The 208,370-nt window shown below is 38.3% G+C and overlaps 8 protein-coding genes across 8 annotated transcripts; 5 read left to right on the forward strand and 3 right to left on the reverse strand.

Moving 5' to 3' along the window:
• Nucleotides 1–2,590: 2,590 nt before the first annotated feature.
• Nucleotides 2,591–8,748, reverse strand: LOC149844782 (protein NARROW LEAF 1-like). Its single transcript, XM_089997337.1, has 5 exons — nt 7,942–8,748; nt 7,598–7,741; nt 4,485–4,725; nt 3,558–4,058; nt 2,591–3,471 (listed from the first exon to the last, which is right to left on the reverse strand). Exons 1-5 carry the CDS (start codon nt 8,548–8,550, stop codon nt 3,017–3,019), a joined length of 1,950 nt encoding a protein of 649 aa, XP_089853463.1. The 5' UTR covers nt 8,551–8,748; the 3' UTR covers nt 2,591–3,016.
• Nucleotides 8,749–20,112: 11,364 nt separating this feature from the next.
• Nucleotides 20,113–29,684, reverse strand: LOC149844783 (uncharacterized protein At4g19900-like). The gene is made up of 5 exons (XM_089995275.1): nt 28,487–29,684; nt 27,572–27,721; nt 22,608–22,745; nt 22,285–22,479; nt 20,113–20,673 (listed from the first exon to the last, which is right to left on the reverse strand). Exons 1-5 carry the CDS (start codon nt 29,629–29,631, stop codon nt 20,487–20,489), a joined length of 1,815 nt encoding a protein of 604 aa, XP_089851401.1. The 5' UTR covers nt 29,632–29,684; the 3' UTR covers nt 20,113–20,486.
• A 39,779-nt stretch (nt 29,685–69,463) lies between these two features.
• On the forward strand, nt 69,464–70,685 carry LOC149844784 (disease resistance protein L6-like). The gene is made up of 2 exons (XM_089986265.1): nt 69,464–69,948; nt 70,589–70,685. The coding sequence occupies exons 1-2, from the start codon at nt 69,464–69,466 to the stop codon at nt 70,683–70,685; spliced, it is 582 nt and encodes a 193-aa protein (XP_089842391.1).
• A 1,668-nt stretch (nt 70,686–72,353) lies between these two features.
• LOC149844785 (disease resistance protein Roq1-like) lies at nt 72,354–76,907 on the forward strand. Its single transcript, XM_089986274.1, has 5 exons — nt 72,354–72,543; nt 73,297–73,324; nt 73,629–74,856; nt 75,706–75,996; nt 76,077–76,907. The coding sequence occupies exons 1-5, from the start codon at nt 72,354–72,356 to the stop codon at nt 76,905–76,907; spliced, it is 2,568 nt and encodes an 855-aa protein (XP_089842400.1).
• An 18,109-nt stretch (nt 76,908–95,016) lies between these two features.
• LOC149844786 (protein NARROW LEAF 1-like) lies at nt 95,017–96,537 on the forward strand. Its single transcript, XM_089986282.1, has 5 exons — nt 95,017–95,105; nt 95,307–95,406; nt 95,515–95,737; nt 95,856–95,995; nt 96,091–96,537. The coding sequence occupies exons 1-5, from the start codon at nt 95,017–95,019 to the stop codon at nt 96,535–96,537; spliced, it is 999 nt and encodes a 332-aa protein (XP_089842408.1).
• Nucleotides 96,538–101,875: 5,338 nt separating this feature from the next.
• Nucleotides 101,876–103,261, forward strand: LOC149844787 (uncharacterized). The gene is made up of 3 exons (XM_089997338.1): nt 101,876–101,962; nt 102,002–102,064; nt 102,338–103,261. The coding sequence occupies exon 3, from the start codon at nt 102,455–102,457 to the stop codon at nt 103,073–103,075; it is 621 nt and encodes a 206-aa protein (XP_089853464.1). The 5' UTR covers nt 101,876–101,962; nt 102,002–102,064; nt 102,338–102,454; the 3' UTR covers nt 103,076–103,261.
• A 15,050-nt stretch (nt 103,262–118,311) lies between these two features.
• On the reverse strand, nt 118,312–149,314 carry LOC149844788 (uncharacterized). Its single transcript, XM_089995276.1, has 6 exons — nt 149,162–149,314; nt 140,751–140,926; nt 140,529–140,663; nt 127,364–127,471; nt 122,483–122,554; nt 118,312–118,656 (listed from the first exon to the last, which is right to left on the reverse strand). The coding sequence occupies exons 2-6, from the start codon at nt 140,892–140,894 to the stop codon at nt 118,492–118,494; spliced, it is 624 nt and encodes a 207-aa protein (XP_089851402.1). The 5' UTR covers nt 140,895–140,926; nt 149,162–149,314; the 3' UTR covers nt 118,312–118,491.
• A 47,031-nt stretch (nt 149,315–196,345) lies between these two features.
• Nucleotides 196,346–196,906, forward strand: LOC149844789 (uncharacterized). The gene has a single exon (XM_089986290.1). It carries the CDS (start codon nt 196,346–196,348, stop codon nt 196,904–196,906), a length of 561 nt encoding a protein of 186 aa, XP_089842416.1.
• The last annotated feature ends 11,464 nt before the right edge of the window (nt 196,907–208,370 follow it).

Raw genomic sequence — 208,370 nt, forward strand, 5'->3', positions numbered from 1 at the left:
CTATCGCATGTCGTGCTACCACCGCACGTCACTGATCAAGCGAACGCATACTGCGTGTTCCTACACTCAATGCATTTTTCACTTAGTAGAGCTCCACACTGCGCATGTCCTATTCTGAAAGATCGGCCTAGGACACTTCCATTGCTCAGACTAAACTAAGCATATGAGGTCCAAATGTTTGTTTAGGAGCCAAGCAACTTTTACATGCATAAGTTATAGCAACCTTGCACGGCAAGGTCCAAATCATATTGCATAACACCTAGTAGTGGATGGACCAGTACTATGATGAGCTTGAATTAATTCCATTTTCTACTGCAGTTGAATCAACCATAACCTTGCCTATGAATTAGGCATAGAAATGGATTGGGTTGAGATCATCTTTCATCCAAACATCACAATTAGGCATCCACGATCCTTTTCATCACAATCCTCTGTTTCTCCATCTTCTTCTTCAATAGATTCTTGATTCTTTAGAAAATTCACTCACTTAGAAAGAGAGAGAGAGAGAGGCGGGAAATTTCCTTCTTGGATCTAGACGAAGGTTGTTGTCTTTTAACTAGGGGTGGGCATCGAGTCGGGCAGCCCGCGGGCCGGGCCGGCCCAGCCTGGCCATCCCGCCACATGCCGGGCTTGGACCTATAAATTAGGCCCAAGCTTGGCCCAAACCTGGATTTTGGCCTGCCCCGGCCCGTGTATATACATATTATATAATATGTATTATATCTATTATATATAACATAATATATATTATAATACATTATATATAACATAATATAAATAATATATATTATATAATATGGGCATAATGGGCAAGTTGTGGGCTGCAGTTTTCCCAACGGGCCGGCTTGATGCCCACCCCTACTTTTAATGCCATGTGGTATGTTGTCAACGGATCAGGTTTGACCCAGATCTGACCTATACTGAACTTAATATGGTCCGGGTTTGGTAATAAAAAAGGAGATCCTATTAGAACTCGGGTCAGATCCAAAAGGTCTGCTGAATTTGTGTAGCCGAGTTTGGTTCGTAACATTTCATACAAGACCAAGGTCTGACCCAAGTTATCATAAGATCGGGAAATTTCAATTAAAAAACCCATAAAAAATTATCCAGTTTAGTGAGTATGGACCAGAGTTACCGGAAGCAAAGGAGTATGGACCCAGTCCTTTTATGAGAAGCTTCCTCATTTTTTCATTTTTTCATTTTTTCATTTTTTTCGCTTCTCCTTTGCTTCTGGTTCGCTTCCTAGGTCGCTTCCGAGACGGTTCATAATTTTCTTCTAAGTGGTCCCATGCTTCCCCGCTTCCTAAATTTTTGAAAGTGCCTCGCTTTCCGCTCCTGCTTCCTGTATCGCTTTCCGCTCCTGCTTCCTCGGCTGGTAACTCTGGTATGGACTAGGTCTAGTTCATGTAATCTTTATGGGACATGGGTAAGGTTTTTCTTATGATGGGTCCAATCGGGCTCGAGTACAAACCCGGTGCAACTGGCTCGGGTATGCCCATTGGACAAAAAAAACTTCAGGTCTTCCCCCTGACCCACTAGAAAGCAAGTCGGATCCATTCATTCCCTATGTCATCCCTATCTTCATACCCCTCCTTGGGTTTTCATTGATGCAAGTTGTTTTGATCAAATCGGACTTGATAGATGTGATCCTTATCATTCTTTAGTGAATATCAACATTTAAATGGTCGAAATCCCACCTGTGAACAGGACTTTTTGGTGATTCAAAAATCAACTGTTGACAAAATACAAAATTTTGTAATTTAAAAAATCATATTTTTTCATTGAAAAAATATAATCAAACGGTAGATTCTTATTAAATTGACCATGCTGAATCCATCTATAAGGTCAGAATTGATCAAAACTTGTTGCATCACAAGATTCAAGAGGGGTATGAAGATGGGAGATGACATAGGGGATGAGTGGAACTGAACTCACTAGGAAAACGCTCCCGTTGCTTTAACATGGGAGTGCACACGGGAAATCAATCATGGGATGTCCCAGAGAACGAACAATAGTGCATCGCCTTAACCATGTGAGTGGGCTCGTGAACATTTTCTTTTTCCATTTATGTTTCAAAAACATGCTTGGGCAAAACTCATCAAGTCCCTTTGTTTAGTCAAACTAAATGGCTTAAAAGCCCTCAATATGATTTTTTCAATGTAAAAGCATAAGTTGACTTATTTGATAGTAAAAGGATGATACTATTCAGGCCTGTGCCTATTTGAGATGTATTCAGATAAAGCATGCAGGTAATTGTAACAATTGAAACATTCAGCAGCCTGATAAGTTAGGCAGTTGTGTGTAGGCAAATATTTGCTAGTCATAGCATACATACTCTAGTAAAAAATACCATGTTTTTCACAATTTTTAGATGTTCTTTGTGAATCTAATCTTACAAATGTGATCTACATGGTTTGTTTAAGTGGAAAAGATCTTTTGGATCAAGTGAATGTGTCATGTAAACAGGTTTTCCAAATATTAAAAAAAAATCAATGCACCCACAATACAATGAAATTTGACAACTCAGAAAAACATGGTTTTACGTCAAAATGACACAATCAATGATGCAATGCTTAACGAACAATCCATGTTGAGCACATCTAAAGGGTCAGCTTGACTAAAAAAAAGCATATGCTTGATTAGGTCTTACAAGGTTCTCAACAACATATACCTTTCAAATTTTGATTACAACAGTAAGAATGAGAAATTTCCTGAGAAGATGTATACCTCATAGCCCATATATAGCTGACTTCGAAGCAGGCAGGACTTTAAAACTGTCCAATGTTGGTAATGGATCAGCAACTTGTGTCTTTCAGGTGATACTTGTTGATAATCACATGGTTCTCCATTTTTGTGGTAAAGCAGTGGGTCAATTGGCTGTATGCTCCAAAATGAATGCAGCCATATTGTCCAAGCTGATAAATGGTTGAACATTTTTTCTCATCAAGCAAGCACTCACACAGCTTGAACATGTCCCACCCTACATCAATAATATAATTGCAATCAGCAAAAATGTTCAGCTATGCCCATGATCACCCTCAGTTTCATGTTCTCCATGGAGACATGTAGACTCAACACGCAGTCGCTTCAGTTCCCGCTCCCCTATGTGCAATTCAATGCTGATATCTTGGTTTGAAACACTTTTCAATGCAGAAAGGCTCTTTTTCTCTGTCTCAGCATCTTGATCTGATTGTCTCTTGCGCATGCCACTGGAACTTGGCATGAATTCATGCTCTATGCTAGTTTCTGTATCACCAATGTTAAACTCTGGATGATTAAAGATGGGGGTCATTCCAGATCCTGAAGCACCTTCCACTGTGAAAGGCTGGATGGTTAGACCAAGAGGCTCATAAATATCTTCTGTTCTGTCCTTTGGCAACGTACCATCTGTAGTGTAACCTAGTGGAGATGATTCTCCTACAGTAGAAGCAATGGTGATCGCCAAGCTTCGTCTTTGCTGATTCAGAGCTTCTGTTGATGAGTCACAGTTAGATATATTTGGACAATTTGACTTCAGATCAATGAAAAACTAACACAATCATGAAAACAATACAAACCTTGAAGTCCTTCATCACTTGTAACAAGATCAAGTTCAAGGAGATCAAGAAGTCGCCCGAGGTCAACCCCACTGGTCCAGTTCTCAGTGCCATGACCATTTTTCAGCTTCAACCTCCCACGGTTAGCTGTTCCACCCCATATGATCCCAATTGGCTTTGGTATCTCAACACCATCTCCAGTTAAAAGAATAAGGCTTCCACTGTCACCTTCCAGGTCAAAGGTTTGTTGGTTCTCACCAATGACAAGAAAATCAGTGAAAAAGCAGATTCCTTTCTCATCATTGTACTCGAGTGCATATGCCATTACAGTTCCAGTTGTCAAACCAGAGCTTCTACCGACCTTGACAACTTTCTTTCCTATGAGGCTGTGTATAGGTGATTGCAAGTCCACAATGTTAACATCACCAATTTTACCAATGCCTTTCACAGATGTAGTCACATTGGATACATCAAAACTGTCTGCAAAAGGAATGAAGGCCCCATCTGCTCTTACAAATGTCTCTGCAAACACATTAATCCATTGATGCCTAAAATTAGGTTCCTTAAACTTCAAAGGTCAAACAGTAGTGATACATTTTTCCATGTAAAATCCCAAAACTCCAGTTTCCATCATCTCATCCAGCCAACCATGTCACATGGATACATCTGCAGATACCGGGATATGCCCATTTTTGTGAAGTTTCCAATACGACTTGCATACAAGTGGATATGGAACAGGAGTCAAAATGGAGTATCCATGTAACAAAGCCAGCCAACTGTGTGAAATCAGGGGTAGATTTGGATTATGAGAAAAGTTAAAGGAGGTTTTATGACTTTAATAGATTTATAGATAGCAACAAAAAGCTGTTAAGGCTTGTTTTTCAAATTTGCAGCTGGATCAAGAAATCTTTCCTAAAATAGATTGATAATAAAAGAAAACCATGTTACCTGGGTTAGTTCCTGAAAAGATTCCATACCAGAGGTCATCAGTGATAAATGATGTTGCCCTCTCCACAGCACCAAGATACACACCTGGCCCAAGGTTGGGTGGCAAAGGATGAAACATTTTCTGGTTTGGATAGTCTAAGTCAACTGCAACATGTCTATTTGTGAGAAAACCGACTTGTCGATTTCCTGTTCGGCTTTTCACAATCGCACCCAGTGTTCCATATGTCTCTTGGCTTGTGACCTGCTTGTATGTCAGCCAAATAAAACATACACAGAAGAGAAAAAAATAAAAGATACACATTCTTAGAGTTCTTATGAGTATCTAACAAGATGTCTGCCAATCAAAGAAAGCAATGAGAAAAAAAATACTTGAAGTCCTTAAAATCAAAGGCGGCAGCAGCACATGCCATCTAGAGCAATAACATTATGTTAACATTTTAATCTCAAGATACTTTTTAAATTTCCAGTATGTATTTAGGTATACATACATACACATTTATAGAAACGCACACACACACACATATATATATATAGCATTAAAGTTTGCTACAATCATTTGTATGCACAAATGACCTAGAAAACTTGATTTAAAAAAAAAATTATTGTTTTTTGGTAGAATCACCAAAAAAGGGTAAGTGTGCAAGACCATCTCTAAGCACAGAAATGTACTCAATTTGTCACCAATGTTTTCTTTCTTTTTTTTAATTCTGACTGTACAGATGTGTTCTACACAGTCAAATTGATAGGGATTGGCTTTTGAATCATCCAATTCCAACACATAAGCAGATCTTTTTAAGGGTTGAAGATCAACGACCGACAATTCGCCAAAAAACCATAAACCAAAGGCCGGTTCCTAGCCCCAAGGGGGGTTGGCGTTACGGGTGTCAACAGGTTGGGTTTACCTGGACATAGTTCTCCTTTGCATGTTACCGAGCCATTTTGGTTATGTGAGTTGATGATGCTCCATATGAGCATGAGAGCAAGCTTCACACTAAGGCTCTTAACATGGTTGTAACTAAAGAAAAAACTCTTTTCATAGTGATCTACAATAAAAGGCCTATGCAATGGCAACATGTTGAATAATGTGTAATAGAGAACATGGGAACAATTTCCCACCACTTTATGTATGATAAAGGGTTTAAATTTCTAATGAAAAACTCATGGATGGAAGGTATAGGGAAATTGGAGAAACCAATGAACCTCTTAGAGGCCCTTACTGTGAGGAAAGCAAGTAAAAAGGCACAAGATGGTTAAAGCCTCTTAGCAGTCCTTACTGTTAGAAAGCAGTGAACTCTTCAATAATCCAACTTAATGGATTGACACTGGTATTTTGTAAATCTGATGTGAAACTACTCATGCATCGTTTTGTCTATGCCAAATAAGGACTGTCCCTGAATCCTCTTAGAGAGCCTTCTATCATTTACTTACTGCCAGATTTGATATTACTGTGCACTTTGCTTGTGACTACTTATCACTTGACACATCTCTCCTTTTCTTGATAAACTTTTTCTGTATAGATTAGGGGAAAAAGAAACGATGATTAGGCCCAAGGTGAACTGATGAAAAATTGTAATTCTCTAGATTACCAACAATACTAACCCTTCTCTCTAGGTAAAGGGTAAAGTAGTTGTTGAACCTCACATGGATAACCAGTGTAAATTCCTAATATTTTCATGTTGGGTTTTTCCACATCATGACAAGATGTGGACAGGAGTATTTTTGAGTCTTTTTTTCTGAAAAGAGAGTGTTTAAAAACGTAGTGAGTCAATACAGCATCTCACCCATGTCAACTAGATTCAGCACCCTTAAACTGGTCAACCAAGTTTCTGCCAAACTTGGATGACTCGCTAGATGTGAATCCTTTATCAGTGATTCAAAAGAAGACTAACACCAGTCAGAAATGCCATATTTTTCTTGATAATTTTTTCACCTTCCTGTTCAGGAATTTTATTCTCTTTGATGTTGATTCTCAATCCATAACCACCCCAACAGGTCTGTGAATTTTATTTTCTAGAGAATTTTTGCTTGGAGTTCAGCTCATGGTTTCTCCACTCATATCATTGGGTTTTCTGCTCCAACTCTGGTATGTTCTTGTGTGATTTGCTCATATTTATTTCTTTCCCTTGCTGTGTCCCAGTTTATATTTTCAGATTTCTATGTAGGCCGCTAGAAAGGCTTCTTGTAGGAAGGGGGAAAGGGTGGTTGTGTCACGAAAGCATTTTCATGTAAAAACCAGGGGGAAACGTGGGGCCCATGTGGGCTGGCTGCTTTCTGCGGCCTGCATTTGTTTCAGCCACTGTGGGAAGAGAGCCATTTTCATAAGAAATGGCTATTTTTTCAATGAAACAAACATGCCCTTAAAGAAAAGATGATACCATACAAGCTTTTTCTTTCCACAAGATTATAATTAATTAGCATGCAAGCCATATGGGACTATTTATTTATTTATTCCTATGAAGTCAGTTCCTATTTCTTGTTTATAAATTGAGAGAAAAGTTTTCCATGGTAAAAACATTAACAAAGGCAGTCTTTTAGCATTATGACATGCGAAATGGGATGACTAATCTTTTAAGCTTTATTTTGTTGCAAATACAGTTCAGGCTTTCCAAAATTGCATGTACATCACAGACTGATGCATGCTCACTTGCAGACAACAAGACTAAAGTTGCAGCCAGCCTAGGCCAAGTCAGGAATACCAGACAGTTCAGTTCAGCTCGGATCAACTAAATACAGTTCTGCTATTTTACAGTTTGCAAGATATACAGGAAAGATATAGAAACTATATTACAATAAACAAAATCACACAAAATATTATAATCTCCATAACTCGTAATGGTCAACTGCCCAAATATTTTTTCTTGGTTTTGGAGTTATGCCTTTATTAACTTCTTAATTAGTAATACAGATAGCACTTCAAAAGATAGATGGCTTCAGATAACAGTTGCTTACATGCTATTTTGCGAGGAGTACATGGTGCATAACTAGGATTACAGGTCTATGAAAAAAACATAGCACATGAAAGGCAATGCTGTCTTAATGTGTAGGTGGGGGAGAGGCTGATGCTCGTAATCATATTGAACAAGAGAGTCTAAAAAGAAGGGTGCAGGTTATACCTGAGAACCTGAACCAATGCAGGGGTCACTCCCACGTAAACCATCTACAAGTTCATTGTACAACTGTTCTTTAGGAGTTGCTGCTGGAACACCATAATATGAGAACTCCACAACATCTACGTCACACCACACACCTCCTGGTCCCTATTCATGTTAAAGTCATTAGTCACTGAACTTCTAAAGGACAACATGAACTCGGAAGCACCCAAAAGAAACACAAAAGGAAACTGAGGAATAAGGCTTTATGTGAACTTTATTAATGCTATGAATCAGTCTGCCAGTTAAGCTTATAAGAGATTCATGTATATGAATGATGAATTGTCTGAGGAAAACCAATCACTTGCCTCAAGTGCAGAAGGAAGACACTGAATGTGGTTGAGGCATTGCTTCTTGTGCACTTTGTGGGCTACAAAGACAAGGATAGCAGGTATGTCTGTTAGCACACCCTGTCTGATTCTGAAGCCAACAGCAGTGCCAAGACTGTAACGCCGCAAGAGTTGGCTGTGGAATGCCCTTATAGTCATCAGCTCCAGCAGTGTTGTGGCTTGCTGGCCACTGGAAAATTCATCCAGAGTCTCTGGTAGCACCCCCTTTTGAAGGTTCCCAAAATAATTTGCTCTGTCTTCAGCAGCATCATTCAATCTAGAAGAAGTAGGCCACAAGAAGTATGCAGCATTGCCCTCTGAATGCTGCCCACTTGAAGCAATTGGCTGTAGAGGTGGTGGGCTAGCTGAATGAAGATGGTGGTTGCCGCAGAAAGTTCGTTCAAGATCAAAAGATGATTCATCCGATTGTGTGGAACTGGAGTTTCTTCTTCCTAGCTCCAATGGCATACTATTGTCCATTCCTTCACCAGGCCTATACAAACTATTCCCAGATGCTCTTAGTATATCTACACAAGATTGACAGAGGACCAAAAGAGAAAAATAATAATAAAAAACAGACAATCTCATCAGAACAAGGAAAAAAGCAAAAAAAAAGAAAATCCAGGTTTGCAGCCATCTACTCAGCTTTAAGGGAAAAAGCAAAGTAGCAAGATTTCATCTTGAAATCGTCATTAATGTCCTTAGAAACAAGGGAAAAAAACAAGTCAGCAGCTCATCCACTCAGTTTTAAGAAAAAAGTTTGCGGGATAAAACAACTCTCTCTCTCTCTCTATCTATCTATCTATCTATCTATCTATCTGTCTATCTATCTATCTATATATATATCATGCAACTCCTTTATGAATGACCAGAGGAAAGGAGAAATAAAAGAAGACCAGCTGGCATGTAATCAACTAAATGTTTTACAGAAACACAAGGAAATGCATGTCTCCATTACCAAAACTCAAATTTACACATTTTTACATATACCCAATTAAAAATAGGAGCAAAGCCAGAAAATCAGCCATGAAACACCAAAGGAAAAGCAAAAGAGTCAACATCCGATCTCATGTCTGGAAAAAAGGAACAAAAAGAAGAAGAAAGAAAAGATGCTGAATCGCAACCTCAATGTGTGAAACCACCCAATGAGAGTATTTGAAAACAGAGAACCCACTAAAAGGTATGCAAACAAAGATCCTACCTTTGCATGCATCAAGAAGCATCATGACTCAACACAAAAGGAAGGTAGCAACAAAGAGGGGCCGCCGTACCCACTTGAAACATCAGTGTCTATTACATTATTAGTCATAAAGTGAAGAGAGAGAGAGAGAGAGAGGCATGTGATGCTGCTTCTTGTGGTACACAGTTTGTGGGGACTCACTGATCCATAATCAAGTCTTGTTGCTGATGGTGGTGGTTATGATTCAATTTTCTGAATTTGTTTTGAAGAAGGGGAGGAGGGGATGGGTGGTCTTTCTGAACTTCCCCGAGCTGACCCATTTGGCAGAAGGGTGAAGAGAATCTGACCAGCAACAGAAAATGCCAGCCTTTAGCAATCAATCTATGGTTGAATTGACCCCTAACATTCACTGCATTTCCCCACACTCCAAAGTTAACAGTGGGGCAGAACCAACTCAAAAGGGATGTAAAATATCTAAGTATCCTCCCTTTATGCTGATGCATTCATGTCCTATAGAATAAAAAAAATGATATTTTTCATGAAGGGTACGGACCAGTCAACCATTAAGACAATACTGTTAAGACAGACTTATGCTAATGATGAAGATGGTGACGATTTAGATGATATCAGATTATCAGATAGCAATTGTGATTTGTGAGGTCATGGTCTTTTAGATGACGATCAACTCAATCATTTTACTTTTACTCAAGTTTAGAATTGTGAGTTGACAATGAGAAAAGAAAACTTGATCATTACAGTCTCTGGCACAACGACTCTGGGTCTCTAGGACGCAGGGTTCGGATTCGGCTCCAAAGATCGCAAAAAATTTAAAAAATGGGATACGAGGACACAGATTTTTTTAATTTTTAATCAATAAAACCCATTTTTCTATATTGTAACATTAAAAAATATCTTTTTATTGAAATAAATTAAAATATAATAAAATATTATTTAAGAATGTTAAAATAATGTCGTATGTGTTGGTGTTCGAGTCAAGCGTGTCCGCTCGTGACACCAGGAACACACAGCCAAACCTATGACATAGGTTACAGTAGATAGAGGTTTAAACAATGTTGTCAGAATTGGTATCGGCCTTGATTGGATTTTCAAAACCATTCAGGGAATCGGCCGATTCGGGCTAATCATTCAATTTTTAACCTGCAGATGACATGTGTCAAGAAAAATAGTAAAAGACATTTAAAAACAAGCCGAAATCTGCTTGGTTTCATATTAATTTGTGGCCGATTCACAACACCTAGGGTTTAGCAAGTCACCAGTTCACCACATTTACTTCCTTCTTTTTCTTAAAGTCTCTAAAACAAGAGAGGGTTCTCAGGTTGATGTTCTTAAAATTTCTAAATGAGTTATTTGCAGTTTGTTCATGCCGTGGATTGCAAAGATTGGTGCAATAGAATAACCATATGGATAGGATTTATACTCAAGTAGCCTACGTTGTGATTATGGGTTGTCAACGGGTCGGGTTTGGTTCGGACCCAGGTGGAACCAGATTTAGATTAGATTTTCGGGTATGATATTGGATCTGGATCTGAGTTTAATCGGGTCTACTATAAGAGAAACCATACCCAGACCCGATAAGAACTACATGAACCAGACCCGGTAAAAAAATATTTTTTATCATTTTTACATTGAAAATTTGTGGGTCTTAATCGAAACTCGGGTCGGACCCGAGTCTGGTATAAAATTTCACAAACTATACCTGGGTCCATGTATTAATCAGACCTTCAGGTCCAGACCCGGTGGTTAATCGGGGCTTCATATTTGTCACCATACCTGGACCCTATAGAGTTTGGTCTGGGTCCCGCTTGATTGCTGAACATGCTACTCTCAAAAGAGAAATGAAAGATTTTTTAGAAGGAAAATTATTGCATGATTGGGAAAATGAGGTCATTCCTTATGCAGCGGGGCTCTATTAGTCTCGTTTGTTAATAATAAATATATTTTATATTATAGAATGGAGATGGTTAAAGTGTACAAGCAATAAGTTAAGAATTCAAATCTTATTGCTTACAAGTTTGACACAATAAGTTATTTTTGTAATTGAACAAGTTTCAGCTTGGCTTAGTAGGTTTAAGTTTTAAACTTGTTTTCAAATTTTAAAAAACATATTTTATAAATGTGCTTACTCATGCTCAGCTCATTTAGCTCAGGTTTTTCATGTGCTCGAAGCTCACCTCGGCTCCCCCACAAGCAACAATCCAATACTAGAGAATATCAGGTGATCTGTCAAATCACTTAAAGACCTCATAATCTTTGTGATGGTAAGGATGCCAAAATCACTTACTTAAAAATGATTTGGCAGATCACCTGATCTGCTCTCCCCCTCTACTCATTTTGTAGAGCTGGTTATTCAGCCCTAACTATGTCTCATGTGATAAGCTGTGTCAAGCTGAAGGCCCAGGATCAAATCCCTCTGCCACATTGGTGCGGCTGTTGTTCTGGTAGGGGTCAGCTTAAGCCCAGCTTGCCTTTAAAAAAAAAAAACTATGAAGGTAAACTAAGTATTTTCAACTCTAAAAAAGGTATGGGAAATTCGAAAGATCACGTTTCCAAAGATGATTTACTTTAACCTCATGTTTAGATTTGACAGTTTTTTAGGAAGCCTATAACCTGTATCAGAGAAATTGAAAAAAGTGAGGGCCATATTTGAAAATAAGGGCAAAAGTTGGCCTCCAAAACCAATTTTTTCTTAAAAACTACTTTTGCCAAATGGCAGGGCCTTGTCTCAAATCGTTGCACATATTGGCATCCTCACTATAGCTAGGGGTGGCAATCGGGTCGGGTTGGCGGGTCGACCCGGTGGGTTGACGGGTCAGCATACCTCAACCCGAACCCGACCTGTTTATTAAACGGGTCAGCTGTGGCAAATACGAACCCGACCCATTTATTAAACGGGTAACCGGACATGACCCGCCAACCCGTTTAATAAACGGGTTGGGTCGGGTTGACGGGTTAGCGGGTCAGGTTGGCGGGTTGACCCGCCCGCCTAACCCGTTTATTAAGCGGGTCAGCCGGGTTGACATACCCCTAACACGAACCGACCCATTTAATAAATGGGTTAGGCGGGTCGACCCGTTTATTAAACGGGTTAGTTTAAGCCCAACCCGAACCCGCCTAAGAGGCGGGTTGGCGGGTCGTGTCAGGTTTTGCCACCCCTAGACTATAGTTTATCTATTACTGATAGGGTGTCAACGGGTCGGGTTTACCCAAATCTGTCCTCAACCAAACCCTATGGGGTCCAGGTATGGTGATAAATAATAAGACTCAATTAAGACTCGGGTCCGGACCCAAATGTCTGATTAATACATGGACCAAGCTATAGTTTGTGAAATTTTATACCAGACCTTGAACCAACCCATAAGACCCACAATTTTTCAATATAAAAATGATAAAAAATATGGTTTTACCGGGCTATGCCCGGGTCTGGTTCATGTAGTTCTTATCAGGTCCGAGTATAGCTTCTCTTATAGTGGGTCCAATTAGACCTGGGTCCAGACTCGATACTATACCCAACAATCGGGGTCGGTCTGGTTCTACCTAGGTCCGAACCAAACCCAACCCGTTGATACCCCTAATTAGTGGGTGTCAAGTGTATCACTATAGTTTTTAGAAACGGCTGCCACACATTTAAGTTCGTGTGGCTTGATTTTCAGATATAACAATTAGGAGTGTCAACAGGTCGGGTTTGGTTCAGACCGAGGTAAAACCGAACCTGTCTTCAATTTTTGGGTATGGTATCGGGTTTAATGGAACCCATCATATGAGAAACCATACCTAGACTCGATAAGAACTATATGAACCAGATCTGGGCCATACCTGATAAAAAATATTTTTTATCATTTTTACATTAAAAATTTGCGAGTGTTAATCAGTACTCAGGTTGGGCCCGGGTCTAGTATAAATTTTCACAAACTATACCCGGCTCCATGTATTAATCGGATCGGACCTTCAGATTCGGACCCAGGTCTTAATCAGGTCTTCATATTTGTCAGAGCCCTATAAGGTTTGGTACGGGTCGGGTCCTGGTAAACCCAACCCATTGACACCCCTAATAGCAATGCTGTTATACATTGGTTTACTCTACAAAGTTCTTGTAAGGATGGATAATGATCCTCGTGACAGCGACACTTCATTATTCATAATATATAGGCATCACATTTTCCCATAGATACTCTTTTAAAATTATTAACTTGGTAATGTCCCCCCTTGATGTTTTTTATACACTGTTTTTGAACAGTTTGTATGTACCCTTTTGATCTTTTTGTGCTTGACCGTATCCCTTTTGTTTTGTTAGGTGAGATGTTCCTAGTGAAGGCAGCCGTATCCATTGTCAATTATGGTGAAACTCATCTTGGTTTGTGCTTCACTTGATAGACCTAGAGATGTCAATTATCAGATTTTATTGGATATCCGACCCGGTTGAATTCAGTTTAGTTGTATTTGGTAAGCCAAAACAATATCCGATTATAATCGAATGTGGATATGGTTTTATTTTTTTTTGTACCGAGCCCGAGAAATATCTGAATTTAATGGATATCCAGACACTTTTTGCATGTAAAAAAGTGGATCTGGTATGAGCTTGTTATCATCAAAATCCGAATCCAAATTCCAATCCATTTAGCCAACATTCGATTATTCGAATGGGTATGGTATTGGCCACATCCAATCGGTTAATTTCTACCTATTGTGGAATTGAACTGTAATTCTTTAATAGTTTTCAAGGCCTTTTTTTTCAGTATAAGTGGGGAAAACCACCTACTTCATGGAGGACATTTGTGTAAAAACCTCAGGTCTCCCTTGCCCACTAGGAAGTGCACCCAGCTTTGACCTTTCGGCAAAAGACACACACTCATGGGTTTTGAACTCATGGCCTTCATTCAACTCGGTGACTTTCACGAGTCGCCCTTACCAAGAGAGCGAAGTCCTTGCGGGTGTATTTATGGCAATTTTATATGAAAGGAATGTGCAAACAAGTTCCAAATCAGATTTGGGTATGGTCCAAAAATTTCTCATTTTTTGATCCAGGACCAAAAACATCTAGCTGCATGGCCATGGAAGTCATAGTAGTAGGGGTGTCAATGGGTCGGGTTTGGTTCGGACCCAGGTGAAACTAGACCTGTCCCCAATTTTCGGGTATGGTATTGGGTCCATACCTGGGTCCAATTGGACCCACCATAAGAGAAACCATACCCGAACTCGATAAGAACTACATGAACCAGATCCGAGCCATACCCAGTAAAACAATATTTTTTATCATTTTTTACATTGAAAAGTTGCAGGTTTTAATCGGAACTCGGGTCGTGCTCGGGTCGGGTATAAAATTTCACAAACTACATCCAGGTCCATGTATTAATTGAACCTTGGACCCAGGTCTTCTTATTTATCACCATACCCAGACCCTATAGGGTTTGGTATGGGGCGGGTCCTGGTAAACCCGACCCATTGACACCCCTACATAGTAGTGGTGTTTGCACGGGATCTGTATCTCAATGTTCCTACTGAAAAATTATGTACCATCTTACTAGATCTCGTCCTGGATCCAGTTAATGGGTAATTCAACTCTAGGTCCAAATCCAAATTCACATGGACAGCCATGTACAACAAACAACAACAACTACGCCTTCATCCTAAAACAATTGGGGTCAGCGATATGAACCAAAAAAGAAATTCATTTTGGGTCTTCCACATGAATCCTTTTCCTCCAATCATTTCTATCCAATGCCATGTCCTCGGTGAGGTTCAAAGCATTCATATCCTTTCCTATCATCTCCATCCAAGTCTTCCTAGGCCTACCCCGACCTCTTTTAACTAATATATTTTCCCATTTCTCCAACCTTCTAACTGGAGCATCATTAGGCCTTCGCCGAATATGTCCAAACCACCGTAAACGATTCTCTCGCATCTTATTTTCAATGGGTGCAACACCTACCTTCTTACGTATCTCCTCGTTCTGAATCTTATCTTTTATTGTATTTCCACACATCCATCTAAGCATCCGCATCTCAGCTACACTCATTTTTTGAATATGATGTATCTTGGCAGCCCAACATTCTGTACCATATAGTAAAGCGGGTCTAATAGTCGTCCTATAAAACTTTCCCTTCAACCGCAATGGCATTCTACGATCGCACAGCACTCCAGTTGTACTTTTCCATTTCATCCACCCAACCTTTATCCTATGATTTACATCTCCATCAATTTCTCCATACTTATGAATGATGGATCCCAAATATTTGAAATAATCATTCACCGGTATTTCTTGCTCACCAAGCTTCACTACACTCCCATCACTACTTCGTTGCTTACTAAACTGACATTCCATATATTCAGTCTTACTCTTACTCAACTTAAAACCTCTAGCTTCCAATGTTTGTCTCCATAATTCTAACTTAGCATTAACCCCATCTCTAGACTCACCAATCAAAACAATATCATCAGCAAACAACATACACCACGGTACATTTTCTTGAATTGATCTCGTAAGCTCATCCATCACTATCGCAAATAGGAAAGGGCTTAAAGCAGATCCTTGATGTAACCCAACCGTTATCGGAAAATTGGTTGTCACTCCTCCACAAGTGCGGACATTGGTTACTACTCCTCCATACATATCTTTAATTATACTAATGTACTTGAGAGAAACATCTTTCTTCATCATTGTCCACCAGAGAACGTCCCTAGGTACTCCATCGTATGCCTTCTCTAAATCAATAAAAACCATATGCAAATCTTTGTTCCTCTCTCTATATCTTTCAATTAGTTGTCTAAGAAGATGTATAGCTTTCATAGTTGATCTTTCAGGCATAAAACCAAATTGATTCTCTGATATCATGACAACCTTCCTCAACCTAGACTCAATCACCCTCTCCCAAAGTTTCATAGTATGACTCATGAGTTTTATACCACGATAGTTTGTGCAATCTTGTATATCACTCTTATTCTTATATAAAGGCACCAAAGTACTCTTCATCCACTCATTAAGCATCTTATTTGTTCGCCAAATCAAGTTAAAAAGATTTGTCAACCATTCTAAATCTTTCTCTCACAAGCATTTCCAAGCCTCGATAGGTATACCATCTGGGCCAACTGCCCTTCTTGATTTCATTTTCTTCAAAGCCTCTGCAATTTCTTTCTTTTGAATCTTGCGCATGAAGTCACGATTTATTTCATGAAAAGGAATGGAGAAGTCTCCAAGATCTTGAGCATGACTATCATTAAATAGCTTATCAAAATAATATTTTCATCTCTCCTTAATCTCCTCATCTTTGACTAAAACCCTTTGTGTTTCATCTTTGATACATCTAACCATACCTAAATCCTTCGATTTCCTATCTCTCATCCTTGCAAGCCTATAAATATCCTTCTCGCCTTCTTTGGTATCCAACTTGTCATAAACCTCCTTCCAAATCCTTCGATTTCCTATCTCTCATCTTTGCAAGCCTATAAATATCTTTCTCGCCTTCTTTAGTATCCAACTTGTCATAAACCTCCTTATATACCTTAGCCTTAGCCATGTATTAGAATCTAATAGGGGGTATTAGAACAGTTTCTTGGGCCTTTGTACCAAATCCAAAATCTTGACTCACATGTGTCTAAAAATTCGGAAAAAGAAAACCCTGTTACCATATATACCAGGGAGTCCCACCAACCACTTAATCAGCCTTGGGAGCCACAAAACTTTGGCAAATGCCTTGCACCCAAAATCATGATCTTGGAAAAAACTGTTTGCGATAAGCTAGAAATTATCCTGAATGCTTGTACCTTTTGCATCATATTGAAATGCCACAAACATTTGGATGCCCCCAGGTGAGAATTCTAATATTGGTCCACATTTCAGTTGTTCAGATCAAAAGTAGAGAGCTGAACATTTGTTGTTAAGAGTCGTAATTCCTAAAGAGTAAACAAAAAATAGTCTTTTTAATGTCAGAATCGGGTCTGGATCAATGATCCAGAGAATCGGGCCGATTCAGACTCTGAACCGAACCAAGCAAAATCGGTCAACTTTTAGCTATTAGATGACACGTGTCATTGAAAATAATAATAAATTTAAAAATATTAAAATCTTTAAACCCCCTTAAAAATATTAAAAATAATTAAATGGAATTTGCCTCCTTAAGAGTTGGTTTTGGGACGATTTGATAAGAATCGGTCGGTTCAAGTCGATTCAATACAATTTTGACAACATTGGTGTTCATTCTAAATGTTCAATTCTTGCGTTCTAGGTGTCTCAGAAGTAGGGATGGCAGTGGGGCGGGGCGGGGCGGGGGACAAGGTCTCCACCCCCGCCCCACCTCAAGATTAGAACCTCCATCCCCGAACGGGGATGGATTTTAACCTTCGTCCCCACCTCCATCCCCGTTTCATACCCTTCATCCCTGGTCCAAACGGGGCGAGGCGGGGCGGGGCCTCGCTTTCCCCCGGTCCACTGCCATCCCTACTCACAAGTCTCACCTACTAGGATTCTCCTTTTTTTATATTTACATGGAGAAACCACTCACAGGATAAGAGACCTAATTGCGCTGGCTTTGCCTGCCGTACTTACGGTCGCTTTTCTGGCAGCCTAAAACTTTGTGGGGGTCACTGAATAGAATTTCTTTTTGACAAAGGACGACTAAGAGGGAAAGTGCTTTCTTATGGATCATAGAGGTGCTTTCATATATTTAGTATTTGAATCCCACCTTAAGTTTCTTATGAAGATAATTTTTTTCACTTTTCTTAGGAAAGAGGATGTTTCATAAGAAAGAGCATGCAACAAACTCCCCCTGAATGTGAAGGTAATTGATTCTTTTATAAACTAGAAAGTAATTCAAGTATCTACATGATCATTAAAAAAAATCAAAGATAAACATGAGAATAATCATGGATAGCAAACAGAACAACGACCTCTGCTGTTTGGACGATTTTTTTGACTCGCACCTAATGACAACAACCCTAAACCAGACGAACGGGCTCTGCATGGTTGGTAGGATCTGTCAGTGCACTCTCCTTTTGGTGGGATGTTGCAGGTTCAAAACCCAGTGGTACGTTGAATAATAACTGATGGAAGATCATAGGTGCAAGCTTCATTTACTCAGCAGAAATTAGACCATGAATCGAGCCATTTCGATGGCTATCTACTCATAATCACCATGTTTTTAAGATTTTTTTATTTTTTAGTAGATCATACACTGCAGAGGTGTTCTACATGGGTTACTGAATAGAGTACAGGTGGATCATGTGATTGTTACATGCGAGCAGGTATTTCAAGAGATTCAAAAATTAATGGCCCAAAATACAGCAAATTTTCAAAAAAAAAAAAAAAAGGTTTTGCATCCAATAACACAGAAAGAAAGGCACGTTCCCTAGGCAAACAGACCATGTTGAGCACATATGATATGCAACACAATTCATCATAATTTGCTTATCAAAATATTTCAGTTTTGTGATTGATTATTTTTGTTTGATAATTTTATGGAAGTTAAATTTGCACATAATTATTTTTGAGCAGTTAATAAAATTGATTGATTTGATTGAAAAGGTCTATCTCCCTCCCTCTCTCTCTCAAAAAAAGTAGAAAGTAAAAACAATATCTAACGATGAGCTGATACCAATAAAGGTCCAGACTCCAGACCATTGGTGGTGATCCGTACGTTGTGACTCAGCCATTTTGTACTGTCAATACGGACTGTCATGCGAATTAAGAAAAGAGGTCATTTTTTATGCCCTGGCGGTGCATGCTGAGCATGCAGATCTGCTGCTGATGACTATCCATCTCAACATTGCTCTAATGGACACTACCCATCTCTAGAAATGCCAAGACTTTAGATAAAAAAAAGCACACCAACTTTACAGGTAGTGATAGTTTAATAGTTAGTAGGCACCCGAAAAGGGATCATAGACATATGATTAGAGGTGTCAATGGATCTGGTTTGACCCAGACCCGACGCACATCAAACCCTATAGGGTCAGGGTTTGGTGATAAACAAGGAGGTCCGATAGAATCTAGGTCAGACTCAATGGATCCGATTAATATATGAATCCGAGTATGGTTTGTAAAATTTCATACCAAACCCAGACCCAAGTTTTGACTAAGATCCACAAATTTTTCAATGTAAAAAAAGAAAAGAAAATATTATTTTAATGGGTATGATCCCTTATGTAATCCTTATAGGATCCAGGTATGCTTTCTCTTACAGTGAGTCTGATTAGACCCAAGCTCAGTCCCCGTATCAACATCTCAAATTAGATATGGGTTTGGACCCACCTGGGTCTGAACCAAACCCGACCCCATTGACACCCCTACATATGATGTCAGAGGATCTATGTTGATCCTAACCATCCAACTGATGCATTTAGATGGCTAGGATCCATCAAGATTTACGTGAGAATGTGAACTTGTCCTACCAATTGGCTGGACAGCTTGGATCCAATGTATGATAGATTCAATCATATGTCAGATGATGATGATGGGATCCGTTCTCATAGGCACCTCAATTACCAAGTTGTTAGCACCATCCATGATTTTGTATTTGGAGAGGCTGATTGGAGTCGGCTGTTGTTTCTCTTCGTGTATGGTGAAAGATTTATGATAATTGGTTGAGTCTTGAGCTTCTAGGGCCAGGATGGACTATACCCATTGGTCACTAGAAGTGCAAGTATTTTCATTATGTACCCCATAATGGACTTACCATTTCCATCTAACAGTTGATTGATGGAATACATGCGATACATTTTAATATGGTAAATAACCCCCTTATCAAGAGAGCCCCAAGGCCCAAAAACATATGAACAATTTTCAAAATAACATGAATTTTTGGATGAGTTGCAACTTACAAGCTGCTATGCATTTCAACCAAGCACATGACCCCTTGATTTGATGGATCTCAGTGCAAGCAATTTGGTTTGGAGCCTCCATTTGGAACCTTTCCAAGATTTGGCTCAAACACAACAATTGAGTATCAAGGGAAATAAGATTTGCCAACTCTGTTGTATGTTTCCTAACGCTAAATTTACAGTAGTATATCGTCACATTGGTATCAGTTTGATGCTGATTGAGTCGGTTCCCTACTAATTGAGTAATAGAATACATGATTCCTATGTCAATTCGATGATCCATTCAGGCCATCACCCTCATTTGATCCAAGCTCCAAAGGATACAAAATTTGTGTACTAAACCAAAGAACTAGTAAACCCATGGTACCATGATGAAAAATTTCTCATAGTAATGGTAACCATCATTAGTCCCCACTTTTTTTTTATGTATGCTGCTGCTGATTGAATCTGAAACCCCTTTTTCCGCTGTAGATTTGACATTTATGATTACTGAAAAACATGAGTCTGATCGAATTCATAACACATCATGGCAACGAAGACAATGGTGGTTGAGAAGCTTCTCCGCAACGCTGCCTGGCTGTGGGACCAGCATGGATGTCAAACCATTCCAGAAATGAAACGCGTAAGACTGGTTAATAATTCTTTGAAAAAGGATTTCCTGGTTCATTATTTCATCTTCATCTTCAGGTGCTTCAAAATATCTGTGTCAACCAATGGAAGTAACACATCTTCATGCAAGAAGAGATAATGCAGAAGGAAAAAAAACAGAGACAAGGTTATTTTAATGAATGAAACTAACAAACCCCCTGAAGTAGATTTACTTGGCTATTTGCAGAGCAATTGGATGATGATACACAACAAATTGCATGGTTAAATTCAACAGAAGTTTATCTGGTATCATGCATGGACAACGTACCAGCAAAAAAGTCGCTTTAGTTGGCTGAGAATATCTAAAGTTAGGATATCTAGTAACCATTAGGAGTCTTAATTTTTCTTTGACTTCACTTACAAAAGAAGAAAAATAATTTAGCACTCTTCTATATCCCTTGCTCTTTTTTCTCTTTCTTTCAGTTCATAGGTGACAACTTTCTACCTTGATACAATTTGTAGTAGTTTCTTCCAATGTGATAGTAGAACTTAGAAATTTTCCATCAAACTAAGTAGTGTTTTTACTTTTTAATAGTACTCTAAGAATATTCCTTGTTCACTTGTATTTTAGATGATGCAAGGTTTTGATAGACTTGATGCACGCACCAACATTAAGATACAAGAAAGATGACATCATTAAATGCAAAGAAAAATAAGTTAAACAAGGGCCATGTACAAGGGAAGAGTGCTCCGTATGACCTAAGAGGAGACAAAGATAAATCAAGAAAAGATATATTTAGGACACACTCTTAAAATAATTAAAACACGACATATTAAATGAAGGTAAGGTAATATCTTGTTTTGTTTCAACAACAGTTTTTGCTAGTTCCATGTTCAGCAATTTTTTTCTTTCTGATCTTTCAGATTTCATTGTTCTTTCACGACATATCAGCAATCCTAAGTCACATAAGACAACAACAACAACAACAACTACGCCTTCATCCCAAAACAATTGGGGTCGGCGATATGAACCAACAAAGAAAATCATTCTGGGTCTTCCACATGAATCCTTTTCCTCCATTTATTTCTATCCAATGCCATGTCCTCGGTGAGGTTCAAAGCATTCATATCCTTTCCTATCACCTCCATCCATGTCTTCCTAGGACTACCCCAACCTCTTTTAACTAATATATTTTCCCATTTCTCCATCCTTCTAACTGGAGCATCATTAGGCCTACCCTGACCTCTTTTAACTAATATATTTTCCCATCCTTCTAAGTCACATAAGAAATATTCAAAAATGCAATTCGTAAAACACTTTATAAAGAATGAAAGCTAGAGCAAGAAAATTGTGATGTGAAATCGTAAAACACTTAATAAAGAATGAAAGCTACAGCAAGAAAATTGTGATGGGAACTCATTTCCATACAAACACGCATAAAGAGATGTTCAGAAAGAAAATAAGAAATTCACTGAAATGAATCTAATACATATACCTTAATGTTCAGAAATTTATGGAAAAATCAAACAAGTTGAACAAGAACTGGCATTACTGAGAAAAAGGTAATAAGTATACCTTAACTAGTTTTAACATGAAAGAAACAAAGCTAAAAAAAAAAACAGTGCATTTATCCTATCCTGCAGCTTCCATTTTGCATACTGGTGGAACAAAATTACAAATTTTATCAAAGTGAAATGATAGTTGACAAGAAGAAACATCTTACCTTGTAATGTCTTGAGAACTTATAGGGAAGAAATTAAAAGTTGGTTCAATTTTGATCTGAAGCTGTTGATCAGCATAATTTGCTTTGTTATCAATTCTAACAGCTGTTCTGGACAGAAGCTCAGCACCATTCCACCTTAATAAGGTGTCATCATACGTTGAAAAGAACTCCCTTAGGCACTCCAAGATAAAACGACTGCAAGAAGTGGATGAAATCATCATCAGTAGAATAGGGTGAAATACAATGACCCGTGATTTTAACACCTCCATCAATAAATGTAGCCATTTTAATTCTAGCTAAATGAGAGAGAGAGAGAGAGGTACCTATGTTTTTGGAATGCCATCACAGCACCATTAAGAGAAGGCATCTCACTCTGCAGATGCTCCAAACCAACAGAATTGTTAAGTGAATGCAAGGACTTCAACACTACAATATCTGAGTCAACATAAATTCCTCCATATCTGCATGTGGATAAAACCATCAATGCATGTTATTGTTGTAAGCATTCACTAAGATAATAACTAATACAACTGTTTGATAAATACTTTAACTAGAACATTGTCTTTTTGTGTTTCCTAAATTCAGCTCTCTGTATTAAGAGTCTATGCTACAGATATACAGAAACAGGTATACAACAAACTTTAGAATATGTTAAGAGTGACCTGTGAACTTCCAGCAAGTAAAAAGCAAGATTGCATTGATCACAATGCAACTAAGAAAAATTATAACATCATTTTTTCCGCTGCTGGCAGTTCCATTAGGATTCACTGAACTATGGATTCCATCTTTGTGGTATGACTGGTCCAGAAGTTTGATCAATCTCCTTGGCCTCTGGAATCTTATGGACAATTGCCATGTTTCAAATCTCAGATCCAGAGGTTGCACATGTTGAGTATCAATAGAGAGGATACTAGCATTTTTTATATCTTAGATAACTATGACTGGTGTGAAGAATTCAAGAGGTGGAAAAACCTTATGGATCCTAGGCAGCTCACCTTTATTTTTTTTTATTGTGTTGTATCCAAAAAACTTGTGTGTAGCATCGATAGAATCACTGATGTTATTTATTTCTTGATAACTGAATTATTGGTTTTCTAAGCCATGCTAAACCTATATTACTTCTTACAATAAATTCCAGCATAAATTTACAAAAAACCTACAAGAATGTATGGGAAAAGAAAAAAAGTATTGACTACATGTAGCGTTCTCAAATTTTTGTGATTGCCATTTTCCATATGAACAGGTGAAGATAATGAGAACCATCAACTAAACAACCATGCATGAAAACTGAAATACACAAGCCATATGTCACTAGTGCAGAGCAAAAGAAAAGATCACAAATTAACATCACATTCAACAAGGAGTTAAATAGAGCCTCTGATTATCTACTTCATATTCTATGCGATTAACATGAAATGGAACTCTAGATCCTGAAGTGCACAGGGTAAAAATGCACCTACATGAGCTGGAACTTGAAAACATGCATGTTTCCTCAATGAGAAAATACTGTGAACAATGAGATAGTGATCATGTCGCATTTCTCAAAATGTCATGGGCAGAAAGAAGCTTGACAAGTGAATATTGCGATTCCTTTTCTCCTAAAATGTCAAAAACTACTTGGGAGTGGACTACTTGAAGAATCTGAAAGATAATATGTTATTTTCATCAGGAGACAACAAATGAAGGGTTCTTGGATGCACAATTTATACATTAGACACCACAGGAAACACCATGGCACGTGAAGTAGTGCATAGGGAGATAAAGTCCATTGTACTGAAATATATGCAATGACCGAAGAGGAAGAAGAAGAGAACAACAGAACAAATTCATCAAGATAATGAAAGGAGCCACAACATATTAGGGAATGGGATATTGATAAAGAACTCGAAAAATGGGTTAAAAAAATACTGTCACCGATATCGGCGATATTTTGAAAATATTATGATAAATACCGATATTTTAAGGTAGCCGATATTAAAGGTAATATCTCGCGATATTTTCAAAATGTCGCCTGAAGACAAAATATCACGATAATATCACGATATTTTTGGGAAAAACTCTTTTTTTTTAAGTTTGCATTTCCTATTTTTTTGTTTCTTTTATATTTTAAAAACTTTATAACATGTTTCTTTATATTTTTTGAAGAAAAATAATGCAAAACTTATTATTTTCTTACTTTTTTGTTGTTATTTATATTTTTTCAATTTTTTAGATTTATCAACTTTTGAAAATCTCTCCGAGAATTATCAACTTTTGAAAATCTCTCCTGAGAAATACCCTCACCAAGAAATTACCTTTAACAATACATGTGACTATGGTTAAAAACTTTGGCTGTTTTGGCACTAAGAAACCACATTGTAAAGGGCATATTAAATATCTATTTTAGACATAGTTGGCAAACTCGTGACTCGGGCTCGGATCGCCCAATCCTTAACTCGCGAGTCAGCGGATTGATTCGATGACTCAGACGATTCAGGACTCAACTTTATAGTGTAAGCACATGAATAAGACATGGAAATAACTAAACTTCAAGCTAATATGCCAACAGTTGAGTTACAAAAACATATAATTATACATGATTATAAACTTTTTCATTGAACAATATTAGATTCTTCATAACAAGTGACTTTATATAAGAATTGTGCATTAAAATCATAAAATACATGATAAAAAAATTATAATCGGTATTAGGATCGGTGACCCATTAGGGTTCCGATCCGAGTCGACTTGGGTGATTCCCGAGTCAACTATCCAGGTTGGCCAACTAGGAGCCTTGTTTTGACAGAGCCAGCAAGAACTTATGGATTCTTAAACAACTTCAAAGAACATTGAGCTCAGTATGGGTGCACAGTCATGTTTGATGGATTTTGATGACAGCAAGGCTAGTTCCATGACAGCTTTCTTCTTAATTTTCCTAAAAGGTTTTTTTGTCTGGTTGGTTAATGGATTAGCTAATTGAAATACAGATTTTGAATTTTTACATCATGTGATTAAGAAAGTAAGGGCAAAAAACACTGTACGTTGTAACTGATGAAGCAACTAATCATGTGGCAGCTAGTAAAATATTTGTTGACACATAAAAGACAATATATTGGATCGTTGAGTCATTACACTTGATACTAAGGATATATACAGATGCCTAAAATGAATGATGTAGTGAAGAAGGCAACAAAGGTGACACACTATGGTCATGAAGGCATGCTAGATACAGCGAAGTTCACAAAAAATTAGTTACATGGACTGGATGTGACACATCTCCACTCATTCTTTGACACTAGAGAAGAGCATGAGAAGAGCATTCATATATCATATAATTGAAACCATGTTTGATTTTGATGATGGGAAAGACTAAGAATTCAGATTTTCAGATAAATTAAATGTTCAACAATCATCCACCTATGTCACATGGACACTTCATTTAGCATGTGTATCCTGTATCGGCATGATACGACACTCGGACACTTCATGGACACAACACCACACTTCATGGGCACGGTCAACATTGTGTCATCAACTTTATATATTTTCTTTTATGATCTTATTCACTTGATTAAAGATATGTATGAAGGAGTAGTAACCAATGTCCGCACTTGTGGAGGGGTGCCAACCAATTTTCCGATAACGGTTGGGTTACATCAAGGATCTGCTTTAAGCCCTTTCCTATTTGCGATAGTGATGGATGAGCTTACGAGATCAATTCAAGAAAATGTACCGTGGTGTATGTTGTTTGCTGATGATATTGTTTTGATTGATGAGTCTAGAGCTGGGGTTAATGCTAAGCTAGAATTATGGAGACAAACATTGGAAGCTAGAGGTTTTAAGTTGAGTAAGAGTAAGACTGAATATATGGAATGTCGGTTTAGTAAGCAACGAAGTAGTGATGGGAGTGTAGTGAAGCTTGGTGAGCAAGATATACCGGTGAATGATTATTTCAAATATTTGGGATCCATCATTCAAAAGTATGGAGAAATTGATGGAGATGTAAATCATAGGATAAAGGTTGGGTGGATGAAATGGAAAAGTGCTACTGGAGTGCTGTGCGATCGTAGAATGCCATTGCGGTTGAAGGGAAAGTTTTATAGGACGACTATTAGACCCACTTTACTATATGGTACGGAATGTTGGGCTGCCAAGAGACATCATATTCAAAAAATGAGTGTAGCTGAGATGCGGATGCTTAGATGGATGTGTGGAAATACAATAAAAGATAAGATTCGGAACGAAGAGATACGTAAGAAGGTAGGTGTTGCACCCATTGAAAATAAGATGCGAGAGAATCGTTTACGGTGGTTTGGACATATTCGGCGAAGGCCTAATGATGCTCCAGTTAGAAGGTTGGAGAAATGGGAAAATATATTAGTTAAAAGAGGTCGGGGTAGGCCTAGGAAGACTTGGATGGAGATGATAGGAAAGGATATGAATGCTTTGAACCTCACCGAGGACATGGCGTTGGATAGAAATGATTGGAGGAAAAGGATTCATGTGGAAGACCCAAAATGAATTTCTTTTTTGGTTCATATCGCTGACCCCAATTGTTTTGGGATGAAGGCGTAGTTGTTGTTGTTGTTGTTGTTGTTGATCTTATTCACTTGAATTCTTTTTCTTTTAAAAATAGTCATCAATTACATTATGTTTCAATCTCAATTTACTTTCATTATTTGATGTTCCTAATTATAGCGATTTAGAATTGTTGTTTTATATATAAACACACACATACATACATACATACATACATCTATTTGTGTGTACAGCCATGTCCCCGTGTCCTAATTATTGAATCGTACCAAGCGAATCTGCATCGTGTCCCACTTCCGCATCCATATCCATGTGACATAGTTATCCACACAACATTTTGGAATAGTATTTGTTTCCAAAGGCAATGGCACCAATATCAGGGTCATATTCATGGTGGATAGTGATGAGACACCCACCACTGCCTTCAGCTATGAGGCAGTAGACCATGAAATTTATAACTATATCTTTTCAAACTCGGAACAATTATAATTATAAATCCCATACTACCTCAAGAACTAAAAACTAAAATGAAGAAAAGAGTAATGGAAAACAGTAAAAATCAGCTCTCCATTAAACAAGAATCTTTAGAGGCTAGAAAGAGGTTCATTCAAATGCTAAGCCATTAATGAAACAGGACCTTGAAGAAGGCCTTGTTCAAGTGGGATGAACAAATAATCCCATACCCACGACAAAAAGATGTGAAACCTAAAGAAACACAATTCCAAAGATCTTAGAAACATTTACTGGGGCTATACAAACACTAGGCACTTACTTGTAAAGGGCAGCAAGGCGAACAAGTTCACTGTAGTGAATGTGATAAAGAGAAATTTTTCTCCATTTATGCCATACAGATGCAAATACATGGGTTGGCGTGTCCTTCAGAAGTTCATCAAGATTTGGCATGACAGTGGCAACCTTATAGCTGCAAAAAATGAAACATCAGACATCAGACGCATCTCATAAAATGTTGCATGTTGCCACCATTCAATAACTTGCCAACAATGTTTTCATTATGGTACTATTGCAGTACATTATATTTATGCCAAACTATCCTCCCAATCAAGGTTCAGTAACTGAAGTACCAAAATGCAAAAAAAAAATCCATTTACCTTGTTCAAATTACAGAAATCATGATGATGATATCAACATCATACCTTGTCCCATATACATGGGCAACTTACAGACATAATCTTCAAAGGTACAAAATTGGCTAAACTTTTTCTAGTATATAGGCAGACGTGTAAGAAAACTAAAAGAATTCTGGATAGTGTGTGTGTGTGTGTTATTATCATTATTCTGATATATTTGGCCCACGAACCTAAATTATTTTAAGTTAAAGCTAGAGATAACTGGGTTACAACGTAAACAGGTAGACTAATCTCACATGATTCTAAATTTGCCAAATTCCACAAGGAAAAAAGAAAACAGGCATGAAATAAGTGAACAAATCAAATTCATTAAAATGGTAAGCCCCAAATAAAAGCTCAAGTAGACTACTCATGTCTTACAAGAAACAGCTTCACTTTAACCATATTCATTTCTATCAAATGTCTTAACCAAAGAACATTGCCCAATATGAACAGGCAGACTATTGCACACAGTTCTACCATTTATTCAATTCATCAGAAAACTCAGAAAAATAACGTTATCAAAATTTTCTGTAAGAAAGGGGTTGAAGAAGAAATACCCATCATTGACAAAGTTTTGGAAGAAATTGAGCTCCATTGTCTCCGAGAACACCACGATACAGGCATCTGGATGATAGTAAAGAATGCTCTCAAGCCCCCTTTGGTGTCGAATCGTATATGACCAAGGCGGCGTGTTCCACACCATGAAGAACCTCAACGAACAATTCCCCCGCCGGAAAAACTGATCCATGAATTCGGAAAACCCCAAGCGATGATTCAATCCGGGGAAGTAGCCCCATCTCCGGCCGTCTGCGTATCGGGGCTCCTCCATAGTTTTCCTCCTCTCCACCCTTCTCGGGCTCTCATCTACTCGATTCAGAAGCGATTTCTTCACAATTCGGTCACCCCTCGTCAGTGCAGTGAGTCCGGCCGAGTCCGGATCCTGAAGCAGCGGATGATTCAACGGGTTCAAGGCATCCATGGTCGATCGGAAAAGCGCGTCCCGCAACGGAAAGTAGCCCTTCGCCGACTGCTTCTGGACCCTATCCGACCACGCCGACCACTCCATCGGCGTCGACCCGCTCTTCTTCTTCTTATTCAGCAGCAGCGCGTCTTCGATCCTCCGAATCCCGCTCAATTGAGCCCGAATCTCTCCGTCCACTGGCTGATCATCCGAGCCGAACGCGAGCTTGATCCGATCGTCCGCCGCGGAGGCGGCGCCGAAGCCCCGCCCACGCCAATCGTCTTCGTCGATCACTCCTCCCTTCGTGAACGCCCGGCGGATGACACCGGTAGCATGGTCCCAGAAGTAGCCGGAACCTTCCTTCCTATCGCCGGACACAAACCTTAGATCCGACGGATCCCCGCGCTCAGGCGTCTCCTTCTCGTCTAGTTCGTCCGACTCGTCGATCGGGTCCAGCGAGTCGTCTCCGGAGATACCCTCTGGCTTCTTCTGGTCTTCGAGGAAGGTCTCCCCGTCGGCGTCGCCTCCGATGGGATCTCGGAAGGAGTGGCGGAAGTGGCCGGATTTGAGGGTGGCGCCCTCGGTTGAGAGGCGGAAGTGGAGCAGGACGAGGGAGAGGAGGAGGAGTGCGGCCGCGACGGCAGCGCAGATGTTGGTCACGCACCGCCTCCTAGACGGCGGTGCCGCCGGCTTGAACGGCTTCTGCCGGCCGGTGACTCGGCCGCCGATCTTTCTGAACATCTCTCTCTCTCTCTCTCTCTCTCTCTCTCTCTCTCTCTCTCTCTCTTCTTTCTTCCCCTTGACGAATGACGAGTAATCTGATGAGCTACACTTCACAGAGAGAGAGAGAGAGAGAGAGAGAGAGACGGCCGTTAGTACCGGGAAATTCTCCGGCGTGTGTTCTAAGTTTCCCGGTTGACTCCTCGGTGTCAGATGTAAAAGGTTCGGATTCACGTCGGATCCGTCTGAATCCAAATCCGTGTAGTCGGATTTAGACTTTCAGTAGCCAAAATAGGATCCGATTAATAAGCGGGTCCAGAGTCGGTATTGAGTTTTGCATCTGAATTCAAGCCCGAGTTTGAGTAAAGTCCAAATCTGACTAAAATCTGGATCTGAATATACGTAAATGTCACACTTCTAAAGAGTCGGATCCATGTCCGGATTTATCTGATCTTCCTCTGGCTCTGAATCTGAATTCAAATCAGGTTACCCTTGATCCGATTAGGTCGGGATTAGTAATGCCTAGACACAAACCGAGTCTGACTTGTTTACATCAATGCATTGGAGGTAGGGGTGCACAATGAGCCGAGCTCGACTCGATTAAGCTAGGCTTAGACTCGTCCAGTAAGTAAATGAGCCGAGCTTGAACAAAAGCTCAGGCTCATTAAACATAAACGAGCTGAGCTTGATCAAGCTTTAAAACTTGATTAGGCTCGATAAGTTCGGTTAATGCAGTTGTGATAAAAACTTTTACTACATGTATAATTTTTATTCTATTTAAATCACAAAAGTTGAGAGCCGTGTTCAAATCCTGTCGTTTACACGCTTGTTTAAATTTTTTTACAACAAATCAACTGGGCTCAAGCCAAGATGAGTCAGGCTCAAACTTCAGCCTAGCCGAGTGTGTAACCATGGTGTTCAAGCTCGGCTCATAGAGACTAAGCTTGGTTCGAGCCCAGCTCGTGTGCACCCCTAATTGGAGGTCATGATCAGCGGGTTGGGATTTATGTAACTGATCCATTCCGTACTGACATGATATGGGACCCTACCATGTCTGTCCAAACAAGCTTACCGGGGCGGGTAGGAACTTGGAAGTATCCAGGAGATATCTCAAACTCAATGGGGTTCCGGCAATTGGATTCTAGAAGAAGGACATAATGACCCGAGAGATAGAGAGGTATGGTGTCAAATGAGGCCACGAGGGCAACGTGGGCTCAGTGTGGATAATATCGTGAGATTTATGAAAAACTCGTGAAAATATCGCGAGAAATCACCTGAGCATTTTAAATGGTAATTTCTCGCTCTTTTAAACTTTTGTCACTGAGCATGGGTGAGGTAGGACGGGCCGGGGCGGGTCTTGGGTCTGAGTGGTTGCTAGACTGTATCGGGTCCTTGTTAGCCCCATGCCCGGCAAGGCAGTAGTGGATCTCATAAGTAGGGCTATCAACGAGTCCAATTTGTATCAGGTATCCAACCCGACCCAAACCCGAATTTCCGGCTATGGACGTGGAAAGTACCAACCCAAATAGTATAAGGGTTGACCCAAACCCGACCCAAGAAAATATGTGAGTCGGGTTTGGGTCATGATTTTTGCTGGGTACTCAACCTGACCAGAGTATTTTCATATATATTTTTAATAAAAATAAATATCTAAAATTATGCAATAAAAATAAACCCGATTCTAATTTCGTGACCTGACAAAACTCGAACCCGAACCCGGTTATTAGTTATATCGGCAGGTCCAGGGCAACCCTGAACCGACCCGTTGACAACCCTACTCATAAGGGTGACAAAAGGTTGGACCTCCACCAAATTTGAGTGGTATAGGAGCTGGATCCAACTAAGAGGTGCCAGTACTGAGTTTGGACCTGGATCCAACCATGCCTACTATAGAAGATACCATACCCGGGTCAAATAAAGATATGCACAAACCATACTCGTATTTGTCTCCAAACCCGATTACCTGGATTTGATTAAAATAGAATTAACACAAACCAAACCTAGATCTGCTAATGATATTTATAACCAAACTCGATCCACTAAGACATAATCGGATCGGATCACATTTCAACCAAATCAAATCACTTGGATCCACAAACACAACATAATCATCAATCAACCATCCCACCTCAACTAATTGCATGAAATAATCTAGAGAAGAAAAGACATAAAATAGGTTAAAGTTCAAAATGTGTTAATCTTTCATTGCCACAAACAATAAATCAAAGAAATAATATCTGACCTATACCATTAACATTATATATTAAGGAAATTACATATTTACAACCCAACTAAGTCTCAAATGGATTATACAGTGTAATGCAAAATCAACTTAGTTTAAGACTATACACTGCATGATATGGACACTACTAAACTAAGTATTAAAAGGACTATACACTGTAGTACAAAATCAACTTATTACTTTCAAGACTATAGACTACTACATACTGTAATGAAAAATAAACTAGTTCAAAGACTTCAACCATGAATTCATCCCATCTTCTCCCATAGACACTGCCTGGCATTTGAACATCCAGCCATGAATTCATGTTTGAAGCAGCCAAAAATCTACACATAAAAAAATCAGTAAAAACATTCACTAGCTAACAAGAAATAACATGGTGATCACTGTATATACCAAAAAGTGCACAAACAATTAACTACAGAAACAAGATATACAACTGCACTTGATTGATCCATGGCCTGATGGAAAATTGACAATAAATGAGTAACAATTTATGACCTGATCTGGAACTAAAATAGCAAACTAGTTGCAACTAAACCAGATAGTAGTAAACCCTTTCTGAGTAATTATCCATCAAAGAAGCTAGATGGATAGGAATCTGTCATGATATCATTTGTATCATCTGTTGTTGTTGTTGATGTCTCATATATATATATATATATATATGATTTAAGTATTGATAATCCATCACCTGAACAAAATCACAAATAACATTATATAATAATATCTCATTAAACATTATAATTTTTAAACCAATCAAGTAAAAACAAAAAGACTGATAAGAAAGAAATAAAATTAAGAAATATACATGTTAATGAACCTCACATCCAATCTTGTGAACAAATTAGTGTCTGCACTACATCAGGTTCTAATGAACTCTGATAAGGATCGAGCATTCTGCCAGTATTGCTGAAAATTGATTTTGAAGCTACCGTGGAAACATGAATAGCAACACATCACCCGCTAACAATGCCAAGGTTGGTTCATTATGTTTCCACCATTCTAATATATTAAAATTTGGATCTACAGGAAAAATATTCTCTTCCAAATACAAATCCATATTTGATTTCATATTTTGACCTTACAAAGATTTATGCACGTATGCTAGTCACATGAGAACTGCTTGCTTCAGCTATATTGGTACTTGACTGACTGTAAAGTGCCATGAAACAAACCTCTCACATGCAATCAGACCGATTAGCACCATAAATATGGGGATAATAGAACTCTATTAACTTCATTTTGCATCTTGGATCTAGCAGATTCCACTGATAAAAACAAACTGCAATAACCCAGTACTTATTAAAATTTTATTTTATCTTTGTGACCATGTTATGATTAACCATTCACCTCTTAGACCATCAACCAAGATGTACCTTTATCAAACACATGGAAGGAAATAGTATATTAGAAGTAGGAAACTTGGTCTTTGAGAATTCATCAGTGATTATATATAACACTTTCAACTTTTTACAAATTTTCCATGTACAATCCCAATTATCCATATACACGGTGCAAATTTTTTAAATTTTGATTCACAGCCCCAAGTGGTTTGGCGTAGTGGGATGGGGCCTAGGCCACTAGGCAAGCTGTCTAGGTTCAAATCCCATGGGTGTCACTCCTTGTGCAATCCGAAGTGTGGTGACTCCTTGGGGGTAAGGTGTAAGCCCCCGGAGTTTTACGATGTCAGAACAGTAATCGTAAGCACGGCAGGCAAACCCAGTGCGCCGCTAGGTCTCTGATCCAGGGGTGGTTACTCCGTGTAAATTTAAAAAAAAAACTTTTGAAAAAAAAATCATTGTACTCTAAAGCCACATGAAGCATATTGAATACCATCTAATAGGAACATTAAGACACAAGAATTTCTCACATTTTATATGCACTTGTCTAAAATTTAATTCTCTAAATTGTGAACATTTTATAAATCTAACAACATTTTTAATTTTTTCATCGTGCACACGAACTATACTCAAACCATCTTGCACAATTAGATTAAAAATATGAGCTACACAATGAACATAAAATAGCAGACCATCACATAGCAGTAATTTTTTTTCACTTAAATGCATCCGAATAATTGATATTGCATTATCATTTGCAGAGGTATCATCCAAGATTTTGACAGGAAGACCACATATTAGTTGTGAGGCTTATTTTTTTTAGAAGTGCACCCAAAAAATTCATAAACTTTCTTCTTGAGTTCTTCATAAATATTGATAGAATCAGCTCTAATGGTATTTTGGGTAACCAATATAAATTAAGGTTGAAGACACATTACAAATTATTTGAATCCATCATACTCTACAATGAAAAATGGGTAATTATGTTTAATAATCAAGTGAGCAAGTTCTCTGCTCTTTTCCTAGTCAAACTTGTAGGTACCAACACACAGTGACTCATTCTTTTCTATTTTTCCTTGGTTACAACAAGAAATTGCTTACCCACATTCATATATTAAGAATCAAATTTTGGATCAAGTGGCTTCAACAAAAGATCACAAAGCTTTTAGTGATGAAATTTTTGCACATTAATGTGGATCAATAATTTTTGAAGATATTCAAAACTTGCTCTCTGAACATGATGGGAAGACCCAAAACATATTTTTGACTGAAACAATCCATTAGTATCCGATCACAACTGGGACCATTTGGCCTGACCAGCAAAGATTTGACTTGGATTGGAGCAGTCAACGGGTTGGATCTACATACCAACCTGGACATTGGGCATAATAAATAAAGATTCGATTTGGATCATACTCAAGTTGATCCGAACAATCATCTTGAGTTTTGCCTGTTGTCAAAATTTGACTTGACTTACCAACGGCAGCTCGGCTTGTCTGCTGGGAGCAGTAAGTGCACGTCACCTTGTGTTGAGACGTTGCAAGTTCGAATCCCACCTTGTGTTGAGACTTTGCAAGTTTGAATCCCAATGATATGGTTGTAAAAAAAATGACTCGACTTGACCTCGCCCAAGTGTTTTCTAAAATAATTATAGTAGATGTTAAGTTATGCTCTGTTTGGAAGCCTAGCCTTGAGATGGAAACACCATTGTATGTGTTTCCAAAATATGGTTTTTTTTATAATCCAAGGGAGAAACCTCCTCATCACCAACAGCATATTGGCTGGCCTCCTCTTGGTAAAACCCTTGAGGTCTCCCCTTTCCGCCGAGCTTCGGCATTGCGACAAGGGAGGCTACCTGTGAGTTTCGAACTTGTGAAGCCCCGTAAACTTGGTGACATTTACAAGTCGCCCCTACTAGATGAGTGAAGCCCTTGTGAGCAGCAAAATATGGTTTGGCCAGGATGGAGTTGCTAGAACATTTTGTGAATGATGTTGAAGTTTGGTGTTGAGGCTGCCAACTCTATTCCCAATTAGGGGTACAAACGTCACAGACTGGGGATGGATATCTGAATCCAAATAGTAGATCCCAATCACATCCGAGGAGGTTAGGTTGAATCTGAATCCAAAATACATGTCATAATATTGAATCTAGAAAAAATTGAATAAAACAAGATATTTGTATGTAAAAAAAATGTAATCGGGTCGGGTTTTGAATTGGATCAATTCAAGATCTTACTTAAAATGCTGATCTGAATCCAACCCGGATTTGAAAGTAATCTGAATGAACAGTTCCGAATTTGATTCAAATCTAACTTAAAGGATCCATATCTGAAAAAAGACATGTTGGATTTGGGTCGGATATCTGATCATATTCGATCTGTTTGCAGCCCTATTCACAATGCACGAGAGCACTGGCAGAAACCGCAACACAATTCCTACTAAAGGCTCCAAACAGAGCCTTATATAATTTGGGTTTTGATTCTCATTTGAAAAACCTTAGATAATAAGATCCGAACCCAAACTCGACTATGGAGTTGTTGGGTTGCCTGATGAGTCCAAGTTCCAAATGGGTTGGATATATGCTATACTGCAGCGGTAGTTCAACCTACACTCACATTGTGTCTCCTTGTATACTATTCGCATGGAAAAAGTACACAAGAATACCGTGTCTGATATCCTTTTTATCGTGCCAATGTGACATGGGTTGCGTGTGCTTCCTATTGGTATCACAGTTTGATAAAACCTAAAGTGAAATGGAATGGAAAGATGTCATGATATTCTTTCTTGAATTGAACCTCGGGATGGTGCAAGTTCGAATCCCAATGGTATGGTTGTATAACAGGTAGGGGTCTGCCTAACCCCAGTTTTCACTGTCGAAAAAAAACAAAAAAAAAACACAATGGCTCTTACTAAATCTCAAATCCAACGGTAATAGGATTGGGTTGGGAAATCCTAGCTGACTTCTCTCCTAAAAATCCTATCAATTACAGATTTGTTATAACCAATAACTATTTTACATAATTTACTTTACATTTTTACCATTCCTTCTGATACTCTCCCTCGAGTTGGAGCGTGTGGATCTAATAAGCCCAGCTTGTCTTTGAGTATTAGAAACTGATCTTGTCTCGGAGCTTTGGTGAATAAATTTGTATATTGCATAGAAGTTATATATTGAGAGCGCAATTCTTCACTTTGAATTTTGTGATGCAAAATGTGGCAATCCATCTCGATATGTTTTGTGCGTCCATGAAACACGGGGTTGACAATAATATGATCATTGCTTTGGTTAACCCCGAGATCAGCAAAGAAGATATTTGAGCAAAATAAGCTCACAACAAACCAATGCAACCATTGGGTATTCTGTTTTTGCTTATGATCGAGCCAAGAAATAGGATTGTCACCAATCATAGTACAATATCTAAAAATGGAGCCCGTGCCCAATCAAAGTCACAGTAACCAACTAAATCAAGATTGCTTGAGGATGATAGAAGTACACCTTGGCCAGGAGTGGCTTTCAAATAACATAATAATTGCAAAGTTACATCTATGTGTGGTTTACGTGGTTTTTGTATAAACTGGTTGGGAATATGTATTAAATAAACAATGTTAGGTAGCGTGATAGTTAGGTATATCGAGCGACTATTTACCTAGATCCTTGAGAACCTCACCATCATCATTATTCAACTTCAAATGTTGTTCCATTGGAAATTTGAAAGGTCCAACTCCAAGATATCCCATGTCATCAAGAATGTCTAGGGTATATTTTCTTTGTGAATGAAAGAGCCACCTCAATACTAAGAAAATACTTGAGAACTTCAAGATCTTTGTTTATGAATGTGATTTCATTATTGACTATAATAATGTCGTCGACATATACTAACACAAATACACATCCTGCTTCCGTGATTTTGGAAAACAGAGTAATTGACTTTGGATTGGATGAATCCAATACTTTTGAGAGTATTTGAGAACTTGAAAAACCAATTTATAGAGGATTGTTTCCGCTCATAAATAGACTTGTACACATGTTCCTCCCCCTCTCGATAGAAACCCAATTGTAATTTCATATACACTTTCTCTTCCAAACGACCTTAAAGAAAGAATTATTGGTATCAATTTGATAAAGATATCATTATCGGTAAGGAGACAATGGATTGTGATGAGCTAGGAAACAGGCACATAGGTCTCATGATAATCAAATCATTCAATTTGAGTATAACGCCCTTCACCACTAAGTGGGCCTTGTATCATTTGATCGATTGGTCTTATTGGAATTTGACTTTATATACCCATTTAAAACCAATTGGTTGTTTTTAAGAGGTAATGTAGTAACCGCCCAAGTTTCATTCGCTTCTAATGCCTAAAACTCGGCTGCCATAGCCTCTCTCTCCTTTGGGTCATTCTTAGCTTCTGTGAAGGATTTAGGCTTGAACGTTTTTGTGATGGCTGCAAAAAAAGCTTTATGGAAAATTGGAATTTTTCATAGGATAGATAATGATTAAGAGGATATCAAGTACCTTTATGGGTGTCACTCTCGTTGGATTATGGACTCGAACAAGATAGAGATATCCAATAAAAATACATCACCTAGCTCATGAAGCGAACTTATGTGAATGATGTATGTTATGAGCATAACATAAGCAACTAAAAATCATAAGAGGGGTTTTTATTGAACAAGACTTCGTAGGGAGTTTTTTCAAAAAGGGCCTTAGTCGAGACACGATTTATAAGAAATGCTACAATAAGATCACATTCTCCCAAAAATTTAAAGGAAGATTGGTTTGAAACCTAAGGGCACGTGCCATGTTTAAAATATCACAATGCTTGCGCTCAATGACTCTATTTTGTTGAGGTGTTGAGATGCAACTATGTTGATGCATGCATGATCCCTTGGTTCTTAAGATAAGACTGCATATCATTTGAAAAAAAAAATTATCCTCTGGTCACTATGAAGACATTGAATTTGAATATTAAATTGAGTTTTGCTTGAAAAATAACTCGAATTAAATATAATCAAGTACACCAACTAAAATCATCTGTTATAGTTAAAAAGTAATGTGCACCTGATAGCGAAAGTGTTTGGCACCCACCCTCAAATGTTACAATGTATGAGTTGAAAAGGACCATTGGTAGATAGGGAAGGGTAATCAAGTTTGCTTGGCAAGCGGACAACATGGCAGTGATCATTAAGAGAACAAGAAGAAATTGTATTTGAATTAATCAATGATCGAAGTCGACTATTGGACACGTGTCCAAGACGGCAATGCCAAATATTACTGAAAACATTATTAGAAATGGATGTAGACAAAGCAAGTTCACTGAGCAACGAGCTCATTTAGCAACCTATCCATCTAATCATCTGTTTCGAGCGAGGGTCCTTTAAAACACAAGAATCATGACTGAAAGTGGCTCAATGCAATTTAAGTCACGATTAAGTTTGCTACTGTAAATAAGGTTATAACGGAATTTGGGAATGCTTAAGACATTAGACAAAGTAAGATCTTGGGACAAAATAGCATTCCCAATATGTGAGCCGAAGATCCTGTAAGAAGATTAACAGGAGGATATGTCATGGATCTCGGGAAAGATAAGTATCAATGACCCATTATTGTGAAATAGATAGGAAGGCAGAGAGATTCAAAACATTACTTGTGAGGTTAGCTTGTGGCTGAACTTGATTACCTTGATAAATGAAGGACGATCATTTTTGAATTTATTTTTTAGGGCACGTTTGGAATCGAGAAAGATGTAGGAAAAGTAATGAAAAATGGAAATTTTGTACGAATTTTTTAACCCCTCTAAATGAAAGACTTTTTTGCTGAGAGAATTTTACTAAAAAGTACACTTTTTGATAGAAAATATTTCTTCTTGTGGGTGTGGGTGTGGGGGTGGTGCTGAAAGAATGTTTCCTACCAAGAGAAAATTTATTCACTCCCCACCACCATCACCATCACCATCACCACCACCCTCCTCCTCTCTCTCATTTTTTCACATTTTTCTACTCTGATTTTCTCATGCTACACAAACAAGCAAAAAACTTTTTTATTTGAAAAACTTCTCATATCAAAAACTCTCGTAGGCAAAACTTTCTTTTCCTAAACGTGATGGGGTTGGTGCCAATTGGGTGTAGATTTCACTCTTGGTTGCAGCAGAACCTTGGTTGCCACCATGCGCAGCTACATTAGCACTAGTGTTGGGCCGGTTAGGGAAGCCATGAAGCTAGAAGCATTTGGCTTTGATGTGGCCCAACTTCCCAAAATACTCACACTTGGGACGAGTGAATCCTTGGCAAGAATGCATATGGGGCTCCTTTAACGACTTTGTGTTTGTGTCAGCTACCACAGCAGTTGGGGACTCTATCAACTATGAGGGAAGGACCCTTATCTCTAGATGTCTTTCCTCTTGAACCACAAGTGTATGCCTTTGCCACAGCTGAAATAGTATCCATCAACAATATCTGACTTCCAATGGAACTACAACTATCCTTTAGTCCTAGTAGGAATTGCATTAGAAGACCCTGTTGTTGTAGATCATTAACAACCTTCATCGTTCCACATGAACACTACGATAAAGTCATATAAGAAGACAAGCCACTGAATTGTTAAGTGCACAGCCACTGATGATTGCATTTGCTTGTGGCTAAATGTAACGCTCCCCCATCGTGGGGGGGTTACGGAAGGAGAAGGGGGCGACGCCCCTTCCTCTCCCATGAACCAGATCGTGGGAGAGGAAGCAGGCTGCCCCCATTTAATACAGAAGGTGGGAGGTAACCGACCAACCCCCATGGCTATAAAAGCCATGGGGGGGCTCCTCTCATCTCCCCATTCTGAACGAGCAGAGAGGGAGCGTGAAGGGAAAAGAACTCCGCTTGTCGCCAACCACCAGGTAAGTCTTCTCTCTCTCTCTTTTGATGTTCAGAGCAGTGGTCGTCGGCAACAGAGGTGTCACCGGCGAGTTTCAAAGATGCAGGAGCAGGGAGGACCCTCTCTGTCTGGATCTATTAAGGGGAAAGCAGAGGGGGTTTTCCTCTACTATTGCTGCCATCAGTGACTGAATATGAAGAGGGACGGACCGCTTGCCACGAGAGGGCAGGAGGTCCGACCACTGCCCTCGTCATTGCAGGAAAAAAAATAGAAGAAAAGGTGTTTTCCCCTGCTACCGCTATTGGGTCGGCAGCCACTGACGATCAGCGAGCACCGGCGATGTTGCTCTGCTTGCAAGAAGCTGCAACAAGTCTGACGATGGTAGAAGTTGACTATTGCCCGTCGTGATGACAAGCTCGATCTGCAGTTTCTGCAGGCCGAGTCGGTCATCAGGCTAGACGTGAACCAGTCCCAGCTAGTCGACCAGACCAACTAGGCTCAGTCTGGGCGTGTCCAGACCTAGCCAAACGAAAAGAAAAAAATGATGATGTATGGATATATGCATTGTGACAGATCGTATCGGTCTATACAGACCGAGTCGGGTCCGAAGTAGTTAGCAGACCGAGTCGGGTTTGAAATGGTGGACCGTTTCGGCCTAGACCGAAGGTGGACCCAATATGGGTTAGACCAACTAAGTCTAGACCAAGACAAATCGGATGCGTGTGCGATTGATTTATCGAGTGCGGTGGAAAAATCGAAGTAGCGAAGACTCGATTTTTCCATTACAAATTAGATTTGGGTTTGGATCTCAGTTGTACCCAAAACTCAAAGTGGATTCGATTAGACGACCTGATTCAGATTCAGACAAACCCTTTTCAAGCAGGTTTGGATCAAGAATACCAAATCCATGATCCAAATCATAGTTGAGTTGAGGACCTGAGTGGTCAAATTTTGTTATGTGTGTTGATCTTAAAGTAACATGAAGTAAAGATGATATAGAGGTCATCGAAAGAGCAAAAAAATCATTTTGCCCTTGATATGCCTACAAAATATACAAGGCATAACTAAGTGCCCCGAAGTCAGATCCATGTGATTCTTGAATCCATGGATTCTACTGCTTGGGTAGAATCTATTAGTAGGGGATGTGTGAACAAACTCTGAAAGAATGAAGTTAGAGTTTGACAATTAAGTTTAAGGGTGTTTTGGTAATTTTGATGATATAAGATATTCGTTGTTTTCAGATTAAGGGTTGCAATTGGAACTTAAGTGTTCCAGGTAAGTGAACATTTGCAAATTCCTCCTTAGTTGATTAAAACACATGCTAATTAGTTTAGGCATCTTTATATATGATTCCATGTGCTTCAAGTATGCTAGTTTTGTTTATTGTAAAGAGACACTGTTTTGCATGCCTAGGAATCTATAAAGTTCAAGTGTGATGCTTAAACCTGATCATGCATATTTTCTGAGTTATGAAATAAAAGTGGCATGACATGATTGCATGTATGAGATTGATGTGTTATGTGAAAACAATTGAGGGTAGAGTTCCAGAGTCTCAAGGTAGGTATTACCTTGGGAAATGTCACGTGTATGCCTTGGGAGGGGCATTGTAAGGGTCGTGAATTAATCTGTAGTAGGTCGTCATCCTTAACAATTCAGACATGTAAACATGTGTTAAAAGTAATTAGTGGATATACATTGAGGATTGTATAACGCACTAAATTCAAGATGTGAATGTTGAGTAAAGTTGTCTATAGGATGACCACCTAGTGTGTGATGGGAACTCTACTAGGAGGCAAGGTCTAGGGTAATGTTGAGGTGTGTACCTCGTGAGTAACCTGAGAATATCTCAGACGTTTCTAGGTGACCCTTAGGGGTTAAAACATTGCCCACTAGACACATGTAGGACGTAGCATGAACCACAAAACCTTGGGGGCAGGTATAGCTCCTTGAGACACCTTAGGGGCAGGTATAACCACCCTGGCTCTTCGGCTAGCTACCGTTTGAGTCCCTTCGCTCTCGGCTTGCAACCGGCGAGCTACTGCAGCACCTGTGTCCGTAGTCTGGGCCGGTTTGGACTACGTTGTTTGTGAGTGGTTCATAATTCTGACCAACTTTGTAGACTTTGAGTTGTCTACATGGGTTGCTACACCCAAGGAGGCTATGTCCGGAATAGCCGATTAGAGTAAAAGAGGTGTTTGAAATTTATAATAGAGATGCGGTAAAGGGGGTAAAACTCATAACTAACATGTGTGCATAAGTAGCAAACTAAACTAAGACTAGGAGCTTAGAGCTCACTACAGTTGCAACGGTCGTGTCTATTTGTAAATGGAATCTTACTGGGTTGTAGACTCACCCCCTTTTTTTGGTTGCAACTGTAGGTTCAGGGATTGCTGCCATCACTCACAAGACTTAGTACGACTCTGCCACATCAGAAGTATGATTTCCCTTTTACTTTTTATTCTGCTTTTGTCTTTGGATGATTATGATATTGTAAATGGATGTATGGACCTTCAAGTATTGAATAAAAGAAAAAAAATTCTGGCATAATTTTGAGTTGTTTTTTAGATTATTGAGTAATTTCCCTCTGGGAACTAACGTCCACGAACCCGGGCTCGAGAGACCTCGGATCGGGTCATTACAAGTGGTATCAGAGCTAGGTTTCAATAAGAAAAATTGGATTGTAGAAGAAGAATTTTATTTTAATTTGAAATAAGTTGAAGGTCCTAAAAGAACGATAATTACAATCATCCAAAGGAATATGTGGCAAAAGAGTCATAGGAAGGTCCTGAACTTATGAGTGTCTCTTATTAGCAGGAATGAATACTAATAATGATAGTGGCAACGAGAGCGACCATAGAGGCAGTAGGAGCTCTGGGAGGCATAGGCATCCTGAAGTGATCCAGACGAATCAGATGGTTGTCGTCCTTTCGCTCTTCGTGACGGCCATGATTGACATCACTAGGACAATGGGAAGTATGACACCTCCCATTCTTTCTCCAGCCCCAGTTTCAGTCATAATCAACAACTGGGGGTACAATGATCGAGAGGAAGAGGTAGCACCACCCCAACCATCCGTTGGAGAATCGCCAGGGTCACGAGGACGTCCTCCATATAGGCACGTCCGGAGAGGTTCACTAGCAAATCGAGGTGGTAGGGGAGTTGTAGCATGTTGCTCGGGTTGCAGCAGGTCTCATTTCGGCCAATATAGGGCAGGACCGAGCAATGCTACCAGTAGCGGGAGAAGTCAGGAGCAACCCGGTGCATCCGGTCATGAGGGTGTTCAAGGGTCGATGGTGCAACAAGGTAGGGGCACTAATGTCATGGAGAATGAACAAATAAGAGAAGTGCAACTTCTTCGAGGAATGGCCTTATTGAGGAGAGGCAGGGGACATATAAATAGGCACACATACTTACGTGCTCTTAACAACATGGCAGTGTCGGCACCAGTTAGGGTTCCTTCAGACTCCGAGGAAGAAGAAGAACCTACTTACACCCCTCGTACCCCGACACCTTAGTGTTTTTTTTGTTTAAATCATATAATAAAGGCCTATGGTTGCCTAGTGATAGTAGTAAGTAACGGGTTGTATTACGGAAGAACCTGTGAAAAGTTGTAAAAACGTTGTTTTTATTAATAAATAGTAAGTTCTTACTACAAATGTGCAAACCTGTGTGGAAGCAAAAGTAAACTTTAGTAATCACTTTATTCATATTGCAGTATGAGGACTCCTCAGGGAACATCGTACCATTCAAGAGGTTCTCAAGTAAGCAAAAGACAAGCAAGCCCTTCTCAAGCAAGGCATGTGAGTGAGGGCTCTGTAAGGAGAAGTGCTGCAAGCCCCATTGGTCCTGTGTCTTCACACACATCAGACAGTTTACCTCCAAGGAGCATGGGAGCAGAAGGTGGGGGTGCTTCACCAGTTTTACCTCAACACGAACGTGCTACAGTTGGTAGTGGTGTGCCTCCCGGCTATACCACAGAAAGAATTTTGTATGAGCTATTACAAAATTCACGGCATCAAAGTCAAAACCAAGTAGCGTCAGGAAGCAATTCTTGGGCTGAGAAGTTCAAGAATATGAGAGTGCCCACGTTCGACGAAACTCCTGGAGGAGTAGCAGCAGAGAAATGGATGATGCAAGTAGAGAAAGCACTAGATACGATACAGTGCCTAGAGGACCAGAAAGCATGGGTCGCGACATCAAACTCAATTGGGGATGCTGAGTACTGGTGACGATCCATCAGAGATGTCCTGGGAAGTGGAGAGTTTGTTTCCTGGATCACCTTTAGGAACAAGTTCTACAGACAATTCTTTCCCAGGATCGAGAGGATGGAGAAAGAAGAAGAATTTAGAAAGCTCAAACAGAGAAGTATGAGTGTAGCAGCCTACACCGCAAAGTTCAATTCATTATCCAGATTTGCGAAGGCTTTAGTATCTACTGAGAAACAAAAATGCAAACTATATGAGCGCGGATTAAAGCCTGAAATTCTGAGGATGGTGGGACCTCTGCAAATTCGGAGGTTCGACAGGTTGGTGGAGATGGCATCTCGGTACGAGTTTTGGGATGCTCGAACAACAAAACCGGAGATACAAGAGAAACCTAAGCAAGTACAACAAGGGCAAACTAGCTCGTCGTCCAGAAGGTTTTTCAAGAAGAGGCAAGGCAACGACAGATCTTCGAAGCCACATGAATGAAATAGTGCAGAAAACAATAATAAGCAGCAGGGGAAGAAGTCTGAACAATCAGAAGCTAAGAAACCTCGATATCGAGGAGCGCCTTCCAAGGGCAACAACTATAGGACTTGCGGCTTCAAGCATGAAGGTCATTGCGATGAAAAGAATATTAAATGCTACAATTGCGGTCAAATGGGACACATTGCAAGGAAATGTCCCCAGCCAGTACAGGGAGAATGAGCAAAACCCAGGGAGAAACCAGTTGCTCCAGGACGAGTTTATGCAGCGACTCTACAGGAAGCTTTGGCTAGCTCTGATGTGGTGGAAGGTACACTCCTAATTTCTGGTGTTAGTGCACATGTTCTATTTGATTCAGGTGCTACACATAGTTTCATCACCTCTATTTTTGCTGCACTATTACATGTTTCGTCGGTACCTCTAAAAATAAAGTATCAAGTAGAGACACCGGTAAAAAAGTCGGTGTATATAGATGAAGTCATCCAAGGATGTATGGTACAAGTCGAAGAACGTCTATTGTCGGTAGACCTTCTAATACTGGACTTTAAGAGAGTGGACGTTACCTTGGGCATGGATTGGTTATCTAATCATCATGCAACGATTAATTGTCGAGGAAAAAGTGTCAGTTTTCAACACCCTGAAACCTCAACTATCACCTTTCAAGGTGTTAGAAAACTTGCAAAACTGACAATCATCTCATGTCTTCAAGCCAACCGGTATCTACAGAAGGGCTGGATTGGATACTTGGCTTATATGAAGACTGAGGATGACGATAAACTTTCAGTCACAGAGGTAGAGATTGTACGAGAATTCATGGATGTTTTTCCTGAAGAACTTTCAAGTCTTCCACCAGATAGGGAAGTCGAATTCCAGATAGATCTAGCTCCAGGTACAACGCCCATTTCTATTCCTCCATATAGGATGGGACCTGCCGAACTCAAAGAACTCAAGGATCAACTGCAGGAGTTGTTGGATATTGGATTTATCCGACCATCGGTATCACCTTGGGGCGCACTGATCTTGTTCGTGAAAAAGAAAGATGGGTCATTGCGTATGTGTATCGACTATAGGAAATTAAATGCGGTGACAATAAAGAACAAGTATCCTCTACCAAGGATAGATGATCTATTTGATCAACTTTAAGGTGCAGCCTGTTTTTCTAAGTTGGATCTACGTTCTGGATATCATCGGCTAAAGATTCGGGAAGAAGATGTTGCCAAGACAACATTTCGTTCAAGATATGGTCATTATGAATTCCTAGTCATGCCTTTTGGGTAGACGAATACACCAGCTGCATTCATGGATTTAATGAACCGAGTATTCAAACCATTCTTAGATAAGTTCATGGTGGTGTTCGTGGATGACATCCTCATATATTCGCCCAGTAAGGAACAACACGCAGAACATTTGAGAATCGTTTTACAAATACTTAGAGATCAGAAGCTATATGCTAAGTTCTCTAAGTGTGCGTTCTGGCTTGATCAGGTGTCATTTTTGGGACATATTATCAGTAAATGAGTGATGGTGAACCCAGCAAAAGTTAAAGCGGTAACCAACTGGCCTACACCCAAGAATGCCACAGAAATTCGAAGTTTCCTTGGGTTAGCTGGTTACTACAGACGCTTTGTAGAAGGATTTTCTATATTGGCAGCTCCCATGACTAAGCTGACAAAGAAAGAAGTGAAGTTCGAGTAGAATGAGAAGTGCGAGAAAAGCTTTCAAGAAATCAAGAAGCGATTGACCACTGCACCAGTGTTAGTTTTGCCTTCTGGCACTGGAGGTTTTACCATGTATAGTGATGCATCACATAAATGATTGGGTTGCGTTCTAATGCAACATGGCAGGGTTATCGCATATGCCTCAAGATAACTAAAGGTGGATGAGATAAATTACCCAACTCATGACCTAGAATTGGCTGCAATAGTATTCGCACTCAAAATATGGCAACATTACTTATATGGAGAACAATTTGAGGTATTCACTGATCATCAAAGTTTAAAATATTTGTTCTCTCAAAAGGAACTGAATATGAGACAACGGTGATGGTTAGAATTATTAAAAAATTATGACTTCGAGCTAAAGTATCACCCAAGGAAAGCTAATATAGTAGCTGACGCACTTAGTCGAAAAGCAGAATCCGTCACGAGACTATCTATATCAAATCTGCTGGTAAGCATTGTAGAACAAAAAGCAGAAGTGCAATGTCTGCCGGGTTGATTGATGTTTGTCCAGACGACCTTAGGGTCAGAAATTTGCGACAAAATCAGAGAAAAGCAACTCTTAGATCAAGAGTTAGAAGAAATCAGGTCAATAACAATTAATGGTGAAGATTCAAAATTCAAAGTAGACAATCAAGGCATGCTGAGATTTTGAGAGCGAGTATGTATTTCTAAGGATGAGGAACTTAGGAAACAATTGCTTGCAGAGGCACATCATTCAAAGTATTTCATTCACCCTGGAAGTACAAAGATGTATAGGGATTTGAAGGATAATTTCTGGTGGAATGGAATGAAGAGAGATATTGATGAGTATGTTAGTAAGTGTCTAATATGTCAACAAGTAAAGATTGAACATCAGAGGCTGGGTGGCCTATTGCAACCACTACCTATTCCTGTATGGAAGTGGGCAGATATAACGATGGATTTTGTTATAGGATTTCCTAAGACCAGAGAGGGAATGAATGTGATTTGGATAATTGTTGATAGACTGACCAAATTGGCACATTTTCTCGCATGCAAGACAACATGTTCTTTTGAACAGCTGGCTCGCCTTTTCATAAAGGAGATAGTGAGATTGCATGGAGTACCAGACTCCATTGTTTCTGAAAAAGATTCGAAATTTACAGCCAAATTTTGGCAAAGCTTTCAAGAAGCAATGGGCAGTCAGTTGAAAATGAGTACAGCTTTTCACCCTCTGACAGATGGGCAGTCAGAAAGAACCATCCAAACGCTAGAGGATATGTTGTGAGCCTGTACACTAGAGTATCGCAACTCATGGCATAATATTCTGCCGCTAATTGAATTTGCCTATAATAACAGCTTCCAAGCTAGTATTGGGATGGCTCCTTATGAAGCCTTATATGGAAGACGTTGTAGAACGCCTCTATGTTGGGACCAAGTTGGTGAAAGAAAAACCTTAGGATCTGCGTTGGTTCAACAAATGGAGGAGCAAATCAGATTCATTCGTGAAAGACTCCAAGCAGCCCAAAGTCGTCAGAAAAGTTATGTAGATAAAAGGCAACGAGAATTGGAGTTTGAGATAGGCGATCATGTCTTTTTGAGGATATCACCATTTAAAGGGGTAATGAGGTTCAGGAAGAAAGGCAAATTAAGTCCTAGATTTATCAGGCCGTTTGAAATTTTGAAAAGGATAGGATATACAGCCTATCAGTTGGCACTACCTCCATCACTCTCCAGAATACATAATGTATTTCATGTATCCATGTTAAGAAAGTATATGCCAGATCCTTCACATATACTGGATACAATGGCATCAGTGTTAGACATCCAAGAAGATTTAAGCATTCAGGAAGAACCAATTGAGGTGATTGAATTTAAGAAGCACATGCTCAGAAACAAGGTTGTCCCAATGGTCCTAGTGAGATGAAAGCATCATAGTAAAGATGAAGCTACATGGGAGAATGAGGTTGATATGCGCTTATAATTTCCCTAATTATTTTCGAGAAAGATTCGGGACGAATCTTTTTGTAAGGAGGGTGGAATTGTAACGCTCCCCCCATCATGGGGGGGTTACGAAATGAGAAGGGGGTGACGCTCCTTCCTCTCCCATGAACCAGATCGTGGGAGAGGAAGCAGGCTGCCCCCATTTAATACAGAAGGTGGGAGGGGGTAACCGACCAACCCCCATGGCTATAAAAGCCATGGGGGGGGGGGGGGCTCCTCTCATCTCCCCATTCTGAATGAGTAGAGAGGGAGCGTGAAGGGAAAAGAACTCTGCTTGTCGTCAACCACTAAATAAGTTTTCACTCTCTCTCTCTCTCTCTCTCTTTTGATGTTCAGAGCAGTGGTCGTCGGCAATGGAGGTGTCACTGGCGAGTTTCAAACATGCAGGAGCAGGGAGGACCCTCTCTGTCTGGCTCTATTAGGGGGAAAGTAGAGGAGGGTTTTCCTCTGCTATTGCCACCGTCAGTGACTGAATATGAGGAGAGACGGACCGCCTGCCGCGAGAGAGCAAGAGGTCTGACCACTACCCTCGTCATTGTAGAAAAAAAAATAGAAGAAAAGGGGTTTTCCTCTGCTACCGCTATTGGGTCGGCAGCCACTGACGATCAGCGAGCACCGGCGATGTTGCCTTGCTTGCAAGAAGCTGCAACAAGTCCGACGATGGTAGAAGTTGACTATTGCCCGTCGTGATGACAAGCTTGATCTGCAGTTTCTGCAGGCCGAGTCGGTCATCAGGCTAGACGTGAACCAGTCCCAGCTAGTCGACCAGACCAAGTAGGCTCAGTCTGGGCGTGTCCAGACCTAGCCAAACGAAAAGAAAAAAATGATGATGTGTGGATATATGCATTGTGACAGATCGTATCGGTCTATACGGACCGAGTCGGGTCCGAAGTAGTTAGCAGACCAAGTCGGGTTTGAAATGGTGGATCATTTCGGCCTAGACCGAAGGTGGACCCAATATGGGTGAGACCAACTAAGTCTAGATCGAGACAAATCGGATGCGTGTGCGATTGATTTATCGAGTGCGGTGGAAAAATCGAAGTAGGGAAGACTCGATTTTTCCATTACAAATTGGATTTGGGTTTGGATCTCAGTTGTACCTAAAATTCAGAGTGGATTCGATTAGACGACCTGATTTAGAATCAGACAAACACCTTTCAAGCAGGTTTGGATCAAGAATACTGAATCCATGATCCAAATCATAGTTGAGTTGAGGACCTGAGTGGTCAAATTTTATTATGTGTGTGGATCTTAAAGTAACATGAAATAAAGATGATATAGAGGTCATCGAAAGAGCAAAAAGACCATTTTGCCCTTGATATGCCTACAAAATATACAAGGCATAACTAAGTGCCTCGAAGTCAGATCTATGTGATTTTTGAATCCATGGATTCTACTGCATGGGTAGAATCTATTAGTAAGGGATGTGTGAACAAACTCTGAAAGAATGGAGTCAGAGTTTGACAATTAAGTTTAAAGGTGTTTTGGTAATTTTGATAATATGAGATATTCGTTGTTTTCAGATCAAGGGTTGCAATTGGAATTTAAGCGTTCCAGGTAAGTGAACATTTGCAAATTCCTCCTTAGTTGATTAAAAAATATGCTAATTAGTTTAGGCATCTTTATATATGATTCCATGTGCTTCAAGTATGCTAGTTTTGTTTATTGTAAAGAGACATTGTTTTGCATGCCTAGGAATCTATAAAGTTCAAGTGTGATGCTTAAACCTGATCATGCATATTTTCTGAGTTATGAAATAAAAGTGGCATGACATGATTGTATGTATGAGATTGATGTGTTATGTGAAAAAAATTGAGGGTAGAGTTCCATAGTCTCAAGGTAGGTATTACCTTGGAAAATGTCACGCTTATGCCTTGGGAGAGGCATTGTAAGGGCCGTGAATTAATCTGTGGTGGGTCGTCATCCTTGACAGTTCAAACATGTAAACATGTGTTAAAAGTAATTAGTGGATATACATCGAGGATTGTATAACACACTAAATTCAATATGTGAATATTGAGTAAAAGTTGTTTATAGGATGACCACCTGGTGTGTGATGGGAACTCTACTAGGAGGCATGGTCTAGGGTAATGTTGAGGTGTGTACCTCGTGAGTAACCTGGGAATATCTCAGACATTTCTAGGTGACCCTTAGGGTTTAAAACATTGCCCACTAGACACTTGTAGAACGTAGCATGAACCACAAAACCTTGGGGGCAGGTATAGCTTCTTGAGACACCTTGGGGGCAGGTATAGCTCTTTGAGACACCTTGGAGGCAGGTATAGCCACCCTGGCTCTTCGGCTAGCTACCGTTTGAGTCCCTTCGCTCCCGGCTTGCAAACGGCGAGCTGTTGCAGCACCTGTGTCCGTAGTCTGGGCCAGTTTGGACTACGTTGTTTGTGAGTGGTTCATAAGTCTGACCAACTTTGTAGACTCTGAGTTGTCTACATGGGTTACTACACCCAAGGAGGCTATCTCCGAAATAGTCGATTAGAGTAGAAAAGGTGTTTGAAAATTATAATAGAGATGCGGTAAAGGGGGTAAAACTCATAACTAACATGTGTGCATAAGTAGCAAACTAAACTAAGACTAGGAGATTAGAGCTCACTACAGTTGCAACAATCGTATCTATTTGTAAATGGAATCTTACTGGGTTGTAGACTCACCCCCTTCTTTTGGTTGCAACTGTAGGTTCAGGGACTGTTGTCATCACTCACGGGACTTAGTACGACTCTGCCACATCAGAAGTATGATTTTCATTTTACTTTTTATTCTGCTTTTGTCTTTGGATGGTTATGATATTGTAAATGGATGTATGGACCTTCAAATATTGAATAAAAGAAAAAAAAAATTCTGGCACAATTTTGAGTTGTTTTTTAGATTATTGAGTAATTTTTCTCTGGGAACTAACGTCCACGAACCCGGGCTCGAGAGGCCCCGGATCGGGTCATTACACTAATGATGTGTTGGATTTGATATATGTGTGGGGGCGTTTGATTGGGACGTAATTTAGACTGCACATCCGCAGCAGAATTTGCATAAATCACACTCATTTATAGGTCTTTATGAAAAGAATTAAGGATCCAGGATAATACCATGTTATTACAACGCTCACGCACTGTGACCTTGATTGATGGACCTTCTGATTTGGGAATCGAGCCATCCACGAACCCCATCCTGTGATAGTTCTCTCCTGTGAGGACTTGAATGACTAAAGTCACTCTTGGGTTGTGGAGGTAGTAAGGATTAGCAACGGATTCATCAGAAATTTCATTGATAGATGTTTGGGTCGATGACTCTTCCAAAGCCATGGATGATGAAACAGCAGCGGAAAAGCAGCAAATGATAACTACAAGCAATGTACAGCAGCACAAACAAGTACCCAGTCATGGATACCAGAAAGTTCTTGAAGGACATGTCGAAGAACGAATAAATGTAGTTGAGTACAATCCTTAGTTGGGCAAAGAGCAGGATCAGAGCCTCTGCTATGATACCATGCTAAATGCAATGGGATGGAAAGATGTGATATTCTTTCTTGAATTGAAGGATCTTGCTAAATCTCAACTCAAATCCCAAGATAACAGGATTGGAATGGGAAATCCCAGCTGATTTCTCTCCTAATAATCCTATAAATTAGAGATTTGTTACAACCAATAACTATTTTACAGAATTTACTTTACATTTTTATCATTCTTTCCTAATACAGTTCGAGTGTACACCTCAGCTGGACCAAGTATTGATCTAAATGCTAAGAGCCAAACCCATGTTAAAGAACTTATATGAAACATTTCATATCTTTACTAGATCTTGAGAAGCAGGGTCTAGATTATAAACCTTCAAATATAGTCTGACTATTTTTTTTATAACCCCAAGAAACCACACCCAGCACGAAGACCTGATCACGCTGGCTCTGCCTGCCATACCTACGGTCGTTGTGCCGGCAATGTAAAACATGCCCCCGGAGGCTCCTTGGATCTTGTGGGTTCGTTCGACTTGATCAGCTACTTGGACCTACTTCAGTAATTTAGATTTGAAAGTACTATATTTATGTCAGTTATGGTTGACTAAGACCTTACCATGTTTACAAGTCTACTAAACGTATAGATCACATCTCGAGGGTCCGATGGGCAAAAAAAAAAAATTTAATAATTAAAGTTTTTTACTAGAGGGTTTAGAACCCAGGCGAGCAAGGCTGAAAACGGATCAGTGGTTAGATATTCGATCCAAGTTCAACATGTTATTTCCAGATATGGGTTATTTAAGTAAAATAGAAATGTGCATTTGGATATGTTCAACCAGATTATTTTTGGATTCGGATCAGGTTTGAATCAGCATTTTAAGTCAGAGCTGGAGTTTATCTGAATCAAAATCAGATCCGGTTGTTTATATTTTTTGCATGTAAATAGCTTGTTTTGTCTTTTTTTTTATCCAGTATTACCACATGTATTTCGGATTTGGATTCAATATTACCTCTTCGGGTCTTATTCAGATCCAGATTCAGATCTAGTGTTTACATTTCAAATTTGGATTCTGATCTGGCAAGATCCAGCTCGAATCTGATCCCTTTGCACCCCCAACGAGAATAACCAACATTTTCTCATGTGTGTGTGTTGAACTTGCACCAACCAAGCCAAGCGGATGCATCCTTCATTTATGTTTGCTCATTGCGTTAAACAAAAGCTCATGGTTCGGCTTGCCAAGCCTTCTTTACGAGCTTGAACGAACCTTATGCAATTTGAGACAAGCCAACCAACAAGCAGCCGGATTCGATTTTAGGGATGGAGGCATTGGACAGAGCTCAATAGCAAAGACCTTGGGACTAAGCTCACCCTACCACAGTGACAAAAGTTTAAAATGGCAAAATATCAGTAGCCAAAAGCTCGTGTGAAATAGAAATTTTTTGAAAAACTCATGTATTTTGGCAAAATATTGGCAATAATAAACAAATTAAAAAACTTAAGTAAAGAAAATTTCATGAAATACAAATAAAAATATTTAAAAATAAAACTACAAGGGCTTTCACAATAAATAACCATCAAAAACATAAATCACATATGAAACAGGGTATTTATGTTTTCATGAAAAAATGTGATATTTTGAAAATAATATCACAAGAAATTGCGGCTTAAAACTTTCAGGTATGGAAATGGTGATCTCACCACAGGCAATGCATGACAGAGATCAAGGCAAAGCACCTCTAGTTAGCTGCTTTGGTGAACCACCAAGATGCCCTACAAATCAGATAGCAAACACACACAAACATGATAAATGACTGCATATAACTGTGCAAAGTACTGAACACTCAACTCCATAGTGAACACATTCATGTGCATTAAACTCAAGGATTACATTAAAAGTTCCAATTAAAAACAGAAAACAAAAAGGCAGATTACAACTGCTTACATTGTTTAATGGCCGTTAATAAAAGAATTTGCATGGATCATGCCAAGAGAGAGTATCTTAAAACTCAAACCAAAACGCCTGAACCAATATGAAAGTTTCAGCTTGTCAGACAATGATTCTTCAACTCTGTTCTTGAGATCCCCAAAACAGGGAAATGCACCATCTCTGAAACACAACTGCAAAGAAAATATTTGCAAGATGAAGCACCCTTTTATTATGTTTCAGTATACCTCTTGTGCGAGACAGTCGTATCTAGCCAATCAGTTCCTAACCACCAAGTATCAACAAAGTCGCGTTCACAAAATCTTCCCAGTGAGAATAAAATCATATGAGCATCAACTCAGGAACTAAATTTCTGGTTGGGATGCCTCTTCTGCTACATCTCATCCTTCCGAGCTAGGATGCCAACCTTTTCTAACAAAGCTTCTTCTAAGGACTGCTCAACAATACCTTGATAATTTCCAACATTTACTATAGTGCTGGCCAGATGGATAGCCTGGGACAACCCTTGCAACTCACCTCCATCATCATGAACCAAATGTCCAGGATTAACCTTAGCTTCTTCAGCCAAGGTCATTGTCATAGCTTCCCCAATGCCATTTTGAGCTATGGAACCCGTTTGCAGAATCTCATTCTTGTTCTGATCACCTTCAACATTTGAGGCTGAGAACATAGACTGAGCAACATCCAATCTCTCACAGTTGCTTTCTGCTGTCTGTGCTGAAGTTTCTTCCTGTTCTTCACCAACAACATTCTGATCTAACAAATCAACAGGCTCAACTGCATTTCGCAACTCACCTCCATCATCGTGAATCAAAAGCCCATGATTAATCTCAGCTTCTTCAGCCAAGGTCATTGTCTTAGCTTCCCCAACGGCCAAGGTCATTGTGTTAGCTTCCCCAACGGCATTCTGAGATAAGGATCCTGTTTGTGAAATCATGCTCCCCTTCTGATCACCTTCAACATTTGAGGAAGAGAACGTGGACTGAGAAACATCCAATGTATCACAGTTGCTTTCTGCTTTCTCCACTAAAGTCTCTTCCTGTTCTTCACCAACAACATTCTGATATAACGAATCAACAGGCTCAACTGCATTTTGCAACTTACCTCCATCATCATGAATCAAGAGCCCATGGTTAATCTCAGCTTCTTCAGCCAAGGTCATTGTCTTAGCTTCCCCAGTGGCATTTTGAGATAAGGATCCTGTTTGCGAAATCTGATTCCCCTTCTGATCACCTTCAACATTTGAGGAAGAGAACGTGGACTGAGCAGCAACTAATTTCTCTGAGTTGCTTTCTGCTTTCTGTAGTAATGTGCCTTCCTGTTCTTCACTAACAACACTGTTATCTGAGTTATCGACAGGCTTGACTACATTTTGCAACTGAACCCCATCATCACGAACCAAATATCCATGTTTAACCCCATCTTCTTCAGCCAAGGCCAATATCTTAGCATGGCCAATGGTATTTTGAGGTAACGATCCAGTTTGCAAAATCTGGTCCCCCTTTTGTTCACCTTCAGTATTTGAGACTGAAAATGTAGACTGAACAACATCCAATTTCTGAGAGTTGCTCTCTGCTTTCTGTGATAATGTCAAATCCCGCTCTTCACCAACAATCTGATCCAAGATATGAACAGGCTCAACCATATTTTGAAACAATATTTGCTTTCCTTCACAGGCACCTGACAGAAGCGCATGCTCAGCACCATCCATCGAATTTTGCTTTGACAACTGTACGATAGACTGATCAACAACCACTTGTGCTTGGCTTTCTGCTTTATCTGCTTCACTCACACATTCAACTGAGGAATTCACATTAGTGAAAGAAGGCCTCACCAGTTTTCTTCTCTTGGGCACCTGGCAGGAGGCCTCCTGAGAGACGCCTCCATCCTCAACAGTTTCTCCTTTTCTACACTCTTTATGGGCATCACTCCTGCGTTTGAAATTAGGAAACTGTCGTTTATCATGATCATCAACTACCTCATTGACAGCATCAGCCTGGATCCAAGCTTCCTCATCCGCCTGGAAGGTGACAACCCCTTCCAACTCAGCTTCACTCTCATGCTCTTCATCAATCCCACTGGTCAAGTGTTGAGCTCTTTCCTTCTTAGGAATGGGCATGGTCCACCTTTTTCTCCTCTGACCCAACAATTCAATAAGCTCATAAGCAGAAATATCTACTTCATGCTTATCATGCTGCGTGTCAGTTTTAGAAGCAAAAGACAGCCGGTCAAACGCACTAGTTCTCTTCACATACTGATCTGCACAAAGAGAAGGGTAAACAGAATCTTGGTTATGCTCTTCATGGTCCACCTCATTAAGATATTGATATTCTAGATCTTGAAGACCACTTTCGCGCCAGCAAACCAGAGGGTCACTGCAGCCACACCTGTATTTGTTAGTCTGTATACTCTGTACCAATGGTTGAAAAGTAGGGTCATCATCAAGCATTAGAATGTCAGTAGCACTTGAACTCGTAAGCTCCTCTATAAGTGCATTCCTGCTAACATGTTCAATTTCCAAAGAACTGGCAAAAGAACAAGGTGCTGCAAGTGTTCCATCAGGAGCATACTGATGTACTGCAGGTAGGTATGGAACCAAGGGGTTTTCTGTCTCAGATTGGAAACCTTGGGTATTCAGGATATGCTCATTAAGGTATTGTCTCTGCACAAAGTAAGGTTTGCACACATCAAACTGTTGGGGTGCATCAGCCAAGTTAGTGGCAGCAAATTTCTGCAGTGTGCTATTTGTTTCTACAGACTTTTCTTGCTTACTTATGGCACTCCTACATTGACTAAATGTTTTCAATTGATCCATGGCTTTGTCATGCTTCCCTAGACCCCCTGAAACCTGCTCTCTTATTTTCTTAGCGGAGAACAGCAATATGAGATTTTCAACCTGCAGGTTTATAAAAATAAAAATCAGAAAGGTTATTGACATCCAGTTGCCATGATTTTATCAAAATTTCATGGAATAAATTCAAGGCAAAAACCTGTTTTCTTGAGAGGAGAAGATGAAATTTGTTTGGTGTATAGTAATTCTCTTTCATTGCATGATAGAACTCAGGTTCAGAAAGAGGATAGCAGGACCATAATCTCCGTATGCAGATCTGGGAGAAGTAAATGAAAAGGGATAATAATTGTAGATTGAAGTTGAATTGTACAGCAACAGAAACTATGTTTTATTAAGCATCTGCATCAATTATATTATGTAATACCTTGTGAAAAATACAAACCCTATCAGTAGATAATACCTGTGACGAGAACTGCTTCCCTGAGGAACTGAATGCATCAGGTACAATGTTGACACCACCATCAGAGGATGCTTCAAACACCCCGTAGAGTTTCCTTTCCTCATATTCAAATAGAAATAATATCATTCCCGATTTAACTTTTTTCACAAATTCAGCGTGGGAATGTGGAAGACCAAAAAGTTCTCTCTTTAGGCACTCTTTCTTCGTTTTACGATTGCACATGAAGATGGCACCATCAAATTCACAACAATAATCTGAATAACTGTTCCCCATTGTCGTCTGCCCACCAATCCATCAAAACTCAACAATGGTAATGGCATCCAAGGCACATACAAGTGTCTCAGGTGCACAACTTGCAAACAGATTCTCGTCAAGAAAATTTTTCTTTATAATAACACAAAAATACAAAAATTTAAGGTCGTTTCTCTAATATTGCCAGAAATATATCAAATGCAGACATACAAGGTCAAATCCACTGAAGCCCATTCACAACATACTTGTCTCCTCCTCAAATAGAGGATGCAAATAGATACATGTAATTAGCAACATATGCCACTAACATCAACATTTACATTATGAGGACCCAAGAAAAAAGGTAAGATACCATAAATATTGCTGCAATCAACAAAGCAGAACATATAACAAATTTGGATCAAAGATTCAATAGTTATGCCGTCAACCTGTAATGAGATAGCAGAAAATACAAAAACAATGCCACTAAGGGCTTTACAAAATTACAAGCATAAGCACAAACCAATGCCACTAAGGGCTTACAAGATCGCAATCACAACTGCACAAGCACAAGTCCACTATAGGACAAAACAATAGCCAACAAGGGACAACAACAGCATATAAAACATTAAGGAACTAAATAGAAAAACACAAAATGTAAAAAATATTCATCTTTATTGAGCATAAATACTTAAAAGAAGCATTAGTTACAAGAGAGGAGTTCAACCCCTATTTATACACAAAGGGAGAGCATGGTTTTGACCATAGAGCCCACGCTCTTTACAAAAAAGACATTAAATAAAAAGATAAAAAATAAATAAGAGAAAAATTATTCTTAATGAACAGAACTGTTACATGAGTAAAATGACAAAAATACCCCTAGAGGGTATATATATATATATGACAATTCATATATATATATATATATATATATATATATATATATATATATATATATATATATATATATATATATATATATATATATATACATGTACAACTTAACACTCCCTCTCAAACTTACGGTGAGATATATCGAAAGTTTGAAAATACAACAAAGATTCAATGGGAAGGATCCAAATCTCAAGTGTCTTCAATGGAAATCTCCACCTTTAGGATATATTAGAGAGTTTTGCAAATACAAGTCTTCAAACGTCTTTTATTAGTGATCATCCCCAATCACCTTCATCGGCTATCTCCATCTTCATGATGCATCGAAGATATTTCTTTCTTAGTCTATCGCAGAGTTACCGGAAGCGCCTAGCTAAAAGGGGAAGCGCGCTTCCCCGAAGCGCGCTTCGGAAGCGCGAAACGTCGCGCTTCCGAAGCGTGGGGGGAAGCGTCCCCCTTTTTTGGGAAGTTTGCTTCCCTTTAATGGGAAGCGTGCTTCCCATCACGCTTCCCCCATGCTTCCCCCTCGCTTCCCCTGTTTTTTTTTTCAATTTTTTGTATTTTTTATTTTTTATTTTTATTTTTTTCGCTTCCCCCTCGCTTCCTAAGACGCTTCCTAGGTCGCTTCCGAGACACTTCCCGAATCGGTCCTAAGTGGTCCCACGCTTCCCCGCTTCCTAAAATTTTGAAAGTGCCTCGCTTTCCGCTCCCGCTTCCCGTATCGCTTCCCGCTCCCGCTTCCTCAACTGGCAACCATGGTCTATCGCATCTTTAAGAACCTAGAAAACAAAACACAGGTCCCAAGTACAAAAAGAAGGTATTTTAACGAAATAGTTATGAAGTTTCAAAACAAATATATATATTTTGAACAAGAATAACATTTAAAAAAAAATATTTTACGCAAAGTGATAATAATTTTTAGAAATATTAAATAATCATTAAGAAAGATAGGAAGAGCATAACTCAAAAGAGAAATTTTTATGAAATCAAATTTAGACAATCATAAACTCAAAATCAACATATTTTTCAAGAAAACATAAATATTGATGATAAGAGAACTTAATCACTAAAAAACATATCAATTATCAAGAAGAGATAAACAATGATGCATTAATAATATTCTAAATTTTTAGAAAATTCCTTTAATTAAAAAAATCATCAATTTATACTAAAAACGACATGCATATAAAGTATAACACTAAAAAAAGAACCCACAAGAGGAGTTAATTAAATTTATGCATGCAATAATGAGAACAAGATAATCAATATGAAACATACATATATATCCAACATGCAATTAAAGCACATTTAATGCACATAAGACGCCAATAAAAATAACTATTTTTATCAATAAAATGCATAATTTTAATGTAAAGAATCAAATAGCCTTCAATTACGAACAAAAATGTCCATCAATATCAAGCGGACAACACCCATGTGTTTTTCTAAGGAACACACTCTAAATACCCACAAAGGGGAACACATAAGAATGCTCACAATATAAAGAATAAGATTTTTATTAAACATCACAAGTATGCAAAATTCATGAAATCTTTATCAATAAACATTCTTCCCTGTATAAGGAAACGCAAGTAGAAAACATTTTGAAATTTCATAGAGATTCTAAAAAATCTCTCATAACAAAGGGAATGATACAAGCAAATTAACACTAATTTGCGAAAAATATGAAGATATCTAAATTCTCACAAATATCAAGAAGTGATATTTTGCAAATTTCAACAATAGTTTGACCACCACAAGCAATCACCTCACTAGGCTTCCAAACCTCAAACATCAAGTGTATCAGCGACTAGAACAAGAGCATAATCATCATGCCACTAAAGGGCCAAAGACACACACAAAAGTGTGTATAAACATATCTTGTCTACATATAATTGTGAGAGATCACGCTCTAGTGTTCAACCACTGCAGAAGAGAAAGAAAGTTGAAAGAAAGAGGCTGCAGTAAGAGGTGTGATACCTATTGTGTATCGTGCCCTATATTTCACAATATACATACACGTTACAAGTTGGATCGGGTCTTATATTAGCCCAGACCCGATACCCGATAACCTCAAATATTGTTACAGGTTACATAAAAGGTTCAGACCCAAATCCGTAAACAATATACATTCTTAATACCCTCCCTCAAATTGTGCATGATCTTGCACCATGTACAACTTGTTCTTTAAGAACCAAAAGCGTATACTGGTAAGGCCCTTAGTAAAAAAATCTGCCACTTGATCAACCGTGGGAATGTAGACTAGTTCAACTTTTCTATCTTCTATCTTTTGCCCAATGAAGTGTTGATCAATCTCTATATGCTTGGTGTGACTGTGATGAATGGGATTGAAAGCAATCTGGATTGTCACATAAGAGAGTGGTGGGTAAAATAAATTCTCCGACCTCAATTAAAAGATGCCTCAACCATGTAGCTTCTGTTGTAGCAGCTGCCATAGATCGATACTCAACTTCAATACTAGATCATGCAACTGCACGTTTTTTTGTTACTCCATGCAATCAAATTCCCATCAAGAAAGGCACAATATCCGGAAACTGAATGCCTGTCATCTGGATCTCCAGCCCAATTTGCATCTGTATATACATCCAGTCGATGTTGCTCTCCTTGGGATTTGGACTGATGATAAAGTTATAAACTAAGCCATCCCCAAGAGTTTCTTTTAAGTATTGAAGAATTCTCTTGACAACATTCATATGCTCTGTTCGCAGGTCATGCATAAATTGAGAAACTTGATTCACTGCATACACAATGTCTGGTCTAGTGAAAGTGAGATATTGAAGCATACCCACAAGACTGTGATATTGCCTGGGATCTCCATATGTCTCCCCATCCTGGGAGCTAAGCTTATAGTTTAGTACACTAGAACTGGATATTGGTTTGCAATCTTGCATGCCTGCCTTATCTAATAAGTCCAAAGTGTATTTGTGTTGGGTTAATGAAAGAGATACATCCTGTCGATCCAGCTCAACCCCCAAGAAATAACACAAGACCCCAAAATCTTTCATCTTAAATTGTCGGCTCAATAAGTCCTTAGTAGCTTCTATGTGTTTATCAGAATTCCCAGTAATGATAATATCATCCACATATATAAGAATCAAAGTGTGTACCCAACGATCTTGGAAAATGAATAGTGAGTGATCAAGATGAGACCGAATAAATCCATGTCGTTGAACTTCAAGAGAGAAACTATCAAACCATGAACGAGAGGCCTGCTTTAACCCATAGATGGCTCTTCGTAACTTGCAAACATGTGTGTTGGGGCTATGTTCTGCGTAACCAGGGGGTCGCTCCATATACACCTCTTCTTTCAGGCTGCCATGCAAAAATGCATTTTTGACATCAAGCTGACTAAGAGTCCATCCATACTGAACTGACAAAGACAAGATTAATCGAATAATTCCCATTTTGACCACAGGACTAAAGGTCTCGTCATAATCTTGCCCGTATTCTTGAGTGAAACATTTTGCTACTAGCCTCGCCTTGTAGCGTTTAATAGATCCATCAGGTTTATACTTTATCTTATAAACCCATTTAGACCCTACAACATTCTTGTCTGATGGTCTAGGAAGAATCTCCCAAGTCCCACACTCATGTAAAGCTTCTATTTTCTCATTCATAACCTCAACCCATTTTATTGACATAGACGCTTGTGGAAAACAGATGTGTTCATCCTGCTTTGCAATCTGGGAGATGAACAGTTGTAAGTCTGTGGAGAAATTGTCATAACTGGCCCATTTTCAATAGGATGATGAATCCTCTCAGACCTCCTGGGCTACACAATAAGTCGTTGAGCATTGTCTTTGTTTTGTCGCACATAAATAGCCCCTTGAAACTTTGTAACATCTGAAACGGGCATAGTAGTATCCTGCATATTTGACGACTCTTCCCTTTGTGGATGCACATCTATCTCATTCCGTTCAGCGGGTAATGTATCACATGAGGAAGCGTCGTGTGTCTCCATTTGATCAAACAGCTCAGTGGCGAGCCATGGCTGATAACCTTCAATGTCCTTGTTGTGTCCCTCTACACTCCCTGGGCCCTCAGTATTGATCTCATCAAACACAACATTTCGTGAAACTCTGATGCGACCAGTAGTAGGGTCATAGCAGCGATAACCTTTGTATTGATCAGTATATCCAACAAACTTACACCTGTATGCCTTATCCTGAAACTTGTCACATTGAGAACTGGCAATATGAACATAGCATGTATAGCCAAACACTCACAATTCATTATAGTCAGGGTGAACCTCAAAGAGTGTAAAATAAGGGGATTGATTCTCTAGCAATTTTATCGAGAGTCGATTTATGACATACATAGCGGAATGAAAAGCTTTCGTCCACAAGCTTAAAGGATTATGAGTGTCATGTAACATGCTCAATGCGGTTTCTACAATGTGTCGGTGTTTTCTTTCCGCCACACCATTTTGTAGTGATGTACGTGGACAAGATATTCAATGACTTATTCCATTATCTTGGAGAAATTCAGTAAATTCCTTTGATAAATACTCTCCCTCACCATCGCATTGGAAATATTGAATTTTAGACGAGAATTGATTACAGACTAAAGCACAAAATGAGCGAAAAAGTTTGAACACCTCAGATTTTTTTTTCACAAAATAAATCCAAGTGTATCTGGAGTAACTATCGATGAATGTAACATAATAACGGTTGCCTGATAAAGAAGATTGTGCAGCAGGTCCCTAAACATCGGAATAAATAATTTCAAAAGGCATAGAAGCTCTTTGATTTATTGAGTGAAATGGGAGAACATGACTCTTACATAATTGGCAACTAGAGCAAAGGAAAATATCAGATTCAACACTCAAACTAGACCGGGGAACAAACCCATCAGACACAAGTTTCTCAATAAATGAATGATTACAATGGCCCAGACGATGATGCCAGATCTCTGGCTTATTACACTGAGATAGATTAAAACAATTTTTGAATAACACTGGTTGTAAATTTATTAAAGCATCACGAACATGAAGAGACTCCTTGAGGACATACATATTTCCATGTCATTCTCGTTCAACGAGTGTCTTTTTCGTGAGAAGATCCTTAACACATACAAAAGGAGTAAATTCGACAGAAGAATTAGTATCGTCGACAAGTTTAAAAACAAAAACAATATTTTTGACAATACTGAGAGCATGATAAACATCAAACTATTCCAATTATGGTTAGCTTGCATTAAGGATTGGCTTTAAGCCCATACTTATTTGTATTAGTCATGAATAGAGAGAAATTACCTTTTCAAGATGTGATCCTATAGTGGCTGGTGTATATTATTTGCAATTGGCATAATACTTTCTAGTCAAATAAATAAAATACATATTAGAAACTAGAACTTTAAAAGAATATCATTGTGAAAAGTGGTTTTAAAGAGCCATTATAATAAAAACGAAATATAGGGAATACAAGTTTAGTAAGAAAGATGAGAAAAATGTTATAGCAAAGATAAAATACTTTTCTATACAACAATGTAAAAAATGTTGATATTTAGCTTTTATTATACAATAAGATGGCAGATTAGAGAAACATACCCCTGGTAGGATTTGAGCTGTTACAAGGACATTTCTACAAAGCTACTATAGGACTAACATTCTTATATGGGGCTGGGGGATGAGAAGCTAAAAAGGTGATGGAAAGAGAGAGTGAATCTTGCGGCAATGCATATGTTAAAAATAAAAAATGATAGGAAGGAATGGAAAGACAAAACTTGTAAAACCAATCGCATGTAATTGAGAGAGGGCTTAATGATGATGATGATGATGATGATGGGATGCAAGCATGCATGCATGCATACACACAGACACACAAACAAACACTCTATTTGTGTACAACTATTTTAAAGGAACATAAAAAGGTGAACAAAATCTCTCACACCATTTATATGAAGAAAACACAGTCTCTTTAATCCTTCAATCTCTTTTTGCAATAAAGACCACTGACCTAGAAGACCCACCCTTTAGAAAACTACATCCAAGACCAGTTTATCAAGCGTATATTACAACCTTAAATTTTTCTCTATCTTATGTCTCCTTCTTATGTTGTTTCCACACAAAAGAAGGGTGAACACCACACAATGATGATGATGACAAGATGACCATAAAGATATAATGAGGGTAACAAATATTAACGATAATGTGGTTTGATGGTGATAAGATGGTTGTCATGACTCATGATGGAGATGACAACATCATGATGATGATGATGATGATACACTTTACTTAAAGAGAATACTGTTCATGCTATCCTTGAAATCCCAACATATAACAGATTCGCATTTTTTGTTATTAATTTAGGCTGATATTATTATACCCAATTACAAATAAGACCATAAATACATGAAAATTTTTCATCAGTTTTTGTAATGAACAAGCACGCTATAATATGGCACATAAATATTAGAACTAAATGCATTGCAATCTAAGTTCATGATCACAATATGCTCGTAAAATGGAGAGCTAAAATGATAGAACGACTAAATAAAAACATATTCTCAAGTCTCAAAAAACTTACAAGACTCCAGCAAATAGCGTTTACACACCATCCATCACTTGTAAATATCAACTCAACACATATTCCACAATTACCATCATCATCGAGAAAACACAAAGAAGATTTATATGCACCAAACACCACCAATGAAACAACACAATCCAACAGCTCAAACAAAATTATGACCAGACATAACGAAGTTTCCACGTCTCAAACCTTTGTTACAGGCTAGAAAACGTCCATAAATCACCAGCTTACAAAACCACTCAAGTATTAACAAGAATTAATCAAAAATGCCAGACAGAATTCTTCGAAAACATAGTTCCTCCACGGAAAAGTTTGAAGCACAATTCCTCAATAATTTTCCAATATATATATATATATATATATATATATATATACGATTCAAAACTCTGAGAACATATCTGTAACAGGGATTCCTTTCATGCACACACACGACAAACCAAAAGAATAGAATTCAACAACCAACAGAGACACCCACCAAAAAAGATACAAACCGAACCCACCAAACAATCCAAAAGAGGCAAACCAACATACCATCTAGTCGAATACTCGCTTCTTTGACTAACTAAAGCTCAATCGCAATCAAAACAACCGATTTGATGGAGAAGCGTAACCATCTATAACAAATGATTGAAAAACTACCTGCCCACCAAACACCAAAGAGAAAAAAATGAAAAAAAACTGACCAGATAAAATTCCAGACATCTACAAAAACGTATACGAACTACCCAAGAACCATAAAACAGAGAAACTCGATTAAACAACAATACTGAACCATTGGAACCCAAGAAAAAGGCTGAAGAAAGAACGAGAGACGGTCGAATTCCAGATAATATCAGAAAACGATGGCGACGAATAAACTAAAACTGGAAAAAACGAGAAAAACCAATGCGGAAAAGAAAAACTCACCGAAAGGGGAGGAGGAGAAAGGAAACCCCTGTATCTAGAGAGAGAGGGGGGGGGGCTTTCCCTCTCGCGCCGTGAAGAGTTTACAACCGTCGGCATTCTCCTCCCTCTAATGTGTACTTAATTTCGTGAAAATTTCCTTGAAATTTTGAAATATTTATAAACAAAGCCTCAGATGTATATGCTGCCACCTTTAGTTATATAGCCCCCTAAGAAACCATTTTGGGAACGCAGCGACAGTTTATGAAAGTGGCAGTAAAATGTTAGGATGACTTGATTTTTGAGATTTATAATTGAGAGCGCATTTGATTGTTCGGTTCTTAAACTCGGATTTGGAATGAGAGAATTAGACGTAAACTTCATGTTCGACCCGATTCATATTTTTGGAGGGATCGAGCATTCAGTATTTTGTTTTTTTATTTATTTATAACCCCAACAAACAGCACCCGACACAAAGACCTGGTTGCACTGGTTCCTACGATCGTCGTGCCGGCAGTGTAAAACTTCGAGGCTAGTGCCCTGATCTCAAGGCCTATGTTACCCGTTGGTTTGGGCAGACCTTGATTGCTCATCTAACAGCCAAGGCTCCACCCCCCACTATGCCAACTCCCCTTGGGGCATTCTGTTTTTTGTTTATCTTTGATTTTGGCTTGCAACCATGCAGGGGATGTGAATGGTTAGGATTTGGATCAGGAACCCGATGTTGGCTGCAAAATCAAACTAATACCTGCATCCAATTATAATCAGATATAGTTTTGGCTTACCAAATGCAAGTAAGGATGTCAAATAAAATCTGATTCATTGACATCCTTAGCAGCCATGCCTTGATTTAGTGCACAAATGTAAAACTGTGATATTTTTGTTTATAATTATCAAAAGGTTTTATAAAATAGTCCCTGCTTATGTCATTTTGCAAATCGGAACCTGCCTGTAAATCAGTTTTAGATGTTAACAACTGTTAGCTTTCCTCAGTAACGGCTAAAGGTAGACAAATTGATGCTTCTGCTCTTACAGAACGAACAATTTGCAAAATGTAAATAAGATAAAGACTAATTTGCAAAAAATTAATACAGTAGCAACTATTTAATGAAAGGCATTTTGATGACCAGTTAACCATTGTCAGTACTTGACCATGGTTAAACTAACAGCTATTAATAGAAGGACCAGTTACTAATGATGGTGAGAACGGCAAGGGCTAATTTGCAAAATGGCACAAGGTAGGCTCTGTTTTGCAAATCCCCTATAATGCGGGGACCAATTTTGCAAAAAAAAACTTGTCAAAATCATATCCTTAGTTGATCATGTTCATTTGTGTCACCTACGTCAAACCGCACGTTATATATACGTATAAATGAGTAATGGGTAGTAGGTGCTAAATGATGTGTTAAATGAGTTCTTCATGTTTTTTTTGTTTTAGTTTTAAATTCTGACAGTAGAGATGTGATCTATGTATTTGATTTTATAAGAATAACTCTTGAAGTGTTTGATTCTGACACATGGGTGAGTTTTTTATAAGGTTTGAAAAATCAATGGTCCAAAATCTTTGTAAATTTTTTAGGCACTAAATATCACTTTTTCATCTAAAACACATGATCCAGGTGTGGATTCCTGGTAAATAGACCATGCTCACATTTATGAGGTCAAAACAGCAAAAGAAACATCGGAAGAGCAGAAAAACCCATTTAAGACTAATCATTTAGCATATTTTATTTAGTACCTATCCATTTCTCATATATATATAGAGAGAGAGAGAGAGTAAGGGGTAGGTGCCTCATATTTTTTTGTACATATCGAGTGTCTACCAAGCTTTGGAAAGATTTTTTTTATTTTTTCTAAAATCTGGCCATGGTTGATTTTGTGGGAATCGACTTTTGGATTGTTCAATTTGAACTCTAAGTTTTTATAAGATTCAAAAATCAATAGTCTACAATTTTAAAAAATATTCAATACTTAAAAAATCAATTTTTTCTCAAAAAATATGATCCAAGTATGATTTACTAGTAAATCGATAATGTAAAACACATCTTTAGGGTCAGATTTTTAAAAACAACCTAAAAAACCCTATCCAAGCTGGGTAAGCACAAAAAGTGTCAAACACCTACCCTTTTCTCTCTCTATCTCTCTTTCTATATATATATATATATGATCATCCAATCTATCTAGAAATCATGTGTGAAAATTGTGTCGACTCAACCTGACAGCTACTGGTTAATTAGTTCAATATGGCTTTGCCTTGCATAATTATAATTTCCTTTTTTTTTAGAATACACTTTAAAAATTTGAGTTTTTTTTTTTTCAAAATGCTCAAGTTGGGTCAATGATAACCCAAGTTAAATTGATGAAAGTTTGTTTTTAATTAACTCTGCATAAATTTAGGTGTGCTTTTAACAATGTCTAGAACTTAAGTATGTTTTTTATTAACGCCAAAATTTATGTGTATTTCTTAAATAGGCCTATGGAAGATAAAAAATTGTTAATATGATAAGAACATAATCATATCGTGATAATTTCGTGACAGCTTCAAAATAAGCAATATCTTGGCGATATCATAATTTTATCAGGTTTTGAATATGTTACAATAAAACCGCAATATTCCCAAAATATAGCTGACTTTTGTTGCCATGCTCCTCTAAGTTTATGGTGGGTGCCCAACAAGGATCCCATTTGAAGATGGGCCAAGGCAAAGCATTAAAGATTCCAGCCATACTGGTAACATCTGTTTCACTTTTCTGGTCATCTGTTCGTCCCTCCCAAGACAGAAGCATAACCATAGGTTCCTAATAGTTTTTAAAGTAACTGTTTGAATTTTGAAGCCCCAATGGGGGTTGGCGTAGTGGGGTGGGGTCAGATTATCATGGGCACCGCCCCTTTGTGTAAGTCAATACCTAGCATAGGCCTTTGGGGCAAGGGTCTTAGCTTCGGAGTTTTTAGGTTGCGGGCACAATGGCTGTAGGTATGGCAGGCTGAGCCAGCGCAACCAAGTCTTTGTGTCGGGTGCGGTTTCTTCGGGTTATAAATTAAAAAAAAATGTTTGAATTTTGAAGCCCAATGATATCTTTGTATAACTGATAGGGGTCTGCCTAACCACAGCTTGCCTTTCTAAAAAAGTGATAAGCTGGGTCCTGTGCCAAGTTGAAGGCCCAGGTTCGAATGTCTGTGACACACACATGGGGCTTAAGAGATATATGACCCAGCTTGCCTATCAAAAAAAAATCATGCTTTCCCTAGGGCATGCCCGGTGAAAAAGGTAAAACCGGGACCTCTCTCCCTATGGACAACGCTTGCCTGACACGGCATTGACCGTGTCCACAACGAGTCATAATGTACTTTATACCGTATCATACATGACATGACACGCCTTTTCGTTTGGCGTGTCACTGTGACATTAATTTAATCTATCTTTCTTGAGACACTAAAAGCTAGTCCTTTAAAATAAAAAGTAATTCGAACATGCAAATTTGTTTCGAGCCTTAATTCGAACATGCAAATTTGAATCAGAACCAAATCTGCATTAAGATCATAACGAGGAATCCATATGTGAGTATGAATCCCAGTAAGACCTGACAATCATGTGGGCCCATCTGATGTTCAAGTTTCTGAAACAAAGTGGTGGTCAACAATTCACACCGTTCACCTTTTATTTCAGGTGTCCATTTGAGAGAGAGGGATTGATGATGATGATGATGATGAATGAGAAGGTAGACTGAGAGAAAAGGCTGGTCCGTTAAGCGTTAAGCTTTATTCTCAAAAAGGGGAAAAACAATAAGATAGACAGATGGGAGCAAGGAAGGTTGGCTGATGGCAGAAACGTGGTCGTCTTCAAAGGGCGTTGGTGCGTTCAGGTTCGATGTGTTCCTCAGCTTCAGATGGGAGGACACCCTCAATGGTTTTGTTGGACAACTCCACGAGTCACTCAAGCAGCATCGTGTTCGCACCTTTTACATGGATGACCATAATCTGAACAAAGGGGAGAAGATGGCGGAGATATTGGGAGCCATTAATGGGTCGGAGATCTTCATACCCATCTTCTCTAAGCGATATGCTGAGTGCAAGTTCTGCCTTATGGAGATGGCCAAGATGGTGGAATGCCATCGATTGTTCCTTCCCGTGTTCTACGACATCGAACCTCGGGAAGTCAGGAACCAGAGGGGTCCTTTTGAAGGTGCCTTCCGACACCATGAGGAGGATGAGGAGTTGGATGGGAAGAGGGTGAGGGAGTGGAGGGATGCTTTGAGAGAAGCAGGGGAAATCAAGGGTTACGATGTGCAAACTGAGGCTGCTGGGTACGTCTCTCTCTCTCTCTCTCTCTCTCTCTCTCTCTCTCTCTCTCTCTCTCTCTCTCTCTCTCTCTCTCTCTCTCTCTCTCTCTCAGCACTGAGAGAAGCAGGGGAGGCTAAAGGCCACGATGTGAAAAGTGAGGGCTAATGGTTTAAAGTTTATTAGCGTTTTGGGGCCTCAACGATGGTATCATCTTCACGAGAAGATTGTTTCTCAAGTAGCGAAAAGGGGCTTATGGTATTATGGGGAACTGTGACGACAGCACCGTCTCCAGTTCGCACCGGTCGTCCACTGGAGAGGGAGTTTGGTTTGTCCGACGAACGGGAACCCAGATGAATCCCACCCGAAAGGCTTGGAACGGGGGCTCTAAAGATTCGAACAGACATCCGACATAACTCCTGCATATTGCTGAAGGTAACCTTCTTTCGCGATTCGCCGTGGTGTTTAACCTGATCAGATGGCAAATGAGTAGAACGGGGAAAGCTTCGCCGAGTGCAGCAAACAGGGTGTCTGCGTCCCTGACACTCGCACCCACAAAGGAAACAATCGCTGCGGTGGCAAAAATTCAACGATAAGCATTGCATGCACCACCAATCGGCCCTCCTAACTCGTGAAATTTCTGCGGTGCCAATGACACAACTGAAGGAGGGCTGCCACGGCGGCGGTACAAGCTGCCATTATTCGAGCAATTCCTCCTGGAACCAACAGAGCAAGCCCCGGCCGCCTCCTTCCTCACTGCTAGCAAGAATTGCCTAATATCAGGGAACATTAACTGGTTTTTAGGCATGCTGCGAAAACCTCTACGAGATGATGAAAGAAGGATGTTGTTAAGACGAAGGGCAGGTGAACGGAAGCACCATGCTGTCGTAGACAATTGGCAGCCCCCCAATCGTTAAGGGACTTCTCCAAAACATGCAGGGCATCACGGTTGACGAGAAGAGGCTGGCGAGAGTTGAGGCCCCAAAATGCTCCGAAGTTCGGCTGGTGATGATGATTATGTGCCATAGAAACCGCAAAAAGAAAAAACTTTACCTTCAGCAAGGCGAATCGTGAGGGGTCTAAATGTTTTTGCAGTTATGCTCATTCGCCATCGTATCCGGTTAAACACCATGGAGAATCGCGAAAGAAGGTTACCTTCAGCAATCTGCAGGAGTTGTGTCTGTTCGAATCTTTCGAGCTCCCGTTCCAAGCATTTCGGGTGGGATCCATCTAGGTTCCCGTTCGTTGGACAAACCAAACTCCCTCTAGAACGTCTCCATTGTCGTCGAAACTTGCTTCTCCAGTGGACGACCGGTGTGAACTGGCGACGGCACAGGCGTCACAGTTCCCCATAATACTGAAGGCCCCTTTTTGATACTTGGAGAAACAATCTTCTCGTGAAGATGATACCATCATTACTGGCTCGACGCTCGAGAATCTGGTTTACGACTACTCAGATCAGTGGCGGAGCCAGAAGTTTTTCGTTGGGTGGGCAGACTTCAGGTCTCAGGGACAATGCCAGAAGTTCCCGGCGATGACTCCATCGTAGGTGGGCTTGCCGAAGGTGGGTCTGTCCGGGTCCTCGGCGGAAGGGAGGGCTGCCCTTTTCAAAGATGGGTGGTCATCGATCTCCATGGCGAGGGGCTGACCACCGTCGTCGGCAGCCGATCTCTTCCGCTTGTTGCTGCTCTGGTCTCCCAGCCCTTCATCTAGACACCGAAAATTGATGGTGCAGGCCATCGGTTTCAGAGAGAGAGATGGTTGTCTTCTCCTATTCTATTTCGGCCTTGGTAGCAGAGGGAGAGAGACATATAGAGAGAGCGAAAGAGAGAGTCTAAGGTTGCATACAGGTCGGACTACAGTCCAGACCCGTGTGAATTTAGGTCCCAATCAATTCATTTATGGGCTAATCAAAGACTCTTTTAAGCTAATGTATGTAAAAATATAAGGTGAAGTAACAAAAGATTGGATAATGTGCAAAAAAACTATTACTGATATTATACCTGTTCGAACTTTTTTTTTTCGGTTTCTAATTTTGGGGTGGGCGACCGCCCACCCATGCCCACCCCTGGCTCCGCCACTGACTCAGATATTGTGATCCCTGAAGCTTCATACTCCGCCCGCCCTGTTTTGAAAACTTGTGAGGAAGCAACACCTGAAGGGCGTATCGTTCTCGGCCAACGCACATGTATTATGTTGAATGATTGCTTGATTGAGCTGATATTTAACGGATGCCAGCTGAATAAAAATGTCTCTTTTGCCCTTACTATCCAAGACATTTCACTTTTTTGCCATGTGGTTTCCCCGATGGTTGGCAACATAAAAAGATATCATCCTGGGACCATTTCGGTTCATGTTGGAAACTCCTACGACCTACATTTCCTCTCTCACTTCTTGTTTTGGAATAAAAGTTTTTCATCATCGGGCGGATATGGCTCCGGCCTTAGTTTGTGATAAGGGGGTGGGTCGGGACCAAGACCTTTTCGAGTTTCCTCAAGCGGTGCAAATAGAAATTGTGCACAAAGTCAATGAAGGGGAATCCTTAGGGGGAAAGGGGGATGATGATCGTTTGCTTTCTCAAGTGATGGGCTTTGATGTCACGGAGGCAGCACCACTACTTGGTATCGATTTATCTGAATTGCAACTCCATGAAATCTCGATTTTTTTTCTAAAACTTGGAGGACTCCATCAGTTGTTGTGCGGAAGGGTCGCTTTGCGTTGGATCTTATCCTCGGCCCTGCTATAATTAAACACGAAAAGAAGTGGAGGACTATTTGGAGAGTTTGGTTATTTACAGTGTGGTGGTTCATATGGATGGCCAGAAATGATGCTACTTTTCGGGATGTCCCGTTCAACCTTAACCATCTGACTCATAGGGTCTTGGCTGATGTGTATGCTATCCTTCGCATATACCTCAAAGACCTGCCTCTGACACCAACCGATCCCCATCTAGATGTCTGTGGTCCTTGATGAGTTTTCTGTTTGTGTTCGGGTTTTTCTGTTTTTGTGTTAATGGTGTTCTCATGTTGTTGTTGTGTTTGTGCCTGTGGGACTCAACCCTTTGTTGAGTTTCACTTTTAAGTAATGTTGATTGCTTTTGGGCTCTCTCTCTCTCTCTCTATATATATATATATATATGTATATATATATATTGGAAGATCAAATGCGACAATGTGAAAACTGAGGCTGATGGGCCCCCTCTTTTCCTCTCTCATACCAAAAGTAATATGCTAGTCGGTAAAAGAAAATGTATGATTTTTTTTTATGACGAGGATCCCTCGCGAGGAAAACCCCAGGTGGGGCCACGACCACCTTGCCTTACGTGGCCCACCTCTGAAAGCTTTCATCGGTATGATATTTTCACTGTTTTTTAGGGGATCCTGCTGACAAAATCTTTCATTGGTAAGAGAATGGGACTAAAAACGGAATGGTTACATATGAAAGATAACCACCAACTGCAGAGCTTCATCTATTTGACATGTCGGTTCTTCATTTCCTGCAACTTGTGAAGGAAACGGTTCTTGATCCGATACTAGCTTTAGAAGTCTATATTAACTTAGATGGAACAAGTTATATGCTAGAGTGGACTAATTCCTTAACCTAATTACAGTTGTGGCAATTGTTGTCCAACACTTGTCCTGCTTCTTAATTGTAGCTTAGGCACTAGTTTTCTGTCAGTTTCTATGATTCTTAACTGCATCTTTAGTATTGGTTCTCTGTCGTTTGTCATGCTTCCTGGTTGTATCTTAGCATTGGCTTTTTTGTCATTTGTTAGTGCTTCTTGTTTCAGTTTATCACCTCTGAGTTGTTTTTGTTGCTTCCTTCTGTCCGACAGGCAAGAGCAGAAGCTCATTCCCTTGATTGTCAAGAGGGTCCTGGATGGTGTAAATAAGCTTCAACTTGATGTAGCTAAATACCCTGTTGGACTTTATTCTCGTGTGAACCACATGCTGAAGTTGTTGGATTTAGAAGCCTATGATGTCGGAATGGTTGGTATCCATGGCATGGGAGGAATCGGCAAGACGACTGTTGCTAAAGCTACTTATAATAGAATCTCCAGCAGATTTGAAGCTAGCTGTTTTATTTCCGACATTAAGGAGGCCGCTAAACAGTTCAATGGGCTTGTTTCGCTGCAAAGGCAGCTCATCTCTGAAGTTTTGAATGACAAACACACTTCTATAAATAATGTGAGTCAAGGAATCAATCTGATCAAAAGAAGAATCCATAGCAAACAGGTTCTTATTGTTCTTGATGACGTTGATGACAATAATCAGCTTAATGCATTGGCAGGTAGCCGAAGTTGGTTTTCCCCTAGGAGTAGGATTATCATTACGACAAGAAATAAGCATGTATTGAATGTACATAAACTGAAAGACCATGATACTTATGAGCTTGAAAAGTTGAATCCTAGACAATCCCTTCAACTTTTTAGCTTCCATGCTTTTGGGAGAGCAAAGCCAATTGACGAATTTGCTGACTTATCTGAAACGGTTGTTTCGACTGCCGATGGATTACCCCTAACTCTTGAAGTACTGGGGTCATTCTTCTTTGATAAGCATAGTACAAGGGAATGGGATGATGCACTGGAGAGGTTGAAGCAAGATCAGCATAAGGATGTTCATGTAAGATTGAAAATAAGTTATGACGGACTTGATGAAACAGAGAAGCAAATATTTTTGGATATTGCCTGTTTCTTCGGTAGAAAGGGTAAAGAAAATGCTATTTACATGTGGAAGGACTGTGGATTTTTCCCAAGTATAGCCATAAAGGTTTTCTTACATAAATCTCTCATTAAAATCGACAAGGATGAGTTTGAGATGCATGATCAAATACGAGACATGGGTAAGCACATTGTCTCACAAGAAAACCGTATAGAGCTGCGTAGCAGGCTGTGGAATGATGATGAAATATTGGATGTGCTACAAAATCAAAAGGTAAGAGATGACTCTCACTTCCATTGCTTGATTTGATTCTTTTGTTTAATAGTTTTAAATTGAATTGGAGATACGCTACTTGTTGAACTGACTGTTGACCAGGCCAAACTCTAAGGCAATGTTTATAATGCACCTGGTAGATCCAATAAAAAGAGACATCCACTTGACAAAGTTCATCTTGAATGCCTTGCTTGGTTGACACCAAGAACTTGTATAGTAAGCTCCCTTTATTTTAAATTCAGTCAAGTTTTTCAAGCTCTAGGATGGTCTCTAATGGCTCTGTCAAGTCCTGTCGAAGTGTTAGTCTTTTTTTTTCTGAAAGGCAAGCTGGGGTTAGGCAGACACCCACCAGATATCTCTTAAGCCCCATGTGGCAGAGGGATTCGAACCTGGGCCTTCAGCTTGGCACAGGACCCCACTTACCACATGGGATACCACCTCGGTGTTAGTGTTGATTGGGCACAAATTCTGTTATTTGTCTGTCATGCATTGGAATGACTTTTGCCATTTGGAAGTCCAGAGCAAGTATCTGGTTAATTACAGGCAGTAGTACTATAAATCATGGGACTGGACTTTAGTTGATCTATGTTGTTCATTTAGGCTGAATGGACCTTCAAAACAGGCCCATTTAGAAAATAATATCTTAATGCAATTTAGTCTGGACTTTTGTTTTGAAATATTTCTTATTTTTTATTTTTATTTTTTCACCTGGAGTTAATAGAATTCGCGTGGTGCAAGCAATAATTAGTTTTATGATTTGATTTAGGATTAATCACTGAAGGCACATTAAGTTACAGTAAACTTGAACTCACGAGCATGGAGACTTACATGAAGGTTTCTCATTGACAGGCAACAAATAATATTGAAGGCATCACTCTTAATTCTGAATGGTATAGCCCCACGACATATTTGAACACAAAGGCCTTTGAAGCAATGTCAAAACTTAGACTATTGCATGTCAATGCTGTTGATTTTGAAGGCGAATTTGGACGTATCTCCAGGACAGTGAGATGGTTGCAATGGCATGGTTGTCAGTTGGACTCACTGCCACGTGACTTTAATCTTGAGAAACTTGTTATTCTTGACTTGTGGAGGAGCAGCATCAATAGACTGTGGGATGGACAGGAAACAACGGGCAAGGCAAGTATTAAGGATGAATTAGTCTTTGATATTATGATGCGTATCATTTTCTCATCGAAATGTCAAAAATTTGTTTGCAGATCTTTGACAAACTGAAAGTCCTCATCCTTGCTAATTGTCAGAATCTTGTTTCTGCTCTCGATTTTGCTATTGTCCCATGCCTGGTGAAATTGGTACTTGATGACTGTTACAGCTTGAACAAGTTTGATGAATCAATTGGGCATCTTAAAAACTTGGTTTTCTTAAGTGTGAAGAGGTGTGAATGGCTGAACGAACTTCCCAGTTATATTTTTCAGATGAGCTCTCTTGAATTCTTGATCCTTGAAGGATGCACCTTCTTTAACACTTTGCCAGAACGGTTAGGAGACATGAAATCATTAAAAGAGCTCAATTTACGTGGGACTATGATAGTAAAAATACCAGAATCCTTTGGATGTCTCACCAGCCTCCAAACTCTAGATCTTAGAGAGTGCATTGCACTTGATGAGTTGCCCGATTCAGTTGGCAATGCAAAGAATTTGAAGAGGATGTATTTGGACGAAACCGTGATTTCAGAGCTGCCTGGTTCAATTGGACTGCTGGGAAACCTGGAGGAACTGAGAGCAAGTCACTGCGAGAGGCTAAAAGCTCTACCTGGTTCAATCGGAAATGCAAAGAATCTGAAGTGGCTTTACATAGATGCCACCAGTATCCGGGAGCTGCCTGAGTCTATCGGGTTGCTAAAAAAACTGGAGATACTACAAGCCTCTCGTTGTGACAGGCTAAGAGCTCTACCCGCCACTATGGGAAATTTGAAAAGCCTGCGCCGTTTATTAATAGATGACACTGGTATCGAAGAACTTCCTGAAAGCATTTCAGGCCTCACTGACTTAACTATCATTCCTAAATTCAACAAGGGTCGGAGAGCTTAGGCCATTGAAGTGAATGCAGGACCAACATGGTGAAATATCATCGGGTGAGCATTCACATCACACATTAGAACTTATAGATGAAACAGTAATGCAGAAATTGTGTCGTGTGCAATATACATTTGGAGGATCATTTAGGGAATTACATTGTGTTGGTTCCAAGAATGGGAGTAGTATTACATGCTCTTATTTATGTGGATTGAATGAAAGTTTGCCTGATGTATGTCTACGATAACTGTATTGTGTGCTTGCAATAAATTGGGGTAACATATCACGAGGACGCATACATGGATGTGCAGATACAAATTTTTTTATTTAAATAATAAAAACTACTCTCTTTTTATTTTGACATATAAAAATTAGGTGATATGTCAAATATCGATATGACAAATATCATTGTTCATCCGTGCTTTGGCATTGCACCATCCATCACAGTTGCAACTGTTGATGATGATCAATATGACAAATATCATTGTTCATCATCCATGACAGCTGCAACTGTTGATGGTGATCAATACAACAAATACCAGTGTCTTTTTCATAGAACGTGAGGAATTGGCTGGCTGATATTTTCCGATAACAATGCCAGAAATTAGTTCTTTTTGTTTTTTTTTTATCTTTTTTTAAATATTTTTTTAAAAATAATTAAAATATTTATTTTTATTCATATTTTTGCCAAAAATGCGAAGAAACCGGCTCGAGTTGGAGACAGTTCGTACCCAATATGGCACTGGTAAAAACCTCTATACACCCCTAGGATACATCCGCTTTCTTTGGCTGAGGTAAAAGATGACTCCTCGCTAGTGGGTTTCGATCCCTGGTGATGCACGACAAATGACAGACTTTTAGACCCCATTGGCCTAATGGGTTTCGATCCTTAGTCGGACTCTTTTACCACGTAAGGGCACTCCGTGGGGAAGGCAGCGTGGAGTCCCTCTTTGTGCAATGCAAACACATCACTAAAAGACAACGATCTTTATCTAGATCCAAGAAGGAAATTTCTCTCTCTCTCTCTCTCATTGAATTTGATTAATAAAAGAAAGATCATTTGTCTTTGTTCTTAAAATTTTTTTATTGATAATAAAGAGTATTTGCCTTTGTTATAAAAAAAAGAATTTAATTGATAAAAAAAAGGTATTTGCTTTTCTTATAAAAAAAGAATTTGATTCTTTGATTTATAGAAAAAGACTATCTTCCTTTCTTCAAAAAAAAAAAAGAATTTGCTTGATTAAAAAAAGTATTTGTCTTTCTTCTCAAAAAAAATATGATTGATAGTTTTTTCCATTTTTTTTCTTTTCCAACTATCATTTAGGATTTGATTTTCATTTTTCAAATGGGATGAATGTTTAATTAAGTATTTCAGTGTTTCTTTCTTTTCAATCAATATTAAATATACTTTCACATGCTATATTTTAGTAAGAAACTTAAAATTTTAGGGTTTTTTTTTCAGTTAGCGTATATATGAACTATTTTTGTTAGAAATTAGGATTTAGTTTTTTGCTTTGATTTTTTTAATAGCATGAATATTTAATTAGGTTTAAAGGTTTTTTGTGGGTTTTTTTTCTCAATTAGCATTTAGGTCTTTGATTTTCTTTTTTTAATAAGATCAATATTTCATTAGGCATTTTTGTTTTTTTTAATCAACATTAATCATGATTCCATATGCTCAATTTTAGTTAGAATTTTTGGGATTTCATTTTTTTTAATTAGCCTTTATATGAATGATGTATGTTAGGATTGAGTTTTTTTATTTAGTTTTCTAAATAGCATGAATATTTAATTAGGTTTTAGGATTTTTTGTATTTGTTTCCAATTAGCATTTAATTTTTTATTTTGGTTTTTAAATGAGGTGAATAGTTAATGTTGCAGATTTTGATTGCTGCCAACTCGGGGCAATTATCATTAGATTTTTTGAGAAATGAATATGAATGCGAAGGAGTTTAGGTTATATAATTATTCCATGGGGTCTACAAATCTTACTGATCAAAATGTTAAAGATATAGTACAATAACATTACTTATTCAATAATATACTTATTTTTCTAAAGTACTTGTTAAGTTAAATATTATATTGCATGTTCATTTTTTTTGCAAGGTGGTTTGGCTATGACATTTACATCGACTGAGTTGTGCAAGATATTTCTAAGCAAATGAACTCATAATTACTTTGCATATGTTTTTAACTTAATTCATATATGTACTTGCTCTTGATTTGGTATATGATTGTTACAAGTATGATTGTAGAATATTTGTCCTAATGTACATGCAATACTTGGGTTTAGGTGAAAAAATAAATTTCATGCAGGTATGTTGTATGTCATACTTTGTTACAAGTGTATGTTTATTTTTTTACATAAGTTGTTGTTAGTTGTTTAAAATAAAACCCTTTTTTTATAATGATGTATTTATTTACAAAAAGTGTATGATAAAATTATATAAATGTGTGTAATATCACGTATTTTTGTACTTAGTCATTTTCAAGTTTTTTGAAAATTTGGCTTAGAAGAAAAATTGTTTGACCCTCGATTTTTAATCGATGCTTTTGAGTCTGGGGTTGGCCCAAGTCTCATCAACTAGGTCTAAACGAGCCACTTAAAATGAGAGAAAAAGTTTTATTTTTGACCTTTAAATTCAAGCAAAATTCAGATTATTTTTTTGTGAAATTTGAAATTTGGTATTCGTGTAATATGTTTTTGGATGCATCTCAAAATTTTGAGCGCAATAATATTTTATTTTCTTTGATTCCGGCTACGGTTGGGCCAAAAATCGCATTTTTCAAAAATTAAACAGTTTGTCGGTTCGGATCCGTACTTGAATCAAACCGGATCTGATGGATTTGATCCAAATTAATATGGATTTAGACTCTATCCTAGACCCATATTAATCTGGATTTGATCAAGTTTAAAACCTATTTGGATTTCGGATATAGATTTGGATTTTGAATCTGGATCCAGATCTAAATCCATGCCCAATGATTTTTCTAACTTTAAATTCATCAAAAACCTTTAAATTGGGGTTTATTTATGTTAAGAAGCCTCCCCTATTAATTTGGTAATTTTTGAAAATTTTCAAGAATTTATCTATAAATAAATAAATAAATAAATAATTTAATTTAATTCAATTCTGAAATTCTATTTTTGATAGTTGATTAGGATTCTTTATAGAGCCATGTCTAGGCTTAGTGGTTTTAAGAAAGACCTCTAAAAACATAAAACTTGGAAAAGTCAACATTTGGAAGAGTTTCAAAAAAATTAGGAAACAAAGAGCGAAAGAGAGTTCCATCTTTTGGAAACTCTCTTAGGGAGGGCTGGAGAAAAAGGAAGGGGTGACCTCCCATATGGGGTCTATAAAAAGACCCCCAAAAAGAGAGATAAAAGAGAAAGAGAAGGAAAAAAAGGAGAGATAAAGTGAGAAAAGGGGAGGAATAAGAGGATGAGTTTTGGCCATCTCCAACCATTTATCTACGTTTTTCAACTTTTACCATCATTTTCCTTCAAATTTTTATTTCATGGTATGGGTTTTCTTTCTTGAATCAAGTGAGAAATTAATATAGATTGGATTTTCATGCAATAATTTGATGAAAATTTATGGAAAAAGTGTTTATATGGATGTTTTCTCAAAAACACGTGGAGGATGATCCATGGATCTTCCTCCATGAATGTATTTTTTGTTCTTTTCTTTTTTTCAAAAATAAAATTTTTGTTTTATATTAAAACAGAATTTTTATTATTGTATAAGCGGTCTTTTAAAGCCTACTTGTGATGAAAATCGTTTTTCATGGATGGTCCATGTATGGAGTGCTAGATGCATGAAGGCATGCAATTGAACCGGGTTGGCCAAATCCCTGTGACTTAGACTACAGGGTTAGGCCTAAGATAGAAAATGGAATAAGCAAGCCAAAAATGACAATGTGCTGCTCACAAGAAACAGATGTCCTATCGGTCAAGCACAACTATAAGAAAGTCCTCTATTATTCAAGTATAAATTGAGCTTTTGCATTTTATCACAAGCACTTCCATATTATTATGATAAGAATTCAATGACAGGCCTACGTGCTGATTGCTTTGATGGTTGGCAAGAACCCATTGGTTGATATCACCTCAATGATAACATCATCTGGAATGATGCACACCAAAAGAAGATATGGACCTATCTGTAAATGCTGTAAAATTAGGTGCAGACTTTAATGATATTTCAATATGAGAGACAAATAAAACAGATTAGAAGACCAGAGGAAATGATGAACAAATAAAGGAATCTAGGACAGGACAGAATGAGATCTATCAATTGGTAAACCAGATCTAAAAATGTAAAGAACAAGAAAGTGGAAAACATAGCTCTATTTCCTATTAGTAATATAGGTCTGAGATGGCTAGGGGCAATGAACAACAATAAAGTACAGTCTGTTTGTGGACTGATAAATTCAGCTCTGAGAATAGACAGTCAGAGAAAGACTCAGATTTGTCTATCAACTGAGAAAACAAATAATTGGTAACTCAATATGGTTCATAACTGGTTTTTGGCTGATAAAACCAGATCTCGATGTCCAGCAAAGAGTAGGAACGAGTAGTGAAGAAGAAAAAGAAAAGGAGTGGAATGACAAGAAGAGAAAAGAGGAGAATGGGAAGAAAGGAGAGGGCACATAAACAATGAACAAATTAAGAAAAAGAAGGTAGACAAGATAACGAAATACCTCTGTTAGAAATATTGTGCATTTGTATAAGGGTAAAATCGTTCGATGTTATATTTGTTACTCATGTATGATGGGTTGATTGGCAGCCCAGCCGAGTGGCACTTGGCTGGCTGCCAGTTCTAGCAGGTGGGGTCTATTTTTTTTTTGTTAAAAAAAATACATATATAACAAGTATATGCTGATTTTCGGGGCTTGAATTTGCAACATCTCTTGACGCAAACGTTGGAGTTACATGTGCAGTAAAGCATTCAGGTTTTTACTTATGGATGTATGCTCAGTTCATGCATAAGGGTCAACTTAATTACTTGACCTTTCAGTGATGCTCATGATTATGGGAATCTAAAATCAAGTTTAGCTGTGTATAAAAATTTCCAGATTTTACTAACCAACTTAATTACTTGACCCTTCTACATGTTAATGAATAAAATGCTTCATATGCTTTGACTTAATATGACCTGCATACGCAATATGTTATTTCAAGTTTGTTCCTAGTGCATGTACACATGTAAAATGAATGTGTTAAGTTACGTAACTTAGCCTCCAGATTTGTTAATTGCATTAGTTTTGCATATGATAATAACATTGTTGTTATGTGGGTTAAGCTTGAAGTTTTTATTTGTTTAACTTAAGTATGACATGCTTAATTCAAGATGGAATTGCAAAGTTTGTTTCAACTGCATGTGCCTACATGTGATAGACATGTTTTGCATGTACATAATTGCATGCATGCTCACATGTTTAATGAAGATGATTCATGAATAAAAGAATACATGTGACATGAATATGTGCATTGAATGAAAGCATACAATTAATATGATTATGTGAACTCATACGCATGCATATGAATATTATCGTTGTTCCATGCACATCTCTAAATTGGGATTCATGATTGTGCATCAAAAGGCATATGATATAGAAAGAATGCATTGGCATGTTCCTTAAGATTTTTGCTTACTCCTTACTTTATTTGTTTATGCATTGCAAAGATCATATTTGATATTGTGGTTTTAATTGCACCGTTTTATTGTTGTCACGGGTGGTAGACCATGAAGAGTTGCGCATGTTGACTTGAGAGTTTATGGTTGCATATTGATTTGTAAATTTATGGAATTGATTTTAATAACAAGATAAGAAAGAGAACATTGTAATTAACGATCCCTTGATGTTCCTTCTAAAGAAAGGTAATCTTGGGCTTAGCGGTTTGAGGACCGTGATGATAGAAAAACTTTGTGTGCGTTGTTATTGCTCCTGAATTTGATATTGAGGTTTTTCTTCTAACCACGATTTTAGGAAGAGTCCTCCACTTTGCCTGAGGGTGGTGTATAGATACAACTGATGTTTTGGCATACCAAGAAAGTGACGTCAGTGGATGCTGATTTTCATGGTGTCCCCGACATTTGATGCTGATTTCAAATATTTTGATGGATGATGTTGTTTCCTGATATTGATCAAGGGCTAAGTTTGAAACTGAATAATAAAATATTTGTGTGCTAAGCTACCCTGAGAACATAACTTGACCTCGAGGATTTTACCCGTTTGGTGTATCTGCAGGCAGCGATAATTAAAAAGAGAAACTTAAATTGTGTGCATTTAATAAGGACATACATATGAAAATAAAATTCTAATAAGATGCAATAATTTACTCATGCATCGCACTGAAGCCATGCATATTTTTGTTATGCATTAGATCATGCATGTTTACCTATTCCCTTAATTGTTACATGTTGGTGGATGCATGATCTTGTTCTCTAATACATGTTAAATGGTTGTATCGCTTAAAAAAGTGATCTATGTTATTTATTAAATGTTTTCTCATGCTTAATAATTGTCTCTAATACATGAATGCTTAATCAAATTATGAATTTATCATAATTGCATACCTCTAAATTATTGCATGAATCTTATCTGCGTTCTTTATGCTTATTTGTTTCATTAAAAAAATTTATATACAAAATTCTTTGGATTATGACACCCTACTTTTTGTGTTTTTTGCAGCCTTAGATGTCTAGTGGGGAGGACTTGCTTTTGAGAAGAGTCATGAGGGGACCACACGACTACATGGCAGATTCTTTGGACGTGACTCTTTCCTTTTGTCTTTCCTTTTGCTTTCTTTATTTTTAATTAATTATGTTTCAGACTCTTTACATTTGCATAAATAAAGTTTGGTTTGATTTTGGTTTGGTATGAAAGATGAGTATAAGATCCTTTATGGCGGTGGTTGTGTTTAACTGTAAAGGCCTCGGGTCTCTGGAATTATTTTCGCACTTGTTTAAAAAAAATCTGCACTTTTTAAGGGTAATGAGTTGGGGTCATTACAATGTGAGAGGAAGAATGTCTGTTTGCAGTGGGCCAAAGATATAGGTGAGGGGGAGGAAGAGAGGTCTGAGGACAATAAGGTGTTGGATGCCGAGGAGAAGCTAGTTGAACTCTGGATAATTCTGGAGAATATATATTAATGGTCATGTATATTATATTTTGATAATATATATATATATTAACAAAAAACTAAATGTCATTTAGATGTATAGTTCATTGTTGTATTTAAAAACTTTGTTGTAATTTTGCATATTATGTAGTTGATAGAATTTGTAGTTGTTCTATTATAAGGTAAGATGAGAGAGAGAGAGAGGTAGTTTATTTCTAAAATACTAGAGATCTAGAGTTTTAGAGCCAATTTTCCCAATTAGTAAATTTAAGTTATATTTGTATGTATTGTTAAACAAATGAATTTGTTATGTAATAGTGAAAATTAAAACAAAAATATCACATATTTGATAAAATTTCATACATAAGTATGAAATTTTTTATAGAAAATTTGCATATTTAGTTGAAAATTTTCAAATTTAAGAAAAATTTGCATGTTTTGTAAATGTAAAATCTATTTTGTATACGTGCAAATTCCCATTCTTTTGCGAAATTTTGCACATAAGGAGGAAATTCGCTTAGTGCGAATTTTCATAGGAAATTCACATATTTAGTTAAAAAAATTCACATGTTTTATATATGTGCAAATTTTCAATCCTTTTGCAAAAAATTCACATAAAGAAGAAATTCCCTTATGTGTGAATTTGCATAGGAAATTAACATATTTAGTTGAAAATTTTTGCATGTTTTGTATATGTGTGAGCTATTTTGTATGCATGCAAATTTCCTATCCTTTTGTAAAATTTTAGACATAAAGAGAAAATTCACTTATTTTAAAAGAAACTCGCTTGTATACATGAGAGTTTATATAGAAAATCACATATTTAGAGGAAATTCACACAATTCAATATTCAATTCAAACGCATTTCAAACTAAGAATTTCTCTGTTATTACACAATTCAATATTTAATTCAAATACATTTCAAACTGAGTTGTTATATACAAAATTCAAACTCCATTTCAACACATCCACTTATTATATATATAATTAGACCTTCATTTCAAACTTCTATATAACACAATCACTTGTTATATATAGACAATTGAATCTTCATTTCACATATTCCAAACTTTAATTCAACAAAGTGCCATCTGTTATATACACAATTCAATCTTTATTTCAAATACACATCAAACATGTTGACATATACAATTCAAACTAGTTAAACATTAATTAAATTATAACTTTATTTAAAATAATATATAGAACAAAGTTTAATATTATTTATATTTTACAAAACAATCCAAAAATATGTAATCATTACTCATATTGCTTAAGGCATGACAATAACTCCTTGTTGACCTTATCCAAGTTTTCGATAAGGCCAACTTGACTTTGTAGCATGTGTTCTTTACTTTAAGCAACTCCCTTAGCCTGCCAACTTCTTTCCTTAAAATGGACACCTCTACATCCGCTTCGATAGCACTTTTCCTTGCATGCTTCAGACTCTTTGCCCCAACTTCCTCCTCCATAGATGAGCTGCAAATGCCTTTTCCGTTATCGTACCAATATTCAAGTTCGAATTCAAACAACGTCAGGTAATCTTTTTTATGATCCTTGAATGTGTCATAAACAATTTTGTTTACTACACCAGGGTGACAGGGTAGTTGCAGAACAAAATCAAATTATCGGACCACTTGACTAGCTAGTTGACGCTCAACTTCATTCATGTTGTGCAATCAACTATCCCTCCTCACGAAACCTTTCATTGCCACAACCACATATTGTTTATTCTCATCCGCCACATATACATAGGGGTACCACGTTACCTGCGATAACATTTCATTCATGGTTGGTCCTATATCGCATTTCGAAAAACAAAAAAAAAATTATTTAAAAAATACTTACCTGTGTCATAGTCATCTTGAAAAATTTTGCAACGCAAGCTTTCCTGGTGATATGAAGACCCAACCCTCTTCGATCATTCCTACCCTCATCGTTGTATGATTTTCTTTACATTGGAATACAAGAAAATTCAGAAAAAATGTTACGTCTCTATGGTCTTCCAATGGATATGTGCTCCCATATCCATAACTCCAAGGATTAATACAAATTAACATACAATATAGTAAATCAACAATTTCTATATAATGTTTGAGTATAAATCAAAAGTTAAGAAAAATAAAAAAATAAATACCTTCAACAACACTAATATTCTAGTGATGTTTTGTTTGTCATTTTTGCACCCATTCAAACTTGTATATAGATATGCAAGTGTGGTAGCTCCCCATGCATACTCATCAACACAATCTAGTAAGCGCAACTTTTTCTAAGATGATCTATAGATCGTCTTTCCACCAGTGTCGATAAATAAACATGTGCCAAAAAAGTAGAACAAGAATGTTCTCACCTTCTTGTCTAGAATATAAATGCCGTTTGCTCCAAAACTGGGCAACTTCTCACTCAAACTCTATGAAACAGTAGGGTCATAGTAGCTCCTCAACCATCCTAACTTGAGTTTGTCACCTTCGAATGCACCCGCCCCTGCTTCTAAGAGCACTTAACCTAAGTCCTTGAAGTCTTTCCACCGACGTCCAGTTATAGGCTCCTCATGACATTTAAATATGGTGATTCATGTCACGTTCTCTAATGTAATGGTCATCTCAATGCTTTCAAACTGAAATGTGTTTGTTGATGGATTCCAAAACTGAATAAAGGACACTAGGAGACTGTGACTGGTGTTTCATGGTGTAATCTCCAAGATTTTTCGAAAATGCATTCGATCCAGCCAATCCTTCGCATTCTTCATAAGTGCTCAGAATGACAAGTGTGCTCAAAACCAGTAGAATTTGTGCATGGGAGATATTAGACTCTCTGAATCTTCACCATGCGGATCCTGCAAAAACAAACCTATGTAACATTTTAAAGATTGAAATGAATGATTCAATCTACTTGTCTGTAATATAAAAACATGCTTACACACAAACAAATGGAGAAAAGTATCTCTAAATGAGCATCAAACCTTGTTGGTCGTTGTGACCTCTTTCTAAGAGCATACAGTATCTCCAATCCCTGGGGAGGTTCCTGCACTCTGTAGCCCAATCTCACTCTCCTCTACTTCCTGCAAACTCTCCACAACTGCCTCAACTTTCAGGCCCTCACTCTCTTTCACTTTTGGCCCCTTACTCTTCTCAACTCTCCAACCCACCCTCACGCTTCCGGAATGAGAGATAATATTTTGGTCGTATTCTCTCCAGCCTTTTTTGCAGCTTTAGTCGCATCTTTGGGTAATTCTGAAACTATTAGTTGTTTTGTTGGAAGTGCTAGCAACTACTAGGTGGACCGAAGATTTCTATGCTCCAACTTAGCGAGGGTGTCTTTTTTATGTATTATATCTGACACCCAATTTTTTTGCCATGGAGCAAGTTCCCTTTTTACCCAGTAGGCAAGCTTATTGTATGTTTCAGTATATAAAATATGACTCACCGTGTAAGGATCATCAAGTACTTTTACTCTTCTTTTGGCAACCATTTTGTAGGATGTGTGTTTTCCACTTCTTCGGTGTCATAGTACAATACTCAAAATAAGAAATTTCTGCAATAACATACATGCATAATAGTCCACTGAAAATGCATGATAAATAATATTCAAACTTTTGATAATGCAGCAAAAAACCTTGACACTCACGTGCAAATGTGAGAAACAAAGGGGCAAACGGATGATGTTTCCAAGTATGATCAAATCAAGGATAAAGGCATAGTGACAAACAAACACTCACTTGCAAATGAAAGAAATAAACAAAAACAATATATTATAATAGATAATATACATGCAAAGATAACTTGAAACTATACAAAATAACTGACTCATGCTAATATTTTATCATCTTTTATCTGCTCTTTGTCACTCTCTCACGTCACATACACAAATATAATTCTACCAATTATGGGTGAAACACTAAGGGGACGTTTGTTTCGATTACACGAAATGAGAGTGATTCTCATTCACGTCAAAGAGAATTTTGGTGTTTGGTTTTGTTAAGCGGCTATTTAGTTGTTATCCAGTTGCAGCCTTTTCATCATTTTGCACCCTTTTTTTCAGCAGCTGCAAAAATCACTAGTAATGAGGTCTAACCCCCTTCCCTGCTGAGGCATGAGAGAATGAATCTCATGTCAAGTAACCAAACAAAAAAAATAGATTTTCATGCAAATGGGATTTCCTTTTCTCACATTAAACAAACATGAGATTCTAAATCAAATTATTTCGATTCTCATGAGATTTCAAATCTCATGTAATTTACTTTCACTTTTGAAAAATGTTTTCAAACTTACCCTAAGTAGCACAATAATTTTTTAATTTGGAATTGAATAATAAAAAAAACAAAAATTGTTATCCATTCTTTAACCAATGTGTGGAAATCGACCTTACCGAAAGTTTAAACAGAAAATTGATTCACCCATGAAAAATGACCTTATCGAAAAAACTCTAAGGATTGACTGGAATAGTCACTGATGAGGTGCCGCCGATGGGTATTTAGCCAAAAATAGTCGCTGAAGATTTTGCTGGAGAGAAAGGTTTAAGGACCACAAAAATCCCGGGTTAGGCAAAAATAACCTTGGGTTGTGCATAAAAGGTTTTAAGAAAAGAAACGTCGCTTTTAATACTTGCTGGTTGAAAAAGAAATTTGCATCACCTTTGCGATTTCTACAGACTTCTTATAAATTTTGCAAACATTTCAAGAACTTGGCAACCACCAACGCGAAACTTTTGACGAAATTCACGTTCTAATTGCTTTTATATATATAGTTAAATTCACACGATAAAACGGAATCTGGCATCGCTTAAAGTAGACAGCATGCTAAATTGATGGGGCCTTCGCCCTTTGCGGATCTACAGTTCATGATCAATTATAGTTTGGCCTAGAAGGATACGATAGGAACGTAAACATTGGCGATTTTCTGGCCGTTTTAAACCAGCGAGCTTCTTCTAGTTCCAGTTTCCATCCTCTCTCTATATACGAGTGAATTCTCTGAAGAATCAAGAAACCATTGAAGAAGATGGGGAAACGGAGGATTGTGATGGAAAGGATCGTGGACGACCAGAAGAGGCACGTTTGCTTCTCAAAGAGGAAGAAGGGACTCTTCAAGAAGGCACGGGAGATCTGCACCCTCACTGGAGGCAGCATCGCCATCATCTGTTTCACTCCATCAGGGAATCCCCACACCTTCTGCTACCCCGATAACCACTGGTTTGACCACCACCAACAACAACAACAACAACTTCATTCCATCATCAAACAATACTATAACGACGACCACCACCACCACCGTGGATTCACCACCACCCACCCACAATCACCAATCGCCCAAACCAAGGCAGAGGAGGAGGAGGAGGAAAACTGGGGAAGTGCATACCACGAGGTTCTTCTGCAACTAGAGGCCGAGAAGGAGAAGAATCAAGCGCTGCTGCAGTTGTTGTTTGAGTCAGGGGTGGTGGGCGACGAAGAGAGGGAGATGGGGATAGAGTCTGCACTCGGAACCAGCAAAGACTACGGCGATCTCAGCAGCAGCAGCAGCGGTGAGAATGGTGATGATTATTGTTATTCATTTCCGCCGTCGTCTCCTTCTATCGAGGCTCTGCTGTCATCAACCGAGGACAACAATCTCGATTTCTTGAGGTTGGAGTAGGAGGGATGCGTCCCAACTTCCTTCCCTAGTTTTGAGCTGTGAGAAGAATCTTGTTCGTGGGCGGTGATTTCTGTTTATTCTTATTTTGATTATTCGATTGTTTCATTAACTTTCCTTTTTGTGTCTGTTCAATTGCTGGACAGAAGGTCATCAAATTGTAAATATCTGCATTTATTTGTAATTTTTATGAATAATTTTTTGTAATTGTTATGATGAGATATGCTTTCCTTTTCCATTCTGGGATTGCCTTTCATGTGCTATGTTTGTTTTTATAGACTTGTAATCCTAGTTATCCACCATGTACTCCTCGCAAAATAGCATGTAAGCGACTGTTATCTGAAGCTGTATAACTTTTGAAGTGCTATCTTTATTACTAATTAAGAAGTCAATAAAGGCACAACTCCAAATCCAAGAAAAGATACTTGGGCAATTGACCATTAAGAGCTATGGAGATTATAATATTTTGTGTGATTTTTGTTTATTGTAATATAGTTTCTATGTCTTTCCTGTATATCTTGCAAACTATAAAATAGCAGAACTGTATTTTGTTGATCCGAGTTGAACTGAACTGCCTGGTACTCGTGACTTGGCCTAGGCTGGCTGCAGCTTTAGTCTTGTTGTCTGCAATGCATCAGTGTGTGATGTTCATGCAATTTTGGAGAGCCTGAAGTGCATTTGCAACAAAATAAAGCTTAAAAGATTAGTCATTCCAGTTTACATGTCATAATGCTAAAAATTGCCTTTGTTAATGTTTTTAACGTGGAAAGCTTTTCTCTCAATTTATAAACAAGAAATAGAAATTGATTTCATAGGAAAAAATAAATAAATAGTCCCATATAGTTTGCTTGTTATATAATTATAATCCTGTGGAAAGAAAAAACTTGTATGGTATCATCTTTTCTTTAAGGGCCTGTTTGTTTCATTGGGAATCCATTTCTTATGAAAATGGCTCTTTTCTCCCAGTGGCTGAAACAAATGCAGGCTGCAGAAAGCAGCCAGCCCACATGGGCCCCATGTTTCCCCCATGTTTTTACATGAAAATGCTTTTGTAACACAACTACCCCTTCCCCCGTCCTACAGGAAGCCTTTTCTCGCAGGAAAGTGGGGGCCCACAGGGCCTGGTTGTTTCCCATGGGTCTGGTTAGCACAAAAAGGCCCTAAGTTTCTAGTGTGTTGTACCTTCTGGAAGCCCAAGGACAAATCCAAACATTTGTTTAAGATTTTTGAATGCCCATATACTGAGTCAATTCAAGACAAACAAATCTATCTGCAGCGCAACCGCCTGCTACAAATCTACTTGATAGACCTCCTGGTGTAGAGCATGGAATAAGCCAGTAACTGTATCTTCGTCTAGGAGAGCACTGATTAGCACACATAAATCTCTTGCTTGATTTATATTTTGACCCTGTTGTTGCAGCAGATTCTGCTTAAAGCATTAATCATTGCTAATCAATCACATTTGCAATAGACAAACGTTTGGTTGGTTTCCAAGATATTCAAATCCTTCTAATCTTATTTGTTACAGTTACGAAGTAACACATAAAAAAACTCTAGCACAAGGTAAGCAAAATGATTTGTGGAAGCATAATATGAAAGCCAGAGTTAGTTAAAGGGCATAGAAACATTGAAGTGGGAGAGAAGTTGGAAAACAATCTTAGTATCACAGTCTTATATACATCATCTATATCACATCATAAGGGCACAAATACACGATGCCCTGCAGTTGTAGTTGGTAACGTGAAATGAAGACACAACTTTAAGTGTAGATCCCATACTGTTTGAAAAAAAATGTTGAAATTATCAGATATCTAAAATTCCTATTCATCACATTTCTGCCTACATAGAAATATGAAAATATAAACTGGAACACAGTAAAGGAAAGAAATAAATATTAGCAAATCACACAAGAACATGCCAGAGTTGGTGCAGAAAACCAAATGATACGAGTGGAGAAACCATGAGCTGAATTCCAAGCAAAGATTCTTCAGAAAATAAAATGCACAGACCTGTTGGGGTTGGTTATGGATTGAGAATCAACATCAAAGAGAATAAAATTCCTGAACAGGAACAGGAAAAAATTATCAAGAAAAATATGGCATTTCTGACTGGTTTGTCTTTTTTTGAATCACTGATAAAGGATTCACATCTAGTGAGTCATCCAAGTTTGGCAGAAACTTGGTTGACCAGGGTCAAATGTTGTATTGACTCAATATGTTTTTAAACACTTTCCAGAAAAAAGACTAAAAAACTACTCCTGTCCACATCTTGTCATGATGTGGAAAACCCCAACATGAAATTATTAAGAATTAACACTGGTTATCCATGGGAGGTTCAACAACTACTTTACCTAGAGAGAAGGATTAGTATTGTTGGTAATCTAGAGAATTGCATTTTTTCATCAGTTCACCTGGGGCCTAATCATTGTTTTTTTCCCTAATCTATACAAAAAAAGCTTATCAATAAAAGGAGGGATGTGTCAAGTGATAAGCAGCCACAAGCAAAGTGAACGGGAGCATTAAATCTGACAGTAAGAAAATGATAGAAGTCGCTCTAAGAGGATTCAGGGACAGTTCTTATTTGTCCAGAACAAAAAGGTGCACGACTAGTTTCACATCAGATTTACAAAATGCCAATTTCAATCCTTTAAGTTGGATTATTGAAGAGTTCATTGCTTTCCAACAGTAAGGACCACAAAGAGGCTTTAACCATCTTGTGCCTTTTTACCTGCTTTCCAACATTAAGGGCCGCTAAGAAATTTGTTGGTCTCTTCAATTACCTTCCAGCCATGACTTTTTCATTAGAAATTTGAACCCTTTATTGTGCATAAAGTGGTGGGAAATTGTTTCCATATGCTCTATAACACTATATTCAACATGTTGCCTTTGCATAGGCCTTTGAAAAAGAGGTTTTAGTTACAACCATGCTATGGGCCTTAGTTTGAAGCTTGCTCTCATGCTCATGTGAATCATCTTCAACCCATATAACCAAAATGGCTCGGTAACATGTAGAGCAGAACTATGTCCTCACCCCTCATATATATATATATATATATATATATATATATATATATATATATATATATATATATATATATATATATATATATATATATATATATATATATATAATGTCATTATCCCCTTGAGTGACCACCTGCTTGAGGAATGTTTACAAACTCAACCAAGATTGACATCTAACCTAAATCTACACAATACATTGACCAATTTTTTACTGAAATTGGATGATTCATGAGTTGACTTGGCCGAGTCATTAAGATATTGGGTAAATTATACATGTATAGTGCCATTATTTTCCCTTTTATACAATAATGAAAGCTTGTGTGTTTGTGCATGCATGTGCACGTGTGTGTGTAAAGTGAATAAGAATCTAGATTCCTAACAAGATGGGCATTCTTTTCAACAGATTCCTAACGAGATGGAAGCATGTTCTTTAAGTTTATGCGAAGAACGAATGAAGACGCACTTCTATTGTATGTTTGGCATCTTATTTTGCAACCAATCAGCAACCTAGGGCTCAACTTATTTTTGGATATAAGATTCACTTTTAAAGTTCATGTAAAATTTAGACCGATCTCAATATAAATGAAGGACATTACATTGCATGTCTTACATTTTCACATGGATGTCCAAACAGATTGGCAGTAACAATTGAGAATGCTAAACACAAACCGTATGCAGATCTATAATTGGCAACAACAAAGCAGTGTACAACATGCCTAACAAATTAATATATGTTTTTTTTTATTCTAGTTCATTAGATTTATTCTTTTTGTAACCTCCACACACACACACACACACACACACACATATATATATATATATATATATATATATATATATATATATAAGCATGGAGTTCACTCAAATTTTCGCACATTTTTTTTTTTAAATCCTGGCCATACAAATGTGTTCGACAAGGTTGAATTAGTAGGGACTGGCTTTTGAATCATTTGATTGCAACATGTAAGCAGGTTTTTTAGGAGTTGAAAAATCAATAGTTCACAATCTTTTAAATTTGAAACAATCTTTTAAATTGGAAAAAAGCTGAACTAAGGGCTGGTTTCTAGCAAATGTAACAATTAGAACACATCCATATAGCTGAATCACCGGAAAACAGTGTCCAACACTGTGCACTTGGGATGCGCACACCCACTCCTTTTTCTATATATATAGAGAAAAGGGTGGGTGTGCATGCCTCAAGTGCACTGGTGTTAGACACCATTTTTTGTTGATTTGACTGTATGGGATATGTTCGACATGTTCCATTTGCTAGGAACCAGCCCTTTTTTTTTATTTAAAACCAAAAGAAACCATACCTGGCACAAAGACCTGGTCGCACTGGCTCAGCCTGTCATACCTACAATCGTCTTGATGGCAGCATAAAACTCTGAGGCTAGGACCCCTGCCCTCAGGGCCTGTTCTGGGCATCAGCTTGTGTAGAGGGGCAACACTCATGGGAATTGAACCTTGACTGCCTAGCAGCCAAGGCACAATCCCACTACGCCAACCCCCCCTTTGGGGCTAGGAACCGGCCCTTGGTTTATGGATTTTTAACAAATTGTGGGTAGTTAATTTTCAACCCTTAAAAGACCTGCTTATGTGTCAGAATCGGATGATTCAAAAGCCAATCCCTACTAATTTGACTAACTTTAAGTATTTTTTTCTCATTGCTTTCTCTAATTGGCAGACATCTTGTTAGATAATCATGAGAACTCTAAGAATGTGTATCTTTTATTTTTTTTCCTCTTCGCGTATCTTTTATTTGGCTGACATACAAACATGTCACAAGCCATGAGACATATGGAACACTGGGTGCAATTGTGAAAAGCCGAACAGGAAATCGACAAGTCAGTTTTCTCCAGAGTTACCTGTAGCTTCTTAGATTGAGGGAAGCCCGCTTCACAGAAACTCGCTTCCGAAACTTGATGATAATCTCGATTCTCCTACGCTTTTCCTATGCTTTCCACACACCATCTATTCTTCTTATATATTTTCTCACTCTATTTCTCACTCTACTTTTCATGTGTTTCCTCTCACGCTTTTCACTCACTTCCATGTGCTTTCTCTAAATTGGTAGTCATCATTTTTAGATTTTGTTAAAAATTTAATTCTTACACTAAAAAATCATGAAATTTAAGAATAGTCACTTTTATTTTAGTTTTTATTTGTGTTCTATTTCTATTCTCAATCAATTCTTATATTGTTTTTTTTATTCCTTGCTTCCCGCTTCTTATACATTTTAAATGCATCACATCTCGCTTCCAGGGAAGCGTATCGTTTCTCGCTTCCACTTTGGTTTTCTTACAAATAGACATGTTGAAGTTGACTTGGACTTTCCAAACCAGAAAATGTTTCATCCTTTGGCACCCAACCTTTTCCCAGGTGTGTATCTTGGTGCTGTGGAGAGGGAAACATCATTTATCACTGATCACCTCTGGTAAGGAATCTTTGCAGGAACTAACCCAGGTAACATGGTTTCTTTTTATTATCAATCTATTTTAGGAAAGATTTCTTGATCCAGCTGCAAATTTGAAAAACAAGCCTTGACAGCTTTTTGTTGCCATCTATAAATCTATTGAAGTCATAAAACCTCCTTTAACTTTTCTCATGCTCCAAATCTACCCCTGATTTCACACAGTTGGCTGGCTTTGTCACATGGATACTCCATTTTGACTCCTGTTCCATATCCACTTGTATGCAAGTCGTACTGGAAACTTCACAAAAATGGGCATATCCCGGTATCTGCAGATGTATCCATGTGACATGGTTGGCTGGATGAGATGATGGAAACTGGAGTTTTGGGATTTTACATGGAAAAATGTATCACTACTGTTTGACCTTTGAAGTTTAAGCAATCTAATTTTCGGCATCAATGGATTAATGTGTTTGCAGAGACATTTGTAAGAGCAGATGGGGCCTTCATTCCTTTTGCAGACAGTTTTGATGTATCCAATGTGACTACATCTGTTAAAGGCATTGGTGAAATTGGTGATGTTAACATTGTGGACTTGCAATCACCTACACACAGCCTCATAGGAAAGAAAGTTGTCAAGGTTGGTAGAAGCTCCGGTTTGACAACTGGAACTGTAATGGCATATGCACTTGAGTACAATGATGAGAAAGGAATCTGCTTTTTTCACTGATTTTCTTGTCATTGGTGAGAACTAACAAACCTTTGACCTGGAAGGTGACAGTGGAAGCCTTATTCTTTTAACTGGAGATGGTGTTCAGAAACCAAGGCCAATTGGGATCATATGGGGTGGAACAGCTAACCGTGGGAGGTTGAAGCGGAAAAATGGTCATGGCACTGAGAACTGGACCAGTGGGGTTGACCTCGGGTGACTTCTTGATCTCCTTTAACTTGATCTTGTTACAAGTGATGAAGGACTTCAAGGTTTGTATTGTTTTCGTGATTGTGTTAGTTTTTCATTGATCTGAAGTCAAATTATTCAAAGATATCTAACTGTGAGTCATCAACAGAAGCTCTGAATGTGCAAAGAGGAAGCTCGGGGATCACCATTGCTTCTACTGTAGGAGTATCATCTCTACTAGGTTACACTACAGAAGGAACGTTGTCAAAGGACAGAGCAGAAGATATTTATGAGTCTCTTGGTCTAACCATCGAGCCTTTCACAGTGGCAGGTGCTTCAGGATCTGGAATGACCCCCATCTTTAATCATCTAGAGTTAAGCGTTGGTGGTACAGAAACTAGCATAGAGCATGACTTCATTCCAAGTTCCAGTGGCATGCACAAGAGTTTATCAGATCAAGATGGCGAGACAGAGAAAAAGAGCCTTTCTGCACTGAAGAGTGCTTCAAACCAAGATATCAGCATTGAATTGCACATAGGGGAGCGTGAACTGAAGTGACCGCATGTTGAGTCTGCATGTCCCGATGGAGAACATGAAACTGAGGGTGGTCATGGGTGTAGCTGAACATTTTTGTTGGTCACAATTATATTATTTATGTACGGTGGGACTTGATGTGCAACCATTTATCAGCTTGGACAATATGGCTATATTTTGGAGCATACAGCCAATTGACCAACTGCTTTACCACAAAAATGGAGAACCATGTGATCATCAACAAGTATCACCTGAAAAACACAAGTTGCTGATCAATTACCAACATTGGACAGTTTTAAAGTCCTGCCTGCTTCGAAGTTGGCCATGTATGTGCTATGAGGTATACATTTTCTTAGGAAACTTCTCATTCTTACTGTTGTAATTAAAATTTGTAAGGTATATGTTGTTGAGAACCTTGTAAGACCTAATTAAGCATGTGTTTTTTTATTCAAACTGACCCTTTAGATGTACTCAACATGGATTGTTCGTTAAAGTTTACATCCTGGATTGTCATTTCGACGTAAAAACATGTTTTTCTGAGTTGTCAAATTTTAGTGCATTGTGGGTGCGTTGATTTATTTTAATATTTGGTTTTTTACTAGAGTATGTATGCTATGACTGGCAAATATTTGCCTACACACAAACGCACACACACAACTGCCTAACTTATCAAGCTGCTCATTGTTTCAATTATTACAATTAACTGCATGCTTCATCTTAATACATCTCAAAATACGCATTGGCCTGACAAGTATCATCCTTTTACGATCAAATAAGTCAACTTATGCTCTTACATTTTTTTTATGAAAGAATACTTTTGCTCTTACATTGAAGAAATCATTTTGAGGGCTTTTAAGCCATTTCGTTTGATGATTTTTTCCCAAACATGTTTTTGAAACATAAATGGAAAAAGAAAATGTCCACGGGCGATGGACATCCCATGATCGATTTGCTGTGTGCGCACCCATGTTAAAGCAACGGGAACATCTTCCTAGTGAGTTCAGTTCCACTCATCCCCCATCTTCATACCCCTCCTGAATCTGGGGATGCAAGTTTTGATAAATTCTGACACTGTAGATGGATTCATCATGCTCAATTTAATAGGAATCGACCATTGGATCGTATTTTTCAATAAAAAATATGATTTTTTTAAAGTACAAAATTTTGTATTTTGTCAACCATTGATTTTTTAATCACCAAAAGAACCTGCTCACAAGTAGATTTTGGCATTTTAAATGTTGATCGTCACTAAATGAGTGATATAGATCACATCTGTGGAGTCCAATTTGTTCAAAACAACTTGCATCAATGAAAACCCGAGGGGAATGAAGATATAGGATGACCTAGGGGATGAGTGGATCCGACTTGCTTCCTAGTGGGTTAGGGAGCAGAACTGAAGTTTTTTTGGCCCAAGGGTATACCCGACCCAGTTACACCAGGTTTGCACTTGAGCTCGATTGGACCCACCATAAGAAAAAATCTTACCTGCGTCCCATAAAGATTACATGAACCAGACCCAGTCCATATTCACTAAACTCGATATTTTTATGGATTTTTTATTTGAAATTTGCAGATCTTAGGGTAACTCAGGTCAGATCTCGATCTAGTATGAAATGTTACGAACTATACTCAGCTCCATATATTCATAGGACCCTTTGGGTTCTACCCGAATTCTAATAGGATCTCTTTCTTTATCACCAATCTCAGACCCTATTAAGTTCGATATAGGTTTGATATTGTTCCAATCCGATCCGTTGGTAGCACCCACATGGTGTTAAAAGACGACCGTCTTCTACTTCAAACCAGGAAACTCCCCACCCAATCTCTCTCTCTCTCTCTCTCTCTCTCTCTCTCTCTCTCTCTCTCTATATATATATATATATATATATATATATATATATATATATGCATTAAACACCTGATTGCCCTCGATCAGGCCTTGATTGCCCTCCATCACGCCTTGGGCCCCACAACTGACAAGCTCTGTACCCAAGATGGAGGGTGATCAGGTGATTAATGCACAAATATTTGTGCAATCATATTACAGCTGATCTTTTAACCTCTGAGGCAGCATTGAACAAGAAATAATCACCATCATCAACACATAGGAGGACCACAATCTTGTGATAAATGAGAACTCTTTTTTTCTTGAGAAAATTTCAGAAAAAAACAAACAAACATAAAAAGTGCACAAATAATATGAAAAATCAAGATTTAGATACTGTACAGAAAAATGAGAGAGAGAAGCGAGTTATAGGAGAATGTCCACAACAATCAGAAGTCACACGTGGGGGGCCATGAAATCACGTTGACTGGAACTCATTTTCTAATTGTCTTGAAAAAATCGATTCCATGTTTGGTTGGATTCATTTTTCCTTAGAAATTGTTGATTTTCATGTGAAAAATGATAGGTTTCTCTCTTTCAACGTGCCCTAAGAGAACCAACTTGTTAAATGGTTGAATTTTCATAAAGATATGAATACGGTTTTTACATGCAAATTTTGGAGCTAATAAGTATTAGAAATCGGGCATCCTGAATCTCAAATGACTTGCAATCATTTAGTTGAAGATTGATGCACACTCTGGCTGTCCCATCTTGAGAATTGAGGATCTCTCCCTTTCTCCCTTTGTGCTCAAGGATTTGAGATTCCTTTGAATCCCTTTCTCCCTTTCTCCCATCTTGGGAATTGAGGATCTCTCCCTTTCTCCCTTTGTGCTCAAAAAACTTCTTATGTTATATTTGTGTGGAGATCTTTTACATGCATGTTTTAGCATCTCTCTGAGTTTTTTGCAGATTTGAAAACACTACAATCGCGTTTTCTTTGGAGAGTAAATTTTTTTTAAAAACACAGTTTCTAGAAACATTTTTAGGGCCCTTTTTATAGTGAAATTTGTAAAAGTCAATTTGTAAACACAGTTTCTAGAAACACACTCTCTCGATCTGAGGACGAGAGAGTGGGCGATCTTGCCTTGGTTAAGGCCCTGTTTGGAAACTAGTAGCTGGGATGGGAAGTGGCAGCTGTCAATTCCATGCTTTAGCACTTTCCATCCCAAATGCATTAACTCCCATCCCAGCTACCAGTTTCCAAACAGCCACCAGGTGTTAGTTTGACCAACTTTTTGCCAAATGCATTAACTCCTATCCCAGTTCCTAGATTCCAAACAGGCCCTAGAAATTGGCAAAGTTTGATGAAGCCCTCGAAGAATTTGTCACCGACATTTCTAACCGTCACTTGAAAAATAAAGTTTTCTTCATTTTCTATTTCTTTTATACTTGATACATTTTTTTTTTCACAATGATTTTCAACTGCCCACCAAACTTTCTATCTAAATTAGTATTCCACCCAAAGTTTTCGATTTTTAGATACCACCCAAAGTTTTGTCACCTTTAAGCAAAATAACCATTTCTCAAATAGTTTATTCTTGGAGTCCAGCATAGTAGGGCTGCAACTGGATAGGATATAACCTGTATCCCGGTTGATCTGAATCCAAATCCGAATTTTGTGCAATTGATTCGAGTTCAAATAAGTTTTGAATAATACAAGATCCAATCCAAATCCTAAATATACATATTGTATTACTGGATCCAGCAAGAAGACCAAAATCAAGGCATTTTACTTACACTTGTAAATATGAGTTTCCCTCTTAATTCTTACCATAGTCATGAATCTCGTTCTTGGGATCTTCTCGGCACAGAATTGTCGGGGGATAAATTACAAAAATGTGGTTTTTCTTATAAAACCTCTTAAATATTGATATATTCAAATTATAAAATATAAGAGAAAATACAAAAATATAAGAAAAGCATTGAAAAATATAAAAATATAAATATTGCATCAATAACGTGATAATATCACAATAAAAGCATGATATTTTCAAGATGGATAACATTATAAAAATCTTGGGTTTTATCTTGGGATCATATCGCCTTTTGAAAAACTTGTGATAAAATTGGAAAATTTTCAGAACATGGGTGGTATTTGTACAATTGGTTCTTAAATGGTATTCAGAAAATAAAGTGCTAGAATCCGATCAGATGACCGACCAGTGATCTCCTGTTTCATTAATTGTTTCGTTCATGGCTTCCAATTGGGCATCATCTATGTCTAGTCTCTCTTCTCTCATGTTGTTCAATGGAATGCATTTTCGTCATTAGTGTCATTCAAACTTTATCGACACAACTATCTGTCATGGAGCTCGCAGATAGAGTCCATTACGTTTTCTCAAGATCTCATCAAGTATGTAGACAGATCCTTTGTATCTTGAGTAGAAATAGCCAATCAACTTGCTTTAAGTTGGATTGCAATATCTAAGTTTAATAGTAGTTTTTTTATGGATTAATTGCTTAAGTGAGCCCACAAGGTTGGGGAGTATTTGGAAAATGAAAAGGCTTAAGAGAATCAAATAAGATTTAAATTTGGAAATATTTTAAAATTTTCCCTTTTTTTCCATGTAGTGAAGTTGAGATTGGGGTCTGATCCGAGTCAAAACCGATCCAATCCATTCGTGCAGATCTTAAAATAAGATCCGTGAATCTTGGACACATCTGAAAATAATATTTATTTGATCCTAACCAGAAAGTTCTATGCCTTGATCGGGCACAAATATTTGAACCTCAAGTGCCAAGTTTAGCTGTTAAACAACATGGATTTGGATTGGATCTCATCACACCTGAACCCGAACAACCTCTGTGTGTCCTTGGAAAAAAGACATAAATCTCAGTATTGGGGTGCTTCGGAGATAGAAAATCTGTTGATAAATTAGATTTTCTTTTTGATAAAAAGAAAACAGAGCGAACATAATTAAATATAAAATAAAAAACAAATGCATAAATAATGTGATTAAACCAAGTTTTAGAAAAATGTAAAAGTAAGGTTTATCAAGTAAAATATTAGGTTGGCACTGGTTCCACAACATTTGTTTGTAATATTGGGTGATTTGTGCGACATCGTGCCAACAGGTCAGACCTGCTTCGGATGCAGGTGGGTTCAGACCCAGATCAAACTTTGATCGTGCTGACACCAGATTTGCACTGGAGCCCGATTGGACCCACCACAAGAAAAACCCTACCAATGTTCTATGAAGATTAGATGAACTAAACCCAATCCATACGTAGTTAACTGATATTTTTTGTGTTTATTAATTGACATTTGCATATCTTAATCGAAACTTTACAAAACCATACTTAGCTCTATATATTCTTGCGAAATTATCTTTTGCGACTGTTTATTGCAAAAATATCACGGTATTTTTAATTTATCTCAAAATTAACTTTTGCCTATTGATTTTTGTGTTTTTTCTTTTGGGGGTGTTGGGGAGGGCGCTTTTAACAAGACACCCTCTCCCCTTGCCGACTTTACATTTTCCCTTCTCCTTCCTGTGCCTCTCAACGACGGAACCCGGCGGTGAGGTTTTCCGGTGTAAAGTGGCTGCGTGGGGCATCGGTGGGGTTTTCCGGTGTAGCGTGGCTGCGTGAGGCGTCGGTGAGGTTTTCCGGTGTAGCGTGGCTGCGTGAGGCGTCTGAGAGTGGCAGCGTTGCGGTAACTGATCGGTAACTCCCATCTCTCTCTCTCTCTCTCTCTCTCTCTCTCTCTCTCTCTCTCTCTCTCTCTCATTACTGCCATTGATTTGGCGAAGAACCACCAGAAACAAAGCATTGTCTCATTTAAGTTGTTGGTTAGTACGAGAGTGATGGAGCCTTCTCCCTTTATGGATCTTCGGTTCATGATTAGTTATAGTTTTGCCTAGCAGGATACGATAGGAACGAAAACATTGGTGATTTTCTTGCCGTTTTAAATTTTTTGTCACTATGGGTTCGGTACAGGTAAGGTCTGGTGGTGTTAAAAGCCAGCGAGCTTCTTCGAGTTCCAACTTCCCTCCTCTCTCTCTATATATATACGTGTGAATTCTCTGAAGAATCAAGAATCCATTGAAGAAGAAGATGGGGAAACGGAGGATTGTGATGGAAAGGATCGTGGACGACCAGAAGAGGCACGTTTGCTTCTCAAAGAGGAAGAAGGGACTCTTCAAGAAGGCACGGGAGATCTGCACCCTCACTGGAGGCAGCATCGCCATCATCTGTTTCACCCCATCAGGGAATCCCCACACCTTCTGCTACCCCGATAACCACTGGTTTGACCACTACCACCACCAACAACAACAACTTCATTCCATCATCAAACAATACTATAACGACGACGACCACCACCACCGTGGATTCACCACCACCCACCCACAATCACCAATCGCCCAAGCCAAGGCAGAGGAGGAGGAGGAGGAAAACTGGGGAAGTGCATACCGCGAGGTTCTTCTGCAACTAGAGGCCGAGAAGGAGAAGAATCGAGCGCTGCTGCAGTTGTTGTTTGAGTCAGGGACGGTGGGCTACGAAGACAGGGAGATGGGGATGGAGTCTGCACTTGGAACCAGCAAAGACTACGATCTCAGCAGCAGCCGTGAGAATGCTGATGATTATTGTTATTCATTTCCGCCTTCCTCTCCTTCGATCGAGACTCTGCTGTCATCAACCAAGGACAACAATCTCGATTTCTTGACGTTGGAGTAGGAGGGATGCGTCCCAACTCCCTTCCTTCCCTAGTTTTGAGCCTTAAGAAGAATCTGGTTCGTGGGCGGTGGTTTCTGTTTATTCTTATTTTGATTATTCATTGTTTCATTAACTTTCCTTTTTGTGTATCTGTTCAATTGCTGGACAGAAGGTCATCCAATTGTAAATATATGCATTTATTTGTAATTTTTATGAATACATTTTTTTAATTGTTATGATGAGATATGCTTTCCTTTCTGCCATTGCCTTTCATGTGCTATGTTTGTTTTTATAGACTTGTAATCCTAGTTATACACCGTGTACTCCTCGCAAAATAGCATGTAACTGTTATCTGAAGCCGTATAACTTTTGAAGTGCTATCTTTATTACTAATTAAGAAGTCAATAACCATTAAGAGTTATGGAGATTATAATATTTTGTGTGATTTTTGTTTATTGTAATATAGTTTCTATATCTTTCCTGTATATCTTGCACACTGTAAAATAGCATAACTGTATTTTGTTGATCCGAGCTGAACTGAACTGTCTGGTACTCCTGACTTGGCCTAGGCTGGCTGCAGCTTTAGTCTTGTTATCTACAAGTAAGCATGCATCAGTGTGTGATTTTCATGCAATTTTAGAGAGCCTGAAGTGCATTTGCAACAAAATAAAGCTTAAAAGATTAGTCATTCCAGTTTCCATGTCATAATGCTAAATTATTGCCTTTGTTAATGTTTTTACAGTGGAAAACTTTTCTCTCTATTTATAAATAAGAAATAGAAACTGATTTCATAGAAAAAATAAATAAATAGGCCCATATGGTTTGCTTGTTAATTAATTATAATCCCGTGGAAAGAAAAAGCGTATATGGTATCATATTTTCTTCAAGGGCCTGTTTGTTTCATTGTAAAGTCATTTCTCATGAAAATGACTTTTCCCACAGTGGCTGAAACAAATGCAGGCTGCATAAAGCAGCCAGCCCACATGGGTCCCATGTTTTCTCCCTGTTTTTACATGAAAACACTTTCGTAACACAACCACCCCTTCCCCCCTCCTTACAGGAAGCCTTTTCTCGTGGAAAAGTGGGGGACCACAGGGCCCGGTTGTTTCCCATGGGGCTCGCTGGAACAAAAAGGCACTAAGTTTATAGTGTGTTGTACCTTTTGGAAGCTCAAGGACAAATACAAATATTTGTTTAAGATTTTTGAATGCCCATATACTGAGTCAATTCAAGCCAAACAAATCTATCTGCAGCGCAACCACCTGCTACAAATCTACTTGATAGACCTCCTGATGTTTAGCATGGAGTAAGTCAGTAACTGTACCTTCGTCTAAGAGAACACTGATTAGCACACATAAATCTCTTGCTAATCAAACACATTTTCAACAGACAAACGTTTGGTTGGTTTCCAAGATATTTAAATCCTTCTAATCTTATTTGTTACAGTTACGAAGTAACACATAAAGAAACTCTAGCACAAGGCAAGCAAGAATGATTAGTGGAAGCATAATATGAAAGCATTAGTTCAAGGGCATAGAAACATTGACGTGGGAGAGAACTTGGAAAACAATCATAGTATCACAATCTTATATACATCATATATCACTAAGCCCTGCATATGTAGTTGGTAATGATATGAAGACACAACTTTAAGTGTAGATCCCGTACTGTTCGAGAAAAATTGTTGAAATTACTAAAATTCATATTCATCACATTTCTGCTTACATAGAAATCTGAAAATATAAACTGGAACACAGTAAGGGAAAGAAATAAGTATGAGCAAATCACACAAGAATATGCCAGAGTTGGTGTAGAAAACACAATGATATGAGTGGAGGAACCAAGAGCGGAATTTCAAGCAAAGATTCTCCAGAAAATAAAATGCACAGACCTGTTGGGGTTGGTTATGGATTGAGAATCAACATCAAAGAGAATAAAATTTCTAAACAGGAACAGGAAAAATTTATCAAGAAAAATATGGCATTTCTGACTGGTTTTAGTCTTTTTTGGAATTATTGATAAAGGATTCACATCTAGTGAGTCATCCAAGTTTGGCAGAAACTTGGTTGACCAGGTTAAGGGTGCTGAATCTAGTTAACCTGGGTGAGATGCTGTATTGACTCACAACGTTTTCAAACACCCTCTTTCCAAAAAAAATTCTAAAAAATACTCTTGTCCACATCTTATCATGATGTGGGAAACCCCAACATGAAAATATTAGGAATTAACACTGGTTATCCATGGGAGGTTCAACAACTACTTTACCTAGATAGAAGGGTTAGTATTGTTGGTAATCTAGAGAATTGCATTTTTTTCATCAGTTCAACTGGGGCCCAATCATTGTTTTTTTTTTCCCTAATCTATACAAAAAAATTCTATCAAGAAAAGGAGGAATGTGTCAAGTGATAAGCAGTTACAAGCAAAGTGCACAGAAACACTAAATCTGACAGTAAGAAAATGATAGAAGACTCTCTAATGAGATTCAGGGACAGTTCTTATTTGTCCAGGACAAAAAGGTGTAGTAGTTTCATATCAGATTTACAAAATGTCAGTTTCAATCCATTAAGTTGGATTATTGAAGAGTTCATTGCTTTCCAACAGTAAGGACCCCAAAGTGGCTTTCATCATCTTTTGTCTTTTTACTTGCTTTTCACATCATATAAGTTTTTCTTCTAGTTCATTAAATTTTGCCTTTTTGCAACCTTCACATCATCACACACACACATATAAGCATGGAGTTCACTCAAATTTTCACACAATTTTTTTTTAAAAATCCTTTCCATACATATGTGTTCTACAAGGTTGATTTAGTAGGGACTGGATTTTGAATCATTTGATTGCAACATGTAATCAGGTTTTTAAGGAGTTGAAAAATCAATAGTTCACAATCTTTTAAATTTGAAACTTTATAAAACAATCATATTTTGAGTAACCGGAAAATGATGTCTAACATACCCCACACATCCGCCTCTTTATATATATATATATATATATATATATATATATATATATATATATATATATATATATATATATATATATATATATATATAAGAACACATCCATGCGGTTGAATCACAAGAAAACTGTGTCTAACACTGCACTTGGGGTGGACACACCCACTCCTTTTTCTATATATAGAGAAAAGGGTGGGTGTGCATGCCGTGAGTGCACAGGTGTTAGACACCATTTTTTTGTGATTTGATCGTACGGATATGTTCAACATGTTCCATTTGCTAGGAACCAGCTCTTTTTATTCGATTTATAACCAAAGGAAAAGAAACTGCACCCGACACAAATACCTAGGGATGACAGTGGACTTGGAAAAATAGGGCCCCTCCCCGCTTTGCCCTATTTGGACCGAGGATAGAGGACATGAAACAGGGATGGAAGAGGGGATGGAGGTTAAAATCAAAACCTGTGCAGGGATAGAGGTGGGGATGGACATTTTTTCCCACCCCGCCCATCCCGCCCCGTCCACGATCTCTATTAGTAAAATAACTAAAATACCTTTAATGATGATAGTGTACCGAGAGAAAGGGGGCTCCACCCTGCCTTGCCCCGCCCCACCCCGTTTGGATCGGGCATGGAGGACATGAAACGGGGATGGAGGTTAAAATCAAAACTCGTGCAAGAATGAAGGTGGAGGGCAGAATTTTGAGACGGGCGAGGGTGGAGTCCATGTCCCCTGTGATGCAACTTTTCTTGAAAGTATTAAAATTTTTTGATAAAATTGTTAGTGCAAACTGTGCATCAAATCTTAAATTAACCGGTTCACACTATTGGTGAAGTCTGAGTTGAACTCAGGGAACGAGTTTATAACTTTTGTACTCCACACAAGAACAAACTTTATTGTTGTAACACCCCAATTTTTATAACCCGAAATTGGTGGATTTTTTTTTTGAAATACATTTAAATCTTTTAGCAGTGAACAACGGAAAAACACATTGGGCATAAAACTTGGCGTGCTACTTCAGATGAATGCTTGCAACCATACAATTATAGAATTTAAACTTTAACAACTAATTAACTATGCATGAAATAATATTTAGGTTTCACAAATATCCAAATTAATCACATGTGGCCTTGAATTGAATTAAAGTAAAAATCAGAGTTCAGAATTCATGAAGCAGAGGAAAGGTAGGCTCAGTCCCCGTCGCAACCTTTCGCCTTCGCACGTAAGTACCTACTCATTACCTGAAAAATATTAAACCATATAGGGTCAGACAACATGTCTTAGTATAGTAAATATGCTAAACTTGTAAGACAGAATAACAATACAAAGATTTCAATAGAAATTTCATGGTTTAACATTTAATTTAACTTAAACAATCATACAACAACTCATGCATGTTTAGAATTTTCATATATAACAGAAAAACATAAATCCATACATTTAAAATACACCATGCATGAACAGATAATATGAATGACTTACCATATGCAGAAGTTCTTTCAATGCATGCATATTTTCTTATCTTTAGTTATATTTTCTTAATTAGATGATGCATGCGATGGCAAATTAATGCACACACCATTTAAGTTATCACTTCTTAGCGCTGTTGATACGACACAGGTAGACATTCTCAGATCAGGACCATGACACATGACGTGTTTTACATACAGGGGTGGCTTTAGCCTGGTCAGGTCCATTCACTAAGACGGGGTGAGGGACGTTAATATGAGAGAGATTCCCAACACATTTCAACCCGATGCATCAGTTTTTCCTCATGAGTACAATAACTTCTACGTTGCAGTCTAATGCAGAGGTTTTTCTCCCTAAAATCGTGGGAGGGGAGGAGCAATCTTTTGTGCCCATAACAGACTTGCCCCACGAAGTTTTGTATCATTTGCTACTCTCCCAGCAAATATCTTGGGTTTTAATGTCACATGATTACTTGATTACAGTCATACTTTTTATGCAACATTAAACTTAAACCACTTTATGGTCATGGATGCATTCTTATAAAGCATTGGACAAAATCACTTAATTAAACTTGTAACAGACACTTGAACACATGCGTAGCATAAATATCTTATTCATTTTCACACATCATAAGGCATATGCATGTACATGGCCAATGCAACAAAGAGAATATATATGAACATCTATATCAATGAAACAATCATATCATCACGATATCATGAACATACATGTAGTCAATACATTTTTAGAATTTAAAACATAAACTTGTATTCATTGGACCTTTTGATCCTAAATCTTTAATGTGTAACCTTCCATTTACAATTCATGCCATAATCATATAAGATTGCATAAAATCAGACCTGCATAATTATTCACATAATGCATACTAATTCTATAAAGAAATTGAATAAAAACATATATACTATGCACCCTTTGAGCCTTGATTTATGAATTTGCCCTAATTTTTTTTTCCGATTTCTTAACTCTGTCCGACTGGTACAGAGCTCACAGAAACTTTTTGGCTCCATGAACAAAGCTGAAATTTTTACAGTATGTAGGAATTGTTGTCAGCTATTCATAGCCACAAACCGTTTGTAAAAACTCCTCTGTATGAGAGAGTTATGTATGTTTTACTACAAACCTATCAGTTTTTGTTTCAACTGTCACAGAGACGTGCTCGGTCCATGAACAAAGCCCAAATTTCTACAGTAGATGCACAATGGAGTTAGCTTTCCAACGCAACAATTCGTTTGTCAAAACTCCTCCGGATGAGGGAGAAACAATCATTTTACTGAACGGAGGTCAAGTGAAAAACCTGGAATTTCGAGATTTGCATTTGGGTGAATCAAACCGAGTCACCCGAATCCCAAGAAAAATTAAAAGAAATAGGAAATACGTATGAAATAAAATTTCAAAAATTCTAAAATATTCACAGTAGATGTAACAATTCATAATCTATCAATCCAAACTAATATTTGCATAAAAATCATGGAATAAATCAAATACAAATATATTTTACAAATCTATTTCTAAGAAACCGATTTTTATGATAAACCCGATTTCAAAAATGGTTTTCTTTATCGGAAAACATGTTTTTACCATGGATCATTAGATCTGAGTCAAACCCACGGTTAGGAGGGTTTGATCATGATCTAAACTCATGAAAAAGCATCAAAACTCATGCCAAGAACTCCGTTCTTGCAAGAAAAGCATAGAAACCCTATTTTTTGTTGAAAAAAATGTATTTCTTGATGGATGAACGACTTTTTTTGCTTGATCCACCGATCATCTCCTCCTTCCAGCAAATATGAGGACCTTAGATCCCTCTCCACACCCCTTGAGGTCTGGATCTTGCACTCAAGAACCAAAAGAAACCCTAAAAAGAAGAGAATAGAGAAGGGAAAGAGAGGAAAGAGAGAGAAGAGGGTTTTTGGGGGAGAGAGAAGCTCTCAAATTTTTCCAGCCCAAAATGAGGGGGGCGTGGGCTATGGGAGGGTTTTATAACCCTCTCTAAGTTAGGTTATGGGCTGGAATTAATTCCAGCCCTTGATCACTTTAATGAAACTTAATTTGGAGCCCTTGATCTCCACTTTGATTTTCAAGTTTTAAATAAACTTAAAATTCACTAGACTTTTAAATTTCAAAATAAATTTAAAGTAAGATGCCACATAGGATGGGACGACCCACCTATTGACTCCTACTAAACTAATAAAATGGGTTTAATTTATAACAGAAATCTATTTTATTAAACTATAATTAAATAACCATAGAATTCCAACAAAAAATAGTTTTTGTTTTATACAACCACAAATCATATAAAATGTAAAGACATTAATTATCCACTAATTACAACTTATTAAGCATATTAATATGTATATGTTCACAACCTACTTTTGTTAATTCACATTATTTAATTAACTTTACTTAAAGAAAATTCAACATTTTCTTTTTAAGAGAGACATTTTCAATTAGGCATCACTTAGGGTTTTCTCAATTATTCAAACAGTGTAGGGTTTATATTTACTACAATTTCACCTTATTAAACCCCCTAAGCCTTACAAATATACTCGAACATTAATTTTTAAAGAAATTAGGGTTCTATATTGGCACAAAATTCAAGACATTTCACATTGCTATAGAAAGAACTTAGAAATTTTCGGATATTACAATTGCCTTAAATGAAATATAAATAAACGTGCTACCCTATTACAGATGTTTGAGCAGAAATAAAAATTATTACAACCCTAAATAAATTAAATGGCCAATGACTCTAAAAAAATTAAAAATAAAGAAAAGCAAAAATTTACAGGGTTCTTTTCATTCGTGATCCAGCTTCTCTTGTTCGCAGGGGCACGGACCTCGCTATCACGTTCTAGTCAACAAGCATGAACCCACCTGCAAAACCCAAAACCACAAAACAAACAAAACATTAGACTCCCTAATCTAGTTAATGTTAGTTGTTGGAAATAAAGATGAAATAAAAAAAATCAATAAAAAAATCTACTTATATCTAATTCTAAAGAAAAGAAAAGAAAAAAAAAATCTAAACTAAACATAAATCATTAACCTCCTAACCTGATAGCAAACTAACCAAGGTAAAGCAGTTAAAGCTTGTAAATCACATTCAGCCATGCCCACTTTTTAAATCTAATCAACAAATCACGATGTGTTATTGGGCTGGAAGATAAGTTTGTCTGATTTGTCTAGCTCGACAGATCATGTAAGATAAATACTCAGGTTGAGTTAGTCAACTGATCAGGACTGATTGTTGCAGCCTGATCTGCTTAGCTTGTTATCAACATGCTAGACTGGTCTGACAGGCTTGTTGCCAACCATATATGGTCAGGTCTACTTAACAAGTCTGATCAGCTGGTGACAGATTTGGGTTGCAGGCAGTTTGCTGACCTGCTCAGCTAGACATGGATCTGAACGCGACAACCACCCAAAGAGTGGGTCGGCGCTGACAGGCTTGATTAGGTCTGATTTGGCCTGATCAGATTCAGATCCACTCTAGCTGTCACGCAGACTAGCTCGGCTAGTAGATACTGGTCGATCGGGTCTAAGCATACCGATGGCAAGCTGGCCTGGTCAGCTAGAAAGGTTGCTGACTGGGTTCGGTTGTCTGTCGATCTAGCATGCTGACTAAAAAAAACTGGATTGCCCTGGTTGGTTTGGCCAGATTAAGTCAATTAATCATAAGTAGCCCAATTTGGCCTGACAGAACTGCAAGTCTGATTAGGGTTGTAGATCTCAGGTCGAACCCACTGCTAACGGTAGACCACAAGTCGATCTGATCTGATCAGCAAAAAAAACTCAAAAATACACTTTTTTATTTTCTTTTTCAACCAGTAAAAGAAATTAAACTATTGTGTAGAATATGATCTAATAAAAATGAATCTAACCTATGCAACAACTACACGAAACAGAAACTTAAAGAGAAGGGGGAGAAGAAGCATACCTGAAGTTGCCTTCGACAGAGTGGGAAGAACAGAGTGGTCTTCCACGATGATCATACTTCACGCAGCACCTCAGAGGAAAAGAAGAAGAAGCCGACGAGGAAAAAAGGAAGAGAGAGAGAGAGAGAGAGGAGGGGCATTTTTTTCAGAGAGGGAAAGACAGCCCCCCTCTCTCTAATCCTTATTATTTATAAGCTCAAATTAGGATTTAGAAGGGTTTAAGAAACTTTTCTAAAATACTTTTCAAATTTTTAACAAATTCATATAACCTTCTTTTTCAAAACTATTTTCTAAAGACTTGTTAGTAAAAACTAAATTTTTCTAAAACACTCAAGTGGGTCAAAACTTGTTTATTTTTGTATTTAATTGAAATCAATGAGTACCCTGCAGGACCATGCCAAACACTAGTCAAACATGGGTTTTTAATGATCATTTCACACAAAATCATGCATATAAATTATATAAAATTATGCATGATTAAATTCTCTCATGCTTATCATTTGCTAATCCTCGAACAAACTTACCCTTAACAAAAGTAAAGCAAAACATACAAATCAATAACCTAACTCACTTTCATAAGAATCATGGTTGCATTTAACATATGTGATACGTCTTTTAAACCTTTGGGTTATCCCAGTGGACGAGTAAGGTCTCATGAGGATTTGCAGTGCTACCCACAAACATCTTTGTCATGTATACATAAGAATTCAAATTTAAAAAGCATTAGGTAGTTAAGAAATTTGTCTAAACAAATATTTCATGCAATTACATTTTCACAACATATTTAAAAATTTCACATGCGACCACAGAAGAAAAACCTTTTCCTTTACTTTTCTAAAAATTACAATTATCTATGTTTTTTCCTCAGAAAATCAAGTACACTCATGCTATTGCTCATTTATCTCTGCATGGTTTTTCCATAATTATTTCTAAACAATGAATTTGTCATTAAGCTCTTGTTATACTTTTTCTTTTCTTTTTTTTCAAATTTCAGTTAAGCACTATTTCAATTTTTTAGGTTTTTGTGACCCATATAACGAGCTATGGGTCAGTGACTCCTAAGCTAAACGACCTTAGGGCACCAAATACAGAGTATCCCTCGAACTTAATTGCTTAAGTCACTAGACCTTAGATTTTTATAGTTTTACATATAGTTCTCTTTTTGTCATGTGCAATGTCAACATCTCTTAAGTCCATGTAATGGGTTTTCGAGTCAGTGGCTCCCAAACCAGATGGCTTTATAGCACCAGGTGTAAACACCCTTCAGGCTCTACTCGTTCGAACCAAATAGGCTACATATATTAACTAGACAAAGAAGTGATCTCCTTCGTTGTCTTTTTCAATATGAGAATCCAACACTTTAACTTGTGTCTGAGCCCAGCTACTAAGGAACAACTAAGACATCAACAACTAAATATATGCTCTTTTCTTTTTGAAGCTCTTATTTATTTATGCTTTTCATTTGCTTATTTTTTTTAAAATAAAGTTGTGCATATTCATATTCGTGATTCAAAACAAATTCTAGCATTCATATACCATCTTTTCTTTGAAATTCACATAAATAACCACTCTTTCTAAATTAGTTTAAAAAAAATTGATGGGGCTTAAAAATTTTCTAAAATGTCAGATTATGTAAAACATTCATATATGCTTCAAACTTATTTCTCAAAAGTCTATTTTTTATGAGATTTTTTTATCAGGGCAGATACATGGACAAAAAAAAAATTGAGTGTGCATATTATACCCTCTCCTATGCTTAAATGACATTGTCCTCAGTAGCACTCTCCCATGCTTATATGCAACTAAATGAATGCATAATAGAGAATAAAAGAAACATGAGAGAAACCTTAGATATCACCTGATGTGTATAATGGAACCTCGTATTCAGCTTCATGTTGTCGAATTAACTTTGTAGTTACTCCTTGAGAGGCTCTTAGCCGTCCTGTCACCTGTAACTCATAAATACTATCCAAGAAGTGAAAAGTATACATGATCTATTATTCATGCTCATACGATAAAAAGAAAGAAATAAGCAACAACAACTATGTGGCTAAAAAAAATGCACCCTATTTTACATCACTGGTTTCTAAGTTTCTCAAAAATCATATGGGTTGCCTCACAAAAGGCGCTAAGTTTTACATTTTCAGCTAGACGAATCTTTATTTACCTTTCATCGTCCATAAGATCAATGGACTCAAGGTCATGCTCAATCAGGAGGTTTGAAATATATGGTTTCATCCTTTGCCCTGTCCACTATGTGTCCTAAAACTATACACCGTTGGACCATAAAATGACTCTTTTCGATATTAGTCTTTATGCATTTTTAAAAGACTTTTTGACACGTATTAAGACAATCTTCAACTAATGAGCCATAAAACGAAGTCATTCATGCAAAATTCCAACTGTGGTGGATCGGATTGCTCCCATTAAGGATTAATGTCATCCACATGGAAGCATTCGTCATTTTTCGTCGGTCTCATGACAGTATCAAAGATGTTTAATCATATTTTTTTGTTGTCAAATGAGACATCCATCATCCTAGTATGATAATTAATACAAGCATTGGCATTGGCCAAGAATGGTCTGCCTAGAATGATGGAGTCTGACGAACGACATCAGTGCCTTCCATATCCAAAACAATAAAATCAACAAGGAAATAAAAATCCTCGACCTTGACTAACACATCCTCTAATATTCCACGAGGAATCTTGGTAGACATATCTGCCAATTGTAGGGTGATTGAGGTGTGTTTTATGTCTCCAATCCCAAAAGTATCATACAAGAAACCTGACAATATATTTACATTGGCCCCAAGATTGAGCAAATCACGCTCAATGGTTATATTTCCTATAACACAAGAGATGATCGGTGCCCCAGGATCCTTGAGTTTAGGTGGAGCTTGGTGTCGAAGCATTGAGCTCACTTGCGCAGTCAAAAAGATCTTCTTGGGTAGAGATCTTGATTTTATTTTATTTTTACAAAGTTCTTTAATAAACTTTGCATATGCAGGCACTTGTTGGATGACATCTAACAGAGAGAGGTTTATTTGTACATGCTTGAATATATCAAGCATTTCTTGCATTTTCACCTATTGCTTGCCAAAGGACCTTGGCTTCTCAAGTGCTTCAGGAAAGGGGGGCTTTGGGTATATACGATCTGGAAGGCTCAGGCTGTGAAGCCCTCCCATTTTCTTGAAGTGAATCTAAGGGAACCGACTGATCACTCATTTGTCTCTGAAACTCTTCAATCGTTTCCTTGGTATCATGAAATTCTTTTTCGCTCGTAAAGGTAGTGATCATCTTAGCCTGCTCTTGGTGTAAATCAGTCATATGCAAGCCATGAATAGGTTCCTTTCTCCTAGGATTGACCATCGGTTGGCTAGGTAGTGTCTCCTCGCTACGTCTGCTTAGCGCCTCAGCAAGATATCACATCTCTGTCTCTAGTTTCGTTATGGAACGGGGTGTGGGAGTTCAGATTTGCCTTTATGTCAACAAAAGTCTGACGCATTTTGTCCTTAAAGGTCTGACTAGACGTGGGCTCTTGAGACTGAGGTTGGCTAAACATGGGCTGAGCCTGAGAAAAACTAGGTTCTGGTAGCTTGATTGATAGCTACCTAGTCTAAATTGGGTTTGAGAAGGAGCAGGAGGGTGCTGTTATGGATTTCTCCATGCAAAGTTGGGGTGGTTTTGCCAACCCGGATTATAAGTAGGTGCATATGGATCATGCACCAGTCTGTCGAAACCTTGGGCAGCATTCACCTGCTCCTGAACAAACTCAAGATAGTGAGGTGCTGCCTGACAGTCTGCTATATAATGTGCAGGGCTAGCACATAACTCGCACACTTGACTCGGTTTATTGTAGTTGGGCCGGTTAACAGTTTGTCCACTTTGATTTGCATCTCTTTGTTGGACCCAACTTCTAATATTCCTCTCTTTTTAAGATCACTTGTTTAGAAACATGATAAGCGACAAAATTGGGATAAAAAATCAGTTAATGTTTTGTTTAAAATTAAATAAAAAAAAAAACCAAAATCATTGTGAGAGAGAGCAAGAATTTTGTCGGTCAAAACAAGGATGGTGACCATTTTTTGGCGAGTAAAAGATCAGCCAGAAAAGAACTCCCAGGATTGGTTTTCTGGTGAGAGAGAAAAGCAATAAGTGACAATTTTTCAGCCGGTAATAGATGACCAAAAGAAATTCTTGGTGATCCCATTTTTCTTCACAAAGATAGAGAAAGTAGTGTGGCTCGAAGAATGCCAAAATTAGGGCAAGAAGAAGAGCGGTGAGGGAGAGGGGACGGGGTGTGTTAGTTCAATCATGACTGAGCAGCTTACTGAGAATAAGTGGATCGGGTTGAGTACATGGACCCAAAATGGCTTTTTTTTTACCTAGTTTTGGGCCTAACTCAATATATAATGGAAACTTACCTGCAAATAACTAGGGATGACAGTGGACGGGGGGAAATGGGGCCCCGCCTCGCCCCATTTGGACAAGGGATGGAGAACCTGAAACGAGGGATGGAGGTTAAAATCAAAACCCATGTGGGGATGGACTTATGCTTTCCGCTGCCCCGCCCCGTCCCCGTCCCGACCTCTTCCTTGCCTTGCCCCGCCTCTTCCCCTATATTTCTTTAGGGATGGCAGTAGACCAAGAGAAAAAAGGGCCCCGCTCCGCCTCGCCCCATTTGGACTGAGGATGGAGGACATGAAACTAGGATGGAGGTTAAAATCAAAATCTGTGCGGGGATAGAGGCGGGAATGGAGGGCAAGATTTTGAGACGGGCGGGGGTGGAGTCCTTGTCCCCCGCCCCGGTCCACTGTCATCCCTACAAATAACTAAAACTGAAAAGAATACCCATTGTTGTCAGTATCTGTTTCAGACCTGAACCGATTCAAAAAATTGACTGATTTGGTTTCAAACCGGATCAAACTAAATTGGTCATTTTTACTTTTTTAGTGTAATACATTTAATAAAAAAATGTTTATTAAAATGGTAAAATATTTTTAAATATTAAAGATTTTTAAAATACCTAAATATTAAAAGCGTCTCAGAGCCAAATAAGCTCTTATGGCCGATGCGATATGAATCAGCCAATTCGCATGGATACTGACAACACTAAGAATACCTAAAATCCACATTGTGTTTTATGTCCAATAGCATATTATTATGTTCCAAGATTGGCAAGTATTTTATACTCACCACTTTAGGTATGAGTAAACATTGGTCTGTTTTTGTTAGGCACCCATCTAATCTTAAATCCTAAATTAAAAAAAAAATGAAGTTGCATGCCGTATATACAATACATGTCTAGTCGCACGTCTACTTGTTGGAGATACATGTTCTTCTCATTCACCCATCATCCCTCCTTTCAATCTCAGTCTGTTGACCACTAAAACCAGGTAACATCATCTCTTTTTCATTAAGATCATTACTTTCAGTTGGTTTGTTGCATTTTGTGAAATTTTTTGATGTATATATTAGTGATCAATATGACTCAAGCTTAGAAGAGACACAGTATGATAGTCAGTTATTCCTTCAGATTAGATTTCATTCATGGTTGGTGTTGTATGATGTGCAAACTTCTTGATTTTTTTCTAGGAAAGAGAGAAAATGACTAAGCTTAAAGTTATGGTTTCATGATACTACTTTAGTCTGACCCCAAAACTAGTAATAAATGAGATCAAGGTTAGAGAAATACATTATCTTTTTTTTTATTTACACCTTTTTTAATGAGATGTGGTAAATCTTTATGTTTATTTTTTTTTGCAGATCATGGCACATCTAGCAAATTCCATATACCTCAGGGAAATGATTGGATACCCCAAATGAAATAGATCAATGTAATGAAGATAGGATTCTTTGCCTTGTTTTTAGTATGTTTCTTTTACTTTATTATTTATTCTAATCTTTTTTATGAGATAACTAAAATGCTTGTGTTGATTATTTTGTTGATCATCGTTCAAATATAAGAGATCAAATACCTTGAGCAAATGACTGAAAACCATATGAAGAGGCATATGCCCATAAGTTGTATATCACTATAATCCTTATTGGGCTGTCATGTTAGTTTTGGTTGGTGGCAATCAACTCAATATTCATTGCCCTTAGGTATTTCCAAAATTATATGCCAAGTATCACTAGGATACTTAACAGTAGTTTCGTTTATGTGTGCTTTGAAAGGTTATCCATTGTGGATCTCTTTAAAATAGTAGTTATATATGCTTGTCTTATGGTGATTTTTGTTTAGGCTTGGTTAATAAATTATGTTAGGATATCTAAACAATATTGTAGGTAGTATGTTCCTTGAAAAATTATTTAGTGTCGATCTTTTTAAAACAATAGTTATCATACAAGATCATGTTCCCAAAAAAGCAAATAACAATGCCTTGCCCTGAGCTAGAGAGGACTTATTATTAACCAATATTGTTTAATAAAATCACCCAGCTTACTAACGGGGGCTCTGCTTGTCTGGCGGGAGCAGTTAGGGAACATCACCTCGTGTTGGGACGTTGCAAGTTCGATTCCCAATGGTATAGTTGTATAACTGGTAGGGGTCTGCCTAACCCCAGCTTTCTCTGTCGAAAAAAAGAAAAAAAAAATGACATCACTCAGCTTTGATGGGTTGTGTGACTCAATCCTGAGACGCTCAGTTATCATAGTGGTGTCTGACCATCCAACTATTTTGTCTTATCCTATAAAAAGAATTGTTTTTATCATACAGATATCGAAATATAATTATGATATGAGAGGGAGAGAGGATAAAGTAATAAACCTCAGTTATTATATAATAGTGAGACCTAACCATCCAACTCTCCTCTGATTCTTAAGAAAAAATTTATTCTTTATTGAACTAATATTGAAATAAAATTATGACGACAGATCCTTAAAAAAACCACACCTGGTTACGCTGGCTCAACCTGCCATACCTATGGTCATTGTCCCAGATGCATAAAACTTAGAGGCTAGAACCCTCATCCCCAGGATCTATGCTGAGCGGCCACAGGAATCAAAACTTGTTGTATTATCAAGATATGAGAGACCAAATTTTATATTTCATCACTTTCTTCGGATTTTGAGCTTGAGGGACCACTGCAATTTGCCCTCTGACAGTGGGATGGATTTGGGCAACCGGAGAGGTATCTCAAACTCCCCCAACGTCGTAATGTCAGATGGCAGGTGAAGGTTCTCAGGCTGAATGTTCACACACAGCTGCCTTGCTACCTGTTATCAATCAGCATGAGCCTCAATAATCAGACAACAATCAGGAAATACGGATCTGCAAAGTAAAACACCGAACATACAAACAAATAATAGAATAATTATTTAAATCAGGCGTTTGTAAATGGGAAAAACAACAAGAGTGGGCGTCAGCAAACTAACAAGCAGATATTTACATTGTCAAACCATAAGAGTAAGCTTGAAAAGAAAGGAAAACTGCCACTATGTGAACTACAAACGGTATAAACTGGGCATGAACTGAGCATTTCCAACGTGCTTCTTTCACAAATCCAACCCTGTATATGCATTCAGCATGGTCTATTTGCTAGGAACATGTTTCTTCAACCAAAAAAAAAAGTGACTTGGATGCTTGAATATAGACAAATTTTGGACCATTGGTTTTCAAGCCTTAAAAAGTCCTGCTTGTCATAATTAGACAATCCCAGAGCTGGTTCCTATGAAACTAAGCATGTAAATTAGGCTAAATTAAAAAAAAAAACATGAAAATCTTGGTTCAAACAAAAGTTCACATATTCCAGTTTGCAGTTTACTGTGCATGGAAAATGGCAGTTACCTTTAGTTGTCTTCAAGCATACAATCTCATTCAAACCAAACTTTTAGAAAGAGCTAAGGTAAGCTCACCTAAAAGGACAATTTGATGAGACCCTTAATACCACTTGCGAAAACATGTCGGGAGTAGTACAAAAACTTTTTTTATGACGAGGAGCCTGCTTAGGAACAGAGGTCACATAATGGGCCTCGCCTCCTAGATAGTAAAACCCAGATGAGTGCCCTAGCCTGCAAAGAACACCCCACCAGGTAAGCCACTGGTCTGAGGGTTTCACCACTTCTCAAGAACTGCCCTAACCACTTGGGCAACCTGGGGTGGGCTGTGGTACAGAACCTCTGGGAAAGAGGTGCATATAAAACCTCATGCTTGTGAATGAAACAGAAACACCAAGTGAACCCAATGCCACCACTTAGGTTCATAAATTCAGCGGGAGCAACCATATATTAAAACCAGCTATCCTCTGGTTTGCAAACGTTCCTTCCTCCAGCACAGGCATGTGGGTGGAGGTGGACTTCCATAGCTAGACATGCATGAGCAATCCAAATCTCATTTCCCTCTAAAAGTAACTTCCAAAATTGTCTATCATCACTCGTTTATGGGAATTTGTCTCTGTATTGAATGTATTGATGGACTTGGGTCTTTAGAGGAGTAAATACCAGCTAGGAGGGATTCAGGTGGCGTGGTGTGCTCACGGTACCAGGATAGTTCCTGGACAAATCATTGAGGTAATACAGAGGACACAGCAGGACAGCGGCCTGCAAAGAATGGGGACGCGCTTAACCAATTAATGGTTTTCTGTAATAAAACAACAATTAGCAAAGCTTGGATCTAATCAAACGGGGGTGGGAAGTCCCAGTATGCAACTGGCAATATCAAAGAACTATCACAGTTCACAAAGGTCAGAAAAATGCTTCACCCGAAAGGGTTGGTGGTAGAGTGTGGCTATTCACATAACTTTGACACTTACACTCAGAAAAACGTTAAGGACATATAACAGAAGGTATGGCAGGACAGAGATCTAGAAGGAATTAGGGTTCGAACCAAAGTTGTTTAGGACCCAGATCAGATCAATCACAAAAGAATGTCTAAACTATAGAAGCAGACAGCATGACATGACCAGCATCGAATGCTAAAACTGCTCATCCTCCTCACATTTCATGACGATGCCCCTTCATCATGGGTAGGACCTGCTATAGTACATCTAGAACTAGAAGATAATACCCAGATCTTAGTTGTCAAAAGCGGTGTCTAGGCGAGCTAGGCACAGGGCCACTGCCTAGGTTTATGGGCCTAGGCAGTAGAGCTCTGTTTTTTCTACCTAGGCAGTGCCTAGGCTTTACCCGCCTAGGCCGCAGGGACATGGTTGTTATTTTTTTTGTCTCCATTTTTTTGTTTTTCTTTTTCCTCCCACCGCAAAAACTTTCTTTTTTGTTATGTCCTTTTCTTCTTCTTTTGCATTTCTTTTTTACCTTCTTATTTTTTTCTTTTTTTTCTTCTTCCTCCTCGCCTTCTCTTTTTTCTTCTTCCTTTTCCCCCTTTTCTTATTTTTTCTTTTTTTCCTTCTTATTTTTTTTCTTTTTTCTTCTTCTTCCTCCTCTCGTCCCTCCACTCTCTTCTTTTTCTTCTTCCTTTTTCTCCCTTTTTTCTTGTCTTCTTTTTTATGTTTGTTGTTTACATGTATGCATGTGTTTTTGACACACATACATATAAAATCTGTTTTTTCAGTTCTCTCTCTCTCTCTCTCTCTCTCTCTCTCTCTCTCTCTATATATATATATATATATATATATATATATAAGAACAGGATTCATCCTGTCTCCTTTTTCTTTACGCCACCGTTAAGACCCTCCAAATATCAAAGTTTTAGGTGTTTTATGCTCAATTTGAACCATTAAATATGTTTATCAATACTTATTTATTGAGAAACAAGTTTTGTTTCAAATTAATTTGATGTAAAAATTTGAATATTTTATCATGAAATTTTAGTACGATATCAACCGATGATTCTTTACCTATTTAAAATACACATCTGAGCATAAAGATGCTTAATCAATTATATGTTCTCTATTAATCAACAATCATAAACACATCTAACGGTTCAAATCGAGCAAGAAACATCTAAAAACTATGATTTTTGGAAGGTCCTATCAATGACCTAACAAAACGAGGCCAGGATAATCCTCTCTCTCTCTCTCTCTCTCTCTATATATATATATATATATATATATATAGAGAGAGAGAGAGAGAGAGAGAGTAATTGGATGGTGTACCCCAAATTTTGGTGTATGTTCAATATTATACAATTTCATGAATTTTGTGATATGTTACACTGAATTACACACTTCATCCATAGTTACAATCATATGTTTGTTACTAAATTTAATTATTTATTGTAATATTTTTGTTTTTCTTGATGTTTTATTTTTGTGGTCCCGCCTAGGCCGATTAGTCTTGCCTAAGGCCCTGACTAGTCCTTTTAGGGGTCTTCCAACTAGCGCTTTTGACAACTAAGACCCAGATACATGAGAAAGATCCCAAACTACTCATGAAACTATGACAAGAGCAAGGTCAAACCTAGCTTAACAAAACTATTTTCTTCTGTTCTTTGTTTTTCTGGCTACCTTTCTAGACAGGAAAAAAAAATCTCCAATCATACCAGTCATTTTTCTCTCATATCCATGAAATTGATCAATAGTATCTAATGCACACCACTATTTTTTGTAGATTGTTTCAAGTCTAGATCTGTGAAGTGAAGGATTAACCTTTTGGCGTTGTTCTCATCCCTATGGACCCTTACTAATCATGTCTTCAATAACCCTGGGAAAAAAATCTGAAAATGAAATAATATATTTCTCAAATGTCAAGTGATGTATAATGTTTCGTCCCTTCCACATTAAAAGCATAGAATTCCTTTATGCGTCCACATCATCATTTCATGTGCACACACACGTGTGATGAAAAGGAACAAAGCAAGTAACTCACCGATATGACAGGTCACCAAGAGGTGCAAGCCACATCATTGGACATGCACTTCTCAATATATGAGACGTGCATCTCTCACATGTTTGAGCAGTTCAATCTTGTGGCAGTCAGCCTCTTAGAGGCTTAAAGGCATGTCTTGCTGCTCGAGGCAGTGCCTTTCAAGATTCTGATTTCCATCATAAGAACCCCCAAATCAAGTGCTAATAGGTATTCATTACAAACAAAAGCATATTCTAACAAGCTGAACATGAAGATTGACAAGAAATTTGCAACATACCTCAGCCACAATCTCATCCTTTGCAATAGGAGTCCGCAGGTCATTGTCTTTGCTGATAAGCCTTCTTAACACCTGCATGCAATCAGTACTACACGAATTACAAGATCTGCACACTTTTATTATGTCAAAGGATTAATGAAAATGCCACGTACAAAAAGAATTCTGAGGTCAACAGTAATTACAGCCTAGAACAGTAGTTGCTAAGCATCATGGGGAAAATACACTCATAAAAGTGTTAGCATAAGCAATTGGATCACGGCAAATTGAATCAGATTTGGTTTTCATTCTGAAGAATTGGCAGCATATCTCCAATGTTCACCTGATTCATAAAAGAAGTCTGAATAGCATAACCTCTTTAATTCTCTTGGAATCTTGGAAGGCTATCCTCAAGGAAGAAAACTTACCCAATTTAGAACAGAGGGCAAGCTTGAAGGAAGCTTCAGTTTTAGCTTTCAAATTTGAAATGCGATTGTAACATGAGCTGTGCCATTATCCAAAAGAGGTCACATGTATTATATATATCATATCAGTCGACAGAAATAGTCATTCCCATTCCCAATATTCCTTAACTCTTTCTCTCTCACCAGTTCCTCAGATTGTATCAAAACCAACCATACTATTTGGCTCAAGTACTTTAATCTAGACATCTGGCTTCACAGGAGAAGATGTCTGCAAATATTCACAAGAAAGAACAATGCAATTAAGGTTTCAATTGCAGTCAGTTAAGAAAGGTAGCATCTCCGCAGCTGAATATTTTCAGAGATTCAAATGCATTGCTGATGCTCTTGGCTAGATTCAAAACTGATTCTCATAGATGATCTGGTTTTGTGTATTTTGAGTGGACCTGTATATGAGTATGAATCTTTTATCATTTGCCTTATGTTTGGTGAAGTTATCCTGACTTTGATGAATTGAGAGCTTTGCTGATAAATCTTGAAAATTGCTTAGAGCAGCTACATGGTGATTTGAGTAGCACTTCAGCATTTTTTACTAATGTTCAAGGGGGACAAGGTCGCTCTAATTACAAAGGATTGGGTTCATTCTATAGAAGTGAATTGGAATAGAGGAGGCTAAAATTGAGGAAAGCTCATGATTTGTCAGTTATGTGGACAGACAGGCAACACTGCACCAAATTGCTTTAAACAATTTAAACATCCCTTTCAGCCAGAAATGCTTCCAGAGTTTTGTTGCACTTTTTTGGATCCAGGTTTTGATGAGGACTGGTACCCAGCTACTGGGGCAAACCACATAAAAACACTCTACACAAGATACAGTCTCCCATGGCTTATGAAGGTAAAGATACAGTGTCGATCAACAAAGGTAAGAGTATCCCCTAGCTCATAAGAAGTATATCTCTTTTTCTACAGGCAAATCAAATTCAAATGTAAAATGAATTGCTCCTAAAATTAAAAATAATTTAAATCAGGCCAAGTTCACTAAGGATAATGGTTATTTCTTTGACCTTTTTCCATAGGGATCTAAAATCAAGGATTTGAAGTACAGGGTCAAGGGAAGTCTAGGAGTAAGAAAAATCTATATCCTCTTTCAAATAAAGGGAGATATGCTAGGAATAAAGGCTTCGGCTTCAGTGTGGGATGATGTCTTGGTTCCCTAGGATTAAAAACTTTACTTTATTTAAATTATTGGACTAAAAACTTTATATTATTTAAATTATTGACATGAGAATATGTTAGATGGTTTCAATGAATTCAAGAATTATTTATAGTTGTCAGATGGAAAACATAGTAGATTGTGTAACGCCCCAAAATCCCGAACGTGTAAACTTTTTAAGAAAAAATTAAACGTTGCACTCTATCCTTTTTCGGAGTTTAAAATGGTAGTTTAGCGAAAATTGATGTTTGAAATAACAAGTCAACGGACCTTGGGCACATCACAGGCGAACTTTCCTTTACGCAATGGATTTGTATTGCCATATAAGCATTGGAACCACGTAGATTTAAAACAAGGTTTTTGATCATTAAAGTTTATACAAAAGAGAATTTCAAAAGAAACTTTTATACAAAATTACAAAATGTGCTCAGGAGCGAAACCAGAGAAAAAGAGTGGGATCTTGATATCAACGTGCCATCGCGTCATCGCCATCATCACTTGTACCCCATAAAATGGGTCAGACTTATAAAAATCTGGTAAGTACATGGATATCAAAATTCAGAACAAGACTAACATATGTGTTGTTCCTTTCGTGATTTGCAGTTCAGAATAAGTAAAATGAGCATGATAATTTTGTTTCGATAATTAATTGTCCTTTCGATAGTTGTACGCATAGGATAAACGTAGAAACAACTGAGACTGTCTGGAGGTTTGTTATTGTATGTAATTTGATACCCCGAACAACTGGCTGAGTTCGCTCCTAAGAGGACGGCCAATGAACGAGAGAGAATTCCTGAGAGGCTACTTGTTCAAGAAGATGCATCTGAATTTCTACATAAGTAATTGGGATCTACCACATAGGATAAATTTTGGTAGCCCAGTTTTCTAACTCCAATGACTGGAGACACCGAGTCATTGCTACTTGAGGAGCGTAGTTGTTAACAATTTGTCCATTGGAGTTTTTGTATCATCTTATCATCTCCATTGATATAACCAATGAATAAATAGGTATGTCAAGTTTTATTTTATCTGACAACTCATTCAATATGCTCTAGTCTTTTAAACCAAATCGAGTATATTTCCTATAAAGGCGATCATCACCATTTATGTGATTTTCTTTTAATCATCATGCATTGTCACACTACGAGGTTATTATAAACCTCCCGTCCAATCATCGTAGTACTAACATGCCATGCATGTCTGATAGTACCACTACGATGAGAAGGATATCGGTTTCTTGAAAAAAAACCCAACATTATTTAAAAAATTCAAAGTCCTGTGCTTTAGGCCGGAGAATATCTGAGTCATTTCATATACCAAAAAGAAGGATCGGACGTATGTACCACCTAGGACTACGTAGTCAAAGCCTTTCCGTTATGCTGATTTGAGGAGAAAACTAAGTTGTGATTCTGCGAATATGCAAACGCCAAATACTTGTTTTGCTTTTCGAGACAGCGAACAATGCGAGCTTGAAATCTTACATATGAAATCTTTTTTAAAAATAGAGACTCGACGAGGATGTGCAAATATGTGTCTTTAAATACACACATGCATAATCTAAAGTAGTCAAGAGTACGTAAAACTGCATACTTTATAAAGTTATATATGTATATAGAATACATATATATTAAAGCATAAGCCTGGGCACATTACAGCACGACGGCAAAGTAAATGACATAAAGCAAGGTCCGATGTATGAAACTACACATCAAGTTAAATAAATTGTGTAAGTGATGCTCGATTTACGAAAGTGTACATCGAGCTAAATAAATTGCGTAAGCAGAAGCCTATGCACATTACAGCACGACGACAAAACAAATGGTGTAATTTAAATGGACAAGAATATGCAAAACTGCATCCTTGAGTTAAAAGCATATACATATATATATAAATAATACGTATAAGTTATAAGTATTTCGACATTTGTTCTCATATGCAACTTTCTCCTACCTCGAAGAAGGTCTGAATCTTTGACAATTCCAAGCATAGGTTATTAAAGGCTCGTGCTTTGGTAAGTGTGTCTTGTCTGTTATGCCGATGTGAAGCGCTAAAAAGGATTATATTATGTTGCATAAAGGATGATATTAAAAACCTTATTTTAGCAAGCGAGGAGACGATTACGTCATAGGGGTCAAACCCGAACCCAATTCGAGTTGACCGGGTCGAGCTAGGTCGACTACAGAGCTGGGCTCGTTTTCCAACAGAGTTGGTCTTGATCCTTAATCGACTAGGGACCGAGCTGAACTCGGTTGGCCGAAGCTCCACTTGGTTCTAGTCGAGCCCAAGGCAGCACCAGTTGTCGTTGCTGCATGCGAGGGGCAGCGATCAGAAGAAAGAGGGGGCAGGGCAACTCGGTGGCTCTACTGAGCCGAGCCGAGCCCATCTCTAGCACCAGGGTGCACCACGACAAGAATATACATGTGAGCAGTTTCTGGATCTAGGTCGTTTTATTGCCTTATGTTCCTACAGTCATTCAGCCAGTGAGTTCTTTATAACATCTTTAAGACTTGCTTGAGTTCTGCCTTTAACAAACTCGGTAATAAGGTGATATCTTCATAATAACACATCACTTAGATGAGTTTGAGTGCCATGTTGGATTTGTCAGAGATATACAATTTGACCCCTCTTGACATGGCATAAGTTCATCATACTTTTGGTGTATTCTTTTGTTCGTCAATGTATCTTTTTGGCAATACAAACCCTTTCTTGTCTTCTGGCCCTAGACTTAGCATCTGCTTAGTTCTCATTATACTGTGTTGTACTTGAACTCTTTATTGTTTCATTTAAGTCAAATGAAATCAGACAGTTGCTCATTTTTCATTTATCTCTTGTGCTAATGAACTAATAATCAGTCTTTTTCTGTTTTCTAAAATTTAAGAAATAATTATCAAATAATCAAAACAAGAAGGTATAACAAAATGAGTGGTGACAAGCAGTCTCCATGAAGGATGCCCAGTCAAACTTATCACTCATGAACAACAGAAATGTGTATAAAGTGTACTCTACTTCACAAAAAAAGACGTGGAGGTTAACTAAGAGACAAAGTTTACACGAGCACTTTTCAAGCCAATGATACTTGCATAAAATATATCAATCTGTGTAAACAAGAACGGATCAAAGGACATAAAAATGAGAATGGCATCCTATATCTGTTTTTACGGGCAAATGCAAACTTTTTAAATGATTTTGATACACAAGAAGTCTTTCATTGTTTGAATCATACTAAATAGCACAACTTATCCTACAGAAAAACATGTAGTGGCAACCCACCAGGCGAGCATTATCTAAACGGTTTGCTACAGCTTGGTACTCCTTCATTTTATCCTCCTTTGTCTTTGGAACAACTGTCACTGTCTCTGCTTCTTCACGTTGATAAAGCTGATTCAAACATGTAACAAGACCTTATTATGTAATTATTGGCAAAGTTAACAAGTATTGATTCAGTGAATAAAGGGAAGGACATGAAAACTGAAGCAGAGAGCCAACATTAAAACAAAAAATTCCAGATGGTAGACATTTCATATTGCTAACTGCACTTGGAAGTAGAAGCAGGCACAAGTAACTTCTCAACTCATAATTGCTGGCAAACATATGAAGAATGTGTAGACAACTAACGATAGATAAGCAATAGATCACATGTATTTTATTGTACAGAGCACAGAAAAAGGACTGCAACGAGAAACCCATACATCAAGTAGGTATAGAAATAAAACTTTATCTACAACTTGTATTTACTAAAAAAAAAGCAAAGCATGAACGGTAAAAGCTAAAACTGCAAGTGAGGAATTAACTAAGTCACATCCTTTCTGCAGAAACCCCAAAAAACACATTCAGAATGATGCATACCAGAGCTGTCAATCGAGGAAGCGGGAGCGGGAAGCGAGGCACTTCCAAAATTTTAGGAAACGGGAAGCGCAGGATGACTTAGAAGTGAACTAGGAATCATCTCGGAAGCGACCTAGGAAGCGAGGGAGAAGCGAAAAAGAGAAAAAAGAAAGAAAAATAAAAATGAAAACACAAAAAAAAAATGAAAAAGAAAGGGAAGCGAGCTTCCCCTAAATGGAAAGTGTGCTTCCCCTAAATGGGAAATGTGCTTCCCAGCACATTTCAGAAGCGCCATGTTTAGCTCTTTCAAAACGTACTTCGGGGGAGCACGCTTCCCCATGCCCTATGGCGCTTCCGGTAACCCTGATGTAGACTGCAGAAGCAATTTTAATTGGAAAAAGAATGTGTCATCACTAAGGGGGCATATGTTTCATGTCCTCTCCTATGAAAGAGTCCCTCTTCGATAGAAAAGAAAGCCACTTTCCTAAGTGGGGTGAAACAAAAATCTACATGAGATATATGTACTGGGTGTTAAAATAAATAATTAAAATATATATATGTGTGTGTGTGTGTGTGTGTGTGTGTGTGTGTGTGTGTGTGTATACCTTTGTAATTAGTCATAACCTATAAGGGTATTTTAGTCTTTTTATTGGATTTGTAAATAGAATAGTCTACTAGGGACTATATTATAATTGTCTTTTTAATTTTTTTTGTCTTTTGGTTTGACCAAGGCCTTTTTGGGCAACTCATAGAGCCCTTGGGAACCACCCAAATGTAATGAAGTGGAATTACAAATAACAAAGTGTAGAACACTAACAAGTCCAATAATAGACAAATACAAAGAGAATAAAGAAGCACTTTAAGTGCACACACAAATCCACAAAGGGACAATGTCAAAAGGCTAACAAAAGTAAATATTATTGAAAATATGAGAAATTTGAATGAATACATGTAAAGGGGGAACACCCCTATTTATATACAAAAGGGAGAGAGAGGGACCCTTGGGAGCTCCCCACTCTTAGAGTCGTTGGGGAGCTCACAACGACTCCAAGAGGTGGGGCCCCAAAGCTCAAAAGAAAAGAAATAAAGAAAGAAAAAAAGTAAGAAAAAATAAAAAGAAATAAAAAGTTGTTTCTAACAAACAACTATAAGTACATGTAAAAAGACTAAAATGCCCCTACTAGGCAAATACATTTTTTATATATATATATATATATATATATATATATATATATATATAAAATTTTAACACCCAACGGTTACAAATATGACCGTTGGGAGGCTTCCAACAACTCTATAGGAGCCCCCCTTGGTCTCCCTTTTGTATATAAATAGAGGGGATTGGACCCTCTTTATATTATTGCTTTTTCTCAAGCTATTGTTTTTTATGTTTGTCTTCTTGTGTTTGGCTTAGCCTTATTAGCACTTTTGTGCTTATCTTCTTATGTATAAAGGCTATTGTCTTTATGTGTTTGTCTTCTTGTATTTGGCTTAGCCTTATTAGCACTTTTGTGCTTATCATATTGTATTTGGCTCTTTGTAAGCCTTACGAGAAATGTTGTGCTTGTCTTCTTGTGCATTGCCTCTTGGCTCTTATATAGTCCCTATCATGAAATGGTGATCTTCCACTAATGCACTCGGATCACTCAAAAGGAAATGTCTAAAAGACACTTTAAGCAAGACCCATCAAAGGGTAAAAGCGAAAAACCACAAATAAATAATGCAACTTTATTGAAGTAAACAAAGTGATTTTACAAGAGGGGCTGCACCCCTATTTATACAAGAGCAAGAGGGAGAGCTCATAAGGAGTTCTCCCTTCTAGTCGTTGGACTAGTTCCAACGACTAGATGTTTGGTTAAGTTCTGGTTGGAACTTAACCAAACTATATTATCTAGTTCTATATGAACTAGATAATATAAAATACATAAAAATTAAAATTAAAATACAATAGAAAAAATATATATAATATAATAATAATATTATATTATTATTATATATATGTTACATTTTAACACTCTCCCTCAAACTTACGGTACAATGAGCGAAAGTTTGTCTAAAAGGAAGTGAAATCTGGGAGCTGCGAGAGGTTTGGTGAAGAAATCTGCTAATTGATATTCTGATGTAACATATGGCAGATCAATGGTGCCATGCAAATATTTCTCTCTGACGTAGTGACAATCCATCTCAATGTGTTTGGTGCGCTCATGGAAAGTCCGGTTGCTTGCGATGTAGATTGCACTCTTGTTGTCACAACACATTCGTGAGGCCTGTGTTGCTTCAGCTCTCATATCAACGAGCAATCACCTGATTCAAACTTCCATTGTGGTGGTTGTCATGACTCTATATTCAGCTTCAGTGGAGGAAAGGGAAACCTTCTGTTGCTTCTTGCACCTCCACGATATTAGAGATTCACCTAAAACCACACAGAAACCAGTGGTTGAGTGCCTATTATTAGGATCATCACCTCAGTCAGCATCAGTATAAGCAATTAAATCTAAAGACGACGAAATGGACAAGAAGAGTCCGCGTGAGAGAGAACTCTTTAAATATCTAATAATGCGTAAAATTGCTCTCATGTGAACGGAGGTGGGAGCATGCTGAAACTGGCTAGCTGTGTGAACAACATGTGCAATGTCTGGTCGAGTGATAGAAAGGTAAGAAAGTGATCCAACAAGTTGTCTAAACGGAGTGAGATCCTCTAGCCGTTCTCCATCACCAATTTTCATTTTAACATTTACTACTTCTGAAGTATCAACTTTCTTATCATCGGTAATGTCAGACCTGCAAACAATATCAAAAGCGAATTTAGATTGAGATATTAAGTACCCACGAGGGGAATAAGCAACTTCTATTCCTAAGAAATATCGTAAAAGTCCTAGGTTAGACATTTCAAAATGAGTTTTAAGAAGAATTTTGATATTGGCTATTCCATGTTTGTCACCTCCAGTGATGATCATATCATCCACATAAATAAGAAGAATGATGATACATGCATCAGATTGCTTAATAAACAAGGCAGTGTCAAACGAAATCCAATATCAGTCATAACATGACTAAATCTGTCATACTAGGCTTTTGGTGTCTGCTTAAGGTCATAAAGGGTCTTCTCAAGACAAAGAATTTTATACTTAAGAAGACTAATACCAGGTAGAGCTTTCATGTATACTTCTTCAATAAGACTCCCATTTAAAAAGACATTTTTGACGTCCATTTGAAATATAGGTCATTTTTTTATAGAAGCTAAAGCAATTAAAGTTCGAACAATGGTCATTCGGGCCACAGGAGCAAATGTTTCTTCATAGTCAATGCCATACTCTTGAGCATAGCCTTTGGCCATGAGTCGGGCCTTATATCTTTCTAGGGTCCCATCACTTTTGGTTTTAACTTTGTAGACCCATCTACAACTTATAGGTTTCTTTCCAAGTGGCAAGTCTTGAATGAACCAAGTGCCTTCTCTAATGCATCTAGTTTAGTTTTCATAGCTTCAATCCATTCTACATGATTTTTGGCTTCAAAGTATGAGGAAGGTTCAACATAGGATTGAATTAATGCAAGGGCTGCCCTATACGAGGGTGAAAAAGATTCATAAGAGACGAATTTTTTGGGAGGTCTAGAAATTCTAGAAGTCCTACAAGGAGAAGCTTCAGAAAATCTTTCTAACGCGCATGGAGGGCGTTGCTCTCCAATTTTTCGTCTTGAACACTGTAAACCGACATCCCTACTGGTTTGGTCTTCACTATCATTTTCAGAGATAGTAGAACTTTGATCATTGTCAAAGTTATATTCAAAATCCTCTTCGTTGGATTTTGAAGTTAAATCAATTAAAAAAGAATATTCAGTAATATCTTTGGATTTTTCACTTTCAAAGAAATTTTCTTTTTCAAGAAAAGTCACATTTCTTGACACATACAATTTACCATTTTGAAGATCATAGCATTTGTACCCTTTTTTATTTTTAGCATATCTTAAAAAGGCACATGAGATTGCCCGAGGGAAGAATTTATCGTTCTTGTTTGTAAATACAAAACATTTGCAACCAAACACTCTTAATTTGGAGTAATTTGAAGCTAAATCATAGAGTTTTTGAATTGGAGATATATTTTCTAAAGAAGAAGATGGTATTCTATTGATGAGATAAGAATATTGCTTCAACCCAAAACCCTTTTGGCACTTGACTTGCTATTAACAAAGTTCGAGTAGTTTTCATAATGTGGCGATGTTTGCGTTCCACAAGTCCATTTTGTTGAGGAGTGTTTGGACAAGATCGTTGATGAATAATGTCATATGAATTAAGATAGTTTTTAAATTCTCCAGACATAAATTCTCCCCCCTGAATCGGTGCGAAAGATGAAAATAATATTTTGAAATTTGTTCGTGACCATTTTATGAAAGATTTGAAAGTGAGCAAAAACTTTGGATTTATGTTTAAGAAAATAAATCCAGGTATGTCTAGAAAAATCATCAACAAAGATAACATAATATGCATAACCGCCTTTAGAAATAACTGGTGCGGGTCCCCAAACATCCCAATGTATTAGCTCAAGAGGTTTTGTAGAAACAAAGGTTCTACTAAAAAACGATAATCTTTTCATTTTTCCAAGAATGCAGTCTTTACAAGCAAAATTTTGAGATTTACAAAAAAAATTCAAACTTGGAAAGGTGTTTCTCTCAAGTACATTAGTAAAATTAAAGATATGTACGAAAGAGTAGTAACCAATGTCCGCACTTGTGGAGGGGTGACAACCAATTTTCCTATAACGGTTGGGTTACATCAAGGATCTGCATTAAGCCCTTTCTTATTTGCTATAGTGATGGATGAGCTTACGAGATCAATTCAAGAAAATGTGTCGTGGTGTATGTTGTTTGTTGATGATATTGTTTTGATTGATGAGTCTAGAGTTGGGGTTAATGCTAAGTTAGAATTATGGAGACAGACATGGGAAGCAAGAGGTTTTAAGTTGAGTAAGAGTAAGACAGAATATATGGAATGTCGGTTTACTAAGCAACGAAGTAGTGATGGGAGTGTAGTGAAGCTTGGTGAGCAAGAAATATCGGTGGATGATTGTTTCAAATATTTGAGATCTATCATTCAAAAGTATGGAGAAATTGATGGAAATGTAAATCATAGGATAAAGGTTGGGTGGATGAAATGGAAAAGTGCAACAGGAGTGTTGTGCGATCGTAGAATGTCATTGCAGTTGAAGGGAAAGTTTTATAGGACGACAATTAAGCCCGCTTTACTGTATGGTACAGAATGTTGGGCTGCCAAGAGACATCATATTCAAAAAATGAGTGTAGCTGAGATGCGTATGCTTAGATGGATGTGTGAAAATACAATAAAAGATAAGATTTGAAACGAGGAGATACGTAAGAAGGTAGGTGTTGCATCCATTGAAAATAAGATGAGAGAGAATCGTTTACGGTGGTTTGGACATATTCGGCGAAGGCCTAATGATGCTCCAGTTAGAAGGATGAAGAAATGGGAAAATATATTAGTTAAAAGAGGTCGGGGTAGGCCTAAGAAGACTTGGTGGTGGTGGTAGCCCTCCTTCTTTATGGCCTTCACCAATGAGGATGGTCAAGTCTTTTGTGCCATAAGTCTCTTTCCAATTTCTGAACATTTAAACAAAATACATTGTTTGGAAGTTCCAAAAAGTCCATGTAATATAGCCCTCCTTCTCTATGGCCTTCACCAATCAGCTTCCCTGACTGGCGATCCTGTATCCAACAACCATCAGAAGAGAAGGATATATTACATCCATAATCAGAAATTTGAGAAACAGATAAAAGGTTCAAATTCAGTTTTTGGATATATCTAACTTTTGGAATACAAAAAGTTTTGGGTTTTTCAAAACATCCAACTCCTTTTATATCTAGAGATATTCCATCTGTTGTAAAGATATTTGAAATATTTGAGTTATTTTTAAGACATTCGGATAAACATTTGTAATTTTTGGTCATATGAAATGAGGCACCAGAATCTAAGAGCCAAGGAAAGTTACTTAGATCGGATACAGATGCGATTGTTGCACCAGTTGAGGCTTCAGCGGAAGAGGATACCCCTTGGAGAAGGGGTTGAAGGATCTCCATTAATTGAGTCATGAAAACAGGTGCATCTTGATCTTTACGCTTGGCTTCAACTGATGCAACCTTCTTTTCATCTCTCCTTTTTAACTTTAGACATTGGGGCCTATAGTGCCGGTTCATGACAGTGATGACAAATCACTTTTCTTTTGTCAAACTCGCCATTCTGCCTCCCAAAATGGGGTGGCTTATAAGCGCGAGTATGATTCCCAGGCCTAAATACTGCTAGGACGAAATCATCATCAGCTTTAGAGGAACTTTTTCGGAAATGATTTTTCTCCATTGTTAATTCTTCAATAGAACTCCGCCTGTGTAGTTATACACTGCCGGTCCCAAGCCCGGATAAAGGAGGAGGGTTGCGGTAGGCCTGTGACAGCCAGCATAAAAACTTTGTCATATCCTATGAAAATGAACCAATATGAGAATTTCGTTGGGGCGTTCCCTACTGAGCGACGCGCTGTACTCTCTAGGCCCGGAGGCAGTGATAAATGTGCAAGGGTTGCTAGGTCGTCGCCCAGAAGCGACGCGTCACACCGGCGCCCGGGTGTGGTGTCAAATAGGCAAGGGTTCCCTCACTTTGTTGGACGGGTGGGGGTAAAGAAGTTAGTCCAAGACCATAAAATTAGGTTAGCCACTTGGAATATAGGGTCTTTAACTGGTAAGTTGGTAGAGTTAGTAGATGTTATGTGTAGGAGAAAGATTGATATTTTATGTCTTCAAGAGACCAAATGGGTAGGTGAGAAAGCTAAAGTGATAGAACCTTGGGGATATAAGATTTGGTATACAGGAATAAATAGGAATAGGAATGGAGTAGGGATTGTTATGAGTCGTCAGTTTATAGATAATGTAGTTGAGGTCCGTAGGAAGGGTGATAGAATTTTACTTATTAAATTAGTATTAGGTACGGATATTATTAATATTATTAGTGTTTATGCACCTCAAGTAGGTTTAGATGATTCCATTAAGCATCAATTTTGGGAAGATTTAGATGGAGTAGTACAAGAGACATCTTATGGAGAAAAGCTTTTCATCGGCGGTGACCTTAATGGACATGTAGGCATTAGTAGGGAGGGATTTGAGAATATCCATGGAGGATATGGTATAGGAGAAAGAAATGAAAGTGGAGAAAGGATTTTAGATTTTTGTTTGTCCTATGATATGATCTTAGCAAACACTTGGTTTAGGAAGAGGGAGTCTCACCTAGTAACATTTAAAAGTGGGGTTAATACGAGTCAGATAGATTTTTTCCTACTTAGAAAGAGAGATAGGGGTTGTTGCATCGATTGTAAGGTTATACCAGGAGAAAGTGTAGCTACACAACATAGAGTCTTAATTTTAGATCTTAGAATTAGACAATGCCGCAAAAGGGATAGACATAGGATAGATCCTAGAATTAAGTGGTGGGCACTGAAAGGAGCTAAACAAGGAATGTTTGTAGAGCAGGTAGTTAAGGAAGTTGATTGGTGTCTCGAGGAGGATTCAGAATCAATGTGGAATAAGATAGCGGGTGGTATGAGAAAAGTAGCTAAGGAGGTATTGGGTGAGTCTAAAGGCGGTGCACCACTAGGTAAGGATACATCATGGTGGAACGAGGATGTCAAATTAGCTATTAAGGTTAAAAGAGAGTGTTATAGAAATCTAAGTAAGAGTCGTGATAATGAGAATTTGGAGAAGTATATGATAGCAAAGAAGGAAGCTAAAAAAGTTGTTCGAAACGCGAGGGCTAAGGTATATAAGGAGGTTTATGACAAGTTGGATACCAAAGAAGGCGAGAAGGATATTTATAGGCTTGCAAAGATGAGAGATAGGAAATCGAAGGATTTGGGTATGGTTAGATGTATCAAAGATGAAACGCAAAGGGTTTTAGTCAAAGATGAGGAGATTAAGGAGAGATGGAAAGATTATTTTGATAAGCTATTTAATGATAGTCATGCTCAAGATCTTGGAGACTTCTCCATTCCTTTTCATGAGATAAATCGTGACTTCATGCGCAAGATTCAAAAGAAAGAAATTGCAGAGGCTTTGAAGAAAATGAAATCAAGAAGGGCAGTTGGCCCAGATGGTATACCTATCGAGGCTTGGAAATGCTTGGGAGAGAAAGGTTTAGAATGGTTGACAAATCTTTTTAACTTGATTTGGCGAACAAATAAGATGCCTAATGAGTGGAGGAAGAGTACTTTGGTGCCTTTATATAAGAATAAGGGTGATATACAAGATTGCACAAACTATCGTGGTATAAAACTCATGAGTCATACTATGAAACTTTGGGAGAGGGTGATTGAGTCTAGGTTGAGGAAGGTTGTCATGATATCGGAGAATCAATTTGGTTTTATGCCTGGAAGATCAACTATGGAAGCTATACATCTTCTTAGACAACTTATTGAAAGATATAGAGAGAGGAACAAAGATTTGCATATGGTTTTTATTGATTTAGAGAAGGCATACGATAGAGTACCTAGGGACGTTCTCTGGTGGACAATGATGAAGAAAGGTGTTTCTCTCAAGTACATTAGTATAATTAAAGATATGTATGAAGGAGTAGTAACCAATGTCCGCACTTGTGGAGGGGTGACAACCAATTTTCCGATAACGGTTGGGTTACATCAAGGATCTGCTTTAAGCCCTTTCCTATTTGCGATAGTGATGGATGAGCTTACGAGATCAATTCAAGAAAATGTACCGTGGTGTATGTTGTTTGCTGATGATATTGTTTTGATTGATGAGTCTAGAGCTGGGGTTAATGCTAAGTTAGAATTATGGAGACAGACATTGGAAGCTAGAGGTTTTAAGTTGAGTAAGAGTAAGACTGAATATATGGAATGTCGGTTTAGTAAGCAACGAAGTAGGGATGGGAGTGTAGTGAAGCTTGGCGAGCAAGATATACCGGTGAATGATTATTTCAAATATTTGGGATCCATCATTCAAAAGTATGGAGAAATTGATGGAGATGTAAATCATAGGATAAAGGTTGGGTGGATGAAATGGAAAAGTGTTACTGGAGTGCTGTGCGATCGTAGAATGCCATTGCGGTTGAAGGGAAAGTTTTATAGGACGACTATTAGACCCGCTTTACTATATGGTACGGAATGTTGGGCTGCCAAGAGACATTAGATGGATGTGTGGAAATACAATAAAAGATAAGATTCGGAACGAAGAGATACGTAAGAAGGTAGGTGTTGCACCCATTGAAAATAAGATGCGAGAGAATCGTTTACGGTGGTTTGGACATATTCGGCGAAGGCCTAATGATGCTCCAGTTAGAAGGTTGGAGAAATGGGAAAATATATTAGTTAAAAGAGGTCGGGGTAGGCCTAGGAAGACTTGGATGGAGATGATAGGAAAGGATATGAATGCTTTGAACCTCACCGAGGACATGGCGTTGGATAGAAATGATTGGAGGAAAATGATTCATGTGGAAGACCCAAAATGAATTTCTTTTTTGGTTCATATCGCTGACCCCAATTGTTTTGGGATGAAGGCGTAGTTGTTGTTGTTGTTGTTGTTGTTAATTCTTCAATAGTTTCCACAATAGAAGGAACTTTTCCTCGGTGAAGGAGGGTCAATTTGGTGGACTCAAATTCCGACCTTAACCCAGTTATAAACTTGTAGAAATGTTCAGCATCGAGTAGTTTTTAGCAAAGCTCAATATCTTCGGTACAGTGCCATTTTGGCTCAAGAAGAGATAGTTCTTCCCAAAGTTCAGATAACCCATTGTAATATTCTCGAATTGATTTGTCTCCTTGGGTCATCATCTGAACCGTCTCTTGAAGATTGCACACATGTGGAATATCTTTAAAGGAATACATATTTTCAAGGTATTCACATGCCTTATCGGCATGATCAAATTTGGCAAGACTAGAGCACTTTTTAATGTCAACACTATTGATAAACCATGACATTATTTTCGCATGTCCCATTCTCCACTCTTTCCACTTTTTTTCATAGGAAGCTAAAGCCTTTATTTTCTCTTCTTTTGATAATGGGACCTTCGTATCTCCCTCTTTCTTGGTAAATGATAGTTTAGGTTCCGAATCAGAACCATCCACAATCCCCCATAAGCCTTTACCCCATATGTGGTGCTTCATGATTGAAGCCCACGTTACATAATTTGTGTCACTTAATTTCATGGGGATGATGGTGACTTTATCATTGTCATCCATCGTTAACAAGAGGAGAAAAAGAGAAAGAAAAAGAAAAGAACAAAAAAAAAAGAAGTGGGAAGGGAAAGAGATACAATACAAAGATGTTGAAGCCCTTCAAATGATGCGATTTGAAGTCAATAATGAAGTGATAAAACACTTCTCTCTAAGTGACGAAACACTTTGCAAGATCAAGGTGATGACACACCTTTTGCACAAGGGGCACAAAAACCGAGGCAACCTTTCTCCAATATCTAATAATCCCGCGACTCTGATACCATGTAATGAAATAGTGATCTTCCACGAATGCACTCGGATCACTCAAAAGGAAGTGTCTAAAAGACACTTTAAGCAAGACCCATAAAAGGGTAAAAGCGGAAAACCACAATAAATAATGCAACTTTATTGAAGTAGATAAATGCTTAAAAAGCATTTGAAGAAGTGATTTTACAAGAAGGGTTGCACCCCTATTTATACAAGAGCAAGAGGGAGAGCTCATAAGGAGCTCTCCCTTCTAGTTGTTGCTAACCGTTGGACTAGTTCCAATGACTAGATGTTTGGTTAAGTTCTCGTTGGAACTTAACCAAACTATAGTATCTAGTTCTATATGAACTAGATAATATAAAATACATAAAAATAAAATAGAAAAAATATATAATATAATATTATAATATTATTATAATATTATTATTATATATATTACATTTTAAGAGTCCCTTAGTGGATTGTTTTGTGCTTGTGCACTTATGTTTCATTACATTAGGGCCGGTATACTAAATGTGAAAAAGCATTTTTCCAATGAAAATAGGTTCAAGCATTTTTCTAATGAAAATAGGTTCACACCTTCCCCCATGAGGAAGCACTTTCCCTCTTGGGCATTCCTTTCAAGGGAAAGTGGTTTCTCTTTGGTGGTGGTGTAACAAACACCCCTTAAAAGCAGGTTTCCCATCTTTAATGTATTAAGTTGTTTTTTCATTTAAATTTACATGTGAAAACACATTATTAACAAGTAAAAAAATGTTAGAAAGGCTTATATATATGGCGTATATTTTATACAATCAATTGTAGGTACAATCTAGTTGGAATCTCATGATACAAGTTGTTTTGGCTCAATTTAACCACGTAGATTAATTTAGTGAGCAAAGACCATTGGTTCATGTTTTTCAAAGAAAAAACATGCTTCTTTGAGTAAAAAAAATGGGTGCATTTACAACCATTGATTTTTGCATCGCTGGGAAATCCTCTTCACAGGCCAGATTTCGACAATTCAAAAGCCGATGCCCACTAAAAACATGTAGATCACATCCATGAGGTCATTTGGACAACAAAAAAAAAAGTTTGCTAAGTCTTTTGTACATGCAAACGATTGTAGTAAACTTCAACTATATATATATACATATATATATATATATATATATATATATATTAGAGGTACAAATGCCTCTCTATTTTTCCATTTTTTTAATGAAATAACCTTACATATATGATCTACATGTTTTTCATAGTGGGAATTGGCTCTTAGATTGTCCGCTTATGTAAAGTAGGTAGGTTTTTATAAGGCTTCAAAAACCAACAGCCTACAATGTGCAATAATTTCCTGGGTTGTAACATCTTGTTTTTTCATTGATAAAACATGATCCAAAAGCCGGTTCCCACTATTTTGTACATGCTGAATCTATCCATGATGTCGAATTTGGATCAAAACAAACCCACACCATGGAGATCCGGAGGCGTTAGTACATAATGGCATCATTACCAAATGTTACCCCTATATAATGTGTGTGTGTGAAAAACATAGCCAAACATGCAAAGAACAAAAATAAAACAAAAGGAAAAAAGAAAGAAAAAGAAAGAAAAAAATGGAAGGAAAAAAGAAAAAGAGCAAGATGGAAGATCAAGAGGAGGAGAAAGAGGAAAAGGAGAAAAAAAAACAAGGAAAAAAAAGAAAAAGGAAAAAGAAAGTAAAAGGGGAAAAAGGAAGACAAAGAAAAAGAACAAGAACAAGAAGAGGGAGAAGAAAAGAAGAAGGTGGAGGGGTGAGAGGAGGAAGAAGAAAAAGAGAAAAAAAAGGAAAAGAATAAGGAAAAATAGAAAAAAGAAGAAGAAGAAAAAAGAAAGGGGTTGTGGCAAGAGGAAGAAGAAAAAGAAAAAGAAAGTAGAAGAAGAAAAAGGCAAGAAAAAAGGGCTTAGGCAGTGCCTAGGCAGGAAAACAGGGCCCTACCCCCAACAATCACCGCTTTGACAACTAAGATTTTATGTAGAAGGATTGCAATGAACACACAATCAAAGTGAAAGTGAATTAAGCAAAATGGATAACCTGTTCTTAAACACATTATTAACCATGAGAACAACAAAAGGTGATAGAAAAGGAGAAGGAGAAGCAATACCTTGCGTTGTTCCCTGATCAGATAAGCATATTTTTCGATGTTGGGGACAGCAAGTAACTTGGGCATCAAATGGTTGCGGAAGAACCCGGGTGCAACCTTCACTGTCTCCCCGGATTTCCCAAGCTTATCAATTGTCTAAACTCACAAAACAAACATTAAAGAAACTGCAACAATCCGGCAAAATGTATCCACCATAGAGAGAGAGAGAGAGAGAAAACACACCGTTGTGAGAATGACCTCCAACTTTCTGTATCTGATGCCGTGGCCGACAAAGAAAGATGGGAGGATCCTGTGACCCAAATCGTGCAAATCTGAGAACTTGGTGAGGCGGGCGAGGAGATTCCTGCCACATTGCATATGACCCATTGTGGAACTCTTCCAAGTGGGGGGCTACAACTCTGCAGAAAAAAACTACCATTATCAGTGAAACTCACTGGATCAACCAAAAACACTTGAAAGCTAGTGCATTGTTTGGATGACAGGCTGAGAACACCAGGTTTACTGAAAAAGCTGGGTTTTTTAAAACATTGTTTAAAACCTAGGTTGTAAATCACCCTTGAAATCCTGGTTTTTGTGTTTGGATGACAACAGCGAACTTGTTTTTAAACCTAGTTATCTGAAAGCGTTGTTTGGATGACAATAAACTTGGTTTTCACATAACAAGTAATTTTTAGTAACAGGCTGTTGGATGTTCATGTGAAATCTTCTCCAAGGCTCACAGAGACAGCACATCAACACAACAAAAAACTCTCCATCTTCAAAAGGAATGTCCATAAACATGCATAGAACACAGACAAGTCCTAAACTGTTATCAAAATCACCCCATTCAGTCTAATAACACTAACCCCGGGTTAATACTTTAACCACAAGTCAATAAGATTTCAACCCAAATGGACTATAATAATATATGAACCAATACTTAAGAACCAAAAACAAGGGATCATCTGCTCATACCAACACTTCAATCACAACTGCAACAAAATCAAACAAATGAATGAATAAAAAGGGTAAAAAAATGAACCTGCTATGTGTTCAATGAACCCAAAAGCATAACCTAGTTCTTTAATCCTTAAGAATCCAAAATCAAGGAGTGTGTACCCATATTGATACTTCAATTTGCATATAAAATTAACAAATGGATGAATGAACAAAATAGGGAACTGTGTTGAAACCTATGTCACATGGGTGCGGATGCGGGTGCGGGTGCGACACGAGTGCGGCGCAATTTCAAAAATTTTGGACACGGGGACTCGGCTATATATATATATATATATATATATATATATATATATATATATATATATATATATATATATATATATATATATATATATATATATATATATATATATATATAAAAAAATAAAAATAAAAATAAATATATATATATATAAGACTCGGTCAAAGTTGTGCCCATTAGGGGACAGGTGATGAGTTGTGAAGGCATTCTGTACACTTTCTTCATACAGGAATAATTCACTTTTGGGCACTTTCTTCATACACTGTAATAATTCACTTTCTTCATACAGGAAAAAACCACAAAAACTTGAGTTGTGCCCATTTTGTACTTAAAACTTGAAAGCTATGTCACATGGGTGCGGGTGCGGGAGCGGGTGCGGGTGCGGGTGCGGGGATTCGGCACTTCCAAAAAACCCGGGTGCGGGGGTGCGGCAGGGGCAAAAATGTAAAAAAAAAAATTATATATATATATATAATTTTGAAGTTTTAACAATTTAACATTTAACAGTAAACATTGTCATAAACTCATAATATGATTCATCATGCATGCAGTATATCAACCTAAATATCAAATTATCAATCAAATAAGTAAAGCAATTACATAAATCGACCTAAATATCAATCAAATAAGTATGCATAAAAGAACTAAATTACATACCAAAGTATATCCTGATGAAGTAATGGATGCTAATAATTTTCTTCTTCATCATCAAATGCATCATTAGAAGGAATACTGGGCTCAGCTAAATCCATGTTTGTTACGTTGAATTCATGTTCTCCCTCGAAGTCACACTCTTCTGGGTTTACATCCCAAAATTTGGATGTTCCTTGTCTGCATTATAAACCCAATTTGAAAATGATAAATACAATACAAGTATATTTAAATGAAAACTAAGAAATAATCAAATAACTAAGAGAGCAAATTAGTACCTGTATTCATCATTGCTTGGCGAAAGTAATCGAAGATTTGAATGAACATATACTAAATCCTCTGCACGCTTGCTGGTGAGTTTATTTCTCTTCATGTTGTGGATTTGAGAATATGTGCTCCAATTTCTTTCACAACAAGATGAACTAGCAGGCTGCGATAGCAATCTTAATGCAAGACGTTGCAGAAGAGGTGTTTCCGATCCAAATGTTGACCACCATGTGATAGGATCTATATTATTTTCTTCTCTCGCGAATAATGCCGGTGCATATAATCTCGAAGATGAAAATTTTCCAAACTCTTGTGTGACTTGATGTAGAAGATGTGCTTCTGGAAAAAGTCTTGTCATACACATATTTCTATGTCTTGATAGCTCTGGGTCTAAATTTGGAGGGACACGACCAATACCACCAGCCCGCCACTTATTTGCATAATATTTTGGATTAAGAGAATGTGCCATGCAATGCAAAGGAGTGTTGCTCTTATCCCATCTTCTGACTAAAATTGAATGAATATGATTAAAAAAATCTGAATCATCCAATGCAGGGTTTTTTTCTTCATGCATGAAAACTATAGCTTGTATTTTTTCAATCATATTATCACACATTTCATAAACTCTGTGAAGCATGGGCTCATCCTTATCAACTTCTCTTAACATTTCCCAAATAGGTTGCGTAAATTGAAGTAAGTATACCACTCTGTCCCAAAACTCATCATCAAGAATGAATTTCTTAATTTCTTGAGCCTTCATATCATCATCAACACGATAGAATGCCCAATTTTCATCAGTCACCATGTTAATCAAAGCATTCTTCACTCTTTTAATCCTCTTCATTATCACAATGATGGACGCAAAACGTGTTTCAGCGACCTTCAACAATTTCAAATCAGAATGCCTATTAAATATAGCATTAGCACGATGGTGGTTAACAACAAAATTCCTAATGGTTTTGACATTTCTTTCTAAATCTTCAATCCATGAACATAGAGCATATGCTTGTGAATTTTCTTCTTCTTTGGGGTTGCATATGCTCTTTAGGGCTAGATTTAAGCTGTGTGCTACACAGGGAGTCCAAAAAATATGAGGGTACTCACTCTCCAAACTCAACGCTGCACTTTTACAAACCGGAGCGTTGTCTGTAATGATTTGTACCACTTTCTGATCACCCACTTCTTTTATCACTTCTATAAACAATCCCTTCAAATACTCTGCATTTTTATATTCCCCAGATGCATCAACTGCTTTCAAGAATATTGGGCCACTAAGCGAACAAGCAATGAAATTGATTAATGGACGCCTTTGAATATCTGTCCATCCATCAGACACAATGGAAACTCCATTTTGCTCCCATGAATATTTTTTAATTTCTAACAACCTCTCCACGTTTGCCCTCTCTTCTGCAAGAAGTGTGGTTCGTATTTTTTCTGAACTTGGAGGCACATAACCACTCAAATTACAATTTGCCAAGGATGTTACTAAATCCTTCCAATAAGGATTTCTAGCCGCATTAAATGGGAGTGAACCAGAATAAAAGTACCTCCCAACTTTTCTATCCAATTCTTCTCTTCCATATGTATTGAATGCTGCTTGTATCGTTCCTCTACCTCCTAGATTGACTTTTCTTTTTTTTCAGCATCTTCTTGGTGGCTTGCAAATGGCACACTGAGTGCAGAAGAATCGGCCATTGCCTTTCTCTTCTCATATTCTTCTTGTATTTTCTTGTATTGCCTTCGCATTGCCTCATCAACTTTTCTGCAAGCTGAAATGTCATGTCCTGGTATCTTCAACAAATGAGCCTTCACTCTTGTGTAAGACCCAACAAAATCTTTTTCGCAGAGCTTGCATCGAAATCTTTTATTTCCACCACCTCCTTCTCCAGTTTTTGCAAGTTTATCTACATGTACCCATAGTGGCCCCACATCATCAATCACACTGCAACTATCAGCAAAACTAGCAGCAGAACTCACATGTTGGGATGAGGATGACGCAAGTCCTTTCCCTTTATCCGTCATTTTTATCCTGAAAACACAAAAAAAAATACATTACAATTTTCAAATCAATTCGAAAATACAGGGAGAAGGGGGGGCTCAGCCCCTCCCCTGCCAACCCAACAAGAGAGCGAGAGCGAGGGGGGCTCGTCCCCTCCCCTGTCGACCCAAAAAAAAAAAAAAACAGATGGGGGAGGGGCTCGGCCCCTCCCCTGTCGACCCAAAAAAAAAACAGATGGGGGAGGGGCTCGGCCCCTCCCTGTCGACCAAAAAAAAAAACTGATGGGGGAGGGGCTCGGCCCCTCCCCTGTCGACCCCAAAAAAAAAAAAGATGGGGGAGGGGCTCGGCCCCTCCCCTGTCGACCCAAAAAAAAAAAGATGGGGGAGGGGCTCGGCCCCTCCCCTGTCGACCCAAAAAAAAAAAAAGATGGGGGAGGGGCTCGGACCCTCCCCTGTCGACCCAAAAAAAAAAAAAACTGATGGGGGAGGGGCTCGGCCCCTCCCCTGTCGACCCAAAAAAAAAACTGATGGGGGAGGGGCTCGGCCCCTCCCCTGTCGACCCAAAAAAAAAGATGGGGGAGGGGCTCGGCCCCTCCCCTGTCTACCCAAAAAAAAAAAAACAGATGGGGGAGGGGCTCGGCCCCTCCCCTGTCGACCAAAAAAAAAAAAAACTGATGGGGGAGGGGCTCGGCCCCTCCCCTGTCGACCCAAAAAAAAGAGGTAGATGGGGGAGGGGCTCGGCCCCTCCTGTGCCGAAAAATGAGGGAGCAGGGGAGGCTCAGCCCCTCCCCTGCCGACCCAACAAGAGACCGAGAGAGAGGGGGGGGGGGGGGGGGGTGCTCGGCCCCTCCCCAGCCGACCCAAGAAGACGAGAGACATACCTGCCAGCCGAGAGGAGGAGCCGAGAGGAGGAGTCTGGGAGGCGGAGCTGGGGGCGGCAGAGCTGGGGGCGGCGGCGCTGGGGGCGGCGACGCTGGGGGCGGCGGAGCTGGGGTGGCGATGGGAGAGCTCGAGCTCAGGGGGAGAGAGAGGAGAGATTAGGGCAAAAAAAATTTTTTGCCCTAATCCTCCTCCTTTTCATCGGGGGGGGGGGGAATTTCGCCCAAAAATTTGGACAAAAATGACCCTGGGTGCGTTGACCACACCCAGGGTCGTGTTGACCGCACCCGGTGTCGCACCCGCACGCGATCCCGCGTCACGTCGCGTCGACGCGGGTGCGGCACCTGTTTTGCCGAGTCCCTGTGACATAGCTTGAAAGTGTACAGGTTTTTTAGTTGTGATGGGTTTTTTTCCTTACAGCTGTAGCCCAGAAAATTTATAAAAAAAAATCAAAAAAAAAATCCAAAAAATGGACCAAAATGACCCTGGGTGCGTTGACCACACCCAGGGTCGGGTTGACCGAGTCCGAGCCGCACCCGTGTCGGTGCGTGTCGACGCGGGTGCGGCGACCTTGGAGCCGAGTCCGTGTGACATAGGTTGAAACTATGATTTTGCCTGTTAAACAACAGTGTATTGTAGTATGTTTGGAGTTATGTCACAGGGACTCGCCAACTAGGTGCTGCACCCGCACCCGCACCCGATGCGGTCAACCTGATCCTGGGTGCAGTCAATGCACCCATGGTCATTTATGTCCAACTTTTGGACTTTATATATATAATTTTTCATATTTTTGCCACACCCCCGCACCCAAGTTTTTTGAAAGTGCCGCACCCCCGCACCCGCACCCATGTGACATAGGTCTGGAGTCACATCCCCAATGCTGATGTGACTCTAGACATAGTAAACTCATGAAGTATGGATACCGAAGAGCAAGTAGCAGAAGCAGAGGGCCATCCGTTTTGCTCCTTGCATGTCCATTATTTGATTTAAAGGTGATTGAACACCAAAATTTAGGTCCTCTGCAGCAAATGCCGAAGATGAGGACTGATCTGATCCCTTGCAGAACTTGAAGTTGTGATGCAGGCAGAGGTGTGACCAAACCACTGCCCCATCACTTAAGTCATTTCTTGCAAGTTTGAATGTCCCTTGAACAGCGAGTGAAGCCCACAGGTGAAGCAGACCTCCATCCTCAATTCTGCCCCTTACCCTTTTAGCAAAATAGAGGCCTGCCCAGCCAAATATACCAACTTCCATCTACACCCATATTGAATCCCCATTCCCTGTGAACCTCACAGAACACAACCAAAACCTATATAGCCTATCCCTACTCTCACCTGAACATATGCACTGCTACCGAACTGTTGAGCATGTATCCAAATGGTTGTTAAAATAGATGTCTTATTACACACAGAAAATGTCACCTCCTTTAATTAGAATATTGACTTCAATACCAAAATTGCAGCAAGTTAAAACAACACAATGAAATGCATATCAGAGAATCAATTGGCCATGTATTGCACATCTGCACTGATTTAGAATTATTTAAAAAATCCAAAAAAATAGAGAAAAAAAAAACTCAATGCTAAAAGGTCTCACCATGATTCTAGAGAAGAACAAGATTTGTCAGCAGTTAGTTTATCATGTCATTCACTAAGCAATCAGTTTTCAAAAATGAGATCCCAGGTAGGGGTATGACAACAGAGCGGACTTTTGGGATGAGTGGAATGGAACTCTATGCAAAGCTAGTCATTTCTAATCATTTGCTAGATTGGAAACTGAATGAACTATGAGATACATTAAGAATCGTCACACAACACATAATTGAGTTCTTGAGATCTAGTTTTTCCACTAGTTTGGTCACGATGCCTTCCATTTTGCTAGCTGCTACTACTATGAGCTCCTACAGACATGTCGCAAGAACAGCTCAATAATTCAATTTATTGCTGAAAAACTACACATGAACTTGGTCATGTGGCATAGCCCTAGAGTTCATGAACTTGGTCACATTTTGGCATGATGTCTAGCCATATCCTTATGGATTTGGCGAGCTTCTTGTGTTTCCATAATGTGATTGCTTGATAGACATCAGTCCCTACTTCACTGTTGGCCTAGTTAAGGTCAAAAACCAGTTGAATTTTAGAGATCAAGCACATAGCACCTAGGAATTTTGGATCCAATGTTACAAAGTTAAGTCTTAGATGTTATAAAGTTAAGTAATTGAATGTAGTAGCACAATATACATAGATATGTGAATCAATGCATATGCATCTCTCTCTCTCTCTCTCTCTCTCTCTCTCTCTCTCACACACACACACACACACCTAGGAATTTTGGATCCAATGTTACAAAGTTAAGTAATTGAAAGTAGTAGCAAAATATACATAGATATGTTAATCAGTGCATGCATCTCTCTCTCTCTCTCTCTCTCTCTCTCTCTCTCTCTCTCTCTCTCTCTCTCTCTCTCTCTCTCTCTCTCTCTCCACACACACACACACAATGATTGGCAGTTTTGATTTGCTAATGAGAAGTGATGGTTTCTGTAATATGCATGTGAAAATGATGGATTTCTCCTGAATTTGTTGTTGGGAATGTGAGCAAAGTTATGCAAACACATGCCCTAAATTGGAAAGCATTTTGAAATGGCAGAATTGTATCTCACGAAAGTAGTCATACAATGAAAGTTTAACAAAAGAACTGCCATAAGTTCACCAGCACGCATTTGCTCAAAACGTAAATTACCATAATAAACAACGATCAAGATTCCAATGAACAAACCAATTTATTCGGAATACTAGAAGACATTAACACAATCTAAATCAAGATTCTAAATAACAACCCAACATCAAAGATACATATAGCAAAAATTATAAATTCAGAGGTTAAAACTACGAAACTGGAAAAATGAAAAAGGAACATGTGGCATGAGAAAAGGAATCAATTACAAACAAGAATATATGTAGCAACCTACTATTACAATAAAATAAATATGGAACTTGGTTAATTACAACTACAACATGTGAAAATAAACAAAACCCATGTTCAAACGCCGAAAAAAAAACCACCCAAAAAATGTCATAGATGTGAATCAGCTGATCATAAAAGCAACATTATATTTATAAGTAATAAACAAGAGTAGAATCCGCACATCGCCTTCTTAATTATGTTCCCACACCAAAATAATCTCCACAACCAACCAATCTTCAAAATACCCAAGAACGAACACAACAATGATCCCAACAAAAAATACACAGCTCAAGCATAAGACTTCATATCTTGTATAAACAGTCCAAACAAGCTCTTGAACAGTTGGTGAGCACGTTCCAACTCAAAACTCTAGGCCAAGCAACACAAACTGTTGAAGAGCTGTCATTTCATCAAACAGTTGGTATGCAAAATCAGCCATTTCTGATCCTCAATGCTTAGCAAGGGCGCCATTCTGATTGCTTCACTCAAGGCAACAAAATACCCAGAGACAGCCAACCGAAAAGGCTTGCCCCTTTCCCAGTAAAAGGCATAGAGAAGATGGAGAGATTGCCAGCATGAGGCCATTTTCCGGCCAGAGGCACACACACACACACACACAGAGAGAGAGAGAGACCTGAACGGCTGACGGAGAACGTTGTCTCTGCTCGGAGGATGCCGGAAGAGGCCACCGATGGCCGGAGGAAGACGTAGAAGGAAGGAGGGCTGAAGGGGGGACTGCGGCCGTGCGTCGTCTTTACCAGAAGTCCAGACCAGTCCACTAGTGATTGAACCCAGTCCAATGAACCGATCCAACTTATCCCTAACTAGAGGTGGGCACCATATAATTGGCCCTGGCTCGGCCCGAACCTGGCGCCCGGTCCGATTAGGCCCATGGGCTAATGGGCGGGCCGTGGACCAGGGTTTTTCCAACGGGCTGGCCCGAACCAGCCGTTGACCAGGCTGGCCCGGTCAACAGCCCGGTCAGCCCAGCCTGATGACCACCCCTATCCCTAACCCCAGCTGGACCCTTATCCTGACCATCGCCTGTATCCATTGACCAACCCGAGTAGCCCATTCTATTCTCCTAGGCAGGCCCAGTTTCTAAATTCCCAAATCAATACAAATCACGGGCCCAACATGTTCAAAACTAACCCGACCCAAACCATTCTCTTACTCACCAACCTTACCTTTTTTTTCTTTTGATTTTTACTCGGGGAAACTACCCCAGGATCAGAGACCTAGTCGCGCTGGCTCTGCCTGCCATAGTTACGTTGCTGTCCTGATAGTGTAAAACTCTAAAGGCTCACCAACCTTACTAGGGGTGGCAAAGTCTGACACGACCCGCTGACCCGCTTCTTAGCCAGGTTTGGATTTGGCTTAAACGGGTTCGTGTCGTAAACGGGTCGACCCGCCTAACCCGTTTATTAAACGGGTCGGGTTCGTGTTAGGGGTATGCCAACCCGTTTGACCCGTTTAATAAACGGGTTAGGCGGGTGGGTCAACCCATTTACACGAACCCGCAACCCGTTTACACGGGTTAGGCGGGTAGGTCACCCCATGGTCCATTCCCAAATGCCCACCGCTACCCATCACCATACACACTCTCTCTCCTACCCGCCTGCGCCACCCTCCTCCGTTGGCAATGCCTCCCGCACTGGCAACCCACCCCTCCCTCTCCCTCCTCCACTGATGCTCGTCGTTGTCCCACAACAAGCAAGCCCATGCTCAGATCGTCACCTCCGGCCTCGCCGACATCATCGTCCCCACCGGCCTGCTCATCACCACCTGCTCGCTCTCCCCCTCCCTCCTCGCCGGACTACGCCCTGACTGTCTTCCACCGCATCCGCAACCTCGACACCTTCGCCTGGAACACACTCATTCGGGGCTTCGCCGAACGTGGGGACCCTTTGTAACGACCCCAAATTATACCCTTTGAAAATGCAGATTTTTTTTCCAATGCGAAAACCTTCCTAGAGATCCAGGATCCTCACAGTTCCAATTTCCATTGGATAGCCCAAACATCACAAACGAACTTACATTTGTCATCCATAATCAACCAACTAAAACTCTTTTATTAATGATCCAATAAGAGTCACATACACAACTCAAAAGTGAAGTAACAACTGTAGAAATTAAAAAGAACTAAAAGAAGCAGAAATGGAGCCACTTTGTCCCCTGCTGAAGCTGACAAGCTCAAGTATGACTCTCATACATCCCCAGTAGCTAGTCCAACCTCACTGTTCACCATATCCTGTGAAAAAACAACAAAGTAGGGTGTCATAACCGAAATTCTGAGCACAACTACTTCTAAAGAAACCAGGTGAGACAAAGAACATGGATGAGATTTCATGCAATGATTTGAGTGAGTGCATATATAAAATTTGCAGCATTCAAATATCCATACCTACCAACAATTACATATGCTCATCAGTCAAGAACAGTAAAGCAGTACCATATATCAAGAACTAAATAATCAAATCTTGCAGCATGATTTCAAGAAGTAAATCATATGCTACCACTAAATCATGTCATGATATAGAGAATGATTCAAACATGCATGATCTAATGCATAACAGGAAAATGCATGATCATGTGCAATGCATGATTTCTTCTGTTATCTTTCATTTAAGTTTCATCTTTCCATATGCATGCCCTATTAAATGCATGTAGCTTTAAGTTCCTCTTTTTAATTACCGTTGCCCGCGGATACACCAAACGGGTACAATCCCCGAGGTCAAGTAGGTTTCCAAGGTAGTTTAGCACACAATTTATATTTTATTACTGGGTTCCAACTTAGCCCTCGACCGAATCACCTTCGGAACATTAGACCTTCACATCTAATGTCGTGGACACAAGGGATACCCCACGCTCACATGCGCCACTTCTTTGGTACCATAAACAACAACTGTGTCAAACACATCACTTCCGAGTAAAGTGGCGGACTCTCCCTAAAACCGTGGCCAGGAAAAAAAAACCTCAATATCGGGTTCAGGGGACCAAATTACAGCACACAAAGTTTTTGTATCCTCACAGTCTCCCCAAGACTGGATCTCTAAGATTCTCATACTCCAGATGAGATATCCCAGAATGTATATTACGCTCATCTTATTATATTTTTATTAAAGTTATTTTTTTTAAGTTTGCAACATCATATGCAAAAATAAAGTAAAAACCCGCATCCTCCCTTGCGGGGACCCTTACGAGACTCCAGTCCGTATAAACAACTAGAACAATGTAGTAATGTGTCAAACCATCTTATGTGGTTCAAGTGATGCAGTTAAAAACATATGTGAAAGCAAACCAAACTCATGCTCTCCAGGCCGATGATGGTCCAATTACGTCATTAGTGCATCACATAATAAAACCAAAGTAGTGTTTCATTCATAACACTAGGCCAAAGTGCCAAAAGCATGTGTACTCATGCAAACATAACCCAACCATATGCATGTAATTACTCAATCATATGCATTTTCACTATGTGCGGTAATTACATCATATACGTGTATTAACCAATGCACATTTCTTTTGAGTGTGTGAGTGTACATGTAAACTTTCACATATCCATCAAGCATACATGCTCAAGAAGAAACATCAATAACCGAGACATGCACACATTCCAGATTTCACTAGTATTATGAAATGCAAAACAACATTTACACAATTATCGGGCAGAAGTGTAAGCCTTGACATATGCTAGGGAGGTTAGTCGGGCTTACCAATCCCAGACCCGCCAACCTCCTAGCTAGAAATATAATCAATTCAGTCCAGCCAACACATATCAACCAATCATGTTGAAAGGACATAGATTTTCAGGAAAGAAAATACAGTTTGCACAATTATCTTAATGCGCACAAGGATCGATCAACATGATCAGATCATTATCCAAATCTCAGGGTTTCAAGAAACATTTACATGGTGCTTATACACAAACCCCATGATAAATCTGTCCATCAAACCCAAATGTATGAAATACAGAAACAGACCTGATAACTATCATGCATGAGCATCACTATCAACCTATCATAGAATTAACCGTATTATGAGCAACATACATCAAATTAAATAAACTCTAAACACAAACACTTGGCATCATATAAGTGTAGCATTTAAGCTGAATATCTTTTTCTTTTTCTCCAGTCTGACATAAGTATATCAAGCAATATTATCAAACATAATTGCTAGTTTGTCAGCAAAAGCAAGTCACCTACAGACTAAAAATGGAGTATACATATTATTGTATTAATGCCTATTAGCATCATCGCAGAGCAGTTTAACATAAAATGGTATGTATGTGCATACAAGGTCAACTCTCACTCACCTAATCTGATTCTGGACAAAATGTAAGATCACACTCCCGCGCCCACAAAACGATCAGAGGTCTGACCGTTTATGCCAAGACCAATACCTAGCTTAGGATTGAACAAGCTTTGTAATTACACCAACTACATTTTTAGGAATGACAATTATATTCAGATTATTCCCAAACAATTCCCGCCTTTCATTAGTTAACAATTCCGATACACAGATATCCCATGCTTTATGAAGGTACAACATCACAAGTTTCCAGGTATAAGGGAAAAGCTCCACATGAGACTTATACAAAAGGAATTTTGTACTCACTACACTACCTCTTTCAATATTCGACAAGCCTACTAGTCATTTTTTTTCTTATTCATACGAGTCACTGGCTAGTACCCAGCCGACTGGGCCTACCATGGCCCGATCCAAAAGATGCAGAACACCCATTACTTGGGGAAACCATAATCGGCTTGAACCCCCACGACTATGGATTTTATACCCTGACATAAGTCCAGTCTAAGAATACAGATCCAACTAAGAGCGTGAATCCCACCCAGACACGATGCCCCAGATTGCATATGTGAAATTGTCTAAACACAAACTACAATCTCAACAAAATGAAATCCGTTCTTTTAGAATCATTTTCATACACAGATTCTCCTTTTTTTTTTCAAACAAAAGAAAGGAAATAAAAGAAAACAAGTTAGACGAACAAGCAAGAAAGGAAATGAATCAAACCATGGGAAGCGATTTAGGGTTCACCCCTTTCCCAAGGTTCTTTGAAAGGAAACAACCCTCTAAGGGCGTTCCATAAATTCCCAACGCAAATCAGTATACGGAATCGAATCCATATTTGATTCCTCACACAATTTCAAGAGAAGCACTGTACCTTTTTAAAGCTTTTCCGACGATCGGAGGCTGGAGACGCGAAGGCAGGGCCGCGACTGACGCTCTGTCGTGGCCTCCAATGGCAGCCGGTGGCCCACGCTGTCTAACGATGGCATTTTGCCCTCCGACGTGCGCTCACCGAGAGAGAGAGAGAGAGAGAGAGAGAGAGAGAGAGAGAGAGAGAGCCTCTCCACTCCCCCTTTATCAGCTACCCCCCTCTCCTCTTGCCGAGAGGCGCGAGGTCGGTTACGCCCTGCGTAACCCCCCCTACCCCTTCCTGTTTTCGATTCTTGAAAACAAGAATCGTTCCCTAAGCATGATTCCTATTTTAACGCCCCCTCTTTTAAAATTGGACTCGGGTCCGGGTCCGAGCCCGTGACCCGCGACGCTGGGTCCATTGTTAAAATGGACCCCGTTTGCCTGTGAATGACGTGGATCCAACAGTGGGTCCGACCCTATATAAAAAAAATTTCTCCTTTTTATCTTATGATTAATATTAATTATCTTTTTAATTTGAAATTAACATTATTCATATAATTTAACCCCCCCCCCCCCCCCATTTTGTAGGTTATTTACAGATTCGGGTAATGGGTCCGAACTCTACGACTCGGAATCCAAATCCCAATTTGGATCCCGGCCGGATAAAGAGTGGATCCATCTCCAATATTTACTATTTTTTTATTTTATTATGATTATATATATTAAAATATCTATATGGTATATGGATCCGAAAGGTGGATCCCGGACTCATCTACGCACCCCTTTTAAATAATTATTTCCCTGAATTATTTAATTAATTAAAAATTATTGTACTTATACATACATATCAAATTTATTGAGGTAAAATTTATTCAAAAAACCCTTTATGGGTCCTGGATCTGAAATTTGGATCCCAGGCCCAAATCACTCTGTTATAAAATATATATTATAATATATTTAAATAAATGCCTAAAAATTATGGTTATTACACCCTCTCCGAGGGGTCACCCTCTACACCCAATTCGTCTCTCGCGGCGTCTCCCCAAACAACTACACCTTTCCCTTCGTCCTCAAGGCCTGCGCGCGCGCACCCACCTTGCTGGAAGGCGAGCAAATCCATGGGCATGTTGCAAAGCTCGAGTTTGTTGCCGACATCTTCGTCGCGAACGCGTTGATCCATTTCTACAGTTGTTGTGGGAGATTCCGATCTGCTCAACAAGTGTTTGACGAAATGCCTCAACGAGATGTGGTTTTTTGGAACGCTTTGCTTGGGGTTTATGTTTATGATGGCCAGATCAAACCCGCAACACGTCGTGTCGTGTAATCGTGTTGGGTTGATCTGACCCGTTTATTAAACGAGTTAACCGTGTCGGGGCGGGTTGCCCGTTTAATAAATGGGTTGTGTTCGTGTTTGCCACATCCGACCTGTTTAATAAATGGGTCGGGTTCGTGTTGAGGTGTTATGACCTGCTAACCCGTCGACCCGCCACGATTGCCACCCCTAACCTTACTCATTGCATCCATTACCCATTTGAACCGGCTCTGCATCTCAACCCTGTCTCAATTGGATCCAATATTGACCAACCTATGGACCCATGCTAACCTGATGCAGGAACAGTAGGGAGGCAGTCCCTGTTCAGGATTCACTTAAGGATCCAATTTTCTTTCTAATTTGTTTGAATTCAGTTTGGATACTGATATATCCAAGATATGATGCAGGACTAGGGTTTTTACTTTTACCCATGGTATGTAAATTTATAGATGGTTTGGTGGATGAATGACTTTAGGGTATTTTCCTTCAATTTTTGTTCTCATTAAGTTTGAGTTTAGATAGATTAGTTTCTTAAGAATAGTTGGTAGAAGCAGATTTTCTCGCCACCTAGGATTTAGAGTTGCACCATAACTAGGGGTGTCAACTGGTCGGGTTTGGTTGGGACCCAGGTGGAACTAGACTTGGACCAGATTTTTGGGTATAGTATCTAGTCCAATCCCCAGTTTAATCGGGATTATTATAAGAGAAACCATACCCGGACCTGATAAGAACTACATGAACCAGACCAGGACCAGTATTATTTACATTATTTACATTGTAAATAATATTTGCCATCATTTTTACATTGAAAATTTGTGGGTCTTAATCATAACTTGGGTTGGGCCTGGGTCTGATATAAAATTTCAAAACCTATAGCCGGATCCATGTATTAATCGGACCTTTGGGTCCGGACCCGGGTATTCTTATTTGTCATTATACCTGGACCCTATAGGGTTTGGTCCGGGTCCGGGTAAACCTGACCGTTGACATCCCTAATCATAACCCCATCCATCTACCATTACGCTCTCTTAACCCAAACACAATCCCACCTGGACCAAACCTACTAAGAATCATTGTTCATTTTGTCCTTGTTCCATTCCTGGTACATCCTCCTCACCTTCACTAAGCCTACATGGGTCTTAACATAGAATCCATCTTTTCCCGAATTAGACTTAGCCTGGATCCAATCTCGTCTATATCCAATCTTCACTACACTTCTTTCTCATCAGACCCGGGTCTAGATCTATTTAGTGGATTGGATGGTTAGTATGGTGCTTGAGACATTCTTGTTGGCTCAGATTCTGGCTACAACAAACTCAATTCTGAGGTGCAACAAAAAATTGGTTAGCAACCTTAGAACCTGCCCCAAAGGGGCTTGGCCTAGTGAGATGGGGCTTAGGCCTCTAGGCAGGAGGTCTAGGTTTAAATCTCATGGGCGTTACTTATTGTGCAATAGGGGTGGCAATCGGGTCGGGTTGGCATGTCAGCATACCTCAACCCGAAGCCGACCCGTTTATTAAATGGGTCGACTGTGGCAAACACTAACCCGACCCATTTAATAAACGGGTAACCCGACATGACCCGCCAACCCGTTTAATAAATGGGTTGGGTCGGGAAAACGGGTTGGCGGGTAGCGGGCGGGTTGGCGGGTCGGGTTGGTGGGCGGGTTGGGGGATGGGTTGGCGGGTCGGGTTGGTGTACAAGTTGGTGGGTCGGGTTAGCGGGTTGACCCACCCGCCTAACCCGTTTATTAAACGGGTCAGCCGGGTTGGCGGGTTGGCATACCCCCAACCTGAACCCGACCCGTTTAATAAACGGGTTAGGCAGGTCGACCCGTTTATTAAACGGGTTGGCGGGTCGGGTTGGAGGGTCGTGTCAGGTTTTGCCACCCCTGCGCAAGCCAAAGCATGGCGACTTCCTGAAGGCAAAGGGTAAGCCCATGAAATTTTACGCTGTTAGGACAGTAAAATGCCACGTGGATAGAATTTATGCCCCATTGGAAAAAATGAAGGGCGGGACAAAGCTGTTCTGTTAGAACCGCTTTGTCCTGCATATCAAACACGGTCTCTATCTTCGATCAAGCTCCTTTCCATGAAAATACTCATCCGTAGAGTGATTGGATGTATGTGATTTTAAAAATGAAAAGACTATAGTTTTAATTGATTAATGCATACATCCTTGATGATAGAACACATTGTGAAGTTTTTAGATACCATCTTGGCTATCATCCTTTATTGACTTCAAGCAATTCTCCTTAGATTCTGCTGTCATAAATTACACTAATTGTGGCATCTGGTGAAATAAATTACATTAATAAAGAGGCTTCCTGCATGATATTGGCTCTGCTTTACCAAGGTTTTTTTTTTTCTTGAGATTGTTAATAGGTGCTGTTTCAGCTGCTTTATCTCAGCCCTACATTTCAAGGGCTTGCTTCTGGTCATCACAAATGCTGGAACTCAACTCTGTATTTTACTATACTACTTATGCTCTGTTCCTTTTTTTTTTTTGCTGATGTACTGATTGTTCTTCTTTTCTGATTATCTTCATTAGGCAAAAAGATATGCATTCTTATAAAAAAATAAATAAATGATTGATTATGTTTGTACAATGCTTATTAGTTGGAGTTATTTTAAATCTGCGTGTTTTGATGAATCCTGTCCAATGTTTTGTTGGGTGCATAATACCCATGATGTAAATACTTGTTTTAATTTGACCACTTGATTAATTGATGGACTTAATTTTTCTGATGGATATTGTTCATAGACCTTATGAAGAAAATACATGTTCTAAGTTTATCATTTGATCAATACGTTGTATGCATGTGTAAGAAAGAGAGAGAAAAAGACAAAATATGTTGAATTTTACAAAAAAAATTGCCATGCTTTCTCAAAAAGTAAATGTTATTTGGGTAAATAAATAATAAAAGAATTACAAAATCAGAAGTAAATGTTATAAGCTAATTTGTTGAAAAAAATCATAAAACCATGTTAACAGTAATCCAAGTAGCAATTTTCAGATAAGCTTCCTACTAGAAAACTGGAAATTAAAATTAATGGAAAACAAAGAATAACAAAAACAATAAGGTTTGAGTTTCTGATTCATGAAAAGTGCCTCTCCCTCTCTCTTCTCTACTATTTATATGTGAAACTAAAAAAAAAAAATACTTGTCTTTAATTACCGTTTGGATGGGATCGGAAATCTCTAAACTGGATCAACGCTCGCACAGATCTATTGGATCTTGGGTTAGAAGTTTCATAAAATATGAATTAGAGTAACGGGCTGTATGCATGCTTTCTCTGTCCTCTAGTTGCCCTGCTAGACCTACAGATAATTTGTTTCGCCTGACTTGATTCCGGATCCGGTAATGACTACATGAGAATTCATATTGCTTTGTTCATTTTGGATTTGTAATGCATGACTCATCTGGCTCTTGGATGTGGCTGTTTTGGATCGATCTTTGCATCATTCTCCCTTCCTCGAAGAGAATTAATCTTCGACAAATTGAATTGTTCATGATATGAGTATGAATCACAAACATAGAAAATTGACAATATTTGTAAATCTTCAGGCAACTCAATCAAGTATGCATTGCTACCGAACTGCTTGAGAATCTAAAAAGGAATCAAGGTCAAATCCACAATGTCAATGGGAGACCATCCCAAGTCTTGAAGTTATCTCCATTTAAACTCCTTAACAGATTACCTAGTGTGATTAACAACCTTAGTTTGTCGATCCGTTCGAAGATGATATGCACTATTAAACAGGAGTTTAGCTTTCGACAAACCCCACAATGATCTCCAAAAATGGCCTAAAATGTGTGTATCATGGTCAGACGTAATAAAATGGGAAAGACCATGATTAGGGATGGCAGTGGGGCGGGGCAGGGGACAAGGTCTCCACCCCGCCCCGCCTCAAGATTTTATCCTCCACCCCCGCCTCCATCCCCGGTGGGGAATGGATTTTATCCTCCATCCCCGTTTCATGTCCTTCATCCCCGGTTCAAAGGGGGATGAGGCGGGGCGGGGATATTGCGGGGAAAAGTGGTTGGGGCGGGGATCGTGGTGGGGCGGGGAAAAGTGAAAGTCCATCCCCGCCTCCACCCCCGGACGGGGATGGATTTTAACCTTCGTCCCCTCCTCCATCCCCGTTTCATACCCTTCATCCCCGGTCCAAACAGGGCGAGGCGGGCCCCGCTTTCCCCAGGTCCACTGCCATCCCTAACCATGATAATGCACCACACTGAGATTTGTCCAACATGTCAGCAACTATAATGTGGCACTCAGATATAATTAAAATTTTGGGTGGTAGTTAAAAAGGTAACCAAGTTTGATGATCATGCCCTAGTCTTGACTATATATATATATATATATATATAGCGGTCTTTTGGTAGATGAACTGAAATCTAAGTGACCGAAGCCCTCTTTGTGTCAAATAACAAAATTTTTATGAATAACCAAATTTTTATAAATTTTTATTTTTATAATTAATAAACATCTTTAATTTTAGTCTATTCACATTAAATGCTCTCACTCCCTAATCTTTGTATAGTGTGTTTCCCCTTACCATTTGATAGCCCTTATGCCCTCTATTTAATGTTTTTTTCTCTTTCTTTCTCATTAAATGTATCTTCTCTCTTTCTTCACTCCTAAGATATAATACACTTCCCTTTCCCATGTGATAAGTCCTATACCCTCTATTTAATGCTCGCTCTTTTCCTCTCTTATAATTCCCATGTAACCATAATGCGACGCCTCTTTGCTATCCTCAATGTAATTACTCCCATTTATCTCTTACCTCTTTCCTATCCTCAAGTAATTAATCCCATTTATTTCTTACCTTTCTCACTCCATTGTTTCCCATGTGGCACCTCTTTACTACCCCCAATGTGACTACTGCCATTTTTTTTCTCTTATGTGACATGTGTCCCTCTATCTATGTCAATTAAATGAATAATTCAATAGTTTACACGTTCTTATCATTTTTTTTATTTTAAGTTTTTTTTTTAAGTTATTAGATTTTAAAGAATATGTACTCTCATATCACCAACATCTCTCAAAGAATATGATCCGTTCCAACTTCCAAGATTAGGTTTTTTACCAATTTTTTTTGATATGCGGCAAACTTTGCCATTGATTTTATACTTAAAAAAATGATAGATTACAGTAAAACTCCAAAAGCAGAGACAAACTATGCAAAAAGATTTGATTTGTTGAAAAATGACAAACAAACGTTGAAATACAACCCCAACAACGTTCATAAAATAAGACAAAAGCATGCATAATAACTCTTCTACGCTATTTTCTAACCACATGCACCAGAAATCCAAAAATCCTAAAAAAGAACAAAGAAATATTCTCTAGAAGATAGACGGTTCAGTTGTCACTATTAGCATGATTAATTTTTGTTTTGACTTTATAACTCAGAAATGAGGACCCTAGATGGGGTTTCAGTTTTGACCCAAAATAAGAAATTTCTAGATCTGTCTTAGCTTTTCAACAACTATAAAAATAGAGGCTTATAATGTCAGAGCATTGAGATATGAGTCATTTCTCTTTGGTTTCATGCATTCTTTGAGACCCTAGAGATAGAATCCGAACCCACACCAAAAATCAGAATGGTAGATCCAAACATCTATTTTCCTACTAGCCCTAGAAAAAAATGGCCTATAGATAGGAAGATATGACTATGCCAACAGGAAAGGGTCAAACATAATAGAATGCACAAAAGTGGATTTTGGATTCGAGGTAGATCAAATATCTGAAAATGAAAATGAAAATTAAGGTACTAACCACGCACCGCCCCAAAAAATTCAGATCTCAAAGTCTAGATGAATGGTCCCACTGTGATTGCCATTATGTAGATCTTTAAATCTTTAAAAGCAAAAAGAAAGGCTTTTATAAGAAATTTTTTATAATAAGGATTCGAAAACCATATCTGAATTTAAGAGTTATGGGGTTCATTCTGCAAGTTCTGCATCTTTTCTCCTTTGTTGAACAGGGATTGACTGCACCAGAAGCACGAAATCTTCATTTGTAGGTCTTTAATTGCAAAAGTACTACCTCGTACGCGGATCGTAAAGAAAAAATGAGCTTAATGGCATGGGCCACCAAAACTCAAAAAAAAGGAAAAAATAAACATAATATGCGAAGCTTAGAAAATTCTAAACTTATAAGAATAAAATAAATTAATGATAAAAATACACTAAGTCTCACATTGGGCTTATGTAGCCCTTCATACATTGTTGACGAGCGCAATGGAGCACATGCAACACTTCGATTAGGCATGGGCTTCGAAAAGAAGATGAGATAAGGGATATGGGTCCTAGGCTAGGTTAGGTTAGGCTAGGCAGACTCAACTAGATTAGGTGGGCAAAGTCTAGTTACACAGGAATTTTGATAGAGTAGGGTTATAGTGAGGGACTTAAACTCCAGATATTGGAATAGGAAGGTGTCTACAAGGATGTCAAGAGTTTGATGATTAAGGTGCTTTTCTCTTGGCTTAAGGCCTAAGTAGCATGCACCAAACTCTCTAATGGGTCGGGGAGCAGCCAAGGGGTTTTAATCACTTTGAGGCGTGTCATATCATAGCGCCAATCTCTCCTAAGTTCCACTACTTTTTTTTTATATTTTTAGACGGAGAAACTGTCCTCATGATTAGAGACCTAGCAGTGCTGGCTATGTCTGCCTTAGTTACGATTGTTGTCTTGGCAGCATAAAACTCTTTGGACTTACCCCTTGGCCCTAGGGAGTTGCCACGCTTCGGCTTGCAAAAGGAGTGTCGCACATAGAATTTGAACCTAGACCACCAGCCTAGCGGCCTAGGTCCCATCCCACTATGCTAGACCCCTTTTAGGTCTATGTCACACCACTTGAATTAGGGTTTTCTTTTTATAACTATATAAAAAAAGTATGAAAGAAAAAAAAAAGCATGAACAAAAGAGACCATTTAGAGAGAAAAATGCGAAATAAATCTATGTAAAAAAATAAGGAACAGTTGACGTTGAATTAAAATTTTATTTCACCTTTTGAATTTTTTTAAGAGGCCATACTAGCACAACCTTCAATCTTAAAATAAAGGGTACACAATAATAGGATGTTAATATTCCATAAACAATAGAAAGTCAAATCAGCAGTCCAATTCTTTTATGGCAACTTGGCTCATAATTTTATCTCAAGATCAATGAATATTCTAGTTTCTCAAACTGTGAGGGATGAAACAAATAAAATCAGCTAAATTATCTCATGCAACACAAAGCAAATAGCCAATAGACAGTTGAGGGATGTCATGACCTTTATGTGCCTAGTCCCAACTTGAATTTTTGTTCCTCACATGTTGCCTATACACACACTATGATTGATTGTAAGTTCAATTTATAATTTTTATTTTTTTATTTCTTTGATAAATCAACCCTAATGTGACCTATATCATCTATTTAGTGGGAATCAGCATTTGGATGATCAGATTTCAACGTGTGAGCAAGTTTGTCTGACAACTCGAAATCCACAACTGTTGATGGACATAAATTTCTTGATTTTAAGAAGATTTTGTTTTTCGTGAAAAAAGTATCCAGGGGTGGATGTAGGTGTGAAAACAGGTCAGATTTGGGCTGGATATTGCCAGATCCAAATCTGAATCCAAAACGCAAACAGTAGATCTGGATATGGAACTGGATCTGAATTAGATCCGATGATGTAAGGTTGAATATGAATCCAAAATACATGCAGTAATACTGGATCCTGGAAAAATAGAACAAAACAAGCTATTTACAAGTAAAAAAATGCATCTAAATTGGATTTTGTATCAGATCAATTTCAGATCTGAATCTGACCCGAATCTAAAAGCAGTCCGATTAAACAAATCTGAATTCAATCCAAATGTACATTTGGATTTTACTTAAAGGATCCAAATCTAAAATTAACATGTCAGACTCGGATCAGATATCCAACCATATCCAATCAGTTTGCAGCCCTATGTGGATGCCTAGCAAATCGACGGTGTTGGATTGAGAGTCAAGATAACTTACACCTATGCGATCCTAGCTTGATAAGAGTCATGCTGCTCCATTGGAGTCGGATATGTTTTGGATTTTAATTGGATATGGATTTGAGAATCACTTAGCGCACCAAACCATTAACCTGCTAAGATGGACATAGCAAATCCGACCAAACAGATTTTGGTTTGACCCAAACCCATGGAGTAGTGACACTCATTTCTCCCATAATTGGCCTTACTCTAGCCCGGCCCACCACCTATCAAGGATCCAATTTGAGAGCAAAGCGTCTCAGATAATCTTTCTAGGATCAACCAAATCCATAGATCCATTGGTACCAAGCACCGTCCAAGTCCCATGGAGTCATGCATCCCATACCCGAACCAAACAATGTCAATGGGTCGGGTTTTTCCCAGTATTAGTGGGGACATGGACTCAGAAAGCAGGTGCGAATGAGATAAGCTAATCGGGTAAGGGTTAGAGTACCCAAATATTAGTTGGACCTGGAATTACTTTGCTCGAGCCAGATCCAACTCGATATCCAATTAAGGTCTAATGCCTTTGCTTTTTTTTTTTTATGTTTTAAAAAATAAATCTAGGTTATGAACTCAGACTTGCTTAAATCAATGTTGCAAATCTCAATTTCGAGATTTTCTTGGCAGGTAGAAATCTTACGATAAATTTTTAAAAAATTTGTTTTTGAAAAAAAGTCCACAAATATTAGCACATGTAAAATTTAGAAATATGCTAAATATAAATATACACGTAAATAATATATATATATATATATATATATATATATATATATATATATATATATATATATATATATATATATATATATATATATATATATATATATATATATATATATATATATATAATGCTTGTATCACATTAAGATCACAATGAAATTGCAAATATATCCAAAATATGCAATATTCGGCAAAGAAAAATATTGGCTTTGTTTGACTGCTTCGTACTCTCTAGCAGAAACTCATAAGTGTGACCTTCACATGACAAATCTGACTGCATAAATGCATTCAAGGTGGTCCATTTATTAGGAACCACATTTTGGAACCAATGGTTTTAATGTAATAAACAAAATTTATTTTAATTATAAAATTTCAGGCATTATAGGTCATTGATTTTTTAAGCTGTTAAGATGCCTGCTTATACAACACAGTGGGACAATCCAAAACATGTTTTTGTCCACAAAAAAATATGCATATCATGCCTATGGTCTTAATCTAAAAAAAAATAAGGAAATGTGAAAAAAAAAACATATGGTTTCTATTGGAATGAACCATATAATTGATTAACCAATATTTTATTATTTTAAAATTATCATGATTTATTAGTAAGTTAGCTTTTGTAAATGTAGTGATACGATCACCATTTTTCCAATATTTTTACCATTGGCTTGAATCAGGTGATATGCAAAATTGGAAACGGGTTGAAACCTCACTCGAAATTGCCTGAAAGTTTAAAATGGCAATTTCTCGTGAGATTTTCAAAATATCGTGAGAATTATGAAAAACATAAATACCATGATTTAAATGCAATATTTACATTTTAAACGACTATTTATCATGAAAAACCCATGTGTTTTTTATTTTTAAATATTTTTTATTAATATTTTTCTTGTAAAAATATTTTTTAATTATTTTTTATTGTCAAGATTTTGCCAAAAAATGCAAGATTTATGAAAAAAATTCAATTTCTCCTGAGATTTTGTCATTTTTAATGTTTGTCACTATGGTTGAATCTGGCCAAAACTAGGGCTAGTAAACGAGCTCAATGAGCCGAGCTTGAAGTGTTCAAGCTTGGTTCATTTCAGTGGTGAGCTGAGTTTGATCTCATAATGAGCCCGGGTTAAAGCAGCCAAGTTTGAGCTGGCTTGTTTGTGGAAAAAACATATTTGTTTAGAGCTAGAAGAAATAGGATTACAACAAAAATTACATGTAAAATATATTTTTTAATACCTAACGAGCTTATACGAGTCAAATCGAGCCAAGTACCTATTGTTCATATTCAGCTTGCCGAGCTCATTTTATGAGTTCAGTTATGAGCCCAACATGAGCTGAGTCATGAGCGGCTTGGCTTCTTTTCCAGCCCTAGCCGAAACCTGATGCATTGGCTATTTGGCTGCCTTTAGTAAGTCTGACAAACAAGCCAAGTGAACCGAGCAATAGGTGTCCGAGCTGAGATGAGCTTGAGCTGGCTCGTTTAAATAAAAAAAAATTGTTTTTAGTGTTGGCGAGAAACCCACGAACTGAGGTTTTAAGTGTGAGCATATTGTCCAACAAGTTGAATAAATGCTACATAAAATATATATATTTCTCTTGTTTTATTAAAGAAGAACGTATTTTTGTCTTGCAAACGAGCCGAGCATCCAGAGTTCATGCTCTGCTTGCTTATGTTACACGAACTACTCGAGGCTTGTCTTGACGAGCCAAAACGAGCTTCATGCGAGCCAAGGAGCCAAGCCACGAACAGCTCGGTTGGTATACCAGCCCTAACCCTCAGTCCCAAAACGAGTCGGCCATAGCTCAACTGAGCCCAGGTTGGCTCGAATTTATTACTTGAAAGAAACAGCTGATGAGATCTAAGACCTGGTTGCGCTAGCTCAGCCTAACTAACAGAAGCGTAAAATTCTCAGGCTAGGACCCTCGCCCTCAGGGCCTATCTGAGTATTGGCTTGAACAAAGGGTGACACTCACAATAATCGAATCTTGACCCCACATTTTGACAGCCAAAGGCCCAACCCGGTTACAAACGGGCTGGATTCAGAGAGCAAAATTTGGCCGTCTCATATCGGAACTGACTTTCCAATGTATTTTGAGATCCAAGATCTGAGATCCAATCCGTTAACCCTACCCAATTGGGGCTAGGGGTGACAATCGGGTCGGTTTGGCAGGTCAGCATACCTCAACACAAACCCGACCCGTTTATTAAACGGGTCAGCTGTGGCAAACACGAACCCGACCCATTTATTAAACGGGTAACCCAACACGACACGGTTAACCCGTTTAATAAATGGATCAGGTTGGGTAAACTGGTTGGCGGGTTAGCGGGCGGGTTGGTGGGTCGGGTTCGGGTAAACTGGTTGACAGGTGGGTTGGCGGGTCGGGTTTGGGTAAACGGGTTGGCGGGCTGGTCGGGTTCGGGTAAACAGGTTGGCGGGTCAGGTAAACAGGTTGACCCACCCTCCTAACCCATTTATTAAATGGGTCAGCCAGGTTGGCGGGTTGGCATACCCCTAACACGAACATGCCACGTTTAATAAACAGGTTAGGCGGGTTGACCCATTTAAGCCAAACCCAAACCCAAACCCGGCTAAGAAGCGGGTAGGGATGGCAGTGGGGCGGGGCGGGGCGGGGGACAAGGTTTCCACCCCCGCCCCGCCTCAAAATTTTATCCTCCACCCCCGCCCCGCCTCCGCGGCGGGGATGGATTTTATCCTCCACCCCCGCCTTCATCCCCGTTTCATGTCCTCCACCCCCGTCCCCGTCCCCGCCCCGTCCCCGTCCCCGCCCCGCCCCCGCCCCGACCCCGCCCCCGACCCCGCGGGATGAGCGTGCTCGTCACCGGCGCCGCTGGCTTTGTCGGCACCCACGTCTCGCTCGCCCTCCGGAAGCGCGGTGACGGTGTCGTCGGCCTCGACAACTTCAACGACTACTACGACCCCTCGCTCAAGAAGGCCCGCCGTCGAATCCTCGGCGACCACGGCGTCTTCGTCATCGCCGGCGACATCAACGACGCCCGGCTCCTGGCCAAGCTCTTCGACCTCGTCGCCTTCACCCACGTGATGCACCTCGCCGCCCAGGCCGGAGTCCGGTACGCTATCGAGAACCCGGCGTCCTACGTGCACAGTAACGTCGCCCGGCTCCAGGGTTAGGAAATTAGGGAAGGGAGTTAGGGTTAGTAAACAGTTCATCTGAGTTGGGGGCGGGGATGGGGCGGGGCGGGGCGGGGATGGGCCGGGGCGGGGCCGGGGCGGGGATGGGGCGGGGCGGGGCGGGGGAACGTGCCAGTCCATCCCCGCCTCCACCCCCGGACGGGGATGGATTTTAACCTTCATCCCCGCCTCCATCCCCGTTTCATACCCTTCATCCCCGGTCCAAACGGGGCGAGGCGGGGCGGGGCCCCGCTTTCCCCCGGTCCACTGCCATCCCTAGAAGCGGGTTGGCCGGTCGTATCAGATTTTGCCACCCCTAATTGGGGCCCTGTTAATGTAAGTAACCTACGATGCTAAGGCGCATGGAGGCGTTGAAGAAAGGAGGAGAGGGTGGGGTCGGGCTGCGTGCGTAGGAGGTGGGCGTGGGTCGTGGTCCGCAACCCCTCTGTGAAAGTTGACAGGTTGGGAGGTCTAACTGGGCTCTCACTACCCCAACCCTGGCCCCACTCCCTCCCTCTTCCCCTCTTGCCAAATGGCAGCGCTGTGGGACCCACTGGGTTAGTGCTTACTACATTGAAAATTTTTATCTCCTTGGATCGCTCTCTCTCTGCAAATTGATCAGGAGAAAAAAGGCGCGTTTGTTTCAGAGCATTCATTCCGTCGTCTCCAATCCTCCGTTTGAGGTAAATCTCTCTCTCTCTCTCTGATATTGAATAAGGAAATGAAATGAATTTGCTTTATGGATGATTCCGTGAGATCGATTTTCTTTCACTTTCTTACATTTTTCTTTTTCCCGGATAGAGTTCCCTTCCTGTTCGATAATCTTCCGATTTCTTCTTTTTTTGTGTTGAGATGAAACGAGAACTCGATCCTTTTGTCTTTTTGCCGATCCTCTTTTTCATAAGAAACAGTATCGATCGATCAATTTCATGCCTCTCTCTCTTGATTTACTTGAAAGGAATTGATAATCAAATGGCCGTCTTTTATACTTTCCCGCCGTTGATCGTTCTCTTCATCTTTTTTTTTTAAATCTGCATGAAAATTTTCAAGTTGCGCGAAAGCAGAAAAAAATTAAAGAGAGGAAAAATGTAAGATCAAGTTAAACAAAAAGGTCTTTCTAGGCTGAAATTGGTAGAATCAACTATACTAACCCGGAGGTCTCGGGTTCGACTCCCAACTGATTCTATCCTCCAGATTTCCCACCAAACAGAAAAGATCTTTAGTTTTGGAAACGAAGTATTTTTTGTTATTTGTTTTTTATATTTACACGGAGAAACCGCCCAAGGATCAAAGACCTAGCCGCTCTGGTTCTGTCTGCCGTACTTACGATCTGTCCTGGCAGCGTAAAACTCCGTGAGCTCACCCCTTGTCCCTGGGAAGAATTTTTTGTGTTGATTACCGAGTAATTTGAGGGATAATTTCGTTATTTTTTTGTAGAACTTCAGGCCAAACTTCATGCCGTGTGCATCTTCTTCCATTTTTTTAAAAATTTGGAATAACTTAAGCTAAAAATCACATCTTCCATTAGTGAGGCTTTCCGGAAAACCCTTTTGTGAGTTCTTGATTTTCACCTCTATCCGCAGCCGCTGCATCTTTCTGTAATTTTTGGAGAATTAATCATATCGTCTGAATTTGAAACAGTCAGATATGGGCAATATATTCAAAATATCACGATATTATTGTTGTATTTTCAGTAAACAATATTAAAGGAAAAATATCATGATATTTTGAAAATTATAAATCATGATATCATCAATTATTTTTACTTTTTTATGTGTTTTCTACATCTTAAATATGTTTCTCTTTTTTTATTGTATATGTAGATATTTTCTGACTATTTTTATTATTTTAATTTTTTTTTAAGACCCAAGACTTTCCCGATATTTATAAACCTAACCAATAATATCGCGACAAATTGCTTCGGCGAGAAATAGCGAGACCAATATTTGTGACTATGATTTAAAAATGTTAAGTCTTTTTTGGTGCATTCTAGTCAATTCCTACAAAGTTAAGAAGCTTTCCGTAATTGGCGTGATCATGTTTTTTTGTTTGGGAACATCGTGCAAGCAACCAGATTGCCTTTATTCGCTTTCTTTTCAGTAATCTTCGACGCGAAATTACACTTTTGCCACCATGCGCCATATGAGGCAAATTGGGCAAAATACTCTTTTAAAGATTGGAAAAATGAGGCCAGCAGCGTGTAATCAGAGGGATAATTTCGTTATTTTCTTAGAAGTACAAAGTATTGTGTACCGTTAGCACTTTAGCGCTTTAAAAAAGCATGGCTAAATATAAAAAAATAAAACATGTTGCTTATTAATAAATGCTAAAAATTCAATATATCTACCTCAATGAATTAAACAATCTTTTATATATATATAAAGTATTTGCTACTCAAATGGGTAAGAAAACTACTAATTGGAACTCGTAAAAGAAGGTTGTTTATGTGTTCAACATGTTTAAAAAAGTAGGAATCAAGTGCTACATCACATTCTTTTAAGTAAAAATATGATTTTCTAAAAAAATTCTGCTCATCGTAAGTCATTGATAGGGCAGGTAAACAAGCTGAACAGGGCATGTTCGGGCTCGGCTCATTTACCAATGGATTGAGCTTGTGACTCTGGTCGTACTCATGTTTAGCTGAGCCAAGGTTGAGCTCGGGTGGTTCATGAACTAGACAAGCTGAACATGAGCAAACTTGTGTAAAAACATTCCACATTATATATATATATATATATATATATATATATATATATATATATATATATAATAGGTGGTAGTTGCTTACGACTTTTTGGGTGTACCGCCAGCTTACCGCAAGTGAACGGGTGTTTTCATACTTTTTTGGCAAATCTGATCCTATAGATGTATTCAACATTTTGGATTTGCTAAGAAACACTTGGATCATGTTTTTTTATTAAAAACAAGATTTTTTAAGCCTTGAATATTATAAAAATCTTAGATTATCTATTTTTAAATCTTATAAAAGTGGAATTGGACAATCCAAGAATCAATTCTTACAAAATCAAGCATGCAAAACACATCTGTTGTCAAATTTAAGAAAAACATGAAAAAACCCTTCAAACAGTGTTCTAGAAAAGTGGTAGACAACTACCACCTATATATATATATATATATATATATATATATATATATATATATATATATATATATATATATATATATATATTGGTTTCTAATGAAGGTAAGAAACTAATGAGTATAAATCCCTTTTTTTTCAAAACTTTTCAATTTTTTGTGATCAACATGGTTTGTTTAGTAGAAAACTTGTTTTGAATCATGTAATTATGACAAGTAATTAGTTTTTGTAAGTGGTCCAAAAATCAACGGGCTCTCAATGTGCCAAAATTTCACAACTCAAAAGATCAATTTTTATATTAGAAAAACACGATCCAAGGCTTGAGCCTTAACAAACAAGCCGTGTTGAACTCATCTATACAGTTAGATTGAGTCTATACAACTTGCACTTATGATTTCTAGCTTATTAGCTTCTTACCTTCATTAGTAGCAAATATTTTTTCATATATATATATAATCACACTAACAATTCATATTTTATGTATATATTTTCTATGCCGTCAAAATAGTAGAATCGACCATTGGATCATAGTTTTTCAGCATAAAAATATGTTTTTTGAGGTTGAAAATTTTGTATTGTAGGCCATTGATTCTTTAACCTTTCTTTAACCCTGGTAAAATCTGACATATACGTCAGAAAAATATGATCCAAAGGTCAGTTTCAACTAAACATGTATATTATCACATCTGAAGGATCAGATGTTTAACAAAAAAATGAAAAAAATAAAAATATTACATTTTTTGAATAGGAAGTTCCTTATCCACAAGGGTAGCAAACATTTTCCCCGTTTTTATTTATTCAATCTTACAGCGCATATATTTAACATAGTTATTACAAATCACACTTTCGATCAAGTCATTTTGGTAAAAAAATATGATCTTTTCAATCAGTAATTTTGGTGGCAACTGTTGATTTTTTTTGCAGCTTTTGTAAAACCTGTTTATATTCACTAAGCAAGCTATTTGATCATAGCCGAAGGGCCTGATTTGCAAAAAAGAAAAAGAAAAAGTGATAGAACAACTAGTTTCTATTAGAGAGACTGGTATGGTCGAGGACTCGAGGGTAGTGTTTGAGCATGCGCTGCCCTCGAGGGCTTGAGGGTTCCAAACGACGGCAGATCAGGTGCAACCACATTGCACACTTTAATGTGCCGCTGCACCTGATCTGCCCTTCATCTTCTGTTGGGCTGCACAGCTGTCAGCTTGTACCGAAGAGATGGATGGCAGTCAGGTACAGCAGCACACTAAAAGTGTGCAATTACATTGCACCTGATCCTACGGCAATTTTTTTTACCACGGATGTGGTATCCCATGTGGTAAGCGGGGTCCTGTGTCAAGCTGAAGGCCCAGGATTGAATCCCTCAGACACATGGGGCGGCTGTTATTCTGGTAGGTGTCCGCCTAACCCTAGCTTGCCTTAAAAAAAAAACTTTTTTTTTTCACATCTGACCCTCTGATCTACATATTTGTTTTAGTAAAAACATGCCCTCATATCATGTTTTCTTGAGGTGCATACTGGATTTTCTTGGAGTTAATGACCTATATATATAATATACTAAATTTTTAACCCTTAAAACAGCATTTTTTACTTTAAAAAAATGCAATCCAAGGGTTGGTTCTTACTACTTTGACGATGCTAAATATATTCATGGAGTCATATTTGGTAAAAAACAACCTCTTCAACTAAAGGGTTTGGAAACCATGTGGGTAACCAAAACTCTCCACATATACGCTTGAATATACTTTCTAATGAAATGTGATAGTTACATCATATGAAAATAAAGTATGCCTCTTTTATGCCACATACATAGCATAGAATATTGGATTGGTACCTATATCACAAGGAAACGGCAAAAAGGACACGTGATAAGTCATTTTTGTATATTTTTCCATGAAGAGAAATATAAAAGCAGACACAACACGAGGGTAAGTTTGACTGTCCTTGTGACATAGATTGGGACACTAGGCAGTGTTCACTTCCTTCTGTTTTCAACATTCCACATGAGCTCATAATTGGATCGGCTTGCCACAAGATCCAAAGCTCTATCTGGGTTCAGCCTAAAAGAGCTGAGCTAACCTCGGCCTAATTCATGATTCAGACTTTATGCCTGCCTGCAAATTATGGAAAGCCTCCTCAATCTCAACCAAAATGACCAAAGTTGCTCTAACCCATTTCAAGCTTTCTGAAGTTGACAAATCATCTTGGTTTGTATTATATAGTATTTGGCATTGTATTAATTAAAAAAAAACTTATTTTTTTTTTGCCCAAGAGAGTTCCGGTCATCTGGTAGGGGCTACTTGTCAAGCTGAAGGAATGTCACTTGTTCGAAAGCCAAAAGCGTGTCCTTCAAAGCAAGGTTGAAGTTAGGTGTACTCTTGCGGCGGTTTTCTCTGATTATACAACAACAACAACAACAACAACGCCTTCATCCCAAAACAATTGGGGTCAGCGATATGAACCAAAAAAGAAATTCATTTTGGGTCTTCCACATGAATCCTTTTCCTCCAATCATTTCTATCCAACGCCATGTCCTCGGTGAGGTTCAAAGCATTCATATCCTTTCCTATCATCTCCATCCAAGTCTTCCTAGGCCTACCCCTACCTCTTTTAACTAATATATTTTCCCATTTCTCCAACCTTCTAACTGGAGCATCATTAGGCCTTCGCCGAATATGTCCAAACCACCGTAAACGATTCTCTCGCATCTTATTCTCAATGAGTGCAACACCTACCTTCTTACGTATCTCTTCGTTCCGAATCTTATCTTTTATTGTATTTCCACACATCCATCTAAGCATCCGCATCTCAGCTACACTCATTTTTTGAATATGATGTCTCTTGGCAGCCCAACATTCCGTACCATATAGTAAAGCGGGTCTAATAGTCGTTCTATAAAACTTTCCCTTCAACCGCAATGGCATTCTACGATCGCACAGCACTCCAGTAGCACTTTTCCATTTCATCCACCCAACCTTTATCCTATGATTTACATCTCCATCAATTTCTCCATACTTTTGAATGATGGATCCCAAATATTTGAAATAATCATTCACCGGTATATCTTGCTCACCAAGCTTCACTACACTCCCATCACTACTTCGTTGCTTACTAAACCGACATTCCATATATTCAGTCTTACTCTTACTCAACTTAAAACCTCTAGCTTCCAATGTCTGTCTCCATAATTCTAACTTAGCATTAACCCCAGCTCTAGACTCATCAATCAAAACAATATCATCAGCAAACAACATACACCACGGTACATTTTCTTGAATTGATCTCGTAAGCTCATCCATCACTATCGCAAATAGGAAAGGGCTTAAAGCAGATCCTTGATGTAACCCAACCGTTATCGGAAAATTGGTTGTCACCCCTCCACAAGTGCGGACATTGGTTACTACTCCTTCATACATATCTTTAATTATACTAATGTACTTGAGAGAAACACCTTTCTTCATCATTGTCCACCAGAGAACGTCCCTAGGTACTCTATCGTATGCCTTCTCTAAATCAATAAAAACCATATGCAAATCTTTGTTCCTCTCTCTATATCTTTCAATAAGTTGTCTAAGAAGATGTATAGCTTCCATAGTTGATCTTCCAGGCATAAAACCAAATTGATTCTCCGATATCATGACAACCTTCCTCAACCTAGACTCAATCACCCTCTCCCAAAGTTTCATAGTATGACTCATGAGTTTTATACCACGATAGTTTGTGCAATCTTGTATATCACCCTTATTCTTATATAAAGGCACCAAAGTACTCTTCCTCCACTCATTAGGCATCTTATTTGTTCGCCAAATCAAGTTAAAAAGATTTGTCAACCATTCTAAACCTTTCTCTCCCAAGCATTTCCAAGCCTCGATAGGTATACCATCTGGGCCAACTGCCCTTCTTGACTTCATTTTCTTCAAAGCCTCTGCAATTTCTTTCTTTTGAATCTTGCGCATGAAGTCACGATTTATCTCATGAAAAGGAATGGAGAAGTCTCCAAGATCTTGAGCATGACTATCATTAAATAGCTTATCAAAATAATCTTTCCATCTCTCCTTAATCTCCTCATCTTTGACTAAAACCCTTTGCGTTTCATCTTTGATACATCTAACCATACCCAAATCCTTCGATTTCCTATCTCTCATCTTTGCAAGCCTATAAATATCCTTCTCGCCTTCTTTGGTATCCAACTTGTCATAAACCTCCTTATATACCTTAGCCCTCGCGTTTCGAACAACTTTTTTAGCTTCCTTCTTTGCTATCATATACTTCTCCAAATTCTCATTATCACGACTCTTACTTAGATTTCTATAACACTCTCTTTTAACCTTAATAGCTAATTTGACATCCTCGTTCCACCATGATGTATCCTTACCTAGTGGTGCACCGCCTTTAGACTCACCCAATACCTCCTTAGCTACTTTTCTCATACCACCCGCTATCTTATTCCACATTGATTCTGAATCCTCCTCGAGACACCAATCAACTTCCTTAACTACCTGCTCTACAAACATTCCTTGTTTAGCTCCTTTCAGTGCCCACCACTTAATTCTAGGATCTATCCTATGTCTATCCCTTTTGCGGCATTGTCTAATTCTAAGATCTAAAATTAAGACTCTATGTTGTGTAGCTACACTTTCTCCTGGTATAACCTTACAATCGATGCAACAACCCCTATCTCTCTTTCTAAGTAGGAAAAAATCTATCTGACTCGAATTAACCCCACTTTTAAATGTTACTAGGTGAGACTCCCTCTTCCTAAACCAAGTGTTTGCTAAGATCATATCATAGGACAAACAAAAATCTAAAATCCTTTCTCCACTTTCATTTCTTTCTCCTATACCATAGCCTCCATGGATATTCTCAAATCCATCCCTACTAATGCCTACATGTCCATTAAGGTCACCGCCGATGAAAAGCTTTTCTCCATAAGATGTCTCTTGTACTACTCCATCTAAATCTTCCCAAAATTGATGCTTAATGGAATCATCTAAACCTACTTGAGGTGCATAAACACTAATAATATTAATAATATCCGTACCTAATACTAATTTAATAAGTAAAATTCTATCACCCTTCCTACGGACCTCAACTACATTATCTATAAACTGACGACTCATAACAATCCCTACTCCATTCCTATTCCTATTTATTCCTGTATACCAAATCTTATATCCCCAAGGTTCTATCACTTTAGCTTTCTCACCTACCCATTTGGTCTCTTGAAGACATAAAATATCAATATTTCTCCTACACATAACATCTACTAACTCTACCAACTTACCAGTTAAAGACCCTATATTCCAAGTGGCTAACCTAATTTTATGGTCTTGGACTAACTTCTTTACCCCCACCCGTCCAACAAAGTGAGGGAACCCTTGCCTATTTGACACCACACCCGGGCGCCGGTGTGACGCGTCGCTTCTGGGCGACGACCTAGCAACCCTTGCACATTTATCACTGCCTCCGAGCCTAGAGAGTACAGCGCGTCGCTCAGTAGGGAACGCCCCAACGAAATTCTCATATTGGTTCATTTTCATAGGATATGACAAAGTTTTTATGCTGGCTGTCACAGGCCTACCGCAACCCTCCTCCTTTATCCGGGCTTGGGACCGGCAGTGTATAACTACACAGGCGGAGTTATCTAAGCAGAAAAAAGGGGCTCTTTTTTTTAAGGCAAGCTAGGGTTAGGTAGACCCCCACCGGTTATTATTAAACGTACCACTGGGTTTGAACCTGCAACGTCCCATCGTAAGGAGACGCCACTGACAGATCCTACCAACCATGTCCCCTTAGGCCAACCGGAAAAAAAAAAGTCCCCTTACCAAACCTTCCGGTTGGCCCGTTGCTTAAAAACCGGTTTGTTTGGAACGGCCCGAGTCATCCGAGTTCCTTTTCATCCGTGTTAGAATTAGAAAGAGATTACCCATTTGGATGGTAATACAAGTGAGACCGACGGTACGGATTGCATTGCATCAATAGTTCAACTGCCAAATGCATTTTGGTAATCAACTGAACAGCTTATTCCAGCAGTTTATATTCTGGTGAACTGGATTTCATTTTCATTTGAATATAGCCAAGAAGGGTATATATAACCGTATAACGATTTCTTGCACTGAGGGCACAAGGCGTGGTTTGGTTAGGTGATCGGACCCGAGTACTTTACAAAGTACTCGGGCCACATAAAACACAGAAAATTGCAAACACGGATAGTGATTTTTCTGTGTAAAATGCGAACACAGAAAATCGGTAATTGCATTAGCATTTTTTTGTGTAAAATACAAAACACAGAAAATAGTAACGTGCATAATGATTTTCTGTGTTTTGTGACTCGGGCCGGTCACTGGATCTGCTTTGTGAGGAAACGTCTGAAACTGAGAGAAAGTCATATAAAAAGAAAGTGTACATTTAAAAAGTTTTACATAAGTTTTGTTTTTTTTTATAAAGTGAAAATCAAATTTTGAGAGAGAGAAGCTTGTCATGCGAAAAAAATTCTCAATGTCTAAAGATAAAAAAAAAATCATATGAAAAAATTGGATTAAGGCATGTTTGCAATGCCCCATGATTCTTGGATTTTTCTCAAGATCCTGTGAAGTACAAAAGTACAAGTAACTTGTGATTATGATTGCCAGCTGTTATTGTTGTTGCCTTAAATCCTGTGAAAGTTGGTAAGAAGATCTTCTGACCTTGTGACCAACAATCACATCTTCTACTTTCTCAACCATGATTGTTCATCCCACTAATGACCAAAGCAAACATGTAGAAAGCTTTTGATGTGAAAAAAAATCATTAAAGAAATCTTACAATTTTCTTTTCCATTTCTCATCATTTTCCACTTTCAAACGTGCCCTAAGTTTATTGATGTTTTTGTTGAAAAGAAATGAGTAGATTCCTTCTTAAATATCTTTTTTCTCTACTCGAAACATCTATCGTCTACTTAATTATACAACATTGTCCTTTATCTTGCACTCATTTGTTCCTTTTTTGCCTTGGAGGTACCCCCACAAAGCCATCTTCCAATTAAGTAGTTCTCACTTTTGAAAATAGTAATTTCAAGTATGATAATTTGCAACTTTAAATTTTTATTTTCCATTTACAAAACAAAAACCTACTAAAAGAAATTGAAACATGATTTTTTTTGTTAATTACGCTAAACTCGGCCCTTTTTTAACACTTTTTTTTAAGGGCACGCTGAAGAGTACGTTAAACGGATCCAAACCCATTTTTGTCCTGTGGGTCGCAAGTGCTCACCAGGCAGGCAAATCAGAGGGGATGAAAAACCACTGGACCCACCTGAGTAAAAAGCTAATGGCAGAATTGTCACGACAAAAAGGTTCCTGCGTAGCGAAATTAATGCTTTTTACTGATGGCTAATGATGCAGACTATGCCCACAATTCAAGAGTGTCTAGTTGCCCATTTGCATTTGTTTATTTATTTATTTATTATTATTTTTTATGACAAAGAACCCTCACCGAGAACTGGGTCACCACAACACCCAAGCTCTAACGAAGCCCACCAGTTAAAGGCACATGCACACCCAACTGGGGTCTAACCTGAGCCGAAGGGGTGAGCACCTTTTCTCCAGGCCCGCTGCCATAATTGTTTCTTACAAGTAGAGAGTTCCTCTACTCTCTTTGGTTTATTTGGATCATCGCTCCATATTTGTGAAGTTTGCTGTGTTTGCCAAAGTGTGTTCATGAAGCATCATTGCTCAAGTATTGTTCTGGTATCATATTCATTTAACTATTGGTAAGGGCCAATACTAACTTCTCTTAACAGCTACGTGTGTTGGAACATTGTATTGATGTAATTTGGTTGTTGGGAGGAGTTTGTTGATGACTCATTTTGATCAATTTAGAGCCAAGCTAGCTCAACTGTGGTGGTGTTTTGATGACACAACTCAAAATTTGAATGGTTTGATCTGATCCAGCCCTTGTTTGTGTTGAGGGGAAAGCAGGGTCGGTGAACCGGGCTGGCCCAGGTGTGGTCTTATTGTTGCCATTGACTCTATGAGCCTCATATTGTCTTGTTCGTAGGGAAATAGGATCATTTGGTCTTCCAATGTGAAATTAGCTCGTGTTGGCCGAGTCTGTGGTATGTAGGGAAATAGGATCATTTGGTCGTCCAATGTCAAGTTTGTGTTGGCCGGGTCTGTGGTATGTCAAACCTTGTTGGTAATAGATTCAGTTGGGCTCTAATTTGTTTTATTTCATCAGATTGATGCTTCCTTTTCAGACCAAGTTGTAGAATTGGTTTATACATGTGCAATTGCATAGATAATTTCTATAAGACAAACCCAGCACCACCCATCTTCTGAGATGGACGGAGTCGAGAAGTTTTATTAGCATATAAGCTGAATATTGAGCTTTCATATTGGAAATGGTCCTGATAATTGATCTCATATAGGTGCACAATGAGATAATTGAGTCTTTACTTCAGCATGCAAGGCCTAATAACCCTCCAAGGAATGGTTATGTTGGATGACCATCTGTTTACATCTTTGTGGTACAATTTGGTGTTTGTTGCTTATCTTGATGAATATGTGGTATGCTTTTCGTTGTTTCAGGAGTTGTAAAGAAAAAGTAAACATATATGTGACCAAGAAGCTTGCTGCTGTGTAACTATTGAATTGGAAAGGGTGGCCGAGTAGAAGAAGTCTGACTACTGGATACTACATGGAAATGGAAACACAAGCAAGTTTTGTGGAGGCCCAAGTGAAAGAAGTGGATGATGCAAAGGGCGATGTAATCGTTTCATTGCTTCCTTCCAAGGTAATTAGTAAGATTCATGACCTGTAAATGCACATGAATTTGAATTTTTGATAAAGGTAAGAAAAGATTATGAACATGAAAAGGGGAAATGGTTTGTTCAGCTTGTTTCCAGAATAACAGTGTTATTGGCATGTGTAGTTGAATTATGTTTAGATTAGAGAATGAACAAACTGGAAAGTAGTTGGGGCCTATGTCACATAGGTGCGGGTACTGGCGTGGATGCAGCGATGCGGCACTTTAAAAAGCCTTGGGTGGAGGGTGCAGGAAGGGTATATATATATATATATATATATATATATATATATATATATATATATATATATATATAATTTTTGACAGTTTTAAGTTAACACTCTGTATTTGTGTGCATTTATGTATTTATATATATAATATAGATAAAATTTGACTTGATTAGGGTTAACTGAATCTACTTTTGGATAGAAATGGACCTCTGTGGTTAACTTCACCTAACACAAAGGAAGTTGTGTCGAAGTATCGCACCCGCTTGGGTGCGTGAGATGCGGGTGTGGTGCCCTGTTAGAAGAGTCTGTGTTACATAGGTTGGGGCAGATACAGACTCAGTTCTTCAATGGCTGTGTAAAATCGAGCCATTTGATTGAGTTGGACAATATGCAACAGTCAATCCTGTGTTGTGATTTGGTGTGTTGTTGGACCTATATTTTGCAGTTAATTTCTTTTTTCTTTTGAATTCTTTTTACATTTTAAATTTCAATTTAGATTTATTAATCATAAAGGCTTAGAATTATTGACTAAGAATGTGCCCTTTAAGATGACATTCATGTTTTATTTTACAATGTGAATTGTGAACACACACACACACAACTGTCTCAGTGTTCTAGTTTTACAACAATTTCTTTTGTACCAAGTGTGTCCATTCTTATGCTGGCTTCTAACTTCCATCTCTTTAAACCATCTACAATTAAAAATGACCTTTTTTACTTACCGCTGCTTGTGCAATTTTAACAGCACACGTAGACTTGTACTAACACAATATATAGAAGGGAAAATCAAAAGTGCATTTGTGCAAGTATGTCTACAAACTATTGTTCGCAGTGTGATCATTCACTGGAACTTCTTTATTGAATAATTGCTACCGCTTACAATCTTCTCATTGTAAAAGTACTATCATATCACATTCCTTGTGTTTGGCATACTTATGTGTGTGTATGCATGCGCACATCACACATACATGATGTTCCCTTTGTGCTCCTAATCCATCGTGTTCCTGCTCTCGGCTACTTGAGAGAATAAAAGAAGCCCTGAACCTTATAGCATCATTTCCTACCAAATTATAAGGGACCTTGCCTATGTTGTAACCCCCCACCCCACCCCACCCCGGGACATTGAAAAGGATGGCTTGAAATTGAATTGAATCTTAAATCCCATGATCCAGAAAACTGACTTCCTTTTGGGCCCATTTGATTACTTAGACAAGTTTCTCATGTAAATTTGGTATGTTGCATAAGCTGTTAAAATGTAGAGTGTGTCTATATATATACACAAAAATTGGTAGGTGCTCAAATGGAGGTCACTCAGCATCAATTTCCGCAAAAGACCTTTAATGGCGCACTAAAAGCGCCAGTAAAGGTCCCGGATGTGCCGCTAAAGGTCCCCAACCTTTACCGGTGCACACGTTTAGTGCGCTAGTAAAGGTATTTTTGCAAAAATGGATGCTAAGCATCCATTGACCTCCGTTTGACCACCTAACGAATGAGCAGCTACGTATCACTATATATATAATCTTTTACTGTGTATGTAAACTGAAATACCCATCAGGGGTATTTCAGTCATTTCAGCTTGTAATAGGTGTCAAACGACTTTTGCTTTTTATTTTATTTTTATTTTTCTTTATTTTATGTCTTTTTTTACTGTTGTAAAAAGGTATTGGGAGCTGGTCCAACTAGTTGTTGGACCAAACCTGGCTAGCTTTCTTACTTGTGTATGTACACCTTTGTAGCCACTTTGTGGCATTATATTTGTGCACTTGTTTCATTACATGGTATCAAAGCTTTCAGCGCTCTTAGATGAAAACTTACGTAAATAGGAAGATCGTGGGATTGGTGGAGCATTGGTTTGTTGGCTCGTTGCCTTGGAAAGTGCACTATCAAACTTCTTCAACACTTTTTTCTTGTTATCTTCTCTTCTTATCTCCTTTTTTTCCTCCACTATAGCCGATAAAGAAATTGTAATGGTTGTTCCCATCAAATTTGATGAAAAAAACTACATGTGAGCCACGGTGATGAAGAAAATCCTCATGGGTAAAGATTTGTAGCATTTTGTTGATGGATCTGCATTGAAACCATAACCAATTCTCACAAAATTGGCTGTTGGAATCGATGATGAATCCAAAGAAGAAAGCCTTCAGGAGATTGAAAAAGAAAAAGCTATGCTTGAATAAAAAAAGCTTATAAAGAGTGACAAGTAGGTCATGTCAAGGTTCTTTCTCTCTTTATGGGTAGTATGCACGAGGAGCTTTGCTCCGATATCCTTGAGTTTGAAAAAGTCAATGAAGCTTGAGAATATGGATGGCAGTGGATCGAGGGAAAGTGGGGCCTCGCCTCGTTTGGACCGGGGATGAAGGGCATGAAACGGGGATGGAGCTGGGGATGAAGGTTAAAATCCATCCCCATGCAGGGATGGACTTACGCTTTCCCCCACCCCCAATCTTTCTAAGGGATGACAGTAGACCGAGGGGAAACGGGGCCCCGCCCCGCCTCACCCCCGTTTGGACCGGGAATGGAGGACATGAAATGGGGATAGAGGTGGGGGTGGAGGTTAAAATCCATCCCCGTGCAAGGATGGAGGCAGGGACAAAGGTTCGGATTTTGAGACGAGGCGGGGGTGGAGACCTTGTCTCCCGCCCCACCTCGGTCCATTGCCATCCCTACTTGAGAATATGTTAGACAAACATATACCCAAAAAGATGCAGCACATAAATGACACCTCAAAGACAAAATAAATAATTGCCAACAAGGTGATAAAATCGTGAGTGAATACTATAGTACCTTCAAAAGGCTTTGGAATCATTTGGCTAAATTAAGCCTATATGGGAGACTCCTAATTATGCTCAAGAATAAAAGAAGTACAACCATGAGGAACAATTGTTTCAATTTTTAGAGGTCTTAAACCTGAATTTGAATAAGTTTGGGTCAATATTATTCATAGGAAAAAACTTGTTCCCTTACATGAAGTCTTGACTCAAGTATGCATTGAGGAGACAAGATTAAGATCTACGTTCGAATCTAAGGAGATAAAGGACAATGTATTGTTGTCTCAAGACTAGGTGTCAATACAAATGTTTATAATCCACCATATTTTTCAAAACCCTACCATGAAAAGTCTAATGACAACAAGAAGACAACTAAATTGACTTGTAATAATTATGGAGAATCGGGTCATATTAGACAATTTTCCCCAAGTTTGAAGGAAGAGAAGACAAATAAGTGACATCCGTGAGAGCGTCTCACGAAAAAAGAAAAGAAACCAATGAAGATTCAAAATCTATTGAAACCATGTTCTCTTAAATCATAGAGGCTCTTCACCCATTAATAAAAAACTCTTCTCTTTTTAGTGTCACAATCTCTACATCATCACCTTTCGGTAAGGTTCCATGGCTTTTGAATTCATAGCTTCATTTTATATGACTCTACATTCCTCTTTACTTTTCGAATGTTGTACTAATTCAACACAAAATAATGTTTTTATCACCGATGGTTCCTCTCTTAGCATAAGAAGCATTGGAAATTTTGAAAGTACTTTAAAATTCTCTTCCAAAAGTTAGGCTTGTCGTAAAACTAAATTCAAATCTCTTTTATGTTTCACAATTTATCATGGTTGTAGTGTCTCATCATCCAAAAAGTGTTTTGTGAAGGTCCAAGAAGCAGATTGGGGAAGGACATAGAAAATGCGACCTTTACTACATGAATCAACTTCTTTAAAAAAGCAATTTTTGTTATAATGTTCAAAATGTAAATTTAGTTTTATGGCATCAAAGATTGAAACATCCTAGTTTATCAAAATTATCTCATGTACCTCATTTAAACAAATTTTGAAATGAAAATTTCTATTGTGTGGACTGTGTTCTTGGCAAAATGAAGGCTCTTTACTTTCCAAAAAGAACCTTCTTCTCTTCTAAATCATTTGAATTAGTGCACTCGGATGTATGGGGACCCTCTCATATTTTATCTAAAGGTGGCTTCGCTTATTATGTAATATTCGTTGATGATTATACTAGATACTCATGGATATACTTTCTTAGGCACAAAAATAAAGTTTTTTAGAACTTTAATAAATACCATAACTTTATCAAAAACCAACTTAAGACCAAAATTTCTATCTTGCGCTCAGTTTTTTGGGGGAGAATTTATGTCAAATGATTTCAAAACCTATTTTGAAAATAATGAAATTATTTATCAAAGATCATGTGCCTATACTACTCAACAAAACGAAATAGTTGAATGAAAGTGTAGGCACATAATTGAAACTACTAGAACCCTTTTAATTGCAAAACTTGTTTTAAAACATTTTTAGTTGAAGCATGCTTAACAGTTGTATATCTCATCAACCGTTCCGTCATCAAAACTTCAAAATATTTCTCTTTATGAAAACTTTTCAAAATCTCTCATGATTATCTTAGACTAAGACCTTTTGGATGTAAGTGCTTTGTTCTCACTGACAAAAATAATAAACTCTCTCATAAAGTCATACCGTAAGCTTTCTTTGGATATGGAGAGACTAAAAAAGGGTTTAGATGTTTTAACTTCAACAAGGACAAACTATATATCCAGGACTGCTCATTTTCTGGAAAATGAAAGTTTTTTTTTCAAAATGTGCCTAAGAAAGATTCTGAGTTTTTTTTTTGCTTGAATTATTGCCTCAAATTAAGGATGATTCTTTGTTTAAGAATGATAGAAATGAAGAGCCCCAATCAAATCAAGATAATGAAAACATTGAAAGTGGCAGACCTAGTATAATTCAATATAGAAGACAGAGAAAATGATAGTCAACCAAATGCCTTAGAAAGATACTCCACCTTAGAAAATCAACAATTTGAAGGAATCGAAAAATCAAATAGGACTTTTAGGCTCCCTGATAGATTTGTCTCATATGAGTCTTTTTTACCATATTATAAAACTTGTCTAGCTAAAATTTGGTTTTATTTTGAACCTACCACATATAAACAAGCAAAAGAATAATCTAAATAGATAAAAGCTATGAATGAAGAAGTATGGGCACTAAAAAAATCTATGACTTAAAAAATATCTGATTTGCCTAAAAGTAAGAAAATTATAGGTTGTAGATGAGTGTATTAAGTCAAAACTAAGAGTGATGAGACCTTAAAAAAATATAAAGTCAGGTTAGTTACTAAAGGGTATGCACAAGAATATATGATAGACTATGATGAGACATTTGCATCAGTAGCTAGGATGACTTCAGTTAAGACTCTCATTGTTGTGACCGCTATTAAGGATTGACCTATCTAACAAATGGATATAAAAAATGCATTTTTAAATGAATACTTAAAAAAAGAAGTTTATATGGATTTACCTCATGGATATAAAGTCCTCTCTGATAAGGTACTTCAATTGAGAAAGGCTCTTTATGGTTTGAAACAGACACTCAAAGCTTATACTAAAGCTTGGTTTTAAATCTTGTTATATTGATATTGTCATGTTTACTAAGAAATTTGATGCAGGGATTGTTATACTTCTTATTTATGTTGATGATATGATTATTACAGACGAACAAAGAGTGAAATATATTAAATGTATTCTTAAAAAATATTTTGAAATGATTGATCTTAGATTTTTCCTTAGAATTGAGGTTGCTTACTCTCCTAGATGATACTTGCTTTCTCAAACCAAGTTTGCTAATGATATTATTGACAAGTCAAGCATTACTCATGAAAAAATGGTGGAAACACCTAAAGTTATTAATGCCAAGATAAAGATTGATGATGAGACACCTCTGAATGATCTTCTGTATCGCCAAATGATTGACGCCCAGACTTTTTAAATTATTACTAGGCCTGATATTGCGCATACAGTTCATACTGCTAGCGAATTTCAATACTTTCACCACAGTTCACATGAGTGTTATGATTAGAATTGTTAGATATTTACAAACTTCTACCTTTAGAGGTCTTTTGTTATCCTCCACTTCTTCTCATGGGTTGATTGCTTATTCTTATTCATATTGGAGAAGAGAACCAAATGATCGACGCTAAACTACTATTTTTGTATTTTTTTAAGTGATTCTCTGGTGTTGTGGAAGTGCAAAAAACAATAGAAAGTATTTTTATCATCCACTGAAGTCGAATACCGTTCAATGGCTAAGACAACATCAGAGATCGTTTGGTTGTAAATATTACTTGAAGACATGAGTGTTCATCTTCAAACACTTTCCAGATTGTGTTGTGATAATAAGAGTACAATATATATAGCTGACAATTATACATTTCATGAAAGAACCAAGCATATTGAAGTAGATTGTCACTATGTACGTGGAGAATTTTTGAGGAACACTATCACTCTAGCTTATGTTACTTATAAGTATCAACTAGGAGACTTCTTCACCAAGGCGCTTTCGTCACCTCAGTCTTATTTTCTTCTTGACAAACTTTTGGTGATCACACCGTAATTTTGAGGGGGGTATTAAAATATATTGTGTATATGTCAATATATATATATATATATATATATATATATATATATATATATATATATATATATATATATATACTATGTATGTAAACTGAAATACCATCAAGGGTATTTCAATCATTTCAGCTTGTAATAGGTGTCAGTCCACTAGGGACTGACAACTTTTGCTTCTTATTGTTTTTTTTTTGTCTTTTTTTTACTGTTGTAAAAAGGTATTGGGAGGTGGCCCAACTAGCTGTTGGTCCAGCCCCAACAGGTGTATGGTAGCCAGCCCTTATATTGAGCAATGCTTGTTTCCAAGTATATTTGAATAAAGGCTTGTATTTTTAATTGTGTTTTTGCTCTCTTTTGAGAGATTGTGTGTTAGCCCTCGGTGGCTCTTTGTATTTGGTGTGTACTTGTGTGTGCACCTTTGTAGCTACTTTGTGGCATTGTATTTGTGCACTTGTTGTTTCATTACATAAGCCTTCCAGAGTTGATAGATTTGGCTGTCAACAAGTTTATGAAATGAAGCTCCCTTTTCAGTAATCCAAACTTACATGGATCTTTGTACATGAAGCCAATGAAGAAATGCAGCTAGATTTTTTATCTCTCTCCCCGCAAAAAACCTTTATGTCTATAGTTAATATCCATGTGTTTTTCTCTTTGAATTGAGAAATATGTGCTTGTGTATGATATAACATTCAAAACCTACATAGTTTTGTCTTATATTATGAGAGATTTATGTGTGTTTTTTTTCAATTGTTTGTGGGCAGCTTGGCTGAGCCTCAAATATCTGCAAATGACATTACTTTTTTTGTTACACATACTGAAAACAAATTTTAAAAAAGAAGGGCTTCTTACACTAGGGAAATTGAGTAACAGACAAATTAGTTGTTTGTGAATATCAGGGAAGTTAGGATGATGTTAAAAGTGTCGCTGCCTTTTTTTGTTTTTTTACTTCATTTCTTTAGTATTCAGTTGAGGCCTTGATCTTTGGTGGAGTTAAATTTAGGGTTCTTAATTATGATGTAGCTCTTCACTTTGCAAAGGTTTTTGCAGCCAAGAGATTACTGTGCATCTATAATTTCTGAAATAGCTAACCTATCAGTAGTGTCAAATAGTTAATAGCTAGCTTGCTAATTGTGAACCTAAATTGAAAGTTCCATATGAACCTTTTTTGTTATGCACTCTTTTCAATGTGTTTACACATCCACTTACCTCCATTGTTGCACAAGTTCTCTTCATAAAGAGCAATAATCTCTCTTTTCACCATAGGAATCTTTTCTGCATGCTCTCTTTGCTTGTTGACTACAAGATCTATTATCTATTATTCCTGCTTTCTCTTTTTACTCAATTACTTTTACCTTCATTTACAGGAAGAGGAGCTCGTCAAAAATGGAGCTTTACACTTGAGAGAAAGTAAAGAACTGATGGCAAACAATGAAGACGACATATCTTCTAGTGCCATAAAAACTGCTGAACGGACCACAGAAGCACAAGAAGATACATCTTTTGATGGAGAGTTTATAAAGGTAGAGAAGGAATCAATTGACATGAAGGAAAATACTCATATCCATCATGGGGGAGAGAGTAGTGATTTTGTTGAAGAAAGGAATGTGAGTGACCGGAGTTTCCTAGAAATGGAGGAAAGAATGAAATCTCTTGAACTAGATCTAGAAAAGATGAACACAGAGCTCAAAACCTCAGAGTTTGACAAATCTGAACTCCAAAAAGAATTTAATATCATGAAGGAAAGATTGGAGGCAAAGACCAAGCACTCCATTGACTTTGAACTGAAGCAGAAGTATCTGAATGAGCAACTTGAATCTGCTGAACAACAAATCAGAAAATATGAGCAGATGTACTCTTCCCAGAGAGAGGCCTTGCAAGCAGCACTTAGATCACAAAATGCAGTTGAAAATGAGTTATTAGATGCAAAAGCGGCAAAAAATGAGTTAAGTGCTGAGCTAGAATTTTCAAGGCAGGAGACCCAAGAACTGGAAAAAGAGATGAAATCTTTGATTGGACAGGCACAAAAGTCTTTGGAGTTGCAGAATCTCTTAGAAATGGCAAACATGAGTGCCAAAGAGATGGAACATCAGATCAATTTTCTTCAGGAAGAACTGGGTCGGTTATATGGAAGACTTGCTGATAATCATCAAGTAGAGAACACTCTAAAGAATACATTATTAGAGCTTTCTGCAGTTCAAGATGAACTCAGGCTTTCAAAAACAAGTGAACTAGATTTGGAGAAAAAGATTGTCTTCAGTGAAAGAGTTATTGGAGAGGTAGAAGTGCAATTAAATTTGACCAGGGCATCAGAAGAGAGATTGAAACAAGACAACTTAGCTTTGGTGGACTTATTTACTGCAAGCAAAGAAGATCTACGAGCTAAAATAACTAAGTTGGGAGAGTTGGATCTAAAGCTAATGGAGGAGGCGAAGAAGGCAATCCTGCTAGAAGGTAACTTAAAGAAACAAGAAGCACGGTTCTCAATCATGCAGGAAGAGCTGGCAACTGTGACTAAAATGAAAGCAGATGCAGAAGCCACTGCTTCTGCACGTAACCTTGAGCTGCATCACATGAAGGAATTAGTCACTGACATTCAAAATAAATTGAAACTATCTATTGATAAATCTGCTGAATCAGATTCACATTTGGAGCAATCTTTGTCATATAGCACTGACTTGGAGCAGAAGTTGAAATCTCTTCAAGACCTCCATGGAGAATCTGAATTTCGAGTTACAAATGCTATAAAATTGAACCTTGAATATCAAGACAGGCTTCAAGCCTTGGATTCCAAAGAAGCAGCAGAATCAAAGTTTGTAATAACTGAATCAGAAATGATCTTTCTGAGGCAGAAGAACCTAGAGCTTGAGGAGCAGCTAAACATTGCTGCAGCAAGCAATGCTGACACAGATAAAGTTGTAAAAGAGTTCCAAGAGAGAACACTCAAGCTGTCTGAGATGCTAGGGATGGTTGAAGAAGCAAGCAAGCTTTTGAAAATCCAAGTAGCAGAACATAAAGATAAGATTATCTACTTGGAGTCTACTCTAAATCAATCTTCTCTAAGAAACTCTGAGCTAGAGGAAGAGTTGAAAGTTGTAAGTGAGAGATGCATGGAACATGAGAATCGAGCCACTGCCACTCATCAGAAAAGCCTTGAGCTTGAAGACTTGATTCAGGTATCACATTCTAAAGCAGAGGATTCAGGCAAAAAGGTGAGGGAGATTGAACTACTATTGAAGAATTTAGACCAGAAAAAAAGTGAGCTTGAGGAGCATTATAGATTCATAGAAACAAAATATATGGAGGCAGAAACTGAATCCAAGCAATATTCCAGCAAATTATCTGAAGTTTCTGCAGAACTGGAGAATTCTTTAGCAAAAATATTGAATTTGGAGGCTTCTCTGCAAAAGGCAAAAGAAAAGGAGATGAAATTAATGGAAGAAAAGAAAAAGTTTTCAGATAAGATTAGCCATCTTGAATCAGCTTTAGATCAGTCAAGCATGGAGAATAAGGAGCTGGAAAGTAACCTGAAAATTGCTGTGGAGAGATGTATGGAACGTGAGGATCGTATCCGTCTTACTCACCAGCGAAGCATCAAGCTTGAAGACTTGATGCATATCTCACACTCCAAAGCAGAGAATGCAGAAAGAAGGGTGGTTGAACTAGAAATACTGCTGAAGAATTCAGAAGAGAAGCAGGATGAGCTTGAAGAGCATATAAGATTCACAGAAACAAAGTACTTGGATGCAAAAGAAGAATGTGAAAGATATGCTTCCAAAGTTTCCAAACTTTCAGAAGACCTGGAAGCTTCTCTAGCAAAAGTGTCAAGTTTGGAGCTTGCGCAGCATGATGCAGATGCAAAAGAGACCGAGTTGAAGGAACATTTGGCTCTGGTTACGGCAGAGCGAGAAAATCTTGAAAATAAAATCAAGCAATTAGAATCTGATTTGAACCAGTCAACTTTGAGGAACTTGGAGCTAGAACAGGAGCTGAAAGTCATAATAGGAAAATGTAGGGATCATGAGGCTCGTGCCAACATAAATCACCAAAGGTGCCTTGAGCTTGAAGGCCTAATCCAAAGAGCAAGAAGCAAAGCAGAGGATGCAGAAGCAAAGCATCAAACATATGCTTCCAAAGTTTCCAAACTTTCAGAAGACCTGCAAGTTTCTCTAGCAAAAGTCTCAAGTTTGGAGCTTAGGCTGCATGATGCAAACACAAAGCAGACTGAGTTGAAGGAACATTTGGCTCTGGTCATGGCAAAGAAGGAAAACTTTGAAGATAAAATAAAGCAGTTGGAGTGTCATCTGAATAAGTCATCTTCAAGGAAGTTGGAGCTAGAACAGGAGCTGAAGGTTGTTAGAGAGAAATGTAATGAGCAGGAGGATCTTGCCAACATGAATCGACAGAGATGCCTTGAGCTAGAACAGCAAATCCAAATATCAGACTCCAAAGCACAGGAAGCAAAAATGGAATGTGAAACACATGCTTCCAAAGTTTACAAACTTTCAGAAGACCTGGAAGGTTCTCTAAAAAGAATATTGAGCTTGGAATTTGCATTGCATAATGAAAATGAAAAGGCAACTGAATTGAAGGAAAATATGGATTTGATCATAGCAGAACGGAAAAATTTTGAAGATATGATCAACCAGTTGGAAGATGACTTAGACCAATTATCCTCAAGGAACATGGAGCTGGAGCAGGAGATGAAAGTTGTAATGGTTAAATGTACAGAACATGAAGGAAAAGCCAGTTTGATTCGCCAGAGAAGCCTACATCTTGAAGACTTGGTCCGAATGTCACATTCCAAAGTAGAGGATACAGCAAGAAAGGTGGGCCAGTTAGAGCTACAATTAAAGGATTCAGAACAAAAGAAACATGAACTGGAAGAGCAGTTATCTTTTGCAAAAGCAGAATGTAAACAATATGCTGTCAAATTGTCTGAACTCTCTTTGGAATTGGAAGCTTCTTTAGTGAATGCTTCAACTCTGGAGGCTGCACTGATAGATGCAAATGAAACAAAGGTAGCACTGCAGCAAAAAATTTGTCTGACTACAGAAGAAAAGAAAATGTTTGAAGATGCGTCAAATGATTACAGTGCTAAGCTTTCTCAAGTGGAGAACCTTCTGGAGCTTTTACAACATGAGCTGAGGATAACCAAACAGAAATTGGTTGCTGTTGAGAAAGGTCTTGAAAGTGCCACCAAGAAGGAGACTGAACTTTTGACAAAACTAAAAGTTTCTGAGGAGCAGCTAGGTCATCAGAAATTGATAATTGAACAATCCACTGCAAAATGCCAAGAACCGGAAGCATTTTCCAAGGATGTTAACCTGAAACTCCAAGAACCAATTGAAAATTTTTCTCAACGGGATTCTGAAGCCAAAGAATTATTGGAGAAGTTGAATGCTCTTGAAAAACAAGCAGCAATCTATCAAGAACAGGCAATGGAAGCAACTTCAGGAAACCAAACCTTGCAGGCTCAACTGGAAGAACATTTGGCAAAATTGATTTCTTTAGAAGAAGTTTGTGATGAGTTGAAAAACAAAGTTGTGGAAGGTGAAAACAAAGCAAAAATGTCATACTCTGAGAATGAAGTTTTAGCCGAAACTACCCTAAAACTCAAAGAAGATTTGGAGGCTTACCATAACAAGGTTTGTAAGTTGGAAAAGATGCTTCAAGCTCTACAGGCTGAAAAGGAAGCAACAATAGAAGAAGTGAAATTTCACAAGAAGAACATAAATGAGTTAACTGATAGGCATGCAACAACTCTAGAACTCTATTCTGCTGCCGAATCTCGCATTATAGATGCTGAACAAAAGCTCCATCAAGCCATTGAGAGGTATAAGCTCAGAGAGAGTGACACTAAAGAGCTGCACGAGAACTTGCAAGTTATTGAATCTCAATTAAAGACTTATCAAGAGAAAGCAGCAGATGCCGAAAAGGTAATTGAAACCCAAAAGATTGAGATGGAAGAAACATTATCTAAATTGGCACACGTGGAAGGTGTTGTTAAAGAACTTCAAAGCAGCTGTAGCAAACTTAAAACAGAGAATGAAACTTTAGCTGAAACAAACCTGAAACTCACTCAGGAATTAGCAGCAAATCAGACCCAAATATCAAAGTTACAGGTTACACTTGGCTCGGTTCAAGCAGAGAACAATGACATGGTTCAACAACTTGATGCCTGCAAGAAGACTATTGATGAGCTAACAGAACAACATGGAGTGGAAGGGCAGAAGCTCCAATCTCAGGTTTACTTCTGGCCATGCTTTTTAGCACCTTTAGACTTTAAATGCAGATTAAAACTTGCAGTATTAACTTCTGATAGCTTCTTGTTCATATGAAAAATGTGGTTTTATCATATTACACAACAAAGTGTTTGCTTCTGTAGACTTGTAAAGCTGTTTAACAGCTTTGCCATCATTTCTACTGCCATTGTCACAAAGAATACAGTCTTATACACATGTGCTAGTCAAATCCCCCAGAAATAAAGTATTTATATACATCTTTTGTTATTTGAAAAGATTAGTGACATATATATGATTTTTTATTTCTTTTCCTAATCTAACCATGTAGAAGCGATCTACTTGTTCTGATTAGTGGGGATCAGCATTTGAATCACCAGACTCCAATGGGTGCAGTGTTTGCCAGATATGCAAAAATCAGCGACCGTAAATGCATCGATTATTATCTCTTAAAAAATCACCGTTCCTAAATCAACCATTCTGGACACATCTACGGGGTTGGATTGAGTCAAAACGACTCAACTATGAGACCCCAGGTCAATGGCACAAGCAGTTGACCGTGGCATTATATGTATATATGGCACTGGCTAACTATAGTTTCTTTGCACATTTGCACATTTGCACTTTGCTGACACTCAAAATCTGAACTTCAATTAACTGACGTTGCAGATAACTTCTGTGATAAGCGAGAACTCCTCCTTGAAGGAAATGTATGAGAACGAAAGAAAGGAATTTGAAGCAGTAAGGTCTGAACTGGAAACCAAACTAAATGAAGGGAAAGCGAGAGAAAACGAACTCTATGCAGATACTGAGAATCTCAGAGCAGAGGTTGCTGAAAAATCCACCCTGCTTTCACGGATAGAGGGGTTAGAGCTAGAGTTGGAATTGGAATTATCAGAAACTCAGTTCAAGGAGCAGGTACTCTTTCTTTTCACTTTGTGATCTTTTGGTATGGCATTCTGTATCATAAATGGTCATGAGGCCTTCATCTCTGTGCTACCTATTGCCAACTGAATATACAAATAATCCAATAAATAAAGAAAAAGCCAGTGAAGCTTATACCTAAAGTAGGGAATTTGTGATCAAGTTAAAGAAAATGTTAGATAAATATAATGATTCCAAGAGGATTTAGAAAATGCTCAAGGATTATGCATATAAAGGCATGTATGTTCATTCGGTATGGATTATTTATGGATTTTCAAATGCCTATGTTTCATTGCTGTTCAGTAATATCCTACTGATCCTATGATGCTTATAACTTACCTTTATATTAATGGAGTTTGTTGCCGTAATTTATGTACTAAGTGAAAGTTTTGCCCGAACTAGTCTACATTGGCTTGGCCCAATGCTATATTATTGAGCTGATAGCAAGTTGTGGCAGATAGGTCAGCTCTAGACCCATCAACCTGATCCAGATCGGACCATATTGTTAATTTAATTTCTAGTCATTCAGAAGCACGGACCTGGACTAAGTTTGCCACCCAGTTGGTCCAAGATATAGTTGAATCTTGTTTTAGTTAGGATTGGAACTGGATCCATGTGGGTAAGACCGAGATGTGAGCAGTAGTTGCCTTGGAATATGGAAGAGAAGGTTAATCACTGTTCATCTGAAGTTCTTTCTTCTTTCCATTGTTCATTAGGAATCTAAGAAATGTTATTGGCCAATCCCATGTCACTATCCACTTCTGCCTTGTTTTGGAAATTTGCTATGATGCCCATCAAACATAGTAAATGTGCTTCAACGTTTGAACAGAGTTGAAAATGTTGACTAAAATAATCATATGAATGTTCAGAAGGAGATGGAATCATGGAGTAACTTAGACAGGGAAAACACTCTCAACAATGCACTTGCAGAACTTGAAGCCAAGAATCATCAAACAACTCTTTTAGAAAAGCAAGTTGAGGAACACAAAGAGCAACTTAAGCAATCTAATTTGATTTTGGAAATGAAGGTAATCTTTTTTATAGATCTTCTTTCTACAGGTAAGTAGAAAGCTAATTATATTTTTGGTCCCAGATATGACTGTGCGGAGATAAAAATGGCCATCAAATTTTTTATATTATAATTTATGAAATGACAAATAATAAAGGCTAATTTTGTTTGAATCTATATATGTGATCATGACTATCTTCCTGTCCTTGTAACTTCCATAAGGAGCTATTATTTCATGCTTGGCGCAGGAAAAAAAGATTAACCTGGTTAATAAAGAATTGGAAGAATTGAAATCCAAACTAAATCAAACATTCGAATTGGAAAAGAAGATAGAGGGCCTAGAAAATGAACTGGAATTGGCAAGATTAAAGCCTGACATCCAGGCAAGCATACTCTAATGCTTAATTTTTTTGTTCTATTTTTTTTGCACAAAATAGTTTTTTGATGTTAGGACAAGTAGCACACAATTTAGTTGTCCCATGGAACTTAGCTTCTTCAGTAACTACCAAGAATGCTGATATGCATCCTTTTGGGATCTGGTTACATGTGTCCAATTGTTGGATTGTTACGTGTCCAATTGAGAGAGAGAGAGAGTTCTATTATTATTATCACAACAACATTCAGATGGTTAAGTTCTATGCTGTTAACGTGATTTACAGGTGAGGAAAGAAGTAGAGCAGACATCTAGAGACTTGGATCTAGGAACGCCATCACCATCAAAAAGAAAAAGCAAAAAGAAGGCAGAAGCAATGTCTACTCAGACAGTGGAAGCTTCTTCATTGATGGGGTTTAAGCTCATATTGGCAGTAGCATTGGTTTCACTTATCATGGGTGTTCTTCTTGGCAAGAGAAACTAGGTAACTGATTTAAATACACTGTGACATAGTTCATGTTTCTCAAAAGGCATCTCATTTGGTTGGCTGGAGACTAATGATGGAAGACTGTCGTGTAGGAATTTGTTTTTCCATTGTTCCTACTTATAGATATGCAGATGGGTCTGAAAGTTTTTGGTATGTGGTAAAATGAAAATTGTAGGATTAGTGTTGGAAACCTTCATTCAAAAGCTTGTACTTGTTGTTGATTGAAAGTTGAAGCAGTGAGGAATGGCCATGGGCAAGAATTGTTTTTCCAAGGTGTGCTTTCAGATGTGCAGCCCGGTCTGAAATGTGCTTGTATTTTAGTGATCTTTCTATTGTAGTTGCATTAAAGTGTTGAAAACCTTTTATTCAAAAGCATCTACGACTGCTACAGAAGAATATCCATATGAAAGACAATAAAAGCTTGCTTACTGTGTCGATTCATTGTAAAGCTTCTATTAAAAGCTCTCTCTCTAAGAATTTCTTACTGTGTTAACAACATTCACTGAAAAACTTCTATTAAAAGTTCTTTCCCTCTCTCCTCTCTTCCATTACTACACTCAAATAACACACCTAAATCAACAAAATTGTAGACCTGAATGAATTAAGAATAAATACCCTTAATCCAATCAAAAGATTAAATAACTTTAGAACATAAGAACGGATTCGTGTCATTTTGAAATTGTTAAAAGAAAATATCTTTTTGGTTTTGGGTAGCTTTATGTAATTAGTAATAAGTAGATGGGTTCTTTTAGTAACCTAATTCTTTACTAATTCCTTTAAGTAGGGATTAGGGTCTAATGAAACAGACGATTACTCTCTCTCTCTCTCTCAGTTACTGTTTAATCAAGAACCCAGCCGACGTTAACATGGTATCAGAGCAGCGTGCGATCTTGGGTGCCTGAGTTCCAATCTCAGTTTCCTTCAAGCAATATCAGCATCTGCATAAAACCTCTTGGTGGACATCACTCCTCTGTTGATCAGCGCCTCTTGGTGAAGATCAGATCTGGCGACAGATCTGTAGTCAGGCCTAGTCACGACAATGAAGATCTGACTGGAGGTCATGACTCACATCTGAAGCCAGATCTGGAAGTTGGATGAAGACCCAATGGTCGTGGGTGCCAGATCTCGTCGTGTACAGGGTGAAGATCTGAGAAAAAAAAAGGGGGAGGAATCAAATCTTACTCAGATTTGGGTATGTCTGTCATGATTAAGGAAGGCTTGGGAAAGAAAATCAAGTTTTCAATTTTCTGTCATGGTTGAAGTCGCCAGCTGCTACCCATCAAGTGGAGATCGGGTCTGCTGAAGATTGACGTGGAAGTTGACTCTGGCGTGTGGATCGTGGAGAAGACCAGATCAGGTGGAGATCGGGTCTGCTGAAGGTATTTTTTTTTGTTGTTGCGTCAGACGTTGATCTGAAACCAGATCTAACAACAGGTCTGGTTGTGAATTAATCGTGGTGGAGCCCTACCTATATCAGATATGACGAGTCCCTACGTCAGATTGGAAGTGTCTTTCCTGTATCATCTGATTGTGATTGACGTACTTTCCTGGTTCTTGCGTGCTTTCCTGTTTCGTGTGTGCCACAAATCTGATCTGGACTGATCAGATCTAGATAAAGTCTGGTGACTGTTTGAGACTAAGTCAAGATGGCGGGTGATCTAAAGAGGGAACTGATTGGAGATTATAAAGACTTTGCGAATCCTTTTTCGTACGGGTCATCTGTCAAGCTAGATGACTCTAACTATGCAAGGTGGTCCCAAACTTTTATGATGTCCGTCTTTGGTCATCGGAAAAAACATATTCTTTTAGAACCGGAACCACCTGATAAAACTGGAAAATATAGCACACGGGATTAAGATAACGATATCGTTATGTCGTGGATGATGAACACTGTATTGTCTCATATCGCTGATGAACTTATTTACTACACCTCTGCTAAAGAAATGTGGGACAACCTCCGAGATACGTACTCTCATGAGACCAATGTGAGCCACATCCTACAAGTCGAGCAGGAGATTTACCAACTACAACAAGGAGATCAGACGCTGACTCAATATTATGCAACTGTCAAATCTGCATTTGAGAGGCTGAATGCACACAAACCCTTATGTTGTACCACGCAGAAATCCCACCAAGAGCAAACCATGGTTGCAAGATTCCTGACAGGACTATCATCTGAGTTTGCAGTTGCCAAAGTTCAGATGTTGACAGGATCGGATGTCCCCACTCTTGCTGAAGCCTACAACTGCCTGAGTAGATTGGCTATCACTCTTCCACAAACTCATTCTGACTCACAAACATCTGCTCTGGTGGTCACCCCAGGCCGGGGAAGAGGAAATTTCCTAAATATGTGTGGCAGAGGTACAGGGGGAAGAGGTAGATTTCAGTGCACCTACTGTGGCAAATTGGGACATCTTGAGGATAGGTATTGAGATAAAAATGGTAGACCGCCTACTTCTTCTCAGATATCAAATGTGTCCAAGGCTCAAATTGCAAAGCTTGACATGGAGGTTCCCACTGGCTCCTCCAATGACTCGATCACTATAAGTCGCACAGAGTATGAATAATTGATGTCTCACCGCCCTTCTAGTTCAAACGCAGCTACTCCCATTGCAGATGTTGCTTACTCCGCAGGTGAAGGATTAAATCACCAAGGTAGTAAATGGATTATTGGTTCAGGTGCCTCTAGACACCTATGTGGATCTTCAAAATCTTTTTCTAAGCTAGACCCCATGTGTGATCATCACAAGGTTGTTCTTACCGATGGGAGTTCCTCACCCATTGTGGGACAAGGAACTGTTTTCATCTCTCCGTTACTTCAGCTGACAGATGTGCTTCATGCTCCTTTCTTTCCTCAAAACTTATTGTCAGTTAGTCGTATTGCAAAGGAGCACAATTGTAGAGCGATTTTTGATCCTTTGTGTTGTGTTTCAGGATTTGTTGACGGAGAAGAGGATTGGTGGAGGCTATGAAGAAGGAGGTGTCTACTATCTTCATCAACCTCTGGGAGTCGTGCATACTATGTCTGAGTCATCCTCCAGTTCTTATCAATGGCACCTTCGTCTCGGTCATGTGCCTTTGCCAAAACTGCGTAGAATTCTTCCTCAAATTTCTCCTTCTGCCTCATTCCAGTGTGAAGCCTGTCAGTTGGGTAAACATCACAGAAGTTCATTTCCTTCAAGTCAGAGTTCATCGAGTCAAAGATTATTTGAGCTTCTTCACGTCGATGTGTGGGGACCTAGTAGAGTTCCCAGTAGGTCTCAGTGTCGTTATTATTTAGTCATTGTTGATGATTTTTCTAGATTATCATGGGTATTTTTAATAAAAAACAGATCAGAAGTTCCTTCAATTCTTATGTCTCTCATTGTTGAAATAAAGACTCAGTTTGATTCTCTTGTCAAAATCATTCGCACTGACAATGCTCTCGAATTTAAAACCAATGAGTTACTACAATTTTATAAGATTCATGGCATTCCACCTCAAACTACTTGTGCTCATACCTCTCAACAAAATGGGGTAGCTGAAAGAAAGCATAGACATCTTCTAGATGTTGCTCGCAGCCTTATGCTACAATCATGTATGCCTCCTTCATATTGGAGAGATGTCATTCTTACAGCTTGCTATCTTATCAATCGCATGCCATCATCCTCATTGGGAGAACAAATTCCTGTGAACATCCTATATCCCAATACACCTCTTTTCTCGATTCCTCCTAAGGTGTTTGGGTGCGTTTGTTTCGTTCATAAACTAGGGCCTCATCGAGACAAACTGTCGGCTCAATCCATAAAGTGTGTTTTTGTGGGCTATCCAAGAAATCAAAAGGGGTACAGGTGTTATGATCCCATCGCTCGTAGAGAGTATGTCAGTGCAGATGTATCTTTCTTTGAGTTCATTCCCTTCTTCTCAAATACTGCCTCCAGGTTCCTATGTGATCAGGGTGATGCAATGCCATTACCTATTCCACCTTTTCCTATGGATCCAACTCTCACACTCAGTCACGATATCATTCCTTCAAGCTCTCCTACCTCTCACACTCAGTCACGGTATCACGATCCACCTCTGGTATATACTCGAAGATCTCCTCCGGAATCAGAACCTACACTACCTTCTCCCTCAAAAGCAAGTGCTCCAACCACGACTGAAGCATCTATTGTGGATGATAATTTGCCAATAGCTATCAGGAAAGGTAAAAGGCAATGTACCTTACATCCCATTTCTAAGTTTGTTACAGATGCGAGACTTGGGAGTCATATGAAGAAGTTCATCATAGCTCTATCCGCTGAATCTCTACCCCTAGATCACCATCAGGCTGTCCTAGACTCAAAATGGAAAGTGGCTATGCAAGATGAGATGGATGCCTTAGTCTCACGGAATACCTGGGAGTTAGTTACTCCACCGGAGGATGCTGATATTGTTGGGTGTAAGTGGGTCTACACCATTAAGTACAATTCAGATGGCTCTATTGAATGGTACAAAGTCAGGTTGGTGGCAAAAGGGTATACACAGACATATGAGGTAGACTTCTTTGAAACTTTTTCTCCTGTGGCACACTTTGGCACTATTCGGCTAGTCATATCTGTGGCTGTCCATAATGGTTGGGGCTTATGCCAGTTGGATGTGAAGAACGCATTTTTGTATGGTGATTTGTCAGAGACGGTGTATATGCAGCAACCTCCGGGTTTCGAGGTTCAGGGGGAGTGTTACAAGGTGTGCAAGTTAAAGAAGGCAATATATGGTCTAAAGCAAAGTCCACGTGCGTGGTTTCAGAAGTTGTTTGAAAGTATGTTTGCTTTCGGTTTTAACAAGTCAGCATCAAACCACTCATTGTTTGTTAAGAAAACGCTCATTGGTGTTGTGATTATGGTTGTGTACGTGGATGATATTATACTTACAGGGAGCAATAAAAAGGATATCTCAGATACCAAAGCTCATCTGCAGAAACACTTCGTTACCAAAGATCTTGGTTCTCTTAGATATTTCTTGGGTATAGAGGTAGCTCGAAGCCGTGAAAGGTTAGTTTTATCTCAGAGGAAGTATGTACTTGATCTGTTATAGGAAACAGGAATATTAGGAGCCAAATCTGCTAACATTCCAATGGATCCTAAACTTCACTTGTTTGAAGAGGCAGAACCTATTGACAGTAGAAGTTTCCGGTCTCTAGTTGGTAAACTCTTGTACGTTACAGTGACAAGACCAGATATTTTTCTAGCCGTGAGCAAGATTAGCCAGTTCATGGATAAACCAACCCAAGTACATTGGCAGGCACCAATGATGATCCTTAGGTACTTGAAGTCTTCTCCGGGTAAAGGACTACTATACAAATCAAGCTCTTTTCTTGATATAGTTGCCTATTCGGATGTTGACTATGCAGGAGACATTAGTGATAGAAAATCCACTACGGGATTTTGTGTGTTTATAGGCAAAATTTTAATAAGCTGGAGAAGTAAAAAGCAGACCGTAGTAGCTCGATCGAGTGTTGAGTCAGAATATAGAGCCATGGCCCAAACTGCAGCCGAAATTATATGGGTTAGATCAATTCTCAGAGATCTACATGTACAGATCTCAACGCCGATGGTGATGAGATGTGATAACAGAGCAGCCACTTATATTGCTAATAATCCAGTGTTTCATGAGAGGACTAAACACATTGAAGTTGATTGTCACTACATAAGAGATCTAGTACAGACAGGTCAATTCTCTACTTGTCACGTTGCTTCAGAGGATCAAGTTGCCGATGTGTTTACTAAACCTCTTGCTAGTGTGGGCTTTCTTAAATGTTGTGACAAGCTGAGCATGATAGATATATATGCTCCAGCTTGAGGGGGAGCGTTAAAAGAAAATATCTTTTTAGTTTTGGGTAGCTTTATGTAATTAGTAATAAGTAGATGGGTTCTTTTAGTAACCTAATTCTTTACTAATTCCGTTAAGTAGGGATTAGGGTCTAATGAAACAGACGATTACTCTCTCTCTCTCTCTCTCTCTCTCTCTCTCTCTCTCTCTCTCTCTCTCTCTCTCTCTCTCTCTCTCAGTTACTGTTTAATAGGAACCCAGCCGACGTTAACAGAAATTTCTTATGAAACAAACCTATTTTGCACCAAACTATGCTTGCATAAACTTTAAAAAATTTCGATAACCACAACAACAACAACAACAACAACAACGCCTTCATCCCAAAACAATTGGGGTCGGCGATATGAACCAACAAAGAAAATCATTCTGGGTCTTCCACATGAATCCTTCTCCTCCATTCATTTCTATCCAATGCCATGTCCTCGGTGAGGTTCAAAGCATTCATATCCTTTCCTATCACCTCCATCCATGTCTTCCTAGGCCTACCTCGACCTCTTTTAACTAATATATTTTCTCATTTCTCCATCCTTCTAACTGGAGCATCATTAGGCCTTCGGCGAATATGTTCAAACCACCGTAAACGATTCTCTATCATCTTATTTTCAATGGGTGCAACGCCCACCTTATTACGTATCTCCTCGTTCTGAATCTTATCTTTTATTGTATTTCTATCATCTTATTTTCAATGGGTGCAACGCCTACCTTCTTACGTATCTCCTCGTTCTGAATCTTATCTTTTATTGTATTTCCACAGATCCATCTCAGCATACGCATCTCAACTACACTCATTTTTTTAATATGATGTCTCTTGACAGCCCAACATTCCGTACTATATAGTAAAGCGGGCCTAATAGTCGTCCTATAAAACTTTCCCATCAACCGCAATGGCATTCTACGATCGCACAACACTCCAGTTGCACTCTTCCATTTCATCCACCCAACCTTTATCCTATGATTTACATCTCCATCAATTTCTCCATACTTTTGAATGATAGATCCCAAATATTTGAAAGAATCATCCACCGGTATTTCTTGCTCACCAAGCTTCACTACACTCTCATCACTACTTCGTTGCTTACTAAATCGACATTTCATGTATTTTGTCTTACTCTTACTCAACTTAAAACCTCTTGCTTCCAATGTCTGTCTCTATAATTCTAACTTAGCATTAACCCCAGCTCTAGACTCATCAATCAAAACAATATCATCAGCAAACAACATACACCACGACACATTTTCTTGAATTGATCTCGTAAGCTCATCCATCACTATAGCAAATAGGAAAGGGCTTAAAGCAGATCCTTGATGTAACCCAACCAACAACAACAACAACAACAACTACGCCTTCATCCCAAAACAATTGGGGTCAGCGATATGAACCAAAAAAGAAATTCATTTTGGGTCTTCCACATGAATCCTTTTCTTCCAATCATTTCTATCCAACGCCATGTCCTCGGTGAGGTTCAAAGCATTCATATCCTTTCCTATCATCTCCATCCAAGTCTTCCTAGGCCTACCCCGACCTCTTTTAACTAATATATTTTCCCATTTCTCCAACCTTCTAACTGGAGCATCATTAGGCCTTCGCCGAATATGTCCAAACCACCGTAAACGATTCTCTCGCATCTTATTTTCAATGGGTGCAACACCTACCTTCTTACGTATCTCTTCGTTCCGAATCTTATCTTTTATTGTATTTCCACACATCCATCTAAGCATCCGCATCTCAGCTACACTCATTTTTTGAATATGATGTCTCTTGGCAGCCCAACATTCCGTACCATATAGTAAAGCGGGTCTAATAGTCGTCCTATAAAACTTTCCCTTCAACCGCAATGGCATTCTACGATCGCACAGCACTCCAGTAGCACTTTTCCATTTCATCCACCCAACCTTTATCCTATGATTTACATCTCCATCAATTTCTCCATACTTTTGAATGATGGATCCCAAATATTTGAAATAATCATTCACCGGTATATCTTGCTCACCAAGCTTCACTACACTCCCATCACTACTTCGTTGCTTACTAAACCGACATTCCATATATTCAGTCTTACTCTTACTCAACTTAAAACCTCTAGCTTCCAATGTCTGTCTCCATAATTCTAACTTAGCATTAACCCCAGCTCTAGACTCATCAATCAAAACAATATCATCAGCAAACAACATACACCACGGTACATTTTCTTGAATTGATCTCGTAAGCTCATCCATCACTATCGCAAATAGGAAAGGGCTTAAAGCAGATCCTTGATGTAACCCAACCGTTATCGGAAAATTGGTTGTCACCCCTCCACAAGTGCGGACATTGGTTACTACTCCTTCATACATATCTTTAATTATACTAATGTACTTGAGAGAAACACCTTTCTTCATCATTGTCCACCAGAGAACGTCCCTAGGTACTCTATCGTATGCCTTCTCTAAATCAATAAAAACCATATGCAAATCTTTGTTCCTCTCTCTATATCTTTCAATAAGTTGTCTAAGAAGATGTATAGCTTCCATAGTTGATCTTCCAGGCATAAAACCAAATTGATTCTCCGATATCATGACAACCTTCCTCAACCTAGACTCAATCACCCTCTCCCAAAGTTTCATAGTATGACTCATGAGTTTTATACCACGATAGTTTGTGCAATCTTGTATATCACCCTTATTCTTATATAAAGGCACCAAAGTACTGTTAAAATATGTTGTACATATATATATTTATATATATAGATCACGACACATACACATATATATATTAATTATATATATGTCTATGTGTCTATCTACATATATAAATATATATATTTATATCTTTTGTAAATAGACCCATATAGGGGTAAAACAGTCTTTTTACTTCTTATCGCATATTGTAATTTTTCTCCTTTTTCTTTTATTTCCTTTTTTTCTTTCCTTTTTATTTTTTCTATTCTTTTTCTTTTCCACCTTGGCATGGGCCCCACCTAGGAAGACGTTGGAGCTTCCAACGGTCATATTTATGACCGTTGGAAGGGCTCCAACGTCCCTCTAGGAGCCCTTCCAAGGCCTCCTCTTTTGTCTATAAATAAAGGGGTTTCTCCCCATTGTAAGCATTGCTTCTTTGAAGCCTTTTGAGTGGAATATATATTTTTCCTCTTCTTTTGGGTGCCTTACCACTTTAAGTGGTTGTGTTGTTCTTTTGCCCATTAGTGGCTATTTGTGTATGTGCGTGCTCTCTTGTTTTGCTCTTGAAGACTTCATCCGGCACTTCATTACATGATATCAGAGCCTTGGTTGATAAAGCTTCATCGGATCTTCTTTTGTCAAGTAATATCCTTCTCTTTAGTGCATTTATATTCCTCTTCTACAAATGGCCAACAAGGATGCAAAAATCGACCTCTCATTCAAATTGGATGGGACCAATTATCGCATGTGGGCGGCCGCCATGGAAAACAATCTCAAAGGTAAAAAACTTTGGGGTTATGTATGTGGAACCATTCCGGAACCACAATTGAAGTTGACTAAGTTTGAAGGTAATGAGGAAAAAGCTTTGAACGAAGAGGAAAAAGAGAAGGCTATTCTTGATTACTCTTCTAAATTAGAAGATTGGGAAAGTGAGCATGCTAAAATTTTAGCATGGTTCATGAACAATGTTGAATTAAAGATTTATGCAAATCTCGCCAAATTCAAGAAGGCTAATGAAGCTTGGTTCTTTATGAAAGGCATGTACACTCAAAGAGACCTTGCTAGGCATTTCTTCCTACAAGAAAAGGTAAGAGCTACTAAACAAGGTGATATGAGTATTAGGGACTACTATAGTGCCCTATCCTCTTTATGGGATGAACTTGTCCTTCTCGAACCCCAATGGGAGGGTAGTGCTATTGCTATGAGGCAAGAGCAAATGGAAAAAGAAAGATTTTTTCAATTTATTCATGGGCTTCGCCCCGAATTTGAGCAACTTAGAGGATCCCTTCTCCATAGGGCCTCTACTCCTCTAAGTGATATTTTGGCCGACTTATGTCAAGAAGAGACTCGTTTGGCATTAAAACGAGATGTTGATGAAGTTCATGCCGTATCTAGACCCGGCAACAATGTAAGGCCATACAAACCTCCTCATTTCTTCAAAAATAATAGTGGCGGAGGAAGGAAAATCATTTGCCATAATTGTAATGAACCGGGCCACATTCGTCCGGATTGCCCAAGATTTAAAAGAAGGTGGCCTCCGTCGGTGAAGTTCCTCCAAATGAAGACTCAAAGAAAGATGGTGACATAAAAGAGTCTCTTGCTCATCTTACCGAAACGCTTCAACAATTCATGAAGATGAGCTCCTCTCAGTTTTCTTCTACACCATCCACTTCCGGCGCCGCTATCTCCTCCTTCCCAGGTATGACCTCTTGGATTCTTGATTCGGGTGCCTCCTTTCATATGACTCCGAATGCATCACTCTTATCAAAAACAAGTCTCAACAAATTTAAATCTTTTGTCTCCACTGCCGATGGAACATCCTTGGATGTTGAGGGCATTGGGAATCTTGAGAAAATTTATAATGAAAACAAAGAATTTTTTGTTCCCAAAATTCGAATTATTCCAAAACTTAATTTAAATCTATTTTCCGTTTCCCAAATTACCGATTTTGAATGTAATGTCACTTTTTCACCTACCCATTGCTATGTGCAGGATCTCCGGTCCGGGAAGCGGATTGGGCAAGGCCATAGAAGAGGGGATCTTTATTATATGGATTTTTTGTCATTGCCAACCAAATCATTTTGTAATCATGTTCAATCCAAAGATATTGAGACTTGGCATAAAAGACTTGGACATCCTAGTGTTTCTAAATTGTATCTCTTTCCTTTTTTGGAAAAATTTTGTAATACAAATACATTCACATGCAATGATTGTATCCTTGGAAAAATTCATTCGCTTCCGTATTCTCATAGTAGTTTTGTGTCAAAAAGACCTTTTGAACTTGTGCATTCCGATGTATGGGGACCGGCACCCGTTCTGTCCAAGGGAGGCTACTCTTACTATGTTAGTTTTGTTGATGACTTTACTAGATATACATGGGTATACATTATTAAAAATAAATCCGATGTCTTTAACAATTTTAAAGAATTTCATATTCTTATTCAAAACCAATTTCAAAACAATATAGCTATATTTAGATCCGACTCTGGAGGAGAATACATGTCTAAAGATTTTCAAAATTATTTCAAAACAAATGGAATTTTACATCAACGATCTTGTCCTAAAACCCCACAACAAAATGGTCTTGCGGAAAGAAAACATAGACATTTAATTGAAACTACAAGAACACTTCTTGTTTCTAAAAATGTTCCTAAAAACTTTTGGGCCGAAGCTCTTCTTACTGCAACATATTTAATCAATCGTATGCCCTCTGCTTCTTTAAAAAATGTATCACCTTTTGAAAAATTATTCAAAATTACTCCAGATTTTAATAGATTAAGGATATTTGGATGTAAATGTTTTGTGCTTGTTCAAGGACAAGATAAACTATCACCTAAAGCTATTGAATGTGCATTCATTGGATATGGTGAAAATCAAAAAGGTTATAGATGCTATGACACTCGAAATAATAAACTCTATATATCAAGAAATGTAAATTTTCTTGAAGAACAAAATGGATTTGATGTTCACACATCTAGAGAAAACCTTGACTATTCCTTCCTATTTGATCTTGCTCCTAGAATTGAAACACCAGATGCAAGTACTTGCGATAATACTTGTGATGGCATCTCCCATCATAATGATATACTTCAGCATGGTAATGATTCTCAAGATGAGAATCTTAATGAAATGAATGTATATACCCGGCGGTCAGGAATTGAACATCAACCTGCTTTTGAAAGATATTCTCAAGATCTCTCATTAGAAGAACCTATTAATGCACCTAGGAGATCTTCTCGTAATAGTAGACCTCCACAAAAATTTGTATCTTATGAATCTTTCTCACCTAATTATAGGGCTTGTCTCATGTTAATTCATTCATATCATGAGCCTACTTCCTTTAAAGAAGCTAAAGATCATCCACATTGGATTGAAGCAATGAAAGTTGAATTAGAGGCTCTTAACAGAGCTCAAACTTGGAGTATTATTCCCCAACCATCAGGAAAAAAGGTAATTGGGTGTAGATGGGTATATAAAGTTAAAACCAAGTGTGATGGATCTCTTGAGAGATACAAGGCTCGTTTGGTTGCAAAAGGCTATGCCCAAGAATATGGAATTGATTATGAGGAAACCTTTGCTCCCGTAGCTAGGATGACTAGTGTGAGAACTTTAATTGCCTTAGCCTCCATTAAACAATGGCCTATATATCAACTTGACGTTAAAAATGCTTTTTTAAATGGAAATTTATATGAAGAAGTGCTTATGGATCCTCCGCCAGGTCTTGAAATTGGTAAGGAAAATATTCTAAAGTTAAATAAAGCTCTCTATGGTCTTAAACAAGCACCTAAAGCTTGGTATGATCTTTTTAGCAAAGTAGTTCTTGATAATGGTTTCTCCTCATGTTATACTGATACTGCTTTGTTTGTTAAAAATTCTAATGATCACATTACAATTCTGTTATTATATGTTGATGACATGATTATCACAGGTAATGATAAGGAAGGTATTAACCTTATTAAGAATATTCTCAAAGAGAATTTTGATATGTCTGATCTTGGTTATCTAAGATATTTTTTAGGAATTGAAGTTGCATACTCTCCCAAAGGGTATGTCCTCTCTCAGATGAAGCTTGCCTCCGACATTATTGACAAATCTGGACTGACTGATGACAAGAAGGTGGAGACGCCAGAAATAATCAATGCCAAGATGAGAGCTAGTGATGGCACTCCTTTAGCTGATCCCACACCTTATCGTCAATTGATTGGGTCGCTCACATACTTATCCATCACTAGGCCCGATATTTCTCATGCAGTTCATAGTGCAAGTCAATTTCAGACTGCTCCCTCCACCATTCACATGGCTGCTGTCATGAGAATTATCAGATATCTGAAAGGCACCATAACAAAAGGATTATTCTTACCCTCTTCTTCACCTCTTACTTTACTTGCTTATACTGACTCTGATTGGGGTGGTAACCCCGATGATCGTATTTCTACCACAGGGTATTGTGTGTTTCTTGGAGAGTCACTTATCTCTTGGAGGTGTAAGAAGCAACAGAAAGTTTCACTCTCTTCTACTGAAGCAGAGTATCGTGCGATGGCCACTACCACCACGGAGATCGTATGGTTAAGAAGTTTGCTTAAAGATATGGGAGTCTCATTCTCAACTCCCTCAAAGCTGTGCTGCGACAACAAGAGCTCTATCTACATTGCCAGCAATCACACCTTTCATGAAAGAACAAAGCACATTGAGATGGATTGCCATTATGTTCGTGATGAGTTCCTACGCGGCACCATTCAATTGCCTTATGTTCCAACCGAGTACCAGTTGGCGGACTTCTTCACCAAAGCTTTGCCATCGCCTCGTTTCTTCTTTCTCCTTAGCAAACTCTCGGTGATCTCACCGTGTGTTTGAGGGGGGGTGTTAAAATATGTTGTACATATATATATTTATATATATAGATCACGACACATACACATATATATATTAATTATATATATGTCTATGTGTCTATCTACATATATAAATATATATATATTTATATCTTTTGTAAATAGACCCATATAGGGGTAAAACAGTCTTTTTACTTCTTATCGCATATTGTAATTTTTCTCCTTTTTCTTTTATTTCCTTTTTTTCTTTCCTTTTTATTTTTTCTATTCTTTTTCTTTTCCACCTTGGCATGGGCCCCACCTAGGAAGACGTTGGAGCTTCCAACGGTCATATTTATGACCGTTGGAAGGGCTCCAACGTCCCTCTAGGAGCCCTTCCAAGGCCTCCTCTTTTGTCTATAAATAAAGGGGTTTCTCCCCATTGTAAGCATTGCTTCTTTGAAGCCTTTTGAGTGGAATATATATTTTTCCTCTTCTTTTGGGTGCCTTACCACTTTAAGTGGTTGTGTTGTTCTTTTGCCCATTAGTGGCTATTTGTGTATGTGCGTGCTCTCTT

The sequence above is a fragment of the Nuphar pumila genome, chromosome 2, assembly GCF_984573655.1.
Source record: "Nuphar pumila chromosome 2, dmNupPumi1.hap1.1, whole genome shotgun sequence".
Classification (NCBI taxonomy): domain Eukaryota; kingdom Viridiplantae; phylum Streptophyta; class Magnoliopsida; order Nymphaeales; family Nymphaeaceae; genus Nuphar; species Nuphar pumila.

Coding starts and splice junctions, on each gene's coding strand:
- LOC149844785 (XM_089986274.1), top strand. CDS start 72,354: ATGGCTCCGGCCTTAGTTTGTGATAAGGGGGTGGGTCGGGACCAAGAC. Junction 72,544..73,296: donor GGAGGCAGCACCACTACTTG/GTATCGATTTAT, acceptor ACTGTTTTTTAG/GGGATCCTGCTGACAAAATC. Junction 74,857..75,705: donor ATGTGCTACAAAATCAAAAG/GTAAGAGATGAC, acceptor TCTCATTGACAG/GCAACAAATAATATTGAAGG.
- LOC149844782 (XM_089997337.1), bottom strand. CDS start 8,550: ATGAGATTGTCTGTTTTTTATTATTATTTTTCTCTTTTGGTCCTCTGT. Junction 7,742..7,941: donor GTCTTCCTTCTGCACTTGAG/GCAAGTGATTGG, acceptor TAACATGAATAG/GGACCAGGAGGTGTGTGGTG. Junction 4,059..4,484: donor CTTTTCAGGAACTAACCCAG/GTAACATGGTTT, acceptor ATGTGTTTGCAG/AGACATTTGTAAGAGCAGAT.
- LOC149844786 (XM_089986282.1), top strand. CDS start 95,017: ATGTTTCATCCTTTGGCACCCAACCTTTTCCCAGGTGTGTATCTTGGT. Junction 95,407..95,514: donor ACAAAAATGGGCATATCCCG/GTATCTGCAGAT, acceptor TGACCTTTGAAG/TTTAAGCAATCTAATTTTCG. Junction 95,996..96,090: donor CTGAGAACTGGACCAGTGGG/GTTGACCTCGGG, acceptor TGATTGTGTTAG/TTTTTCATTGATCTGAAGTC.
- LOC149844783 (XM_089995275.1), bottom strand. CDS start 29,631: ATGTTCAGAAAGATCGGCGGCCGAGTCACCGGCCGGCAGAAGCCGTTC. Junction 22,480..22,607: donor ATGGCATTCCAAAAACATAG/GTACCTCTCTCT, acceptor CACTTCTTGCAG/TCGTTTTATCTTGGAGTGCC. Junction 20,674..22,284: donor AGTTCTCAAGACATTACAAG/GTAAGATGTTTC, acceptor TGGTTGACACAG/ATATTTTGAAGCACCTGAAG.
- LOC149844787 (XM_089997338.1), top strand. CDS start 102,455: ATGGGGAAACGGAGGATTGTGATGGAAAGGATCGTGGACGACCAGAAG.
- LOC149844788 (XM_089995276.1), bottom strand. CDS start 140,894: ATGGGTCATATGCAATGTGGCAGGAATCTCCTCGCCCGCCTCACCAAG. Junction 140,664..140,750: donor TGGAGGTCATTCTCACAACG/GTGTGTTTTCTC, acceptor TTGTGAGTTTAG/ACAATTGATAAGCTTGGGAA. Junction 118,657..122,482: donor AGGATGAGATTGTGGCTGAG/GTATGTTGCAAA, acceptor GATTGATAACAG/GTAGCAAGGCAGCTGTGTGT.
- LOC149844784 (XM_089986265.1), top strand. CDS start 69,464: ATGGCAGAAACGTGGTCGTCTTCAAAGGGCGTTGGTGCGTTCAGGTTC. Junction 69,949..70,588: donor GTGCAAACTGAGGCTGCTGG/GTACGTCTCTCT, acceptor ACACAACTGAAG/GAGGGCTGCCACGGCGGCGG.
- LOC149844789 (XM_089986290.1), top strand. CDS start 196,346: ATGTCGTGGATGATGAACACTGTATTGTCTCATATCGCTGATGAACTT.